This window comes from Dipodomys spectabilis, unplaced genomic scaffold (genome assembly GCF_019054845.1).
Source record: "Dipodomys spectabilis isolate Male_0828 unplaced genomic scaffold, ASM1905484v1 ptg000125l, whole genome shotgun sequence".
NCBI classification, from domain to species: Eukaryota; Metazoa; Chordata; class Mammalia; order Rodentia; family Heteromyidae; genus Dipodomys; species Dipodomys spectabilis.
This window is the reverse complement of record NW_024870802.1, coordinates 19,440,772-19,667,771: the sequence shown is the minus strand read 5'-3', so window position 1 is coordinate 19,667,771 and position 227,000 is coordinate 19,440,772. Positions and strand designations below refer to the sequence as shown.

Sequence of the window (227,000 nt, the reverse complement as noted above, 5' to 3'; positions counted from 1 at the left end):
CTCCATAGTCTTTCTTCCCCTAGAGGCCTTCCGCGCCCCCATTTCATCCTCTCTATCCGAGCTGCCAGGGCTGTCATGGATCCGTCGGTCTGTACGCTATTGGTCTCTTGTTAATCACCAAACCGAAGGTGGCAAAGGGCCAAGTTTCCTGCGGCCACAGCCACGGCCCCGCGTGAGCAGCCCGGGCCGGGCGCCTCCGTCCCCACCTCGGATGGGCCTCGCTTCTGTGGGCGGAGACCCCAGGATCCCTGGAGAGCCGTGGCCAGGGGGCTGGGGAGCCACTCCCGAGCCGCTGTGCGGCGGAGGGCTCCGGGGCTCGCAGGGTCGATGGCGCAGGACCCTTCCCCGCAGCCCCGCCCGGCGTGAGCGCGAGCGCGGGGCTCCCGAGCGCGGGGCTCCAGCGCACCTGGCCCTGGGGACTTACAGAAAGAAAACCCAGCCGGGCGCCCGGGGCTCAGCCTGAGATCCTAGCTACCCAGGAGGCTGAGCTCTGAGGATCGCGGTTCAAAACCGGCCCGGGCGGGAAAGTCTTATCTCCAATGAGCCACCAGAAAACCGGAAGTGGCGCTGTGGCTCAGGGCAGCGGTGCGCAGCCCCTGCCCGCAGCCCGCTGGGTCCCCGGGTGGGGCCGCCTGGGACAATACCCAGAGCCCTGCACCTCCCGAGGCGCCCGGTCTCTAAGGAGCCATTTTGTGTTTATTTTGTCTTCTCCCTTTCCCGATTTTCTTGAAAAGATGAATCAATCGAGAGCCTGTTGTAGCTGTGTAGCACGGAATGGAGGCGCGGGCACTCCCTCACACCCCTCCCTTCACGTTTCTGACTGCAATGTCCAAAGCTGGCTTCATGCTGGCAAAGTACCAGCGATGAAGACCCCAACTTCGCTCAGGTGTAAGTGAATTTCATATGGGTGGCCCTGGGCCCCAACCCAGCGCGCGCGCGCGCGCGCACACACACACACGGGAGTGCGCGCGCGCGCGCACACAACACACACGGGAGTGCGCGCGCGCGCGCACACACACACACACACACACACGGGAGTGCGCACACATACACACGCGCGCGCGCGCACGCGCGCGCTCTAAAGCCCCTGCAAGGAACACATTCATCCAAGTCAACAACCAAATTGTTTCCTGCATCAGACATGTAGACTGTTTGTTAATGAGTGTCAGTTTTGTCCGCTTTGCTGCAGAGTAGGTGCTGCACAGGGGTCTGTTTTTGTTTTCCAAAGCTAGTCTACAAAATTGGAGTGTTCCCCAGATACACACCAAATACACCAAACTCATTCCTTAGCGAATGCAAAGGATGACAAGCGTCGGTACTTTATACAACTAGATTTAATAAGTTGTTATTACAGAAAAAAAAGAAGTCCAAACTACAAAGTTTAAGCAGTTGTAAGCAATAGCTGCATTGAGCTCCATGTTTAGTCACAGAACTGTATCCCATACAAGCAGAATTAGTCCAAGCCCCAATGGCAGAAGCTGAATAGGGTTACTAGCAAAAAATAAAATAAAATAAAAATCAACAAAAAAAGAAAACGATCCAAGAGAACAGGTAATAAAAGATACAATACATTTAAAATTAGTTGTTAGTTGAAAAACAAATACAGAGATCTTAGCTGGGAACACTCTAAAAGTTATGTCCATTATTTTGACAGCAAAAATACAAATACCTAATACTTTATACCCCAACAGAACTATTTCCAGGAAAGAAAAAAAGAAGTTATCATATGTTAGCACCCAAGTTTTCTACCTGCACAATTCATTTCTTTTGACATACAATTTAAACATCCCTGAATCACAGAATCTTGACCCATTTGGGGGTATAAAGTCAACAGCAGTAATTATAAAATACTCTGTGGTAAGATAAAACACTATTGCAGCTGAGATAGAGAAGTTTGATTATTAGAAAAGAAAAAACCCAGAAATGTTAGCTGACAGATCATACAAACTAGTGAGAAATCAACAACCTATACAATGAAGCCAGTTTTAACAACAAAATTAAAAAAAACAAACAAACACCTAATCTGTGACTAATCTTTCATTCAAACCTTGCAAGTAGAGATGTCACAATACTCAAATATTTAGGTAGGAGCTTTACCCAGTTAAGTGCCATTTTGTTGCTAATACAATAGATAAAATGAAAACTAGCAGTTATTTTGCTAATTGCATAAATGCAGTACACTCTGCATTGGCCTATGTCTCACTAACAAGCTATAAAACACAAGATATAGGCAGAAATCTAAGCATAATCTTTATACCACTAAACAAGAATTTTTCCAATTTCTTTTCTTCTGTTCCTAATCATTTAGTTGTAGTTAATGTAAAATTCCAACCAGTAGTATCCAATGTGAGTTAAATTTTACATCACAACTTGATCTAATCTATATAGTATTTACAAAACTGAATACACAGAGCGTACCCAAGAGCCAACATTGGACACGTTTCTCTGAGTTACTGATGACCCTCGCGCCACAGCAGCGGTATTGGAAGAGGCCACAGCCCCAGCAGAAACACAGCGTCTATCTAGAGCAAGTCATTGGATGGTCTGTTTACGCAACACCAATTTTGCAGTTTTAGGGGCCATTGCAACAACGTGCTGCCTTAAGGGCATGTGCTGCGGGGCTTCCAGGTGAGGTGGGGGCTGGAAAGGCAGCAGCAGGAGGACAGACAGGATCATGCATGGACAGGCTCCATGTGTTGCCACAATCAAAGGCAGGGGGCGCTATAACAGGGAGTAGGCATGGGTGAGGAGGAAGAGGCAGCCTGACACAAGGGTGTCCATGTACAGTGGTGACAGCTGTCGCTTACAGAGAAGTGACACACTGAAGTACAGGCTACAGAGAAGGTGGCGTCTTCTCACAGATGTGACCACTGTGCATGCGTCTAGAGACTTGGGAAGGAAAGGCACCGTGTCACACGTGGACAGCAGTTGGTGGCAGATTCGCACACACACGCGCACACACACACGCACACAGGCACACGCATGCCCGCACACACACAATGTGGAGAGTTGGAGGGGAAAAGCATTGTTGACCTGGCTAGGGTTTTGAACCCAGTGGCGTTTCAGGAGGGGTGACTTCATCATCAAGGGGCCACCACACACTTGGCCACACCTGGTGTTGCCTAAATCCACTGTGACATCCCTAGAGACCTGTACTGTGACATCACTGAACCACTGGAATAAAGGAAAAGGCTTGTCCAAACTTCACGTTCTGCTCACTCTGTCATTTTATTACCCAAGTATGCAGTACATTTCCAGTCACTTTACATAACCAAGCATGCTCACCATCGTCACGCTACTGTAAACCACGTTCAGAAAGTTAATACATAAAGCTTTGCATTTCAAAAAACTAGACACTTTAGTAACAATATTACAAAGGTTTTAGCTTCAAAAATAACTGAAAATGAAAAAAATAAACTTTTAAAGAATTAGCATCATAAAATTAATTTATTCCAAGTAAAAATACAAAATAATATTATGACATTGACCAGATATGAAAGTCCCTCCCAGAAACAACTCTATTAATGATTGAGAAAGCACTCCTTTAAAGAAAATACGAAATAAAATGAAAAATATGTAAATATGTTTAATTTTTCTCTTAGCAAAAAATCTTTCTAAAAATAACAATGAAAATTTGTCTCAGTACAAAGGCTACATTACTATTGAAAAAATACCAGCATGAAGAAAAGGTACATATTTGACAGTAGAAAAATGATTTCAGTGAATCACAATGTCTAAAGTTTGCAATGAAAATAAATCTGCAATAAAGATTTATGCCTTTTTTCTTTTCTTTTTTTTTCTATTTTTTATACAAACAGTACAAACAGTATTGCACATAACAACAAATAGTCGAGGTTAGATTATAGCCTTCAAAAAACCCACTAGTTCAAGTGTCACATCAAAGAAAGGCCACATAGGACCTGTGTCACCGGGGGCTCCCCAGCCAAGCTGCAGGTCAGAAACACCTCTGTGTTTTAAAAAATAATTTTTTTTGAAGGACCCTCTCTTAATATAACATTAAGAACTTGGGGGGGCACATTTATTTACAAAACAAAAGGGAACATGTTATAATTTAATAAACTAAAAAAGTTCTCTTTAAAAAAATACAAACAGAAGAACTCTTTCACAATCCTGGTCAGTCGTGCACAATCAACGCTTGATTAGAAATATACAAATGAAGGGAAAATAGTTTCCACCATCTATCCGCCACTTCCAGCACCAAATGGAGTTGATTTTTGTAACCTAGTCTTCTTGACCATTTTTTTTTCTTTCCATCACTTCAGCTTTATGCTGTACAATCTTCCAGCTTAAATTTTTCTTTTAAAAAATCTCAGTGTTATTTTAGTACATGAAAGAGGGGAGCTTCTTCAAAAAGATTTGCTTCCTTCACATAATTAGGTAGATTCTGTAGGTTAGATATGATCTTTAATATTATAGTTATAAAGCTCTAACGTCTTCATTTTCAAAAAACACAAATAATCATGAAAAAAATAAAGTTACCCATCTGTTAAATCATTTTCTTGCAGAATTAAATTAATATATATTTTTCTGAATAAACTTACTTAGAAAATATCATTTTCTTTCCTATATTTCAAAATTGAGGTATTGCAAAAGATCATGTCAGTCAGAAAGCATGCCATTTTCCTTAAAAACAAACAAAAAAATCTTCAGCCAACTTGAAAACAGTCTAAAATACAAAAAGTAGTAGTGCATAACAAAATTTCTTGTGCAGATGAAAAAAACAAAACAAAACCCACAAACATAGAAAACAACAGCAGCAACAACAAACAAAACCATACCTGGGCTGAAAAAAAAAAAAAAAAAAAAAAGCAAATATTACCAAAAAGCCCAGAGGCAACCTCAAAAGGGGAGGGATCTAAGAAGCATTTTTAATCCAGTAAACAACAACTACTACTACTACTATTTTGTTTTGTCTTTTTGAAAACAAAACTATAGGTTGAGAGCCAGTAATTGCAACTAAACACTGGAGGAAGAACAGAACGGAAATCAACAATACTAACTTCAGACAGTACAAGGACGTCACGGCATGAAGAACACAGTGACTCGCATCTACTCTGCAGCGTCATATCCAGTCAGATTGTCCCCAGAATTCCAAAACATAGGAAGAATATCAAAAAAGATTTACATACTCTCGCAATCATTGTGTGTGTTTATATGTTACTATCTGCAGCCCAAGAGTGAATGCTAAAAAAATGCCCACGGTAGTACTAGCAGGGCTTAATTCTATTCAAGCTTTACAGGATACATCCAGGGAACTAAGTAGTTAATTTCTTACCAGACAGCCAGCTCTACCCAGGCCATCTGGTTGTGTACAGACATTTCTTTAGCATCACCATTACACAACTTCTTTAAAGATGTGTGCCTAGTTTGTCAATCTGACAACTTATCTCTAGATACTGTATATATTCTTAGTGTTTGTAAGCTAAGATGAGCTCTTTGGTTTTCTGGACAAGGTCTGGAGCTATGTAAAATGGTACAAGCACTAGGAGATCGTAACTAAGAGCTCATGTGTTACTTAATAATATACCAGTTAGGAACTGTCAAGTTCATTAATGTCTGACACAGAGGCTTTAAACAGTTAAGTTTGATCACAGTTAGACATAATCACTTTACTATATAAAATAAATTGCACAATATATAACAGAGCACCGCAAAGTACTTCATCTACCGTCCACGAATTTGCTTTAAGAATATCCTACACCTAGATTTTCTATTGGTTGTAATATAAGTCATTCTGTTATGGGCTCCTCTTACTCAGCATTTCATTGTCTGAGGCATGCCTTCCTCCCCTCCATTACCAACTCTTTGAATGAAAAAAAATCTCCTTTTAAAAAAATGAGTAGTTCATAGCTTATATAGATTATTAATTTGTGCATTGTGGGAAGGTTTTATACTAGACATTGGATATAAAATTTATTGCATGCAGCAACCTGATTAAATAAACATGCAGTCAGAAATAGTGACCTTCCATCGAAGCTTTCTCAAGTCCATTCTGATCCCCTTTTGGCAGCTGATTCTATCCCTAAATCACAAAAGTGTGTTGTTGGGTTTTTGTTTGTAATTGATACCTTAGCCCAAATAGAGTATTATGGTATTGACAATACCATTTTTAATAGCAGCAAAAGCTATTGCAGCATAAATTTACATAACATTAAAAGATCTAACCGAAGTCCTCAGCAAAACAAAACAAAACAAAAAAGTCAAACATGAAGTAAAAAAGAAAGATCCAGCTTATGAGGTATCCTTACAACTCAAAATACAGAGCAACTAAAGGCTGATTTCCATTAAGGGCTACCCCTACTCTAAATGACCCCCACTAGCGAATGCTGAATTGGGAAATTTTGCTACATCTGCCACCTAACTCATGAGTGTTACCTTTGGTAAGTCTTGTCCTAGGGGCGACTCTCCAAGTTTCTGAAAATAAGTGCATGCTCCAGTTTAAAAACAACCAGAACAACAACAACAACAACACAACAACAACAACAAATGAAAGTCACAGACATCAGTCTAATGGCCACTGATGAGAATGGCAGTCTACGCACTGTCAAAAGTGACAAATCAGGTGTAAGAAAATTAAGGTATCAAGCAGACGAAGGTGTGAATCAAAGTGCAAATCAGTACCGTTATACACTCTGCAACATTGCATTATACTGGACACTGAGTTCAGTAATATGACTGTAAATAATAGTAATAATAATAATTAATAATAATAATAAAAGACCCATTTCTTCTTTAAAAATCGAGAACAAATGCACAGATTTCCAGAACACTGTAAGCCCTGAGGCAGTGCCCTCTCTTTCCCCTCCTTGTTATCTACTCCAGTACTTGTGGCTGGGTTGGCCCGGGGCTCAGCTCCAGCGGAACGGGACATGCCGAGGACGGTCGCCTCCCTCCTTCACCAACGGTTTGTGGAACTCGCGCCCGGCACGGGAATGTATGCTGGCCCAGCAGTATTCGCAGTAATACTGCAGACAGGTGACGTTGGCACAGAAGAACGGGGCGAACTTCCCGCCGCAGCGCGTGCCCTGGCACTCGTCACACATCTGATCATCCAGCACGTACGGCTTCACTTCCACCTGAGCCCGAGGGGAGAGACAGGAAAGAGAGGTTAGCAAGGCTTTCCCCCTCCTCCTCTTGACAGAGGGCAGCAGAGCTTGATGGCCTCCATCAGACCCTGCTTTGAACTCCGCTCATCTGAGGACAGCTCCTTCATTTAGGAGCTGTGCATTCTTCACCTCTCTGTGCCTTGATGTGCTCTGTCTGGCCATCTGGAAAGGCAGGATGCTTCCTCGGACACTCAGAGAGCTGTGATGGGATTAATAGCATCCTGGGCCTGGGCAGCGCCTGACCACGAGGGACAAGGAGCAGGTGAGGAGGGGAGCCAGTAGGACAAAGGCCCCTACGCGGAGAAGGCAGGGTGCAGAACACATGCAGGTGCACTGGCTGGAACCAAAGCGGGAGAAGAGGCGCAGGATTGGCACGGGGCTGGAAAGGCTGTGGGCTTCAGGGTTTTGACGAGATGATCAAAAGCCCAACACTGGGCTGGGTATAGCTCAAGAGACAGAGCACCTGGCCCTGGGCTCAAACCCAGTGCTGCCCAGCCAGCTTTGAACAAAAAACCAAAAGCCCAACACTCTAGCACAGTGCTGGACAAGGGGCTTGGTAGGGGGTGGGGACTGCCGCAGGTGGAGAATCCACTGTAATAACAGAGGCTTTTTGGATTTTATTCACTTGATAGCCTTCTGCCCCTAGACTACAAGTCTCATACAGAGAGTGGTTTTGTTTTGTTTTTTTTAGGTTGTTGTTTTTAATCACAGCTGCATAGGGAACACTTACAAATCTAAATGAGACAAAACTATATGACATGAAAACAAAAAGTGGAGCAAGAACAGAAACTGGCAGTCTGCCCTCAGAGCCGAGTTTCTGTCTTAGTGCCTCGGAGAAGGCAGTGCTTCGCTAGCCTTCCTTTTCCTCCTCTTACGTGTCAGGAATGAGCGCAGAAATGAAAGCCTGTCCTGTGCCCGGGCTCACCTCAGAGGCACTCGGGAGAAGAGCGATGGCTGGAGCTGAGCACAGCTGGCCCTGGATCTGAGCTGAGCGCGGTGACTGAGCGACCTCCACCAGGGCTAAGTGAACCGTGGGAAGCGTGACAAATGGTGGGGCCGCGTGCTGTACTTTCTGCTTCTCCTTCCTCTGATGGTCAGCTCACCTGGTGTTCTACCTTTGGCCATGAGCTCTCACCCACAGGCCTAGTTGCTCGCCAGGCATGTCTACTCAGAAGACCCAAGGCAAGGCTCATGCTAGCTCTTGATTACTCAAGAGGAAAATGTGTTGACTTCTCAACCTGAAGTTGAAGTTAGCAAATGGGCTTCAAAAACATCTCTTACATTCATCTCAGCATCACAGTTAAAACTACAACGGTTTCGAAGTTAACCTGAGTTCAAGTCAAGGCCATACTAGTAGCTGTGTAAATTTAGGTAAGTTTCTCAGTCGTGGCAAGCCTCTGTGGGTACAGTGGGGGAAGGACATTTCCCACTTTATATGGGTTTCTATAAGGAGTAAATGTGCTCAATCATACAGAATGTTGCCTGGCACATCGCAAGTGTGAAGCCCAGTTATTATTCCGAACACTCCCTCTGAAGCAGGGACCATCCCATCTCCTGCTTGGGTGTGTTGAGCATCAGCAGCCTCTGTGCTGGCCATGCTTCAGGTTTCCCTGGTTCAATTCTCCTATACACATGTAGACATTGCAGGAATCTACTTCCACAGTGTTCCTCTCCTGAGCAAAAGCCACAGATTCCACTGCCTGTCGTACTGAGATCAGCCACGTTAGGAGGAAAGCACAGTCTCTCACCTAAAACATGTCCAGTGCCTTCACAATCTGCTCAGTCTCTCTCCCCATAATGTGTCAACTCAAACTTGATTAGTCTCTATCTTGACTTGCACTTTTTTTTTCTCTCTTCACATAAAATTAGTAACTAGAAAGGGAACAACTCAGCAGTACTTAATACATATCTCAATATAACTCTCTCTGGTTCCAAAATGTTTTTATCACCTCCAAAGGAAATCCTGTACCTATGAAGCAATTACTTCTCTCGCCTCCTCTTCTCAGCTCCTGGCAACAGCCAATCCCTAGACTTACCTATTCTGGATATTTCATATAAATGTAATCACAAAACATGAGATTTTTGTTGTTGTTGTTGTTGTTGGTCCTGGGGCTTAAACTCTGGGCCTGAGTATTGTCCTGAGCTCTCCAGCTCAAGGCAAGTGCTCTACCACTTGAGCCACAGTGCCACTTCCAGTTTTCAGGTGGTTAACTGGAATTAAGACTCTCACAAACTCTCCTGCCTGGTTTGGCTTTGAACCACAACCCTCAGATCTCAGCATCCTGAGTAGCTAGTATTATAGGCATGAGCCACCAGCACCCAGCTAATATGAGATCTTTTATGTCTGGCTTCTTTCACTTAATGAAGTTTTGAGATTCACCCACATTGTAACACGTGCATAAATGTACCTGATTGCTCTTTAGGCTTAAATAATATTCTATTACCTCCAGCCCCACACTCAACATTTGTTAATCTATTCATCTTGTTGAGGGATAGCTGGTTTGTTCTATCTTTTGCTATTGTGAACAGGTATATTGTTATGAACACACATATATACATATATTTGAGCAGTAAAGTTCCTAATTTTTTTTTAAAGAACTATTAAATCGCTGGGTACAGGTGGTTCATATCTATAATCTTAACTACTCAGGAGGTTGAAATCTGAGAATAGAGGTTCAAAGCCAGCCCAGGCAGTAAAGTCTATGAGACTCTTTTTTTTTTTTTTTGGTTGGGCTTTGAACTCTGGGCCTGAGCGCTGTCCCTCAGCTCTTCAGCTCAAGGCTAGCACTCTACCACTTCAGCTACAGTACCACTTCTGGTTTTCTGGTGGTTTATTGGAGATAAGAGTTTCACGGACTTTCCTGCCAGGGCTGGCTTTGAACTGCAATCCTCAGATCTCTGCCTCCTGAGTAGCTAGGATTACAGGCATGAGCCACCGGCACCTGCTCTTTGAGACTTATCTCCAATGAACCACCAAAAAGCCAGATGTAGTGTGTGGTTCAAGTGGTAGAGCATTAGCCTAGAGCACAAAAGCTTAGTTCCCAGGCTGCGTTCAAGCTCCAGGACTGGCACTGAAAAACAACCACCACCAAAAAATCCCTTTGAACTCACTACGCTATTTGGATACATCAATCCACAAGTAGTAGCTCTCAACATTAAAGAGATGGAAGAAGTCACCTAGTGACAACATAAATAAGCTGCTGATAGAAAATCTTCAATCGCTAAAAGCAACAAACACAACTAAAGTAGACATAAGCTAAGCAGAGCTCACGTGCCCTGACAGGTAATGTCCCTGTAATGGATGATCTATGCATTCGTGAAGAGGGCTGCAAATCTATGACTTACTCAAGACAAGAACATTTCTGAAATGAAAGACTAGAATATTCTTTCCGGCCAATAGAGAGAAATTTTAACCCAGGTTCAGTCTTTTCTTTTTCTGAGTTCAGTATTTTTTAAATTCCTGAGGCTTGAGAATGTCTGAATGTCATCTCAAAAACAATGATGAATTAATATAACAGTTTTACTTAAACTGTATGTTTGGGATCCCCAGGGCTATAACCTGAGTTCATTTTGAATCAGTTCCAAGCCCTAGTTTCAAGTTCTACCTGGTTTTGCCTAGAATTGAAGTCAGGGCTACCACAACCACACACTATGAGTCATCAGAGCCAAACTGATGCAGTGCATAATAGTGCATCAAAATGGTTGCTAACAAACATTCTATGGCATGTAGTAGAAAGAGAAGCATTTAATACCTCAAATTTCAAGCTCTAAAGAGAAAATGGTTTTTAAAGTTACAGGTTTGGTCAGGCACTGGTGGTAGCTCACGCTTATATTCCTAGCTACTCAGGAGGCTGAGATCTGAAGATCATGGTTCAAAGCTAGCCTAGGCAGGAAAGGCCACGACACTTTTATCTCCAATTAATTACCCCCAAAGGCAGAAGTGGAGCTGTGGCTCAGTAGCCTTGAGAAAAATTGCTCAGGAATAGTGCCCAGGCCCCAAGTTCAAGCCCAGGACTGGCACACAGCAAAAAATTACAGGTTAGCTCCAAGTGTCCTTGTTTCTAGATTTGGCCTTAGTGTTCCACGGAGGGCCATGGCTCGTCTAGCAGGCTGCTTGCTATCACCTGGAGCAACGTGGCTTCTTGGAAAGCCCCTTTAATTTGGGATTCTCAAAGCTTTAAGCACAATATGCTCATGATAATATCCTCTTGGCATGTGCCATGAAGAACACCTACTTTGACCTAATCTCCACAGCAACCCCATTACCTGTCTTACTAAGTATCACGTCTTTCCAGTTGTTAAGGTAGGTCCTCTAGTAGAAGACAGTATTAAAAATGTCTAAACATTAATTTTTAGTTGTTCAACTATTCATGGGATGAGAGTTTTGCTGTTTAAAAAGTAGATAACAAATGTCAAGGAAATTTAGGTAGCAGTGTGATAACAGCTTTCTAGAGCAACAAAGTTATCCACACCTTTCAGATATAGCAAATTCGCAGTTTCTAAGTTTAAAATTGACAGGGTAGACTTTAAAAAATATCTTGAGGGGAAATCACGTGGATTTTTTTTTTCTTTTGATGTTAAGTAGGATGAGCCTTACACAGCCCTGTTCATATTCAAAGGCACTAGGGGGTGAAAGGAAAAAGATAACCTTTTCCTGAAACACAGCCAGCCAGGCAGCAGAAGCCCAGGAGGAGTACCAGCTCACCCACTGGTGTGGTTTTCTTTTCCCTCATGCTATTTGGGGCTAGGACAGGAGGTATGTGTGCAAACTATCCCACAACCCATGAGAACAGAAGGCAAGAAGATGGTTATGACTGATACTCTGTGTGACTGCGGGGTCATCTCCTCCCTGGGACACGAAGGAGCAGAGCACCTTGCTCCATTGCAATTCCCAGACCTCACAAGGGGAGGTCTCCTACAAGGGGTTTGCACTAGCAATCCCAAATAAGAATGAAGACTGGGAGGAGGGGATGGGAAAAGGGAGGAGGGAATATAGTTGTGGAGGTGGGAGGAAGGGATGGTAGGGGAAAAACAAAGGAGGAGGCAACAATGATTGATAAGAAATGTACTCATTACCTTGTTTATGTAACTGTAACCCCTTCTGTACAGTATTTTCACAATAAAAAACATATTTAAAAAAAAAAAGAATGAAGACTCATCAAGAAACTGTTCTTGAGGCTATCACTGAGAAAAAATAGCCCTTTTTATTGCTTCATAGACAACTTCTATACTACACTCAAAATATGAGCAGGAAAGAAGAATCTCATGTATATGTGGTTCTGGGGTTTGAACTCAGAAGCTCAGCTCACTAGGCAGGAGCTTGTTATGAACTTGAGCTACGCCCCTTCCCAGAATCCTTTTGTTTTTTTCCAGAATGATCCCTTGTGTTGCCCCCAGAGGCCATGACTTAATGTTAGTCTTGAATCAGCCTCCCTTAGCTAGAATTACAAGCTCTAGCTATTATACCCAGCAAAAAGAATTTTTTTTTTTGGTCAGTCACGGGGCCTGAACTCTGGGCCTGGGTGCTGTCCCTCAGCTCTTCAGCTCAAGGCTAGCGCTCTACCATTGAGCCATAGCACCATTTCCGGCTTTTTCCGCATATGTAGTGCTGAGGAATTGAATCCAGGGCCTCATGCAAGGATGATTAAAAATATTCTTGGGGGCTGGGAAGGTGGCTCAGTGGTAGAGTGCTTGCCTTGCATGCATGAGGCTCTGGGTTCAATTCCTCAGAACCACAGAAGCAGAAAAAGCCAGAGGTGGCTCAAGTGGTAGAGCACTAGCTTTGAGCTGAAGAGCTGAAAGAGAGTAACCAGGCCCAGAGTTCAGGCCCTACAACTGACAAAAAAAAAAAAAAAGTTTTTATATTGGGCTGGGAAGGTGGCTCAGTGGTAGAATGCTTGCCTTGATGTATGAGGCCATGGGTTAGATTCCTCAGCATCACATAAACAGAAAAAGCCGGAAGTGGCACTGTGACTCAAGTGGTAGAGTGCTAGCCTTGAGCTGGACAGTGTCCAGGCCCAGAGTTCAAGCCCCACGACCAACTACAACAACCCCCCCCCACACCCCTCACACCCACCCACAAAGTTTTCATATCTAAAATGATCACAGACTGTAGGAGCTCATGCCTGTGATCCTAGCAACTCAGGAGGCTGAGAGATGAAGATCACAGTTCGAAGCTAGCCCACACAGGAAAGTCTATGAGACTCTTATCTCCAATGACTCAGAAAAGCCAGAAGTGCCACTGTGGCTCAAGCAGTAGAGAGCCAGTTTTGAGCAAAAAGAAGCTCAGTTACAGCACCCAGGTCTTGAATTAAAGCCCTAGGACTGGAACAACAACAACAACAACAACAACCCAAAACAAAAAAGCCAAGTAAAAGTACAAGGCCCTGGGTTCAAGCCCCAGTACGCGCAAAAAGAAAAAAAAAAACTGTAAAACATCGGTGTGTGTGTTTAATACCCTTGGTAGAGTGGCAGCACTGTCATTTTCCTAGAGCTACCTTCAACTATTTCCTTCAACTATTTCGTTATTTTATATTAAGCTACTTCCATAGACTCTAAAAATAAAAAAAAAACAAAGAGCCAACTATTAGCCTTGGATATATGGTTAGGCACAATTTAACTTGGCCAGATTTGGCAATAATCCAAATGAACAATAGCCTAGTAAATTCCTGAAGCCCCTCTCTAGCTGTCATTATTTATCTGTGCAATAAACTGGGAGCTCAGACTGATATTCTTATTACCACAGGACAGTGAAATCTGGTATCTGAAAGGTTAAGGAGCTTGCCTAAAGTCACATTATGATTGGGAAAAGAGCGAGGAAGAGATCAAGATTCCCAATTCTCAATCCAGTACTGTTTTTACCTTTTACATATTTTCTCATGACAATTACGGCAGCAGTGTTCTGAAGAGCAGGGCTTGGGATGAATGCCGTGGGATGTGTCCTCTCTTACATTCTAATGGTCATCCTCATAAATCCTACCTTCTACTACTCTAGGGTGCCTCTGTTACACACACACACATACACACACACACACACACACACAAATAGACCAGCACAATAAAACAAAACAAACAAGGGAAAAATCCAAAATAAGCAGGTGCTCTGTCCCTAAGCTTCTTGAGAAAGTTTCCAAATACCTAGATTCTTCTCTCTCTCTCTTTTTTCAGTTTTGCCAGTTGTGGGGGTTGAACTCAGCACTGTGGCTGAGCCTCTATGTTCAAGGCAGTATTGTGCCACTTGAGCTACAGCTCCACTTGCTTTTTTTTTTTTTTTTTTTTTGAGTGGTTAATTGTAGATAAGGGTCTCACGGGGACCTTTCTGTCCGGGCTGGCTTCTTCATGCTGAGATACTCAGATCTCAGCCTCCTGAGTAGTTAGGATTACAGGTGAGTCACCAGTGCCTGGCTAGATTCTTCTGTTTTAAAGAGTAAAAGGACAGGGCGCTAGTGGCTAACAGTTGTAATCCTAGATACTCAGGAGGCTGAGATCTGAGGATCGTGATTCAAAGCCAGCCAAGGCAGGAAAGTCCGTGAGACTCATCTCCAATTAATCACCAGAAAATCAGAATGGCACTATGGCTCAAGTGGTAGAGTGGTAGCTTTGAGCTGAAGAGCTAAGGGACAGCACCCAGGCCCAGAGTTCAAGTCCTATGACCAACCAAAAATAAAAAAGTAAAGGGGGTTGGATATTATGCCTAAGGTTACATCCAGGTTTGGTATACATATTTAGTAAACAAAATAAATAGCCAAACCTATTTTTACTCAACTGAATGTTCATAACTAAGTAGAAAGAGAAAGCTGTAAAGTACACTCAGTGGACAAATGGATCTGCCAAATGTTGACACAAAAGGATTTCCATGAAGCCTCCTGTGAAGCTATAAGCATTCATTCAGTAAATCACATTCATTCATTCATAGTGTGTCCACTATATGTGATATTGTGAGTACACAGGAGTAAATCGAAAAGACATATAAATCATTGTTCTCATGGATTACAGAGTCTGTCAGAGTAAGTGAATATTAAACAAGGCCTTATTTCATTGCAGTGGGATGTACTGCCACAAGAAATAGTATATGACAATCTCTGCGGGAGATATAAACTCCAATGGGGGGGTGGGTGGAGAAACATTCCTAAAGCTATTACGATAAACTGAGACCTGGAGAAAAGGCGTGTATTACCCAGGCAGCAGTGGGTATAATGACCCTCACTCTCATTATACCTGAGGACAAGGCCAGTTGGGCTGGCTCAAGAGAAGACAGAAATACAGAGCATATAAAGACTCATTTTGAAAAATTAAGAAATTAGCTGAGTGCCAGTGACTCACCCCTGTAATCTTAGCTACTCAGAGGCCGAAATCTAAGGATCATGGTTCAAAGCCAGCCTGGGTAGGAAAGTCCATGAGACTCATCTCCAGTTGACCACCAAAAAAGCTAGAAGTGGAACTGTGGCTCAAGTAGTTGAGTAGTAGTCTTGAGGGGGGAAAATAAGCTCAGGGACAGTGTCTAGGCTTTGAGTTTGAGTCCCAGGACCAGTACAAAAAAATTAAAAAGTTTAAGAAAATTCTCCACATTTCTATTGGTGCATTGTGAAGGGTTTCATTATGATACATGCATATAATATGTTCTGATCATACTCATTCCCACTGTTACTCTTTCTTTTTTTCTTTCTTATCCCTCTCCTCCACTCTTTCTAATGAAAATAGCAGGAGCTAACCTGGAACCTATATTAGTAGATTAAAAGGGGAAATCTAGCACCTGTGGCTTACACCATAATCCTAGCTACTTAGGAGACTGAGATCTGAGAAAGTTTGAAGTCAGCCCAGGCAGATAAATGGAGAGACTCTTAGCTCCAATTAACCAGCAAAAAGCTGGAAGTCAAAGAGTATGGTAGAGCAGCAGCTATGAGCAAAACAAACAAGGGAGAGCTAGAGGCTCTGAATTCAAACTCTATTACTGGCACACACAAAAATAGAGCAAACAGACTAAGAGAATAGCACCAAGCCTTGAATATATGCCTGTGCAGTTGTATAATGGCAGTTACTGCTGCTAAGTAAAGGAAGTTTTTGAGGCATTTACTGTAAGGTAGTACACATGTTCATTATGAAGCTTTACTACTTTCTACTGTCATCTTTGACTCATTTTCTGCTTGATCTCCAGTGCTTACTGATGGCTTGGTTCAGGCTGAGGCTCTTGATAAACTTTTCCTGAATTAATAGATGGTGATATTAGCTATTGCTGGTAGGCTGGGTTAAGCATGTACATTTGGACTGAGTATGATCTAATAAAGTTACCCATTGAAACATGAGCCAGTGGCTCATGCCTGTAATCCTAGCTACTCAGGAGGTTGAGATCTGAGGATCACAGTTCAAAGCCAAACTGGGCAGGAACATCCATGAGACTCGTTTATCCAATTAACCACCAGAAAACTAGAAGTGGCCCTGTGGTTCAAGTGGTAGAGCACTCTCCTTGAGCTGAAGAGCTAAGGGACAGTGCCTAGGCCCAGAGTTCAGGCCTCATGACTGACAAAAAACAAACAAACATGCGATTAGATTTTTTTTAGTATATTTACATAATTGGGCATTTATAGGCTTTTTTTTGGGGGTGGGGTCCGGTCATGGGGCCTGAACTCTGGGCCTGGGCACTGTCCCTCAGCTCTTCAGCTCAAGGCTAGCACTCTACCACTTGAGTCACAGCGTCACTTCCGGCTTTTTTCTTTTTGCTTATGTGGTGCTGAAGAATCGAACCCAGGGCCTCAGGCATGCAAGGTAAGCGCTCTACCACTGAGCCACCTTCCCAGCCCTTATAGGCTTTTTTGCCATAGTTTTTTTTTTTTTTAATTTTAATTTTTTTGGGTCCAGTTGTGGGGCCTGAACTCTGGGCCTAGGCACTGTCCCTCAGCTCTTCAGCTCAAGGCTAGTGCTCTACCAGTTGAGCCACAGCACCACTTCTGGCTTTTTTCTTTTTGCTTATGTGGTGCTGAGGAATCGAACCCAGGGCCTCATGCATGCAAGGTAAGCGCTCTACCACTGAGCCACCTTCCCAGCCCCTTTGCCATAGTTTATAACAGCACACTCAATGTGCAATCTTGGAGTGTGCAGTAAGAGGATTATTGAACCTGTTTTTTTTTTTTTTTTGTCGGTAGTGGGGCTTGAACTCTGGGCCTGAGCGCTATCCCTCAGCTCTCCAGCTCAAGGCTAGTGCTCTACCACTACAGGGCCACTTCCGGTTTTCTGGTGGTTTATTGGAGATAAGAGTTTCACTGACTTTCCTGCCCGGGCTGGCTTTAAACCACAATCCTCCTGAGTAGCTAGGATTACAGGCGTGAGCCACCAGTGCCTGGCTTTGTGTTCTTTTTTTGTTGTTGTTAGTTGTGGGGCTTGAACTCTGGGCTTGGGCGCTGTCCCTGAGTTATTCAGCTCAAGGCGAGTGTTCTACCACTTGAGCTACAGGGCCATTTCTGGTTTTCTGGTGGTTAATTGGAGATAAGAGTCTCATGGATTCTCCTGCCTGGTCTGGCTTTGCACTGCAATCCTCAGATCTCAGAATCCTGAGTAGCTAGGATTACAGGAATGAGCCACTGGCACCTGGCTGGAACCTATGTTCTTTTTTTTTTTTTTGGGGGGTCTGGTCGTGGGGCCTGAACTCTGGGCCTGGGCGCTGTCTCTCAGCTCTGCAGCTCAAGGCTAGCGCTCTACCACTTGAGCCACAGCGCCACTTCCGGCTTTTTTCTTTTTGCTTATGTGGTGCTGAGGAATCGAACCCAGGGCCTCAGGCATGCAAGGCATGCGCTCTACCACTGAACCACCTTCCCAGCTCAGAACCTATGTTCTTTAATACCAAGATGCTCTCTTTTTCAGGCAGCCAAGATGAATTATTCATGGACTAATGTCATGCAAGGCAGGATTATACACTTACAATCACAAGGCATTTTTCTTCCCAGCATTTCACAAAACACCGTTTCTGTCTGTTTCCCATAATAATTCCATCCTGGATGCCTGCTTACCCGTTTGTCAATGTCATTGTGTTGAAGTTGCACAAAGCGTGCACTGATGGCTGCAATGTAACTCTGCTGATTGGAGAACGCCACGCGGCCAGCACCTTTGGGGTACTTCAGCTCTGGGTCCGTATCAATGCCAGCATAGCAAACACCACCATACAAACGGTCCATGATCATTGCCAGTTCAACTGCAAGAAAGTAAACATAACTCTGTGTCAATATTTGGAGGAGGATTGTTCAATGGAGTTAAGAAAAGGAGAACCTGAGTCAAGTATCATGAAGAAGGTCCACATCAGTCTTGCTATTCATAAGATATTTAAAAAGGAAAAAAAATAAAAGCATTTACACAGAAATACCTAAGAGTTCTCATAATCAGAACTTAAAACAATATAAAAGGGGCAATCAATCAGGAATTCTCCTTTTCTAATGTCATTATTATTATTATTATTATTTTAATGAGTGTTTATCCTGGAGCTTGAACTCAGGGCCTAGGTACTGTCCCTGAACTTTTTTGTTCAAACCTAACTTTCTATCACTTGAGTCACAGCTCCATTTTTTGGGAGGGGTACTTAACTGGAGATGAGTCTTTCAGACTTTCCTGCCAGGATGGGCTTTATACTATGATCCTCAGATCTCAGCCTTCTGGGTAGCTAGGATTACAGGCAGAGCTATCAGCACCCAGCTTCCTTTTCTAACCTCTAACTGCATTTGACTGGAAGGGACCATGGGTAGGGAAAGCATTTTATGATTCCCTAACAAGTTTTAAGAAACAATTCTTCTTACTGGCCTCTAAGACTAAAATCAGTTATGAATGTCAAACCACTGTATTAGGAATAACCTATAAAATGAATCAACTGTTTTTATCTAGAGATAGTATGTTTACATCTGATAGATCTCCACAGTAACCTCTCACATTGCATTTTAAATAATACTAGTGCTGAAAATAGCAGCAATGGACATTTATCAAGCAGTTACAGTATGAAAATGAAGCACTAAACTGCTACATATGCAGTAACAACCCACTCATCTTTCACCTTGCTGGTCTAGTCTGCACTTGCCATACATCCTATTTTTATATTGGTATGCTTACAAAATACTTATAGAGAAGACATGTAGTACTTACCTGCACTGCAAATTGCCTGAAGGCAATCATTTACTCCAAACTGGATAGCACCTCCTCCAGCTAGGGCTACTCCTTTCAGGCCATAGTATAAAACCAAAAGATTCAACCCTACGGCTGGAAAGTGGCTCAAACACCTGTTTTTCTCTAACACCTACATACAATATTTGGGAAGAAGACAGAGAAGATAGATGATGACTTGAGTCCCGGCTAATGTGAACACACCATGACACAGGAGAACTCCTCAGTAATCTGTTCTGGGAGACAAAGAGCACCCCAGCCTGATGTGGCAAGGGGAGAGTTTGTAGCAGATACAAGGCTGACCAGTGTCAGGACATACTTTGACCCCACACCAAGATTGCTACAAATAAAAGGAAAGCTAAGAATTACTAGTTTCTCCAGTACAGAACTGCAGATGCAGTAAGTAAATGCTATTAAAGTCACGGCACCACAAAGCCAGGCCATCTAGCCCATTATGGTCAGAATTACTGACTCATGTAAACCAGTAGAGCTAAGTGGACTCTACTACAATTTGGGGCATTCATTTGAACAATGCAGTAAGAACTGTGCTTATATCCAAACTATCAAAAGTTCCGGGGTTCCTCATACTTCATCCTAACAATCTCTGGTAGCTTAAGCATCTCTTCATAGGGCTAACATTATGCCCATAACAAGAGACCAAGAAACTGGAGGGAGAATTGTTAACTGCAGTCATTAATGACTTTATGTTGGTCAAATGGGCTTATAGTAAATACCAGTAGCCTCAGGAAGTTAAATACAGTTTTTTTCCCAGGTTTCCCCTGGGATGGAAAAAAAGATGGAGCACTCTTATAGCATGGTGAGTGGCTAGGAAAAGAATGCTGTCAAGGGACCAAATAGCACACGACTTCCACATAGGAAGGACTCAAGAAGGTGTCTAACTTCAGAAGAAAACCCACCAGATGTACACTTAAAGCTCCACTTGAGAAGTTACTATGACCACAGGTTCTTTCATATGACAGTGGTCTCCAAAAGAATCTTAGGGATCCTCTGCTGCCAGGAAAGGCACCTCCATCACTTTGTGAATCTATCTTCTAAAAAAACACCTTCATGTGCCAAAAAATTAGGACATGACTGATGCTGGCATTTTTGATAGGAAACCAAAACCCTCATCCACTTATGGTTTTATGAATCTAAATGTAAATATATCATTTCCATTTCATCTTATACAAAGTCATTTTCTTGGCCATCAAGAAGTCTCCAGACATTTGAGCCAACCATGTTTCATTCACATTAAGGTTGATTTGCTGAGAAGCTAGAAAAACCAAGGTGACTAACAGAAGAGAGTTTTTAGAGGAGACTAAGACCATAAAAATTCTCTCTCTTTATCCTAATCTCTACTTAAACTACAGAAAGTCTAGTTTTATAATCACCATTGAAATGAAGTAAACAACAATCCACTTTGTTTCTGTTTGGTCTTTTACTCAAGCAGTAAGACTGCATGCAGCATACTTGCATCAGGCTAAACTGATGCTAGCTAGGTTCAAGCCCCACAGTGATGTCCTAGAAGTACTAAACAGAGCTTAGTAACTGATAAAAGTCATCATTTTTCCAACAAGTATCCTCCTTTCCAATAATTTTAATGCTATAAATACAGCATGAAGAAAAGAACCCACTGAATCCATTCACTATCATATAGGTGATTAAGAGAAACACAGATTAAGCCCTTCTTAAGTCCTACAAATTTCCAATCTGAATTTTCTTCATCCTTTATAAAAATATAAAATTACTGACAAATGTCAGAGGCTAGTTTTAAAAAATTCTCTAAAATGAGCATCATTAATTAATATAAGTAAAGTCCCAAATAAGGTCCTTTAAACTTAAGGGACAAAAGTAGAAATGAGGGGGCTGGGAAGGTGGCTCAGTGGTAGAGCGCTTGCCTTGCATGCCTGAGGCCCTGGGTTCCATTCCTCAGCACCACATAAGCAAAAAGAAAAAAGCTGGAAGTGGCTCTGTGGCTCAAGTGGTAGAGCACTAACCTTGAGCTGAAGAGCTAAGGGACAGCGCCCAGGCCCAGAGTTCAGGCCCCATGACCTTACCAAAAAAGAAAAAAAAAAAAAAGTAGAAATGAGGAGAGGGACTACTATTTTGACTTCTTAGAAGATGAAAGGAAAACAAAACAGAAAAGGTCTGATAAGAGTCAACTAAAATCTTCATGGTTTCATATATCTTATGATCTCAACTTTGCCTATAAAACTGAATCCTAGATCAAGATGTATCTCACCTTGAATGTAGTAAAGCCCCTTACTAAGCCTAGGACAGTCAATCTTCATTCTAAACTACTCATTAGAGAGGAAAGGGATAGAGGAGTTTCCAGGAGCATGTTCTTAACATTTAACCCAAGAAAGACCAGGCTATCTGAGCAGGGCATGCAGGTGAAGGATCTGGAGTCCCCACAAGTAATAGTAGGCATAAACTCAGGGCTCCCCAATTCATGGTTTGTTCCCTTCCCATCCAGACAGGGTTCTCAAGGTATGTCTTGTTACAACAAAGGGTGGGAGATGGGCAGGTTGGAAGGCATGTATGTCCAAGGGTACACTGTACTCTAAATCAACTCATCTCATGAACAATTTCCATGATGGCAGCAACACTACTGTAAGACTAATCTCCAAGCTGGCTCTTGTGAGGGTGAGGGGCTTAATTGTGCCACAAATTAGAAATGGAAACAAGAATACTGCAGCTGCATGAAGCACCCAGCATCCTTATAAATTCTCAGTTGTGCTGACTAGCTCTGAAGTTGAATCTGAAGCCCAATTTGGATTTGCTACTGATTCTTTAAATTATGTGCCGAGGATTTTTATTAGTTCACCAGAAGAGAAACTAATTCCTCTACTCTATACCAGGGTCCTGTTCCTGTTATTTAAATACATCTTAAAGCCAACCTGATGGCAAGCAGACATTGCCTGGGACTGTGTGAGCCAAATGGCAGAGATGAGGATCCTTGAGGGAAATAACACATTCATCTTCAGCGATTTTAAACTATAAATCTAGAAGCCTATTCCTTCTCTCAAGAAATGATAAAAATGGGCCAGGCTGGGAAGGTGGCTCAGTGGTAGAACACTTGCCTTGCATGCTCAAGGCCCTGGGTTCGATTCCTCAGCACCACATAAGCAAAAAGAAAAAAGCCGGTAGTGGCGCTATGGCTCAAGTGGTAGAGTGCTAGCCTTGAGCTGAAGAGCTGAGGGACAGTGCCCAGGCCCAGAGTTCAGGCCCCACGAACGGACCCAAAAAAAAAAAAGAAAAAAAGAAATGATAAAAATGGGTAAGAGAGAGAGATAGGGCATCTCAGGATGACAAAGAAGTCTGGAATTCTAAAAGAATGGAAGATGAACTTGATGGTAAACTTTCTAGCTGAGTTGTTTCACAAGAGTCATTCACACACCTTAAGAAGATGAAATGTGCTTTTGTGTTTCCATGCTTCATTAGATGTTGGAAAGTTAAGAATATTTTTATGTGTAACCAAGTTAGATAGTGGTTTACTTAGCTAAGTTGAATTGGTACCAAGTTGACTGCTGCTTTCTTACTAAGAGAAAATTCCAGATCTCAGCTTGATAAAGTAGCTTCCTTCTGCACAAAGAACCTTAAACTTTAAGTATAGAGCTCTAAGGATCAAGCTTAAGTATTTTATTGATTGTAGACTCAAGATTAGTTAAGATTAGTTCAGATGCCATTTGAATCCTGCAGAATTGCATCTATAATGCAAAGTCTATGCTTACAGTCTCATGGGACAATCAGGAAGGTTAAATAGAAATTAGAGCTCTAAGCATACTACCAAGTACCCAGTGACACTCAAATGCTTACTTCTATCCAGGAATTGTTTTTTCCCCTACTCATAAAATCTTTGTGTAAAGTTAAGTTGGCTTGGTTTCTACTCTATAAGCACCGATTCATCCTTTTTACTTTGGCTTTAGGCCAGCACTTCCCAATCTTTCATTAATACGGCAATGTTTCACAGTAGCTGAGAATTTGCTACAAAGATATGTACTAACATGAGAAAATCCTTAGCCCTAAAAGCAATACAGTGAATCAAAGCAGTATGTCAAGTCTGGAGTTTATTTGGGATGCTTCATGTTGATCCTACAACTGGGTACAAAATCTACTGTTGAGAAATTTGACATAGGATGATTTTAGCCTACTACCAACTCACATAGCAAGAAAAAGAGAGAGAGAGAAAGAAAAAAAAGGTTACAATATTCCTACTTTCTTTCTTTTGGTCATGGGGCTTGAACTCAAGGCAATTTTGCTCAAGGCTAATGCTCTACCATGTTGAGCCACAGCTCCACTTCCAGTTTCCTGGTAGATAACTGCAAGTAAGAGCCTCATGGACTTTCCTGCCTGGGCTGGTTTGAACTGCAATCCTCAGACCTCAGCCTCATGAGTAGGTAGAATTATAGCTGTGAGCCTCCAGCACCTGGCTAATATTCCTACTTTCTAAATCACAAATCAGGATATGATTCCAAAAATTATGTGAACTACCAGAATGATTGTATAGAATATGCAATGAAATAAGTCCTAGAAATATCTAAGATATATATTCTCTCTTTTGATGTTGTAGGGCACTGAATATTTACCTCAAAAGTTTTTACTTCCCAGTATTGGGGCGTAGCATGACTAGCATGCAATAGGCACAGGTTGCATCCTCAGCACTATTAAAAAAGCTTTCACTTTCCTCCTAAAAGGGAAAGGCAGAAAACAAGATTTCAGGATCCACCACAAAACATTAGTAGGAAAGGTAAAGAAAGAAAGCAATTATTGGGCTGGGAATGTGGCTTAGTGGTAGAGTATTTGCCTAGCATGCATGAAGCCCTGGGTTCAATTCTTCTATACAGCATAAACAGAAAAAGCCAGAAGTGGCACTGTGGCTCAAGTGGTAGAATGCTAGCCCTGAGCAAAGGGAAGCTCAGAGACAGTGCCCAGACCCTGAGGTCAAGCCCAGGACTGGAGAAGAGAGAAAGAGAGAAGGGGAGGGGGGGAGAAAAGAAAGGAAAAGAATTATTAAAGTTAGGAAAGATGAGACTCCAAGATAAATGAGATGATAGGCCCCAGAAATTCAGAGAACAATCTCTCAAGACTGATGTTTCTTTCAAGGTCTGGTCCAATAAACTGTCAGAAGAAATGGGTAAAGTAGAAAAACACCTTACAAGCCTCTGCTAAAGAAAAAGGTAAGTTTCTTTCCAGCATAATCAAGGAGTAGATGGATCCCAAGGCTCAGTTCACCAAGGTAGTCTTCTAATCAGATGACTAAAGCAAGAAGATGGGAATCAGAGAAACCCTCACATTAAGAAACTGGGAAGTGTTTTTGTTTGTTTTGTTTTGTTTTGTTTTGTTTGAGGATGGGGGGAAGCAGATACATCATTCTCGTTTTTCCTGGTGGTTGCCTTATAGCCCCCAAGCCTGACACTTTAATGTCAGGGTGAAGAGTGGGCATTTCCGGGATCCTAATGCCACAGGGTTATGCAATAGGACCACTTCTGAATGAACATTCAGAAGACCTGCTGCTCTAATCATCTACATGAAGAGGGGTGACTCACTTCTGTACTTCCAGGTGGTTGCAGAACTACCTGTACCGACTCTGAAGAAAGTACCAATTTTAGCCACATGGTGGCATGGTAAGTCTACCTACTGCTAGACTCAGCAAGGAGTTGTGAGGTGGGGAGATAAGAGAGAAATCTCCAGCTAAGGGCTGGGAAGGTGGCTCAGTGGTAGAGGGCTTGCCTTGCATGCATGAGGCCCTGGGTTTGATTCCTCAGCACCACATAAGCAGAAAAAGCTGGAAGTGGTACTGTGGTTCAAGTGCTAGAACACTAGCCTTGAGCTGAAGAGCTGAGGGACAGCACCCAGGCCCAGAGTTCAGGCCCCATGACAAAAAAAAAGAAAAAGAAAGAAATCCCCAGCTAAGAAACATTGGATTTCAGGCAAAACATCCTTGACTTCCTGCAAGAGACAGAAGGAAAACATATGTACCTTGTACACCATTTGACCTCAAAGCACAATCAAATAATGTGAAAACTTATCTAGATCTAGATTTTTCTATTGTTATCTTCTGCTTTTCAGGTTAATTTTTCTGTGATTTTCTCTTATTCTGAATTTTAAAAGGGAGATTTGTCAAAGACCAAGAAGAGATAAATTTCATGAGACAACCGAAAGTCAAGACAATATTGCTTAAAATAAGTTGTCATTTCTTTCAAAGTATTTGTGTTTTCTTTTAGGAGGGCCAGGACTGTATCTAGAATAACTATTAGTGACAACAATCCCTATCTTACAATGGAGAAATTGCAAAAATTACACTCACAAAAACACACACCTCATAATATTCAAAGGAATAGTTTAACTGATAAGATTTTAGTCATTCTGTCTGTTAATGGACAATTTTTAGTCCAGGATGAGGTAACAATCCATTTGGCCATCTAAAACCTCGCTTGTTAAGTGAAGCCACCAATAAATGGTCCAAGACCACTACCTAGTGTCTGAGAAATTTAAGACTTCTCAGAATTCCACTGCTACAATATCTCTTGGAAATAATTTTAAATGTCCTGAAATATTTCAAAATCAAATTTGAGAATTATGTTAAAGCATATCACTTGGACCAGGTGTGCTGGTATATACTTGCAATCCTAGTGCTTGGGAAGCTGAGGAAGGAGGATTATGAGTTAGAAGCCAGCCTTGGCTACACAGTAGGAGTGTGTGTGTGTGTGTGTGTGTGTGTGTGTGTGTGTGTGTGTGTGTGTGTGTGTGTGTGTGTGTGTATGTGTGTGTGTGTGTGTATGTGTGTGTGTGTGTGTGTGTGTGTGAGAGAGAGAGAGACAGACAGGCAGGCAGACAGACAGACAGACAGACAGAGAAATTCAGCCTCCAGCTAATTCCAAGCAGTCTTTTTTTGTTGTTGTTGTTGTTGAAATGTCATGGTGGATCCCATTAATGTATATATCTCTGTAATCCTAGCTACTCAGGAAACAGATCTGGATAATCATAGTTTCAAGCCAGCCTGGGTAAAAAGTCTCTACCTACAAAGTAGATAAACAAAAAAAAAATAATTCTAAGCAATCTCTAAATATATTTTTTTGTGTTCTGTTCTGAAATCTTTGACTTCCTGAACTTGCTGACATATTTAACATGATAGTAGGCTATTCATTCATTATAGTATGATATGCACTCGGGATGTTGTGCATGAAGCAGTGAATACTCAATAAATGTTTATTGTTCAAGTAAACTGCACTAAACTTGATTTAAGATTGTCTAGCAAAGTAAAAATGAATTTCTTTGAAGAGTTTTATATTCTAAGGCACACACAAGTACAAAACTCAATGGGTTCCACAGAAACTCAGTTCTATGCACATGGATAAAAACTGCAGATTTCAACTCTTTGTCTAGACTGCACTGTAATCTGGAAGTTTTGGTGCAGATAGTAAAATTCTAAGAGACTAATGTAGATTATCTAGAAACTTAAAAACTGGATATACTTACAAAAAATGTTGGCAAGTAGGGAACATTTCTATTACACTGACTTCAGATTATTACTTAAATCATGACAAAACTAAAACAAAAAAATTGGCCGGGCACCAGTGGCTCACATCTGTAATCCTAGCTAGTAAGGAGGCTAAGATCTGAGGATCATGGTTCAGGGTCAGCCTGGGCAGGAAAATCCATGAGACTCTTATTTCCAATGAACCACCAGAAAACCGGAAGTGGTGCAGTGGCTCAAGTGGTAGAATACTAGCCTTGAGCTGAAGAGCTGAGGGACAGCACCCAGGCCCAGAGTTCCAGCCCCATAACCGACCAAAAAAAAAATTGTTTTAAGGCCAAAAATCTTAGCTAAGTTAAAAAGAAAAAAAGAACTTCCTGACTGAGAAAGTATACTCTCCAGGTAAAGAACACAGAATCCCATTTCTGATACATAGCTAAATATTATTCTTATCTAATTCTAGAATTGTAGCATCCTATAGCACAAACATTAAATAATACAATTTTGTTTTTAGAAGGCTCCTTCTTGTGGTGTCACTGTGACCATAGTACAAATTTGAGAAATGGATTTCCATAGGATTTTTTTTGTTGATGGGCTTACATGTTCAGAGACTAGATGCTGTCTCTTAGTTTTTTTTTTGCTCAAGGCTGGTGCTTTACCACTTGAGTCAGCTCCACTTTCAGCTTTGTTCTGGTAATTAGGCATAAAAGGTTTCATAGACCTTCCTAGGTAGGCTGGCTTCAAACAGTAATTCTCAGATCTCAGCCTCTTTAGTAGCTAGGGTTACAGATGTGATCCAATGGTGCCCAGCCTCCATAGATAGGATTATTAGAGGAAAAAAATGATATAAAGGCTCTTACCTACTTTTCCAAACCATTAAGACAGTAAGAATAAAGGATAAGTAATTTTAAAAAGGGAACTATATGACTCCAGTTTATCAAAGATGAAATTTCTATAACTTTAAGAAGTCTAGTTTTATGAGAGAGAAAGATGGAACAGCTTACACTAAGCAAAAGGAAAGAAATGTACATATCACCCGATTTGGAAGAAATAGTTGCACTGTCAAAGTTTGTAGAGTTCATAAGCTTTATAGACCATGATAATGACAATTCACCATGTGAAGGTTAAAATGTGTTTGTGACTTTAGCTAAGTATCACTATCCCACAACAATCAATCAAGAAATTTAAAAGAAAAAAAAAAAGAAGTCTTGATAACTGTATGACTTTTTCTTTTAGATTGTTTTTCAGATTCTCATCCAATAAAGAAATAAAAGTGCTAGAATATTTGAACAAATTTGTATTTGTACTTAATTGAAAAAAAATAGTGAGAATATTAGTGATGAATTTCCATTTGTAGAATGTGTGTGGTTAAAAGAATACAATTAAGGTTTTTTCCCTGTTTAGCCTTAAACATAACAATTAGAAAATGTGAAGCATATCCTACAACTGTTTTGTGTGTGCTGGTCCTGTGGCTTGAATTCAGGATCTGGGCTCCACTTCTGACTTTTTAGTGATTAAAGTCTCTCAGACTTTCCTGACAATACTAGCTTTGAACTCAGCCTCCTGAGTAACTAGGATTACAGGTGAGCCACTGGCACACAGCCACATTCTTCTGTTTTAAAAGTATAAGTTTAATTTAGAAACAAAGAGCTGTATTTGCTCTCAACACATGAAGTTTCCATTTGACTAAGCTCTTCTGAGTCTTCATTCTCCGACAGCAGATAAAGAGGAGACATGGCAGCTTCTTTGCTTCCTTTCCTATGGTGTACTTTCCCATTAGGATGAAAATAAGATTCAATAATACTTGACTTTGTGAAATTGTGTAAAATTATAAACACATGGTCATAGCAATTTTAAATTGCTTCAAAATGGAATTATGAATTCATCTTTCTTTTTTTCCTTTTTGGCTTTTGGAGAGTTTCAGGTTAGCCTAAGCCTCCTGACTCAGACTTCTTGACTTATAAATAATATCTGTATCTGTAAACTAAAGTTATCTTTTAGTTGTAAATTGGGGCTGGAATTCGAATATGTCTAAAATGTTAAGCAACTTCTAGAACGATGAAGTTATTAAACTTCAAGGAGCCAGCTGTAGGTTACCTTTTATAATTCTGTTTTCACAACCTGATTTCATTGAGCTTTGCTTGATTTTTTTTTTAAGGCAGAACTCTACTTGTTTACAAAGTAACACAGAGGTAATATAATCTGTTTTTGCGATACAGTGGCAATGGTAACTTTATTTTTTCCCCATATTTTAAAAAAGAAAGTCAACAAGTTTAAGTGCATTACAATTGTATTTCTTAGAAATAACTTTATTATATATCACTGGCAATAACATTCATCATTAAGAGGTTGACACAGATACTTAGATTTGTCTTTGGATTTAAGTATTAAAGTCCTTGGAAATGGAGGTTTGCTCAAGTGGTAAAGCATCAGCTGTGAGTAAGGAAGAGCCTAAGTTCAAGCTTTAGGATTAGCACACATACAAAAATAAAATAAACAATTAAATTAATATTGAAGTCTTCAGTTCAGCATCACTTCAAGTTCACCAATCAATTATAATTCTACTCAATCTTAACAGCACAACTATTTTATGACTGAAAAAGAAGTTTATTAGCAGAGGATCACAATAGCTCAATAGCTATGTGCATATGACCATATAAAATGATGCCTATCAAAATAAACTCTAAGAAATGGAAACAAGAATTTCTTTTTTAGCGTACTGTTTACAACTATTTCTTTTTTCTTTCTTTTTTCCTTTGGTTTATTCCCTGTTGTCACTTGTGCTTTTATTTCTGTGCCCTTTGTCATATATGTAAGTTTATCTGATCTGGGGAAGGGAAGGGAAATCTCAGATATGGTAGGACAAAGGGTGAAACGAAGGCAACAGTGATACTCACTAGACACTATGTTGGGGGGAGGGGAGTTACGGTAGGGGAAAGTGGGAAAACCTGGAGGGGTAACACTGTTCAAAAAGAAATGTACTCATTACCTTAGTTATGTAACTGTAACCCCTGAGTATATTACCTTTACAATAAGATTAAAAAGAACAGGGAAGCTTTTGTGAAGCCATAGTAAAAATACCCAACACATAACTCATTTCTAGTAGTCCGCAAGAGAAAATGAGAACTGGTCTCACTTGTGTCGAGTTCAGCTTGATTCTCAGGAGCGGGCACGTAGCTGTACTGGGCAGATTTCTGAGGGGTTACTTCTTTTTCCATCTTACATGACAATGTTAACTGGTGTTAAGAATGCACATTGCAAGATACATTATTATTGTTTTGTTTTGAAACTGTGTGGTTAAGTAGCAAATCTGAACAGGGTTTATCCTTTCAATCTAATGGTTTAATGGAACCCACTCTTGCCCCATAAGAAAATACAGCATATTTTGGAAGAAAATACTTAATGATGAAGACATCAGCTCAGTGAAAATGAGAAACAGCTTTCTTTTTGGAGATCATGTATAGCTGATTGGAAACCTAGAACACATTTAAGACTAAGGCATGGGGAATTTGGTGGTTGTTGGTTTAGTTGTTGTGGTATTACTATTTCCACTCACCAGCTCGAAGGGGTCGTGGAACTCCCCCAACAAAGATAGTTTTTCTGGGGTCCAAAGGCTGAGAACCATCCATTACAAAGTCACTGTCACTTAGGTTCCATGGTCGAATTTGCACCTGCAAAAAAGTCGTTTACTTGGTCCTTACTTCATTTCCATCAACTCCCAAATGAGAATAAGATAACTAAAGACAAACCCACTGATTTGCACATTTTACAACATGCCAGACCCAAACAAAATTCAGGTAATTAGTTAAAGAAATCTGCTCTGAGGGAAGCTACTCAACATGTAGACATATACCATGAAGCCTTTGGAAAATACCTGTTATTTGTTTTTTAAAGGCAGTTTTTGAGAAACAGATTCTGGGTTTGGAATCAAACTCCATTTTAAACCATCACAGACCATTTTAAAACTGTCACAGTAAACCATTTGTTTTTTTTAAGAGCCCACATAAAGGAGGAGACCAGGAACATTAGGGGTAGTGTCTAAGAATTTTCTGCATGTCCAGTTTTAATTCTTATCACTTCACCAATTTAAAATACCTAATCTTTCAGCAATATGACAAAGAGATTAATGATAATCAAGTTAGTAAAGAGTTACCAGCTATCAAACACAGATGCACATACAGCATCATCTATAATTTTCCTGAATAAGATCATGAATAAAGTCAAGCCTAGAAACTTCAATAAAAGTTTAAAGGATAGAAAAAGAAAACATTTATGGGATATATCTTTCTACTTGGTAATTTCTCCTCTAAGAGCTAGAGCTTAACTGGGATTCTGGCTTCCTGTCCACAGTCTGTACTTTTTTAAAATCTGTAAATGCCAGTACTGGGGCTTGACCTCCAGACCTGGATGTTAATTAACCCAGAGCTTTTTCTGCTCAAGGCTAATGCTCTATCACTGGAGCCACACCTCCATTTCCAGATTTCTGGTAGTTAATTAGGGATAAGAGTCTCACAGACTTCCTGTCTGGACTGGCTTTGAACCAAGATCCTCAGATCTCAGCCTCCTGAGTAGCCAGGATTAAAGATATAAAGCACTGGTGTCCAGCTTACACTATTTTTATCATACATTAAAAATAAGATATTTCATCAGGTTGACTCAAAACATATTCCTTTGAATTATAACTCAATTATAAAGAGGAGAGAGAAACAAAACATCTCTTCTATCTTAAAAAGCAAGTTTGACACTGTCTGAAAACAAACCAGTTAGGTATTGGGGTGTTCATGTATTCTGGGGTCCAGGTGGACACAGAGGGGAACTGATGTTTGTCCTTAAGGACATGCTTCTCTTCTTCTCCCAGAACGACAGGTTAAAAACTGACTTTTAATTCCCTTAGCATAGGTAGAACTCATTTCTCCCACCACTCAAGCCTCAATAGTTAACATGAGAGTACACATGAGCTATTTTCTTACATGGTTTGGCTTATCACAGCCGGGAATACTTCCACTTGAAGGCAGGACCTCTGCCAATGACCTTTTCAAAACGCTTTGAGTCTAATCTAAAAGTGGCTCATTAAAAACAGCCTGGTCATCCCTTAAAATTGCTACTAAATTTACTCCCTCCTAATTTTTGGCCTTTTACAAACTTCACCAGTCATCCAGAAGCCATAAAGCCTTAATTTCTTCCTTCGACTCTAAAAATTTGGACCCATTTTCATGTGTTAACATTCAAACATTTGCTCTACCTTTCTTGCTCCAAAAGGAAAATCTAATTATTTTATATAAAATTTGCTTTGTTTGGCCAAATTGTTCCCTTGATGTTTACCACAAAGGCAGACTGACTAGTACCATAAAGCACACTTTGAAATGCCTTCAGAAGGGTTCATTACTAGTTTTTAATTAAAAACATAGCAATTTCCTGATAATGTAAGACCAAGATTCTAATGCCACCAATTAAAGAAAAAGGATGTTATCTTTTTCTCCACAGAACTCTCCCTTCTTCTAGTCTTAGGAATAATAATATAATTAAGGCAGTTTCAGGATCATTAGGTGGTTATAATCAATGCTAATTGACTTTTAGTCATAGGTCAGGGTTTTTTCAACCACAAGATGAGGTCTTGAGATGTTGTTGCTCAAGTTGGTTTTGAACTCCCGGACTCAAACAATCCAACCACCTCCAAATCCAAAATAGCTAGGACTACAGGCAAATACCATTGTAATGGGTAAACAATAAAGAAAGTAATAGAGTGTTATTCCAATTAACTGTAATATAAGCACATCTGAAACATCATGGTAAAACCCCTTGGGACAATTAATACACACTTAAAAAAAAAAGGAAGTAAAAAAAGAAGTAAAACAAGGTCTGTTGTAGGGGGTGGGTGTCAGTGGGAGAGGTATAGGTGAAGAGAAGGTAAATGAGGATGGATTTAGTGGAAGAAGTGGGGGGAGGAGTAAGAGAGAGGAACAGAGGGGTTGAGTTTGATTGGGATGCATTGTATGCAGGTGTGGAAATAGCACAATGAAACTTCCGCTTGCACAATATAAACTATTTTTTTTTAATCCTGGTATTATCTAGAGTAATATAGTTTTCATTTAATTTAAAAGTATATAAAATATGGTCTTTTGTGATAGTTATAAGTTGCAGCTGCTCAAAAGAACTAGAGGGGGGAAAAAAACCTCTGCTAACAACTTTAGTCTTTCCTGCTAAGAGATTTCATTGCCTTTTCTCTCTCTACTACTTCATGCCATCTCCACCTCACATTACACATAGCCCATTCCTTTAACATATTCCTGGCTTTACAGAGTGGGTAAAAATCCAGGAAGAAGGCTCAGAACACAGTCTTGATCGACCCTATTCATAAACCTACACTTCCTAGTTCCGACCAGAAAACAGCTGCTCAGAGCTGGGAGCTGGGAGCTGGCACCTCTGCAAAACTAAAGAAATGTCAATACAGTTCCACATGTGAACACTGCACATACACAGCAAAAGTAACACTGTAGTACTGTTTGTACTAAGAATGAACTACTTGCACTACTATTTCTCTCTGAAACAGAAATTCTCTTTCTATAGGCACATTTCTCCATTTTCTTAGATGTATTTATTCTCAGTTCTCAGGGTCTAATCTAGATGGGGTTTTTTTTTTTTTTTGGGTCCGGTCGTAGGGCCTGAACTCTGGGCCTGGGCGCTATCCCTCAGCTCTTCAGCTCAAGGCTAGCACTCTACCTCTTGAGCCACCTTCCCAGCCCGGGGTTGTTTTTTTTTCTAGACTAAATTCTTAGAATATATTTTTGGGGATTCATTTCTACATAAAATATATTCATGATCATATTTCATAAGTTGACTCAAATATTTGGTGGGAAGGGATAAAGTATAATTGAGAAGAACTGGTTTTATCAATTGCTTTTTTTTGAGAAAGAGTCTTGCAATGTAGCTCAAACTGGCTTCAAACTTGATACTGAAGCTCAGGAGACTTGAATTTGAGATCTTCTACTTGACTACTGAGGCTGTAGGAATGTGCCACCATGCCCAGAAAGAACTGCTTTTTAATTATCTTTGTTTAGTAGTTTTGAGAATTACAACTTTCTAATTTCTTTTTTTTTTTTTTTTTTTTTGTTGGTCGTGGGGCTTGAACTCTGGGCCTGGGCGCTGTCCCTCAGCTCTTCAGCTCAAGGCAAGTGCTCTACCACTTGAGCCACAGCGCCACTTCTGGTTTTCTGGTGGTTTATTGGAGATAGGAGTCTCACGGTCTCTCCTGCCCGGGCTGGCTTTGAACCGGGATCCTCAGATCTCAGCCTCCTGAGTAGCTAGGATTACAGGCGTGAGCCACCATCGCTGGCCAACTTTCTAATTTCTAATTAGAAATTAGAACTCTGTCCTAATTCAGTATGAATTTTCCATGACATCACAAGTTTTCCATGTATTGAGATAACTGTGTGAAACAACTCTTTACATTGTCAAAGTTAGTAGTAGGGCTAGTAATGTGGCTTAGTGGTAGAGTGCTCACCTAGCATGCATGAAGCACTGGGTTGGATTCCTCAGTACCACATAAACAGAAAAAGCTGGAAGTGGTGCTGTAGCTCCTGTGGTAGAGTGCTAGCTTTGAGCAAAAGAAGCCCTAGGACAGTGCCGAGGTCCTGAGTTTAAGCCCCATGACTACTCCCCTCCCCTACCCCCCCCCTCGCCCCCCAAAAAGAAGTTAGTAGTAAAAGCCTCAGGATTTTGAGAACAAGTATAGGGAGGGAGGTTATCATGTAGACTAGTGGGAATTCCTTAAAAAATAAGACCTGAATCCAGCACTCCATGGAGTAATTTAACTATGCCCTTGGGCCATGTCATGTCCTTATAGCAGGGTCATGTGAAGTCAAAGGACTGTAGGACTGGACAGGTAGCATAAATTTGTTAGGTGACCAGGACAACTGGTAGTAAACAGAGACTGATACACTGGAGGATGACACTTCTACAGGAAGCAAGTATGTCTCAGTCCCAGCAAGTAGCTCCCATTTGGGAATATGATGTCACAGGCTTTGCCTTTTTTACATCATTCTTAAGAGTAGCTAGAAAGTCAGGATCTTTATAAGTGAAACTTCAAGATCCTAAAATGTTGGAAATTAATTTGAATGTTAAAATCACTGTAAAGGCTAAACAAAATACCAGACCTATCATGTGGACCTGAGTCTATACCCTTTGGCTTACAATTTTCCACAGCATTTATCAGGGAAAAGAATGCACAAAAAAGTTTTTCCTTAGTTTCTTTTAAAGTTTGTATTCCTACAGAAGGTTTCCTGAGTGTAGTGAAACCTGCTTTAGGCTGATTATGTATCTTCTAAAGTCTTACCTTCTGAATTAGTGATTGTTCAGCATAACTGCATATTTCCAAAAAGAATATGGACAAAAATCAAACACAAACCTTAGTGGTATTAATATACTAATTTATATCACACAGTAACATTAATACAGGCCTTTATGAAATCTAAAAGAATCTAACACTAATAAAGCCAATGGTTATTAAGGAAAACACTAAGTTTGCTTTTGAAAGTTTCCCAAAGTGTGTGCTGTGGAATGCAGGTCAATGGCTGGTGGTGGGGTGGGGATGCTAGTTAAAAACTATAGATTCCTTTCTCCTTGGAGTCTTATGACCTTCACTATTTAGTTTAAAATCAATAATCAATGTCGTTTAACATAGCATTTCCAAAATAATTTTCATGGTATTTATTTTTTTAATACCTATGAATGTCCACACTTTGGATAAATCTGCTCTCTTACATCTCACCCTTGAGGTATATGAAAATATGGCATAATATGGTAACGAATTAAATAAAATATGGAAGTTTATTCCAGCCTAAGCCTCATCCTCATTCATTTTGTTGCTCTGAAAAGGTTACTTCTATAGAAGCTAATTTTAAAAATGGTAAATAGTAAATTGAATATTAGTGAATTATTAAATTTAGATAGTAGATTGCTGTTCAAAAAACTTAGTTTTCTGACTAAACTACATAAAATGTTAACAAACCAGTTTGACTATTTTTTTTTTTTTGGGTCCAGTCGTTGGGCCTGAACTCTGGGCCTGGGCACTGTCCCTCTTTGACTATTTTTGCTATCAAAGAATAAAATAGCTAATTCTAGATCCATATAAAAACTCAAGTGCAGGGCGCAGTGGCTCACATCTATATAATCCTAGCTACTCAGGAGGCTGAGATCTGAGGATCACGGTTCAAAGCCAGCCTGGGCAGGAAAGTCTGTGAGAGTCTTATCTCCAATAAACCACTGTTTAGAAAACTTGAAGTAGCCCTGTGGCTCAAGTGGTACAGCATTCATCTTGAGCTGAAGGGATGAGGGACAGCACCCAGGCCCAGCGTTCAAGCCCCATGACCAACAACAAACAAATAATAAACCCTCAACTTTTATTCTACTTAACACTAGAGGCTATTCCTGACTTATGGAATGGTAACCCCTTTGTACAATTACTTAACAATCACAATAACATTTTTAAAAAGTTAAAGGTCATTAGTAGGGATAAAATTAGGCCAAATACTAGAAAAATTATCAAGAAATGCAATATGGACCACTTCTTTATACAGAAAGGTGAATGATAACATCTCTTCCTAAAAAGATTCCAGTGAAAACTTACAAAGGCCTCCAAGTTAAAATATAAAAATGTACTTGTGTTGTATCTTTAATGGCAGGGTAAGAGAAAACATAGATTTAATAAGATCATGCTTTCAAATTTCTGAACATGACCCAGACCCACTACATCTCCAGAACATGGATGAATGGCAAGTTAGTATTCATTAATCTATTAGTGATGTTGTCTTGAGCTTAGCTTGAACTTTTCTTCCTGTACTTCATCCCTACCTAGTCAGCCCCCTAGGTTACCAATACCCAGCAATGAGCATCCTGTTTACAGAGCCTGGTTTTCACCTACTTATCCCAGGCAATCCTCAAAGGCAAACTGTTCAAAGTCAACAAGTGCAATCTGACGATCACCTCCTTCAAACTCCTAATCAGGCTCTTCAAGGAAAACTCTATTTATCTCTCCCTAATCCTACAATCCTTTCATTTTACTTGAATCAGGAAAACAATACAGCAGAACAATCAGGATGACCCTCCCAAACAAACAGGAACTCTCCAGGCTCCAGTCCAAGCTGACAGGATGAGTCAGCTAACCTCGGCCCTGCTGACACACAGCTGCAACAGTTCACTGGTAGTAGTCATGAACTCAGACCCACCCCAGCTGTCAGCGATTCTATTTTAAGCAGCACAGACCTCACAGAATGACTATAAGAGAGCCCAACAGTATCAGAGATAAACTAACTCATGGTTTGTGAGGCATCTTTATCTCTTCCCTGGGATGAGAGGTCATTTTATTATGAACTACCAAAACTAACCTCACAGCCTCTGCAGTAATGTTTGTGGTTTGGACTCTTTAAAGTTGATTTATATCTGGTATCTCATTTTGACCTAATTTTTACCTCATTAGCCAGTTTCTAGTTTAGATCCTGCCTACTTTCCTGAAGTGCTGCTCTACACCCAATGGAGAGGAAAAGGGAATGTATTTTCCATATCTCTTGAGAGAAGCAGAGAGAAAGGAACCTAATAAGGTCTGTATCCTAGGTAGCTGAGACCACAAGGCAAAAATCTCCAATTCTTCCAGGCTCCAGTGACTTACACCCATAAGCTACTATTCAGGAAGCTAAGATTTGAGGATGGTGGTTTAAAGCCAGTCAAGGCAGGAAAGCTCTTAAGACTCTTTAACTAACTACCAAAAAGTCAGATGTAGAGCTCTGTTCAAATGGTACAGTGCTAGTCTTGCATGAACAGAAGCTCAAGGATGACACCCAGGTCCCGAGTTCAGGCCCCAGAACCTCTACGAAAAAAGAAGGAAAAGAAAAGCTCCAACTCTCATAGTCCAACTATTCCTCAGTTACAGGTTGGATACAGAAAACTTCCATCAAGAGAGACAGGATTCTTTCTAGACAGGCAGCCAAGAATACTTCTGGTTCTTTCAGGATGCTCCAGATGCACCATTTGATTCAGGAAATAGTTCAGGTACATAAAGGAACCTACAAAGAATTGCAAAACCTATCTGATGTGAGGTTCTGCCACCTCTTTGGGACCTTCAACTATTGCTGAGCAATTCAAGAAAAACTCTGAGTAGTGTTTCATAAGAACACTCTGTGCAGCCGTGCACCTGTGGCTCATGCCTGTAATCCTAGCTACTCAGGAGGCTGAGACCTGAAAGGATAATGGTTCAAAGCCAGCCCAGTCAGTAAAGTCTGTGAGATTCTTATCTCCAAGAAACCAACAGAAAACTGGAAGTGGTGCTGTGGCTCAAAGTGGTAGAACACTAGCCTTGAGCTGAAGAGCTCAGGGACAGTGCCCAGGCCCAGAGTTTTCAAGCCCCAGGACTGACAAAAGAAAAAGAAAAAAAAGAACACTCAGTGTAGAAATAAACTGCACCACACAGAAATACAAAAAAAAATCCTTGCATTGCTTTTTGATAAAGCCATTATCAATTTAATGTTATAGCCAGATGACTGACTCGACACGTTCTCTGCAAAGGCCTTCTTGATTGTCCTAAATATGATCACTTCTCCACCTTAACTATTCCCTGTGGTAGCTCTAGCAGAGTACCTGTGGATCCTTAGTCCACTCACCAGTCTCTTTCCCTCCATTAGACTCTGGAAATACATATCTGCATAGGTCCCAACTGCACAGTATAGTGCCTAACTCTTAAGTAAATGCTCTGTGAAGTTTAGTGAATGAACAGAGGTCTATTTTAAGCACATGGACATTACAAAAAGATGTCTAGAAGTTCCCCTCTCCTCCCTCAGCTGCTGCTGCTGCTGCTCCTCCTCCTCTTCTTCTATTTCCTTCTCAATACAAACATCTTGCTATTTAGCTTAGTCTGGCCTCAGCCTCCCAAATGCTGGGATTAAAGGCTTGTGCCATCCCAGCCATCTCAGCAGCAGCTCTTCTATAGCTCCTAGATCTCTCTATTCACTCCACTGACAGCCACCTTTCAGAGGGATGCTAATACCATGTGCTGGTCACAAGTGGGTAGCCAGGGTTTGAGCTTAATCAGTACATATTCCTAATGTCATCTGACAACCCACTGATTGATCAAAATGACTTAGTGTTCATGTCAAAACACTACTAGTGCTTTCACATCACATATAAAGCATAGCAGCTGATTTTCTTTTCAAGGAAGAAACCACTAGCACCTCTGGACACTTACATGAAGAACTGTGCTATACATTTTACACAGTCACACTGAAATCTCACCACATTTTGTAGAGAAAAGGAATCTCGGGATTTAGAAGAATTAAGTCACCTCAGGATTGAAATCCTCTGACTCAAAGCCGCCCCCACTCTCTCTCTCCTCTCTCTCTCTCTTTTCTTTTTCTTTCTTTTTTTTTTTTTTTTTTGCCAGTCCTGGGGCTTGAACTCAGGGCCTGGGCATGGTCTCTGAGCTTCTTTGCTCAAGGCTAGTGTTCTATCACTTGAGCCACAGTGTCACTCCTGGCTTTTTGTGGTGCTAGGGAATCAAACCCAGGGCCTCATGCATGCAAGGCAACCACTGAACCACCTTCCCAGCCATATATATATATATATATATATATATATATATATATATATATATATATATATATATATATATATATATATATATTCTTTCTACTATAATTATGCTGTGTACCTACTGGGCTCCCTGCCTCCGGATTATACTAGCTACCACTTACAGCTTCTTGATGGGCTGAAAATGCATTTTAGGTTGTGTTAACTACTCTCTTGTCTCCAAACTTATTCTGCCTATCTCCAACACATTACACAATGACCAGTCATGGTTAGGGGAATAGCTCTGTGGTAAAGTACTTGCCTAGAATGCCAAAGGTCCTGGCCTAATAGATTCTTGTTAGATCTAGTAATAAAACTAGGAAGTAGAAAAGCTCAGGAAAAATGTAACAATGACACAGGCACCATATTTGTCTATTTTAACATCCAAGTCATTGTCTCAAGCAATCTTGTATTTAAGCTACACAACTTAGTGTAATGTCTAGTCTTCATGTTTATGGTCAGTTCCATAGTACTGAGCCAGGAAATGGTTACCGTATGATGGGGAATGTACACAGGAAAGTTCAGGTAACCTAGCTTTTCTCTAAGAAGCTAATCCTCTGAGAGAGCTTCATTTCCAAAGCAGTTGCATAAAATGCTGGGTTAAACAATATTACACAAATTTATAAGACTTTTCATAACTATAATATATTAATGCTTATTAATAGAAGCATCAAAAGAAAAATGAATATAAAATGCACCAACTACTCAGTAAATTACACCTATAATTCTTATGAGTAAGTCTGTCATCTATGATCCTGTTAAGACACTAGTCTTTCACAGTACAAGTATTCTTTTTTTTTTTTTTTGTCGGTTGTGGGGCTTGAACTCTGGGCCTGGGCGCTGTCCCTCAGCTCTTCAGCTCAAGGCGAGCACTCTACCACTTGAGCTACGGCGCCACTTCCGGTTTTCTGGTGGTTTATTGGAGATAGGAGTCTCACGGTCTCTCCTGCCCGGGCTGGCTTTGAGCCGCGATCCTCAGATCTCAGCCTCCTGAGTAGCTAGGATTACAGGCGTGAGCCACCAGCGCCCGGCTAGTACAAGTATTCTTATGAATATACTTTTGTAAGCAATAAATATTAAAATGTGATCTCTTAAGGGACAAAAATGGCTATTTTGTTCACTACCTTCCATTTAGCATATTGAAACTACATCTTTTTAGACTTTCCAGGAAAAAGAGCATAGCTTCCAAAGTCAAGCTCTAAGAAGCTCTGGGCTGACTGCAAATTCAAAGCAATAAATATGATTTACTATGAACAGGACATTCTTTCATTTTAGAGGAGCAATTACTTCATTAGAGAAATCACTGTGATAGAAGGTGCCAAAATCATGAATTTAGACTAAGAGTTCAAGGAAAAAATCAATTAATCAAGAAAACCAGAAGACTTCCTACCTGGGATATAACACACACGATGCCATGGCTTCCATGACACACAAAATCAGACTTGACGGGGCTAAAGCAAAATTATAGTTATGTCTTAGGAAGCAGATGAGAATGAAAATAGTCTTAGTAAACATGTCACAATCAAAAAGATTTGGGGTAACACAATCAAGATCCCCTACAACAGCATTTTTCTATTTTTCCTAATTGTTGATACAGTCTTGCTACTATGTAACCCAGAATAGCCTCAAACTTACATTCCCTTCGCTTTGTACTCTCAATTGCTGAGATTTCAGATTCTCCCACCAAACTTAATTTTTTTCTATTCTATTTCATGCATTTGTGCTCCAACTACCAATATAACGATTCCACCAATGTCACATAAATATACATCTATGTTTATATTGTTGCCTTTCCCAAAAATGTCTGTTGCTCATGCTATACCACTCTAATGGCTAACTTCAAACTGCCTTCATTTTTCATGCCCTAGTTCAAATGACTCAACATTCAGGATGTTTTCTTTTATTACCCTAGGTATATATGGATGCTCTAAGGTCCATAATTAGTATTACATTTTCAAGGTTTTGACATTTTTCTTAGCTTAACATATATTTGAGCATCTAGAGTCTGTGTAGATACTTTGTATATATTTAAATACTTGTTTTGGCTACTTGATTTATATTAGTAACTTTTGTCTACAGATTTTTGTCATTTCAAAGTCCTGATTCACTGTAGCCAGTACTTTGCCTTGACCTCATTAGGCTCAGGAAGGCATTTAAAACAGATGCATGGGCTGGGAATGTGGCTTAGTGGTAGAGTGCTCACCTAGCATGCATGAAGCCCTGAATCCGATTCCTCAGTACCACATATACAGAAAAAGGCAGAAGTGATGCTGTGGCTCAAGTGGTAGAATGTAGCCTCGAGCAAAAAGAAGCTCAGAGACAGTGCCCAGGCCCTGAGTTCAAGCCCCAAGACTGGCAAAAATAAATCAATAAAACAGATATGTGGGCTGGAGATAGAATTGTAACAGGTATGATTTACTACAGATGATAGTGTAATAAAGGAAGGACCTAGGAAAAAGATGGCATTTGAGAGAATCTTTAAGAAAGGGTAGAAATTTAGATTTGAGATAGGAGCAGGAATATTTCCATTTGATTAAAATTTCAGAAGGTAGAAAAACATTGAAAAAAATTGAAGGTAAACTGAGATGATCTTAAAACTGAGGCAAAAGTATCTATACTGCTTTTATAACTCAGGAGGAGTAATTCAAAGTGCTAGGGGTGTACAGGGATATACACAGATATACATATCATGATATATTTGGGAGCTATGAAACTCCTGTGATTGGAGAAAGAAAAAAAATATCACTGATCTGAAAGTTCTACAGTAGCTCCCTCCTGTAGTTGCTAATTTGTCTTCTCATTCTTTGGGAGGGAAAAGTCAAGAATTAATTAGGCCCCAAGTATAGTCTCTTTTGTCACCTTTTAGGGCCAGATCTATACATGCAATGGTCTAAGTAGAGTCCAACTGTCTCCATAATATAACCTCGTGTTCATTAATTTGGGATTCATATGAGTTTCAAAAACAAACAAACCATAATCTTGGACATGTCTAAGGAGCCTTCACTGTCAGATTCTGCATTAGGAAAATGATCTGATTAACTTGGTCATTCAGTGGAAATGAAATTTGATTTTAGGGGAAGGGATATAGGAGAACAAAGGGTAGAAAATCTTCAAGATTTTGGAACATGGTGTGTTTCTAAGAAGACATCCAAGAAGAGTCAGTAAGAACTCAATAACAATGTTAAGCACTGGTAGCTTATGCCTGAAATCCCAGCTACTCAGGAGGCTGAGATCTGTGGATCATAGTTCAAAGCCAACCCAGGTAGAAAGTCCCTATGAGATCTAATTTCCAATTAACCACTCAAAAACCAGAAGTGGAGCTGCGGCTGAAAATGGTAGAGTGCTAGCCTTGAGCAAAATGAGCTCAAAGTCAGCTCCCAGGCCCTGAATTCAAGCCCCATGACCAACCAAAAAACAAAACAAAACACAAACTTAATAATAAAATGAAGGCACAGGAGACTATGAAAAGTAGAGTGTAAGTTAGCCAAATCAAGACATAGGCGCAAGGAAGAGTAACAACTCAAAAAACTTGCAAATAAGCTCCAAAGATTGGATATACCTTATTTCCAAGGTCCTCACTTATTCACAGGGAGTTGAAATGTACCAGAACCTGAAGGGAAGTGTGACCAAATGAGGTTTGGTATGGTAGATACAGAGCTAAAGCCAAAAATGAGGTTTTAAAAATGGAACCCCAAATTGGAGCCAGTTCATTAAAAATGACAGGCACCTAGGGACTTTTATGTTTCTTCTCCTAAGTTTTATTCAAACTATTGGTGCTGAAAATTATTCCTGGGTCAAAGAAATGTGTGTCTGGCAGTCACCATCCAGAATTTGCCAAGCCCCAACAAAACTGCTTTGCTTGAGTTCAGAAAATGGAAATTGCAATAAGGCAAAAGCACAAATAATGAAAGTGGCTATCTCTATAAACATTTCCAAAATAGATAATTACACTAATTATTTTCAAAAGTTCTCCAAGCTGGGCACTGGTGGCTCAGGCCTGAAATCCTAGGTACTCACGAACCTAAGATCTGAGGGTCATGGTTCAAAGCCAGTCCAAGCAGGAAAGTCTGTGAGATGGCTATATCCAATTAACCACCAGAAAACCAGAGTGGCATTGTGGCTCAAAAGGATAGAATACTAGTCTTGAGCACAAGAGCTCAGGGACAGTACCAGGCCCTGAGTTCAAACCCCACAACTGACCACCACCACTAACAAAAAGTCCTTCAAGCAAAGAGGAACACACATGTTTAAAGTGAGAACTTTCTATAGCAATGTGCTACCTCTACCCCACCCGTGTCTGCAGGCCCTGCAGCGTTCTCTCCCTAGCCCAAGAGACCTGTCCAGGTGTGGGCCTGTACTGTAGGACATATTATTCTCTATCTCCTGCACAGTCTGTGACATAAGCCCTGCCTGCTCATCTTTAGTCTCCTTACCTCAATTCAACAGCTTCTTTACTATGGATAAAATTACCCCAATGTATACACCTCTACTTCTCTGCCTTCTTATATATAAATATATATATATATCCATATTTATATATATAAATAAATATATAACATCCTATAGTGCATGACCAAGCCAAACTCAACCCTTCCTTGATCATCCTACACACACACACACACACACACACACACACACACACACACACACACACACACACACACACACACACACACAGAGATGTGCCAGTGCCAAAGGCTCTCCAGAGGTTGACTATTTACCTACACACATCCAACTCTATCAAATTCATTACACATTTTCTAATCTCACACTATTCCAAAGGGACTTCAATAAATCATTTCACATTCATTAGTTATGCAGATGAGCTGCTACACACTCCTACTCACTCTTCACATCTCGCTATCATACAAACTCCCCATATTTACATAGAGATCAATGTTAACATAGGTTCCTCACTCTTTTCCCTACCTATATGGTGCTGTTGTCCAACATTGTCACTGTTGTTATCAAAATTTGGCAGTGGTTCCAGAATTAGAAAATTACAGCGGCACTTTAACACTAGCTAAAATCCCTATTTCTTTTTCTGCATTAATTACTGCTATGACTTAATTCCTTTGTCTGCTTTACAATGCCTTCTCTGAATACATGGCCAAGCCCCCATATCACCCTTTCACAATCAGTTGTATCCTCTTCTCAACAGATGTTACTATGTAGCAAAGTGCTAAGTGTGTCCTGAGTAGGACTGACAACACTATTCAGTTCCATTTGTAAAAGTACATGGCCTCTACCAAATGTTTTCCCCTTCATTTTTCTCTCATCTGAGGCTTCTCAACAACCCACAGAAGAATGAGCATTCTTCCCCCTTCCCAGCTGAGGAAACTCTAATTCAACAAGGATTATATGATTTATACAGAGCCAAGCAAATAAATGATAGGGCCAAGACTCAGCCTCTTTCCCCAGAAACATTTCTGAGAATATACCTAGCTCCAAAGCAAGCCTCATAGCTGATGCAAATTTACAGAGGATGCTGAAGGCCCTATGATGTACAGCTTCAGTCTCTCCTACTCTCCACTTCACTATTTTTACTCTATGTTTCACTCCAAGCACCCACCTATACCATTGCTAACTTCCCATGGTCAACCAACTCCATTGCTTTGCTTTGAAATTAGTTTTGCTCCACTTATGCCACCATCATCCAACAATTTATGATATACTTTTTTTTTTTTTGCCAGTCTTGGGGCTTGAACTTTGGGCCTAGGCACTGTCCCTGAGCTTCTTTCACTCCAGGTGAGCACTGTAACACTTGAACCACAGGTGGAACACCACCTCTGGCTTTTTTGACTAGTTGATTAGAGGTCTGAGTCTTTCCTGCCCAGGATGGCTTGGAACCACTATCCTCAGATCTCAGCCTCCTGAGTAGCTATGATTACAGGCGTGATCCACTAGTACCGGGCTGATTCACTCATTTCTTAACCACAAACTACGTGCAAATACACCTTTGCTTACAGTTTCACATCCATGTTCTCTGTCCTTCTCCCTCTCCCTGCTAAAATGATCCATTTTCGACTGTAAGCTCCTGACCCAGAAAGCTCTATTTGAGTACCTGCACAAAGCCTTACATTCAAAGGCACATAAACATTATAATATTGATTAAAAGCTGGTACACTCCTGTCTTTTGACCTAAACTGATAATAAGAAACCAACTGCCAAAAACAATGAGAATATTTTTTAACTTCAATTCAGAGTTTCTTAATAGGAATTAGTTTATCAGGGTTATAAAGTGGAAAAGACAAAAGCACATTTGTTTACCTGTGATCCTCAAATGAACACAAATGATTGGATGATTTCTTATTAGTTTCCCATCAGCAACAATAGTCCAGTTCTACTACACAGCAAGGCCACCCAGAGAAAAGAATTCTAGTCACCAGCATTCCCATTATAGGAAAAGGAGAAACACAATGTCAAATTGCACTTAGATTTGTGCTCTGGAAAAGTAGCAGCTGGCTGTACACGACTTACCGGTTTATCCTTGATAGTGGGGCTTGACACACACAGGTATAGCTTCCCATCTTCTTCTAGGCAGGCATCTATCAGAGCTTGCACTGAGCTCTCCTCCTGGAACAGTAGAAAGGCATAGCCTTGGGGAGAACAAAAACAAAAGGGTAGAAGAGAAATGAGTAAATTAAAACTTGATGTGCAAATAAAAAAATCTGTTACTTCATTATGGCAAATTCTTACTAACCTAGGAAGTTCAAGAGGGATAAATGGACTTGCAACCTTGAGTGCCAGGTGCGGTTAAGAGCTCATAGACATTTCCTCAATTAAGGGAACACCAACATAACTTTGTTCAATTCTTGCAACTACTCAGAGGAGCAATTTCCAAACAAGAGGTTATCTTCATGATTAATGACAACAGGTAGATGCAATATGGGCCTAGGCCACAGGTAGCAGCCAGGAAACAAACATCACTTGCCCTCTAAGTTCCACCAGGCAATTTGGTTTCACACATGCTAAGGGGCTGAGTGTTCCAAGTACGGAATGAAATAAGCCAAACATAAAATATCATGTCCAGAATAGGCTGTGAGAAGCAAATCAAGATAAATAATAGTTTAAGTTTGATGGAAACAGACACAGTTGGTTTTTTTAAAATCATTTTGTTTACAAACAAGATTGTGAGGCCCAGGTTGGCCTCAAACTCATGATCCTCCTGATTTTAGCCTCTCATATTCTGGAATTATAGGCATGTATCACCATGCCCAACTGGATAGTGTTTCTTTTTTGGGGAGAGGGTAATAAGATTTTCTAAAATTGACTGTGGTGATGGTTGCACAAGTCTGTGAACATACTGAAAAATCATTGAGTTAAACATATTAAATTGGTGAACTGTATGGTATGTGAATTATACCTCAACATAGCTTTGCTGTGTGTTTTTACACATTATTGCAGCTATTATTGTTATTTCTCTAAAGAGATATTCTCTTGATGGAGTACACAATCTAGGATGTAAAGATTGAAGGATTTCCATGGGTTTCCATGAATATATTCAGACTTTATAGATACATATATATGCAGAACTAAAGTTTAAACTCAGGGATTTGCACTTGCTAGAGCAGGAGCTCTACCATTCAAGTGATGCCTCTAGCTCTTTTGCTTTATTTTCAAATAGGGTCTTACTTTTGTATCTGAGTCAGCCTAGATCTCAATCCTCCTATTTATGCTTACTGTATAGCTGCGATGACAGGTATGTACCACTATGCCAAGTTGTTTTATTGACTGAGATAAGGTCTCATGAACTTTGTGCCTGGGGCTGGCCTTGATCCATGAACCTCCCAATCTCCAACTCTTGATCAACTAGAACTATAAGTGACATTACTGCATGGCTGTAATACAATATTTTAAATCAACATGTAATAATTATACATGTTTATGGGTGTGATAATTCGAAATGCATGCAATATATAACGATAAAACCCTGGTATTTAAGCATATACCATTTCCTCTTTTTTTGTGTATGCTAGTCCTAGGGCTTGAACTCAAGATCTAGGTGCTGTCTCTGAGTTTTTTCCTCAAGGTTAGTGCTGTACCACTTGAGCCACAGCTCCACTTTTGGCTTTTTGGTGGTTAATTGGAGATAAGAGTATGGGGGAGAGGGGTGGAATGTAGTTGTGGAGATGGGAGGGAAGGGATGGTAGAAGAAAAACAAAGGAGGAGGCACCAATGCTTGATAAGAAATGTACTCATTACCTTGCTCATGTGATTGTAAACCCTCTGTACAGTATTTTCACAATAAAAAACTTATTTTTTTTTTAAAAGAGTATCACAGACTTTCCTACCTGGGCTGGCTTTGAATCTCAATCCCAGATCTCAGCCTCCTGAGTAACTAGGATTATAGGCATGAGCCACTGGCATCTGACTCCTCTTTTTTTCTTTTTGCTCATTCCTTCAGTCACAGCTGGTGGTTTACTCGAACCATATCTCCAGTTCCAGCTTTTTGCTGGTTAGTTGGAGATAGGAGCTGGCTTCCAACTGCACAGAGATTCCTAGATCTCAGCCTCCTGACTAGTTACGATTATAGGCATGAGCCACCAGCATCTATCAGTGCTTTATGCTGGAAAGCTTCAAACTCTTTTCTTTTAGTTCTTTATCACAGACAGAGCACAAAAGTCTAGCATAAAAGAGGCCTTGGATTCAATCCTCAGCAAAAATAAAATAAAATATATAAGTAATTACAACTCTTGATCAACTAGAACTATAAGTGACATTACTGCATGGCTGTAATACAATATTTTAAATCAACATGTAATAATTATACATGTTTATGGGTGTGATAATTCGAAATGCATGCAATATATAACGATAAAACCCTGGTATTTAAGCATATACCATTTCCTCTTTTTTTGTGTATGCTAGTCCTAGGGCTTGAACTCAAGATCTAGGTGCTGTCTCTGAGTTTTTTCCTCAAGGTTAGTGCTGTACCACTTGAGCCACAGCTCCACTTTTGGCTTTTTGGTGGTTAATTGGAGATAAGAGTATGGGGGAGAGGGGTGGAATGTAGTTGTGGAGATGGGAGGGAAGGGATGGTAGAAGAAAAACAAAGGAGGAGGCACCAATGCTTGATAAGAAATGTACTCATTACCTTGCTCATGTGATTGTAAACCCTCTGTACAGTATTTTCACAATAAAAAACTTATTTTTTTTTTAAAAGAGTATCACAGACTTTCCTACCTGGGCTGGCTTTGAATCTCAATCCCAGATCTCAGCCTCCTGAGTAACTAGGATTATAGGCATGAGCCACTGGCATCTGACTCCTCTTTTTTTCTTTTTGCTCATTCCTTCAGTCACAGCTGGTGGTTTACTCGAACCATATCTCCAGTTCCAGCTTTTTGCTGGTTAGTTGGAGATAGGAGCTGGCTTCCAACTGCACAGAGATTCCTAGATCTCAGCCTCCTGACTAGTTACGATTATAGGCATGAGCCACCAGCATCTATCAGTGCTTTATGCTGGAAAGCTTCAAACTCTTTTCTTTTAGTTCTTTATCACAGACAGAGCACAAAAGTCTAGCATAAAAGAGGCCTTGGATTCAATCCTCAGCAAAAATAAAATAAAATATATAAGTAATTACTGTGAACTATAGTCACTCTACTAGAACAGCCAATTTTGTTCAGTTCAATTTAATAAAATGTATTAAGTAATAGTTACAAGTGGGACACAATCTATGAATTATGGGAACATTGACATGAATCAGACCAAGTTCCTGCTGTCAAGAATTAATGTAGCATAATAAACAAATATTTAGACAATCACAAAACAGGGCAAGAAATGGGGACAAGAAGTATCACAGGAACCCAAAAGAGAAAGTTGGGAGAATCAGCAAAGACTTCAGAGAGAGTAACAGATGTTCATGAGGCCAACACTGGCATTCTTGAATGACAGCTGAGCAAAGACCCATCATGAGCTAGTCTAAACCTGAGCACATAATATTCAATCTCTTTACAATACTGATAGCTTGGCTAAATATCTCATCTGTCATCTCTATTTCAAGTCCTGCTACTGACCTCAAAAGAAATCATTACCAATACTGTTCTTCTCTGGTGCACTGTAAATGTAAGGCTAAGAAGGCTAAGAAGCCATGAATAAAGAAGATTCTCACACATCAAATCAAGATGCTTAACAGATAATCAAATAGCTAAGACACAAAGTTCTCTGGAGTTCTGGCCACATAATATCCTGTCATATAACAATAATAATTCTTTTGTAGCCATCTCAAGAATGGCTATTCCTTTTAGCCTTTGCTCCAACTCTCTTCATCCATTATATAGAGCGTACAACCGAGCACAGCAGGAAAGACTAGCTACTGCCCAACACACCAGAGCAGACACTACAACCAGTAGAAGCCATTGAGCTGAATGGGTGGCTTGGGAGCTTCAAGAAAGAGAATGTCACTGGGCATCAGTGGCTTATGCCTGTAATCCTAGCTACTCAGGAGGCTGAGGTCTGAGGATTGCAGTTTGAAGCCATCCCGGCAGAAAAGTGAGACTCTGGAGACTCTTCAATAAACCACTCAAAAACTGGAGGTGGCACTGTGGTTCATATGGTAAAGTGCTAGCTTTGAGCATAAAGATGCTCAGGGACAATGCCCAGGCCCTGAGTTCAAGCCCTACAACCAAAAGAAATAGACGAGCGCCGGTGGCTCACACCTTTAATCCTAGCTACTCAGGAGGTTGAGATCTGAGGATTGCAGTTCAAAGTCACCTGGACAGGAAATTCCTTGATATTCTCATCTCTAATAAACCACTCAGAAAACTGGAAGTGGTACTGTGGCTTAAGTGGTAGAGCACTGGCCTTGAGCTGAAGAGCTGAGGGATAGCATCCTGGCCCAGAGTTCAAGCCCCATGACTGACCAAAGAGAGAGAGAGAGAGAGAGAGAGAGAGAGAGAGAGACAGACAGACAGACAGACAGACAGATAGACAGGCAGACAGACAGAAGGTCTAATTGTCAGGACTGAGAGCTATTTTCATGCTGTGTTTCCAGAACAGATCAAAGGAGTTAGCAGGTGTTTAGGTAGAAAAAAGAAAACCTTAACTAAAAAGATAAAAAAGGTAATATACTATTGCTTCATACCCCTTCTCCTTTGAAAACAGTATCAAACAAACTATCACTATGTCATAGAAAATCTATTAGAAATGTAGGTTTTTCATTTAATATGAGAACATTAATCCTACTTGCCAAACAGAATATGGGAGAACAGTTACAAATGTAAATATCACAAAAGGAAGGTTTCAGAAGGTCCCCGTAAGCCGCCTGCCTGAGCAGGTTAAATTCTGACACGGGTCTTTCATGAAGGTGCTAAGAATCATACTGGATATCTTGACCTTCGAGAGGAGCCTGTCTACTTATACATTGTACACAAGCACATTGTAAAGGCCTAGAATTAAAGTGCTAGGGTATACTCAAGTAATCTAGGCTTTCTCTAGCCCTTTGCTTCTGGAAGACCTACAAGCTGACAGTATGCTTCTTCTACATTACTGCCTACCCTCTGTCATCTTCCACATCAAATCCAATTTTGAGCTGAGCTTGGTCAGCAGAAGGAAGGAAGGTTGGCTCTCCACAGCAACTGAATAGTTACCAAAAAAGTGTGAATACTTTCACTTAGCCCTGCATGTCTACATTAGCAGCAGATGGATTAAAAACAACTGGGAGTTATAAATAGAAGTCTCACAAACAGGTTCTTGGGTTCAAATCCCAGCACTGGTTAATATGAGGTAGAACTTAAATAAATGATTTACTAAGTGGTCCATTCCACATGGTAGGATGAAAAGCATTCTCTGGATGAGAAGTGAGGAGGTTTGGATTTGGATACTAGTCCTAACATTCAGTAGCTGTCTGGTTCTGAAACCTAATCAGTAATATTTATTGAGAATTTACTGTATACCAAGCATGGATCTTAAATCCTTGTATATATTACTTTGTTTCATCTTCACATACAGCCTATGAAGGAAGTATGATGTTAAGTTCTGTTTTACAGTTCCAGAAATTGCACAGAGCAATTAAGTGTCTTATTTAGTATGTCATCAGTACTGAATATAATTTTAATGTTTCAGCTGTGTGTCAGTGGCTCACATCTGGAATTCTAGCAACTCAAGAGGCTGAGATCTGAGGATTTAGGTAGGAAGCCAGGCTAGGCAAGAAAGTCTGTGGGACTCTATCTCTAATTAGCCACCAAAAAGGCAGAAAGTACAGGTGTGGCTCAAGTGGGAGAGCACCAGTCTCGAGCAAAAAAGTTGAGGGAGTGACAAAGCCCTAAATTCAAGCCCCAGTACCTAAGAATTGTCCTAGTATCGTCCAATCACTTAAGTATTTGTCCTAGTACCTTACTGAGATGTAGAATGTAAGTTAACATGTAGAAGTGCTTTGTAAACAAGGGTGTCATGAATCTGCTGAGATTTTGTTTACTGCATTTTTCTATTATGTATGTGAACCTCAGTTCCACTTCCAGCTTTGTGGTGGTTAATTAGAGATAAGAGTTTCAGGACCTTTCCTGCAGTAGCTGGATTCAAATCAGGATCCTCAGATTTCAGCCTTCTGAGTAGCTATGATTAAAGGCATGAGCCACCAGTGTCCAGCCTGGAAACTCCTTATTAAAGTTACTTGACATCTTCTATTATTTTAGATGACAGAAAAAAAAATGATTTGGCCCAAAACTTATCAACTTCTTCCATTTTCTCTTGTACTCAGCCAGTAAAAGATGAGAGCATTAAAAAAAAAATGCTTCCAGTATTAGAAACAGTGGCTTGTGGAGTGCAGGCGGTACTCAGAGATATAGTAAACTATGTGGAACCCTCAGTGCAGAACCAAATCTATGATGGGAGGTGTGTGCTTTGGGAAAAACAGGACAAATTCTCAGTCACTGCCACCATCAATGACCCTGGCTTACAAGCAGAATGGATAGCAGGAAATTCCTTGCTTTCTCAAAAGTGCCAAATAGGTTGGAGGAGGAAGAGTGACCAGCGAGGGATTTTTAGACAAGTATAGATTGACCAATGCAATTTTCTTGGAATAGGAAGGTCACAGAAGTGATCTAATTAGGATAATTCCATTTTATTTGGCTAGTTTTTTTGGAAAGGTAAGTTTAATTAAAAGGTTTCTTTCTTTTAATAACTGAAAACACATTAACAGTAACAACCTCTAAAATGTTCTTGGCTATCTTTCAAAAACAACGCTTCCTGAACTCTTAAATACATAATTTTGTGAGCTAGAATTTGAATCCTAGTATAAATAGCAATCACCACCAAATTTACTACAACTACCATGTACTCAGTGTTCAAAATGTTCTGGTACTTTTCAATACACATATTACATCTGTTACTTTATTTCATCCTCACAGCATCTCTATGAAGTAAATACAGTTGTTATTTTAGAGATGAGGAAATTCAAAGTCTAAGAAGTTAAAGGGACTTTTCAGATTAAAGCCTGAGATTCAAGTTCAGGATTAAAATTTGGGCCATATCCCAGAGTCTCTCACCCTTATCCATTAATTTATACTTTCAGCCTAAAAACAGCAAGGTAAAAACTTCAATGTCACTAACAAATAAAGACTTGCCTTATTTATAAGAACAGTCATAAAATGTCATTGTGAATGTGACCATTTTGACAGTATTTTAGTAGCGGTAAGTTATCCACACTTTAATGCTACAATTTAAGTCATATGCAGATTGAATTTTTCTAAAGTCCACAAAAACTATATTCAGATGAGTTGGAATGATGAATTTCAAGATAACAGGGGCAGGTTTAGGTTTTTTAGGTCAGTCAATTTTTTTATGTTGAGCCAAGTTGCTTGTTGGTATCAATGTATTTTTCAGTTATACATTTAAAATAAGTGCTCTTCCAGGGAATTGGAAGTTTTGAGGACTTTTCCTGCCATGACCTGTGTCCTCTGTACTCCTTCTATTAGTAAGATGCTTGGAACTGAAGAAAGTGGCACAAATCTGGAGTTGGAGGATCAAGATGCGGAAGCCAACTAGGCCTTCTTCCCCCATCAAGGTGCAGCTTGACAGAAAGTCTTAAATTCTAGAGTTCTAACACAGATACGTGTGTGTGTGTGTGTGTGTGTGTGTGTGTGTGTGTGTATGTTGGTACTGCAGCTTCAACTCAGGGCCTCTCACTCTTCCTTGGCTTTTTTACTTAATACTGGCACTCTACCACTTGAGCCACAACACCAATTCCAGCTTGGAGATGAGTCTCACAGACTTTTCTGCACCGGCTGGTTTCAAAGCAAGATCCTCAGATATCAGCCTTCTGAATAGTTAGGATTTCAGACATGAGCCACCACCAGTGCCTGGCTACACTTTACTCTTAAATGGGTCACTGAGAAAAATAACTGAGAAAGTAAATGTGGCAAATTGAATGACCTGAAAAGCAAGGGTTTATGTGTATTCCTTATATTACTCTTATAACTATTTTTTGACTGTTTCAAATTTTTCAACATGAACAATTGTGGAAAAGAAAGAAAATTAAAAGCACAATATTTTTCTAGAAAAGAGGGTACTATACTCTCCCATTGTATAAAAAGATGTGCAGGTTCTGGCTTTGCTTTTACTTGCAGTGGTGGGTCATTTTTAAAAGACCCAACAGTTCTTAAAATCAATGAATGCTATTAGTGATTTCTATGTTTCAGGTAACAGCTGCAAATGGAAAATAATTTCAGGTTGTTGGGCTGCATCCCAGCTGCACTCATAAAATGGTTGCTCAATCAGAGATAGCTGGCTTCCCATCGAGACCAGTGGCAGAAGGAAAAGTTGATGGCTTGAACAGTCAGAGAGCTCTCTCCTCTCAGAAAATCCAGCCTCCTTAATTACCAATGACCTTCCTAGAGAGACTGAAGGGCACCTTCCAGCTGGAGCTGCCTTAGTTCAGACTGGTTTTTTTTTTTTTTTTGGCCCAAGCAGTCTGTTGCAAACATTCTCTCTGACCTTGGTTTTCAGGTCAGAGGACTTACCTGGTTTGCCTAAGGAGATCTGACTTTGGATTCAGCTCAAGAGAACCAAATATATCTGGGAGGGACAAGGCATAATACTATGCACTGAAGTTACAAAGATGAATAAGCCAAAAGAACCCTGCCTTGGATAATCTGTTTGTCAATGACTACTTACATAAAAGTGCTATGTTGGGGGTATGTCCTACAGAACACAGGTAAGGAACAAATGGAAGAGATTTATCCAAACATCAAGGAAAGCAATAGAACAAAGGTGATATCTAATCTGTGGGATGATTACTTTTCCAGGAAGTAAAGGCATTCTGAGTTCAGGAAAGAGAACAGGCACTGACATGGAAAGACCAAAGGGGAGAGAGCTAAGCAGAATTTGTGGTTTAGAGCATAGCACTTGGGGGAAATTAATCCACTTATCAATCCCGTCTGCTGCCAGATAAACACAATGGTCTATGAACTAGATCTCTGGTTTATCTTCCTCTTGGATGAGAACATCTGAACCCTCATATACCCTAGATGCTGCAGGGGAAATTGACACGCGCAAATCCTTGTGCTCAGTAAGCTTATATGATAGTTCAAGATGGTCATGAAGCATAAGTACACAGAGGACTTTAACCTAGGAACAATGTATGAAAGCTCCTGAGTTATTTTTAAAAGTGTATTTCTAAAAGTTGAATGTCAAAGAAAGAAGAACAATTACTTTTGGCAAAGAAGCCATAGATAGAGAATGAAGAAAAATGAGGTGGTGACCCTGGGGCCAGATTTTAATGTTATGCTCAGGTAAAAACACAACATGGAAGGAGATTCCAAGAGAAGAAATTATTCCAAGTTAAAATGTAGAAATGGCTCTGAAAATAGATACTGTCCAAGTCCATGGATTCCTAAACATTCCTTTTGGTGCCACAACCAAACATGACTTTGACTATATTTACTACACAGAGGCAAGACAAACATTTTGGTTCTAGCTTGTTTTATGTTTTCTATTATGTTAATAACTGCTTCTTTGTGGGCTTGTCGTCAGTAGGGAGGAGTGGTGGTATTTGAGAATGAATAGCAACAACAAAAAAGTTTGCTGAGCAGAACCACTTCAGAAATGAAAACTGGCAATCCACTTCCTGTGTACTCAGTAAAGTCCTGCAGTCCAGGGCAGTGACCTGGACATTTGGCCTTAAAATCTGCTCTGTTTACATAATCACACATTCCCTATATAAAGAGGTCCTTGTGAAGTCTGCCAATCTGTCAGTTCTAGTCACAGTCAGTTCTAACAAGCACCTGACCAAGGAAAACAGACTAGACCAGGGGATGTAGAAGGGAACTGGTCAGACCAGTTGGACAATTTTATTACTAAGCATTATATTTTCATGGGAAGAGGCAAGGATTAGCATTATTTAACCCTTAGTAACCCCAAATTCTGAGTTGGTGCTTACATGCACTGTCTCATGTAATCCTCTTAACAACCTAATACTAATAGTCCTAATACTGCTACTAGTATGTACTGAGGTGAGTAAACTGAGGCTCAGAGATTAAATCACTTATTCAGTATCACTTAGACAGTACTGTTGGTGCCAAGTCCAAATCCAGAAACCTAGTCTATTCCACTACTTGTTGCATTTTTCACAATATTTCAGACAACTAGTGAGTTCTACTTTACCCCAGTAAATGTTCCCATACAGATGGATGGGACTTTAGCCCAGCCCTACACTGAGTTCTGACAAGTAATTGCTTCTTTTCTCTGGACTTGAATACTCCAGTTCTTGGATGTTGCCTCTATTGTATTACCTCTGTGCCACAGTTTCCCCTCTAACACTAAGGTCATTCTATTTGAAAGACAATCCAGATCTGTGCTCAGCTTTCAAGAACTTTCACCAGATCCTGCCAGCAAACTTCCTATTTCCTTTTTTTTCTTTCTTTCTTTTTGTGGGTCCTGGGACTTGGTCCTGGGCACTGTCCCTGTACCTCTCTGTGCTCAAGGCTAGCACTCTACTACTACAGCCACAGCACCACTTCTGGCTTTTTCTGTTTATGTGGTACTGAGGAATTGAACCCAGGGCTTCCTGCATGCTAGGCAAGCACTCTACACTAAGCCACCCAGTTTCCCATTTCCTTTTTTTTTTTGGTCGGTTTTGGGGCTTGAACTCTGGGCCTGGGCGATGTCCCTCAGCTCTTCAGCTCAAGGCGAGCACTCTACCACTTGACCCACAGCACTACTTCCGGCTTTCTAGTGGTTTATTGGAGATAAGAGTCTCATGGAGTGGGCTGGGAAGGTGGCTCAGTGGTAGAGCGCTTGCCTTGCATGCATGAGGCCCTGGGTTCGATTCCTCAGCACTGCATAAGCAAAAAAGAAAAAAGCCAGAAGTGGCACTGTGGCTCAAGTGGCAGAACGCTAGCCTTGAGCTGAAGAGCTGAGGGACAGCGCCCAGGCCCAGAATTCAGGCCCCATGACCGAACTCCCCCCCCCCCCCAAAAAAAAAGTCTCATGGACTTTCCTGCCCAGGCTGGCTTTGAACCGTGATCTGAGTAGCTAGGATTACAGGCATGAGCCACTGGCACCCGGCCCCCCATTTCCTTTTTTAAAAATATGTTTTAGATTTCACCAGATGTTTTTAAAACAATGACATTCCATTTGATGCTCAAGATTTTTATTCTAATTAAAATGTTTGCAGTATTGGAGAATCAAACCTTTGATTCTTATTTTCCTCGTCTTACCTAATCCATTTCATTGATTGATTGAGATGCTAGGGACTTAACCCAGGGCCTCACCCCTGGAAGCAAGTACTCTCCCCACTGAGTTTCATCATCCATCCCAGTTTCCCATTTTTAATTCTTGCACCTAATATATCATCTTTTGTTCATACTTGTTCATAGCCCATTCAGGTCCCATGCAATTCATGTTAACAAGTCCTGACCAAAGCTAAAACATCCTCTGCCTCATCCTGCCAAATTTGCATTTCATTTCAGTTTCTGAAATCTACTCTTTTCCAAAGAAAGTGTTCATCAAGAATAGTTACAGTTTCTCTGAACTAAACAAGCACCTGCCCTTCCCAGCACCTCTGCCTGGGCACAGCACAGTATGTACTCTGTGACCTTGTACAAGCTGTCTCTGCTATTTATGTAGCTGCTCAAGCTTTGTCATGTGGCCTGTATATTCCCATTGCTTTCTCCTTTCTGTACAGTTCCAAAAGCTATAAATGCTTTGCAAGCAAAGACTGCCTTTAAAATCTATCTTCAATACAATGCTAAAAAAAATAGGTGCTAAAAAGATACTCTCCATTTTAACAAAAGTTTACAAAGACAAAAAAAGCTCATTGGGGCTGGGAAGTTGGCTCAGTGGTAGAGTGCTTGCCTCGCATGCATGAGGCCCTGTGTTTGACTCCTCAGCACCACATAAGCAGAAAAAAGCTGGAAGTGGTGCTGTGGCTCAAGTGGTAGAGCACTAGCCTTGAGCTAAAGAGCTGAGGAACAGCGCCCAGGCCCAGAGTTCAGACCTCATGACCAGACCCCTCCCCCCCCCTCCTGAATAGCTAGGATTACAGGTGTGAGCCACTGGCACCCAGTGTTTCCTCAGCACCACATAAGCAGAAAAAAGCTGGAAGTGGTGCTGTGGCTCAAGTGGTAGAGCACTAGCCTTGAGCTAAAGAGCTGAGGAACAGCGCCCAGGCCCAGAGTTCAGACCTCATGACCAGACCCCTCCCCCCCCCCAAAAAAAAGCTCATCATTGTTATATGAAGTACAGTTTCCATGTTTTTTTTTGTTGTTGTTGTTTTGTTTTTTTTTGTCAGTCATGGGGCTTGAATGCTGGACCATGGTGCTGTCCCTCAGCTCTTCAGCTCAAGGCAAGTGCTCTATCACTTTAGTCACAGTGCTACTTCCAGTTTTCTGGTGGTTAATTGGAGATAAGAGTCTCGTGGACTTTCCTGCCCAGGCTGGCTTTGAACCATGATCCTCAGATCTCACCCTCCTGAATAGCTAGGATTACAGGTGTGAGCCACTGGCACCCAGTGTTTCCATGTTTTTACAAGAAAATCCTTTCTTCGAATAAAAGGTGGAACCTAGCATATATTCCAACATTCGGGAAAGAAGGAAGAAAAGAAAGAGAGAGAGAGAGAGAGAGAGAGATGGACGGGAGGGAAGGGAGGGAAAGGAGGAAAGGGGAAGGAGAGAGGAAGGGAAAGGTGAAGGGATATTACTCAAAAGATTACAAACTACAAAAGGTTAAGTACATAATAAAAATCCTCTGGCTTCCCAACTAATGAATTTTTCTAACTCAAAAGGTGGAAAAACTGGAAATCTGAAGCTAAAACAAAACTTACTTTCACTCAAACTGTACTATGAGGGAAAAAACTGTGAAGTTTGAAAACTTTCCTTTCTAAAGCTGAACAAAAATGAAATAGACACTACACTCCAGCCCACTGTAGCTGCACAGTGACCTTGATTTTGCCCGTTTAAAGTAGAACCCCCTCAAATGGCAAGTCTTTAACTGTCTGACTCAAAGTCAATCTGAATCCCATATGGTCTGCCTTATGCTAGGTTCCAAAAGCATGTTAGTATTATATAAACTCCCACAACTGCATGACTTGGTCACAAGAACCAACAGGCTGGCCAACCTGGCCAGTGTGGAGGAAATACATAATCACCAGCTGAAACCACCACTCAGAAGGACACACTTTTCTGAAAATGGAAAGGATTCATCAGCATGCATAAGCCTGGCTTACTCCTGTGTACAGATTTCTATTCCTGTTCCTGTCTGGGTAGCTGGACCCTGTGCCCCCAGACAGCTCAAGCTAAAACTAGCTGCCCAAGTAAGCTGAGGATGCTGGCTTCATCCATTCCATCGCCAGCATCATTGACTTCTACAGGCAGTTTCAGTCCAACATCTGCAGCTTGCTATTGTTCTTGGCTCTGACCAGCAGCAGTAGAGAGGCTGTGCTCACTGCCCAGGGGTTACCAGCTCCTCTTCTGGCTCCCATGTGAGAGATGATAATACTATCAGGAGCTATTTACTGCAGATCCAGGATAGAAGGCTCAGGACAGGTAGACATTTTTTGGTAGCTCCAGTGACAACTTTGCATATGTGACATTCTCTCCCAGGAGTCAATGGAGAGAGACTGTGCTAAACACATTTATCACTAAATTTCTCATGCCAAACCTCTCTTTCTAGCTGCCATATTCACAGCCTCATGCTCAACGAAGCAAAACTAAGCTGTTCTTTTATCAAATAGTCAAGGAACTCACGGCTCTATCGTTAGAATGATGAATGTTATATTTAGGTCTTAAAAGATAAACTGGACCAGTTAGATTTCTTCTCTGTGGAATTCATCTAGAAACAGGAAAACAGTAAGAGCTGATTCACAGAATGTTGGAATATTACAGTTGGAATGAATAGTTCCCAGTATTTAAGTCCCTGCAGCCTGTTACCCCTTAGTACAGCCTCTATGACACTTGGTCATATCACACTTCCTGTTTTTGGGTTTCCATTGGCACTTACAACCACACACCTGATTAGTACACCAGAACCACTGAGCACTGCAATTAAAGAACTCAATTACAAAGCAGCTCATTCAGGTCCAGAAACAGTGTAGCATCTCTTCATGTGCCTATTGGCCATTCCTACTTCTTCTTTTGAGAAGTCTCTATTTAAGTCTTTAGCCCATTCATTAATTGGGTTGTTGTTACTGAGGGTTTACTTTGGAGGAATATTTTGAGCTCTAAGTAGATTTTAGATATGAGGTCCTTGTTGGATGCATAGCTAGTAAAAATCTTCTCCCATTCTGTGGGCTTTCTAGAAACCTAACAATAACAGATTCTGGCTGGGTTATGGCCAAAAGGGGATGCTATTACACTGCTGGTGGGAGTATAAACTTGTTCAACCATTCTGGAAAGCAGTATGGAGGGTCCTCAAAAGACTAAACATAGAGCTCACCTATGACCCAGCAATTCCGCTCCTGGGCATTTGTCCAATAGAAGACAAACAAGGCCACACTAAAGCTACCCTCACAGCCATGTTTGTTGCAGCATTGTTTACCATAGCCAAGATATAGAATCAACCTAGATGCCCCTCAGTGGACAAATGGATCAAGAAAATGTGGTATATATACACAATGGAATTCTCTTCCATCAGAAAGAATAATATTGTACTATTCCTAAGGAAATGGAAAGACTTGGAAAAAAATTACATTAAGTGAAGTAAGCCAGACCCAACGAAACATAGGTTGCATGGTTTCTCTCACTTGTTGTAACAAGATTGTGCCTATAGCCGGGCGCCGGTGGCTCACGCCTGTAATCCTAGCTACTCAGGAGGCTGAGATCTGAGAATCGAGGTTCAAAGCCAGCCCGGGCAGGAAAGACCGTGAGACTCCTATCTCCAATAAACCACTAGAAAACCGGAAGTGGCGCTGTGGCTCAAGTGGTAGAGCGCTCGCCTTGAGCTGAAGAGCTGAGGGACAGCGCCCAGGCCCAGAGTTCAAGCCCCATGACTGACAAAAAAAAAACAAAAACAAAAACAACGATTGTGCCTATAAATTTACAAGTAAACACACTGGATGGTAAAAGACAAAAAATACACTGGACATGATAAATTATACAGGACTCTAGACATTCACACGGTGAGACCAAAGGAGGATATTCTTAAGAGAAGATCATAAAGGCTCAACAGCTATGTGCATATGATCATATAAAATGATGTTTACTAAAATGCACTCCAAGAAATGGAAACAAGAGGATTTTTTGTTATTTTGCTTTTTGTTTTGTTTTTCTCTTTTGTTGCTGTTTTTGTTTCCTGTACATTTTGTCTTGTATGTAAGTTTATTTGTTTGGGGGAGGGCAACGGGGAGGGGGCACAAAATGGTGGGACAAGGGATGAACAAATGAAGCAGTGATACTCACTAAACACTGTTGAAAATGAAATATACAACTTTTTGGGGTGGCCAGGAGGGAAAAACTGGGGAAAAAAACAAGGTAAGAGATAACACCGTTCAAAAAGAAATGCGCTGCCGGGTACTGGTGGCTCACATCTGTAATCCTAGCTACTCAGGGGGCTGAGATCTAAGGATCATGGTTCAAAGCCAGCTGGGGCAGGAAAGTCCGTGAGACTCTTATCTCCAGTAAACCACCAGAAAACCATAAGTGGTGTTGTGGCTCAAATGGTAGAGTGCTCGCCTTGAGCTGAAGAGCTGAGGGACAGCGCCCAGGCCCAGAGTTCAAGCCCCATGACCAAACAAACAAAACAAACAAACAACATCAAAAAAGAAATGTACTTATTACTTAACTTATGTAACTGTGACCCTTTATACATCATCTTTACAATGACAATTTAAAACAAGATTAAAAAATAGTATAGTATCATCAAGGAGGCAGAATTCCATATTTAAGATCTGGTCAAAAGGCAGCTTAGACCTACAGCTCTAGTTTAAGCTATCTCTTTGGAAATACATTAGCTTTGTGAGTATACCAAATAGAATACAAGGACTTAGGAAAAAGACAAAGGCCAAAGGTTTTCAAATAGCTTTACATTTGTTATCCCCTATATCCTCTATACTTTTTTGTTTTACTTATTTTTCAGGTATGGTCCCACTTTTTTGCCTGAGCTAGCCTCAGGTCATGACACGCCTACCTGTGATTTGAAGGGCTGTTCTTTTAGATAAAGAAGTCAGAGATTTTTCTGCTCAAGTAACATCTGAACAGCAGCATAAGGGAAGAAAGAGTGTTGAATTCAGAAATCTGGGCAAAGAGAGCTTTTGACAAAAGCCAAAGAGCTAAGGTAGGAGCTGAGAAGGTGGCTCAGTGGTAGAGCACTTGCCTTGCATGCATGAGGCCCTGGGTTCGATTCCTCAGCACCACATAAGCCAAAAAGAAAAAAAAGCCGGAAGTGGTGCTGTGGCTCAAGTGGTAGAGCACTAACCTTGAGCTGAAGAGCTGAGGGACAGCGCCCAGGCCCAGAGGTCAGGCCCCACGACCGGACCCCCCCCAAAAAAAAAAAAAAAAAAAAAAAGCTGGAAGTGGCACTATGGCTCAAGTGGCAGAGCGCTAGCCTTGGGCTGAAGAGCTGAGGGACAGCGCCCAGGCCCAGAATTCAGGCCCCACAACTGGACCCCCCCCCCAAAAAAAGAGCTAAGGTATAGTGGTACAAGTGCATAATCTAGGCATCCAGAAGACTGAGGCAAGAGGATTTCAAGTTCAACGCCAGCTTAGTCTACACAATGAGACTCTACCTTATTTTTTTTTAAAAAAAGAACAGCAAGAAAAAATGGACAAAGTAGGTAAGAGAGAAAACAACAGTAAAAACACTTAAAACATTTCAAGTCCAAGATTTATGACTTCCACAGGGCTCCATTATATGACAAATACAGAGGCAGAAAGGTAAGTTCGCAGCTGCAAACTGCCATTTATCTAATCTGGAGCTAAGCAAAAAAAAATTGCTGCAGATGTTCAAATTACCATAAACTCCACAAAGAAATTGCTTTGGGAAGCCATGTGATACCAAATTGAGTCATCAAGATTCTCATTTCTTTTAACTTTATCTAAGTAGCTTGTCACTCAGCCTAAAGAAAATAACATGAAAGATAAGAAGAATACAAGAATATATTAACAAAAGTATTTTTTTCTAATAGCCTAAATAACCAACAAGCAAATAAACTAGACTATAGCACTAGGACATGCAGCCTTTGAAAATATCCAAGTTATGCCAAAATTTGAGGGGAGAGGAAAAGGAAAGGTACATAGAAGATTCTGTCTCTGCTCTTATGACAGCCCTGATCCCTAACAAACATGTATATGTATAAAGACTCAAAAAAAAAGATATGGCTAGTTCTGTTGCAGAGGCTGCATTATTCTCTCTCTCTCTTTTTTTCTATTGGTCTTGCGGCTTGAACTCAAGGCCTGAGTGCTGTCCCTGAGCCTCTCTGTGCTCAAGGCTAGTGCTCTACTTACCACTTTGAGTCACAGTGCTGCCACATCTGGTTTTCTGGTGGCTAATTGGAAGTAAGAGTCTCATGGACTTTTCTGCCACAGCTGACTTTGAACCATGATCCTCAGATCTCAACCTCTTGAGCAGCTAGTATTTACAGGCATAAGCTACTGGCTCCTGTTGCATTATTCTTATTGTTCACAAAATAACACGTTCACTGAAAATCAGATTACATTAGTCTTGTTCTATTACTTTATCTGATTCTGGTTCTTTACATTATCAAGGCCTAGAATAACTATAGAAATTTTGGAGATCAGGTATTTGAGGAGAGGGCCACCATGCTCTGTTTCACAATTGCAGTAATTTGGTAATACCCTTTGGAGCTGACTACTCCTTCTTGAAACTTTTCACTTCCAGTCTTTTAGTCATGTAAATCTCCATTGCATCCCCTCTTCTTCCTACTAACAAAATTTACTTACTTGTTTTATATTTTCTTTCCCTTCTCTATAAAGATTCTCAAGAGATCACAATAGGAGCCAAATAAGTATTACCTTTTTGCTCATGTGCATAAAACCTAAAAAATGACTTAATTTTCCTCAACATTTCTGTTTCTAGGAATTTAGCTGAAGAAAATAATCAAAGAAAGGGACAAAGACTGGCCTGCAAAATTGGTATCAGAGTACCATTTAACTTTTCAATAGGCCTAAAAATAACAACTATCTAACCATGTGGGTAGCTTCTAAAGTGAGTTCATGCAATACTGGTTAATGACCTGGGAAAAAACTCTTGGCATACTTTAATCTTCATAAAAGTTGGGTAAAAAACTGTGTATGTCTGGAAGTGGTGCTGTAGCTCAAGTGGTAGAGTGCTTGCCTTGAGCTGAAGAGCTGAGGGATAGCACTCAGGCCCAGAGTTCAAGCCCCACAACCAACAACAACAACAACAAAAAATACTGTGTATGTCATACTGGTCAAGTGGATCAAGTAGTGATAGAACACCTACCTAGCAAGCATGAGGCCCTGAGCTCAAACAACTCTGGTGTAAAAAAAAAAAAAAAAAAAAGAACAAAACAGTATATGTAATATAACATCAAATTTGGGTTCGTAAGTACTTTGAGGGGAAAAAGTCTGAAAGGAAATACACGAAAATATTTTTTAAAAGGATTTAGCCTTGGTCATGTGATTAGCATTTTAACTGTTCTCTATTCTTGAAGGTTATGTATATATGTGTGTATGTACATAAGCGTACACACATGCAGGTACGAGGGCTTGAACTCAGAGTACATGTACTATCCCACTCAAAGCTGACACTATACTACTTGAGCCACAGCTCTATTTCTGGCTTTCTGGTGGTTAATGAAGAGTCCAGATTTTCCTGGCTGGCTTTGAACCATGATGATTAGATCTCAGCCTCCTAAGTAGCTAGGATTATAGTTGTGAGCCACCAACTATACTGTGGGCTTATTTTTGCCAGTTAACTAGAAGCAAGAGTCTCTCAGATATGTCTACGTAGGCTGGCTTTGAATCTCTATCCTCAGATCTCAGCATCCTGAGCAGATAAGGTTAAAGGCATGAGCCACCATCTCTTTTCAATAACTTTACCATCTCTTTTGAATAACCATCTTTAATCTTGTACTCATTCCTCAATAAACATAATGACACTGATTAGTATTTTGTATTATGACCTATTCTTGGGAGGAGCTTATTTTTTCCCCAGAACTTACAATTTCAATTCTATTGTTCTAGAAGTATAAACTATGTGAACAGTCTCAAAAAAAACCAGCCCTCAAATATTTCAGGATTTCTTTGCTGGTATATAATTTGAACTCAGAGTCTTGTACTTTCAGCTCTATCACCTGAGCCACATCTCCCTCCTGACTTTGTGCTGCTTAATTGGAAATGGACTCTCACAGACTTTTCTACCAGGGCTGGCCTTTTTCTTTTTTGCCATTCCTAGGGTTTGAACTCAGGGGCTGGGCACTGTCCCTGAGCTTCTTTTGCTCAAGGTTAGCACTCTACAACTTAAGTCACAGAGTCATTTCTGGTCTTTTCTGTTTATGTGGTACTAAAGAATCAAACCCAGGGCTTCACACATGGTAGGCAAACACTGGACCACTAAGCCACATTCCAAGCCCCATAAATGTCCTTCCTTTCTTTTCTTTCCGTTTTTCTCTTTCTTTCTTTCTCTCTGTCTCTTTCTCTTTCCCTTCCTTCCTTCCTCCCTCCCTCTCTCCCTTCCTTCCTTCCTTTTTTCCTTTCTCTTGCTTTTTGGTAACAGTCCTGGAGCTTGAACTCAGGACCTGGACACTGTTCCTGAGCTTTTGTACTTAAGGCTAGCACTCTACCCCTTTGAGCCAGAGTGCCATTTGCCATACCTGGCTTTGAGACATCATTTTCTACAACCCAGCCTCATCAGTAGCTAGAATTACAGGCATAACTCACCAGCATCCAGCTCTATCCCTCAATACTTTGACTAGAGTTTAATTTCTTCTTACATTAAGAATTAAATAAAGGGGCTGGGCGCCGGTGGCTCACGCCTGTAATCCTAGCTACTCAGGAGGCTGAAATCTGAGGATCACAGTTCAAAGCCAGCCTGGGCAGGAAAGACTGTGAGACTCTTATCTCCAATAAACCACTCAGAAAACCAGAAGTGGAGCTGTGGCTCAAGTGGTAGAGCACTAGCCTTGAGCTAAAGAGCTAAGGGACAGCACCTAGGCCCAGAGTTCAAGCCCCAGGACCGATTAAAAAAAAAAAAAAAGAATTAAATAAAGGTGGTTCAAAGCCAACTGAGTTAGGAAAGTCTGGGAGGCTCTTATCTCCAATACTAGTGGTATAGCGATAGCTTTAAAGGGATAGCACACAGTTCCTGAATTCAAGCCCTCACACACACACAAAAATTAAATCAAGAAAACATCAAGAAAACAAAAAGCAAGATTTTGTTTCAATTTTATTGTTAGACTTTTGAAAATATTTTAAGCTATTTCAATTTAACCTGAATATTCTCTCTTTACCCTAAGACAAACATTACACAAATGCTTCATTCCACTCCCTCTCTCTCTGGAGGACCTAGATCAGTTTGGGGGAGGGGAGGAATCCTACTTCTTTAAAGCCTTTTCATTTGCATTGCTTTCTCCTATCTCATATTTTATCTACCCTTCCTTCATTTATTCAAAGGCCCTAATGCTCCTTTCATATTGTCTTTCTCATCAGTCTGCTTAGAACTTGCTTCCCTATGCTTTGTAACTAACACCTCAATTTTTGGATCAGCCTAAATGTCATTTTCTCAGAGAAGCTCTCTCCATACCCCCAATCTAAAGAGATGTAGCCTCGTCTCTACTGCACTCTTCATTCATCGAGGAAATTTACCACAGGTTATAATCATATTTATTTTTGTGACTATTTGATTAATTGCTTGTCTCCCCTGGAAATATCATCTTATGAGGTTAGGGGCCACATCATAAAGCCAAACATTCTGACTTGCATACATTCCATGTTCTCAGCAGTGCTCTGAAGGGCACCAAGCACTTAGTTGCTTGTGGTCCTCAACTGATCCAGAGGCTTCAGATCCTCAGTGGTCTCAGTGCTGCAATGTGCACTCAAATACTATGGGTTTCTTTGCTGGTACGGGGCTGCTGCTCCCACAACACGTAAGTTGATGTGCCTGGCCACTATTTCTCTATTTGGCTTTTAAGAACTTTATAATACACTGAAAATGGTCATGGTTTTAAAAATGCTGTTCAGATAAACTTGTTGGATGAATGGAAAATTCTTTTTTATAAGGCATTTACTTCTTAAGAGATGAGGCTCAATAGTTAAGGGTCAAGTTTTCTTCTCTGCTTATGTATAAGCTTAAAACAAAAAACCAAATAGGCCAGTTCTAATGGCCAGCCTAGATGAGCTAAGAAAAATTATGATCATCAAAAGATAACATTTGGAAGGTACTGTACAGTTTGAGGTGAATGACTTAGATATCCCCAACATTGTAAATATTGTAAGAATGCTCAACATTATTTAACTCTTGGAATAATAACAAATTTCTTTAGGTTCTCCCCAAATAGGTCAACTTGAAGACTTTAGCTAAGAGCAAAACAACAGGATCCAACTGTCTAATAATTATTTCTCCTGTCTGACCTCAATCACCAGAAAGGCAATCTGCTCTCAGAGGATGCAAGGCTGAGAACCAGAATCAAGAATATTCCCTTGCTGGCTTGGCTTTCACTGGTCCATGTCAACCTCAGCAATGAAACAAGGGCAGCAAAACTAGTGTACTATATACAGTTCTATATTACCATTCTTATCTATGGGAGAAATACAAAAAATGGGGAGTTTACGGACATAGTAAACTCTGTTCTATTCAAACCCTAATGTTTTCTCTTAAATTCTCAGTTATAAGTTTTAGTAGGATATTGTAACTTTACATATATACAGAGAAGGTAGTCGAGAATAGTGATCCAAAGACCATTGGATGTAACACATGACTGAGAGAAACAAAAAGAAACTGACAGTCCTTAAGTACCAGAAGGAAGAAGTCACAGTAATAAGTCAGTCTGCTATGCTTTTTAACACTGCATTGACTGGGAGAGAGCAAGAAAAGGGGTGACACTGTCCAAAATGAAATGTACTCTTTACCTGACTTATGTAACTGTATCCCCTCTGCACTTTATAATAACAATTTTAGAAAATTTTAAATTCTATTGACCAATAAAATTTGTAGGAAATCAATTGACATGATAGAAGAATAAAATCAGCTGAGTATGGTGGGTCTATAATCCCAGCACCCGGCAGGCTGAGGCAGGAGGAACTTGAGGCCAGATTGAGCTATAATAGTGAGTTCCAGGAAAGCCTTGCTTACTTAGCAAGGCCTGTCTCTATCCTGTCTTCCCTCCCCCTAAAAGAAGCACCTGGGTCTACAAACACATAGAATTCCTTTGAAATAAATAGCCTTCCTTTTCAGTAGATACTTCAGAAGACAAACCAGTGGTTCTATGGCTATTTCAAAATAGTAGTCTATAAAGTGTCTCTAAAGGGATTTGTATGCCACATATAATCTTTTTTTTTCTTTTTGGGGTGGGGTCTGGTCGTGGGGCCTGAACTCTGGGCCTGGACGCTGTTCCTCAGCTCTTCAGCTCAAGGCTAGCACCCTATCACTTGAGCAACAGCTCCACTTCCGGCTTTTTTTTTCTTATGTGGTGCTGAGGAATCGAACCCAGGGCCTCAGGTATGCAAGGCAAGCGCTCTACCACTGAGCCACCTCCCAGCCCCATATGCCACATATAATCTTTTAAAAATATAAATCTATCCTTGGCTCACAGGCCATAAAAAACAGGTAGTCCATAGACCCTGTTAGGAGTGTTAATATAAATATGAAGTTCACATGTTATTAATACACATGTTATTGTATCTTTTTTAAAATGTAAACAGGAATAAATACTAATAAATAATTTTAGTTGATTAATATATAAAAATAAATTAAATGTAATTATTATTAATTAGTGCTGGTCCTGGGACTTGAACTCAAAGCCTAGGTGCCATCCCTAAGGATTTTTGCTCAAAGCTGGTACTCTGACACTTTAGCCACTACTCAACTTCTGGCTTTTTGTTGCTTAACTAGAGTTAAGATTATGTCATAAACTTTTTTTTTGTCGGTCGTGGGCCTTGAACTCTGGACCTAAGTGCTGTCCCTCAGCTCTTCAGCTCAAGGCGAGTGCTCTACCACTTGAGCTAGTACCACTTCCGGTTTTCTGAATGTTCATTGGAGATAAGCGTTTCCCGGGTTTTCTGAATGTTTATTGGAGATAAGCGTTTCATGGTCTTTCCTGCCTGGGCTGGCTTTGAACTGTGATCCTCAGATCTCAGCCTCCTGAGTAGCTAGGATTACAGGCGTGAGCCAATGGTGCCCGGCCGAGTTCATAAGATTTATCAAACCACACAGCTACAAAATCCAAATAAAAATGTAACTTTAAATAACCCTTTCCCTTCCTATTGCTGACATTACTCAAAGCCCTAGTTTATTTCTCTCAAAATAATGAAAGGTTAGCAGAAAGTTCATCTATACCAGACTCATAGGATTTGCTGTCAGTTAGTATGCTCCTAGAGGAAGAGCCTCTAGTAGAAACCACACACAAAATAGTCCCAGCTCCTAGTTACTCAGGAGGCTGAGATCTGAAGATCATTGTTTGAAGCCAGCCAAGACAAGAAAGTCTATGAGACTCATATCTTCAATTAACCAGCAAAAAGCCTGAAGGGGAGCTAATAACTCAAGCCTTGAGTGAAAAGCTAAGGGACAGCCAAATGGTAGAGCACCAACCTTGAGCAAAAAAGCTAAAGGACAGTTCAATCACGGGTACTGGCGCGCACACACACAAGCAAGCAAACAAAAGACAAACCAAAACAAGAAAAACAATGATCTATGTTGATCCATGTTCCTACTTAGGAAACAGTCAACAGCTATTTCAAGAACTAAAAGACTGCCTTATTTTGAACTGCTAGGCTTCCTCTTCAACAGTCAAGCAGCAGAGACATTTTCAGTTCATTACCTTTAGGAGGAAAATAGGACTTGCTTTCTGCTTTGTGAGGCCAGTCTACCACGAGAGGTCCAAACCTGCGAAAGCTGGCAGTGATCTCATCTACAAAACAAAGAAGGAATGTTAGCAAAAGAGGAAGAAAGTATTGCAATAAGAATAGCTTAAATAGTTTTTTTACTTAAAAAAAGTTATAAGGAATATTTTCTAAAAGCACTTTTGCAGATGTCAAATCTACAAAGTGAAATAACAATGCTTAGGTGTACATTTATTCACTTTTAACCATGCAAAATGTGCTTGTAGCTATAGTTCATTTTCTTTAAGTGTCAATAAACTTGACATAAGGAAATTGGAAGAGAAAAATCTAGTATTAGCTAAATGACCTCTATGTCAACTTCAAGGGATTCTAAAACTAACAATGTTCTCTCTTTTTTCTTTTTCTTTTTTTTTTTTAAGGCAAAGGTACCGAAAGTAGTTGAAATATAGCTTCACTTGTAGCTGGGTGCCAGTGGCTCATGCCTATAACCCTAGCTACTCAGTAGGCTGAGATGTGAGGATCGTGGTTCAAAGCCAGCCTAGGCAGGAAAGTCCATGAGACTCTTATCTCTAATAAACTACTTAGAAAAAGGCAGAAGTGGACCTGTGGCTCAATGGTAGAACAATAGCCTTAAGCAAAAAGAAGCTCAGGGACAGTACCTAGGTCCTGAATCCAAGTCCCAGAACCAGTACACACACACACACACACACTCACACATACACACATATAATATATACATATATATATTATATAGATATAATATAGTTTCACTTGTTTAGAATCTCTAAGATTATTACAAAAATAAACAATTCTTTTGATGAGAAGTGAGGACTTTAGTTACGGTAACTATTTGATGATAAGAAAATGTTAAAGTCGGGGCTGGGAAGGTGGCTCAGTGGTAGAGCGCTTGCCTTGCATGCATGAGGCCCTGGGTTCGATTCCTCAGCACCACATAAGCAAAAAGAAAAAAAAAAAAAAAAAAAAAAGAAAATGTTAAAGTCCATCATACAGTGGGATGCTGGTAGCTGATGCCTATAATCCTAGCTATTCAGGAGGCTGAAATCTGAGGATCACAGTTCAAAGCCAGCCCGGGCAGGAAATTCTATGAGACTCTCCTCTCCAATAAACCACTAGAAAACTGGAAGTGACACTGTGGCTCAAGCAGTAGAGCGCTAGCCTTGAGCTGAAGAGCGCAGGGACAGCGCCCAAGCCCAGAGTTCAAGCCCCATGACCGACCAAAAAAAACAAAAAAAATCCATCATACCTAGCTCTCATATTTAAATATTATACATTTTATAATGAAAATATATGTAAAAATTGCATCTCAATTAATTTATCTTCTTCTGACTCAAAGCAGAAATTACAACATAGTTCCTACTTAGGTTTAGTTATCTACAATTTTAATGCAGTAAGTCTAAAACGAGAGTCTCTAATCATGAAACTAAAAAGGAAACCATGATAAATTAGAGAAGTGTTAAAGTGAGAACAGCCTGGCAAAACAAGCCTGCCTTCATATTTCCATTTCACATCTAGTTATTTTGAACTAGAGTTGTTTTTCCTTTGTTAGTGTTGTTATGATTACATTTTCTGCATACATTCAACAAATATTTATTGACGTTACTATGTGTTAAAATGAATGTTTTAATTGGCTTTAAGCATAAGTGAAAACTCATTTTCCTTTGGACTAGATAATCATAAAAATGTAGAGAAATTCCAATTAGTCTTCATTCTTCTAAATAGAGGGAGGAAATACTTTGGGAGACAGAGGAGTACTAGCATTTCAATTCTGGGCCTCATGTTTGCTAGAAGGTGCTCTACCACTTGAGTCAAACTCCCAGTGTTTACTTTTGTCAGTTGTGGGGCTTGAACTTGGGGCCTAGGTGCTGTCCCTGAGCTCTTTTGCTCAAGGTTAGCTCTTTACCACTTTAAGCCACATTGCCACTTCTGGTTTTCTAGGGTAACTAGAGATAAGAATCTCATGGATTTTCCTGCTCAGGCAGGCTTTAGACTGCAATCCTTAGATCTGTCTCCTGAGTAAGATTACAGGCCTGAGCCACAAGCTCACAACTATCTGTTGATTTTTGAGGTAGAGTCTTGCTTTCTGCCTGGGTAAGCCTGGACTACAATCCTCCTATCTGTGTTTCCCCACATGGCTAGGATGACATATCACTCTTCTCAGTCATTGGTTGAGATGGAGACTGACAAATCTGTTGCCTGGACTAGCCTTGAATTCCAATGCCTCCCAAGAAGCAAGGTTGTTACAGCCATAGCACCTGACCTGAAAAATGCTTTTCATAAGCAGAAATTTTTATTAAAATATAACAGTGTGATAGCTAAGAGCATAAAGCTCTGATATCAGACTGACTCTGAATTCTAACTATACCAATAGCTATATAATCCTGGATAGATTATTTCTCAAGGATTCTCCATTTTCTCATCAATGAAATGCTGATGATACATTTTATAAAATAGTGATAAGGACTAAATGAGATAGCATAACATGAAGCCCTCAGCACAATGATGGACTTTGTTTGAGTAGAGTTTCATTAAGTATTAGGTCGTATTATTTGAAAATCTATTCTAAAATCAACAAGTAGGAAATGGAAACTTTTGAGACTATCACATTGTCAAATATGGGTAGACCTAAAGCATATAACCTATTACTTCCTCATTATTCAAGTATACTCGCCTCCTACATATTCAGATACAAATGTCCAAAAGCTGACCTGGAGTGAAGTCAGTATCAACTGGTAGAAAGCACAAACCAAGCCTTTGTAAAGTTATCAATGAATGAATAGTACCTTCATCAATGTCAGGAGGAAGACCTCCAACAAACACCTTTCTCGAGTAGCGTTCTACTCGTTCCCCATTTTGACAACGAGTGGGAGAACTTAAGCCAGATGACAAGGCCTGATCACCATGGCTGTCGTCCAAAAAGGCGTCTTCAAAGGGGAAGAGAGAGGATCGACCTGAAACAAAGACAGTTTCTATAATCAGAATGATTTACCTGGACAATAAATGTTATATTAGATGCTTAACGTATGTCATAAAGCATTAAAAAATGGCTCCTTAGCTGTGGCTTTTCCAATAAAATACAAAACTGAAGATGACCAGGTCTACACAAGTTTATACCACTGTTATTGAATAAGGACACACACAACACTGCACTGACAGGATTGATACCGAAGAACCAAAATCGCAGCTGTTTTCCTAAGAAGTCACTGTATTTTGGTTATATGGTCTCTATCACAGCTGTTAGGAAAATACCCAGCAATTAATTTTTGTTTCATCAGTTATTTCTTAAAACACATGGAAAAATAGTATCTATGCACAGACTTGTATCTGCTCTTAATCTCAGAGATTTAGTTCTGAAAACTAGCCCTAATAGTCAAGGTATAATAGAATCTCCTAACTGAGCTAATAACTTCAAACAGTAGAACTAAAAACTGAGTTTTCCCTCTCATCCTAAGCTAATTCAATTTGAAAGTAAACATAGACAACAATGTAGGGAAGAACAAGGAAATCAAAATACATCAATTAAGAGGGAGTATAAATTAAGAGAGGGTATATAGATATAGACACAGTTAACTCTATTAATCTAGATTGATTTTATCTTGTTCAAAAATAGATGAAAAGAGCCAGGCATCCAGCTACTTAGTAGCTGAGACCTGGAGGACTGTGGTTCAAAGCTAGCCTGGAAAGAAAGGTCTTCAAGTCTCCATCTCCAATTAAATAGCAAAATGCTGGACTGGAAGTGTAGCTTAAATGATAGGAGTGCTAGCCATGAGCAAACTGAGTAAGACTGTAAGACCCTTAGTTCAAGCCCCAGTAGCAAAGTACACACATTAAAGAATTACAGATTTATTTTCATTGTTAACAAGTATAACTAAATCCAAGTTTCTCACCTATCCACTTGACATTACTATAAGAAGAGATCTAGCATAATAATGTATAGAATACAGACCAAAAAAGTCACCACATGAATGTAAAACAGGGGAACTATTTGGGGATGGGAACCAGAGGTATTAGGAAGGCAAAGGAGAGGGTGAATGGGAGTGAATATGAATGGGTCAGATACATGCGTAAAATTTAAATGGTCTTAAAAAGGAGAGGGGTTATAAATGAGTAATACAGCCAGGTGCTAGTGGCTCATGCCTGTAATCCTAGCTACTCCTTAGACTGAAATCTGAAAGGCAGCCTGGGCAGGAAAGACCATGAGACGCTTATCTCCAATTAAACACCCAAAAAACCAGAAGTGGAGCTGTGGTTCAAGTGGTAGAGTGCGAGCCTTGAGAGAAAAAACAAAAGCTCAGAGACAGCGCCTAAGCTCTGAGTTCAAAGCCAGGACTGTAAAAAAAAAAAAAAAAAAAGTAAGGGTCGGGTAAATTTAATCAAAGTATATTTATGTATGTATGAAAAATTATGATTAAAATTCTTTTGCATAATTAATATATGCTACTAAAAAAGAAAAGAATATTATACATAATAATCATATATAATCAATTCTAGTTATTAGCAGTAGTGTTATATACAGTCATTGTGAGTGCTGAATTATAGAATACTAAACCTCTGAACACAATTTTCAATTGTTGCAATTTCATTGACAGATCAATACACATCCTTGTTTTACATGTGTTTCTATTTAAAGATACCTTATTTAATTTTTTTTTTTTTTTTTTTTTACCAGTCTTAGGGCTTGAACTCAGGTCCTAGGTTCTATCCCTGAGCCTCTCTATGCTCAGGGCTAGCACTCTACCACTGGATCCACAGCACCACTTCTAGCTTTTTCTGTTTGTGGTACTGAGGAATTGAACCCAGGGCTTTATGAGGGCTTCATGCATGCTAGGCAAGCCTGTACCACTAAGCCACATTCTCAGCCTCTTATTTTTCATTTATTAATACTGAATATATGGCCAGTAATACTATGTAACTGACACTTAAAAACATCTTATTCAATGGCTGGGTATAGGGGCTGGGAAGGTGGCTCAATGGTAGAGTGCTTGCCTCGCATGCATGAGGCTCTGTGTTTGACTCCTCAGCACCACATAAGCAGAAAAAAGCCGGAAGTGGCGCTGTGGCTCAAGTGGTAGAGCGCTAGCCTTGAGCTGAAGAGCTGAGGGACAGTGCCCAGGCCCAGAGTGCAGGCCCCATGACTGGACCCCCAAAAAACAAAAACAAACAAAAAAATCAATGGCTGGGTATAGTGACACATGTCTGTAATCCCAGCTACTCAGAAATGGCAACCAGGAGGATCATGGATTGAGGCCAGCCACAGCAAAAATTTAGCAAGCCCCTCATTTCAACAAATAAACTGGATGCAAATATGTAATGGAGCTATGCAGATGGAATAGGTAGGATGACTGCAATCCAATTCTGGCCCCAGGCAACATAAGACCCTCCAAAAAACCAAGCTTAAAAAGAATGGGGGAAAGCTGGGGATGGGAGCTCAAGTGATAGAACACCGGCCTAGCAAGTGTGAGGCCTTTAGTTGAAACCCCAGTAGCTAAAAAAAAAAAAAAAAAGAAAAGAAAGAAAAAAAAGAGAAAGAAAGAGGGAGAGAGAGAAAAAAAAAACGAAAGAGAGAAAGAAGTCACATTATTCAGTATGTTATTAGCTTATTAGCATTTATTTTATGGACAACAGTTCTACCTATCCTATGCCAGAACAAAACTTGGTTAAGGCATGTATCTTCTCCATAAGGAACATTACAGCCTTCTTGTGCCGTCTTGGAACTTTTAACAGCTCTTCAGGTAGTTAGGAGTCATTTTAAGTTGTGAAATTCCTAGCAAAAAAAACATGGAAATACAAGACACTAAACAGATTACAGAATGGACTCCTGTTTAGGAGAAGTTATGTAGGCAAAAAACAACTTCCTCTAATATGAACTGTGCACATCATTTGGGGTTTTTGCCATGTTCATGACTGTCTATGAAAGCATCATTGAGTACTGACTGATTGGGAGATTATAAATGTATTTTAGCAACTAGAAGATGAGCTAGTAAATACAGAACCTGCCAAAAATATGAATTAACTGTGTATCTACCTGACAAGGATAATTAGGTGCACTTTATATATGCCTAAAATGTAGACAATTAAGCTGGGTAAAGTGGCTCAAGCCTGTAAACCTGGCTACACAGGAGATTGGGAGGATCAGTTTGGAGCCAGCTGGGCAAAAAAGCCCCAAAAGCACATGTCAACTAATAAAAAGTTGTGTATAGTGGCATGCCTCTGTCAACTCAGTTATATAGGAAGTATCAGTGGAAAGATTGTTGACCAGGCAAAAAGCAGGACCTTATCCAAAACAGTAACTAACAGACCTTACTCAAAAAAATAACTGACACAAAAATAGCTGGGCTGGTAGATCAAGTGATAGAGTACTTGCCTAGCAAGCACAAGGCATTGAGTTTGAAGCATAGAACTGCCAAAAACAAAGGAACAAAAAAACCAAGATAGACAATTAAACCCCAATTAATGCAACAAATCAACAAGAATGCTCTGAAATATTGTCAAGTAGTCTATTCATATTTCTATTTGATGAAATTCAGTTTGCCTTCAAGTATACTTTGTATGTTTACATTTTTAATAAAAATACTATCACTTATTTTTTTAAGAAAACAATAATGCTATTTGACATTACAAAATAAAATCAAACTTTATGAACAAATCTATTTCATCCATCTGTGAGTTCCTGGTAAAATAGTAGGTTCTATTCTAAAAATGAACTATCTTAAATACTGTAACATTTTTTGCTTTTTTTTAACTTAAATTTGTTGTCAAGGTAATGTACAGAGGGATTACAGTTACATATGTAAGGTAGTGAGTATATTTCTTGTCGAACTTGATAATCCCCTTCCTCATTTTGAATTATAGCTAATTCTTGAGAAAACACTTGAGAAAAAAGAAAAAAGTTGATATAGTCTTCAAAAATAAAAGGTATCTTGCCTATGTTCACCTGAAATCTAGGTTTTTCTGCAAATAGCTGTGTGGTTATAACTAGCCTTAGAAAAATAATAAACTTTTCTTTCACACAAAAAGTGGCTGTCGGGCTGGGAAGATGGCTCAGTGGTGGAGCGCTTGCCTTGCAAGCATGAGGCCCTGGGTTCGATTCCTCAGCACCACATAAGAAGAAAAAGCTGGAAGTGGCGCTGTGGCTCCAGTGGTAGAGCGCTAGCCTTGAGCTGAAGAGCTGAGGGACAGCACCCAGGCCCAGAATTCAGGCTCCACAACCGACAAAAAAAAAAAAAAGTGGCTGTCAATATGACTATTTTATAAATAACCCAGTGGTGTAAGAAAGGTTTTGTTCTGATGAGTTAGTAAATAAAAGGGCCAAGAAGGGAGAGAAAGAACTAAAATATTTTTGCTCAGCAATTCTGTTACAAAGAAACAAACAAAAAAAAACCCTGCAAAAATAAAAACAAAAAGCAACAAAACACCAATCTGTTTTTGTCTGGCAGGAACAAACAATGAGCAGTCAATTCTCATTCCTTGATCTATAAAAACTACAGACAAAATGAACCTTGCCCAACAACTCTGATCTACTCCACACTCTGGATCTCAAGCTTCCTCAGTGTCAGGTTTATATTCAATCACTTCCCACACAATGCTCCTATTCCCACCTCTCACCTATTGCTCTAGGAACATGAGAGGCTGAAAAACAGAAGCTGGTGGAACAGAGTAAAGAAACTAAATAATTTAAGAAAACGTTGCTCTCTCCAGATTCTAACCCATATTAGAACATAAAAGGCTGGCCAGGTACATGGGTTCATGCTTGTAACTCCAGCGACTCAGGAGGCTGAGGAAGTCAGCCCTGACAAAAAATTAGCAAGACCCTACTTGAACAGAATGAGTTGGGTGTGGTGGTATATGACTGCCATCCCAGCTAAGCAGGTGGCATAGGTTGTAGGACTGTGTGTGGTCTGAGGCTGAACCCAGGTAATAACTCAAGACACTTATCAGAAAAAAAATAACTAAAGTATAAATAAAAGGGCTGGAAAACACTTGGGGAAATATTGATCCATATACCAAAGCAACAAATAAACAAGATAGTTCCCTGACAGTCTGATGAGGGAGATAGGTAAGTACCTAAATAATTGTAAAGTAGATAAATTTGGGGCAAGGGGAGAGACTTAGAGGAAGATTTTATAGGTCGGCAATTTTCCACAGCATCTTGTGAGGGTAAGAATTTCTGAGACAAAGAAAAAGAAAAAGAAAAAGAACCCATAGAGAAAGTAACTTGAAAACAGCTCAATCTTTCCCTCCATACCTGTTCCTCAAGCATCCCCCCAAATCAAAAAAAGGATCTCCACACTCAGTCAAGACATCCAAGAACATTCTCCACACACTCCCCCAACTAATCCCTACCAATACAAAAGCCAAAACTAACCTCCTTTTGAGTCCCATCTCTAGTACTAAAATCCTGGGGTCCAGGGGGCCATCATTTCCCCCTGACCTCAGTCTAAGAGCATTTACAGCCTCTTTTAGTCCACTGTCTTACCTGGTGCTTGCTCAACAATACCTTGTCAACAAAATAGTCAAAGCCACTGCTTTCAAACATTAGTGTGAACGTGTAACCACTCTCATAACTTTCAAGAGCTCTCAATGTTCCACTGCTTCTTGGATCAAAACATCACGGTGAGCTTCAAGGTCTCCACTGCAAGGTCTCTTGTACCTCATGGTTGCTGCCTTCCACACTCCCCTCCACCCCACTCTCTTTTATTTTTGATAGTAACTAGGGTTTGAACTCAGGGTCTTATGTGTACAAAGCAGGCATTCCTACTATGTGAGTCCCTCCGCTAATTCCCTTCTTGCATTCACTATTTTCAGGATAGGGTCTTAGCTGTATGCCTAGGTCAACCTGGACTGTGATCAGGTACATGCCACTGCACTTAGCCATTGTGCTGACTGGTGTACTCCATCGTGCCCAGCCATGGGTTGAGATGAAGTTTCATGAGCTTTTCTGTCTGTCTGTACTGGAGTTGTAATCTCTCAATGGACCTTCCAAGCAGCTAAGATTACAAGCTTGACCCTCCTCATCTAGCTCCCTCTTGCTCACTAATCTCCAAATCACAGAGACCTCCTTTGTATTTCCTGATTATTCCTGTGTTGCCACAGGTGCTGTTACAGACAAGGAACTCCCTGAATCCCTTTTAAAAAAAAAATCACTCCTTTCTCAAATCCCCAGCTTCCTAGTTGATTCCTAATTTGCCAGATCTAGTTGAAAACTCATTTGCTTAGGTGGAACTCTCCCTGCACCTTTTTTGATCCATAAGCAGCACCCTATATGTACTCATTCTTCCTACCATATCCCCCAATTACCACTTTACCATTTGTGTTGGTTTTTATAGCCTATCTTTTTTTCCCCAACCACATTAAACTGTAAGCTCCATTAGGATAGGGACCAGATTAATCTTGTTCTCCAGTGTATCTTCCTGTCCTAATTAGACCACATTAAAGGCACTCAAAAAACCGTTAAGTGTGAGGCAGCATCCAAGGAAGGAAAGCACATGTACAAAGACAGGCCTCTGAGAGTACATGCTCAAACACCACACACAGGGTTGAGAGTGAGAGATGCAACCATGTCTCAGAAAATCAAGACCTTTCCTTGCTTTTATGTGCTCAAGTATTATGTTCTATACTCTGTATAACAAAAGCAGCAGGAGGGGCTGGGAAGGTGGCTCAGTGGTAGAGTGCTTGCCTTGCATGCATGAGGCCCTGGGTTCGATTCCTCAGCACCACATAAGCACAAAAAAAAAGCCAGAAGTGGTGCTGTGGCTCAAGTGGTAGAATGCTAACCTTGAGCTGAAGAGCTGAGGGACAGCACCCAGGCCCAGAGTTCAGGCCCCATGACTGGCAAAAAAAAAAAAAAAGCAGCATGAAAATTTCCCACTATTTTTTGAGCTACACTCACTCTCTGGAGACTACGATACCTCCATCATCTCTATCTTCTTCCCTGCCAGAATGACTTCTGGTTGTATTACATCCAAAATCCTACAATAGCTTCTATTCCCTCTGTCAGCAATTTGAATCCAGGGAGAGGGGGATGGGTTGAAGAAATGTTCAGTGGTCCAGATGTCAGATGAACAAGTCTGTGCCAGCATAGAGAAAAAGATACAGATGTTCAAGACATTCTTGAACAAATAAAACCTTCTTTTGCATGGCCAATATAACCGCAGATACTTTGGAGTATTTTTGGCAAAGAAAATAAAAGCAAGTTGTAAAACTCTGGATATTTTTCACAAACAGTTATGGGTAGTTGAGACACTTTCCAAGGTTTCAAAACCAAACCTTGTTGGTGGTTTGGCTCACGCATTAGAATACCTGTAACAAATAAAAACCCCTAAGCTCAAACCAAATACTACTAAGAAAAAGAAAAAATAACCAAAAGCCAGGCACTGATGGCTCATGCCTATAATCCTAGCTACACAGAAGGCCAAGACCAGAAGGATCAAAGTTCAAAGTTATCCTGGGCAGAAAAGTCTATGAAACTCCAACTCCAATTAACCAACAAAAAAGCCAGACTAGAAGTATGGCTTAAGTGGTAGAGTGACAGCCCTGAGCAAGAAAGCCTAGACAGAGTGGGAGCCCCAGTATTGGCACAAAAATCAAACTTCTGTCTTACTATTAATGTTTAGAGTACTACAGATCTGAACAATAAAGATGCTCTTGGAAATTAAACTATTAAGTAAATGATGTTTCTCTAACTGTGAGTAGGATCTAGGAATACAGGTCTCATAGTCAATCCCCAAATCTGTGAATCTAAATTTGTAGAGAGCATGTTTGACAATGTTACATTTCACATAATTTCCCTTCTCTCCCTCCAATATCTCTTTGTCATATAGGGACTAGGGGAACTCCTAGAGTTAGTAACTCGTGGGAGAGTGCTTGACTTCTATGCATAAGGCCCTGGTACAATTCCTAGTGATACAACAAAAACATTAACAACAAAAGGACACAATCATAGATTAAGAAACTAAAATAATAAAAGTCTGCATCGCTAGCTAACCAGAAAAATGCTGGACTGGAGGTATGGCTCAAGTGCTAGAACGACAGCCTTGAACAATAAAACAAGAGCCTCAATTTGAGTGCTAGTATCAGCACAAAACAGGAGAGAGGGGAGTGGAGGGGAAGGGAGTAAAAGAAGAGGGAACTAGAAGGACTTTATCATACTAGGTAGGATGACTCTATTGGTTGTGGGACAGAATCGTTCCAGTCTGAAAATTGACTATTTCCCTCTTCCAATGATAAGTTCCTGAAGTATACTGTTAATGAATTTGGCACTTTGCTAACTGTGAAAGAATAACACAAATGAGTAGACAATAAGCCACTGGCATATTTCCATATGTAGCCATTTCCATTGTGTTCCAAAGTGAACACTATTAGGCTGCTGTTCATGCATTCCTCTGGTTGGGATAAATCTATCTTCAAGTCAAACCACCCCTAGGAAGACTGCTAAAATTTTAGTTCCTAGACATGTATTATTCATAATTAAAGCTTTAAGAGGCTGCACCTGTACAAGGTCCCTCGAGAAGTCCTGCCTCACTAACAAGCACCTCTCTGACATATTTCTTTACTTTCTGAGAAACACTCTCCAAAACCAAAATGTTTAAAACAAGCCACATAACTTATGAAAAACTTACACGCTTATATGAAGAATTTATAAATCTGCCGTAGAACCTCTGCATTCACAGATATTTATGTTCAATATTTCAACAGCAAGAGGCACAAGCTTCTTAACTACTGTAACTTGGTCCTTTGGCTTTCTTTCCATCAATAGTCTGGTTCTCTGATATCTATTCTTTTTTTTTTTTTTTGTCGGTCGTGGGGCTTGAACTCTGGGCCTGGGCGCTGTCCCTCAGCTCTTCAGCTCAAGGCGAGCGCTCTACCACTTGAGCTACAGCGCCACTTCCGGTTTTCTGGTGGTTTATTGGAGATAGGAGTCTCACAGTTTCTCCTGCCCGGGCTGGCTTTGAACCGCGATCCTCAGATCTCAGCCTCCTGCGTAGCTAGGATTACAGGCGTGAGCCACCAGCGCCCGGCTTTCTGATATCTATTCTTAATGGCTGTCTACAATGTAGGTTTTGGTCCAGTAATAATAATAATTGTACTAATAATCTTTGAATGTGACAGTGTCTTAACATGAAAGGCTCATTGAAAGAAAACTACCAAACAGAAGGCCTATGAAGGCTAGTTGAGTAAAGGAAGTAATTCCTCCTTAGAAGGCTCTATTTCCTAAGGCAAATAATAGGAAAACAAAAGCCCAGTGGCTATGCTGACAAAAATATGCTCAAGCCTCATCTCCAAGCTTCAGCCACAGCCCTTGCCATGACTTAACAACTCCCAATACTTCTGGCTCACTAAGGGCTCCCTCAAGCCTGCCCCTTTTCAGCTTAGTCTTTCCAGTAGCTCAGCAATCAGTGACATTATAGATTTAAAAAAAAAAAAAAAAAAGGATTAAGACACAACTCCCAACTCTCTCCAAAAAATCCTTCTCAGGGAATCAAAATCCGTTTCAGCCTAATCACTAGCCTGTGACTTTGAGTAAGTGACACGTTTATTTACCATAGAAGTTGAACTAAATGAAAGTTTTTCAAATCATTGGTGATAGCACTCTCTTACATTTCACAGAAATTTGTGTGTGCATGTGTGTTTTTGTTTCTGAGATACAATATCCTATGTGACCCAAGTTGACCTTGAACTTGAGCTTCTTCTCGGACTCCAGTGTGCTGGGTTTAGAGGCATGCACCAATATGCCTACCTCAGAAATCTGACATAACAAAGCACAGATTTTTTTTTTACATATTAAAATGTCGTATATTTTAGGCATCTCAAACCTAATGTAGACACTTGATATTTTCCTCCCAGTCTCATTTCAATATGTGAGTGACATCACTCTTCACCAATCACTCAAGCTAGAACCTGATATCATTTTTGAGTTTTTCTTATTTACTCACCACATTCAATTAATCAATATAATGGCATCTATTATATTCTATTGTTGATTCTATTCTCCAGAAAATATCCTTAGTTTGTTCACTTCTCTCAACTCCATCATAATCATCTTAACCTTCATCAGTTCTTGTCTCAATTATCCATCCTCTAATTGGACAAATCACTTCTCTTCTCCCACCACACTCCAAACAGTAGCCAGAGTAGTATTTTACAAACAAATCCAATCATCTGACTCTGCTTTAAAGCTTCAAAGACTTCCTCTTGTAGTTGGACCAAGCTAAAAAAACTTTACCATGACCTAAAATCCAGCAAAATCAGAGTCCCTCTAAACCCATATTGAGATACCCACTAAATTTCAGATATTCTACAATGAGCCTCCTTCCTATCTCAAGCCTGAAAGAAAAGGAAAACCCAACAGCTTTATTGAAGTCTAATTCACAAGCCATACAATCCATCCATTTAACCAATCCACAGTCACTCTTCATTTTCAACCTTCAGCTGGAGGCAACCACTAATCTCCTTTTTAACTCAACAGATTTTCCTATCTGAAAGTTGTGCATAGATGGAATCATTCAATACCTGACCTTTAGCAACTGGCTTTTCACTTAGCATATTGTTTTCAAAGTTTATCTATGTTGAAGCTACTATCACTACTTTGCCTCAAGCCTTTTACAAATACAATTCCCTTTACTTTCCTCTTTTGAAATAGCTGTCTTATGATGTCTGGAACTTACTTTAAAATATTCTTGGGAGAAAATGGGTGGGTGTGGGGAAGGTCAATATGTCAAACAAGACTGGCAAAACTATTGATAATCATTAAAACAGAGGGATGGGTACATTAGGTTTCATTAAACTATTTCATATTTGTGTTTGAAGACTCCCATAATTGACACCAGTGGTGGTGTCAAGTGCTCATAGTCTTAGTACTCAGTAAGCAGAGGTAGGAGGATCATGAGTTCAAGAACAGCCTGGGCTACGTGATTGAGTTCAAGGCCATCCTAGAGCAGATAATTAGATATTGTCTATAAATTAATAAATTAAGATACAAATGGGAAAAATATTTATCTATCTATATACCTATCTAATATATCTGTCTGTGCTGGTACTGGGCTTAAACTCTGGGCCTGGGCACTGGTCCCTAAGCTTTTATGCTCAAGTCTGGTGCCTTACTACTTGGGCCAATTCCAGCTTCTTGGTAGTTAACTGGGGATAAGAGTCTCTTGGGCTTTTCTGTCTTGGCTGGCTTCGAAGCACAATCCTCAGATCTCAGCCTACTAAAGTAACTAGGATTACAGGCATAAGCACTAATGCCCAGCTTTCAGAAAACATATTTAAACATATTCAGCTGATTTTTGTTTTCAAAATTTGTTCTTTCACCTCAACTTCTCCCCTCTCTTATTTTTCCCCTTGCAGTGATGAGACTTAATCTCAGGCCGTGGGCACATTCTAGGTAAGTACTCTACCACTGAGCTGCATTCCCAGCCTGCGTTCTCTATTACTAGTACTCCAGTTGCAATATTAGAAGTACTCAATCTACAAAGAGCATACCTCTAACACTTCTACCCAAGCTTTCAGATGAATCCCAAGTTCCTCCTTTCTTTCATTACTTGTATCATGAAACCTTTTTCTTGGTCAGTCTTGAGGCTTAAACTCTGAGCCTAGGCTCTGTCTCTGAGCTCTTCAGCTCAAGGCTAGCATACTACCACATGAGCCACAGAGCCACTTCTGGTTTTCTGAGTGGTTTATTGGAGATAAGAGTCTCACGGAGGGGCTGGGAAGTTGGCTCAGTGGTAGAGTGCTTGCCTTGCATGCCTGAGGCCCTGGGTTCGATTCCTCAGCACCACATAAGCAAAAAGAAAAAAGCCGGAAGTGGCGCTGTGGCTCAAGTGGTAGGGCACTAGCCTTGAGCTGAAGAGCTGAGGGACAATGCCCAGGCCCAGAGTTCAGGCCCCACAACCGGACCCAAAAAAAAAAAAAAAAGTCTCAGGAAGTGGGCTGGGAAGGTGGCTCAGTGGAAGAGCGCTTGCCTTGCATGCATGAGGCCCTGGGTTCGATTCCTCAGCACCACATAAGCAGAAAAAAAAAAGCCGGAAGTGGCGCTGTGGCTCAAGTGGTAGAGTGTCAGCCTTGAGCTGAAGAGCTGAGGGACAGCGCCCAAGCCCAGAGTTCAGGCCCCACAACCGGACCAAAAAAAAAAAAAGTCTCACAGACTTTAGGCTGGCTTTGAACCATGATCCTCAGATCTCAGCCTCCTGAGTAGCTAGGATTCCAGGCATAAGCCACCAGTGCCCAGTTGAAACCCTCTTTTAAAAGACTGGCATAACTGCATCCAGGCGTTTCACCCTCTGTTGCAAAAACCATTTATCAAGACAGTGTGGATCATCTCACTGCCAACTTAAGCTCTGCAGCTGGCACCATGCATACACAAAGGAGCCTGAGCCATGCCAATCTCACCTCAAGCTTTCTTCTAAGCTGAATCACATGCCTGCCTTCCCATTCCTCTTCCATCATACAAATGGTTCCTGATAGTCTACCTCAGGAAGCATTTCGAGGAGAGAGGTGTAAGATTCCATTAGACTAACTTGCTGACAGCACTCAGAACTTTATATTTCTGTTGCTTTCTATGCCTAATTTTTTTAACCAAAATATGTTATACATAAAATGAGTTATAGTGAATGCTCTGTTCTTCATCATAGTGATGTAACATACATTAGTAAATTTACTTTTTAGACTTTTTTGAACACATTAAATACTAATTGATGAGAGATGAAGTATTTAACCCTGATCACATGAATAGAAGAAGATGAGGAAGTATGTCAGTTCATCAAAATTACACCATATAAGCCCAGAGTGTTCCATAGGGAAAAAGAGTCTTAGCTATGAGGCCCATGTGCCCCTGAATGACTAAATAAAAGCACAAATTATCATTTTTTCCATCATTCGGTAACTTAGAGTTTCTCTCTACTTTTCTCATTCCCTATAACATTTCTCATTCATCTATAACAATCAAACTGCACACCGAGAGCAAGGATCAAGTCATTTAAGCAAAGCACTTGATGCAAAGATCATAGCATATGTAATATGATGCCAATTCTGTTCTGTATAGCACGAGAAAAACATTAGAAATAGTCCTAATCAATAAGTACTTGATATTGAGCACTTGAAGAGCTAACTATACATAGGGTCTATTGTTAGGCACAAAAACAAAACTCCAAGTTGAAGAATCAGAACATATAGAAGACAGGAAGAATGTGGATGGCAGAACAGAGGAAAACACTGTCTTTAAATACACCGTATACTTCCTAGCAAAGATGAGACTTGAATTTGGCTTGAACTAGTGAAATAAGTCTATATGTCTTAGATATGTAGAATCTAGGCTGGTCAATACTGGGCAATGGCTAGGGAATGAGAAAGCATGTGGATTGATCACAAGATAAGTTTGGTAGGAAAAGTGGAAATGATGGGGCTGGTGAAACTGAATGGGACAAGATCGTATAAAGCCTGAATAAAGAATGAGGGTCACATGACAAAGTTGTATTTCAGAAGTACGAGGCAACAGAACTAGAATGGCAGAAAAGCAAGCAGTAGAAATGAGGACAAGGCCTGAGAAACTATAGGGGCAATCTTGACAGGATACAGTGATGGATTAGTATGAAAGAAGAGGAATGATTTCCTGCTGTCTACTCTCCACATGGTCTCAATTTTCCATGTAAAATGGTTCATTCCCTTATTCTTTCCTGGCAGTGATCCTTTTGCTAGCAATGTGAAAGTACGAAATAAACAGTTGGGTTTTGTTGTTGTTGTTTTGCTTTTTGCGCTGGGGCATGAATTTGGGACCTTGCACTCTCACCTCGCTTGCTTGCTCATAGTTAGTGCTTCACTTCACTACTTCAATCACTGCTTCAACTTGGCATTTTGCTGGTTAATTAGAGATAGATTCTTCCTGGTTTTCCGACCCAGACTGGCTTTGTCAAACTGTGATCCTATGATCCTTCAGCTCTCAGCCTCCTGAGTCACTAGAGTGACAGGAGTAAGCCATCAACACCCAGTTAAATTAGTTTTTAATATACTTTTAGGCTTTAACTTTTTAAATTTTAAAATAAAGGCAAGAGTGAGGAATAACTTAGTGGTAAAGCCTTTTATTAATGTGCATGAAGTGCTGAGGTCTATCTCTAGACTAGAAAAAAAAAATGAGGCAAAAAAGAAATGGTATTTATTTCCATGGCTGAAAAATAATCAAGGGCACAAATACTTTCCACACGATGATAAACAAAGATGATTATATGATTCTACAAACATACATTAGGTTCTGTCATTATTTATTGATTGAACAAATTCTAACTGCAGAATTAAATACTAGCAATAGAACATTCATTTTTTCTTGTCTCTGACAACTATAGAACGATCCTGATGAATGGCAAACATTAGCAAATAAACAAAAATATAGATTCTAATTTTAGCTCTGGCTTTAACTTGAGGTCTGACAGCAAGTAATAGCTTCATTTCCCCCCATTTCTGTAAATGAGCGTCAAAAGTGAACAAAACTGTCTTACATCTGTGGAGATATCTGAAATAAATGTATCTAGGCTTTCCTGTCTCATTTTTTTAAAAGCTTGAACCAAACTGAAGTTGGACCAAAATGTTGTGGGGTTTTTTGTTGTTGTTGTTGTTTTTGTCAGTTGTGGGGCTTGAACTCTGGGCTTGCGTGCTGTCCCTGAGCTCTTCAGCTCAAGGCAGGCACTCTACCACTTGAGCCACAGCATCATTTCTGGTTTTCTGGTGGTTAATTGGAGATAAGAGACTCAAGGACTTTCCTTGTCCAGGCTGGCTTTGAACCGTGATTCTCAGATCTCAGCCTTCTGAGTAGCTAGGATTACAGGTATGAGCCACCAGCGCCTGGCTCACAGTGAAATGTTTTATTTTGTTTGGGTGTCATGAGGAAAGTATATTTTATAAGCTCTAAAACAATTTTGAGGTATCTCTTTAAGAAAGTACCTCAGGAACTGAAAGTTAAATTTTATTTGACCTCAGATTAAATTTGCCTCTAAATGTAACAGGAAAAAAAAAATCCACCAGACAACCTAGTAAAACCAAGAATTGTAATGAAACACCTTTGTGCAATATGCACAAATAAAATATTGCTGTCTGAAACCTATCCTCTACTTTCTAAATCTATAAAAAGAAGCTAATGGATACTGGATAAAAACAAAACAAAATACATACAGTTGGCAATTATTCCCTCATATTCATTCATAATAATAATAAGCCACACAACAAAAACTTCCAGGTAGGAATAATGTTTGTCATATCTTTATTAGGATTCAAGGAACAAATTACCAACAAATAGCAAAAAGTAAAATAATGAAAATAATGAGCAATATTTTGCTAAAATAATTAAGGTAGTACATGACACCATACAATTATTATTGTTCAACACACACATGAATATAAACACACACAACACACACACACACAAAATTTGGCAAGCAAAAGAGCTCATTAAAAAAAAATTACCTCGTCTCCGCCCATAGCTCCTGGCTGCATGTGAACATAGAAGAAAACCATGGGTATTTGTATCAAAATAGTCTGTGAACATATTATATTCTTTTAAAAACCCTCTGTGAATGTACAATCTAAATCACAATGTTAAGGAGAAATTCAATTGCATGTGGCAGCCACTGGAACAGATACAATGGTGCTTCAGCAATACAAGTCTTACAAGGATTTACACTGGGGCCTACTTCCGTAAGTTTCTTTTTAAAAATCTAATTTGTAAGTCTTCATTTGTACTTTATATTACCACCAGACATCCCTCAGAAAAATATTTGTCCTAAACAACTAAAAACTGCAGCATATAATAGGCAGTCTGAATTTCTTGCCAGACACACATCTATATACGTTAAAGAAATTTTAAATTCAGTATTTATTTACAGAATGCATTTCTGTAAAACTTTCAATGATGGTTCTCATATCTTCTCCATGTATTTTCTATTTTATATCATAATTGAGAAAAAATACATTGCACATCTATAAAAGACTTAACAAAGTAAAAGGGGATTAACTCTAGGCCTACTGAAAAAGCACTGTTACAATGTTTAATCCAGCCAGACTGTGGCATCATATATTACTAGGAGATCCTTTTACCTACCATGGTTTTCAGGGTGGAATATTTCTTAAATTTGGTAATTCATATTCTATTAAAAATAAGTGAGAACTCCATTTAATCCTTTTCCTGTCAGTTGTAGGGCTTGAATTCAGGGCCTAGGCTCCCAACCCTGAGCTTTTGGCTTAAAGCTAGCATTCTACCACTTTGAGCCACAGTGCTACTTCTGGTTTTCTGGTGGTTAATTGGAGATAAAGTCTCATGGACACTCCTGCCAAGGCTGGCTTTGAACCAGGATCCTCAGATCTCACCCTCCTGAGTAGCTAGGATTATAGGCCTGAGTTTCCATCGCCCAGCCTAGTATATTTTTAGTTTCACAAAATTTGGCATACATTGATAAAGGAAAATAATCTGGAGTCACATTTGTATTGGACAGACAGCAGTAAAAACAAAACTATTTTCCCCTAATAAGATAGAACATGGCCAGCCCTATCTTCTGCTTTCTACTTTTCTTCAGATGTTAATTTTTCCCTCAGCCACATACCCTTAACCTTTTAGCTTTCCCACTACTCAAATATTACAAAGGGTTATACAGTTTAAACCCTTCTTTCTTGATTCTTCTCCTACTACAATTCTCCGTGAAAACAAATAAAACAAACAACAAAACCCTTCTGAGCACCATGAAGAAAATGGAAGCACTATAGTACTTTTTTCCTAGAAATAAATAGGACTTTAAAATAAGAATGAATGGTGGCTCATGCCTATAGTCTCAGCTACTAACAGTGCAGAGATCAAAGTGGCAGTTCAAGGTAACTCAGGCAAAAAGTGGCAGGACCATACAGAAATCAATAAGCATAAAGAGTATACCTCTAATCCCAGCTACACGAAAGGCCAAAGTTAGAAGGTCAGTTACTGCAAAAACTCCCTCCCTTCCTGAAAAACAACTGAAGCAAAAAAAAAAGGCTAGTGGCAGTTTGAGGCCCTTAGTTCAAGCCCAATAGTGCCAAACAACTTTAAATAAATAAGAAGGCTGGGTACATCAATGAACATGAACCAACACAAAATGATCAATCTCACATAGGAAAAAAAAGAATAATGTAACTAATCCTCTTTATCATATACTACCTGAAATATGGATTTATACTAGATATCCCTGGAGATATCCTTTACTGATTTACATATAATAAGCAACTTAGAGCTCATAAAAATTACATTTAATCTTAGAAATCAAGCTGTGGTTGTCCTTGTCAGGTGTAGTAAGTAGAGAGGAGCATAAAGGCAGGCCTTTGAGGGGATTGTGGTAATGTTTTGGTCTCAATTTGGGGATTCTGAACTTGCTATAATACATTTTAATCTACCTATTTATTAAACATACATATTTAAAATTTGTGCACTATACTGCATTATATTATATGAAAATAGTTAAAAAACAAAACAAAACAGGGATAAGAGCATGGCTCAAGTGGTAGAATGCTTGCCTGGCCCTAAGTTTAAACTCTTAGCACCACCACCCCCAATGAAAAAAACTGAAACAAGACAAATATTTAGATTAGTTCTCTGGTTATAAAATATAGAAAATCTAGCCGGGCGCTGGTGGCTCACGCCTGTAATCCTAGCTACTCAGGAGGCTGAGATCTGAGGATCGAGGTTCAAAGCCAGCCAGGGCAGGAGAGACCGTGAGACTCCTATCTCCAATAAACCACCAGAAAACCGGAAGTGGTGCTGTAGCTCAAGTGGTAGAGTGCTCGCCTTGAGCTGAAGAGCTGAGGGACAGCGCCCAGGCCCGGAGTTCAAGCCCCATGACCGACAAAAAAAAAAAAAATATATAGAAAATCCAAAGTATTAATATTTTATAGCTTCTAAATTATAAATCTGAATGAAGAATTATTTTTTAAAGTCTATCTGAATAAACATTTAAAAGTACATGTATTTTGCCGTAAAAAATGTACATTTTTCCAGAACTAAATTTGCAGGGTCAGTGTACATTCTGAGTAGCCTTCTCATATTAACAGTACCGTGCTCTGTTATGCATACAAAGTAATACTGAAATGGGTCATCTGTCACTTCTTATGACTTGGCCCATACTAGGTTTTAAATGGCTGTACATGTGATTCACAAGACACTGTATATTATACTAGGATCCTTTTTTCCTGTGTGTGTGTGTCCATTTGGGGCTAGAAATCAGTGTGTGTCCATTTGGGGCTAGAAATCAGGGCGTGTGTGTGTGTGTGTGTGTGTGTGTGTGTGTCCATTTGGGGCTAGAAATCAGGGCCTGGTGTGTGTGTGTGTGTGTGTGTGTGTGTGTGTGTGTCCATTTGGGGCTAGAAATCAGGGCCTGAGTGATCAGGGCGTGTGTGTGTATGTCCATTTGGGGCTAGAAATCAGGGCCTGGTGTGTGTGTGTGTGTGTGTCCATTTGGGGCTAGAAATCAGGGCGTGTGTGTGTGTGTGTGTGTGTGTGTGTGTGTGTGTGTGTGTGTGTGTCCATTTGGGGCTAGAAATCAGGGCCTGGGTGATGTCCCTGAGCTTTTTTGCTCAAGGTTAGCACCTTTAGCCACAGCTCCACTACTAGTTTTTTGGAGGTTAATTGGAGAGAAGAGTCTTACAACTTTCAAATCTGGCTGGCTTCAAATCACAGTCCTCAGATCCCAGACTCCTGGGTGGCTAGGATTTACAGATATGAGCCACCAGTGCCCAGCCTTTTTTCCTTCCCCCCTTCTTTCCTTCTTTCTTTCTTTCCTTCCTGCCTGTCTGATTTCTTTCATTCCTTCTTTCCTTTCTTCTTTTTGGTAACACTTCTTTTAGAGTACTTTTAGGTTTATAGAACAGAGGTTTTCCATGGACCTCCTATATGCCTCTCCTTCCCTGTTAAAAACAGACCCCAACAGTGGTACATTTATTACAACTTATATACACTGAGATATCATAATCACCCAAATCCATAATTTACATGCATCATTTACCACTGAGCTACATCCCTATCCCTTAAAAATATTTTATGTTGATCTTCACTGAGTTATAATTGATGAAATCTTTGGAAGTATATTTGCAATTTAAACCATTTAAATGATTCAACTTTAAAATCTAAAAGCATTAATTGTAAGTGTAGTGAATGCTATTAAAAGAAAGTCCAAATTCTACAGTCTACTGGAGTATAGAAAACACACCAAGGAAGTCCACAAGGGAACAATAATGTAATCTGACAGTTTCCTGCATCTTCATTGCTGGGGTGAAAAGCCCTAACTCCCGTCACTGGAGACAGATTCACACATGCAAGGAATTTCTTCCAAAATCCAATAAAGACAGTCAAAACAATTTCAAACTTTTACTTAGTCTTCAATTATCAGGTCATGTAGACCAGGCTAACTATTCCATTTTCCAGAATAAAAAGTATAAATAAGAAGACAATAGTTCACCAAAGATACTACATTTATGTGTTTGTTAAAAGAGCTAAAAAAAAAACAAAACAAAAAAAAACAAGCCACCAAAAATCCAACACTCTTAACAATTAGGTATTTAAAGTAAAAACAATCTCTCAACGTGGAGTTCCTGGATCTCTGATTCTATCATATCACCCTGACCAGTTCACCTAGCCTCTTTCCTTTCTGGTTTTTGGGTAGAAGCTCTTGCTATGTTCCAGGCTGGCCTGGAACTTTGAATACTCCTGCTTCTCTCTCCCTAGTACTGGGGATTATAGGTGTGTACCACATAGCCCAGCTCATATAACTTCTTGAATTTGTTTTCCCTGTCTGTAAAATGAGGTGAAAACAACTACAACAACAACAAAAAACAGTCTTTTAGGTCCATGTTCATATATTGCACTTATCCAAAATAGCTTCAAACAAATATTTTAAAGTCATACAACATCACATATCCCTTTGATTACTACTTTTCTTTTTTTCTTCTTCTTTGTGTGTGTGTATGTGCGTGCATGGCAGTAAGTACGGCTTGAACTTAGGGCCTTGAGTTATTGTTCCACTTTTTATGCTTAAGGATGGCACTCTAGCATTTGAGTCACATCTCCCCTTCCACCATTTTTCATTTTAATTAGTCATCATTTACAATGTATTCATATTGGAACTTATTTTATATTAATATAATTTTGTATCAATTTTATTTTTAAATCTGTTCAGATATAAGTTCTTTAAAATTTTCAAAATCTCAAAAGAAATTTCAAGTTAAGGATCTCAAAATAATTCCTTCACTATCTTATTACACTGCTAAGAAATTAATTTACTTATGTCCACTTTCAGTGAACAAAAATAACAATGTGCTTTTCAATTTTTGGAAAATTCCATCTGGAATTCTAGCAAAGCTGGCTCTCTTTCCATTCTGGCATAAAGGCATCATGTGCTCAGCTCCCTCTCTGCCACTTCCTCTCAGCTGAGTCTCTCCCCAAGGAGTTGGTTCACACTCAGCAAAGCATGAAGGGGGGAGGGAGGGAGAGGCACTGCAGCTACACAGGAGACAGCCCAACACAAACAGGCATACCAATGCCCTTTCAAAACATTTCCTCTTTTGATTTAACAAATGTACCCGTAGTCCTTAGTTCAAACAGAAATAGAAGCAAAACTTTCCAAAATATTTTCAAAGCATTCGTAAGATGAAAAATGCACAAAATGGTATATACAGGTTGCAAACTCTAGGGTCTTTAGATGTAAGATATTTGACAATCAGTGACCTTAAAACTGCCCAAGCAAGTTCAGTCTCTTTTTCCGTTGTTTTGTGGTTTGTCTTTGTGGTACAGGAGATAAAACCCTGGGCCTCATACATGTGTTCTCATCTCTAGTTATAGTCCTGCCTCCCCCCTTTTTTATTTTTAAGATTTAATTTTTTTTAATCTTCAAATTATCACAGAAGGGGCTGGGAAGGTGGCTCAGTGGTACAGTGCTTGTCTTGCATGCATGAGGCCCTGGGTTCGATTCCTTTGCACCACATAAGCAGAAAAAGCTGGAAGTGGTGCTGTGGCTCAAGTGGTAGAGCACTAGCCTTGAGCTGAAGAGCTGAGGAACAGCGCCCAGGCCCAGAGTTCAGGCCCCACGACCAATAAAAAACAAACAAATTATCACAGAACTCTCTCATTGAAATACCTTAGGGCTGAGAATGTGGTTTAGTGGTAGTGTTTGCCTAGCTGTTCCTCAGTACCACATGAACAGAAAAAGGCAGAGTAGTGCTGCAGCCTCAGTGGTAGAGTGCTAACCTTGAGCAAAAGAAGCTCAGGGACAGTGCTGAGGCCCTGAGTTCAAGCCCCAGGACTGGAAAAAAAAATCTAGACACTTTGATAAGGAAGAATAAGGGCCAAAACAAAAAACAAAAAAACAACCAAAAATCTCTCCTCTTCAAAGGGTGTTGCAGATTTCCTATTCACCTCTTATAACTTGGAACAGCCTCTATCTGTAATTTGAAGAACCCCAGGAAGAAATGGCATGAAAACTTTTGAACTTCTTATTTACAAAGCTATTATTTAAAGAAAAAAAAGTCATTGTGGTACTATCTTCTCTGAACAAAAGTATATTCACTTCCCAAATATAGCAGTAATACTTGGCCTACACTGTGCCTCACCTCATCCAAGTCTACAAAACAAAATAAAAATGAGGTAGTTACACTGACTATCACAACTGCCCACTTGTAGATTTTTAAGTTAAGGCTGAGGGAGATTCAGAGACTTTTTCAACTAGAGAGGATCCATATCACATGGATGTACCACAATTTGGTTAGCCATTCTCTAGTTGAGGGACATTTGGATTGTTTACCCTGTGTAGCTAATAAAAATCATGTTGCTATCAATATTGGTATACATGTCTGTGTGTGGACATTGGCTTTCTTTTTTTCTCTCTTGATAGATCCCTAGAAGAACTACATCATGTGGTGGGAATATGTTTTACTTTTGTGGGGGGGAGGGGGATGTGGGGGGGAATCCGTCATAGGACTTGAACTCAGGGCCTAGGCTTTATCTTTAACTCAGGGCCTTGAGCTTTATCGCTCAAGGCTAGTGCCACAGAGCCACTTCAGGTTTTCTGGAGGTTAACTGGAGATAAGTCTCACAGAATTTCTTGTCTGGGCTGACTTCAAACCGCGATCCTCAAATCTCGGCCTCCTGAGTAGTTAGGATTACTGGTGTAAGCTGCTGGCGCCTGGCTTATGTTTTACATTTTAAGAAACAGACAAACCATTTTCCAAAGTGGATGTTTAGATTTTCACAAACCACACTTTAAAAAGTGCCAACATCTGGAAGTGGTGCTGTGGCTCAAGTGTAGAGTGCTAGCCTTGAGCTGAAGAGCTGAGGAACAATGCCCAGGCCCAGAGTTCAAGCTCCATGACCAACAAAAACAAACAGACAAAAAGTGCCAACATCATATGGATGTAACAACTGAAAAGAGGTTATAGGTCTCAGAGAAGGTGCATAGGTAAGAGAAAATATCTCATCCACAGTAGAAAAATCACACAAAAACAAGTGAAAAAATAACTTCCAGTAAAGCCACTCTAGCTACAAGATGAGTTACAGGTGTTTTCCCGGTGGAATTTAAGGGAGCACAACTGTTTAAATAAAACCAATGTAAGATCAACTCTATTTTAGAAATCTAAAATGTACAGAAAGCCTGGCACTGGAGGCCCATGCTTGTAAATAATAGCTACTCAGGAGGCTGAGTTCTGAGGATCTGGGTCTCAAGCCAGCCCAGGCAGAGACTCTTCTCTCCAATTAACCACCAAAAAGCTGGAAGTGGAAAAAATGTTTCAAGTAGTAGAGTGCTAGTTTTGAGCAGAAAGCCCAGTGGGAACTCAAGGCCTTGAGTTCAAGCTCCAGTTCAAAAAATAATAATTAAAAAAATGAAAAGAAAGCCAACCATAATGTCCATGTAACCAACATACAAGGGCAGCTCCCAAGAATGTATCTACAGCTGGGTGCCGGTAGCTCATACCTGTAATTCTACCTACTCAGGAGGCTGAGATTTGAGGTTCGTAGTTTAAAGCCAGTCCAGGCAGGAAAGTCCGTGAGACTCTTATCTCCAATAAACCACTGGAAAACTGGAAGTTGTGCTCTGGCTCAAGCAGTACAATGTTAGCCTTGAGCTGAAAAGCTGAAGGACAGTGCCCAGGCCAAGAGTTCAAGCTCCATTACTGACCAAAAAAAAAAAAAAAAAGAATTTATCTACAAGTTAGACACTAAGCTAAGCTTTGTTTGGATTCACAAATAGCCATGTCAATGATCATTATCTCCATTTTACGAGGGAAAAAATCAAAGGCAAAGAGAAGAATGTAGCCCTAAGGCTATATAGTTTGTAAGAGGTGAAAGCAGATCTTTGAGACTACTGACAAAGCTATCTATGCTAACTATGCTAACTACTGTGCTAACTACTGCTGCATCTTCAGGTTTCACAGGTCCTCCAGCTGGCCTGAAAATGGCTCCCAGAAACAGAACCATACCATCCCTTAAAGCACACTGCAACTTGGTTTCTAATTTTGTACTTATCAGGCAACTTTCTTTTATTGCTTGTTTTCCACAGCCTATTTTCTACTTTGAAAAATAGGATCTGACAAGTCAAAAGGAATAAAATAGATATAATTGGCAGTGGTATATCTTAAACTGATACTACCCATTTTGGTTTTGAACATTAACTGACCATGAATTTAGTTCACTTGGTCCAAATAGAAGCACTAATATTTGTTCTGAAGGACTAAGATAATAAGAGGAAAAATCACCAAAACATAAAACCTAAGTTGGAAAAATTTGGCTGACAGAACTGCTACTATACATGTAGCTAAACATTCTCAGCAGTCTCCTTTCCTCTTCCAGTAGGATCAAGGAAAACATATTTTGCAAACTTCTAGTCTTTTGGGTAAAGATGAAAGGCAATGGCTTTAAAAGCTAAGAAAAAAAATACATACCCATTTCAGTGGAGAGGACTGTTTAAGAACTCTTTTAGAAATTCTGGACAAGTAGCCTCAGGTCTTATTTCACTGCTTTATACTTCTGGCTTTTCCTGAGTAGTTTATTGGAGTTAAGAGTCTCTTACCAAATTTCCTGCCCGGGGTGGCTTTCAAACCACAATCCTCAGATCTCAGCCTCTTAAATAGCTAGGATTATAAGCATGAGCCACCAGCACCCAGCTCCTACCTATCCTTTAATATTCTGCTACCACATCCAGCTTTTCGATTTTATTACCCCTTTCTTTCCTGAAAATATATTTCACCATTAATCTAGTCTCTGACAAATAATCAGGAAATCTGAACTGCTAATTTTAGTAATTTATGACTTTATTTCAATTATTCCATATGAAGATTAAGAGAAAGGAAGAAGGAACCAGGAAAATAACTGTGGGGCCAGTAAATGTTGGGCAGAAAAAGGAAGAAAAAAATACACAGTTTATGTGTTACATGTAGCTACATGAGCTGTGCTCATCTATAAAAAGGGAAGAAAAGATTTATCATAGCAATTCTATCTAAGTGTGTCATCCCACAAGTACCTAGCAAGAAAGATGATCATCTCAAGTTGGAACCCACTTTAAAAGAGAATTGATGGTAAGTAATACAAACATGGAATACGTATTTTGGAGATTACACACTACCCTAAATTTACCCAGTATATCTCCCATGTGTATCAAGAGTCAACTTGTGTGTCTGGGAGCATGAGAAGGGACATCTGCTATCACTCACTTGGCTAAGGAGAAAATTTCAGTCCTGAGAGATCTAACAGTCATATAGGTCCAAACAATTTCTGTCTAGAGACAGTTCTGCAAGGTTACTTGGTCTATAGTTCCTAGGAAGGAGAATTGAGGCTAGCCAGATAGTCTACTAGCCATGACTTTCTGGATAATAACTTCTGGTTGCTCTAGAACTTAATCCAACAATTGCACGGACAAAACCAATCCTAGCCTGTAAAACTGTTAACATCTATAACACACAAGGTTCACTAACGAAGTTTCCTAGATGTTTATCTTACACATCAATTGGCTATTTACCTCAATAAGAAAAAAATTTAAGTTATATATACATTAGTTGGTTTACTCATTCACATTCTCTGCCCTGTTCCCTTGTGTGAAGGGCCACACCAAAAACAGCTTAGGCTATGTGGGCTCTCTCTTTGTAGTGCAAAAAACAGGCACCATAAATAATCCATAAACAAATGGTTGTAGCTATGTCCCAGAACATATTAATTTTGTTATTTACAAAAACAGGCATCAGAATACTGTGGTGTGGCTGAAGTGGTAGAGCACCTGGCTTGGCAAGGTCCTGTTCAATCCCCAGCAAGGACAAGAAAAAATTTACAAATCTAATCATAACTGAGACTGGTAGTTCACCCTATAATCCTAGATACATAGTGGGAGGGGAAGGAGGTGCAGAGATTGAGAGGTTGGCTTTGAGGCTAACCCAAGCAAAAAACAAGATCGCTATCTCAACCAAAAATTTGGTGTGTGGCATCCCACACATCAGGAAGTATGAGAAGATCACAATCCAGGCCAGGATAGGCAAAAGCAAGACCTTATCTTATAACCAGAAGAAAAAAAGGTTGGAGGCATGACTTGAGTGGAAAGCACCTGCAGAGCAAGCACTGAATGCCACCCCAATACTGCCAAAAACATGGAACAAAAACTCAAAACTAGCATTAAGCCCAATTTGGCTTACAAAGCTATAGTTTAAAAGCTGTAGTTTGCCAGTGCTTGTTGTAGAGCAGAAATGTTTATAGCTTTCATCAAAATTACATATAGTACTTGTTAACATAAGTTTCTGGGCTTCATTTTTAAAGTTTCTAATTCAGGAGACAGGAGGGCCTAAGATTTGTACAATATTAGTAAGTTCCCAGGTAGTGCCGACGCTCTTCATCCAGGACCACATTTTGAGAACCACTGATAGAGAACAATGATCTATATTACATTTAGTGAAAGACTAAAATGTAATCAAAAGTTGAAACTACATGTTACAAACATGACCACTAATTTTATAGAATATTTCACATGAAGACTTACTGTTGAGTGCCATTATATTATCTGTTCCAGGATGATGGAAATTTATTCCCATACGTCCTAAAAAATAAAATAATTTTATTTTAAGCACAGAAAAAATTCAATATAATTATTTCAAATACATCATAAAATATACACATTACAAAAAGCTAGAACAGATTAATTTATAACAATGTTATCAAAAGCCAAAGCAGTTACAATTCTTAAATCAAGTCATAAAACACATATGCAAAAAAGTCTGAAAACAAAACCAAAGTCTCAACATAAATAAAATACAACAGAACAAAAAAAGCTTCCAATAGTCTAAAGTTTACACATCTCCCACATTCCAATTTAATCATGCTTATTTCCGCATTAAGCAAGTTATTTTACACAATAATTCACACTGCCCTTCAAATTCAAGCAGAAAAAAAATTCAAAATATATAAACTTGAAACTTAGAGAAAATAGAAACATGCTTTGTAATGGCTCAAAAATGCAACATTATCATCAGAATGACAGAGTGAAGAAAGATGGCAAAACTTATATAACAGACTGACCTAAAAACCTACATCTCTTATGCTACTTTACTACTAAGTATATTTGTGACCTTGGGCATAATGCTAAATTCTAGACCTGTATCCTGTATCCATAACAGGAATTGTTAACTCTGCCCATATTAGCCAACTTCTTATTTTTCTATACCACTAAGAATAATTTTCCTATTTTTAAAGGGTTACAAATAAGACAAAAACAAAGGATACTATAAAACAGAGGCTATATGACCTGTGAAACCTAAAATAGTTCCACTTGAGTTCCTTCAAAAGTTTGGCAACCCTTAGTCAATAATGTAAGATGGGATCAGATGTTGCAGGAATGATGGTCCCCAGAGTAAAAACTGAAAGATAGGGACATTTGATGTTTTTTTTTTCATTAATTATGGGAAAGAAGGGGAGAATAAAAGAAAAATTTTAAGTCTTTTATGAGGAAACAATGTACTTAGTACGATTTCTTACTCAATTCTTTCAACAAAAAACTTACTGAAACCCTAACTAGTATATAATCTAGTATCTGTGAACAAGGCTCTGCAAGATTTTTGTGACCTATTATGTCCAGGTTTATCATGACATTCTCAGTTTTATTAATTTTATTTCTCAATCACAGTCTAAGTATATGTGAGGTAAGAATGATAAACAACTGTAGTTTTTAAAAAAGTGATGAGGAAGTGGCACTGTAGCTCAAGTGGTAGAGCACTTGCCTTGAGCTGAAGAGCTGAGGGACAGCGCAGGCCCAGAGTTCAAGCCCCATGACCGACGGAAAAAAAAAAAAAAAACAACTAAAAAAGTGATGAGCCCGGCGCTGGTGGCTCATGCCTATAAACCTACTCAGGAGGCTGAGATCTGAGGACTGCAGTTCCAAGTTAGCCAGGGCAGGAAAGTCCATGAGACTTTTTTTTTTCTTTTTGCTGGTCCTGGGGGCTTGAACTCAGGGCCTGGCTGCTGTCCCCTGAACTTCTTTTATTCAAGGCTAGACCACTTAAGCCACAGAGGCACTTCTGGCCTTTTCTGAGTGGTTTATTGGAGATAAGAGTCTCTCTGAGGGGCTGGGAAGGTGGCTCAGTGGTAGAGTGCTTGCCTTGCATACATGAGGCCCTGGGTTCGATTCCTCAGCACCACATAAGCAAAAAGAAAAAAGCCGGAAGTGGCGCTGTGGCTAAGTGGTAGAGTGCTAGCCTTGAGCTGAAGAGCTGAGGGACAGTGCCCAGGCCCAGAGTTCAGGCCCCACAACCGGACCTCCCCCCACCCCCCAAAAAAAGAGCCTCTCTGACTTCCCTGCCCAGGATGACTTTTATCCTTAGGTCTCAGCCTCCTGAGTAGCTAGGATTACAGACATAAGCCAGTGACACCCAGCTCTGTGAGACTCTTATCTCCAGTTAACCACCAGAAAATCAAAATTGGCACTGTGGCTTAAAGAAGCTTTAAGCAAAGGAGCTCAAAGTACTGCACCCTGAGTTCAAGCACCACGACCAATAGAAGAAAAAAAGTGATGAACTTTTCACCAAATATAGTTTTAGTATAGGATTGTCATCATTTAATAGTCAACTCTTCTAGTAGGTATTCAATGGCCCAAATGAAAAGCTTCATAGTGGACAGAACAGAATAATGCCTCAAATAAGAAGTAATTATGAATTCCTAAGCAAATCACATCTTTTGTCTAATCAAGACCACCCTAATTTTTTTTCAGTACTGGGGCTTGAACTCAGGGCCTAGGCACTGTTCCTTAGCAAACTCAAGGCTGGTACTTTACTACTTAAGCAAAACTGCCACTTCCAGCTTTTTGATGGTTAATTGGAGATAAGAGTCTCTTGGATTTGTCTGCCTGTGTTGACTCTGAACCTCAATCCTCAGAGTTCAGCCTCCTGAGTAGCTACAATTATGGGGGTGATGCCTGTCTTATCCTAATTTCTTAAAGCCCTTGATAATTGTCAAAGGTCATTTCGTATTAAGAGCTGGTGTGAATGGGCTTGGGGCTATAGATCTGTGATAGAATTCTGACCTAGCATGTATGAGGACCTGGGTTTGATCTCTGGCACTTCAAAAAAGAAAGAAGACAGAAGGAAGGAAGGAAGGAAGGAAGGAAGGAAGGAAGGAAAGAAGGAAAAGAGAGAAGAGAGAGAAAGACCCCTCAAAAGTAAATCATGTGTGGGTATGTTAAAGGGAAAGTCATCAACAATTGATAGATTCTGATGAAACTGTTTCTAATTTTACCAATACACATAAGAACTTCAATAAAAATTAATTTTAGGGCTGTGATGTACCTCAGTGGCAAAGTGCTTGTCTACCAAGTGCAACATCTTGGGTTTGATCCCCAGTACCAAAAATGAATAGACAAAAAATTACTTTAAACATTAGGACAAAAATATTGAATCTGCCTCTGGTTTTACGAAGACTATTTTGCTGCCATTTATATTAGAATTCTTTTTGAGATTATGTTTTCAATAGAAAAATGTCTATTTTATTTTCATGTATCATATATTTTTACATATTTACTAGAATTATTAGGATTTCCAAGAAGTAGCCCACTGCTGAAAGATATATTTATGTGTTTATACATGTCATGGTGGCAAACTTAGTCCTGTTTTTGGCCTCCAGCCAAAAGGATCTACACAGATTCTCTCTAATGCTTGCAAAGATAAAACTGAAAGGGAGCTGGACTGTCTTCTAACTATCATTCTCTATCCAATACTGATTACTTCCAATTCAGTTTTTCCTAAGGAGCAGAACAAGAGCTTTAGGTGGTATTTTACAGATGGAAGGCATTACTAATTACTACTAAGCAGAGCACTTTTACATTTCCTGGTATTTTCCCTAATTCTATTTGTTTTCAGTGGATCTCTGGGTAAAAGTTAACATGGATTTCATAAGAAACTCTAGGTTAATGTTAGACTCATAGAACCAATGATCTAATTTTACTCTCCAAATAGAGCATTTTTTGGGAAAATCATTTATAGGTTCTATACCTCTTTAAAAATTAATGTTTACATTATAAAATGCAATCTAATTTCATCATAGAAATTTTAGACATGGGAAAATGAAGAAAATAAGATCAGCAAAAGACAGCAGAGTTAACATTTTGATTCATTTTTTTGCAATTTAGGAAATGTATATATGTGGAGATTTCTAAGACTGGAATTTTTTATCACAGTTTTCATAATTTGTTGTGATCTTAAAATCCTATACCTATTAAGGAATCGTGGCGGGGGGGGGGGGGGGGGGGAGAGGGGAGAGGGAGAACATTTGTAAGAAAAAAAAAAAAAAAAAAAACCCTGATTCCACATTCAGATGAGGCCTTTTCTTTTTTCTTCCTTTGGTCCAAAAAATACTGCTGTTTAATCAGCTGTGAAAACAGAATCAAGTGTGACATCTGGTGATTTTTGTTAATGCAGTCTGGTGCTGCCAGTGTGACATTTTTGTCACCTGTCCGGGGTCTGCTATTTTTAAATTGTTCTTGTCAGCTAGCTCTCTTTTAAGTATAGTGTAAAATATAAGGTTTCATAAGCTGAAGGCATAGTTGGTGTTACTGAGTTAAATGATGCTGTGGCAAGCTGAGCCTGTGTCCCACTTTGCCCACTGCATAGGACCTAATAAGAGTTAAAGAGAATGGAGAAAAAGGTTGAAGGATAGGCTGACATGCTTGCTTAGACTGTAAAAATTAGTTTCATAAGCTCAATTCACATGCATATTTTGGAATCTAGTTTTAAAAACACCTCATTCTTATTCAAATCACAGAGTCCAAGTAAATCCATATTTTTGTGCCTCAAATAAAAATTGAAAATTTTAATAATTTATAATTAACTGAAAAACTTAGTAATTTATGAGGGCTACAACTGCTGTGCCTTCTTTTTTTGCGGAGGGGAGTAGTTATGGCGCTTGAACTCAGGGCCTGCTATCCCTAAGCACTTCTGCTTGAGGCTACCGCTTTACCACTTTGAGCCACAGCACTACTTCCAGTTTTCTGGTGATCAATTGGAGGTAAGTGTCTCATGGATTTGCCTGCCTGGGCTGGCTTTGAACTGTGATTCTCAGATCTCAGCCTCCTAAATAACTAGTTACATCAGTGCCCAGCTGTGCCTTCTTTTAATCATCATCTTTACTTTGAAAAGTCAAATACTTCAGTTTCACATAACGGAAGGTTGTGCTGTACTCCAGAGAGGACTGTAAGATAAAATGCATATTCTGTTGGATTTTGTTTCCCATCAATTTTCTCTGAAAAGTTGGAGACATATTCTTCAGGGGAAAAAAGTCTGTAATATGCAATATAGGATATGTTGGGGGGAGGGACAGTAAAATGTTTTTAATCAGTAATAAAAATCTCACTGCTATAATATTCTATGTTCCAGATAAGCAACAAGCTCACTAAATAACCAATGAGCTTTTAGCTTGAGAATTGCTCCTAGATTCTTCTTCACATACTAGTTACTAGATAATTTTTGGCAAGTTATTTTCTTTTCTTTCTTTCTTTTTTTTTTGTCAGTCGTAGAGCTTGAACTCTAGGCCTGGGCGCTGTCCCTCAGCTCTTCAGCTCAAGGCTAGTGCTCTACCACTTGAGCCACAGCGCCACTTCCCACCTTTTCTGCTTATGTGGTGCTGAGGAATCGAACCCAGGGCCTCATGTATGCAAGGCAAGCACTCTACCACTGAGATGCCTTCCCAGCCCCAATGATAACTTTTTAAAATCAATTTACATGGTGAATTTCGTTACATATTACCACATTGAAAAACAAAAACAGGCAAGAACTCTATTGCTGAGCCACCTTCACAGCCCCACAAGTTATCTTCTTGAGACAGGGGTCTTGCTATGCTGTACGCACTGGTCTCAAACTTGTGGGTTCAAGTGATCCTCTCACCATAGCCTACCTAGTAGCTGGGACTATAGCATGTGTCACTACACCCAACTTCCAAAAATTATTAAATTCTTTGGCTTCTGTTTCCTCATTTAAGACAATTTAAGCTGGGCACTGGTAGCTTACACCTGTAATCCTAGCTACTCAGGAGGCTGAGATCTGAGGATCATGGTTCAAAGCCAGCAATAAACCACTCAGAAAACCGCAAGTGGCGCTGTGGCTCAAGTGGTAGAGCGCTAGCCTTGAACTAAAGAGCTCAGGGACAGCACCTAGGCTCAGAGTTCAAGCCCTACAACCAATTAAAAAAAAAAAAAGACAATTTAAGAATTGTTGACAATTATTCCAAGCATAGTTTTTTCTTTTTTTAAAAAAGTCAGGTGATTAGACTGTTATATTTAAAGCCATGCAAGTTGACAAATGCTTGTAGTCCCAGCTACCTAGGAACCTAAGACAGAAGGATCCTTTGAACCCAAGGGTTTGAAGCTAGTCTGGACAAAAATAAGCAAACTTATGTTATCCCACCATACAAACAAACAAAAAAGGTTGAAGAATGTATAGAAAAAAAATCACTTCTTGGTGATTTAGAATTTGTCCCTAATCTGTCCTTAATCTATAGCTAGCTTGCTTGCTTTTTCTTTTCTTTCTTTTCTTTTCTTTTTCTTTTTTTTTGGTGTTGAGAATCAAACTGATGGGTCTCAATCATTCTAAGCAAACTTTCTACCACCATAGAAGTTGTTAAATTTTATACTACACAAACTGATAAGACACTGAAGGGAGGTAACATACAAATAAAATTAAGCAATTATCAAGCTACAGAAGAAATAATGTAATTTCTGAAACATCAAGTTAACAAACTGTAATGAGGTGCATTTTTTTTAAACCATAGGACTTAAAGAGTCCAAAAGAAGGGGCCAATTTTATGAAAGCATCTGTAATACTAAATTTAAATTGTGACAAGAGAAAAATGTATCTCTAACAAACAAAAAGTGTCCTTTATTCTTTCCAAGTTTCTGACAATTTAAATACATTTGCACACTATTACAAGATATGCTATTTTTTCCTCAGACTCTTTCGGGTACCTTTGAAAAGCAAGCCGTTCAATATCAGCTCTCAACTGACACCTGCTCTTTTCATTTTTCAAATCTCAGTTCCATAAGTGGTGATGGAAGAGGAAATTCAAATGTAAGTGTATCATCAGGTGCTAACTCCTGATCAACCAGACCTATATTTCCGTTGGAAAAGGGAGAGATTGCACAAGGTGAAATAAAGGTAACCCTCCCTGGTGGTTGCCTAGATACCTACTATCCAGTGCTTCTCCAGTCAAGAGATGGGTTTTTGTTGCCCAGTAATCAATTTCTCTGATAAGTACACTTCACTTGGTATTTCCTTCTGTATTCTAGAATAGGAAGGGTACGATCAATCAAACCTCATGACCATCATTTTGATGTCAGGAGACCTCCTTATAAAAGAAAGGTACAGGCAAAAATCGTTTCCCCTTTCTGTTATCTTATCTCTCCCAATACAAGAACTTTCCTTACTCTTCATAGTTATGAGGAGAGTTGAATTTCCCCTCAATCAAGTACAAATGAGAACAGAGGGTCAATTCCTCCTATCCAGGCCTCACTCTTAAATCTGAAAACCCAAGAATTGCTACACTTTAAGGGGAAGTACGAAGAAGATACATTAAAAAAAAAAAAAAAAGCTGAGTGCTGGTGGCTCATGCCTATAATTCTATTCAGGAGGCTGAGATCTGAGGATTTTTGACTCCAAGCCAGCCTGGACAGACAAATTCAAGAGACTCATCTCCAATAAACCAGCAAAAAGCCGGGAGAGAAAGTGTAGATCAAGTGGCAAAGTGTCAGTCTTGAGTGAAACAGCCAAAGGCTTGAGTTTAAGCCCCAGTACTGGCACCAAGAAAAAAAGAAAAAAGAAAAAGAAAAAAGATAGTTACAACCAACAACTATTGTTTCAAATCTTTAAAATACAAAAAATTTAAATAAGTGTACCCTATCTGATGAATGTTTCAAAAGGATTTTTTTTTCCTTTTTCCAGGGCCTCATGCATAACCAGAACAATGTTTCTCCCTCTGGGCTACAACCCACAAAAGGCATTCTTCATTGTGCTGGGAAAGAAGCTCACTTCTGTCTGTCTTATATTATTTTTATTGTAGGGGAAAAGACAGGGAATCTGTTGTAATTTCCTACACCTATCATAAAGACTTATACACTTAATATAAGTGTAATTGTGACTGAAAAACTGTTAAAGCTTTTTTACTTTACTAAACTAGAAGTGTAAGCCAAGCAACTGGCCTGTAAAACTAGCTACTCAGCTGACAGAATCCAGGAGAATCAAGGTTTGAAGCTAGCCTGGGCAGAAAAGTCCATGAAACTCCATCACCAAGAGGTATGGCTCAAGTGACAGAGTGCCAAACAAATCCAGTTGAGCAAGTACAAAGCCCTGAGTTCAAATCCCAGTACAGCCAAAAACAAACCAAAACAAACAAAAATAAATAAGTTTTACTTCCCAAATTTCGAATTCTGTTCTCTCCTAACTAATCCTCTTCCCCCCTTGAATCTAAGAAGTTGAATAAAGGAATTTTTTTTACTATTTGAATACACCTTTATTTCTTAAATGAATTATCACTATGAATATATTTTTACCACATTCACTTGTAGTACTTTATTCTCCATCAACTTGATATTCCATGTTATTATATCTTCTCTTCTTTATATTATTCAGATATATGACTTTGGAAAAGCCAAATAACTAGGGTTTGTTCCCCTCTCTTTTATATAGCTTAAAAAAAAAAAGTTCTATTTTATCCTTGAATAATCACTAATCAATGGGAAATATAAAATTTTGATCGTGTATCTGGAAACTTCAACATTTCATTGTAGTCTCATCAGGAAAAAATAAATATTCTACTATATGAAGGTCTAATTTATTCCCAAGGCCAGGTAATCAGTACATCTTGATCACCTCCAGCAAAAAAAAAAAATCATAAATACTGAAGAGTTTCTAATGCCAGGGACTTTACTGAATCTGCATACCTACTCTGTGAGGTGCTTTATTTTAATGATGAGAACTGAGACTTTAAAGAGACTAATGTATCCAGTTCACTAACTAACCAGACGCAGACCTGGAATCTAAACCCAGGCTGGACTAAGTATTAAGTCCGAAATGCCCATTTGAAATTTCACCTTCTTGGGCTGGGAAGGTGGCTCAGTGGTAGAGCGCTTGCCTTGCATGCATGAGGCCCTGGGTTCGAATCCTCAGCACCACATAAGCAAAAAAAGAAAAAAGCCGGAAGTGGCACTGTGGCTCAAGTGGTAGAGTGCTAGTCTTGAGCTGAAGAGCTGAGGGACAGCACCCAGGCCCAGAGTTCAGGCCCCATGACTGGACCCCCCCCCCAAAAAAAAGAAATTTCACCTTCTATTAACTTATAAGGATGTTCATAAAACTAATCTTGCTATTTCTAGGTAGTGAGTCTGAGGTGAGATTTTTAGCTTTCCTTTTTGTGCTTTTATGTCATCTTGTAATTTCTTACAATGAGCAAGAAAGTGTTTTTCTTTCTCTAAAAAAAAAAAAAAGAAAGAAAGAAAGAAAAATGGGTTCTGACAAAAAAAAAGAAAGAAAACATCAAGGCAAAAAATAAAGCCTTCAAAATAGTGTTTACATATTCAAGTAGGGTAAGAAGATAGTAGGCCACAGATACAGGGAAGGATACTGAGGTAAGATGGAAAGCAAGATGGAGTACAGAAGCCACATGGCAATGACCTTGGCCTAGAATGCTTTTCTTAAAACTTAGTCCACCTGGGGCTGGGAAGGTGGCTCAGTGGTAGAGTGCTTGCCTTGCATGCTCAAGGCCCTGGGTTCGATTCCTCAGTACCACAAAAGCAAAAAAAGAAAAAAGCCGGAAGTGGCACTGTGGCTCAAGTGGTAGAGCACTAGCCTTGAGCTGAAGAGCTGAGGGACAGCGCCCAGGCCCAGAGTTCAGGCCCCACGACCAGACCAAAAAAAAAAAAAAACTTAGTCCACCTAAATGTTTTCATCTTTGACCTAAAATTCTCACCATGAATTTAAGCAAACACTGTGTGTCAGAACTCATATCAGCATGTTACCTATAATAAAGGAATACTAGAAACTACCTCTAACTATAAATTTTAAGTACTATCTATAAATTGTAAAAATTAGAAACATGGATTTTTATTATAAGAAATGAAAACAAAATCGAAATTGAAAAGTAAAGGACATATCACAATGTTTCTTGCGTGTGTATATGTGTGTGTGTGTGTGTGTGTGTGTGTGAGTATAACTAGAGTTTGAATTCAGAACTTTGCACTTGCTACTCAAGTACTCTATTGCTTGAGCCAAGCATCTAGCCCTCTTTTGCTCTGATTATTTTGGGGATTTACTATTTATTATTTATTTTTACCTAGGCTAGCCTGGACTGTAATCCTTCTATCTATGCTTCTCATGTAGCTGGGATGACAGGCCTAATGCCCAGGTTTTTCTGCTGAGAATGGGACATGTTGCTGTTTGTCCAGGATAGCCTTAGGCCATGATCCTCCCAATTTCTGCCTCCAAAGTAGACAGTATTACAGATATGAGTCACCAGTAACTGTCCACTTACCTTTTTTGTTCTAATTTCTCTACTTCTTAAAGCTAAAAATAAAACATTTTCTTTAAAGGACAAGTACTATTATGTTAAGTTGAAGTGATGTCACTGACCATAGAGACATAGTGATATCACTGACCACAGGGAAGTAGTCAATTTATAAGAAATTACTAGCCGGGCGCCGGTGGCTCACGCCTATAATCCTAGCTACTCAGGAGACTGAGATCTGAGGATCATGGCCGGGCAGGGAAGTCCGTGAAACTCTTATCTCCAATAAACCACTAGAAAACCGGAAGTGGCGCTAAGGCTCCAGCGGTAGAGTGCTCGCCTTGAGCTGAAGAGCACAAGGACAGCACTCAGGCCCAGAATTCAAGCCCCACGATGGACAAAAAAAAAAAAAAAAGAAATTACTGAGGGTAGTATAATAAACTGGGAAGTTAGAAGCACACTACTGTAACAAGCACATAGTAAGTGCCTTTCAATTTATTATAAGTACAGAGCAAAGGGTTCTGTACTTACAATTTTATGTTGGTAAAGTGACAAAGAGGGGCTGGGAAGGTGGCTCAGTGGTAGAGTGCTTGCCTTACATGCATGAGGCCCTGGGTTCAATTCCTCAGCACCACATAAGCAGAAAAAGTCAGAGTGGAGCTATGGCTCAAGTGGTAGAGCCCTAGCCTTGAGCTGAAGAGCTGAGGGACAGCACCCAGGCCCAGAGTTCAGGACCCACGACCAACCAAAAAAAAAAAGTGACAAAGAGATAGTTAAAGCTGCGATAAAATAAAGAGCCAAAACAAATGGAATAAAGTATTCACATTGCCTATGTAAGTGCGTCTATATACTATGCTATTGCTACACTCAATAAAAGCTTCTGTGTTACCAAAATACACAATATGCTGGAAAAATCATTTTACACACTATTTACTAAGATTCTTCCATAATCTTTGCTGCAAGAAGAATACAGATCAAGATTCGTAGATCTGCATAAAGAACAGGAGTAGAATATTTTAGTATAATTATAAAAGGCTTATAGCTATTCATGGTAGAGAAGGAAAATAAATGTAGCCTTAGAAGATTCTCAAAACACAAAAATAATCTGTGAATATTGTTTTATAACTGCATTCTTACTTCTAAATAAAATATGTTTCAAATTATCATGTACCTACCTGAAATTAAAAAGATGTAGTTAACAATAACTAAATATAACAATGAAAAAAATAAGGATATTTTTCCTGTTTCTGAAGGTCATAAAAATCTACTTTTTATCTAAATCCTTTCTTTTCTCCACAGCCTACTATAATTGCTTCTTTTTCACTGAAAAAATGAGAAAAGCAGCAGGCTGAGTATGACAAAAAAAAAGATGAGATGGATTTCTGGTGTGACTCAAGGAAATGGGTGTTACGTGTTCACAGTCAGTCACACTCCATTGTAAGGGGAAGCAAAAAATAAGAGGGAGCAAAATTTCCCACAATTGCAGGGGGCACAGGGTTCATACAGGATAGTCACTCCCGTGCCAAAGACTTCATAGTTTTCAGATAGTAGGTCCAAATCCAAGCAGAATAGGTATTTCCACAGGTAATTTACATTATAGTATTTAGTGTCATGGGATCGCCAATAGGTCTTATAATCACCAGGTGCTAATTACTCACACTTGTAACCCTAGCTACTCAGGAAGCTGGGATCTGAGAATTGTGGTCTGAAACCAGCCTGGGGAGATTCTCACCTCTAATTAACCAGCAAAAAGCCAGAAGTGAAGGTATGGCTCCAGTGGTAGAGCACCAACCTTGAGCGGAAAAATCGCATGAGAGAATAAGGCCTGGAGTTCAAGCCCAGTGGTACCAGTATAAAAAGAAAAAAAGAAAAAAGAAAGAAAGAAAAAAGAAAACAAGTCTTATAATTCCTTAAAAGAACTACCATAATTAGGAATATAATATCTATCCTAAATTCACATGGACTCTAAAATTAGCAGGTCTTAATATTATTTACTTTGGGACTTTCTGCCTTATGTATAACTTAAAACATTTTACATCCTGTTACATTTCTTCCTGTTTGGCCTCGGATTACACAATGATTTACTGGCTGCTCTTAAATCTGCTTTACAATACTTCCTATACTACAAAATGAAACCCTTTTTATGAAGTTTTCTATAGTATTTAAAGGGGAAATCACTAAATTTCATACTTCCTTGCAGTATTCCTGGACCTAAATGAATCATCCAGATTGAGCTGAGGATTCCAAATGCACAGTGTCCAGCAAAGTTGGCTTCTGGTTTCATGCTGTAACCATGATCTCAGCTACCCAAGACATGCTTTTTCCAGACATTACTGATTAAACCAATCAATTAATTATTGAAGGTAGCTGAACCCAGGTTAATAAAGAAAATCAACTCCCAATACATTCCACAATGCTTTACATAAGCAAAACAAACAAAAACCAAAACAAAATCACAATTATTAAAAAGCCGATTTTTGCTTAAAACACCAAGCAAGGAATGGACACATGAATATTCCTAACCTGCAAAATGATTCCTCCACATTATATCAGCGAAACTCATTGGTGGGCCACTGGGAGGGTAGTGTTTACCTTTCAGAGGCTCATGATCAGTCCTTATCATATCCATTAAGGAGTTCTCCAACGAGTGCAAGTTAAAAGTGTCATAGGGCCTACTCCGGTCCTAAAAATAAAAACACAGAATAAGACAATACATCAAATTCTTCCATAAAAATTAACATGGTATCATTTACTTTCTGCTGTGGGCTGGTGACATGAAAGTTACAGTGTTTTGTTTTGTTTTGCTTTGTCAGTTGTTGGGCCTGGGTGCTGTCCCTCAGCTCTTCAGCTCAAGGCTAGAGCTCTACCTCTTGAGCCACAGTGCCACTTCCGGTTTTCTAAGTGGCTTATTGGAGATAAGAGTCTCAGGACTTTCCTGCCTGGGCTGGCTTTGAGATCCTCAGATCTCAGCCTCCTGAGTAGCTAGGATTACAGGCATGAGCCACCAGTGCCCTGCTAAAAATTACAGTTTTAATAACTGTCAGTCATTAAAGAATAGTGACTTGGCACCATGAAGTTAAACATCAGTTTCCATAATTAAGCTGAATCCCTTCTCCTAATATTCTATATTGTAAATGCCCTACTCAGTCAGGCTTTCTTTCAAATGATCTAGAAAAGGAGAATTCAAGTGAATTTAGCCTCCATCTCCTGCTTCTTTTGTCAAGTGAACACAGACTACCTGCCCCCCAGGATAACCACTGAAATGAACTCAGCCTACAAACTCAATCACTTTTTGCATCTTTTCTCTTATATGTGGAAGTTATAATTAGCCTGTAAACTTATAAGTAAATATGTTGGTGGATATGGTATGTAAGTGTAAATAAATATACTAACAAATATTGTAGATTCAAGGGAGATCTCAAATAGTATAATTCCTTAGAAAAGCAAAATCAAAGTTTGGCAAAATAAAACTCTAGGAAGCTGGAACTTGAAAGGAGTAGGGTGAGGTCAAGGGGAAAGGGATAGATAAAGAGAAGAGAAGGTAGTCAAGAATCCAATGTATGGAGGAAGGAAGGGATAGTGGGAGAACAACAAAGGAGGGGGTAACAATGCTCCACAAGTAATGTACTTATTACCTTACTTATGTAACTGTTGCCTCTGTGTACAGCATCTTTACAATAAAATAAAATAAAAAAGAACCCAATGCATATCATATAAAAATTAAAAAGTAAGAGAAGGGGTAGGGAGCAGTGGGATGGGTAAATGTTGATCAAGATATATTCATTTGTGGGCTGGGAAGGTGGCTCAGTAGTAGAGCACTTGCCTTGCATGCATAAGGCCCTGGGTTCGATTCCTCAGCACCACAGAAGCAAAAAGAAAAAAGCCAGAAGTGGCGTTGTGACTCAAGTGGTAGAGCACTAGCCTTAAGCTGAAGAGCTGAGGGACAGCGCCCAGGCCCAGAGTTCAAGCCCCATGACTGGACCCAAAAAAAAAAAAAAAAACCAAAAACAAAAAGATCTATTCATTTGTTAAATGACAACTCCTTTGTACAACTTCTTAAAGATAACAATCAATCACTTTTCTGAAAAATCAAAAGGTGATATGATTTTCAATATAATTGAAATGAATGTATTTAATATTATGAGAGGTAAACTCCACATATTAGGTGCTTTTTAAAATTTTTTTTAATATAGGCTATGAGGGAGAAAGAAGGAGCAAGAGAGAGAGAGAGAGAGAGAGAGAGAGAGACAGCAAGAGAGAGTAAAACAGCTGAAATAATGAGCTTGAGAAAGATCTGGCTATACAAAGGAATGAAGCTAGGATGTGGGTAAGTGGTAGTGTACTTGCCTAGGGTGAAGCCCTGAGAAAGGAAAAGAAAAGAAAGATAGGAAACACAATACATAGGAAATAAAATATAATTCCTCATACTTTATCAAAAAATTAGTGCAATTTTTCCTTCAATTACAAAATTGGAAATATAGGCCTATTTAGAAGACCATCCTAAAAAAATGTCCAAGTCACTCTTTGACAAGTGCTCACGTGAAGAAAACTTTAACTCAAAGTCGTGTTTTCATGATGCTGGACTTTAAAAAATTGAAAATAGAGAGCTAATGTAAACTAAGTGAAGAAAAATAATAATTGTTCCACCATATTTCATGTAAGCCTACACTTCTAAACTCTTCTTAGTAGTCTGAGCCTAAAGAAAACTGTGGCTTATGACATAGGTTAATTCAATAGACAGATTTATTTTACTTTGTTTTAAAAAGGCAAGAAAAGCCAAGCTGTTGGTATACTCCTATAGTCCCAACACTCAGGAGACTAAAGTGAGAGGGTTGTAAGATCAAGGCTTGCCTGAGCAATACAGGAAGACACTGTTGGGGGTGAGGGGAGATAAAACAAAAGTACATACATCTCAATAAGCAAACCAATTCAAACTTCAGTAATGAAAGATTGAATGCAGCACCCTAAATAGTTAATCTTCTTCAATGGACAACACTCCTCAATGATTCTTGACTAGGAAGAGACATGCAAATTTTTCTCTGGTTTTGGTTTCTATATAATTCCAGAAAGTCTTGTCTTCCTGTAGATCATTTGTTTTGCTTTGAGCTTACGTTATCAGTGTAAATCCTAATAAGGAATATTGGATATCCAGAATACAAGTTTATCTGTCTCCCAAAGAACTGTATTTTTGTCCAAAGAAAAAGCCAGCAATGAAGAAGTATGCTGATGAGGAAGCAAATGACAACCTATATCTGGCTCTGCAATCCCAGAATGAATACCAAAAAGACTTGTATCACATCTGTACTTCTCAATAGAGCCTGCAGACATGAGGCCCTTTCAGCACAGGCTGACAGAGAAATATAAGAAAAGACTATGGTGGAATGTCATAGTGCATGCCTAGAAACCCAGCATACTGGGGCTGAGGATCAAAAAGTTGATGCCATCCCTTAGTAAAGCTACCCCAGTCAAACCTAAGAAAGGTTAAATTCAGTTGGGTGCCAGTGGCTCACACCTGTAATAGTTCAGGAGATTAAGATCTGAGGATCACAGTTTAAAGCCAGCCCAGGCAGGAAAGTCCAAGAAACTTATCTCCAATTAAGCACCAAAACAAAGCCGGATGTGGAGCTGTAGCTCAAGTGGTAAAGCACTATCTGTTGAACACAAAAGCCCAGGACTGCAACAGGACCTGAGTTCAAGCCCCAGAGCAGCAGTATGAGGAGGAGGGTGAGATTTTAGAGAGAAAAATAAAGTCCAGATCTCAGCTCAAAACCAACAAGTATAAACCTAAAGAGTATGAAACTGCCCAAACAAGTTAACACAATCCACCTGAGATGGAAAATAAAAACGTGCATGGTGGGGGGGGGGGGGAGAAGGGGTGTGTGTGTGTGTATGAATGTGAGCCAGGATTAGGGCTTGAATTTAGAGCCAAATGCTCTCATTTGGCTTTTCCTCTTAGGGCTGACTACCTACCACTTGTGCCACACCTCCACTTCTGGCTTTTTTCCAGTTAATTGGAGATAAGTGTCTCATGGCCTTTGAACCACAATCCTCACATCTCAGTCTCCAGACAAGCTAGTATTAGGTATATGAGCCATCAGCACCCAGCTTGTAAATTAAAACTTCTATAAAAATGTAACATTGGGGCTAGGAAATGTGGCTTAGTGGCAGGGTGCTTGCCTAGCATGCGTGAAACCCTGAAACCCTGGGTATGAGTCCTCAGTACCACATAAACAGAAAAAGCCAGAAGTGGCACTGTGGCTCAAGTGGTAGAGTGCTAGCCTTGAGCAAAAGAAGCTCAGGGACAGTGTCCAGGCCCTGAATTCAAGACCCAGAACTGGCAAAGTAAAATAAAATAAAGCATAGCAATGCATCTAACTACTGATGAAATGACCATCCAAGCAAAGTGGTAATAAGTTTCCTGTTACAAAAGATATCAGAGATTAGTTACTCAAGTGTGTTTTCACCTATCTAAATTGAAACAATTCTCTACCAGTCAAATTGTCAAAAGCATACATGCAGCTAGTTAAAATACAAAGTGCTAAGCTATAGTTAAAAGCTACTTAAAATAATTTTTAAACAGAGTTAATCCCATCTATGAGGGAGGTGGAAATAGGAAGATAGTGGATTGGGGTCAGCCCAGACCAAAAAAAAAAGTTAGGGATACTCTATCTCAAAAAGCTAGCTGAATATATGGATATATTAACCCCTCCCAACTAATATAAACTAATAAAAAAAAAAAGCATACACCTGTAATCTAAGATAAGTAGGAGGCCAGAGGTAGGAGGATTCCTATCTGAAGCCAATCCCCAACAAAAATCAAGATTCTATCTGAAAAAATAAACTAAAACACAAAAGGTAGAGTGTATGGCTTAAGTGGTGGAGTATTTGCCTAGCAAGGGTAAGGCACTGAGTTCAAACCCAGCACCGCCAAATAAGCCAATAAACAAAATATAGACATTCATGGAGGTTAACCTAACAGGGCTCACTAATGCTCAACAAATGAAAACACATGACATATGAATGGCATGACAAAACTTGTAAAGGTAGCTTAATTAAACTTTAGAATTCTAAGAGACTTGTTTTCTCATTAAAATTAATTATATTCATGCCTCATCAATTTATATTTGCTGCATACCATTCATCTTTTTTGTTTTACAAATGGTCAATCATGCTGAAATAACCGACAAACCAGGAAGCCAACAAAAAACAAAACAAAAAGGACTGAAAAATATGCAATGAAATCCAATAGAAATCATGCATACAGACAACCAAGCCACAATTTGTCATTCAATGACCAAAGTTACACATGGCAAGTTGCCTGCTAAGTTTCTTTTGGTAAGTTTTGTTTCCCAATACCGGGAAAAAAAAAACAAAACAGTTTTTGTTTTGCTATTAACAAACAAGCATACTAGGAAGCAAGAGAACATTTATAAATAATGCATCTCATTATTGACTCATTTTCTTTAAAGACAAACAGTGACAGATGTTATCAGCTAGTTGTTCACAGGAGTGGCTCACCCCCACTGGAAAAGCCCTGCTCTTTTTGTTCCCCACAGCTTGGTTTAGTATTGATAGATTTGTCAAGTATTTAAAGTTACCTCACAACTCCATGAAGGAGGTAACCATTGTTTCCCTCTTATAAATTAAGTAAATGTCTTGAACAGGTTAAGTAACTGGTTCAGAGTTACAGGGCAGTCAGGACTCAAATTGAGTGAAGTCCAGAAGTACCCTTAAGGACTTCTGACTACACAGCTCCCTGCTACCTCCTATGCTCTTCAGTCTTAAGTCTTTATCTACAAACAGTTCCCCCCCCCCCCCCCAACTTCTTTCATCTAATCCAGCAACAATCCAGAGAGGATTCTGAGACTTCACTCAGCCACAAAGGCAACCTGACTCTCACTTCCTCTTGGTCACTGACCTTCATTCAAGTGACAACTAATTAACCTCAAAAAGAAGTCTGATCTACCCTCCTGCAAAGCCCTAGCTATACCTCTGCCAGCCTTAATTTCATTTACCTGTCCTTTCCAGGGACAGGAATTCAGGACCATCATGTTTTTACCTTTTCTGGTTTATACTTGGGCTTTTCCTCACCTACAGACATAAGAGGAAAAAGCAGCAAGGGCAGTAAAATACAGGAGAAAAAAGTAGCTCTGGAACCAAATGATAAAATCAACCATGGTGGAGCTGGGAAGGTGGCTCAGTGGTAGAGCGCTTGCCTTGCATGCATGAGGCCCTGGGTTCGATTCCTCAGCACCACATAAGCAAAAAGAAAAAAAAAAGCCGGAAGTGGCGCTGTGGCTCAAGTGGTAGAGTGCTAGCCTTGAGCCGAAGAGCTGAGGGACAGTGCCCAGAGTTCAGGCCCCACGACCAGACACCACCCCCCCAAAAAAAAAAAATCAACCATGGTGGTAAGCCAAGCTCAGAGAGACAAACAAGTGCATGTTTTCTCTCATTTGTGGAAGCTAGGTCTAAAATATAAGTGGACATGATAACCTATATAGGACTCTAAGCAGTCACACACAGTCAAGACTAAAAGAGGTTACCCTTAGGGGAGGAACAGAAAGGTGGAACTTTTCTGAACATTTAAAATGCTATTTAGTCCAGATAATAGAAATATGATTTGGGATGGTTGTTTTCTTTTTAATCAACCATGGTTCTGTATCCCAATTATGATCTACAGCATGAGCTTAATCCTCACTAGCACCCTGCAGAACATGTATTATCTTTGTTGTAGAGGAAAAAGAAGTAAGGCTCCCAAAGGTTATATAACTGCTCAAAGTCACAGAACCACTCAGAAATCTCACTGTGAACTCATCTAGGACTTTCATGTCCACACTAGTACAGCTCAATGCTTCCAAAGCTCAATTGCTAAATTGCAGTGTGTAGCTGGGGGCAGGGGACACAGACAGGACCAAAAGTTAAACAGTGAGTAGATATTTGAAAGCGAAAGATAAATGCGATCATAAAATTTTTTTTAAGGCAGGCACTAGTGGCTCAAACCTGTAATCCTAGCTACTCAGGAGGCTGAGATCTGAGGATCACAGTTCAAAGCCAGCCTGGGCAGAAAAGTCTGTGAGACTCTGATTTCCAATAAACCACTAGAAAACCAGAAGTGGTGCTGCAGCTCAAGAGGTAGAGCGCTCGCCTTGAGCTGAAGAGCAAAGGGACAGTGCCCAGGGCCCATGACTGACAGACAAAAAAAAAAAAAAAGTTTTTTAAAAAACAGAAAAAAAGATATGTTTAAGGAACACTATTTCCAATATGATTTCAACATATATATGAATGTTTCAAAATCAAATGACCCTTAACACATGAGAGGATTAACTCATGAAACTTATCAGTTCTGAATGTTCATCCTACAGTTCTTTTATCCTCTGCTCAATATATTTTATTTGAAAATAGCTCTTGTCTACAGTACAAAAAGGAAGATAGTCATATGCCTTATCTAGTTTTTTCTTTTGTTTTTTTTTGTGGGTGATAATGGGGTTTGATCTCAAATCTTCAACTCATCATCCTCCTACCTCAGCCTCCTAAATTGTAGGTATTACAGATGTACACCACCAGACCCAGCTTGGGAGTATCTTGCATATTTATTACATTATTAATAGATGAACTTCTTGTTCTCAAACACACAGTACTGAAGGAGGAAAAAGTCAGTCTTCAATCCTGTATGTTCTCATATTCTATAGACCACTATAAACATTTGGCCGGTACTCTGGCAAATGGTTTTTGTTTCAAAAAAGAGCCCTTCATATCTGTGGACTTGGCATCTGTAGATTCAAAGAACAAATATTTGGGGGGAAAAACACCTTTATTTGCACTCTCTTTTTATCCCCTAAAGCATATAGTCTTAACTACTACTTAGATAGCATTTACTGTATGTACATTGTTCTAAGGTCTATACATACTCTAAAGATGATTTAAAGTACAAATACACAGCAGTAAATTACTATGCCATTTTCTATAAGAATCTGGAGCAAGTGTGGCTTTTGGTAGCTGCACAAAGGTCCTGAAACTGTGGCTGGGATGGTGGCTCAGTGGTATAGTGCTTGCCTTGCATATATGAGGCCCTGGGTTCAACTCCTCAGGACCACATAATCAGAAAAAGTTGAAGTGGAAGGGCTGGGAAGGTGGCTCAGTGGTAGAGTGCTTGCCTTGCATGCATGAGGTCCTGGGTTCGATTCCTCAGCACCACATAAGCAGAAAAAGCCAGAAGTGGCGCTGTGGCTCAAGTGGTAGAGTGTTAGCCTTGAGCTGAAGAGCTGAGGGACAGCGCCCAGGCCCAGAGCTCAGGTCTCATGACTGGCAAAAAAAAAAAAAAAAGTTGAAGTGGTGCTGTGGTTCAAGTGGTAGAGTGCTAGCCTTGAGCTGAAGAGCTGAGGGACAGTGCCCAGGCCCAGGGTTCAGGCCCCACAACTGACAAAAAAAAAAAAAAGGTCTTGAAACCAATCTTCTCCCCTCCACCCCTAACTCTTAAGCATTGCATGTCTATATGTACTCATAGAAAATATAATCTGTTCTATTATCTTTCTCTAAACATCAAAGTATCCTTAATTTTATACAACTTGCTTTCATTGACCAGAAATGTGAATGTGAGCACAGACACATTACATTCTTGCTTTTCCTCTCCTGCTTCTAATCATAGATATGTCCCAGTGTGTATTCTACAAAATGATTTCTCATTTTAAGATTGTATCCTATGTTCCGCTTGGGCACAATGGCTCCTCTACCCCAAACGTCTAGATCTACGAAAGTTTCCAGTCCTGAGTGAAAAAGAGGCAATATAACTAAAGCTCAACATGAAGTGATTTTCAGCACAGACTCTGCTTAAGAATATCATAAAGAATGGACAGGACACACTTAATGAATATTGGGTATAGCAAACAATTTTATAATAATAGCAAAGTTTCTATGTGTTGCAAAACAGAAGTCCAGGAATTTATGTTTCTAAACTACTTATTGCTGTTACCTGTCATAACCTGTCAAAAGACACAAGGTTCTTTTTTTTTTTTTTGGTCCAGTTGTGGGGCCTGAACTCTGGGCCTGGGCACTGTCCCTCAGCTCTTCAGCTCAAGGCTAGCACTCTACCACTTGAGCCACAGCGCCACTTCTGGCTTTTTTGTTTTTGCTTATGTGGTGCTGAGGAATCGAACCCAGGGCCTCATGCATGCAAGGAAAGCGCTCTACCACTGAGCCACCTTCCCAGCCCTGAGGTTCTTATATCAAACTAAAACTTTATTGAAGTGGTAAGCAGCTTGAACTACATTTTCCCTAACATTAAAACCTCTTTCAGGGACTGGCAAGGTGGCTCAGTAGTAGAGTGTTTGCCTTGCATGCATGAGGCCCTGGGTTCAATTCCTCAGTACTGCATAAGCAGAAAAACCCAGAAGTGATGCTGTGGCTCAAGTGGTAGAATGCTAGCCTCGAGCTGAGGAGCTGAGGGACAGCACTCAGGCCCAGATTTCAGGCCCATGACTGACCCCCTCCCCCGCCCCCCAAAAAAAAACACCACAAAAACACAAAAAAAACCCTGTCTGTAATCCTAGCTACTCAAGAGGCTGAGCTCTAAAGCTCTAAAGGATCACAGTTCAAAGCCAGCCTAGGCAGAAAAGTCCTATGAGATTCCATTTCCAAATTAACCAGCAAAAACCTGGGCTGGATGTGTGGCTAAAGTGATAGAGCCCCAGCTGAGCGTGCAAGTTGAAAGAGTCTGAGGCCCTACTTTCAAACCCTGGTACCAGCACAATAAAACAGACTCTTCCAAATAAAGGGAAATCTAACCCTATTAATTCCTCTTCAGTTGGAATCCTTAAGTCAATATCATATTTAACCATTCCTACTACATATATTCTACCTGGAACCCTCTGAGAAAGGTGAATCCATATTCTCATTTAATCACTCAGTGTCATGAAAATGCTCCTTACATATCTAGCCTAAAGTCCTCATAAAGATCAAACTTTTTTTGTCTTGATGGGAAAAAAGTAAAATCTGCTATGAATTTTAATTCTTGAAAATTGTTAAACACTTGTCTTCAAAACAAAATTTTGAAGAACCCTCAATATAGCCTGGAATAAATGTAAGGCCTACACAAAAATGAGTTCCCTGTCTTCTTGAGAATGACTAATTCCAATTACTTTAACCTTTTGATCATACTGTGTTTTTCTTGCTGGATAACAGCAAACCAAACTAACCAAGGTTCTGGAAAGCTTTAAAAAAAAAACCATGGGAACAGCTTCACCTGCTCTGACAGATGCTCAAAATTAGATAAGCATGACTCAACTCAAAGCACATTTCTGCCTAGTATCTTCCAGCTCCCCCAGTGCTAGTGTTCCTTCCTAGCTCTTTTCATTGGTTAAATAAGAGGCTCAGTGTATCTGACATGGGGACACATGGCTCTCAGAATCCTTTATTCACCTGAAATGGCCCTACATATTGAGGTCAGTTCCTGCAGGCAAAATTCTAGAGCGGTCAACTGTACAAAAGTACAAATGCCAGCTGCTGCTACTGCTAACCATGGTAAACAATTCATAGTTGCCGGGCACCAGTGGCTCACGCCTGTAATCCTAGCTCCTCAGGAGGCTGAGATCTGAGGATCGAGGTTCAAAAGCCAGCCCGGCCAAAAAAGTCTGTGAGGGACTGGGAAGGTGGCTCAGTGGTAGTACTGTTACGTACTTCTGACAAGTGGAGAATTCGATTATTAAAAGAATTAGAGGGCTGGGAAGGTGGCTCAGTGGTAGAGCGCTTGCCTTGCATGCATGAGGCCCTGGGTTCAATTCCTCAGCACCACATAAGCAAAAGAAAAAAGTCAGAAGCGGCTCAAGTGGTAGAGCGCTAGCCTTGAGCTGAAGAGCTGAGGGACAGTGCCTAGGCCCAGAGTTCAGGCCCCAAGACCGGACCCAAAAAAAACAAAAAAAAGCCCATGAGACTCTTATCTCCAATAAACCACTACAAAACCAAAAGTGGTGCTGTGGTGCAAGAGGTAGAGCGTTCACCTTGAGCTGAAGAACACAGGGAAAGCGTCCAAGCCCAGAGTTCAAGCCCCGTGACCAACCAAAAAAACAAAACAAAACAATTCATAGTTAAGTAAGTGATCAGACTGGGCATGGTTGTATACTGCTGTAATCCCAGCAGGCAAGCCTGGCTCTCTAACACTGTCTCAAAACAAAACAACAAAAAGTGATATAGAGGCTGGGACTGTGGCTTAGTGGTAGAGTGTTTGCTTAGCATGCATGAAGCCCTGGGTTTGATTACTCAGTACCACATAAACAGGAAAAGCTGGAAGTGGCACTGTGGCTCAAGTGGTAGAGCGCTAGCCTTGAGCTGAAGAGCTGAGGGACAGTGCCCAGGCCCTGAGTTCAAGCCCCAAGACTGCCCCCTCCCCCCCAAAAACTGATATGGACCCTCAGGTGTAGCTCAGTGGTTTGACACTTATCTTCTAGATTAGATGTGGAAAGAGAAAGACCTAAGGAGGATATCGAAGGGGAAAGCAGTAAGTGTAATATAGAGCAGGCTTCAAGGAACTTCAAAAATTAAAATCAGCCCTGTCCTTGCTATTCCACATGTGACTTTTGAAGGTGATTAGCTGTTTTCCTTCCAAATCTCTTCACTGTTCGCAGCAAATTATTATCCCAAGCAGCTTATGAAGCACTGATTCACTAGGCATAATATGTAACTAAAGCTTGACCTTTGCTACCAAAATCTGAGAACATTATACAAAATTACATGTGGCTTTTCATATTTTGTTTTCTTTATATTCAGCATCCTCTACCATGCACACGATATTTGTACAAAGTTGAGCACTCCTCCCTACCCTCACCCCACACCCCCCCACGGACTCGGAGGGATAAGCACAACAGTATACTGTAATTGCTTCTCTTCCTTTGGGAGATAAGAGCTTGCTATTCTCAGTAAGTACCCTAGGCTGGTCTCAAATTCCAGAACTCATGTAATTCTCCTACCTCAGCCTGTGAGTAGCTAGGACGACAGGCATGTACCACTATGCCCAGCTTCTAAACACTTTACATGCCTGTGCCTTGGTATGTCTTGATATGTCTGCTCTGTACCACTATTGCCTAGAAGAGGGCGCAGCACGTCATAAATATCCAATAACTGCTTGTTCGTGTTAAAGTTGTTCTGATTATTTTGTGTTGCAAGATTTTCACTTAAAACTAACAACCACACACTTACTAGAATAGCTAAAAAAAAAAAAGTCCCTAAATTCTAAATTTTTGAAATACTGATAAGTATTCAGAACCACCAGAGAATCCTCATAAATTGATAAGAAAATGCAAAATGGCATAGCAATCAGTGAAAACAGGTCAGTGCTTTTTACAAACTTAAGCATACATTTAACCATACAACCTAGCGTTTGACTCTTAAGTATTTACTCAAGATAAATTAAGGCACATGTCCACATAAAACCTGTCCACGTATATTTATAACCGCTTTCTGAGGTTTTTTTTTTTTTTTTTTTTTTTGGTCGGTCATGGGGCTTGAACTCTGGGCCTGAGCGCTGTCCCTCAGCTCTTCAGCTCAAGGCGAGCGCTCTACCACTTGAGCTACAGGGCCACTTCCGGTTTTCTGGTGGTTTATTGGAGATAAGAGTCTCACGGTCTCTCCTGCCCGGGCTGGCTTTGAACCGCGATCCTCAGATCTCAGCCTCCTGAGTAGCTAGGATTACAGACGTGAGCCACCAGCGCCCGGCCGCTTTCTGAGGTTTTTATCCCCCAAGGGAGAAACTACTCAGATGCTCTTACAGTGCTGCACAAACTGTGGTACATCAATACAATGGAAGATTATTCAGCAGTAAAGACAACTGAAGCACTGATACACACAATAACATGGATAAATCTTGAAAACACTGTACATAGAAGAACTTGGTCACAAAGAATCATCTATTACATGGTTTCATTGGCCATTGGCTAGATCTGGGTTATTCGAGTACAAAAATTCGGACTGGCTACTTAATAGATAAGGGGTTTCTTTCTTTTCGGAGTAATAGAAACATTCTAGAGTTAAATGGCTGAAGCACAAATTTGTAAATGTATTTTAAAACCTATGTATTTCTACTTTAAATGGATAAACTTCATGGTGTATGAATTACACCTCAATAAAGCTATTACCTTAAAAAAATAAAAAACACCACAGACAGTTTTGGTGGTGCAATCTGTAATCCTAGCACTTAGGAGGTAGAGGAGGAAGAGCACTGAGTTGAAGACCAGCATGAGCTATAGTGTGGATTCCAATGCAGCCTGGACTAATAGTGAGACCCTGTCACAAACAACAGGAAAAGCTCTAACTAGAACTATGATCCTACCTAGCGATGGGTGACAATGTTGTCAGACACCTTGTATTCATATACTGTTTTGTAGAATGGGAACTTTTTTACAACTACTTAAAGATAATAATAAAAAAAAAATTTTTTAAAGAACTATGATCCTACCTGAAAATTATCTACTTTAGGTATAGGACATAGGACTTTCTAGCTGTTCCATTCAGGAACTACTACAGGATTCAAATAATTAAACTGAAGACAGTAGTAAAATTCAAAAGACAACCCTACTGACAGTCAAATAACTAATGCCATCCATCAGTTATGCACACATGTCACATACATTTCTAAGGACATCCTTACTGCTCCTTCAAAATCTTATAAGCAGGGCTGGGAATGTAGCATAGTGGTAGAGTGTTTACCTAGCATGCATGAAAGCCTGGGTTCAATTCCTCAGTAACACATAAACAGAAAAAAGCCCAAAGTGGCACTGTGACTCAAGTGGTAGAGTGCTAGCATTGAGCAAAAGAAGCTCAGGGCCAGTACCTAGGCCCTTAGTTCAAGCCCCAGGACTGGCACACACAAAAAAGTCTTTTTTTTTTTTGTCGGTCGTGGGGCTTGAACTCTGGGCCTGGGCGCTGTCCCTCAGCTCTTCAGCTCAAGGCGAGCGCTCTACCACTTGAGCTACAGCGCCACTTCCGGTTTTCTGGTGGTTTATTGGAGATAGGAGTCTCACGGTCTCTCCTGCCCTGGCTGGCTTTGAACCGCGATCCTCAGATCTCAGCCTCCTGAGTAGCTAGGATTACAGGTGTGAGCCACCAGCGCCCGGCAATTTTTTTTTTTTTTTTTGCTTATGTGGTGCTGAGGAATCGAACCCAGGGCCTCAGGCATGCAAGGCAACCGCTCTACCACTGAGCCACCTTCCCAGCCCAACAAAAAAGTCTTATAAGCATAACCATATTACCTACAAAGAGCATCTTCTCATGTGTCCCAGTGCTTCTACTGAATTTATCCAGTCCTAGAGGTTCATGTTTTTAATGATACACTTATCCTTTACTCATTTGGCTCATCCCATTGATGATCAGAGAGTGACTTCATATGTTCCAGCATCTACATACAAGGAATCATAAAGAAAACTTTGAAGCCAGGTGCCAATGGCTCACACCTGAGGCTGAGATCTAAGGATTGTGGTTCAAAGCCAGCCCAGGCAAGGAAAGTCCATGAGACTCTTAACCCCAATTAACCACCAGAAAACCGGAAGTGGTGGTGTGGCTCAAGACTCGCCTTGAGCTGAAGAGCTGAGGGACAGCACCCAGGCCCAGAGTTCAAGCCCCATAACCAACCAAAACAAAACAAAAACCAAAAAACATTGAACTCTATCCTGCTGCTGTTCATTTCTGTTGTTTGATTCAGTAGGTGGGACAAGATCCACAGCAGAATTTTCAGATTCACCAGAATCTGTCAGGGACCATAATATGAACACTTCTGTGATGGCTCTGTTTTCCTGTTCATCCTTGGATTTAGAAACTGAACAGCTGCTTTTATGCAAACAGCACTATGGAAATAAAACCAGTAAAGCAACAGCTCTGCCAAACTGGGCTAGCAGCCTTCTAGGTTCTTCTCCCTTGCAGAACCAACATATCATAGCCTCCCATTGTATACACAGATTAAGAGCTCTTCACTGATAATCCCTCACCACACTGGAGAGGTCACCAATAAACATGAGTGCATGTTTTAAAGCAAGGAATCTGGTAAGTACCAAAGGAATTCATTCCAAATTCATGGACTGGGAAACCAAACATATTACTTATTTCTCATTCTTCCAAATCCTTTTCTTTTAGAAAAAGGTAAAGGATAAACAAATAAAAATACTACATCTCAAGTCTTGTACAGTTCTAACTCCAGACAACATGGGACTTAAACTGAGACAATAAAAATTAAGTATAATAATAATGGAACAGTATGTTCTAAAGCCAAAACTGTCTTAACTAGGTTTACTATTACCTTGAACAGGCTTACTCCTTAACTGTCTTCATGCCAAACTCATCCCTGACATAAAACAATTCTGGTTTATTTTTTAAGACTATTCAGATAGGTATGTTGTTTTGCATAAAAGCCCAGCAGAACTCAAGTAAATCATAGCTAGCATACAGCAGATGATATGTGCCTGATGTTTTGATGAGTACTTTATTTGGATTACCTAATTTAATTTTTACAATTGTCCAAAGAAGTAGGTATTACTAATCTCTTATTTATAATAAAGTCAAAATTAAGTTCAGATATCCTTGAAGACTAGCCACACCTAATGAAATTTGTTATGTAAGCATTCCATGAAGAAAAGAACGTCTTAAATTAATATAATATGCCACTTAAATGTTTTCACAGTTGAGATGAACATGTTAAAGCATCTAAAACCCAAAGCATTTATAAATACTAGGCATTTAGAAGGTTTCAAATTTTACTTTCAAATAAAGCTCTGTCATTCTAGGAATAATGACATTTTTAAAGAGCATAAAGTAAAAATACAATAAAATTAAAGGAGGTTCAGAATTCCCAAAAGGTCTACATCACAGAGTATGTTTTAAAGAGATTTATTATTTTCAAGTGCACTGCTAACAAAATTTTGCCAGGTAGGCCAAGGACTGTTTACTCTTCATTTATTCCACATATGTTTAATTGGGAACCTTAATATACCAGACATTAAAGATAAAAAGATAAATGGGGCATAGTCTCTCACTACAAGAAGCCATCCATCTAGTTAGCAGATAATGGTTATATAATGAAATGCAATGGTACATCTGTGTGCTGGGAATCATAAAAACACAAGCATAGAAGTAGTCAAGGCAGCTTCCAGGAAATGGAAGCCAGAGGCAAGGAGACATGTCCAACTTCCTTAAGAAATATGAAAATAGGGGCTGGGAAGGTGGCTCAGTGGTAGAGCGCTTGCCTTGCATTCATGAGGCCCTGGGTTCGATTCCCCATCACCATATAAGCAGATAGAGGCCAGAAGTGGTGCTGTGGCTCAAGTGGTAGAGTGCTGGCCATGAGCTGAAGAGCTGAGGGACAGCGCCCAGGCCTAGAGTTCAAGCCCCATGACTGACAAAAAAAAAAAAAAAAAAGAAAATAAACAGGAGTTTCTTCAAAGGATAAATAGGCAACAGATTGTAAACAGATAAAGACTTGTCTGGAAATAGCCTCTTGTTTCTATGTGTATTTTTTTTCAAATCCTTGAAAAGTTATAAAGATATAGTTTACAAAACACTCTCCAGGATAACATTCAGATAATTTCAGAATAATATTCCACCACAAAAGAGTTTAATTTTATTTTAAGGAGAGAGAGAGAGAGAGAGAGAGAGAGAGAGAGAGAGAGAGAGAGAGAGAGAGTGTGTGTGTGTGTGTGTGTGTGTGTGTGTGTGTGTGTGTGTGTGTGTGTGTGTGTGTGTGTGTGTGTGTGTGTGTGTGTGTGTGTCCTTAAATCTTTTACATGGCATTCAGTTTTGGGGGATTAGAGGGAGAGAGGTTAACCATTATCTGTTGAGCTAGATAATTCAACCTCAAGAAAACTCAGGCTCACATAATTTCCTCTTATTAACTTTTTTTTTGTCAGGCCTGTGGCTTGAACTTAGGGCACCATCCCTGAGCTCAAGGCTAGCACTTGAGCCGCAGTGCCACTTTCAGCTTTTTTTTTTTTTTTGGGGGGGGGGGGAGGAGTCCGGTTGTGGGGCCTGAACTCTGGGCCTGGGCACTGTCCCTCAGCTCTTCAGCTCAAGGCTAGCGCTCTACCACTTGAGCCACAGTGCCACTTCCGGCTTTTTTCTTTTTGCTTATGTGGTGCTGAGGAATCGAACCCAGGGCATCATACATGCAAGGCAAGCGCTCTACCACTGAGCCACCTTGGTAATGAGGAACTGAACCAAGGGGCTTCATGCATGCTCAGCAAGCACTCTACCACTAAGCCACATTCCCAGACCTTCTTATTAACTTTTATTTGTAGAGTACTTTACAGCTCACAGCTATTCACACACCTTCTTCAACTGAACCCATAAGGTGTTTTTAATAACATTACTTAGCATTAGTATACTACTTAGCTATAGCTCAGAATCGTTCTTTCATCTTACTAAACCAAAAACAAGGCTATTAAAAACTCTTGCAATTAAATAGAAGAGTTGACCAATATTGTCTATTTGCCAAGTACTATTATAAACACTTTGTTTTATTACATTTCTCCTTCATAAAACTTTATAGAAGTAAATACTATTATTACTCCCATTTTACAAATGCAAAAATTAAGACAGAAAGTTCCAACATAGAATGAACTCAGTGGCAGCATGCTTAAACCCTGGGCAAAGCCCAGGGTTTAATGACCAGTACTGCAAAGTTTTTAAAAACAGAGTTAAGAATATTTAGCTGTGGGCTGGGAAGGTGGCTCAGTGAGGCATGCTTGCCTCACATGCACGAGGCCCTAGGCTCGATTCCTCAGCACTACATAAATAGAAAAAGCCGGAAGTGGTGCTGTGCCTCAAGTGGTAGAGCGCTGGCCTTGAGCTGAAGAGCTGAGGGACAGCACCCAGGCCCAGATCAGGCCCCACAACCAACAACAACAAAAAAAATATATTTAGCCGCATATAGTGATTCATGCATATAACTTCAATACTCAGGAGGCTGAAGCAGGAAGATATAAACTTGAAGATCAGCCTGGGCTACATAGTGAGTTGTAGGCTAGTCTAGGCTACAAAGCAGGCAACCCTTGTCTCAAAAATAAATAAATAAAAATTAAAAGCATTTGAACCAGGATTTATATACAGGCAACTCAGAGCCTTAAAACCACCCTGGTCTTTTTGCCACCTCCAGGCTGAAAATCATTCCTAATTAACAATTCTCATTTCTGTTATCATCTATGCATTACATTTTCTCACATTTTGGTGTGTATGTTTCCTATGTCAATGTGAAAGAAAAATACACTTTTCTTGTATTGTTTCTTATTCATTGAGTTTGAAAATGTTTTTTCACCTATAATTTAAAGTTATTTAAAAAATGTGTCTTTCTACACTGCAAAAAATTTGGTATTATTTCAATTTGTGTACCAAATTCTATTTGGGGGAAGCATTCATACAAGTGAAAAGATTAAAGTAATAGATTACTTTAGAAAAGTAATTGAATAACAACAAAAAAAATTTTTTTAAGGAAAAGTAAACTCGGCACCAGTGGCTGATGCCTGTAATCCTAGCTACTAAAGAGATTGAGATCTAAGGATCACAATTCAAAGCCAAACTGGGCAGAAAAGTATGTGAGACTCTTATCTCCAATAAACTACTTTAAAAAAGCCAGAAGTAGTGCTGTGGCTCAAGGTAGTAGAGCGCTAGCCTTGAGCACTGAGAGGCACAGGGACAGGGCCCAGACCCTGAGTTCAATTCCCAGGACCAGCAAAAAAAAAAAAAAGGAGGGCTGGAAAGGTGGCTCAGTGGTAGAGCGCTTGCCTTGCATGCATGAGGCCCTGGGTTTGATTCTTCAGCACCACATAAGCAAAAAGAAAAAAGCCAGAAGTGGCGCTGTGACTCAAGTGGTAGAGCGCTAGCCTTGAGCTGAAGAGCTGAGGGACAGCGCCCAGGCCCAGAGTTCAGGCCCCATGACCGGACCCAAAAAAAAAAAAAAAAGGAAAAGGAACTGAAAAGGAAAGTGATTTCATGACCCTGAAAGTTATTAAACTCATCTGAAATTATGAAACTGAATTCTAATCCCCAAATATGAAGGATATACTTATTGCCTAAAAGAAGATACTGATGCAAAAATTATATGACTATAAAAGGGAAACATAAATGTATGTTTAGAGGGCTGGGAAGGTGGCTCAGTGGTAGAGCGCTTGCCTTGCATGCATGAGGCCCTGGGTTTGATTCCTCAGCACCACATAAGCAAAAAGAAAAAAGGCTGGAAGTGGCGCTGTGGCTCAAGTGGTAGAGCGCTAGCCTTGAGCTGAAGAGCTGAGGGACAGTGCCCAGGCCCAGAGTTCAGGCCCCACAACTGGACCAAAAAAAAAATGTATGTTTAGTACTATACACAAAAGCATGGCACTGTTGGCTCACACCTGTAATCCTAGCTACTCAGGAGGCTGAGATCTTTGGATCATGGTTCAAAGCTAGCTCAGGCAGGAAAGTCCGTGAGACTCATCTCCAATAAACCACCAGAAAGCCAAAAGTGGCACTGTGGCTCAAGAGGTAGAGTGCTCACCTTGAACTGAAGGACAGTGCCCAGAGTTCAAGCCCCATGACCAAAAAAAAGAATACACACATATATATTGCTCTCTGGACTAAATTATTACTAGACTATATTAAAACTTTCTGGAGGCAGAGAAGAAAATAATATTGTCTATCTTCCACAAGACTATCTGGTATGTACAATATTCTAAAAAACAACTCAAAAGAAAGGGAAGGGAAAAGAAGAGAAAAGCCAAGCTCTGGTGGCTTCCATCTATGATCCTACTTAGGAGGCTGAGATCTGAGGATCATTGTTGAAAGCCAGACCAGGCAGAAAAGCCTGGTTAACCAGTAAAAAGCTGGAAGTGGAACTCAAAAGCTCTAGTGGCAGAGAGCTAGCCTGGAGCAAAAAAGCTCAAGGATAACACCAGGCTCACCAAGAAGAAATAAAAAGGAAAAGAAGAACTTACTATTTATTTAATGCAAGATAATCAATCTTTTTGTGGGATGAATTGTAATAGCCAGCCTGCTGGCTCTGCAATTATATAAAAGTAAAAAGAACTACATCACAATATATTATAAGCACTCAAATGTACTGGGCAAGTTACTTAACCTCCAATCAACTTATATGAAAAAAATGAGAATAACAATAATACATAAGTACATAGATGATATACATAGGAAGATGGTAAGATAATCACTGTATGAAAGCTCAGAATAAGCTCCAATTCTGTTTTCATATGTTGGAAACCAAAAGAAGAGAAGGAACACACACATACACTTATGCTACTCAGCAACCTATGGTCTCTTGGAAAAAGTTTAAGTATTAAAAAATGCCAAATGCTATATAGGTTTGTAATAATTTTCATTTGAATAATATTATGGTTTGGAGGTTCTAAAGATCAAATGCAGGGTCATTCACACAGTAGGTAAGTATTCTGAACTACAATCCTAGACTTGCAACCTCATGCACACAAAGCAAGCACTCTACCACTGAGCCACCTTCACAGCCCCAACTCATCTATATAATCACAGTTCGCTGTATGTTTGTGTGTGTGTGTGTGTGTGTTCAAGTGCTTGTACTAAAGATGGAACTCAGGGTATTCTAATTTTCTTGCACATGGCTGAGCTATGTCTCCAGTCTGGTATTTTGCTGGGTAACTGGATATGAAGTCTCATAGACTTTTCTGCCCAGGCTGGCTTGAACCTTGATCCCACAGGCCTTAGTGTCCTGGGTGGCAAGGATTACAGACAAGAACTACAGGAACCTAGTTGGCACTTTGTAAATGTGCCATCAGAAATGTCAAAATTATCTCTGTGGCCTAGTCTTACTTCTTTGGGTAATATGATTAGAAACAAATAGATTTGATAATAACTGTTTGAATTCCTATAGTCTAAAATTAATACCACTGACTAATGACAAGGCCAATTTACAAATTTAACCAATTGGGGCTGGGAAGGTGGCTCAGTGGTAGAGTGCTTGCCTTGCATCATGAGGCCCTGGGTTCGATTCCTCAGCACCACATAAGCAAAAAGAAAAAAAGCCGGAAGTGGCACTGTGGCTCAAGTGGTAGAGTGCTAGCCTTGAGCTGACGAGCTGAGGGACAGCGCCCAGGCCCAGAGTTCAGGCCCCACGACCGGACCAAAAAAAAAAAAAAAAAATTAACCAATTCCTGCTCCAATTTTGTTTACTAGAAACTTCTACCTAAATCTGCTCTGGGGCAGTCAAAGGAAAATAAACAATATACTGTTTTAAGCATACTAGAGCTCAGAATCTCTACTGATTCCTAACAATATTTTTCCACAGCGATACCTTTCTTCATTTGTGCTATAACTCTGTCAGCAGACACCTTGCTCCTAGGCTGCAGTTCTAGAGACACAAAAATTTAAATTCACCTATCTGGTCTTTTTAACACTTAAACATTTTTATTGTGTCCCTAATCTAATTCCATCCCTTCAGGGTTCTGTACCCTTCAGACATTCCTAAAGCAAACATTCAAAATCCTATCACTATCATAAATACCATGAACATCAGTTTAATTCTGGAATTTCTTTTGTTTCCTTAACATTACTTTTATCCTCATTTTCTTACATACTCTGAATTTATGTTCCCTTGTAGTGAACCTCAAATAAAGGCACTCATTTTTCTTATTTTCCTTTCTTTTCTCTTTCCTTCCCTCTCTTCCTTTCTCCCTCTTTTCTTTCCTTCCTTCCTTTTTAAAAAAAAAAACACAGTCTCACTATGTAGTCCAAGCTAACCTAGCAGTTGAAGCCCTTCTGCTTCTATATTCTAAAGGATTATCAAGCATGTGCTAGTGTGCCCAACTACAAAGACAACCTAAATGTTCCTTCAAGGCCCTGAATTAAAAACCCAACACACACACACACACACACACACACACACACACACACACACACACACACACACACACACACACACACACACACACACACACACACACACACACACACACACACACACACACGCGCTCCATGAACGATGAATCACCTTTAATCCCAGCTACTACTCAGGAAGTGAATATTGAGAAGATAGGAGCATGAAGCTAGTCTAGACAGACTCCAAATCAACAAACAAGCTAGGTTATGATGGCATATGCCTATAATCCCAAATACATCTGAGCACTAATTGCAGCCTGTAATCCTAGCTACCTCAGAAGGCTGAGATCTGAGGACTACAGTTGAAAGTCCATAAGCCTCTTATCTCCAATTAACCATCAAAAAGCAGAAAGTAAAGCTAGGGTTCAAGTGGTAAAGAGAGATCCAGCCTTGAGCAAAAAAGCTGAGAGGCAGCTCTAGGCCCAAGATCAGCACACACATACAAAAAAAATCCCTAACACAAAGGAGGAATAGGCAGGAAGATCTCAATCTACAGCTTGTTGGGCAAAAACAAGAACCTATCTGAAAAATAACGAAAAAAAGGGCTTTTTGACATATGGCTCAAGTGGTGGAGCATTTGTGTAACAAGCCCAAGACCTTGAGTTAAAAAATCTCACTACCAAATGCTAGGTGTGGTAGTATACACTTGTAATCTCAATAGTCAGGAGGTAGAGGCAAGAGGAGCTCCAATTCAAGACCAGTCTGGACTACATGACCACAATCTTAAAAAAATTGAAATAAAAAAAGATTGTTTTGCCTTTTAATCCTAAGGAATAATCAATCTTTTTTTTTTTTTTTTTTGGTCAGCTGTGGTGCTTGAAATCAGAGCCTAGGGCACTGTCCCTGAGCTTTTTTTTTGTTTGTTTGTTTTTGGGTCAGGTCATGGGCCTGAACTCTGGGCCTGGGCGCTGTCCCTCAGCTCTTCAGCTCAAGGCTAGCGCTCTACCACTTGAGCTACAGCACCACTTCTGGCTTTTTTCTTTTTGCTTATGTGGTGCTGAGGAATCGAACCCAAGGCCTCGTGCATGCAAGGCAAGCGCTCTACCACTGAGCCACCTTCCCAGCCCTGTCCCTGAGGTTTTTTGCAAGGCTAGAGCTCTACCACTTTAAGCCACAGGACCACTTCCGGTTTTCTGGTGAACAACTGGAGATAAGAGTATCAAGGACTGTCCAGCCCAGGTTGGCTTCTAACCTCAATCCTCAGATCTCAGCCTCCTGAGTAGCTAGGATTATTGGTGTGAGCCACAAGCAGCAGGCTTTCAATCCATCTTTATTTCTTAGTAATTCCACTGTTCTAATCAGAAAGTTTTGCTAAAAAAATCCCACTTATTGCTCATTTTTCTTTCCTCATTTTGAATTCTATCTCACCGATTCTTACCTTTCATGGAACCATAGCCAGGCGCCGATGGCTCAAGCCTGTAATCCTAGCTACTAGGGAGGCTGAGATCTGAGGATCACAGTTCAAAGCCAGCCAGGGCAGGAGAGTCAGTGAGACTCTTATCTCCAATAAACCACTAGAAAACTGAAGTGGCTATGTGGCTCAAGTGATAGAGTGCTCGCCTTGAGCTGAAGAACGCAGGGACAGCACCCAAGCCCAGAGTTCAAGCCCCACGACCGCCATAAAAAAGAAAAAAAATAGAACCATAGTGTCTTCTCTTTCCCTCCTGCATGCCTTCTCTTTCACCATTCTAAGGCAAATTTTTCTTGGTCTTAGGGCAAATTTTTCTTGGTCTTCCTTGAGTATTCTCATAATAACTAATGTATCACACAATGTGTGGTACTTGATTTTTATTTTTTTTATCGGTCGTGGGGCTTGAACTCACGGCCTGGTCGCTGTCCTTGCGCTCTTCAGCTCAAGGCAAGTGCTCTATCACTTGAGCCACAGCGCCACTTCCTGTTTTCTAGTAGTTTATTGGAGATCAGAGTCTCTCGAAGTTTCCTGCCCAGGCTGGCTTTGAACTGCCATCCTCAGATCTCAGCCTCCTGAATAGCTAGGATTACAAGGCATGAGCCACGGGCACCCAGCACTTGCTTTTTTTAATAACACTTTCTTTCATGTGTCTTAGGCCCTAAAAACAGATTTAAGTATCTGTCCTATCAATATCTAATACAAGTCCAAAATCATAGTATGTACTAAACTCTAGTTAACAGTACTACCTAATATAACACATATGTAAACCTCTAGATATTTATAATAAAGTAATATATCAGAGCTTATAAAAATTTTGCAGAGCACAGATGATTTCTATAGCTGTCTCCATAGAACACAGAACCACAGTGTATCCTCTTCCACATAGACTGTCTTTTTACAATAATGACTTCTGTTAGAAGTAATCAAACCAGTGCATTAATAATATATGCAAGGCACATTATGCTGAAGTTTTTCTTTCTTTGATGGTTTAGCACAAACATCAAGTGTCTTAGGGGCATCATGAATATTATGATTATACCACAAGAGATTAAAAGGCTAGGTTTTGAACTTGCTTACAATATTCCCTAAAATAATTTTCTTTTGCTTTGTTTTTATCTCTTTCCTTAAAAAAATGACTTAATAAAAATCCCTCATGTCAGTTTGCTTGCCTATAGCTTTCTTGAATATACAAGCAACAAAAGAATAAGTAAGTGAAAAGGAATAGAAAATGAGCAATGAGCAATTGCTTAACTTCCTGGACAGTATAAAATGGCTGACTTTTTGAATATTTAATTATTGTAACCAGAGCTGAAGCATCCTTTTACCTTGCTTTGTCCTCTTTGCTGAAATCTTCTTCACTGTCTTTCAATGTCAACTGACATCTCAGTACTCAATATACTTTATTATTTATGTCCCTCTAAAAGAATGTATCACTCTAACTCATTTGCCTCAACCTCCATTATAGCTACAATGTGAAGGAATGTATTCACTATTAAGAGGTTTTTCTCTCTTCTTTACCTCAGGCCTTGAAATTTTGACATTAAGGCATAATTTCCAATAATCTTTTCCATTAACAGATTCTCAAGCTATATGAAAATATCAAATGTCCCATTATATTTTAAAATGAAATCTTTTGTAGACCTGCATGAATCACTTGCCTTAAAATGGCTATTCTGTAATGACATTTCATATTCAAGATAAAATGAGAATAGGTAAAAATAAAAGAATCTACATTGGCAAATACATAGAAAATAAGCAGTAAGTGTTCTAAGACATTGTTTTTGTCTTATGTTCATTTCTTTGGAATGTGAAGGATTAGAGCAAAAAATATGATAAAATCAATCTGCCTATCCATATCTAAATCTGTTAATAAACTGAATCATAATACCTTTCAAAATAGAAGCTAAAATTCAAGATTTTGGGGGCGGGGGGGAAAATGGCACAAGCACTGAAACTTGAACAAAGGGTCTGGGACCTGTCCCTTAGTTTTTGTGCTCATGGTTGGCACTCTATCAGCCGAGCTACAACTCCGCGTTTTTGGTGGTTAATTGGAGATATAGTCTCATAGACTTTGTTGCCCAGGTTGGCTTCCCAAACTGTGATCCTCAGATCTCAGCTTCCTGAGTAACTAAGATTACAGGCATGTTCCACAGGTATTAAATTTTTCTTTTTTTTTTTTTTTTCCAGTGGTGGGGCTTGAAATCTGGGCCTGTGCAATGTCCCCAAGCTCTTCAGCTCAAGGCTAGCACTCTACCACTTGAGCCACAGTGCAACTCTGGTTTTCTGGTGGTTTATTTGATATAAGAGCCTCATGCACTTTTCTTCCCAGGCTGACTTTGAACTGAGATCCTCAAATCTCAGCCTCCTGATAGCTAGGATTACAGGTATAAGGCACTGGTACCTGGCTTAAATTTGTTTTTAAAGTGAAATTTCAGATAGTAGGTGACATGTGGTCACAAAAACAAAACAAAACAAAAAAACCTAAGACTTGCATTGGTACAGCAGAAATAAATTCTATAAGGTCTAGTGTCAACTTTGCTCTGATTTTATTAATGACAGTTCATAATAACTAATAACATCTAATGGGGCTGGGAAGGTGGCTCAGTGGTAGAGCGCTTGCCTTGCATGCCTGAGGCCCTGGGTTCTATTCCTCAGCACCACATAAGCAAAAAGAAAAAAAGCCAGAAGTGGCACTGTGGCTCAAGTGGTAGAGCGCTAGCCTTGAGCTGAAGAGCTGAGGGACAGCGCCCAGGCCCAGAGTTCAGGCCCCACAACTGGACCCAAAACAAAAAACAAAAAACAAAAAAAAACAAAACTAATAACATCTAATGACCTCTCAATGAGTCTATTCAATTTAAGGATGCTAGGTTTCATTTTCATTTCTTTGATTTCCTGTGATCCTCCCATAAGAGTGCATAGTTAACAATTCTTTTGTTTTGGTTTCTTTTTGCCAATCCTAGGGCTTGAACTCAGAGCCTGGGCACTGTCCCCAAGCCTCTCTGGGGTGAAGGCTAGCACTCTACCACTTGAGCCACAGCACCACTTCCAACATTTTCTGTGTATGTGGTACTGAGGACTTGAACCCAGGGCTTCATGCACGCTAGGCAAGCACTCTACCACTAAGCCACATTCCCAGTCCATAGTTAACAATTCTTTCAATGCCAGGCTATCACCCAAAAACAAAATGAGTAATCAGTTAACACACATTCTAAATCTCAAGGTGTTAATAAAAATTGGTCTAGCATTAAAAAACTCGACTTAGAATGGTAGTTATTTCTTCTCTTAGATATAGTGTTCTAATAAGTAGTCCATGAAGTAGTCTACTCTAAGGTTTTTCTTCCCATACATAAAGGATCCCACAAAAGCATGGGTGGGTAAGAGATGTCAAATCACTTGTTCAGACATTCCCAACAAGATAACTTTCTCTTCCCTCCACTCTAAAATCCACCTGGTTTATGAGTTACAAAAATTCTTATCTGGTGCTATTAAGCAGTTTAACTCTAGATTATTTTTCTCCAGCTATTTAACCCAGGAGTTATTGTAGACTCCTCCATCTCCCTTTTTGACTATTGACCAGTACCTTCAAATCAAACTCCTAATTATTTCTTGAATCTGCCCCTTCTTTTTTTTGTTTTTGGTCAGTTTTGGGGCCTGAACTCTGGGCCTGGGCGCTGTCCCTAAGCTCTTCAGCTGAAGGCTAGCGCTCTACCACTTGAACCACAGAACCACTTCTGGCTTTTTCTGCTTATGTGGTGCTGAGGAATCAAACCCAGGGCCTTATGCAAGCAAGGTAAGCACTCTACCACTGAGCCACCTCCCCAGCCCCTGTCCCTTCCTTTTAATCACTCTGAATCCTTACAAATTAATTGATTTCCTGCCCATGTTTAGTTCCTGACAATTTATATCCCAGAGCAATCTTTCGGAATCAGATATGTGGTTATTTCACTTATCAACTTAAAACCTTAAGTTGATGTAATGTTTCTCAGCTTAAAAATCTTTCAATAAGAATATACCACAGGGAGCTGGGCACCAGTGGCTCACACCTGTAATCCTAGCTACTCAGGAAGCTGAGATCTGGGGATCGAGGTTCAAAGCCAGCCCAAGCAGGAAAGACCATGAGATTCCTATAAACCACTAGAAAACTGGAAGTGGTGCTGTAGCTCAAGTAGTAGAACGCTCGCCTTGAGCTGAAGTATATATATATATATATATATATGCACACACTATACACACACACACACACACACACACACACACACACACACACACACACACACACACACACCACAGGGGCTGGGAAGTTGGCTCAGTGGTAGAGTGCTTGCCTCGCATGCATAAGGCCTTGGGTTCGATTCCTCAGCTCCACATAAGCAGAAAAAAGCCAGATGTGGCGCTGTGGCTCAATTGGTAAAGTGCTCGCCCAGGGCTGAAGAGCTTAAGGACAGGGCCCGAGCCCAGAGTTGAAGCCTCACAACAACAACAACAAACCATAAAGGAGCACACCAATAATCTCAATTGGAAGGCAGAGGATTATGAGTTTGAGGCCAGCCTGGGCAAAGTTAGCAAGACATTATCTCAAAAACAAAATACAAAAAAACAAATGAGTCAGGTGTTGGTGGCTCATGACTATAATCATAGCTACTCAGGAGGCTGAGATCTAAGAATCAGGGTTCAAAGCCAGCCTGGGCAGAAAACTCCTGGTGAGACTCTTACCTCCAATTAACCACTCAAAAACCAAAAGTGGTGCTGTACCTCAAGTGGTAGAGTGCTAGCCTTGAGCACAAAGAAGCTCAGAGACATCATGAAGGCCCTGAGTTCAAGTCCCATGACTGACTAAGAAAAAAAAAAAGAGAAAGAGAAAAAAAAAAGAGGGCTAGAAATGTGGCTTAGTGGTAGAGTGCTTACCTAGAATGCATGAAGCCCTAGGTTTGATTCCTCAGTACCACATAAACACAAAAGGCCAGAAGTGGTGCTGGCTCAAGTGGTAGAGTGCTAGCCTTGAGCAAAAAAGGAAACTCAGGATCAATGCCCACACCCTGAGTTCAAGCCCCAGGACTGGCAATAAACAAATAAATAAAAATCAAAAAAGAGAGAGAGATAGACTTGGGAATGCGACTCAAATAGTAGAGCTCTTGCCTAGCATGCTTAAGAACCTGGGTTCAATCCCCAGTACTGTGCTCAAAAGCAGAGCATGTGTTTTGTATTGTAAGGCACTTGATTGAATTCCCAGTAACATACTGGACACCTGTGGGTCACATCTATAATCTTGGCTATTCAGAAGACTGAGATCTGAGGATCTCTGTTTGCAGACAGCCTGGGCAAGAAAATCATGAGACTTTTATTTCCAATTAATCAGTAAAAAGCTGGAAGTAAAGCTGTGGCTCAAGTGGTAGAGTACCAGTCTTGAATGGAAAAGCTAAAGAAAATGCCCTAGCCCTAAATTCAAACCCCAGTATTGGCACACTGGCACACATACATACACACAATTCACACAACTTCTTTCTTAGGCTAAAGTACATACTCTTTGTTGAACACATCAGACTCTATTTTAGGATTTACTGTATTTGATACATGCTAAAGAACTGTGCAAGTATAAAATATGGTTCCATTTTATCCTCAGTGGCTTTACCCCTGATAGGCCAGTTAAATGTTAACAAAATTACTCCTACATTGCAAGCCATAAGCAAATTGACCAAAAATGCATAATCAACTATCTGTAAAAGTGAAGCAACACATTCAGCAAGTACTTATTATGTGCCTAAAATAGCCCAGGTCTTGTCACAGCCCATGAGGACGCTCCCGTGAAAAGGTCTTTGCCCTTTTGGAGTCTGCATTCTAGGGCAGAGAAAGAAAACTATTTTTTTGTGTGGGTGTGTGGCAGTTCTGGGACTGAACTCACAGCCTCAAGCTTGCCAAACAGCTACTCTGCCACTTAAACCAGGTCCTCATTTCAGAGAATGATAAACACTATGAAAAGAATCAGAAGATCTAGAGGAAGAGTAAACATCAAAGCATATTGAAAGGTAGTATGATAAGATCACAGGTAAGCAGTTGTAGAGCAGAAAAACTGGAGTTCAAAAAAACGGTGGCTCATACCTGTAATCCTAGCTACTCAGAAGGCTGAGATCTGAGGGTTTCAATTCAAAGCCAGACCAGGCATGAAAGTGCATGAGACTCTTTTTTTTTTTTTTTGGGGGGGGGTCCAGTCATGGGGCCTGAACTCTGGGCCTGGGCGCTGTCCCTCAGCTCTTCAGCTCAAAGCTAGCGCTCTACCACTTGAGCCACAGTGCCACTTCCGGCTTTTTTTCTTTTTGCTTATGTGGTGCTGAGGAATTGAACCCAGGGCTTCATGCACACAAGGCAAGCGCTCTACCACTGAGCCACCTTCCCAGCCCCCCCATGAGACTCTTATCTGCATTTAACCACCAGAAAACCAGAAGTGGCGTTGTGGCTCAAAGTTGTAGATCACTAACCTTGAACTGAAGAGCTCAGGGACAGTGCCCAGGCCCAGAATTCAAACCCCACGATGGACAAAACAAAAACAAAAAACTGAGGTTTCCATTCTTGTTCTATTATTTTACCAGTTAAGTAACAGTCCCAAAGTCTTAAACAGGATAACAATCCCTAATTTACAAAAATATGTAAGATTAAATAAATACAATAATTTATGTGAAAAGGATCAGGCCAGTACTCAGCTTCTATTCCTCCATATCTGTTAGCTATTCAGAGATTAACATCAAAATAATGTAATATCCATTATGAAACTGTAACCCCTCTGTATATCACCTTTATAATAATAAAAATACATTTAAAAAAATAATGAAACAGGGCTGGGAAGGTGGCTCAGTGGTAGAGCACTTGCCTTGCATGCCTGAGGCCCTGGGTTCAATTCCTCAGCACCACATAAGAAAAAAGCTGGAAGTGGCACTGTGGCTCAAGTGGTAGAGTGCTAGCCTTGAACTGAAGAGCTGAGGGACAGCGCCCAGGCCCAGAGTTCAGGCCCCACGACCGGACCCAAATAAATAAATAAATAAATAAATAATGAAACATCCAAAAGATGAGTATACAGACTGCTTCTGAAAGAAGATACAAACTTAACTAAATCTTATCTCTCTGATGAAGGAATTGTTACAGTTTTGTAATTAACAAAAATGCTTCCTAAGTTATCTTTCCTGTTTATCTGAAGAGAATCCTACTAGTGGATAACTACTTTAAACAATGATAGAGGGCTGGGAAGGTGGCTCAGTGGTAGAGCGCTTGCCTTGCATGCATGAGGCCCTGGGTTCGTTTCCTCAGCAACACATAAGGAAAAAAGAAAAAAGCCAGAAGTGGCGCTGTGGCTCAAGTGGTAGAGCGCTAGCCTTGAGCTGAAGAGCTGAGGGACAGCGCCCAGGCCCAGAGTTCAGGCCCCATGACCGGACCAAAAAAAAATAAAAATAAAAATAAACAATGATAGGGGCAGGTGCTGGTGGCTCACGCCTATAATCTTAGCTACTCAGGAAGCTGAGATCTGAGGATCTAGGTTCAAAGCCAGCCTGGGCAGAAAAGTCCTGAGACTCTTTTCTCCAATAAACTACTCAGAAAATTGAACCGGTGCTGAGGCTCAATTGGTAGAGCTCTAGCCTTGAGCTGAAGAGTTGAAGAGTTGATGAGCTCAGCGTTGAAGCCCCAAGACCAACAACAACAAAAAAAAAACTATAATGGGGTGAAGAGTTGGATAGTCCACTTATGACATCAAATGCAAACACAAAAACAATCTCCTATCTTTTCCCCAGAATCTCATACATTTTATTGGTCCTCACTATTAATCCTTCATACATATCTAGGTTAATTTCTTTTGCCAAGCTTTTGGCTGGCCTTGGGGCTTGAAGTCAGGGGCTGGGTGCTGTTCCTGAGCCTCTTTGTGCTCAAGGCTAGCGCTCTACCACTTGAGCCACAGAAACACTTCCACTAGGTTAGATTTCTCTAGTCCAAAAATGTAAAGGGCTGGGAATGAAGCCTTGGGTTTGATTTTTCAGTACCACACAAACAGAAAAGGCTAGAGGTGGTGCTGTGGCTCAAGTGGTAGAGTGCTAGCCTTGAACAAAAGCAGCTTACGCACATTGCCCAAGCCTTGAGTTCAAGTCCCATGACTGCCCGCCCCCCCCCCCCCCCCCCCCCGCCATACACAAAAAAATAAAGTCAAGAAAAATTTCCAACAGGTTGTAAGAGAGGTGCTTCAGGGTACATTTACCTAGTGCCTCCTTCCCTAGCTTCTGAAACAGAAGAACTAGGACTCCCAGAAGATTAGATTATCAGATCATTATCAGCCAGAATTATCACCATCCTTAATCAGTTTTCAAATCCTACTATATCTTTTGAGATAGAAAAATCTTTTGTATCACTGCTTTCCAGTCTCAGGTGCTAGAATGGATGACTGGCTCAGTGGGGGTTTTATAACCTGTTCTCTGTCAATGTTTTTGTTTCATTTTTGTGATGGTCCTGCAGCTTGAACTAAGGACCTGAGCTGAGAGACAGAGCCAAGGCCCAGAGTTCAGGTGCAACAACAACAACAAAAAGATAGAGTCTCTCAGACTTTCTAGTCTATGTTCCCCTGGAGTAGCAAGGATTACAACCATGAGCCATTGATGCCAGGCCTAAATCAACCTCTGAAATCAAAGAATTTTCTCCTTAATATTTCTAAGTGTTTTTCCCAGAGTCACCCTGACCCTTATTCTAGTCGGTTCTATTATTAATGACTTGGGAAGTCAGGAATAAATTAGATCACCATGACAGGATAAACGAACTCCAAAAGAATAAATTGATCAATGAAGAGGAAAAGGCAAATTTTAACTGACTGAACTGAGCTAGTGTTCCCATCTAAAGGCTGCCATAGGCTTTTATATCAAAGCACAAACCCATCCCATAGGATCTGGGGTGTACCCAAGGGGTTAATGGAATACTTAACATGTACAAGGTGGCTCTGGTTTCAATCCTAGCACCACTACCACCACACACAAAAAAAAAGCGGGGGGAGGGAAACCCAAAGAATTTTGATTATTCCCTAACATTTCTGACCTATAAATATAGTCTCAGCTCAAAAACTATAGGGTATCCACAAAGGGTGGAATTATAGGTAATATTTTACATTTTTACAAATTGTGGATGTTCTTTATAACATTTCATACATTCACCTGTTTCCATATTTCATATTATACAGAAGTAGAATCTGACTCAAAAATGTTAAATATATACTATATTATGAATGAAAGATGAAACTATAACTTCATTTAATGAAGACATACTGAGTCAGCTACTTCTAGGCACTGCTTTATTTGATAGTCCTGATCATATAATTAGATGTACTAAATTGAGTTGCAAAAAGTTTACTTTTCTTGCAAAACTAAGAACTGGACCCAATCCTTCAAGCATGCTAGGCAAACCGTCTACCACTTAAGCCACACCCAAGCCCCATGGGAGTTTATTTGTTCTCCTGTATTAACATCTTGGCTTTGAAATGAGTTTAAATGCTTGAAGAATAAAGTTATTTGACTGTGTAATACTCATTTACATATAAAATCAAGATACCTTGTTTCCTTCTCTTTGTGTATATTGACTCTATGATCACTTTAAATGATATACCTCTCCCCTGAGATCTGACAACAGGGACTTATAATATTTGTGATTCCTGAGAACTAGGTAATTGTGCTACTGGTGAGAGAAAAGCAGGCTTTATTCCAAGATGCTGTTACTACAGTATTTCAATTCACTATTACTTTGCTATTTCTAGTTAGAATACAAATAATGAGAACAATTTCACATTAAGAAGTTTATATGCCCAGCACATGGGCACATGAAAACTAACTGTGGAAGAACTAAATTGTAACAACTTAAATAAGACTTTGAACCCTCACAGAAAAGCTACTCACAAAGTTACAAGGGACAGCTGTGAAAAATTCTTGCAAGCCACTGCTGTAAGCACAACTACCTCCCCAGGAAATCCCTCTTGAATCTCATTATATTACCTCAACTCTCATGTTCCAAGTCTGGGGATGTATTCTAAATTCTATCTCTGTCAGCCACATTGACACCTACAAAGAGCCAGGCATAGCCTCCTGGGAAGTGGTATTAAGCTGCTTCAAATTAGAACCTTGGTAGCTCCTGAATACCAGAATCAACGCTTGTAGCAGTCAGCAAAAAGAGGTTAATTAAGCATTTCTCTCATCACCAATTAAAATGTTCAGATCAAGGAAAACACACTTGTATTGGTGAGTCAGCCACAAATAAAGCATGTAGTCCCAAATCTACACTATTTGGGGACATAAATCTATACTTCCTAGCCTTCAGAGCACCATGATTGGCTCTCTAAAAGAAACAGTCACCTACTATAGAAGGGCCTGTCAGCATTTTCCCATTTCTGTTGGACTCATCTTTCTAGTCCCTCTCCACTTCCACATTTAACTCTGAACTACTGAACAATCAATATTTTTCCTCTTAAAATCTAGTAATCGCAACAGTTAGGCAGGCGTCAAAGTATTCCTGTAATAGCATCATTTTCATATCTTTTGTGACATCCTCTCACAAAGGATACTAGAAGATAAGCTCTGTCTCCCTTTCTCTCCATTTCTGAAAACGCAGAATCATTGGATCAATGACTTGTCCCTTATCACAGTGACTGAGCTAATGTTTTCACTAGTAGTGTCCCCATTCCCAGCTTCATGCGTCACCCACTGTGGTACGCTTCCTCAGCAATTCCCAGGTAAAATCCTCTTTCCTCAGGAAAAATCCACAAAGCTTAATCTAACTTTTCATATTGCAATTAAACAAAGCAAAATCTTTTGATAGTCAAAGATCACTCACCTGAACAATAACAACCAATTCCAAAACCTCAGGCAGCCTTTGAAAGACAATGAAATAAGCTAACCAAAGGAGAAAGCTGTGTTAAGTAGAAAATTGCCTTTGTCATCGGTCAAAGGATGTCTTAAAATTTTCAGAAAGCAATATAATGTCATGAAATGTTTACATACCACTAACCACTTTTTAACATGTAATTTTGATGTACACAGTTTAAATTATTAGATTGTTTTTGGTAGAGTAAAAACCAAATGTTTCCTAAGAAACTCCTCTTTTAAAGAAAATGTAGGGGGCTGGGAAGGTAGCTCAGTGGTAAAGCACTTGCCTTGCATGCCTGAGGCCCTGGGTTCGATTCCTCAGCACCACATAAGCAAAAAGAAAAAAGCCGGAAGTGGCGCTGTGGCTCAAGTGGTAGAGCACTAGCCTTGAGCTAAAGAGCTGAGGGACAGCGCCCAGGCCCAGAGTTCAGGCCCCACAACCAGACCCTTCCCCCCCCCCCAAAAAAAAGAAAATGTAGATAATGTGGCTTTTCTGGCATTCACATTAACCATGTCATTAATAAGTCCAGAAACAATTTGTGGGGTTTTGTGGACTTTAGATGGTTTTGCATTAAAGCAATAGTTAAGAAATCAACTAGATAAGAGTTTTAGACCTAGGTCATACTCTCCCTATTAAAAAAAAAAAAAAAGCATAAGTCAGGTACACAATTCATATTGCTTCTTGAAAAAAATGTTTAAAAAGGAGCATAAACTGGTTAAAAATGCTTACGTTCCTTAAAATTTTAGTATGTGAGATTTATCTGTCTAAGCTGAAACCACAGTCCTTAGAGATCAACTTCCTGAGTTACTAGGATTACATAGGTGGGCAACTGGCACCTGGCCTTAATCAACAAGGTTTGAATTAGAGCTGCCTAAAATAGACATTTTAATTTTATGAAGGCTAAAAATGTATTGATCAAGATGCATCTATAAACTGCTTTGTTAAATGGCAATTCCTTTGTACAACTACTTTGAGATAATAAAATTTAAAAGAATGTATAAATGACAGATGTATTTTCACAAAATCTGAATTTATATTTCTAATAGAAGAATGTATGAGAGGATTTTGAACTCTCATCTTGCCAATTTAGTCATCATAATTCTCACTAAAAGCTATTAAATAACGTGGGATTGGGTATGGGGAAAGAGAATGTAAACAAGAGAAAAAAAATTTTAGTATGTAGTATTGACCCAATCTAACAGTATGGGGTTATTTTTTGTTGTTATTTTTGTCTGCGAATAGGACTCAGACTTGGCATCTGACACTTACTGGCTGGCATTCCACCACCTGAGCTGGGCTTCTAACCTTTGTTGTACTATTGTTTTTGGTTGTTGATGTGGTTGTAGTTGTTTGTTCGTCATAGGGCTTGAACTCAGGGCCTGGCACTGTCCCTGAGCTCTCTTGCTCAAGACTAGTGCTCTATAATTATGAGCTACAGCACCACTTCCAGTTGTCTGGTGTGATTCATTGGAGATGTTTCACAGACTTTACTGCTTGTCTGGCTTTGAACAATGATCCTCAGGTCTCAGCCTCCTGAGTAGCTAGGATTACAGGCATGAGTCACCTATGCCCAGCTCCAACCCTTGTGTTTTAACTCTGTGTGTGTGTGTATGTGTGCGTGCACACATACACACGCACGCATGTACACGCAGGGATCTCCACTCACATAAGACAAACATGCTACTGCTGAGCTACATCTTCAGGCCCTTAATTTCATTTTTATTCCTGTACCGTTAGATAAGAAATTTCTTGGGGCTGGGAAGGTGGCTCAGTGGTAGAGCGCTTGCCTTGCATGCATGAGGCCCTGGGTTCGATTCCTCAGCACCACATAAGCAAAAAGAAAAAAAAGCCGGAAGTAGTGCTGTGGCTCAAGTGGTAGAGTGCTAGCCTTGAGCTAAAGAGCTGAGGGACAGTGCCCAGGCCCAGAGTTCAGGCCCTACGACCGGACCCAAAAAAAAAAAAAGAAATTTCTTCCAGTTAATGATAATCCAATAGCAAAGTTAACATTACCATAACTAAATAGGCCAAAAAATATGAAATTTCCTATAATGCTTTCAGGGTTTTTTGTTTTGTTTTGTTTTTTTGAGGTGCTGGGGTTTGAACTAAGGGCTTCACATTTACTATAACTATTTTTTAACTTGGGGATGGAGGAAAGAGGGGGTAGATAAAGGTAGAGATGCAGATAAAAAAATAAGAAACAATTTTTTCTCCAAAAGACAGCAATTAAAAAATACACAAATTCCAGGTATCAGTGACTTACACCTGTAATCCTTCTGAGGATCATGGTTCAAAGCCAGCCTGGGGGGCTGAGAATGTGGCTTAGAGATAGAGTGCTTGCCTAGCATGCACAAAGCCCTGGTTCAATTCTTCAGTGGCATATAAGCAGAAAGCAGGAAACTCCATGAGACTCAATCTTCAATTAACAACCAAAAAACCAGAAGTGGTACTGTGGCTCAAGTGGTAGAGTGCTAGGCTTGAGCTGAAGAGCTGAGTGAGGGACAGTGTCCAGACCCAGAGTTCAAGCCCCATGACTGATGAAAGAAAGAGAAAGAAAGAGAAGGAAGGAAGGAAGGAAGGGAAAAAGAAAGTAAGAGAGAGAGAGAGAAAAAAAAAGAGAAAGAAAGAAAGAAAGAAAGAAAGAAAGAAAGAAAGAAAGAAAGAAAGAAAGAAAGAAAGAAAGAAAGAAAGAAAGAAAGAAAGAAAGAAAGAGAGAAAAGAAAAGCCAAGCCAGACTGGGCAGGGAAGTCCACGATGAGACTCTAACCTCCAGTTAACCACCAGAAAACTGGAAATGACACTGTGGCTTAAGTGGTAGAGCACTAACTTTGAACAAAAAAGCTCAGGACACCATCTAGGCCCTGAGTTCCAGACCAGTACCAGTGTACACATACACATGCACACACACAAACTGAGAAATAAAAACCCACAAACAGGAAAACTACAACTATATAACTGAAGCAGTAGCATATGCATGGTAGCTGCATTTTTCTTTCTCCATTTCTATTAACACATTTTTTTTAAAAAAACACAATTTTCATGGTCCCTCACATAAGGTCAAGTACAGTCAGTCTCTGCTTCAGTACTGTTAACTGATTTCCTAGAGACAGCACAACCAAGGGATAAGAGGCACCAGCTAGGAGGCAAGAGTCTATATTCAAATCCTCATTTTGCCAATTACCAGCTATAGTGAGAGAGAGAGAGAGAGAGAGAGAGAGAGAGAGAGTGTGTGTGTGCGTGTGCGTGTGCGTGTGTGTGTGTGTGTGTGTGTGTGTGTGTGTGTGTAGCAGTACTGGGGCTTGAACTCTTCCTTAGCTTTTTCAATGCTGGCACTCTTACCATGTAAAGCATAGCTCCACTTCTGGCATTTGGCTGGTTAGAGATAAGTCTCTCAAATGTGTCTGCCTAGGCTGGCTTCAAATTGCAATCCTTAGATCTCAGCCTCTTGAATAGCTAAGATTACCGGTGTGAGCCACCAGAGCCCAACTACTAGCAGTGTGATCTTGAGCAAATGTAAATGTGCTGATGCTGAATTTCTTTGCCAATATGATGAGGTCAATCACTCCACACCTCAAAGGAGTGCTATCAGAAACTACATGTGAAATATTTAACACAGGGCCTCCAATACAGGTTACTAACAATCATTGAACTGCCATTTAATTTATGGGTGCCAGCTACTCTGGTTGTTTTATCAGACAAGAGAAAAAAAAAAGACAAATGATACAATTTTGTGTCTGTATGTGTCAGTACTAGGGCTTGAACTCAGGGTTGGATGCTGTCCTTAGTTTTTTCAGTCAAGGCTGGTGCTCTACAACTTAGGCCACAAATCCATTTCCAACCTTTTTATGATTAATAGAAGATAAATGTTTCACAGAATTTCCTGTGCAGGCTGGCTTCAAACAGTATCCTCAGATCTCAGCCTCCTGAGCAGCTAGGATTACAGACAGATGCCACCTACTTGGTTCTTTTGGTTCAATATGGCTTTAAAAAAAAAACAAAAAAAAAAAACTAAAGATTCATTTTAAGAAACACTGCATGAAATTCTTCCTGAAGCCAAAGATTGTTCAATTTTCAATATAATCTCTCCTCCTTTGACTATTTTTGCCCAATTCCAATCTAGTATGTTTGGCTCTTAATAGCATCATGGGTAAATGTTTTGTTGAAAATCATCTAGCAAGTCCCACACTAGTCAACATCAGGAATAGTCAAATTTTGTGGATTTGATGTTTTTCCAATTCTTTTTTCAGAAAATAATAATAATAAAAACCTGTTTATAGGAAGTGGAAGTGTTGCCCAAGTGGTACAGTGTAAAGCCTTGAGTGAAAAAAGTCAAGTGAGAGTACAAGGTCCTGAGTTCAAGCCCTAGTACTGGCACTAAAAAACAAATAAGTAAAATGGTTATCTTCAATAGCAGGACATGGTGATTCATACCTGTAATCCCAGCTACTGGATTATTAGAGCCCCCAAAATTAGGACCAGCCTAGATAATATTCTAAGACTCCATTTCAAAGATAAAAACTGGTTTGAGGGGGGAGGCTGGAAAGGGATGGGAAGGGGAAACAAAGGAGGAGGCTACAATGCTTGATAAGAAATGTACTCATTATTTTGCCCATGTAATTGTAACCCCTCTGTACAGTATTTTCACAATTAAAAAAAAAACAACTGGTTTGAATTCCTGGGGGGGGGGGGGGGTGGAACACAAGTTCCATCAATACCATCAACTACTAAATCCAAAATTCCCTGCAAGAATTTAGGTTAACCTCTAAGACTGGATTAGGGCAGGGAGCTTCAATGACAATTTTTAAAAAGGAACTGTTAAAAACAGAGACTAGGGGCTGGGAAGGTGGCTCAATGGTAGAGCGCTTGCCTTGCATGCCTGAGGCCCTGGGTTCGATTCTTCAGCACCACATAAGCAAAAACAAAAAAAGCCGGAAGTGGCACTGTGTCTCAAGTGGTAGAGCACTAGCCCAGAGTTCAGGCCCCATGACCGGACCCCCCCCCCCCCCCCGCAAAAAAAAACCAACAACAACAGAGGGCCTAAATGAACTATGTAACTTGTGGGTAGGGACAAGAGGGGGGAAATTAAGGAAGAGGTAACACTGTCCAAGAAGCATTATTCTCATAACCTGAATTATGGAACTGTAACCCTTCTGTACAACTCATTAATGATAATTTAAAAAACAACAAGAACAACAAAGGGCCTATCCAGTTAATACAGGCTCCCCTCCCCTATTCTCTCCCATTCCCCAGCCACCGTACCTAATCGCATCTTATTAAAATTAACAAACTTTAGAATAATGGAAATACATTTTAGTATTCAAATCTTGCATTTCTGAAGGACACCTGAGAAAACAGTTAAGACCCATCAAAGACTCTGCTACATACAATTTAAGGTTTTGTGTTCTTCTTTGAGCTTTCAAAAATAAAAAGTCCTCTGGGTGTTGGTGGCTGACGCCTGTAATCCTAACTACTCAGGAGGCTGAGATCTGAGGATCACGGTTCAAAGCCAGCCCGGGCAGGAAAGTCCCTGAGACTCATATTTCCAATAAACCACTAGAAAACTAGAAGTGGTGCTGTGGCTCAAGCACTAGAGTGAGTGCTCACCTTCAGCTGAAGAGCTGAGAGATAGCGCCTAAGCCCCGAGTTCAAGCCCCATGACTGACAAAAAAGTAAAATAGTAAATTAAAAAAAATAAAAAGTCCTTGCTCTAGCCTTGACTCATGTTCTCTTCCTTCATGGATAAGACCCACCCCAAATATCAAGAATGTAGAGTGACCAATGAAGGCTCCAACTGCACTGGATACTTTACCTCTGTCAAACTGTCACTTCTGCCATCTTTCAGCACTACTCAATGATACCTTGTTCTTTAAAAGAGACAAAGGCTCTCACCTAGGTAGCTTAGGTTCCCCCCTAAACTCAAAAACCTCCAGTCTCAGCCCTCCTGTTTCCATTGAAGGCATGCTCTACCACGCCCTGTTTAGCTTTCCTTTTTAACAGAGCCCAGAAGCTTACTGACCAATCAATTCATCAGTGAAGAAGTGTTAGTCCTAGAGTAAAAGCCACCAGTGAATATGCACACCCTCCCTACCCCTTTCTAGTCCAAGTTATGCAGGAAAGAGCCAACTGCTGTAATCGTGGACTAGAGCAGAAGGCAAAAACAGAAATAAGGCCACTCGCCATTCAGTCTTTTTGTCTGGAGCACTTCCTGGATTTTTCATTGGCATTTAATACCAAGACACAAGACTCATTTTTCATTAAAGATGCAAGACTTTCACTTTGCCCAGTTTCAAATGGTGTAATTGATCTGTATTGTCTTCTTAAATAACCCAACTGGTGAAGGACACTGCAGCTTTAAATATTTCAGGGCTAGCTAGCAAATAAGACTCCATGGCAATATGGCTCTGAAGGTCGTGTCCTATTGTCTGTTTTCTTTAGGGGGGGTGGGGTGGGGAATCTAAATCCTTCTTTTAGGTAACATGGGAATGGCCCCCAGAACTTCCACTCTTCCATCTCAGTCCCTTGGAGTTCCCGGTGTTTATTGGAACCTAACACTCATAATTTTCCCAGCAGGAGCAATATGCTGATTGTTATTAATGATTCTAGCACCTTCGTGAGACATCAACACATGTGTTCACATTAGTTTAATTGAGCATATGCAACTATTTGAAATAGCACCACTCAAGGGCTGTTAACCTCTTTAAGAGTAAAGCCTGGGTGGTTTGGGTGTGGATGGCTTTCAGGCGGCACCCTAAGCTTAGGATTGCATAACCTGAAATGTGTGGCTACTTAAAATGATAGGAATCTCAGCCTACTCATCCTGGGACTATGCCGGAACCTTGCCATACACTTTGCAGCTTTGTCAAAGAAGATCAAAATGAGGAATTCACAAGCACAATGAAAGAGAAAATAGAAGAAAAAGGTCCTTTCCTACCCCGACAGGCACATAAATACAGTTCCCCAAGCTGTCACAAGGTTACCCAAACCTCGTTCCCTTCCAACATCCCCCACCCCACCCCGAGATGGAACGGCCTCCAGTGAACTGGTGGCTTTGGAGGGAACTGGGCACTGCTGCTCTTTGAAATAAAAACGGAGGAACGATGAAAAGGATGGGAATAAGGGACAGAAGAAGCCGGATAGGAGGAAGGCATGTGCAGGTGCACCAGGGCATTACCTGAAATGGCAACAGATTGTTACCATTATCGGTCCGGAAAGCGTTATCCTCCATCCAGGACTTGGAGGTGAGCGGGGCCGCACGAGGGAACTTGGGGGGCGCGATCACATTGCTGGAGAAGGGCTTTTTGAGCGGCGAGATGGGGTTAAGCGGGGAGGGTACCCCCACGCCCACGCCCACGCCCACACCCACCGCCCGGCGAGGGTCCCGGCCCGCCTGCAGGCCGCCCCACGGGTTGGACGGAGCGCTCCAGGCTGCATTCACGCTTTGGTGCGTGCTCCAGCTGGACGAAGCGGACGAGGCGGCGGCCGCGGCGGCGGCGGCGGCGGCGGCGGCCGAGGACGAGGACGGTTTGCTGGTCATGATGGGCTGGTGGCCGTAGGCGGCGGCGGCGGCGCTCCTCTGCGCGTAGGGCGCCTGGCTGGGGCTGGCGGGCGACCGGCGCTGCGGCGGGGGCTGCGCCTGGGGAGGCTGCGCCGGCTGCGGCGCCGGCGGCGGCGGCGGCTGCTGGTGGTGCTGGGTCTGCGCCAGGCCGATCTGCGGGGAGAAGGTGCCTCCGAAGACTGGGTTGACGTGGTGCGGGAAGTTCTGGAAGAGCATGGTCCCGTTGACGGGGGTGATCCCCTGGAAGAAGCTGTCCTCCACCGCGTTCGTCGTGCCCGTGGACCAGGTGCTGCCGAAGGACGGAGACAGCGACGCGCCCGGGGCCGCGGGCTCCTGGGGTGGCGGCGGCTGTTGAGGGGGCTGATGGAAACTCAAGCCCGGCAGGAGCGGCGACTCCATCTGCATCTTGTCCGGGCCGTTGGGAGCCGGTGGGGCCGCGGCGGGGCTCAGGACCGGCACTGCGCTACTGTCCTCCGGCTTGGGGGTCTCTGAGGAGAGGGGCGTGGACGGGGCTTCGGCTGCGCTGGGCTCGGGCTGGGGCTGCTGCTGCTGCCGCTGCTGTTGCTGGGGCTGGGTTTTGCTTTTGTCCATCAGTAAATCATCCTGCATGGTTTGCGCAGCTGAAACGGGAAGAAAAGACAGAGAGAGAGAGAGAGAAAGAGAAGCGTTGTTGTCAGTGTGATCATTAATGGCCCTCACTGAGCGGGCGGGTGTTTCACTTGCGAAAATCCAGAGCCACCGCCACTAGCCAATTGCAATGCAAATCCATAATCTCCCATTAGAAGAACAGGTCCGGCCGGGGGAGAGGAAGGAGGGGGCTCGGGCCAGGTCTCTAAAAATACAGTGAGAGCGTCTTCACCCTTTCTGACGTCTCTGTGCCTTCCTCTGTGTGAGTGAGAGGGGTGCTTATAAGATAGAAAGACAGCAATTTTCGCCACGTCTCTTTTCCTTCACCGGAACTCAGCGCGGCCACCCTGCAATGAGAAACTGATTCTGGTTCCTGTTTTTTCCCAAGCACCACCCTCCCCCAGTTATTTGCATACGTCAATAAATACTGCTGCGTCCTTCAGCAAGGTTAAAAAGACACCATTCACGACCCTTCCTTCCCCTTCCCCAGCTCAGCCACTTAAAAGAAAGAAAGAAGAGAAAAACAAGCCGCCGACGTGTCCCTCTTGATTAGCAAACCGCGTTCTTGCCTAGGATAATTGTTTCATTTAGCTGCAGCGAACCACGAGGGAGGAAATCTTTGGCATTTGTTGGGAGGACTCAGCTGCACAATCATCCTCTGGCCTCTCAGTAGCGGCAGCTACTCCATTTTGTCAGGAGACATTTTAATTTAAAAAAAGAAAACGCTTTTTATAAAGGTGAAAACCTACTGAAACGTTTGGAAATGCCTGCTTCTCGTTATTCTTAAGGTTTATGGTTTTCCTGCTTATTCTCCAATTTTCTTGTCTCCCAATACTGCCGCACAAGAGATTTCTTGGCTTCTCAGTGTTTCAGGTCTCTACGGGAGCCTGAGAATTTCTCTGCAGAGTGGAGAAATGCTTCTGGTTGGATTTGAGGTCAGAGAGAAAGAGAAAGGGGGCGGGAGAAAGGGGGGGGAGACTGTGAGATGGAGTGGGGGCGGGGCTTAAAATGCATCTGAGATTTAAGTAGACAGTCAAGATAATTCTGGGGTTGCCAGATTTTCGTTTTTGAATCCTCCTGCTGCTGCCTTGATCACAAGACTTTGGCAAATTTAGAACCCATTCTTTTATCACCAGCATTAACAGTGAAAGACTATGGTTTGACGACCCCGAATTACCATATGCTAGCAAAAGTGTTAAAAATAGAGGAGTACAAATTCCCAAATTCTCATACACTGTAATTATAGTGCAGTGCCATCTCTGCTTCATTTAGCCATATAAGGAGTGCATGGTATTTTCCATTTCGCATAGAAAGGCTATATTCACCTCTGTCATACAGCCTGTTTTCCTATGCAAAGATGAAAATAGTAATCACTCAAAATCAGGTTTTTATACATGTACTTATCACCAAGTTAGCTTGTCTCTTAGAACATGTTAGTTGCTTTAAATATATGAATATTAAAGGCCTGTGGCCCTGAAAACAAATATTTTGAAATGTTAAAGGAGCATATGACCAAACATATAATTATTTTTAGATGATGATTCAGTACAATTGCAACCAAGTTATTAATATATTTCATATAGTTAATTAACTCGTGTACTGGAAAAGCATCTTTCTCAGGACATTTATGAAAGGGCAACCAGATACACATCTCTGCCTTTGGACCTGCTTATAATAATTGTTGTAAAATGGAGATAGTAGTGCTATTAACTATTACACAAAGGATGTCAGACCAAGAACCTAGATTAGAGGTAGTTCCATTTTATTAAAAACTGGCATTAAAATGCTTAACAGATATCTTCCATTTCAAAGTTTCATATAAAAAAATTAGCATGCTCAAATGCTACTCTCCTTCTCACACCCATGCATCTCCCTTTCCCCTAAAAAAAACCCCCAAAATATACATCATGAATTAGCAGCTACTACCACTAAAACCTACTTAAGATTGCCTTTATGTTTCTATGTTCCCTGATCTAAAACAATGGCTTTGATCTGTATTGTAAAATACAACACAAAGAGATAAATGAACCTGGGATACAGACAGCACAGAGTTCTATCACTGCCAAAAAAAAAAATGTCATAGAGAAATTTTCATAGTTGGTTTAAATAGTGCTGCAGTAAAGCATTATAATTCTGAAATTTGACTTGCTTCCAGTGAGCTAGAATTCTCTTTATAATAGACAGACATATCATGGCTGAAAATGCATTTGATTATAATTTTAGTATCACCTAGCTTTGTCTTGCTGCTTGTTAATGTGCTTAATTTAAGCTACATGTTCTTGGTGGAAAAATTAATGCTGTACTATGTAGAAAAAATCCTCAAAAGTAAGCTGGACTCACAATATTTTATAATGGCTACAACTAATATTAACATACTTACTGAATTTTTAAGTGCTAGAACAAGACCATTCATTCCTGTTCTCAGCACATTTTAAAGATACAAATTTCACTTTCTGCATAAATTCACTCTGTCAAGGTCAAGATCCACGTTTAGTAATTAAGACCTTTTAAACAAAAGGTAAACCATGGATTAAGACAAAATTTATAAAGTTAATATGCCTTATCTCTCAATAACAGCCTGTACAGTTTGATTGATTTGAAGATTTTTCGCTTATTTGCAGCAAAGTCTGAAAAATAGAGCTCTCCACCCCTCCCCCCACCGAACACACAATAGATTGTCTTTTACATGCACTAACCCAATTTCAAGTAACAAATTCGTAGTAACAGTTACCTTTGAGTGTCCAGTTTTTAAGGATCGATAAAAATTTAACGTGTACAGTATTTATTTTCTTCTTTCAGGTTGATTATGTGACCGCTCTGGCAAAAGCACTTTGACAACTGTAAGATGAGAGGGCATGCGCAAACAGGGAACTGTGGGGGCTGAAGTCCTCCACAAGGTTCTCTGCCCACTTGAGCACGTTCAGCTGGGAAAGGAGGAAGCCCTGCAAATACAGATTGCTAGGGGAAGAGGTTGTGCCCAGATTACATTATATCCTCATAACCAGCCTAAATCAGGAGTGGTTGAAATGGAGGAAAAATAAACTGGTTTGTCAACTTCATTTAGGAAACCAGGTTAAAAGAGAAACTGGATTGTGGGACAGAATGAATACACCCAGCAGAGCTACCTTAAATGGCATTACAATAGTGATGGCTGAGTAGTAGTAAGCAATAGGAACCCCACTGAAAGAAAGAGACTGGGGTGAGGAAGACTGATGAAGGGAGGGAGGACTACTGAGGAATTTTACTTAAACTCTGACCTTACTTAAAAGAGATACTTAATGTAGACTGAAAGATAGCTTAATACTAAATATGATACTATCCTTGGAGGTCAGGTACAAATAGATTTTAATCAAATTTTTGACATTTTAATCCACCAAGATTTCTTTGTGTTTGAATTTTCAATCACTTATTTTAAGATTTTACTTGATACTCTTCGAATCAATTCATCTTATTTTCACTTGTCAAAGAAAATCTATCTTGTATTATTTATACAATGATTAATCAAATAAAATTCCATTGTTTCATATTAAAATAACATTTGGTAAAATATTAATATTTAGTGATTAGTGCATATGTTTAGTGTTTAACTGTAATTCACTGCATTTGACGGTGCCTTCTTTGTTCAAGACAAAAAGCAACATACAGTTTCTATTTCAAAAAAAATTTTGGTGTATGATTTTTCATATTTTAATCTCATGATTCCAAGGCTGTAATGTAATAACATTAACCTCAACTGTTACATATAGTTTCTGAGCACAATAGCTTAAGAGCCACTTTGCTCATATAGGCAGAAAATAATATTCCTTGTGGGATCTGGTACTATGCCATTCACCCAAAGGGTTCAGGGTAAATGTCAGCTGATGACTATGCTGATTGAACTTGGAACTGAAAATGTTAAGCATCATTTAAAACTGTCTTAATTTTCTATCTCCCTTCCTCACCAATTGGAACCAAAGTATTACAATAGACCATAAATTTGCAGCATCGATTAGTCTTTGTTTCTAGCTATTTCTAAGGAGGGAAACAAAGAAGAAAAGAAGCCAGATAAGCTAGCTCATACCTTCAGTCCCTATATTCAAGAGGCTGAAAGTATAAGAATCACAAGTTCAATGCTAGCCTTGACATAGTAGACCCAAACTTGTGGCTCATGCCTGTAATCCTAGCTTCTTAGTAGGCTGAGATCTGAGGATTGAGGTTCAAAACAAGCACAGGCAAAAGTCTATAAGACTCTTCAATAACCATCAAAAAGGCAGAAGTAGAGATACGGTAGAATGCCAGCCTTGAGCAGAAAAAGCAAATGAAAGCTCGAGGCCCTGAGTTCAGAACTCCAGTCCTAGCATGTGCACACACACACACACACACACACACACACACACACACACACACACACACACTTTCTCTCTCTCTCTCTCTCTCTCTCTCTCTCTCTTAAAAAGAAGCAGCAGGCCAGGCCCTTGGTGGCTCACGCCTGTAATCCTAGCTACTCAGGAGGCTGAGATCTGAGGATAGCGGTTCAAAGCCAGCCCAGGCAGGAGAGACCCCGAGACTCCTATCTCCAATAAACCACCAGAAAACCGGAAGTAGCGCTGTAGCTCAAGTGGTAGAGTGCTAGCCTTGAGCTGAAGAGCTGAGGGACAGCGCCCAGGCCCAGAGTTCAGGCCCCACGACCGGACCCAAAAAAAAAAAAAAAAAAAAGCAGCAGCAGAGAACAATCATGGATGGGAATGTAGCACAGTAGTAGTAGTAGAATGCTTCCTTAATGTTTACAAGGCCATGGGTTTGGTCCCTAGCACAGAGGGAAAAGAAAGAAAGGAGAATAAAAGGGAGGGAGAAAAAGAACAAGTACTTTGAATTAATCTACCAAAAAAAGCTCTGTGTAAAATAAATGCTTGCTTATTTCTGTTCTACTTTTGCCTTATATTCCTCTCTCTTCTTCACCCTTCTCCCTCTCTTCCTCTCTCCCTCTTTTTGATTGACTTATTTTTTTGGGGGGGGGGGTCCAGTCATGGCCCCTGAACTCTTGGCCTGGGCGTTGTCCCTCAGCTCTTCAGCTCAAGGCTAGCGCTCTACCACTTGAGCCACAGCGCCACTTCTGGCTTTTTTCTTTTTGCTTATATGGTGCTGAGGAATTGAACCCAGGGCCTCAGGCATGCAAGGCAAGTGCTCTACCACTGAGCCACCTTCCCAGCCCCTCCCTCTTTTTCTTCCTCCTCCTTTTCCTCAAGCAAGATTAATTTCTGCCAAGGAGTTATACTCAACATTTTCATTCTGCAAGGATCAATTTCAATTAACCTTATTCCCAAAGACTTTGTTACCTACCAAACTTCTACTACATTTTCAGTACTTACAGGGAGTGTGGAGGGGGAGGGGCTCATAAAATCCTACAACTGTAAGAGGGATTATTTAAGTTATTTGAAATTAGTATGTCAAAATTAGAAAAAATTAACTTATTCTGGTGTGTTTAAAATGGTTTACTTGAACACAAACTAATCCACCTGACTCCAAGTGCAGGTCTACTAATCATTCCCATAATGGGAAAGATAAGCATTGATCCTCAACCTTGTAAATGATAATTAGCATACAAATACCTAAATATTTTTGTTTTTGAAAGTGAATTAATCTTCCTTTTTTAAAATGAGCACTCAAATCTAAAAAGAAAATAACTCAAATATAACTATGAAGGTATAAGTACATACCAAACTCACAAATTCTAGGAGGGCCCTGAACAAGGACAAAGCCCTTCTCTACTGAAGAATACTGAGTTTTTGTTGTTGTTGTTATTTATTTTTGTCATTGTTTGCTTATTTTCTGCCAGTCTTGGGGCCTGAACTCAGGGCCTGGGCAGTCTCTGAGCTTTTTTGCTCAAGGCTAGAATTCTACCACTCTAGCCACACTTCCACTTCTGACTGTTTGGTTGTTAATTGGAAATAATTTCCTGCCCAGGCTGGCTTTGAACCAGGATCCTCACATCTCAGCACCCTGAATAGACAGGATTACAGGAATGACCCACCAGCACCCAAATGAAAAACTGTTTTTTATTTCATCAAAATGGAGGCACTTTCTGAATTTTGTTTTCAGGTCACAGAGCTTAACCATAACCTCTTTTGAGTATCATTAAAGGCTATAAAAATAGAGTTCTCAGAGTTAACTCACTGAAATATTCATGGGTCAAATACATCTTTTTGGGATTCCTTCCTTTTCTCTCCCTACTTACATCCTAGAATAATACTTTTAAGCCTGTACAGTTTGTGGCTGCTCCATATATATGTTTTTGTTTTGTTTTACTAGTCCTAGGGCTTGAACTCAGGGCCTGGGCACTGTCCCTAAGCTACTTTAGCTCAAGATAAGCTAAAAGTATAAAAGTATATTTCATGTCACTTGAGCTACAGTGCCACTTTCAGCTTTTTCTGCTTATATATACCAAGGAATCAAACGTAGTGCTTCATGCATACGAGGCAAGCACTCTACCACTAAACCACATTCCCAGCCCTAGTTTTGCTTTTCAAAAGAGGATCTTGAGCCTCCCAAGTACTGGAATTATAGATGTGCCAACATTCCTAGCTCCATACATGCATGCTGAATAAATGGATAAACAGATAACAAAAGATAGTTTTTTATTATTTAAAACAGTCAAGATTTGAGTATTAAATTATATTTCATATAGTAATTTGTCTAGTACTAGTAGCTCATGCCTGTAATACTAGCTACTCAGGAGGCTGAAATCTGAATATCAAGGTTCAAAGTCAATCGAGGCAGGCAAGGAGATTCTAATCTCCACTTAACCAACAAGAAGGAGAAATGGAGCTGCAGCTCCAGTGGTAGAATGCTCGATCAAAAAACTCGTGGACAGCACACGGGCCCTAAGTTCAAGACCCAGTACCAACATGCATGCGCACGGGTACAGACAACAGGCACACACACACACACACACACACACACACACACACACACACACACACACACACACACACACACACACACACACACATTCATATTCTCTCTCTTTCTCTCTCTTTTTTTCTCTCTCTCTGGGTGGCTCAAGTGGTCCAGTGTTAGACTTGAAGGGAAAAGTGAGTTCAAGCCCCAGTACCAGGAAGAAAGAACAAGAGGGAAAAGCACACAATAGTAAGATTTCTGGTATAAATTTACAAATCCCTTAAAAATGGTTATAGCATGGAACTGGAGGCATGGCTAATGAGTGCTAGACATGAGTAGAAAAATCTCAGGGCACAAGCCTAAGGCCCTGAGTTCTAGTCCTACTAATAACACACACATACCACCACCACACACACACACACACACACACACACACACACACACACACACGCCCTATATACACACATACAAAGGTTGCAGCACTTTGTATTTCCACCAGGGATGAACTTGTAAATATGAAAACAATGAATGGTTAAGAACAAAGGATAAGAAACTGGGAAAGGGGCTGAGAAGGTGGCCCAGTGGTAGAGCACTTGCCCTGCATGCATGAGGCCCTGGGTTCGATTCCTCAGCACCACATAAGCAAAAAGAAAAAAGCCAGAAGTGGCGCTGTGGCTCAAGTGGTAGAGTGCTAGCCTTGAGCTGAAGAGCTGAGGGACAGTGCCCAGGCCCAGAGTTCAGGCCCCATGACTGACCCCCCCCCAAAAAAAAAAAAGAACAAAGGATAAGACAATTCCTGTTCTGATAACTAAACAATACAAAGAAATCTCTACTCTTTTGACCTACCAAATAGGACTAAGTTCCTCCTAATATATTTAATACTTCACCATTCTTAATTGTCATTCTTCATCATGTGTCATATTGTCATATAATAATGAAACAGGGATAATAAAGCTATACTTACTGCTCTCTCTTTTTTTGGGGGGGGAGAGGAGGGGTTGGTCATGAGACTCAGGGCCTGGGCACTGACTGAGCTCTTTTGCTCAAGGGTAGCACTCTAACACTTTGAGCCACAGCACCACTTTGGGTTTTCTGGTGGTTAATTAGAGAGTCTCACAGACTTTCTTGCCTGGGATGGCTTCAAACTACCATCCTTAGATCTCAGCCACTAGGATTACAGTAGCTAGGATTACAGGCATGAGCCCCCAGCACCTAGCTTTATTGTTCATGTTTATTAGCTGGTGATTACTTTCCAGTTTTGTTATGTACATATATGTCATAGGAGAAGATGAATAGTATTTATTGATGTTCTGTTTCTAGACTTCATTTGTAATTAATTTTAAAGATTAATATATATGTGATGTATGTGTGTATGTACTTTATGTCTGTGCTCATCTTTCTTTCAAATATTTTATTTTTTTCAGTGCTGGGTTTGGCCTTGTGCATGCCTAGTACTCTACCATTGAAGGCTTTAGTCCTTGTAATCTTTTAAAAGTCTCAAAAATGTTCAATATAGCCAAGAGTACTCTGAGCTAGTCAGTCCTATAATCTTAGCTACTTAGAGTTAGAGATTAGGGTATCACAGTTTGAGACCAGCCTAGACATAAAAATTCATGACAATCCATTACAACTAATGGCTGCGTGCAATGATTGTGCTTAACATCCAGGCAGCAAAAGGAAGGACAAATGGGAATCACAGTCCAAGTAAACCTGGGCATTAAGTGAAACTTCATCTAAAAAATTACCAACACCAAAATGTACTGGCAGAGTGATTTAAGTAGCAGAACCTTGTTTAACAAGCATGAAGCCCTCAGTTCAAGCACCAGTAATAAAGTAATAAAGCCAGGTACTGGTGGCTCATGCTGGTAATCCTAGCTATTCAGGAGGCTGAGATCTGAGGATCACAGTTTGAAGCCAGCCTGGGCAGGAAAAGCCATGAGACTCACACACACACACACACACACACACACACACACACACACACACACACACACACACACACACACACACACACACACACACTAATTTGAATACTCAAAATGGCAGATATTTGTTTTTTTTGGATCTGGTTGTGGGGCCTGAACTCTGGGCCTGGGCGCTGTCCCTCAGCTCTTCAGCTCAAGGCTAGCACTCTACCACTTGAGCCACAGCGAATGGCAGATATTTTTATGTAAAGTTTTCATAGACCAAAAAGTTGTGAAGATGCTAGGTGTGTAGCTCAGTAGTAGTAGTAGAGCATTTGTCTAGCATGGACAAGGCTCTGGATTGGATCCTTGGCTCCACTATCAAAAAAATTTATCATCTTCTATCACCATCTAAATTTTTAGTCATTAAAAAGTGCCCCATGCTATTTTTAGATTTTATCTAATGCAAGTTGACTCCCTCTCACTGCAATGTGCTCTCCTTTATAGACAGTCTATGTACCACAGCATCTTGCTATGTAGCCCAACATTGGCCTGGAACATGCCACACTCCAACCTCAGCCTCCTGAGTGCTGGGTCATGGTAACCTAGTTATAAAAACCCTCTGGAGACTGCAAAAGCTGCAGAATGATTTTACAAAACAGTTCGGCTTTATATGGGTCATTTCTTCCCCTATACTGTCATTTTAGTTTGTTATTATATATTAATATATTTATCATGTGTTCTTTCAAAAGATTTCAGAGAAATAACTCCTACTCAGTTCATGTTTTAAATTACTCTTTAAATCTCCTGACAGTTTCATCATTTCATTTTAAATGCTGTTCAAAAGTTGTCCTCTCAACATTGGAGCCAAGAAGCACCTCTCAAGGAGCAGGTTTTAAAGGGATTATCAGCTTTCAGTTTCAGCTTCTATTCCCAAAGAGATAGTTGTAACTTTGAACATTTTCCCAAGAGCTCTCCAACTGTCTGCTGGACATTTCCAAGTGCAAGTTTCATCAATCATTCATCATGATCTACAGGATAAGAGCAAACACTAAGGGTGCTCCCACCTAATCTCAATTATGTTTTCAGATAGCGTTATTCCTACTTCACTAAGAAAACCAGTTTACTCATGGTCCTGAACTCTACTGATGTTCTGAACCCCATGAGAAATGTCTTCTAAACCTATTGTTTACCCCAATCTCTTCTGTCTTCAGATCTCAGCTCAAATATCAGATCCTAACAATAGCAACTATTTACATCACATACTCATTGTTTTTCATTTCTGTTTACCTTTTCTGATATAACTATGTTAACTCCCCAACTACAATTTTAAGTTTCCTGAGGACAGATACTGCAATTTGTTTTTAGTTCCTTAGAATCCAGTGAAGGGCCAAGAGCTGGTGCCTCATGCCTATCCTAGCTATTCAGGAAGCTGAAATCTGAGGATTGAGGTACAAAGCCAGCCTGGGCAGGGAAGTCCGAAAGACTGTTACCTCCAAGTTATCCTCCAGAAAACTGGAAGTAGAGATGTGGCTCAAAGTGGTAGAGTGCTAGCTTTGAGCAAAAAGACCTCAGTGACAGCACCCAGGCCCCAAATTCAAGCCCCACTAACAACAAAAAAAGAAAAGAAAAAAGAATCCAGTGAAGGCAATCTTGCCTACAACTTAGTTACAATAGCAGCTAACATTTATAGAGTGTACAATGTGTGCTAGATATATGACTAGATCCTTTTCTTAACCTATGCAATAAATCTATGAGACAAATACAGGTGTTGTCCCTAATACCAGATGATGAAATGGAAACATAATGATTTACCCACCCACAGTCAAAAAACTAGTGGCAGAACTAGTGCCTAATTTCAGGTTTTACTCCAAAATTGTCTTTTGTTGGTGAGTCTTTTTTTTTTTTTTGTCGGTCGTGGGGCCTGGGCGCTGTCCCTCAGCTCTTCAGCTCAAGGCGAGTGCTCTACCACTTGAGCTACAGCGCCACTTCCGGTTTTCTGGTGGTTTATTGGAGATAGGAGTCTCACGGTCTCTCCTGCCCGGGCTAGCTTTGAACTGCGATCCTCAGATCTCAGCCTTCTGAGTAGCTAGGATTACAGGCGTCAGCCACCAGCGCCCGGCTCTGTTGGTGAGTCTTATAATCAGGTCTTTTACTATTTGACCCATGATTCTAGAAACTGTTTGGGCTTCAAAGATGTAGAAAGAGGGTACATTGTTGTTCAGCAGCTCCTCTGTCTCCCATTCATATAAAGCTTTTCATTTTTTGTTTGTTTTTGATAGTATTGGTGTTTGAACTCAGAGACTTGTGCTTTTTAGGCTGTTACTCTACCACTTGGACCAAACCTCTAGCCCTGCTTTTTTTGCTGGTTATTTTGGAGATGGCATCTATCAAAATTTTCTGCCAGGGATGGCTTCAAACTTAGAGCCTCCAGATATCAGCCTCCTGAGTATCTAGGATTACAGACATAAGCCATGGCATCTACTGACACAAAACTTTTAGGTAATGACCTTTGCTAGAAAACCAGAGATAAGCTTTAACCAAAGAATTCCAAATTCCACCTATAGGCAAGACTCCAGTTTGACTCCAGCAAGTCCTAAAAATCAGCTGACTGTCTTCATGAAGATGACTCATCAAAAGAAATGATTTTAGTCTGCACAGATCCAGAAAGCAAGGCTAGTCTAGGCCTGAGGTAATAGAGGAAAACTTTGCCACAAACCCTGCTTTAGCAGGTAGTGATTAACAGATTCTACACAGGCAGAAGAATCACAGGGATCATTATAACATGAGGAAAGGCAAGATCTGTATGTAGATGCAGGGAGACTTTGGGTCCCTCTATTTAAAAATAGAGTTTGGGACCTGGAATGTGGGTTAGTGGTAGACTGCTTGCCTAGCACGCATGAAGCCCTGGGTTCAAATCCTCAGTATCACATAAACAGAAAAAGCCAGAGTGGCACTGTGGCTCAAGTGGTAGAGTGCTAGCCTTGAACAAAAGAAGCACAGTGTTTGTGCAATATCAATTCACAGAGGGAATGAGATTTCCCTCAAAGGCCTTTCCTGCTATTATCTCACTTGATTTTAACGCCCTGTTCAGAGAACATATTGTATAGAATCCTCACCTTGAATTTTGTACAATGCACCAGCACCACAAAGGCTAGCAGAGACCGAAATCTAGCCATTTCTTCTCACCAACCTCATGAACCTTATTGTAGAGCTTCATTTGCCTAGAGGCAATTTTTCCAAAGTTTCATAAAACAAAATGTGAACAGGTGACAGATAAGCTAGAGGATGATTGCTGGCATCCCTAACAGTCCCCAACAGTGGGAAATCTGGGTTCAGAGATGTTATAAAACACAGTAAGTGGTAGATCTAGAGCTGGGGGTACAGTTCAGTGGAAGAGCATTCTCTAGAATGTGCAAGACCATCTGTTCAATCTCCAGCAAGACGGTGGGGAAGCCTGTGAGTCTAGGAGTAGATAGGCTAGATTAGATTAGATTGGAATTCAGCTCTTCCAGCTCAGTAATTAGAATGCCTTTTAAAGTACTTTACAAGTCACTCAATGGTTCATTCAATTCAATATAACCAAAGTCAGTCTACTAATGTGAGGGCTGTCATCCTTAGCCCCTAGCCCCTTCCTCTAATCAGCCAAAACAAAATCCAAAGGTATTTTAAGTTTTGGTTCTGGTTTTGGCATAGCAGTACTAAGAAGTCATAGTTGTTCTTTCCTTAAGGAATTCAGAAAAAAAAAATATGTCTGGCTATTGTCCCAAGCCAGAGCTCTAACCAGTTGGGGATAAACAAATTGGACTACCTAGCCTAAATGTTAATAGGCCATGACATTATCACAGGAGTAGAGATCAACATTATTTATATTATAGAAGATGATATATGGACAGAGAATGGTATAGAAAATCTACCTAAATGTAGGTATTAGTACTACCAGGTATTATCTGCTTGGTGCTGTCAGCAATAACAAATATTCAGGAGCAGTGACACACCCTTGTATTCCATCTACTAGAGGGGCTGAATTCTGTGTGAGCCCAGGAACTTGAGTCTGGGAAACATAGTGGGAGCTGAAAGAAAAAATTATTGAACTCAAACTTCTTGCTATGAATGACAAGTAGTGACAGTGACATGATGAGTAATTTCACATAACCCTAAGAGGTCAGTCAATACCTTCAGCATCCTCATTTTACTGATGAAGGCACACAGGCCACGTAACTTTCTCTAATGTTGGGAAGGAAAGGAGCCAGAATTCAAACCTAAGCACTTAGACTCTAAAGTTCATATTCTGTTTCTCAGTCTTTGTTTCCTCAAGAACTCATGCTTGCTCAGCCTGACTTTTTGCTGGTTATTTTGGATATGAGGTCTAGTGGACTTTCCTGCCCAGGCTAGCTTCGAACAATGATCCTCTGAGTAGCTTGGATTATAGGAATGAGCCACTGACACCCAGGAACAGCTGCTCTATCTAAATAACCAGAATTATATTAGTGTGTATGAAAGCATTTTTAATAAACTGTAAAGCTGTAAAGGTCAATGTATGAAATCCAAAGTTAATATTGATAGGCATTTGGGCAACCTGGAAATTCTATATTCAAGTATAAATTCTTCATCTCCTTTCCACTTACTATCAGCAGTCAAATAAGCTCTGTAAAGCTAATACTTCTTAAAGGACCAGAATTTTTATTCTGTCTCTTCTTACATCCTGTTTCCAACTTATAAAAGTAGACTATATTGGGGAGGGAGGGGAAGGTCTTAAATCTGTACCACAGAGTGCAGAATTTTTTGTTGTTGACTAATAGTAGTTTTTTGGGGGTTGAAAGAATTTCTTCATCTGGTAATGGGTGAAGTTCATACTAGCATTCAATGATATTTATGTTGGCATCTAGATAAGAATTTTTCTTGGCTTGTGCTAATTTTTAGGAGGGGTAGAAGAGGTGAAAGGGGTGGCTGAAACTTGTAATCCTAGCTACTCAGGAGGCTGGGATCTGAGGATCACAGTTTACAACCAATTTAGGTAGGAAAGTCCAGTCCAAAGACTTTTTTTTTTTATTGGTCCTGGGGTTTGAACTCTGAGCCTACCACTTGAGCTACAGTGCCACTTCTGGCTTTTTCTGAGAAATTTATAGGAGATAAGAGTTTCATGGACTTTCCTGCCCAGGCTGACTTTGAACCATAATCTTCAGATCTTAGCCTCCTGAGTAGCTAGGATCACACGTATGAGCCACTAGCACATGGTGCATAAGACTTATCTCCAATTAAAACCCACAAAAAGCTGGCAGCGAAGCTATAATTCAAGTGATAGAATACTAGTCTTGAGTGAATAAGCTAGCTTTTTTGTGTGTTTGGTACTGAGGCTTGAACTCTGGACCTCATGCTCTTACTTGACTTTTTAGCTCAAGGCTGATGCCCTACCACTGAAGACACACCTCAACATCTAGCTTTTTGCTAGTTAATTGAGATAAGAGTCTCAAGGTATTTTTTGCCTTGGCTTGCTTCAAATCTTGATCCTCAAACTGTAGCTTCCTAAGTAGCCAGATTACAGGTAGGAGCTACCCAACAGTGCTCAATAATAATCCTAAAAGATTAAAATTACCATTCTTCTCACTTCAGATAAGAAAGCCCAATGGGCTGAGAAGGTGGCTCAGTGGTAGAGTGCTTGCCTTGCATGCCTGAGGTCCTGGGTTTGATTCCTCAGCACTACATAAGCAAAAAGAAAAAAGCCGGAAGTGGCACTGTGGCTCAAGTGGTAGAGTGCTAGCCGTGAGCTGAAGAGCTGAGAGACAGCGCCCAGGCCTAGAGTTCAGGCCCCACGACCAGACCCCCCCCCCCAAAAAAAAGAAAGCCCAAGCTTAGAAATTTGACACATAATTACAGATTACAATTAATAAACTGAGTAAATAAAGTTCAGGTCTGTGCTGATTCCAAAGCTCAAGCTCCAAAGCTTAACTCTTATCCTTCACCTACTGCCACACCTAGGCACAACCCACAGAACTAGCACCAGTCACTGCCCATGTGTTCTTTACAGTCAGATGTCTGCCCAAAGCAGCTTCTTCCTTTAGTGGTCATATTTTTCTAAATTAATTAAAAAGTTAAGGCTGGTAGTGTATTATGGTTCATGCCTGTAATCCCAGCACTGGGAGTCTGAAGTGGTTAAGATCAACGCTAGCCTAGGACAAAAAAAATATAAACAAAAGAAAAAGTTAAAGCATGTGGTCTTACAATTTGAAATAACTAAACCTCAGAGAAATCTAAGATCACCAGGTGCTGATGGCTCATGCTTATACTCAGGAGGCTGAGTTCTGAGGATCACGGTTCAAAGCCAGCCCAGGCAGGAAACTCCATGAGACTCTTTTTTTTTTTTTTTTTGGTCAGTCATGGGGCTTGAACTCTGGGCTTGGGCACTATCCCTGTGTTTAAGCCTCAGGATTGACACTAAAAGAAAAAACTACTATTTTTTCTATTTTTGCCCTTTTACTCACAAATCTTGGGGAAAAACTTTCTGCCTATGTAAATATCTATTTTATAACTCATCCACCAATTTTAACATTCCTTAATGTCTGTTATTTGCACCTTTACTCATTATTCTGTATTAGTTGGAACACTTTTGCAAGAAACAATTTTCCTTCTTTCCTGACATTCATTTTTATCAGTATCAAGTCATGAATATATATTTTTATAGGTTATAATCCATTACCATTATTTTTTATTCGATTGTTCAAAGTGTCCTTGACTTGGCCATTGGAGTCCCTTCAAGTTGGCTTGTGGGGCTTTTGACAAAGCCCCATTATTTTGTGACTCCGTCCTGTTTTGGCACCACAGATGTTCCAGACTCAAGTACTTTTCCTGCCCATGTCTAGATTTAGCAATTCTTCCAAAGAGCCCTGTTTCCCCTAGTGGAAAAACACTAGGCTTATTCATTAGTTCTGAGATGTCATTGCCTAACACAGCCTCAACAAATAGAGCTAAAAAGTATATATATGCACAAGTTTGTGTATAACTATTCAACTGTACCTATAATTCACTGAGATGTCCAATTCCAATCCAACATTACAAAGTTCATTCTTACCTTAGAATTCTCCCTCGCTGGGTGTGGTGGCTCATCTCTGTAATTCCTGTACTTAAGAGACTGAGGTAAGAGGATTGGAATTTGATGACAGCCTTAGATTTATAGGAAGACTCCTAACAAAAAAAAAAAGAGTCTTTCTGCCCTCCTTGTTCTCCTCCTCCTCCTCATTTACTGCTGGAAACTGAACTCTAGGCCTCACATATGCTAGGCAAGCATTAGATATAAAAGCTGTATCTCTAGACTGCATGTTCTCTTCCTCTACCCCTCTCTCTCAATTCACCAAATATTTGGTGAATAAGTAAATGCTTAGTCTCTATGAAAGGCAGGCATCAGGGACACAGTAGCAAAGAAAATAAGTATGGTACCATCTCTGCTTTCATGAAGCTCCTATTCTAGAATAATCAGTATGAGTGTTTCCTTTTCTCCAGTTGTTAAATTTATGCTTTCTACTAACTTACAAGGATTTAAGCAGGGCACAGAGGACTTCAAGAAGCCTGCTCAGATGACTTGAACATGCAGTAACTTTTCTCATAGTTCCTGGGAAACTTACCTATAAAAACTCTCCCAAGATTAATTATTGATAGTCTTGTGATTTCTCTTATAAATCACTTTTATAAACGTATTTATTCACTGTTTTACTTATAGACTGTCCTTACATGAAGTTCACCATACCTAGATCCAAATGTCAGCTATGCCCTCACCAACTATAGAAATGATCAATGAGGGGCTGAGAAGGTGGCTCAGTGGTAGAGTGATTGCCTTGCCTACATGAGGCCCTGGGTTTGATTCCTCAGTACCACATAAGCAGAAAAAGCCAGAAGTGGTGCTATGGCTCAAGTGGTAGAGTGCTAGTCTTGAGCTGAAGAGCTGAGGGGATAGCACTCAGGCCCCGCATTCAGGCCCCACAACTGACCAAAAAAAAAAAGAAAGAAAGAAAAGAAAAGAGAAATGATCAATGAAAGGGCAGTCTTCAGGGACTGGGAATGTGGCTTAGTGGTAAAGTGCTTGCCTAGCATGCATGAAATCCTGGGTTCGATTCCTCAGTACCACATATACAGAAAAAGCCAGAAGTGGCACTGTGGCTCAAGTAGTAGAGTGCTAGCCTTGAGCAAATGAAACTAAGGGACCTAGTGCCCAGGCCCTGCGTTCAAGCCCCTGGACTGACAAAAAAAAGGGGGGGGGGCAGTTTTCAGCCATGTATCTATTTGCTCTGATTTCCTTTTTTTTTCAGTATTCACAGGATGAAACGGACATTCACTGACCCAATAGGGCAGACTAGGGAAGTATGTAACTGCCCAGCATGTGCCCACTGCTGATAGATAGATACCCATTAAGGACAGCTTTCATTTTTGGAAACTTCATCCTCCCCTAGTTAGATTTTACAATAGGCCACATACATGGCTGCATTTCATTTTTTATTAATTGCTACACCACCTTTCTTTTTATCTTTTTTTGTGCCAGTCATGGGGCTTGAACTCAGAGCCTAGGTGCTGATTCTAAGCTGCTTTTGCACAAGGCTAATACTCTACCCACTTGAGCCACAAGTCCACTTCTGGCCTTTTTTGGGTAGTTTATTGGAGTTAAGACTCTCACAGACTTTCTTTCCTGAGCTAGCTTCAAACCACTATCCTCAGCTCTCAGCCTCCTGAGTAGTGAGGATTATAGGTGTGAGACACTGACACCCAACTGTTACTTCACTTTTTTAAAAAGAAGATCTAAAATAAGTCAGGGTCAATAAATATTTGTTGAATGATTATAAGCCATACTTTTCAGTAATATATCCCTCTTCTCCTTTCTCTCCTCTCTCTCTCTCATCTTCTTTCCTTCTTTTTCAAAATAAGTATACACAATACTGTGCCTTTTTAAGGCTGTTAACAGCCAGGTGTAAAAAAATTTAAAAAAAACAAAAAACGGGCGCTGCCAGTCTGGGCAGAAAAGGCTGTGAGACTTTTTTTTTTTTTTTTGGGTCCAGTCGTGGGTCCTGAACTCTGGGCCTGGGCGCTGTCCCTCAGCTCTTCAGCTCAAGGCTAGCGCTCTACCACTTCAGCCACAGCACCATTTCCGGATTTTTCTTTTTGCTTATGTGGTGCTGAGGAATCGAACCCAGGGCCTCATGCATGCAAGGCAAGCGCTCTACCACTGAGCCACCTTCCCAGCCCCAAGGCTGTGAGACTCTTATCTCCAATAAACCACTCAGAAAACCAGAAGTGGTGCTGAGGGCTCAAGTGGTAGAGTGCTAACCGTGAGCTGAAGAGCTGAGGGTCAGCGCCCAGGCCGAGTTCAAGTCCCATAACCAAAAAAAAAAAAAAAAAGAGCCAGGTGTGGGGTACAGGCCTGTAATCCCAGCACTCAGAATGAAGAAGCAGGAGAATCAAGACTTGTAGGCCATGGGGCTGGAAAGGTGGCTCAATAGTAGAATGCTTGCCTTGCACGCATGAGGCCCAATCCCTCAGCACCACATTAAGCAGAAAAAGTAGGAAGTGGTGCTGTGGCTCAAGTGGTAGAGCACTAGCCTTGAGTTCAGGCCCCATGACCAAAAAGAAAAAAGAAAAGAATTCTAAGCCAGCTGGGCTACAGACTGTTCTATTTACTCACTTACTCAAACTAAGCTCTGAATAAACCTTCACTTGCACTAGGATTTTTTCTTTTCTTACTTAAATTCAATATAAAAATTTTATTATGGTGCTGGGAAGGTGGCTCAGTGGTAGAACACTTGCCTTGCATGCATGAGGCCCTGGGTTCGATTCCTCAGCACCATATAAGCAAAAAGAAAAAAGCCGGAAGTGGCGCTGTGGCTGAAGTGGTAGAGCACTAGCCTTGAGCTGAAGAGCTGAAGGACAGCACCCAGGCCCAGAGTTCAGGCCCCATGACCGGACCCAAAAAAAAATTTTTATTACATTCATTCATTTGTATTTATTTATTTATTGTCAGTCATGGGGCTTGAACTCTGGGCCTGGGCGCTGTCCCTCAGCTCTTCAGCTCAAGGTTCACTCTATCACAGCGCCACTTCCAGTCTTCTGGTGTTTAATTATAGATAAGAGGCTCAGGGACTTTCCTGCCTGGGCTGGCTTTGAACCATCATCCTTAGATCTCAGCTTCCTGAGTAGCTAGGATTTCAGGAGTGAGCCACTGGTGCCCGGCTTCATTCATTTATTTTGTTTTGAAACATGCTATCTTATGTGGCTCATATTAGCCTGAAACTCTTGATCTTCCTTTAATTTGCCAAATGCTGGGATCTCAAGTATATACCAGCATGCTTAGTCTTTTACTACAAAATACATGTTGTGATAAAAAATAATAAAAATATTATTCGAATAAAGCAAAAAAAAAGATTCCACTCTAGGTATACAGTCTCCCCGAAGGCAATAATTACTATTTGGAGGGAGGGGTGGCTAGAAGGGGCCAAGAGACAGAATCCAGACAGAGGTAATAATTTTAACACTTCCAAAGCATCTTTCTAGAAACCAATCTTATATATGCATGCTAACCTAAAAAAACAAAAATAAATGGGATAATAGTATGGACATGATATTTGTTATTGCTTATGTCTACCATGTCTCCAGCTGGTGGTGCTATGTGGGGAGGCTCTGGAAAAAGAAAATGGGGCCTATCTCAAGGAAGTAGATCACTAAGGGTATCTTTGGAGAAATTTATCTTGTCCTGGCTTCTTCCCCTCTCTCTCTGCTTCCTAATTACTTTTTTTTTTTTTTGGATCCAGTTGTAGGTCCTGAACTCTGGGCCTGGGCGCTGTCCCTCAGCTGTTCAGCTCAAGGCTAGCGCTCTACCACTTGAGCCACAGTGCCACTTCCGGCTTTTTTTCTTTTCGCTTATGTGGTGCTGAGGAATCGAACCCAGGGCCTCATGCATGCAAGGCAAGCGCTCTACCACTGAGCCACCTTCCCAGCCCTGCTTCCTAATTACTACAAGGTGAGCAACATTACCCTGCTAAGACTGTGTATATGTGTGTGCGTGTGCATGTGCCTGCCAGTAATGGGACTTGAGCTTAGGGCCTTGCTTTGGATTGTCTTTTTTGTTCAAGGCTGTCACTCTACCACTTGAGCAACATCTCCACTTACAGCTTTTGGCTAGTTAATTGTATTTCAGTCTGATGGGCGTGTCTGCTCAGGCTGACTATACCTCTATTCTCAGATCTCAGCCCCCTAAATAGCTAGCATAATATATATGAGAGCCACTGAAACCTGACTGCAATACATAAGTTATTTTTGAAGACAGGATCTAAGTATAAAAGCCTGGGTTAACCTGGAAGTCACTATGTAGGCTGGCCTAGAACTTAGGACCCTTTGCCCAGTCTCCTAAGTGCTGGGATTACAGGCATGTGCCACTATGCATAGCTTTTCTTAAAACATTTATTTTGTTTTTGAAACAGGATCTCACTTTGTAGCCTAAGCTGGCCTCAAACTTGTGATCCTGCTCCAGCCTTCCCAGTGTTGAGATTACAGACATGTATCACCATGCCCAGGAAGGATACATAGCTCTTTTTTGTCAGGGGCTGTCTGATGCACAACAGAATGTTTGGCAATAGCCCTAGTATGCCATGTACCCACGAGATATCAGTAATTATCTGAAATACTTGCAGACATAATCAAACATCTCTTATTGATGGTGGTGAGACAAAAAAATCCTAACTCATAGATTCTATGTCTAGGTCAACTTTTCATTATTGACATTTATGTAAATACTCAATTTGTGAAATGTCTTTTCACTTTTTTGATACTACCCTTCTATTACTATTTATGTAGGAAGTTGACATCCCCAAAAGGCTCATATGTTGAAGATTTACTTCCTAACTGATTGATCCAGTCATTCAGAGGAGATTCAATCATAAGGATGCTAATTTCATGCATGGGTCAAACCATGAAGAATTCATAGTCAATGAGCTATTAGGAGACAAGAGGAAGTCAGTCTCAGGGGGAAAATATGTGAAGAGTATACCTTTCTCTGACCACCTCTGTCTGTCTTTGCTTCCAGGCCTCCATGAGGTGAGCTGCTATGTTCTACCATACCTTTTAATCACAATGCTCTGTCTTACTAAAGGCCTCAAAACAATGGAATGAAAGCTCTCATATCATGAGCTAAAATAAATCTGTCCTCTTACATTGTTTCTCTCAGATATTTGTCATAGTAATGAAAAGCCATCCCTTTATTTATTTATTTTTTTTTGGTTTGTTGGGGGGCTTGAATTCAGGGCCTGTGCACTGTCCCTGAGCCTTTTTGTTTTGTTTGTTTGTTTTTATTAGGTTACATTTTATTAGGCTTTTTTTTTTTTTGAGTCGGGTCGTGGGGCCTGAACTCTGGGCCTGGGTGCTGTCCCTCAGCTCTTCAGCTCAAGGCTAGCACTCTACCACTTGAGCCACAGCGCCACTTCCAGCTTTTTTCTTTTTTTGCTTATGTGGTGCTGAGGAATCGAACCCAGGGCCTCAGGCATGCAAGGCAAGCACTCTACCATTGAGCCACCTTCCCAGCCCCCTTATTAGGCATTCTTTATAAATTTAAAATACTGCTATTTTTACATGCACAGGGGAAAATCAGCTTGAATAATTATCTTTAGGCATTCATTAAAATCAACCACAAAATAGAGACACTTCATTGTGTCATTTATCAATACTTGATATGTATATCTAAAATGCATTATGTTACAAAAAATATAGAAAATCAGCAGCACCAAGATACCTTTACAAAATAAATACATCAGTTGACAAAATGAATTATGGTAAATGTGATATTAATAATCGGATTAGCCCTGGCAAAAATAAAATATTCACAATGGCCGATGTGCAGTTTCATGGAGCAGTAATGGAGATGACAGCTTTATTCTAATGTACCTGAGCCTCTTTGTGCTCAAGGCCAGTGGTCTACAACTTGAGCTCCAGTATCACTTCTGGGTTTTGAGTGGTGAATTGGAGATAAGAGCCTCAAGGGGACTTTTCTGCCTGGGCTGGCTTCAAACCACGATCCTCAGATCTCAGCCTCCTGAGCAGCTAAGATTATAGGCATGAGGGCTGGCACTCAGCTAGCCATCTCTTTTACCGCACAAAAATTGTGCTTTTTTTTTTGGTCAGATCTAGGACTTGAACATAGGGTCTGGGCACTGTCCCTGAGCTTTTTTACTCAAGGCTAGCACTCTACCACTTGAGCCATAGCTCCACTTACAGGTTTTTTGGTGTTAAATTGGAGATAGAGTCTCTCAGATTTGTCTGTTCTTTGAACTATGATCTTCAGATCTCAGTCTCCAGAGTCACTAGGCTTACACGGGGAAACCACTAGTACCAGGCAGGGTCTGTTTCTCATGGCTCTTCCCTCATGCCAGCAGTTTATTTTCTTTTCCTTTTTTTTTTTTTTTTTTTGCAAGTCCTGGGGCTTGAACTCAGGGCCTGAGCACTATCCCTGAGCTTCTTTTGCTCAAGGCTAGCACTCTACCACTTGAGCCACAGTGCTACTTCTGGCTTTTTCTGTGTATGTGGTACTAAGGAATCAAACCCAGGATTTCATGCATGCTAGGCAAGCACTCTACTACTGAGCCACAGTGCCACTTCCAGCTTTTTTTCTTTTTGCTTATGTGGTGCTGAGGAATCGAACCCAGGGCCTCATGTATATAAGGCAAGCGCTCTACCACTGAGCCACCTTCCCAGCCCCTAAAAATTCTTTGTATTGGCTTACATAATTCTTTTCTTCACAGTCATTCATTGATTTTTTTTTTAAACTTCAAGGTGCCTTAAGATCCTTCCTTGTTTTTTTTTTGTTGTTGTTGGTTTGTGTGTGTGTGTGTGTGTGTGTGTGTGTGTGTGTGTGTGTGTGTGTGTGTGTGTTCGCCACTCTTGGGGCTTGAACTCAAGGCCTGGGTACTGTCCCTGAGCTGCTTCTGCTCAAGGCTCTGCTCTACCCCTTGAGCCACAGCTACACTTCTGGCTTTTTCTATGTATGTGGTACTGAGGAATCCAATCCAGGGTTTCATGCATGCTAGACAAGCACTCTACCGCTAAGCCACATTCCCAGCCCTCCTTGTTTTGAATTTACTACCAGTTTCTCCGATTCATAACAGGGCCTTCTTTCAGAGAGAATTTGCATAAATGATTATTTGGCCTGAGATTCTCCTCCCTCCTCTCTTTTTCTTATTGCCTGTTCTTCTTTAGGCCTCAGAATTAGTCACTTCTTCAGAGAAACTTTCCTTAACCCCACTGACTGGGTCAAATCTCTAATTGTAATTTCTCTTAGCACTGTGTGCCATATTTGCAACCTAACATTGGTATAATTTTCTCTCCCATTTCTACCTATAAATTTCACAAAGACAAGCTGCACTTGGTTTAACTCACCAGTGTAACTTCAGTGCCAAATATTTGTTGAGGAAGTATTTTTAAGTTATTTGTTGTTGTTGTTTGTTTGTTTTTGTCAGTTGGGGGCTTGAACTCTGGGCCTGGGCACTATCCCTCAGCTCTTCAGCTCAAGGCTAGCACTCTACCACAAGAGCTACAGTGCCACTTCCAGTTTTCTGAGTGTCTTAATTGAGATAAGAGTCTCACAGACTTTCCTGCCTGGGCTGGCTTTGAACTGAGATCCTCAGATCTCAGCCTCTGAGTAGCTAGGATTACAGGCATAAGCCACCTGCGCCTGGCTGCCCATTCCCTTTAACACAAAGTTCTGTACCTATGCCAGCCTACAACATCTATATCCCTTTGTGTTTCTCTGCCATTCATTTGACACTTCCTCATATCCTGCCATGTTACCATTGTTTTATAGTTAAATAACTTGTTCTATTTTTCAAAATAAACATTTTCAGGGTTCTTAAAGGGTAACTGTAGTTTAAATTCGCTACTGGAGTACCCATACATATAATAAATTCTCTGGGATCATCAGCTAAAGAAATCAATGAAGAACTTTCTGTAGCCTGCAATGGTAACTTAGCCTGCAGTTTATCACTGATTTGGTAATTGACAGTTCTCCTTGAAGCACCTTAACTTGTTATACCATTTCTCTATGAAATATCTTCAGGGCCCGTTTTGGTAGTCAATTCAAAACAAATATGATGGAAGAAATTAAGGTAACACATTACTTTAGATTTCTTGACATATTTAGAATAGTTCATAATCAAGAATTTCGAAATCTATTATACAGTCTTAAAGGTTTTCTGCCAAAAAAGTATTTCAGTGCTTAAGTCAGTAAGCCTAGATAGCTGGGAAGCAGAGAAGGGTAGCCAGTCTGGACATAAAAGTTCTAGAGACTCTATCTCACTCAATGACTGGATGCAATACTTCGGGCTTGTCATTCCCAGCAATATGGGAAGCACAAATAGGAGAATCCTATCTCATGCTTGGACTAAGCATAAAGCAAAACCCTACCTCAAAAATAACTGATGCATAGAGAGGCTGGAATCATGGCCTAAGTGACAGAGTTCCTGCTTATCTTTTAACCAATAGGCTCTGGGTTCTAAGTAATTAAGCTGGGTTTTTTTCATTTAAATTTTATTGTAAAGGTGATGCACAGAGGGATTACAGTTACATAAGGTAATGAGCGTATTTCTTTTTTGAATAGTGTTACCCCTCACTCATTTTCTCCTATTTCCCCCCTCCTATTCACCTCTCCCCAATTAAGCTGTTGTGTTTTTTGTTTTTTTTTTTTTGATTGTTTTGTCAGTGGTGGGGCTGAACTCTGGGCCTGGGCGCTGTCCCTCAGCTCTTCAGCTCAAGGCTAGTGCTCTACCACTTGAGCCACCGTGCCACTTCCGGCTTTTCTTGTTTTTGCTTATGTGGTGCTGAGGAATTGAACCCAGGGCCTCATGCATGCAAGGCAAGCACTCTACCACTAAGCCACCTTCCCAGCCGAATTAAGCTGTTTTTGGAAGTGGAAGGGTAGAGTACCAGTCTTGAGTAAAAAAGCCAAGCAAGACCACAAGGCCCAGAGTTCTATACACACACACACACACACACACACACACACACACACACACACACACACACAATTTTTCACCCTTCAAAATGAAAAAGTAAATTATAATTCAACTATCTCCAGTCTTACTGAAAAATGCAAGAGCCACAGAAAATGAAGATGGCAGACAATATGGAATTCTGGTAACCTGTGTCATCCACTTAAAATGCAATGATTAATTTATTTCATGAGTCTATCAGTCATGAGTTTTCCATACTAATAAAAAAGCAATGCTTGACAATAAAGCATCCTCAGCTATATTCATCTATTTCTCTTTAGATGATATCCTCAAGAACATATTATATGCTCTAATTACTCTTTTAACAATTTTGTTGAAATGGTATTTGGTAAATAAAACTCACTTGTTTTCTTTATGTTTGAAACAAGACTTGCCATAATGTTTAGGCTAAGTTCAAACTCTGTGCTCAAGAAATCCTTTGCTGCCAGGTGCTGGTGGCTCACACCTGTAATCCTAATGACTGAGGAGACTGAGATGTGAGGATTGTGGTTCAAAGCCACCTCCACAGAAAAGTCTATGAGACTCTTATCTCTAATAAACTACTCAAAAGAAAAAGTCGGAAGTGATACTGTGGCTCAAATGGTAGAGCGTGAGTCTTGAGAAAAAGAAACTCAGGGACAACACCCAGGCCCTGAGTTCAAGCCCCAGGACTGGCACCAAAAAGAAAAAAGAATCCCTGTGCCTGTTGTAGCTGGGACTACAGGTGTCAGCAAATGAATAAGAGTCACTCATTTTATTATTTTTATGGGGAGAGAGGGTGTATCCTATACTATGTAGCCCAGTCTGGTCTCAAATTCACAGCCTTCTGCATTAGCATCTTGAGTGCTAAGATTATAGACATGCATCATCATGTTCAGCTCCTTTATTTAAAATGTATAACTCTCTTTTTTAAGTTACAGAGCAGTCCCAACATGACCCAAATCTCATTTTGCTTCACCTTCAATTATGATGTAATGCACAAAATTATGTAAACACCACCACCACCCAATTCTAGAACCTTTTCAGCACCCTTAAAAGGAAATTCATATTCACTAGTCACTGTTCAATTGTCTCCAATTCCTCTATGCAACTATGAATCTACTTTTAGTTTCTATGGATTGGCCCATGTTTTGACATTTTATACAAATGGAATGATTTAATAAGTGGTCTTTGTGAGTGGCTCATTCTCCTTAATATGTTTTTAAGACTTCACTGTTACAGCAAGTATCAGAACTTTATTCTTGTTATAGCCTACTAATATTCTACTGTCTGGGTATATACTACATGTATATTTAATTATTTGGGTTCTTTTAATTATTTGGGTTGTTTCCATTTTGAGCTATTAGGAATAATAATGCTGGTATCAACAGTCAAAAATCTTTGTGTAGATAATGTATGTTTTTCTTGTCTTGGAAGATAAATATGCAACTATTTGATCAGGAACTAATCTCCAGTGATTAACAGAAAAATTTTTGTGTGGCACTACCAGCTTGAACTCAGGGCCTAGTGCTTTCAGATTTTTCACTCATGGCTGGTGTTCTGTAACTTAAGCCATACCTAAAGTCCAACCTTTTTAGTGATTAATTAGAAATAGAATCTTGAAGATTTTAATGCCCTAGTTGGCTTCCAGCCATGATCCTCAGATCTCAACTTCCTGAGTAGCTAGGATTACAGGCATGAACTACTGGTGCTCAGCTCAGAAACTTTTTTTTTGTAGTGCTGAGGAGCAAATTTTAGGGCTGTGCACAAGCGAGGTAAGCACTCTACTACTAAGCTATACCCCCACACTCCAGTAAGTAGAATTTTTTTCTCTACGTCAAAGAGGTTTTTTTTTTTTTTTTTTTTTTTTTTTTTGGGTCCGGTCGTGAGGCCTGAACTCTGGGCCTGGGCACTGTCCCTCAGCTCTTCAGCTCAAGGCTAGTGCTCTACCACTTGAGCCACAGCGCCACTTCCAGCTTTTTTCTTTTTGCTTATGTGGTGCGGAGGAATCGAACCCAGGGCCTTGAGCATGCAAGGCAAGCGCTCTACCACTGAGCCACCTTCCCAGCCCTACGTCAAAGAGTTTTTAAGACAGCAAGGGAAATGGCTTTCATAAAACTGTAAATATAAACTTCATTTCTTGGTATAATAAGATCAATTTGTACAAGGCTTTGCTATCAACAAAACTGCATCATGTTTTCTAATTTAAGGTCAAAAAAATTCCGTGATAAGTATTCCATTTAGTATATCCCATAAAACTAGACAGAGCTTATGCTAATTTAATCAAGGTGTAGGATAAAATGGTGGTTTTTAGGCAGACTAAGAAGTAGTGAAAATCTTACACAATACACAGCAAAAATAAGTATTAGATACTCTCACTAAATTAAATGCTCATTTTCCTTCCCTTCCAGCTTCTCATAGGAAAAAGGTGAAATTATAATGCCCTAAAGCCCTTCACAAAGCATATTCCAAAAACTAGAGGGCAAATAAACTTATAAGTCATTTTATTTATCTTGACAATGTGCTCAAATACATTCGAGAGTAAACTTTGAACAGAGAATTAGGAACAGAGAATTAGTAAATCTACATTAAAAGAATTTTGAAAATGTTTTCAGTTCTAGAAAAATCAAACACCATGCATCAGAAATTAGATATAATTACTTTATCATTTCCTGGCTTTTGAAATGAACGTCTATTTATGAATTCTGTTTGTAGGTTTTTCAAAGGAAAAAAAGTAAAATTGAAAAATAAAAATAATAAGCATAATCACGGGGAAAAGACCAAACATCCTATCAAATCACAGCCAGCATTAGAGAACGCCACAGGTCGTCCCAATTAAGCACCTGCTTAGTCCACAGCTCTTTCCAGCCGCCAATGCTATCCCTTAGAGTATCAGAGCAGAGCCCAAGCAGTGATCTGGGACTTGTCCCCTCGGATCGCCAGCCCCATGCACCTGCTTGGAGGTGTCAAGGAGACCAGGAATGGATCAACGATCCACAGCAGAAAGAAGGCGCGCGCGCAAACACACACACACACACACACACACACACAAACACACACACACACACACCGATCCACAGCAGAAGAACGCGCGCGCGCAAACACACACACACACACACACCCATGACAACGCAGCTGGGGCAGCTAGAGCTGTTTATTCACTGACACATTCTGTTTGGAGGTAGTCGGCCAGTCCCCCAGAGCCTTTGATGGCCCATTGAGGAAGCCAATGCGTGCCTCTTAGCCAGCTCCAGGACATCCTTTCCTCCCACCCGTGGCCCTCACCTCCAAGCACACCCCTAGACACGGGTGGAAACGGCCGAGCCCAGGCAGCCCCTGGACCCAGCCGGGCCCCCCCGTCACGCCCTAAAGCATTCGAACCCTTGCGGGGGTTGTGTAACACCCCACCCCACAACACCCCAAATGGGCTCTGACGTGGGACACAGGCTGGATCCAGTCCGGGTGGGGGGGGGAGGGGGTGACTTCTTACCGACGCCACCGCCGGGACTGAGGAGCGGGCCCAGAAATGGTCCTTAGGCTTCCACCCCTCACCTGGCTCGGTCCCACCTGAGGGCAATTACTGAGGACACGAACCCAGACAGGGAGGACTGACCTTGTTCCTACTGCCAGGGGAGCGACACATCCTGCTGCTTCCCGGAAAGCGGCCCGAAGGACATTTTCTTCCCCCCTGGAGGAAGGAAAACGGGAGGGCGCCGGCCCGGCGGCGGCGGCGGGCGCGGGCGGCGGCGGTGGTCCCGGCGGGCTGTGCAGCCTCTCAACGGGGACGGTCCGAGGACTACATCTCCCAGGCTGCTCTGGGGCCGCCCTGCGTCGTGACCCCGGCGCGCACGGAGGCGGTGACTCTTACCTCACAGAGGTAGCTCCTCCGCCGGCAGCAACTTGGCGCCTGCGGTCCATGGACCGGAACCCCGGGCCGACGGGCAGGAACCCGGGCCACGATCGCCTCCTCCCCGGCCCAGGCTCCTCCTCCTCTTTCCCCACTGCCCCCTCCGGACGCCCGCTGGCCGCGCACCGCCGCCGCCGGCCTCGCGGAGCCTCTCCGGGAGGCTGGGTGACGAGTTCGTGGCCGCCGCGGGACTGAGGCCTACTCCTCCGCCTCTCAGTGCTATTGTCCCTGGGCCTGGCCGAGCGCGCCGGCCCCGTAGAAGATGCCGGACCAAGCCCTTCAGCAGATGCTGGACAGGTACTGACGGCTGGGGGACGAGGGGGAGGCCGTGGTGAGACCGGAGCCGCGGACCTTCGCTCAGGCCCTGCCCGCGCCCGGCCTCGAGCTGCCAAAAGAGCGGAACCTGGCCAGCGGGGAGAGTTCCACAGTCGGGGGCTCTGGGAGAGGGCGGTAAAGTTTTGCTTCTTACTCCGGAGAGGCCAGAGTGGGCGGCCTGGATCAATGCCTTAGAAACTTAGTTGAGGAGTGGCATCTAGTTTTGTTTGCACACGGTCCCGAAGAGCTCGTGTTTACCCCTGGAATGAATTTCCTTTACCTCCCCTCCCCCCTCCCCCACGTGTGTTGTAAAGTGGTCATCTGCCATAGCCCCGGGAAGAACCAGATTGTCCTCCTGGGAAATGACTCCCTACTCACTTGAAGCCTCTTTCCTCAAACCGAAACACCAGGAGGTATTCTTTGGAAAGCCTGATTTCACTTCACCTCTCAACCCCCATCCCGTTCCCACTCACAAACTGTAAGGTCAGAGGATCCTCCTGGGATCCTTAACGGTCATAACCAGAGTAGAGGTTATGGAAAACAGCCACGAGTCCACATTAAACATTTAGCACACTTGACGAATCATTGAGTTCACTGAAAGTTTCTGTTTGGCCTGGGGCCACTTTGCCCATTCCTGGGGGTTTCCAGTTGGTGAAGTTGGTGCTTCTCCCTCTGCTGTTGAAATTCTAGGCAATGAGTTCTAACGTGTTTTTGGCAATTTGAAATCCATTTTCCCCTAAGTCAGTTCTTGCTTTCTGTGGTAGTCAATTGTATGAGGTAATCCGTGATGTTTGTGGTTGATTGCAGCTCTCAGTAGACCTCACTTTCCACCCTGTTCAATCTTTTTCATACTGAGAAAAGATCCCAGCTGTAAGGTGTTAAATGAGGGTCTTTCTTAATTGAGATTATGCCCAATTAAACTCTGGCAAGGGACTGGGAATGTGCTCAGTGGTAGAATGCTTGCCTAGCAAGCGTGAAGCCCTGGGTTCATTTCTTCAGTCCCACATACACAGAAAAAGCCGGAAGTGGCACTGTGGCTCAAGTGCTAGAGTGCTAGCCTTAAGCAAAAGCAGCTCAGGGCGAGTGCCGAGGCCCTGAGTTCAAGCCCCAGAATTGGCCAAAAAAAAACCTGTGGTAAGGTTGGCCACACCCAGAACACAAATCATCTCAGAGTACTGCTGCTTAGAATTTTTTGACACATCTAAGTTTATAGATGTCTTTGACTTTTCAGTTGAGATGATTGGCCAGCCCTTGTTTCAGGTTATCTGACAGTTGTTTTACCTAACACTCCATCCACCGCCACCCCCTTTTGTTTTTGGAATGGGGCCTTGCTGTATTGCTTAGGATCTTCTTATTACTGTCTTAATGCATTAGCCTCCCCAAAGCGCACATTATAGGTGTGCACCTGGGTTTCCACTTTATTTGTATATACATGCCTTTTACACACTCCTGGAAGGAAAACTACTCATGGTTGTTTATCTTAAATCCTAGAATAGAACTCAGTGTGTAATCAGAAAATAATTGTTGTATGAACTAATTTACGAGCATGTCAGTCTCTAGATCTGATCATTTGTTAGCTTTTGTTGTAGCAGCAGCATGCTGGCAGGTCATGGCTTATAAAAATATGTTCAGCAAGGCACCAGTGGCTCATGCCTATAAGCCTAGCTACCCAGGAGGCTGAAAAACATGGTTTAAAGCCAGGGCAGGAAGTTCCATGAGACACTTATCTCTGATAAACCAGCTAAAAGCCTGAAGTGGAGCTGTGGGTTCAAGTGGTAGAGCACTAGCCTTGAACCAAAAAGCTAAGGTCCTGAGTTCAAGCTCTAGTTATCCACTCCCCCGCACCCCCTCCACACACACTGTTCAGAGACATCCTCCTGCCACTGCCAGTTCCAGTTAGCTCAGAGCCTATTACTGGTGAAAATGGAAGGGCCTCAGAACTTAAATTTCAAAAATATTTTATAATTTCTGTTAATTCTAAGAATTCTAAGGGCTTTTCACTTTTTTGTGTGTGGTGATTTTTAGAAAACATATCTGAAAGCTGTCCTGATTTCAAGTATTGTTCAGAGGTTTTATAAAGTGAAAAAGAAGTGAAGCATTTAAAACTTCTTAAAGGAAATTTAGACATTCTACCTGCCCTTTACTGAAGCAGCTGGCTGTGACATTGCTAAAGGTCAATTTTGTTTGTTTTTGTGGGAATTGAACTCAGAGCCTGGGCACTGTTCCTAAGCTCTTTTTGTTCAAGGCTAGTGCTCTACCACTTTAAGCCACAGCTCCACTTGTAGTTTTTGAGTGGTTAATTGGAGGTGAGGCTCACAGGGACTTTTTCCACCCTGGTCTGGCTTCAAATAATGATCCTCAGATCTCAGCCTCCTGAGTAGATAGGCATGAGCCGTCAGTGCCTGACCAGCTTTTTCTGCTTATGTGATGAGGAAAATCGAACCCAGGGCCTCATGCATGCAAGGCAAGCACTCTACCACTGAGCTACCTTCCCAGCCCCTGGCCAATTTTTTATTGTGTTTGGTTTTGGGACTTGAACTCGGCCTAGGCACATGAGTCACCAGTACCTGGCTTGTTGTTTTTTTCACTGTTTTGATTACTGATGATGGAACCCAGGAAATGGAAAATGCTAGGAATATGTTTTACCATTATCCCCAGCACTAAAGGTAGATGGAGTTTTCTTTATATATTTTTTTTCTTTTTTTTTGGGGGGGGGGGTCCGGTTGTTGGGCCTGAACTCTGGGCCAGGACGCTGTCCCTCAGCTCTTCAGCTCAAGGCTAGCGCTCTACCACTTGAGCCACAGCGCCACTTCCGGCTTTTTTCTTTTTGCTTATGTGGTGTTGAGGAATCGAACCCATGGCCTCATGCATGCAAGGCAAGCGCTCTACCACTGAGCCACCTTCCCAGCCCCTCTTTATATTTTTGTGTATGTGCCGAGTGTGTGTGTGCGTGCATGCATGTATGTATGTGTGCACGTGCATGTGTGCGCATGTGTGCATGCATGTGCCAGTACTGGGGCTTGACCTCAGTTTCTCAAACTCTTGCTTAGTTGTCTTCACTTAAGACCGGCCAATCTAGCCGGGCGCTGGTGGCTCACGCCTGTAATCCTAGCTACTCAGGAGGCTGAGATCTGAGGATCGGAGTTCAAAGCCAGCCTGGGCAGGAAAGACGGTGAGACTCCTATCTCCAATAAACCACCAGAAAACCGGAAGTGGCGCTGTAGCTCAAGTGGTAGAGCGCTCGACTTGAGCTGAAGAGCAAAGGGACAGCGCCCAGGCCCAGAGTTCAAGCCCCACGGCCGACAAAAAAAAGACCGGCCAATCTACCACTTAAGCCACACTTCCACTTTCAGCTTTTTGTTTGGTAATTGGAGATAAGAGTCTTCATGGACTTTTCTGTGTAGGGTGGCTTTGAACCAAGATCTTCAGATCTCAGCCTCTTTAGTAATAAGGTTTACAGATGTAAGCACCAGTGCCTGGCTTTTTTGTTTTGTTTTGTTTTTGAGACAAAGTTAGACTAAGTAACCCAGACTTGGCCTGGAATTACTGTGTAACTCTGCATAGTTAGTGCTAGGACTTCAGTGTGTAAAGAACCTCCACACCCAGTTTAAAAGTAGATTCTTAACATGACTTATAAAGACCTTCATTGCCAAGGTCAGGAGTTTACAAACCAACTCCACATTAGAATCACTCTAGGGCCAGGCGCTTGTGGCTGACGCCTGTAATCCTAGCTACTCAGGAGGCTGAGATCTGAGGATCGCAGTAAAGAGTTTGACTTAGCCATTCCACAATGTGTACATGTTGTATACTTAAATACTACAACTTTTACTTATCAAATAAAAAGAAAAACATTTCTTACCTGACTAATCAGGTCATAAATAAGCTTTCCTTTTTCTTGGAATTTAAAATTTAATACATATCCTATGTGATATTGATAACAAAATAGAAATTAATAACCATTTTATTTTTGTTTTCTTTTTTTTCTTTCTTCCTTTTTTTTTGGGGGGGGGGGGCGGTCCGGTCGTGGGGCCTGAACTCTGGGCCTGGGCACTGTCCCTCAACTCTTCAGCTCAAGGCTAGCGCTCTACCACTTGAGCCACAGCGCCACTTCCGGCTTTTATTCTTTTTTGCTTATGTGGAACCCAGGGCCTTGAGCATGCAAGGCAAGCACTCTACCACTGAGCCACCTTCCCAGCCCTTATTTTTGTTTTCTACATTCAGCACCTTGCTGTTGAGGTACTTTTTCTTTTTTTAATTTACCTACACTCATTCTGGGGGCAGATTTCCACACATGTTTATAATATACTCCAATGACTCACCCCCTATATCATCAAAATACTATCTTTTATAAATTCCATAAACTGGTAGTGATTCACAGCATTTATTCTCAGATTCCTAATGTTTCTTTTTTCTTTTTTGGGGGGAGGGGGTCTGGTCATGGGGCCTGAACTCTGGGCCTGGGCACTGTCTCTCAGCTCTTCAGCTCAAGGCTAGCGCTCTACCACTTGAGCCACAGCACCACTTCCGGCTTTTTTCTTTTTGCTTATGTGGTGCTGAGGAATCGAACCCAGGGCCTCAGGCATGCAAGGCAAGCGCCCTACCACTGAGCCACCTTCCCAGCCCCTCCTAATGTTTCTGTGTAGTGTATTGATGGTACTTTTTAGAGTCTTTGAAATATTGAGTACTGTATTTTTATTATGTAAGGAACTAAACAATCTGTGAGACATTAATTTGTTATAAAGTATTAGTAAGTCTAGATTTTTGACAGTCTTACAGATTACATTGTCTTTTGTGGTAGAAACATTTTAAAATCTCACTGGTGGGGTTGGGAAGTTGGCTCAGTGATAGAGCCTTGCCTTGCATGCGTGAGGCCCTGGTTTCGATTCCTCAGCACCACATAAGCAGGAAAAGAAAAAGCTGGAAGTGGTGTTGTGGCTCTAGCCTTGAGCTGAAGAGCTGAGGGTTAGCGCCCAGGCCCAGAATTCAGACCCAGGACTGCCACTCCCCCACCCCCCACCCCCTGCCAAAAAAAAAATTAATACTTTTTTGCCATCTCATCTAAGTACTTCCTTGTGCAGGAAACAAGCTGTTTTCTAGCTGGCCAAGAGTATAACCTCTAATCTGGCTTTAAATTATTTAAAAATATTTCTAGGTATTTTGATTTTAATTTATTAAATTCACATCAGTTCTTGACACTTGAAACTTCTAAGCACATTTATAATGTGTTGATAATTTCTTGACATTGTCTATCTTGTTGTCCTTAAAAGGTTTCATTAAATAAGTGGGTTTTTTATATACATTATGAAAAATTATGAATCAGTACTATCCCCTCCCTCTCTGTGTCTCTGTGTCTGTCTGTCTCTCTCTCCCTCTCTCTAGGCCTTGGGGTCTTGATTTCATCCCAGTGCTGCCAATAAATTTTTTTTTAAGTTTTTGTAATTAATCTTCTTGTGAATAGCTTACACCATCATCAAAGGTAATCACTGCAGAATTGTGACATAATAAAGTGGTTTTACATCTTGGTAAGTATATAGCCAAAAATGAACATGATCAGAAAAAAATGTATCTTACTGGAAGTTTTGAATGGAGTCCTTAGTTCTTGACTTCCTGTAAGAGAAGATTTGTAGTTAGGCTGGAAATGTAGTGAATGTAGTAATAAAGAGTAACAGTACTCACTGGACACTATGTTGAGAATTGTGGGTTGAGTTGGGAGGGAAAAAGTGGGAGAGAGTGAGGGAAGGAGTAACATTGTCCAAAAAGAAATGTATTCTTTACCTGACTAATGTAACTGTATATCACCTTTATGATAAGAGTAAAAAAAAAAACTTTTTAAAAAAGAAAATAGCTGGGCACTGGTGGCTCAGGCCTGTAATCCTAGCTACTCAAGAGGCTGAGATCTGAGGATCGTGGTTCAAAGCCAGTCCTGGCAGCACCAGAAGTGGCGTTGTGGCTAAAGAGGTAGAGCGCTAGCCTTGAGCTGAAGAGCTGAGGGACAGCGCCCCCCAGAGTTCAAACCCTGAGACCAACAACAACAAAAAAAGAAAATAGCAAAGTTTATTGAAATAGTAATGATACGTGTTTATAGAGGAAAGCCACTTGTCTCAGAGATGGGTAATGCAGTTTCTGTTCACCAGCTTTATCAAAGTTGCAAGTTTTTTTTTTTTTTTTTGCCAATACTAGCTTTTGGGCTTAGAGCCTCTTTATTGCTAAGAATTCTTGCTTAGCTAGCACTCTTATCACTTGAGCCATGCCTCCAGATTAGATTTTTGAGCCCAGTATGTCTTTAATTTCCAGTATGTTGGACCAGGGAAGTATTTGGCCTTGGACAATCAGACTGTTCCAGTTCTCTGTGCCCAGCAGGAACTGTGCTGTGTATTATAAGACATTCTGTTAATGTCAGCAATCTCTAGCGTGATTCCTTATTAACATGCTAGCTCCTATATCAAGTAGAGAAAGATTTATTACCTGCAACAGGTAAGAAGAACATGCAGGGAGTTCATTCCAAAGCAATGCCCCTGAGGAGCATTTTAAAATACAGATCCTTTCCAAGACCAATGACATACAAATATCAGAAGTATTTTCCAAAACTTTCTAGATGTTTCCAATATGGGTGAAAACAACTATTCTAAACCCTAAGGGATTATTTCAGGATAAGAAATAGTAGCTGAAGCTGGGCACCAGTGGCTCACGCCTGTAGTCCTAGCTACTCAGGATGCTGAGATCTGAGGATCACGGTTTAAAGCCAGCCCGGGCAGGAAAGTCTATGAGACTCTTACCTCCAATAAACCACTAGAAAACCGGAAGTGGCACCGTGGCTCAAGCGGTAGAGCGCTCGCCTTGAGCTGAAAAGCTGAGGGACAGCGCCCAGGCCCAGAGTTCAAGCCCCACAACCGACAAAAAAAAAAAAAGAAAAGAAATAGTATCCAGGCGCCAGTGGCTCACGCCTGTAATCCTAGCTACTCAGAAGGCTGAGATCTGAGGATCACAGTTCAAAGCCAGCCCAGGCAGGAAAGTCCCTTAGACTTTTGTCTCCAATAAACCACTAGAAAACTGGAAGTGGCTCTGTGTCTCAATTAGTAGAGTGCTAGCTTTGAGCAAGTAAGAGCTCAAAGACAGCATCTAGGCCTAGAGTTCGACCCCCAAGACTGGCAAAAACAAACAAAAACCTGAGAAAATAGAGCTGGGTATGGTGGCACAGGAATTTCAACACTTAGTGGTGAGAGAGGAGGACTGAAAGTTCAGACCCATCTGGGCTACATAGTGAGTGTGAGGCCAGACATAGTAACATAGATCTTGGTTCAAAACTCACTAAAAAAGAGTTCAATAGGACATAGTGGTGTAGACTTGTAATTCCATCCAGCTGCTCAGAAAGAGGCAGGAGGATTGCTAAGTTTGAGACCAGCTGGGGCATGATTAATATAATGTTATCTCAAAAACAAAATACAAGCATCAAATTTGTACCACTGGGTCCAATGGGTCCAAGGGCCAGAGTTCTGGCTTTCATTACAGGAAGAATTAAAGAGCAGATACTGTAAGTCAGGCAAGATGAGGTTTATTAATGCAAAGCAAAGCAAAGCAGAAGTGAATCCTTCAGATGGGACAGCTCAAGAGGATGGCTAGAGGTCTCAACAATTTCCACCTTTCATTGAATCTGTACACTTGTCAGTCCTGGAAAACTGGGAGCAGTTTTGGCTAAGAAAGGATTTTACATACTATTTCTTTTCTTTGCTGTTTTTTTTTTTTGTTAGAAGGGGGCTTGAACTCTGGGCTTGGACACTGTCCTTGCGCCCTTCAGCTCAAGGCTAGCACTCTACCGCTTAAGTCACAGCACCATTTCCAGTTTTCTAGTGGTTTATTGGAAACAAAAGTCTAACGGACTTTCCTGCCTGGGCTGGCTTTGAACTGTGATCCTCAGATCTCAGCCTTCTGAGTAGCTAGGATTACAGGTGTGAGCCACCGGCACCCAGCTTCTCAGGTCTTTTAATACATTTGATTCTGCAAAGATAAGCTTTACTCTCAGCTGCATCTTGCTTAATTTAGATACTGTTAGTAATAGCTCATAATAGTAAGAAACTATTTTGTTAATAAGTCCCTTCCTCTACTTTTTTTCTACACATTAAAAAAAATCAAATAAACTGTGGTTGGAACACAAATAGACCTTATGGAGTGAGGTCTTCATTATTAGCATTGGTTGGTAATATCTAGCTTTGTCTTAGCAGAACCTTCCTGCTCCAGCACATTAGCATGTAAACATAGGCTCATTCACCTCTAGCTTATTTATTCTTTTTTGTCATTCTGTTTCATTTTTTCATTAAATTTTATGTGCTCATCTATAGCTGTTTTCTGTGTATGTTTATCCTGTGTTTCTCTCTCTCTCTCTCTCTTTTGCTCTCTCTCTTTTTGTTTTTGGTTGTGGGGCTTCAACTCTGGGGCTGGTTGCTGTCCCTCAGCTCTTCAGCTCAAGGCCAATGCTCTACCACTTGAACCATAGTGCCACTTCCAGTTTTCTGGTAGTTAATTGGAATTAACAGTCTCACCGACTTTCCTCCTGGGCTGGCTTTGAACTGTGATCCTCAGATCTCAGCCTCCTGAGTAGCTAGAATGACAGGTGTGAGCTGCTGGCACCCAGCTTTCCCTGTGTTTCTTATTGTCATCACATTTCAGTGTTAATTTCTAATTACTTTTTTAGCACTAGTGTTTTTCATGGTGGTTTTTAAATTTGATACTGTGTACTCATGTGTGTTCCTTATTTAGACTGTAAATTCTGTAAATGTAGTTTCTTGTTACATCAAGTATTGAGTGTACTTAGGAGAACTTGAATATTAGATTTAAGACAGCCTAACCATGTATATTCCTTAAACTCTTCACAAATTTTACTATTAGGAATAATTATTGTGGTAGGCATGATATTATATACCCTGTAATCCCAGTACTCTGAAAGCTGAGGAAGGAGGTTCTTGAGTTCAAGGCGTTTGTTCTAGACCTGGACTACATCACTTACTACTCCCCAACTCCCCCCCCCCCCCCCAAATAAAAAAAAAGGAAGGATAACGATTAAAAGTGGCAAACTATATTTTAAAATTAAGTGGTCTTTTTTTTTTCTTTTTTGAGACTTTATTAATATTCATTAGTTGTACGGGGGGGGGGGGGTTCATTGTAACATTTCTTTACATTCATACAGTGTATCCCATCAGCCTTACCCTCTTATTCTCCTTATGCCTCTTCCTCCTCCTCAAAACAGTCTCAACAGATTTAATGGTCCATTTCTTTTCTTTTTTCCCCCATTGGTCCTTTTTCATATGCTCATATAAGCTATTTTGACCATTTCTAACTTTATCCACAGCTCGATTTCATGTCTTAACCAATACTATCTAGCAGTTTCTATCTTTCAGCTTTGTTTCTTCTGGATTTCTCATCCTCCATGAGGTGGGTCTTCTGACAGCAATTGCCATCTATAAACTCAGCAGAAGAAAGTCTATTCACCACCTGTTCCCAAGTTCTGAGACTCACTGTAATAAGCCTAGTCTCCCAAACACTATAATCTGAGGATTGGGATGAAATAGTTTGAGGCTTAATTCTTTCAGGAGACGAGGCCATTGCTGTGTTAACCACATAACAGGCTAATGTTGGAGGAAGAGTGATTTTCTGTAGAAATCTTGCTCTTAGAAAAGAAGAGTCTTAAGCACTAAACCTCAAATTTCTATCATTTCCCTTCCAAGGTCTTGAGAAATTTAAGCTCATCATTTTAAAATTTCTTTTTTCTGCTTTTCATGTGTGTTTGTGTATGTTGGTAACTGCGAATTGAACTCAGGGCCTCACACTCTCACTTTCTCCCTAGCCCCCCAAGACTGGCCCCTTTCTGCTTCATAAAGAAATTGGGAACTGTTTAACAGTGGCTCACATCTATAATCCTACTCAGGAGGCTGAGAACTGATGTTCTTGATTCCAAGCCAGCCTGGGCAGACAAATCTGAGACAGACTCAGAAGTGGAGATCTGAAAGAGTGTTGTCTGAGACAAACCTTTTTTGGGGGGTGGGGGAGGAGTCCTGAGGCTTGAATTTAGGGCCTGGGTACTCTTCCTGAGCTTATTTTGTTCAAAGCTACCACTTGATTTCCAGCACCACTCCCAGCTTTTTCTGTGTATGTGGTACTGAGGAATTGAACCCAGGGTTCTATGTATGCTAGGGAAGCACTCTACCACTAAGCCACATTCCTAGCCTGGCCCAACATATTTTTTTTTTTTTTTGGTTGGTCGTGGGGCCTGGAACTTTGGGCCTGGTTGCTGCCCCTCAGCTCTTCAGCTCAAAGCTAGCACTCTACTACGTGAGCCACAGCGCTACTTCTGGCTTTTTCTGCTTATGTGGCGCTGAGGAATTGAACCCAGGGCCTCATGCATGCAAAGCAAGCACTCTACCACTGAGCCACCTTCCCAGCCCTGACCCAACTTTTTGATAGTTGATTGGAGATGGAGTTTCCTAGATTTTGTTTTTTGTCTGGGCTGGCCTTGAACCACGATCCTCAGGAGCTCACATTCTAGAATAGCTATAATTATAGGCATGAGGCACTGGTGCCCAACTTTGTCTCCTTAGTTATAAATGTATGTAAGCAGAAATTCTATAATAAAACATAATAGGTTCATCTTATTAAGAAGGAACTTAAGTGTACAGGAGGCTAGAATCCTAAAGATAAAACACCATTGTTCTCTCTTGCAGAAGTTGCTGGGTGTGTTTTGCCACTGATGAAGATGATAGAACAGCTGAATGGGTGAGACCATGCCGGTGCAGAGGATCTACCAAATGGGTTCACCAAGCTTGTCTACAGCGCTGGGTGGATGAAAAACAAAGAGGAAACAGTACAGCCAGAGTGGCATGTCCTCAATGCAATGCTGAGTACTTAATAGTTTTTCCAAAGCTGGGTAAGAGTATCTCTAAAAACAGCAAAGATATGTTTGATACTGCTACATAGAACTTCATGGTGTTACATTTATTTCTAAATGACTCATCTGTTTGGTTTTTGTGGCTCTCTGTATTCTCTATTTCCTCTAAATGCAAGGTATTTGTTTCTCTAACACTTTAAATGTCCTTAATAACTATCTATATGTCTGTATATTAGCTGTTTTCATTTGGTTGAGAAGAGAAAGAACTTGTATAACCTGTGTAGATATAATCAAATAGAGCTATATAGTAAAAAGCCAGACTTAAAGAGCCTCAACTCTAGAGGTGATGTAGGACAAAGAACACAATAGTATGTTTTAGTGTCTCCTTAATTCTTCTGCTAAGGAATAAAAGTAGGGAAATTAAGGATTTAATAAGATGGAATCTTGAATTAATCTTTGGAATCTAATTTAGATAATTGTCTTTCATGAAAGCTGTTACCTTTTTCAGGGAATTGGGTCTTTGAGAATGGGGCTACATTAGAATAAACTACTTAAAATGTGTTGTCCCTAAGGCTAATATTTAGTAAGCCTGTTTCATTACTCATACATTTCTGAGCTGATATCATTCTGTTTGTGTTACACCATGCTAGTTGTAAATATTACTCTTGGCTATAACCAAGAGGTAGGTAGAGGAAGACAGTTTGAGTTGTTAAATTATCAAAAGGAAAGAATGGAAAAATTAGAAATTATTAGATACACTTTTTGAATATGCTGTAATACTAAAATCAGGGTTTTTTTAATGAGGTAATATAAATGAGGATAATGAAGTACACTTCTAATGTAAGAAGATAAGGGCAAATGAAATTTCTATGGTTAGTTGTTTTTCTCTAGCATGAGGTAAAATAAATGATATCTTCATATGAGAGGTATAGTGGAGAAAATAGTGATCTTAAACATTTGGAATTTGTGGACCACATTATGGGTCTTCATACACACCACTGATCCCACATCCATTCCATCCTCTCTTCACACCTTGTACAAGGTATTAGCCCAGGGCCTTGAACATGCTGAAATGCTAGGTAAACATTTTATTCTTCAGCAGTGCCCAGCTCCATCACTGATGTAGGCAAGCACAAAAGAGTAACCTAAAGTGTTTTTGTTGTCAGATCAAGCCAAAATTTCTAAAACATTAGAGAAAGCAGTTATTAGTACAATCCTTCACCATATTGATAAGGTACGACATCAAGTTTTTGTCACAAAGGTGATATTTTTATATTTTGAGTTTTTTCTTTTTAGTTCTAAATTAGGTAGGCCCACCTTTCAATTATAATTTTTGGAATAACTGCAAATATAGCGTGAATTATGTGTTTTAGACACCAACATATTGCAAGAATTTTTATTAAAAACTAGACATAATAAGTCACTTAGTTGACAAAAGTATACACTAAACAGAAAAGCTGAATATTTTAGTTTGTGAGATGACAGTAGGTAGATCTATCCTTTTGGTTGAATTTAGAAGATAATTTTCAGGATTTATGTAGTAATTGAATGTGACTTTTAAGTATAGCTAATAGGACATTGATTCTTCTTATGATAGAAAGTACCTCTATGTCAGGGCACCAGTGGCTTATGCCAGTAATCTAGCTCAAGCGGTAGAGCGGTGGCCTCGAGGGCAAAAGCTAAAGGATAGCATCTCCTCCCTGAGTTCAAGCTCCAGTACCATCACCAAAAAGAATTATATTCTTCACACTCAAGTGATAGGTTCAAGTTATTCACTACAGTCTTATGTCTACTAAAAATATAGCCCTTAAGCAAGGCACTTAAACTCAGAAATGTTTTGCTAACATGACCAATGCTATGGAAAAATTTGGTCAGGAACACATGAGTAATCCTAACCACTTTGGAAGCTGTAGCAGGAGGATCTCAAGTTTGAGGCCAGCCTGAATTATGTACAAGATCCTGTCTCAGAAAAAATAGATAAAGCTTTTACTGGAATAGTTATTGTTAACTTTCCTCTGGATGACATAGAAAAGCAGAACTCTATTCTGAAGTTATATGCTGCACATTAAATTATATTAATTCTTAGTTTTTAATTCTGACTCAAGGAATCTTAGATGTGAGTTTGTTTTTAAATAATAGAATGCTTCCTTACTTTTTAGTTAGTGTTTTGGCTATACTGATTTCAGTATACCTTTGCCAGCCAAGTTTTAAAAATTGTTATTGGGGGCTGGGAAGGTGGCTCATTTTTAGAGTGCTTGCCTTGCATGCATGAAGCCCTGGGTTCAATTCCTTAGCACCACATAAGCAGAAAAAGCCAGAAGTAGCGCTGTGGCTCAACTGGTAGAGTGCTAACCTTGAGCTGAGGGGCAGCACCCAGGATCAGCGTTCAGGTTTCACAATCAATGAAAACAAAAGAAAATTGTTATTGGGGGCTGGGAATGTGGCTTAGTGGTAGAGTGCTTGCCTGGTATACTTGAAGCCCTGGGTTTGATTCGTCAGTATCACATAAACAGAAAAAGCCGGAAGTGGCGCTGAGGCTCAACTGGTAGAGCGCTCACCTGGAACTGAATAATTCAGGGACAGCGCCCAGGCTGAGTTTTAAGTCCCATGACCCACAAAAAAAAAAAAAAGAAGAAGAAAAAAAGGAACAGAAGATGTAAGGAAAAAATGCAGAGAGGAATAAGTAGTGGTTAATGTTCTATGGAATGATTACTTTTCTGTGGCAGCTTTTTAAAGTTTTGATATGGAATTAACTTTGGGTTGTCTAGTTAACTGGCCAGTTCTGCTTTTCTGAGATAGGAATGAATGAGTGATGTTAATTTGTATATTCTTTATTGTTGATAGAAAACTTGTGCTCAAGACGGGCACAGGTAGTTCATGCCTGTAATCCTAGCTACTCAGAGGCTGAGATCTGAAAATCATGGTTCAGAGCCCAGGGAGAAAAGTCTCTAAACCACTCAGAAAAAGCTGGAAATGTTGCTGTGGATCAAATCAGAGAGCTAGCCTTGAACCCTTAGAGGCTCAGGGACAGTGCCCAGATCCTGAGTTCAAGCCCCAGGACCAGCAAAAAAAAAAAAGAAAGAAAGAAAAGAAAAGAAAGAGGAAAGAAGGAAGGAAGGGAGGGAAAGAAAGAAAGGAAAGAGGAAGGAAGGAAGGGAAAGAAAGAAAGAAAGGAAAGAAAGAAGGAAGGAAAAGAAGAAAGAAAGAGAAAGGAAGGAAAGAAAGAGTCAGAGAGACAGAGACAGAGGAGGAGAGAGAGACAGAGAAAGGAAAGGAAGGAAGGAAAAAAGAAAACTTGTGCTCAGACAAACAAAACAGTACTCATCAAACTTGCCATCTTATTACCATTCTGTTTTAAAGTTTGCTTTATTTTTTCTAATGAGTTATGCTGTATGTGAACCTATTCAAATACCTTGTTATTCAAACTGTGATCTGAAGACCACCAGAGTAGTCATGATCTGGAGGTGGTAGTAGAATACCAAACTCTTCACTCCTTATCTCAATTTATTTTTGTCAGTCATAGGTCTTGAACTCTGGTCCTGGGCGCTGTCCCTGAGCTCTTCAGCGCAAGACCAGTGCTCTACTACTTTAGCCACAGTGCCACTTCTAGTTTTCTGGTGTTTAATTGGAGATAAGAGTTCATGGACATTCCTGCCTAGGCTGGCTTTGAACGGTGATCCTCAGATCTTAGACTCCTGAGTAGCTAACATTATAGGTGTGAGCCACTGGAACCAGCCATCTCAATTTTTAATTGAAATAGATACCTTAATGAGATCACTAGGTGATTTGGGTGGGGAGGGCCTTGCATTTGCTAGGCAGGCATTATTCCAATTGAGCTCCAGCTCCTTTTTGCATTGGTTATATTTTAGTTATTTTTGGTTATTTTTGTTTTATTTCCATTTTGCCTGGTCTGCAGTCCTATTTGTGCTCTCCAGTGTCACTGGGATGATAGCCACAGCACCCAGCTGTTGGTTGAGATAGAGTCTCAGGAACTTTTTTATGCCCAGGCTAGTTGCTAACCCTGATTCCCCCATTTCCCAAGTATATAGAATTACAGACTTGAGCCACCATGCCTGGCTATTAATCCCATGATTGTTATGTAAAATTAACTATTACTTTAAAATGAAATGGAAATACCTACTAGAAAGTGCTACTTTCCACTAAAAAACCTGCAGTGTTTATATATTAACTAGCAGTGTTTATTAATTAGTGATAAATTATGGTGATAGAATTTATTTATTTGCCAGTCCTGGGGCTTGAACTCAGGGCCTAGGCACTGTCACTGAGCTGCTTTTGTTCAAGACTAGCACTCTACCACTTGAGCCACATCACCACTTTTTCTGTTTATATGGTACTGGGGAATTGAATCCAGGGCTTCATGCATGTTAGGCAAGCATTCTACCACTCAGCCACATTCCCAGCCCAATAGACTATGTTTTAACAGCTAGATAGAAGGGTTTGGCATTCTCTGGTTTTGGGTTGATTTATTTCTACTTTTTGTTTGCTACTTCTAATTCACATCCTTTTTCACATCAGAGCCATTTTTTTTCCCCTAGTCCTGGGGCTTGAACTCAGGGTCCTGTCTCTGAGTCTCTCTGTGCTCAAGGCTAGTGCTCTACCACAGCGCCACTTCCAGCTTTTTCTGAGTAGTTTATTGGAGATGAGTCTCACAGATTTTTCTCCCTGGGCTAGCTTCAAACTATGATCCTCAGATCTCAGCCTCCTGAGTAGATAGGATTATAACCCACTTTTTTTTTTTTTTTTTTGGCTGGTACTACTGGTGCTTGAACTCAGGACCTCAGCACTGTCCCTGAGTTTCTTTTGTTCAAGGCTAGCCACTTGAGCCATAGCACCACTTTGGGGTTTTTCTGTTTATATGGTACTGTGGAATCAAACCCAGGGCTTCATGCATACTAGGCAAGCATGCTAGTACTAGCCACATGTCCCAGCCCTTTTTTTTCAACCAATTAATTGGGGTTTAGAGGCACATAACAGTAATCCTAGTACTTACACTTCTGAAACAGAAGGATGTAAGTTCTAAGATAAATAGAACGATACTATGAGACCACCTTTATATATATATCTCCCTATAATCTTTTTTTTTTTGGTTGGTTGGTTATATGGCTTGAACTCTGGGCCTGGGCGCTGTCCCTCATGTCTTCAGCTCAAGGCAAGCACTCTATCATTTGAGCCACAGTGCTACTTCCTGTTTTCTGGTGGTTTATTGGAGATAAGAATTTCACGGATTTTCCTGCCCAGGCTGACTTTGAATCGTGATCCTCAGATCTCAGCCTCCTGAATGGCTAGGATTACAGGTGTGAGCAACCCACACCTAGCTCCTCACTATAACCTTTACCTAAAACATTTTTTAACATTTATGTATGGTTTATGCCATACTACCATACATTTGTTAATTTTGCCCTAAAGTTTCTCAGTCATTTAATGTCTATTATTTTTTTCCCTTTACTAGATCGTAGGCTCCTTGCAAGCAGTAGCTAGTATGTTAAATATTACTTTTATTTAATAGTGAATTGTGTGTTCAATAGGTGCTTATTAAGTACTTAGTAGTTGACCTTATGGTCCACAAGTTATTTTTGTGATAAAAATTTAAGCTTTCCCTTGGCGCAAATTACATAGTCATAAAGAACTACTATGATGATTTTTAGTTAGTAATCCAGCAGTGTGAAATAAAGATATATAAATGTATCTATCAGCTGATAATGGTGCTCAGGATTTTTGTTTTGTTTTGTTGTAATGTTTGTCTTTTTGGTTTTTAGTTTTTTAGATCAAGGTCTACATTGCCCATGTTGCCCCTAACTCTTTCATACATGGTAGGCACTTCATGCATGCTGAGGCTACCACTAAGTCACATTTCCAGCCCTCAGGATTATTTTGGTTTTGGAGGTTATTATTTAGTTGTGCCTCTGAGTGCGTGTGCATGTGCACATACTGTGTGTGTGTGTGTGTGTGTGTGTGTGTGTGTGTGTGTGTGTGTGTGTGTGTGTGTGTGTGTGTGTGTGCTGTTTGAACTCCAGCCCTTTCTCTCAGCCCCATTCCATGCTCTGCCACTTGAGCCACACTTCTACTTCTTGTTTTTTGCTTATTGGAGATAAGAATCTCTGATTTGCCTCCCAGGCTGATGTATAGAACTGTGATTCTTAGACTTCACAGATTTCAGCCACTTGTGAAGATATGCTTATAGGCTTGTTTTTGCTTTGTTTTATTTTTATCATTTACTGTTAGTTTGAGTATTTAAAAAAAAAAAACAACCTAAGAGAATCTCAGCCTGCAAGTACAGCAGATAAAGATGAAGTGAGAGCTTTACATAAGCACTTAGACCTAATTCTTAGTATTTAAAATAATGATGAATGGTAGAAAGTTAAAATTCTTTACTGTTTCAGTGTACTCTTTTCCTGTTACTGGTGATACTTCTAGAGGTTTGAACTCAGATCCTTATGCTTGCTAGGGCAGGTGCTCTACCACTTGAGCCACATCCCCAAACCATTTCCACATATTTTTAACTTTTACTGAGTTTGTTGTTTGGGTATGCTTTCATTAAAATCACATTTGACTTGGGCCTGTATAATTACATTTTTTTGAAGCTCCATGGAGTCCAATAATTTGCCACATGGTGTTATGGCAAAATTCTGTATCATTATAGTCTATTTCCCTGAGGAATAGACTAGAGTGCCCTGATGTACAGCTAGCTACCATGTGCTACACTAGCCATGCCCAGAAAGCCCTTCAGAGTAAATTGCCAATCATCAGAAAGCAGTTTTTAAAGCACCTATCTGTACATGGTTCTATCCTAGGCACTGTACAAAACGAATTAAACAGACATGGCCCCTGCCCCTTGGGAGTTTTCAGTCTAAGATGATGCTGACATGGACAGACATAAAGGATATTGAGACAACTGAACAAACATTGAACAAGAGCATAAAGTAATAACATTATGCACAAGCAAAGGGGTAAGTGCCTTTTGTGGGGATAGTATATAAAGGAAGCCTCTATGGGATATGAACAGAGTGGAGTAGAGAAACTAGTGAACTTGACCAAATTTGGTTAGTTCTCCTTGGCAAACTGGATTTTCATGCCCAAAAGACAGGACATTCTAGACATATATTTATTACCATAAGAAAAGCATATAGTGAGGAAAGAAGTGTATGACTCTAGTGTCAGTGGCTTCAAAAATCTGAGATTCTGGATGGCACTGAAAGTAGAGTTGATGTAACTTAGCCAGTTGGCATCTAGGGTGGGCCTAGGTCAGAATAGTTCATTGTAAAGTAGATGAACAAATCTGGAAACTTAAAATAGACTGCAAGCAGTATAGCACCCACTTGTTTACGCTCATTACATCAAGTTATTTAGCACTGTAACGTTTCTCAAGAATTGGTTATAAGTAGTGTGTTAGTGGTACTGAGGCTTAAACTCTGGGCCTTGCCCTAATACAACAAGCATTCTACTTCTTGAACCATTAGCCTAGTAAGTGTTGAAGATACCTTTGTATCCCAGAAATATACCGAAGAGTTCTAAGAGGGATATAGTTCTAATTAGTATAAGCACAGTATTTTCAGTCATTGATTTCTTAATTCCAAAGTATACCTTTTCTGGTGGGTGGAGGTCCTCTTTTTTTTTTTTTTTGGTGGTGGTACTAGGTTTTGAACTTACGGCTTTGTGCTATACCACTTAAGCCACATCTCCAACCCTTTGTTACTGTTTTGAGACAGTGTCTATGTTGCCCAGACTGACCTTAAACTCGCTGATTCAAGCAGTTCTCTCACCTCTGCCTCTTTCTTACATTCCTGTGAACCACAGAATATAGGCCACTGTACCCAAGCTTGTGATATAACCTTTGACATCCATGTATATATAGACTTGGATTTGTGTTTTGGAGCTGTTTTGTTCTGTGAATTGTTGGTAACTTTCTCCAAAAGTGTTCAGTTCACTTTTATAGTTTGAAACAGGGTCTCACTATATAGTCAAGGCTGGCCCTTGAACTCAAGATCCTCCTGCTACAGCCTCTCTAATGCTAGGATTATATGTGTCCTCCATTGTGGCTGGCTCAGCTCACTTTCTGATGGCACATAAACTTGAAATGTTAAAATTTGAATTTACTCAGAATATTAATGTTTAGTTTACAAATAGCCTCTTTAGCTTCTACAATAGAATTCACAATAGACTTCCTTTTAATTGTAAACTTCTAATACTCTTTAAATTATTACATTTTCATAAATCTTACAAGATTTCTTTCATTTGTTATCCTTTGTATAAATGCAGTACTATTACAAACACAAGTGGTATGGCCCACAAAGGCCAGTAATGAGTTAGGCACTGGTGGCTCACACCTGTAATCCTAGCTACTCAGGAGGCTGAGATCTGAAGCTCATGGTTCGAAGCCAGCCTGGGCAGAAAAGTCCATGAGACTCTTATCTCCAATAAACCACCAGAAAAAAAAGGAAGTGGCTCTGTGGCTCAAAATGGTAGAGTGCTAGCCTTGAGCAAAGAAAGCTCAAGAACAGCACCTAGGTAGGCCCTGAGGTCAAGCCCCACAACTGCCAAAAAAGGAGTTCAGTAATGAGGGTTAGGGCGTAGATGTAGTTCAATGGTAGGATATCTGCCTAGCTAGCACAGGACTGACTGGAACTCCAGCACCCTTCCCCCCTCCCCCAAAAAAAAAAAAACCCACTAAAAATTCAATAATGCCTTTTTAATAAAACATTGAATCTTTTATGCTCTTAGATAATTTATGTAGTATGTTTGTCTTTCATGCTTCTTCCTCTGTTAGAATGCAAAATCTTAAGAGATAGAGTCATGCCTTTCTCTACTTCCTTCACTCATTGTATTATAAAGAATCTAATTAAGCCAGGCGTTGGTGACTCTTGCCTGTAATACTAGCTATTCAGGAGGCTGAGATCTGAGGATCACAGTTCAGAGCCCGCCAGGGCAGGAAAGTCCTTGAGACTCTTATCTCCAATCAACCACCAGAAAACAGGAAGTAGCACTGTGGCTCAAGTGGTAGAGCACTTGCCTTGAGCTGAAAAGCTGAGGACAGCACCCAGGCCCAGAGTTCAAGCCCCAAGACCAAAAAAAAAAAAGATTCTAGTAAATTACTTACTAGTTTCTTAAAATTATGGTCCTAAATCCTGAAACAGTTACACCATAACTTTTCTATTAACAAATCGTTTTCTATAAACAAATCATTTAAATAGGGATACAGGTGGACCCATTGCAACAATGAGATGTACAAGTCGTTATGTCGAAAAACGAACTTTAAAAAAAAAGAGAGAGAGAGAAGTGAATTAGGGACTATCATCCACAGGATTTCAATGATTCTTCTTACCAAATAACTTAGCTAGATCATCTTTAGCTCTCAGAAATACTACCCTCACCACTCATTTATTCTAATTGTGTGTTTAAAACTAGGCATGTATTCTTCCAAATATTAAACTAAAGAAATGACATTGATCAGATACATCGTTCTTATAAATTGACATGTTGAATTGAAACACTGGGTTTCAAGACTGGGTATGGTGTAATCTTAGCTACTCTGGATGCTGAGATCAGAAGATCAAGTTTTAAAGCCAGCCCTGGCAGGAAAGTACTTAAGACTCTTATCTCCAAGTAACTACCAAAAACTAAAGCCAGAGTAGAGCTGTGGCTCCAGTGATAGCGTACTAGCCTTGAGAACAAAAGCTCAGGGACAGTGTCCAGGATCAGCACCAAAAAAAAAAAAAATTAAAGCTGGGTGTGTTGTCTCAGCCAGTAATCATAACTACTGGGGAGGCTGAAATCTGAGGATTATGATTAAAAGCCACCCTGGGCAGAAAAGTCCAAGAGACTTAACTAGCAAAAAAGCCAGAAGTAGCCAGCGCCGATGGCTCACGCCTATAATCCTAGCTACTCAGGAGGCTGAGATCTGAGGATCGAAGTTCAAAGCCAGCCCAGGCAGGAAAGTCTGTGACACTCTTATCTCCAATAAAACCACTACAAATCAGAAGTGGCACTGTGGCTCAAGCGGTAGAATGCTTACCTTGAGGTGAAAAGCTGAGGGACAGCACCCAAGCCCAGAGTTCAAGCCCTACGACCGACCAAAAAAGCCAGGTGTGGCTCAAGTGGTAAAAATGCCAGCCTTGAGCAAAAACATTAAGGGACTGTGCCTAATTCAAGCCCCAGTACTGGCAAAAATAAATAAATAGTTATACACTAAATGGCTGGGTACCAGTGATCCTGTAATCCTAGCTACTCAGGAGGCTGAGATATGAGGATCATAGTTCAAAGCCAGCCTGGGCAAAAAAGTCCCTGTGAGACTCTTATCTCCAATTAGCCACTCAAAAACTGGAATTGGCCCTGTTGCTCAAAGTGGTAAAGCACTAGCCTTGAGTATAAAGAGGCTCAGAGACAACACCTAGGTCCTGAGTTCAAACCCCATGACCAAGAAAAAATATATATACAGTTACAAATATTAAAGTAATCTTGTATTAGACTAATATTTGCACAAAGTAAATTTAAAATGAGATAAAAGAAAAATTCTTATCAGAAAAGCTAGAGTTAGATTCTCTAAAATTCACCCTGTGTCATTTACCTGGCACATGTTTTATAAGGGATGGACAGAAATTTTCCTAAAGAAAATAATAACAGTATTTTTCTTGTACAAGACTTTGCACCCAGTGATTCATGAAGAAAGTTGAGCTTTCCTTCTGTACTTATATGAAAAGAAACTATTCATACATCTAGCTCATAGATAATAGTAGTAGTTATGCCTTTATTTGAGAATTATATTTTCATTCAACTGTTTGCTTTTATCTTTTAGGAATTAGATTATGCCACTCTGTTAGTACATAGTTTCAACTACATAATTTACTCAGGAGAGAATTCTCAGCATCATAGAAGCATAGGATGCATCAATAAACAAAACCAAAAATACTGTTTTCTCTTGGGTGCTACTTTCTCTGTGAAGAACCATATTTTAGACTTGCATGTTGTTATGTTCCAGTAAAACTATGTATGTAAACAATCAACTGGGATTGGAGGTGTGGCTCATTTGATAGAGCAAAAACTCAATCTTAGACCTAAAAAAGAAAACAGCTAAATGGATTTGACCCACCAGACATACTTTTCCAACTCTTGTTCTAATAATGAGTGGAAATAAATAAATTAAAGTAGCCATGCGCCAGTGGCTCACACCTGTAATCCTAGCTACTCAGGAGGCTGAGATCAGAGGATCACGGTTCAGAGCCAGCCCAGGTAGGAAAGTCTATGAGACTCTTATCTCCAAGTAATTGCCAGAAAACTGGAAGTTACTCTAATGGTAGAGCACTAGCCTTGAGCTGAAGAGTTCAGGGATAGCGCCCAGGCCCAGAGTTCAAGCCCTTGACTGACAAAAGAAAAAAAAAAAAGATAACTACTTAAGGAAAAAAAGAAGTAGATGAAAGTAATCAGGCATGGAGTATCATGTATTAGTGGTTGGCAGAGTTGGGTATCATTGAAGTCAAGAACAGAACCAGCAAGAGAAACTGAAATATTAGTGGTAAGATAGAAATGGTAGAAATGGTGATGTTTTGAAAATGCAGAGAAGAATGATAAATGAGGAAGGAAAGGTGTCACATGTTGCTGATAGGCCAAATAAGAGGAAGACTAAAATTAGACCAAAATTAGTTATGTAGAGTTATGTAGATATGTGGTTATGTAGATATGTAGAGTTTATTAGTGACCTCTATGTGTGCAGTAAGTTCAAGAGAACTGTAAAATTCTTTTAGGAATTTTCTTACACAATGAAGAAATGGAAGTAGCAGAAATGGAGAGGAGAGAGAGAGTGTGTGTGTGTGTTAGAGTAAAAGGAATAATACGATGTTTGTTTGATGGAAATAAAACAAAGAATTAAGGAAGAAAGTCAAGCACCATTCACTTGTGCCTATAATCCTAGCTGCTCAGGAGGCTGAGATCTGAGAATTGATCTGAGGATCATGGTTCAAAGCCAAGTCCAGGCACGAAAATCTGTGAGACTCTTGTCTCTAACTTCCAAGAAAAGCTAGAAGTGGAGCTGAGGCTCAAGTGGTAGAGTACTATCATTGAGAGAGACCGAGACAGAGACACGGAGAGAGAAACAGAGAAAGAGAGAGAAAAGCTCAGGGATACAGCCACTAAAGGAGAGGCCTTTGAGTTCAAACCCTAGGACTGGCAAAGAAAAGATGGGGGGAGGGGTGAATGATGTAGAAAAGTGGGAATTAGTTGCTTAGTCCTTAACCTTGAGTTGATAAGTTAAGATCTGGTCTCCAAGTGAAAAGATGACTTCAGGTAAGTAGGAGATTGGAGATAGGTTCTTGGGCTGGAGAGATTTTATATATATACTTTGTGGCTTCAGTTTCTGATTCAAGTATTACTAATAAAGAATTTAAAAGTTGAAACTGGCCACCAATGGCTCACACCTGTAATCCTAACTATTCAGGAGGCTGAGATCTGAGGATTGCAGTTTGAAGCCAGCTGGGACATAAAAGTCCATGTGAGATTCTTCTATCCAATTAGTAAGAAGATGGAAATAGAGGTGTGACTTCAGTGGTAGAGTGCCAACCTTGAGCAAAAAAGCACAAAGAAGGGGAAAATGCAGTCAAGAATCCAATGTAGGGGCTGGGAAGGTGGCTCAGTGGTAGAGCGCTTGCCTTGCATACCTGAGGCCCTGGGTTCGATTCCTCAGCACCACTTAAGCAAAAAAAAAAGGTGGAAGTGGTGCTGTGGCTCAAGAGGTAGAGTGCTAGCCTTGAGCTGAAGAGCTGAGGGACAGCGCCCAGGCCCAGAGTTCAGGCCCCACGACCAGACCCCAGAAAAAAAAAAAAAGAATCCAATGTATAACCTATAAATTTTTTTTAAAAAGTGAGAGAAGGATGGGTAAAAATGTTGAAAGGGGTGATCAGATACTACATTAATAAACTGCTTTGTTAAATGGCAACTCCTTTGTACAACTACATTTAAAAAAGAGCTGGGCACCAGTGGCTCACACCTGTAATCCTGCCTACTCAAGAGGCTGAGATATGGGGATCATGGATCAAAGCCAGCCCAGGCAGGAAAGTTTGTGAGACTCTTTTTTTCTGTTTGGGTTTTTTTTTTAACTGTATTTTTTTTTTTTTTTTTGTCTTTTTTGGTACTGGGGATCGAACCCAGGACGTTGCACTTGCTAGGCAAGCGCTTTGCCACTGAGCTACATCCCAGCCCTGTGAGACTCTTATCTCCAGTTAACTACCAGAAAACTGGAAGTGGCTCTGTGGCTTAAGTGATAGAACACTGGCCTTGAGTTGAAGAGCTCAGGGACTGCTCCCAGGCCCAGAATTCAAGCCCTGTTACAACTGAACCCCTCCCCCCCCAAAAAATGTCTAAAGCCTGGAGTTCAAGCCCCAGTGCTTGAACAAAAAAAAAACAATTTATAGGCTGGGAATGTGGATTAGTGGTAGAGTGCTTGCCTAGCATACATGAAGCTCTAGGTTCATTCCTCAGTACCACATAAACAGAAGAAGCTATGGCTTAAGCCTTAAGCAAAAGAAGCTCAGGGACAGTGCCCAGGCCTGACCAAAAACAATTTAAGCGCGCGCGACACACACACCCCCCCCTTACAAGTTGAGCCAGGTGCCAGTGATCACACACACACACACACACCTCTTACAAGTTGAGCCAGGTGCCAGTGATCACACACACACACACACACACACACACACACACACACGCCTTACAAGTTGAGCCAGGTGCCAGTGATCACACACACACACACACACACACACACACACACACACACACACACACACACACACACACACACACACACACACACACACACACACACACACACACACACACACGCGCCTTACAAGTTGAGCCAGGTGCCAGTGATTCCTGCCTGTAATTCTACTCAGGAGGCTGAGATATGGGGATTGTGGTTCAAAGCCAGCTTGGGCAGGGAAGTCCATGAGACTTTGGGGGGGATGCAGGAGGAAAGGGGGGTTTGGTCATGGGGCTTGAACTCTTCAGCTCAAGGCTAGTGCTCTACCACTTGAGCCATAGTGCCACTTCCAGCTTTTTCTGCTTTGTGTTGCTGAGGAATCGAACCAAGGGCCTCATGCATGCAAGGAAAGCACTCTCTGGCCATCTTCCTAACCCATATTTCACCACCATGTTTTTTGTTTTGTTTTGTTTTTGCAATCCTGGGGCTTGAACTCAAGGCCTGGGTACTGTCCCTGAGCCTCTTGGTGCTCAAGGCTAGCACTCAACCACTTGAGCCACAGCACCACTTCCGGCTTTTTCTGTATGTGTGGTACTGAGGAATTGAACCCAGGGCTTCATGCATGCTAGACAAGCAGTCTACCACTGAGCCACCTTCCCAGCCCCAGGAGACTCTTATCTCCAATTAACCACTAGAAAAACCAGAAGTAGCACTGTGGCTCAAGTGATAGAGCGCTTGCTTGCCTTGAGCTGAAAGAGCTGCGGGACAGCGCCCAGGCCCAGAATGCAAGCCCCACAACTTATTTTAAAAAAAAAAAAAAGAACTTATAAGTTGAAATATAAAGGCTTTATGTATACCATAATCTTGGACATGTAGTTGTAGCATTTAAAGGATCTTCAATTCACTGGATGACTGTATTATACCTTCTACAGGGGAGTTGTAAATTCAACTCAGTAGATGTGTGTATTTTGAGTTAAACCCTGTGGCAAAGAGCTCTGTTATCATATAAGACACTCAAGAAGTGCTGTTATTTGGAAGATACAGTCAGTAGGTGCTAAATTAGGTTTATCTTATCTCTCTGGTCCGGAAATATACTTTATCAATGTTTTTAATGTTAGATCTTGAAAATGCTAAGTAAATATGTGCATTTAATTCACAGGCCCTACAACATCTCCCCTGTCTACTTTACAATGTAGTTTCCTAATACAGTGGCCACTGTTATCACTGCTGACAGCAGTCAATGGGAACTTTATAAGATGTTTTATTCTTTCCTCTTTTTTTTTTTTTTTTTGCCATGGGGCTTGAACTCTGGGCTTGGGTGCTATCCCTCAGCTCTTCAGCTCAAGGCTAGTATTCTAACCACTTGAGCCCCACAGTGCCATTTCCGGTTTTCTGGTCATTTATTGGAGATAAGAGTCTCACGCCCAGCTTATTCTTATATGTTTACTTGTGTTATCAAAATATGTTAATTTAATTGTACAATAAAAATCATTGGTTTTGGCCAGACAATAGTGGCTCACGCCTGTAATTCTAGCTACTCAGGAAGCTGAGATCTGAGGATCACGGTTCAAAGCCAGCCCAGCCAAAAAGTCCCTATGAGACTCTTACCTCCAATTAACTACTCAAAAACCTGAAGTAGCACTGTGATTCAAGTGGTAGAGCACTAGCCTCAAGTACAAAGAGGCTCAAGGACAGTACCCAGGCCCTGAGTTTCAAGCCCCATGACTGAAAAAAAAAGAATTGGTTTTGTATATACCATCCTTTAGCTTGTAAGTCCGTAGCAGGTAGGTAGTGATTTACACATATCTAAAAAATTGTCTAATAATTTGTTTGTAAAGAGTATTCAACACTTAATACATGGTTTTGTATGCCTTAAACTTAGATGTCTAGTTATTTGAATATGCGTTGAAAAGCCTAATATCTTTTCACTTTTCTGGAAAACTATGAAGCTAAGTTACATTGGGCTCAATGGCAGTTAGTACAATGCCTCCAGAATAGCACATAATAGAATCATAATTTATACATTCAGCTGTTAGAATACCATAAAACTGGCATCATAATGATAAAAACTTGATAGAGAATAATATTCAATGGGGCTGGGAAGGTGGCTCAGTGGTAGAGTGTTTGCCTTGCATGCCTGAGATCCTGGGTTCAATTCCTCAGCACCACATAATCAGGAAAATCCAGAAGTGGTGCTGTGGCTCAATTGGTAGAGTACTAGCCTTGAGCTGAAGAGCTGAGGGACAGTGCCCAGGCCCAGAGTTCAGGTCCCATGACCGACAAAAAAAAGAGAGAATAATATTCAACTAAAAATAGCATGTTGAATATCCAACTAAAATAAATTGACTTTTTTATAACTACAAAAATTAGCCTTGCTTATCTTTATATGCTGTATCAAGTTGCACAATGAGCATGTCAGAGAAGCAGTATTCTTACCAAGTTCTGCAGAAGTTAAGGGTTGCCAGGAACCTGGTTGAAAAGACCAGTCTAAAATGGCCCTTTCACTCTACAGTAGCCAATAGGATTCAGAAATGGGAGGGGAGAGTAAGAGAATGATTTCCTTTATAAGAAGCAGCAGCATTTGAGGCTCTTAATATAGGTTCAGTAATAAAGATAAATGTTTGAACAGGCCATTTCCTAGAATTTAGGATATAATACTTAGCTATTCATGGAAGTCTATTCAAATCTGAGTTCCCATCAAATTATTCACAACTATTTCTGAAGCATAAAATCATCCAACTTCATAAAAGTATTTTGAATCTTAGAAAAATAGGAAACATTTTAAAAAATTAGAAAATATGGAACACATCATTGTTGAAGTTTTGTTTTTTGTCATTTGTTTGTATTGTAGGTCCAGTTGTTTATGTCTTGGATCTTGCAGATAGACTGATCTCAAAAGCTTGTCCATTTGCTGCTGCGGGAATAATGGTTGGCTCTATCTACTGGACAGCTGTGACTTATGGAGCTGTGACAGTGATGCAGGTTCTTTATTTTACTCTTTATTTGCAGATGTGACTTTTGATGTGAAGAGGTATTCATAAATATTTTGGGCAGTTTTTAATTTATTATTTTGAGGAAGTACTACTATTCTCCTAGCTTAAAACTAAGAAAGTATATAGCAAGCTAGTTACTGCAAAGTCTTTTTATTCCTTTTCTTCATTTTCCTGGGTTACCCCCTCATCTTCCCTGGTGGTCACTCCTGTTAATTTTATATACATTCTTCCAGACTGATTTTATGAATATACAAGAAAGAATCAAGATGCGCCTGCACACACGCCCACACACACACGTTTTTTCCCCCCCAAAAGGAGGTACACTATAACTACAACTTTTTTCATAGTAAGTCTTAAATATTTTCACATAAATACATATTTTCTTTTCCATGAATCTAGGTATGAGAAATTTGAGAAGGAACCTTTTCTTGCCTTTTTTTTTTTTTTTTTTTTAATTTGTGTTTTCTGTTTTGACATCTCCCCAAGCTTTTTAGTTTAGTTTCTCTTTTCTTGGAGATAGAGTTGTCTTAAGTTTTACCCATGGTCTTCAACTTGTATATTCAAGTGATCCTCCTCCTTTAGCCTCCTGAATAACTTGAACTGTAGGTGTGAGCCACTGTACCTGACTCTCTATTTGTGTTTTTATTATAAAGACAATAACATCCCCTGCCCTCCCTCTAGTCCAGCACTGAGCCAAATACTTTTTTTTACACTGTAAACATTTTAGTGATTATTGTTGAACATACATTTTGGAAATTTACTTCAAACTGCAACAAATTAACATTTGTTAACATTTAACATTTCAATAAATGTTAATAATATACAAAGAAAATACAACCAAACATAAAAATTGCTTCAAGTGTGCCTTGCACCTAGACCAGTGTTAATATATCTTTCATTTTTGAGCTGCACACACTTAAGAATTTGATTTTTATAGTATATGAGCCAGATACTTTTTAAACATTCATACATACTTGAAACTATTTCATGTCATAGATACTGTTAATTATTCCTACTTTACTATATGTCCAGTACCACAAATCAAGAGAAAAGCCTGAGGATTTTTATCTCAATCTGGATTAGAGGCAACCAAAACATTTTATCCTGGACGGTCATAGGTATATCACTTTTTCCTTTAGTATGATTATAACTCCCATAAATACTATCTTTTTCTTTTTTGAGACAGGGTCTCAATATGTTGCTCAGGCTAGTCTTGAACTCCCAGGTACTTAAGACTGAAGACATAATGCTATTGTGCGCAGAACTTGCACATGTAAAGCATACACTTCTTACCATTGAACTGCTCTTAGTCACAGAAGTGAGTTTTTATGCCATTTGATTTTTCTTCTTTTTTTCCTTTTGTTCTGTAGTTTGAACTCTGTGCCTTGTGCTTTCTAGGAAGGCTGTCTACCACTTGATTCATGCTCCTAGACCTTTTTTTTGCTTTAGTCTTTTTTTTTTTTTTTTTTTTGTCCGTTGTGGGTCCTGAACTCTGGACCTAGGCACTTGTCCTTCAGCTCTTCAGCTCAAAGCTAGCCCTCTACCACTTGAGCCACAGCACCACTTCCGTTTTTTTCTGCTTATGTGGTGCTGAGGAATTGAACCCAGGGCCTCATGCATGTAAGGCAAGCACTAAACCACCTTCCCAGCCCCAACTTCAGTCATTTTTCATGTTTTATGTTTTTTGCCCGGAACTGACCTTGGACCAAGATCCTTGGATCTCTTGGTTCCCAAGTAGCTAAGATTATAGGCATGTACCATCATGGCTGGACCTTTATTATTATTGCTGCTTTTTTTAAGTATTTGTACAAAAGGATTTCAGTGCAACATGTCAGTTTATAACTACAATATACCTTGATCTGTGTCACCCTTCTATCATTTTCTCATCTTTCTCAACCCCATCTATACTCTGAAGTTACCTGGTTCCATTTTCATATATGTATATTGAATATTACAACTGTATTTATTCACTCTTCCTCTATTTGTCCTCCCTCCTTGGCCCACCACTATACACCTGTTGGTTCAGAGAAGTTACACCATCGGAATTCTCCTCTGCATATACCATACTTTAGTCTTTTTATTTATGAGTATATATGTATATAACCCAGATATGTTTTCATATGTGTTTATAATTTATATATAACTTTCACATATGAGAGAAAACATATTCCCTTTTATCTCTGAACCTGACAACTTACTTCACCCAACATATTTTTTCCAGGTCCATCCATTTTCATGCAAATGATATATTCTTGCTGATGGATAAGTAAAATTCCATTGTGTGTGTGTGTGTGTGTGTGTATGTATGTGTGTGTGCATAGCTATACATTCTACATATATACAATGGAATTTTTAACTTTTTTTTTTTTTTTTTGGTCAGTTGTGGGGCCTGAACTCTAGGCCTGGGCACTGTCCCTCATCTCTTCAGCTCAAGGCTAGCACTCCACCACTTGAGCCATAGCACCACTTCTGACTTTTTCTGCTTATGTGGTGCTGAGGAATCGAGCCCAGGGCCTCATGCATGCAAGGCAAGCACTCTACCACTGAGCCACCTTCCCAGCCCCTTTTTAACTTTTTGAGACAGAGATTTACTATGTAGCCCTGTCTGGCCCTGTCTTGACTTCCTAAGTGCTAGAATTACAGGCATATGCTACTAAGCCCAAAGTAGGAACTTTTTTGGGGGGCAGGGGGGGAGCGGGGGTAGGTACCAGGACTTGAACTCAACTTTTCCCTCACTTGGCTTGCTTATGGCTGACACTCTACCACATTCAAGCCACACCTCCAGTGTAGTAGCATCTTTTTTTTTTTTTTTTTTTTTTGTCGATCATGGGGCCTGAACTCTGGGCCTAGGCGCTGTCCTTCAGCTCTTCAGCTCAATGCTAGTGCTCTATCCCTTGAGCCACAGCGCCACTTCCAGCTCTTTCTGCTTATATGGTGCTGAGGAATCAAACCCAAGGCCTCATGCATGCAAGGCAAGCACTCTACCACTGAGCCACCTTCCCAGCCCCAGTAGCATCTTCTTAAAGAGCAATCCTACCACTTGGCTGGCTGTGTTTATATCCTAGAAAGAAGAGCAGAAAAACAGATGTTCTTCTGGGAGACAAATAAGATCTAGCATTATATCCCAATCGTACAGTCCACTCTAACCAAATCAAGTAAGAAGAATAGAAACATAGAAGTAGTCCATGTGAGCCAAGTGTGGTAGCACACATCTGTAATCCCAGCACAGATGAGGTCAGGGATCACAAGTTTGAGGCCAGCCTGTACAACTTAGCGAGACTTGGTCTTTAAAAAAAAAAAAATTAATGTAGGCAGACATAAGGCTTTTTTAATTCCAATGTAATATGAAGTAACAAGGATAACAACTTTGCAGTATTTTTTTGTTGTTATTGGGGTTTGGGCTCTGGACTTTGTGCTTGCTCACCTCATATGTCCTACCACTTGAGCAATGCCTGCAGTCTGGCTTTTTGCTACTTATTTGGAGATGAAGTCTCATGGGTTTTTCTGTCCAGGATGGCTTTGAACCACAGTCCTTTTAGTTTCAGCCTCCTGAGTAGCTAGGATTTACAGGTATGAGCCACCAGTGCCCAGCCCAGTTTTGTTTTTAAGTTTTTTATTTTTTGTGTTCTTTTGAAGTTAAGCATTTCCTTCAAAATGGACTGAGCTCAGACATGCACCATTTCATTAGACGAGGAAGTGATACTAGCAAATGCCATCTATCTTTCCACAGGTTGTAGGCCATAAAGAAGGGCTGGATGTTATGGAAAGAGCCGATCCTTTATTCCTTTTAATTGGACTTCCTACTATTCCTGTCATGCTGATATTAGGCAAGATGATTCGCTGGGAGGACTATGTGCTTAGACTGTGGCGCAAATACTCAAATAAACTACAAATTTTGAACAGTATATTTCCAGGTAGGCCCTGAAATTTGGTTATAAAGGGCAAAGTGCATGTCAAATTGGCCTATAGAAGATTAATACACATTTTAAAGAAATGTTTTAAGATTTTTTTAAGCTAATCTTAGGTAATGTACTAATAGTGAATTTTTTTTTTCTGTAGGAATTGGTTGCCCTGTTCCTCGAATTCCAGCTGAAGCTAATCCTTTAGCAGATCATGTCTCTGCTACCCGAATTTTATGTGGAGCTCTTGTCTTTCCTACTATTGCGACAATAGTTGGTAAACTGATGTTCAGTAGTGTTAACTCTAATTTACAAAGGACAATCTTGGTAAGATGGATTTAATACCACTGTTTTCAAGTAATATGCAAAAGAGAATGAACTGTATTTGTTTTTAAATGTGCAGGGGAACTTCACTCAATAATCAGGGGAGATTTATTTTTCACTGTTTTGTGTACACTTTTATGGCAGTGATCTGAGCCATACAAATACTCAGCTTGTGATTCCTGTACCTGAAGCTTCTATTTGATCCCACTATTATTCCACCAAGGGAAATAGAAATGGGAGGAATCACTGAAGTAGCTCTCTTTCTAAACTATTCTGTGGGTAATTGCTCTTCTGTAATATGTTATGAATTGTCACACCAACCCTTCTACCAACCAAACTATGGCAGTTTCTGCTTTAGGTTCTGACTGTCTGGTTTAAATCCTAATATAAATAGCCTTGTTGTGAAATGTAAATCAAGTTTCTTGACTTCTCTGTGCCAGGAGACTGAGAATTGTCGCTACTTCATAGTAATTATGAGGGTTATGTAAGATAAATATTGGCACATAATAAGCACTTGTGTTATTTACTCTCATCATTATTTTCCTTTCCCTCCTCTGGTGGCAGTCTGTAGTACATAGTGCTCTGGCAAGGCAACTCTCCTTTCTATATCAGAATGAATCTAGAGTTAAATGGATGGAAGATTACTTAGTAATGGGGAAAGCATCTCTGTCTTCTGTTACTTTGCAGTCCCCATGTCTCCTTTGCTCACTCAATAGAAAAGTGAATGTTTCACTTGCAAATACCTCAGTTCTGTAAACATCAAAGCCTGTGTCTCTCATGATAAGTAAACTTTTTTTTTATTATTTTTCTCTAAGCCTGCATTGTAACGAGCTGATTTTCTTTTCTTTTAGGGTGGAATTGCTTTTGTTGCCATAAAAGGAGCATTTAAGGTTTACTTCAAACAGCAGCAATATTTACGTCAGGCACACCGCAAAATTCTAAATTATCCAGAGCAAGAAGAAGCATAAAATTGTGACTTCTGGTGGTTCTGCAGTCCTCTTATCCTTATGAGTCTGTTGTGTTGTTTTGATTCCATCATTAATGCACTAGTGGAGATATGTGATAAGCTGCTGCTCCTATATTTTTAAGAAATATAATAAAGCACTTAGGGCAGGGGAAATCCTCTCAGTAATCACGGAAGCTAAGAATGATTTGTTTTCATTGTTTTCTTATGTACTTCTTTTATGGCAGTCATCTGAACCATTATCTTAGCATGGTAAACCTGAGTTTGTTCATATTTTCTCCAGACCGAAATGTCTACTAAATCAAACTGTATAAATATTAAAAAATGCACATGCTGTTTAATTCTAATGTCTCTTTTGTACATGTTCATGTTTAATGTTTTCTTAGAAACAACAACTCTATGAAGGTACTATGAGGATTTTTCTCTTTTGGCATAATTTGATTATATGCTAAAACAGGAGCATATCTTAATATGTGAAAATATACATTAAATTAGTTATGAATAAGTAACAAGCCAAAAGTATATGTAAACATTCAAATGATTATCTGAACAAATGAGATTTTGTTGTGTTTTCTTTAACTTGGTGATATCCTCCAAAATGTGTAGGGTAAAACTTCACAGGGCTTCCAGATCCCTTTTTCGCTATTAAATTTTATTTATAAAACATTGACATCTCATAGTTCATAATGTAATTTTGACTCGTGTAGTCTTGGTTACTCTGTGTGTGCGTGTGTGTGTTTGTGTGTGTGTGTGTGAGAGAGACAGACAGGACAGACACAAGACAGATGGGGAGGATGAGAATCAGGTCCCTCTATGAAATAAAAATTCTAAAGCCCTATTTATAGAAACTAAAGCTGCCAGTTCATAGCGTGAGCAGAGAACAATTTGCAAAAAACAAAAATGAATAAAGCTGTTTGACTCCCCCTTGTACCTTAGTTTAATTCTGCAGGTATCTTTTGATCACTTCCTATTTGCCCAAGAACTGTGCAGAGTGATGTGGGTACAGAGGTGAATAGAACACACTTGCTCCTGGCCCTTAAAGTTGTTAGTCTAGTTTCAGCAGAGAGAAAACCAGCAATAAGAAAACCAAGGTGAGTCCTTGAGCTCTTTGCTTCTATATTGGTCAGGGAAAGAGTATGAAAACAATCAGATAAATATTGAAGTAATTCTTTTTGTATGTGAAAATCAGTTTATAATAGAAAAACACTACTAATACTTAAATTTTAATTGCTTATATATTAATGGGGCTAGCACCTTCATAATCATTGTTGACCTAGTTTTATCTTCATTTTTCTTTTTTGGTCGGTCGTGGGGCTTGAACTCTGGGCCTAGGTGCTGTCCCTCAGCTCTTCAGCTCAAGGTGAGCGCTCTACCACTTGAGCTACAGCGCCACTTCCGATTTTCTGGTGGTTTATTGGAGATAGGAGTCTCACGGTCTCTCCTGCCCGGGCTGGCTTTGAACTGCGATCCTCAGATCTCAGCCTCCTGAGTAGCTAGGATTATAGGCGTGAGCCACCAGCGCCCGGCTCAATCTTCATTTTTCAAAAGCAGTTATTTAAGCCATTTTAATGTTCAGCAATCTGAATGGTCTTTTCATTAATTAAAATTAGATTTTTGGAAAATAGCTAAAAAATTCCCATGTTTTTTTTTTTTGTTTGTTTACAATATCTAATGCATGGCAATAGTTAAATGTTTCCCCTTACTGGTAAAAGGCCACTTAAGAGTGTAGCAAATATAGATTGAGCTATGTATGTTAGATTGCAATAATGTATGTTAGTTTTAATAAGTAAAGACCAGTGTTTTTCCTACAATATGAATGTCTTAATTTTGAGTTACAAGGTATTTGTGTGGATAGCTGTTGAAAAGTCATAGTTGTAATAATTTAGAGAGAAAGGAAAGATTTGACTGAGCAAGCCTTATTAAGAACACCACTACTTGCTACTGTTCATTCTGAAAGGAAATACGAATTCTATGATTATATATAAAAATAACTTAGATTAGCTATAATGATAAAGTATATTGGCTTTTCTTTAATTTCTGATATGAAAAGATATATTGAATAGACATTTCCTGCACAATTTTGTTACATAGAACAGCTTTTAGGCAGCCTTTATTTATAAAGTTATGCAAGCACACAATTTCCCCATTTACTACTTCAGTGCCCACAATAGGAGGTAGCTACATGGTTTATTGCATCAGGGCCCAGGAGGGTCAAGGAAACAATTCTGATCTTTTGGGGATGGGGGAAGAGGGTTCTGTGGCTGTAGGGGAGGAACTGCAAGTGCCTGAGGACCAGAGTGACCTCTGGCTCTGCAACTGAACACTTAAATCTAAAGAGCCTTCTCTCAAGAAGTGCCAGTCTTTAAAGGAAAGTAGCCAGCACCTCTATGATGCAACAGAAGAACATGAACAACGTCAGTTGAATGGACTGCACTGAAATCCAAGTCAGTTTTTAATAACTATGGGTGATCTTGGCCAAGTGACTTCTCAGCCACCATTCTCTGCATCTCCTAAATGCAAGTAATGCTTGGAAAACTTTCTAGGATTAACTGATTAAAGGAACAGAGGCACTTTAGATACAAAAAGTAACTCCTAAGGAATAGTAGCTGTTTCATAATTGTATAGTTTGTACTCTAGGAAAAGAGTGAAGAGGTAAAAGGCAGTAGAGGACAAATTAAGGTGATGATGTAGACTTTGGGGCTAGGTGAGTATCTTTTTTTTCTGTTTATTTTCATAATGCTTTTCTGTGTTTCTAGAAACTAATGTTTTGAACTTCTTTTATAAAATTTAGTGACTACTAGTAGAATTCTATTTATTGCAGAAGTTATCTTCATTTAAGTGGCTGAAAGTATTGTTTATTACCTAATTATCAAATGACTACAAAGAACATAACATTAAATTCAGTGACGTAGTCACTGGCTTGCTAATTCTGCTGTAATTTTTTTAAATGTCTTGTTTTTAATATAGCAGATTATCTCAATACTGGCTGGAATAGGTTGAATAAAGAATTTTTATGTTCTCTTAAGTGTACTTTGTCTGTTGAACAAATCCCCAAATTCATTAATTCTGTATGTAAACAACTTTATTATGCTTAGCAAGATTCTGGTGAGAAGTATTTATGTAATCTGAATTTTTATATTGTAAAGAAATTTGTCTTAATTCCCAAGACTGTTCTTGGACTCAGTATAATTAAGTAGGCAACAGCAGGATCTGCTAGCATCTTCACACATGGAGTCTTTGTGGGGGAGGAGGAGTACTGGGTCTTACACTCAGAGCCTAGGGCTCTTCCTCAGCTTTTTTACTCAAGGCACTTTTTTGCTCATCCACTTGAACCATGTGTCTGCTTCTGGCTTTTTGCTAATTATCAATAGAGTCTCGTGGACTCTTCTGCCCAGGCTAGCTTTGAACCATGATCCTTAGATCTCAACCTCCTAAGTAGGATTACGAGCATGAGCTACTAGTGCCGAGCAATGCTTAGAATTCTTTATGCAAGTACACAAGTCTTGATTCACTGTGAGTCAATTAAAGTGGAATAGTCATCAGGATAGCATGTAGAAAACAGGTACCTTCTGCCCGCTCATGTCTAGTAGGGTTCTCTTCATACTCTCCTCTCAAATGTCCAGCACCTCCTTGCCTGGCCTCAATTTCAACTGATGAGATCATGCTCTCTAGTTCATTGAGAAACAGTTATTAGAAAGCCCACAAGTACCCTCAATCCTGAAAATTACTTATATTCAGGATAATTACTTTGTCCCCTCTTATTAGACATACTATTGGTGTTAACATGCAATCCCATCTTCTCCCAACATTCTTTTCTCCTGCATCAAAAGTTTAAACCACCTCTTCGAGACACTTATTTCTCACCTTTCTGCAAAGTTCTTTTTAAAAGTTGGTAATATTTTTAATTTGTCTCTTTTTCAAAAACTTTTTAGAATACATAACAAAATTAATTTTAAAGTATAATCCGTGGTTCATACTGCAGTTGACTTAGCCTCTACTGATAATGCAGAATACCATGAGATTGAGTAACTTCTAAATGGCTAGAATCACAGCCTGTGTCACCACTTCTGGCACCATCTTTTTTTTTTTTTTTTTTTTTAGTTTCATTGGTTTTTGGTTTTGGTTTGGGGTTCGTTTAGAAACTTAGTCTTGTGATGGTGCATCAGCTGATTACAAATTCAGGATCCTCCTACTTTAACTTCCTGAGTGCTAAGATTATAGGCATTTGTCATCAGGCCAGATATGGCTCCATCTTTTTTTGGGGGGGGGGTCAGTCTTGGGTCTTTAACTCTGAGTCTGGGTGCTGTCCCTGAGCTCTTCAGCTCCAGGCTAGCACTCTACCACTTGAGCCACAGTGCCACTTCCAGTTTTCCAGTAATTACTTGGCGATAAGAGTCATGGACATTCCTGCCTGGGCTGGGTTTGGACTGTGATCCTCAGATCTCAGCCGCCTGAGTACCTAGGATTACAGGCATGAGCCATTGGTGCCCAGACTCCATCATTCTTAAAACATTTATTCACTGGGCTATTAGGGATGCCACCCTTTTGACTTACCTACCTTTCTAGGTGTTCCATTCCCAGTCTTCTGTGTTGGATTTTCATCTTTCAAAGTGATGAGTTCAATGTCTCAGTGCTTGGACTTCTTTTCTTGGTGTATGCTCCATAAGGGAATTCTTCCAGACTCCTGACCATCTCGGTGATCTATCATCTAAATTTGTAACTTCAAATTGTTAGCCTGAATTCCCTACTTACATATTTAACTACCTTATTCAACATCTATATGCTATGGGAAATAAGAGGGAACAAAGAACACAAGGGCACCAGACATATGAGAGTCCCCAGATATTGCCATGTTAATCAGAGGCAATTGAACCCCTACTAGAAAAATTTCCAGCGAAGTAAAATATACTTGGTTATGCAGCAATAGATAAGTGAGACACACAGTGACAGCTGTTAGTCCCTAGCAAAAAGTTCATAGGAAAGTTAAACGTCTAAATATTGGTTTAATCAACAAGCACATTGTTCTTTTGTTTTTTTGTTGGTCATGGGGCTTGGAATCTGGGCCTGGGTGCTGTCCCTCAGCTCTTCAGCTCAAGGTGAGCGCTCTACCACATGAGCCACAGTGCCAGTTCTGGTTTCCTGGTGGTTAATTGGAGGTAGGAGACTAATGGACTTTCCTGCCTGGGCTGGCTTTGAACCGTGATCCTTAGATCTCATTCTCCTGAGTAGCATTACAGGTGTGAGCCACCAGCACCCAGCAACGGGAACATTCCTATGGTTAAGGAAGCATGATGCTTCTTCAGTCTGAAGTTAGGATACCTTGGTGATATACATGTCTTGTTCTAAACCCATGTCTACCAGACGTCCTCAAATCCAGAGTCCACCCTGCAACATGGATGTCTTATACTGGCCTTGTTGTATCCACCCTCCCCAATCCAATTAGCAAAATTATCTTTTGGCCTTGTAGCTTGATCATGAAAGAATGTGTTAATTATGAGACCATTAGCATTCTGCTCTGTCCTTATGAGAGCTGCGACTTAATGGCATTCTGAAACCTGCATCCATTTTTGTGAGAGCTCTTCACCTGGAGGATTGAGGAGATCCAAATGAGACTTCAGAGAAGGATGATTTCAACTGCTTTCTACATGAAGACTCCTCTCTGGATCAGTGCAAGATCTATTTGTCTCCTATTGATTTCTACTCTTCTATTTTCTCACATTTAGCAGGTGAGAGCACATCACAGAGGATAAATGCCGTAACTCTTCAGCGTTCTTCCCCACCTGTTAATCTATTCCTCAATGCTGTAACATCCACCAAATACCTGATTTTAAATGGGATGCCATGCTTTTTGTATTCAATTATGCAATAATCACATCTCATCCTTGACCTAATGTTTTCTTGCTCTGCATTGCCTTCATTTTTAAGTTACAGTGGATTTTATGAATTATCCAAGGCCCAACCACTAATCAGTGGCTCTCCTGGGAGCCCTTTATGTCTTGTGTAGGTATGACATTGTTAGTAGAGACACTCAGCAGCCTACAGGAGTTCTCTGCAGTCCCAGGGAGTACTGGCCTGACAAAAAGTGAAGTTCTGCTACCAAGAACCAATTTCAGGGGCTGGGAAGGTGGCTCGGTAGAGCGCTTGCCTTACATGCATGAGGCCTTGGGTTCGATTCCTCAGCACCACATAAGCAAAAAGAAAAAAGCCGGAAGTGGTGCTGTGGCTCAAGTGGTAGAGTGCCAGCCTTGAGCTGAAGAGCTGAGGGACAGCACCCAGGCCCAGAGTTCAGGCCCCACGACCAGACCTCCTGCCCCCCCCCCAAAATTTCAGTGAACACAGTGTTTGCCTAATGCCTTGATGAAAACAATTACAGCAGATTTGGCCTGATCGCTCTAGGACCTCCTTTGATTAAATTTTTTTTTCAACTACTGCTCGCCATAACCAGTTTGTAGACCTGGATATCAATTTTTTTGTCAAAATCACACACAGTTTATGCTTATGAAAGTCAAATCTCCAAATATTACTCTCCTAAAGTACTTACCCTAGCATCTGTTCTGTTACAGAACACTACACTGACATTACTTGCTTTTTCTTCTCTTTCTTGGTATTATCCACTTCCTACTATGCTGTAGAGGAACTAGCTCTTCCAGATAACCAACGCCTCTCCTATTCCCCCTCAGCATGGCATGACTGTGAGTATGTAAAAATAATTTAAGCCATATCTTTTTGTTCCTGGAGTTTATAATTGCCTCTTATTAATATAAAAATCTATTTTCCAGAGCCAAACCCAAGAAAATCCCCCAAATGCTACCCAGCCTGCCATGTGCCTATGGCTAAAACTGCCCATTCTGTAAACTACATTGGTGTGTTCTGTGTTTTATTTCTGACATGCTTTGCACCAGGAGCTTTTGGTTTTCATGCTTCAAACTGCTGAAGGCTTACTATCTAGACTTATCACTACTGAAAACTTGAAAGGAAGAGATGTTTCTGTCTTGATAGTTACTTCAGTTTGCCCTGCAGAGGGAGTAATAGACCTCACTGCACACTCTGCCTTGTACTCTACCACTGGAACCACACCCCCAGCCATTTTGTTTTTCAAGATAGGATCTCTCCCAACTGCCCATACTGACCACCTCCTGCCTGTACTTCCAAAGTAGCTGGGATAACAGGTTTTTGCCACATTGCCTGGTTCGCATTCTTACAGTTAGTTTAGTGTATACCTTCTATGTTGTATTTTTAATTTGATATATACTTTTTCTCCACAGAAACAAAAACATCTATAAAGTTTTTTTTAACTTAATTGTTATTTTAAAAGTGATGTAGCTGGGCACTGGTGGCTCATGCCTGTAATCCTAACTACTCAGGAGGCTGAGATCTGAGGATCACGGTTCAAAGCCAGCCCACGCAGGAAAATCTGTGAGACTCTTATCTCTAATAAACCACTAGAAAACTGGAAGTGGCACTGAGGCTTAAGAGGTAGAGTGCTCACCTTGAGATGAAGAGCGCAGGGACAGCGCCCAAGCCCAGAGTTCAAGCCCATGACCGACCAAAAAAAAAATTAAATAAAAAGCGATGTAGGAGGATTGCAGTGACATAAATCATGTAATGAGTACATTTCCTTTCATACAATTTCATCATTTGTGCTTTTTAAAACACTGATTAACCTGTATGGTATACATTGTACCATAGTACATTTATTTTTCTCCAGCAGTCTATTTCAGGCCTTTTTCCACATCTGTTTATGTTTTGTCTTTGCTATTCAATAACTGCATAGAATTGTTCTGAGATACACCAAGTCCTACTTAACTTGCACACTTAAGTATGCACTCATTAAATATAAGCTCAATTTTATAAGAATTATTACTTCTCGGGCTGGGAAGGTGGCTCAGTGGTAGAGCGCTTGCCTTGCATGCCAGAGGCCCTGGGTTCGATTCCTCAGCACCACATAAGCAAAAAAGAAAAAAAAAAGCTGGAAGTGGCACTGTGGCTCAAGGGGTAGAGTGCTAGCCTTGAGCTGAGGGACAGCACCCAGGCCCAGAGTTCAAGCCCCACGACCGGACCAAAAAAAAAAAAATTATTACTTCTCAAGGAAGCAACTACAGGATCCATTGAGATTAGTTAAGAGAAATACAATTTCACTTAAAAACCAATGACTCGGGTCTGGGAAGGTGGCTCAGTGGTAGAGTGCTTGATTGCATGCATGAGGCCCTGGGTTCCATTCCTCAGCACCACATAAGCAGAAAAAAGCCAGAAATGGCTCTGTGGCTCAAGTGGTAGAGTGCTCACTTTGAGCTGAAGAGCTGAGGGACAGAGCCCAAGCACAGAGTTCAGGCCCCATGACCAACCAAAAAAAGAAAAAAAAAAAAAAAGAAGAAGCCAGTGCCTGTAATCCTAGCTACTCATGAGGCTGAGATCTGAGGATCACAGTTCAAAGCCAGCCCAGGCATGAAAGTCTGTGAGACTCTTATCTCCAATAAAACGCCAGAAAACTGGAAGTGGCGCTGTGGCTCAAGTGGTAGAGTGCTCGCCTTTGAGGTGAAGAGCATAGGGACAGCGCCCAAGCCCAGAGTTCAAGCCCCACAACCAACCAAAAAAAAAAAAAAAATGTACTAAACATATCAATTAATGAAAATGTGTTTTAGTATATTAAGGATTTTAAGTTAGATGAGACAATCTAAATAATTTAAATTTTAAATAGCAATGAACAGGCCTTCTGAGGCCCAGGAAGGAAGACATTTTATTTTATTTTATTTTTTGGGGGTCCAGTCGTGGGGCCTGAACTCTGGGCCTGGGCGCTGTCCCTCAGCTCTTCAGCTCAAGGCTAGTGCTCTACCACTTGAGCCACAGCGCCACTTCCGGCTTTTTTCTTTTTACTTATGTGGTGCTGAGGAATGGAACCCAGGGCCTCAGGCATGCAAGGTAAGCGCTCTACCACTGAGCCATCTTCCCAGCCCATGAGAAGACATTTTACTAAGTGGTGATTAGAAAAATCAATCTTCAAGTTGAAAAGATTTGTCCCACCCACCATAGTGTTGGGGGTGGAACCCAGGGCTGCTCTGTGTGTGTGTGTGTGTGTGTGTGTGTGTGTGTGTGTGTGTGTGTGTGTTTTGGGGGGAGTGTCTTGTTTACTAGTTGTTTTTTCTTTTTTCTTTTTGTCGGTCATGGGGCTTGAACTCTAGGCCTGGGTGCTGTCCCACAGCTCTTCAGCTCAAGGCGAGCACTCTACACTTGGGCCACAGTACCACTTCCAGTTTTCTGGTAGTTTATTGGAGACGAGTCTCGGACTTTCTTGCCCAGGCTGGCTTTGAACTGTCATCCTGGGATCTCAGCCTCCTGAGTAGCTAGGATTACAGGTGTGAGCCACTGGTGCCTGGCTTGTTGGGTTTTTGTTGCTGCTGTTGTTTTTTTTGTTTGTTTGTTTGTTTTCTTTTTGAGAGAGGATCTCACGAGCTCAGTCTGGCTTTGAACTTGAGCTGGACTCAAACACACACTCTCCTGCCTCAGCTTCCCAAGTGCTGGAATTACAGGAGTGGGACACATGCCCAGCCAGCTTAAAGTTTTATTTTTTTTTATTTTTTGGGTCTGGTCGTGGGGCCTGAATTCTGGGCCTGGGCGCTGTCCCTCAGCTCTTCAGCTCAAGGCTAGCGCTCTATCACTTGAGCCACAGTGCCACTTCCGGCTTTTTCTTTTTGCTTATGTGATGCTGAGGAATCGAACCCAGGGCCTCATGCATGCAAGGCTCTACCACTGAGCCACCTTCCCAGCCCCTGGCTTAAAGTTTTAATAGCCTCACTTCTTTCATATCCTATCATTTTTTTTTTTGTTTTTGGTAGGTCGTGGGGCTTGAACTCTGGGCCTGAGCGCTGTCCCTCAGCTCTTCAGCTCAAGGAGAAGCTCTACCACTTGAGCTATAATGCCACTTCCGGTTTTCTGATGGTTTATTGGAGATAGAAGTCTCACAGACTTTCCTGCCTGGGCTGGCTTTGAGCCGTGATCCTCAGATCTCAGCCTCCTGAGTAGCTAGGATTACAGGCGTGAGCCACCAGCGCCCGGCTTATAGCCTAACATTTTTACCTGGCCCTAAGCAGAGGCTGGAAATGAAGCAGAGCTATGAAGGTTTCTGGTAGGCTGCTGCTTAAGACCTTGTAAGGACTGGCAGCACCTCAAAGCAGAGATATGTCCTGGCCATTATAATAGGGGTATCTTCCCTCTAGGGATTACGGTCTCTCTTATACCTTGGAAACAGGCTCAGAGGCCAAGCCATTTAGGCTTTCTGGTTTGCATCCTTAGAAACCATGACAAAGCTGATTGAAGTGGAGGCGGGAACTTACAGGGCAGGAGGCGTGGCTGGGGAGCTTGCATCAGAAGGTGCAAGGCAGGATCCTGCAGGTCCACAAGGAGCAAAGATAAGAGATCAGGGTTAGCAGGGAGTTCTGGCTTTGCCAGGGTTTTCAGTACAGCACAGATTCCATTTGCAGACAAGAAGCATCCAACAGCCAAATGCTGGAAGGAAATCAGATAGCAACACAAAGAACCTGGAAACATGTTAAAAATGCAGGACTTCTGGCCTCATTCTGGACTTAAATCAAGATTTTCATTTTAACAAATCTCCCAGATCCGTGCATGGGAGCTTGAGAATTGAGAATTTTGGAACAACTGAGATTTAGGGGGACAGAGTACCCAGCGTACCCAGTTTCTGATCAGTTTTTCCATGAGGAAGAGCTGATGTTCCCCACCAGGAAATCTTTCACAGAAATAAGGGACCAGACACGGTGGCTCAATCCTGTGATTCTAGCTGCTAATAAGATGGAGATCAGGAGATAGCAGTTCAAAAACCAACCCAAAGGAAAAGTTCATGAGATTTCATCTCAACCAATGGCTGGGCACAGCAGTGTATGCCGGTTATGATGGAAGCACAGGCCTGGGCACAGTGGCATGTGCCTGTCATCCCCAGCAACAGGGAAATACAAGTGGGATCACAGCCCAGGCCTTTGGGCAAGAGGAGATCCTAGGTCAAAAATTATCTATGCAAAAAGCGGCTGGAAGCATGACTCAAGGCTCAAGAGGTAGAGCACAAGATTCTGAGTTCAATCCCCAGTAATGCCAAAAGAGATGAGAGAGGGAGAAAGGAAGCCTAAAATAAGCAGAGCACTGTTCAAGTACAAACCTTTCAAGAAGCAAGAAGTAAGTTCTGAATGCTAAGTTCAGTACCACCGAAGGAGTGGGGGAGATGAGGGAGATATTCCAGGAGAGCCCAGGAAATACAGCCCTGCTGCCTTTCCGATCTGCCCTTGAACACATGGACGGACAATACTTGTTGACATTAGAACAAGCCTTTTATCTTCTCCTGGTTGGATTTCTCAGGGGCTGCTGCTACCTGAGAGAAGATAGAAGATCTGAGAGAAACTTCAGCTCCAAAATCTGATCTTTTTAAACTGCTGAATATTAGAAACCTCTTCCTCTTCATGTTTTGGACAATGATAGGTTGGACAATGATAGCAGCTGCATTCTTTTTGCTCATTGTGCGTGTGCCTATGTCACAGGGACCAGCCATTAGATTCATTGCTATAGTAAAGGGATGAAGATTGAGTTTTGTGAAGCCTTGGATCCAGGTGCTGGAGGACAAAGCAAGAACCTGGCTTTGACAGCACAAAGGCTGTGAATGAAAAAAAAGGGCAACATGAAGAAGAACAGCTCTGCCTTTCTTCATTTGGCCTTGCCTTAACAAGGACCTTTTCAAGGGAAGTGCTCTGATGATTTTGTGCCCCCTTCTGCAGCCTGCTTTTCTTTCCACCCAGGCCCATGGATGATTGGTCAGATGAGTTGGGCTCCTGGGCTGCTCTCCTTGGTCCTGAACAATCATGATGCCTTGGGAGCAGTAGGTCACTGCCTCATTGCAAGTCAGAATTGATGGGGAAGTGTGATAAAGTCACTGGTTGCAAAGCTTTGCCCCCAGGAAGTCTACTTTAGGGGGAGGGGGTCTCTGCAAGGACCTAGCTATGCTTGAAAGTCAGCCTGTGGATTACAGTGTGGTAATCGCCCTGCTATGACACACATACTGCTTTTAAACCCAGGCAGAACACAACTGCCTTTTAAGATGAATTTAGTCCATTATCTTCTGAAAAATATATTCATTCTCAAAGAGTTACCCTCTCCACTCTCAGATTT

The 227,000-nt window shown here is 40.5% G+C and overlaps 2 protein-coding genes and 1 long non-coding RNA gene across 6 annotated transcripts; 2 read left to right on the top strand and 1 right to left on the bottom strand.

Annotated features, from left to right (window-relative positions):
- Positions 1 to 3,203: 3,203 nt before the first annotated feature.
- Positions 3,204 to 156,452, bottom strand: Cpeb3 (cytoplasmic polyadenylation element binding protein 3). 3 transcript variants are annotated; one of them, XM_042689249.1, is made up of 11 exons: positions 153,833 to 153,903; positions 153,316 to 153,430; positions 152,073 to 153,076; positions 111,286 to 111,445; positions 98,777 to 98,833; positions 72,563 to 72,730; positions 69,740 to 69,829; positions 45,835 to 45,953; positions 30,299 to 30,413; positions 18,128 to 18,309; positions 3,204 to 7,097 (listed from the first exon to the last, which is right to left on the bottom strand). In XM_042689249.1, the coding sequence occupies exons 3-11, from the start codon at positions 153,063 to 153,065 to the stop codon at positions 6,870 to 6,872; spliced, it is 2,112 nt and encodes a 703-aa protein (XP_042545183.1). In that variant the 5' UTR covers positions 153,066 to 153,076; positions 153,316 to 153,430; positions 153,833 to 153,903; the 3' UTR covers positions 3,204 to 6,869. The 3 variants fall into 3 exon arrangements, with proteins under 3 accessions (XP_042545183.1, XP_042545184.1, XP_042545185.1); XM_042689250.1 differs by lacking the exons at positions 153,316 to 153,430; positions 153,833 to 153,903 and adding an exon at positions 155,815 to 156,452; XM_042689251.1 differs by lacking the exon at positions 153,833 to 153,903 and having other exon boundaries at positions 111,355 to 111,445; positions 153,316 to 153,774.
- Positions 156,453 to 181,720: 25,268 nt separating this feature from the next.
- Positions 181,721 to 215,306, top strand: Marchf5 (membrane associated ring-CH-type finger 5). 2 transcript variants are annotated; one of them, XM_042689263.1, is made up of 6 exons: positions 181,721 to 182,053; positions 192,784 to 192,986; positions 209,504 to 209,634; positions 213,376 to 213,559; positions 213,705 to 213,871; positions 214,720 to 215,306. In XM_042689263.1, exons 1-6 carry the CDS (start codon positions 182,019 to 182,021, stop codon positions 214,834 to 214,836), a joined length of 837 nt encoding a protein of 278 aa, XP_042545197.1. In that variant the 5' UTR covers positions 181,721 to 182,018; the 3' UTR covers positions 214,837 to 215,306. The 2 variants fall into 2 exon arrangements, with proteins under 2 accessions (XP_042545197.1, XP_042545198.1); XM_042689264.1 differs by lacking the exon at positions 181,721 to 182,053 and adding an exon at positions 199,760 to 199,915 and having other exon boundaries at positions 192,898 to 192,986.
- Positions 215,307 to 216,370: 1,064 nt separating this feature from the next.
- On the top strand, positions 216,371 to 226,724 carry LOC122115752. The gene is made up of 3 exons (XR_006148837.1): positions 216,371 to 217,743; positions 222,946 to 222,949; positions 226,715 to 226,724. It is a non-coding gene; the product is annotated as an uncharacterized LOC122115752 (long non-coding RNA).
- The last annotated feature ends 276 nt before the right edge of the window (positions 226,725 to 227,000 follow it).

What these genes read in the sequence shown, in the direction of transcription:
- Cpeb3 (XM_042689250.1), bottom strand. Translation starts at nt 153,065, where the DNA reads ATGCAGGATGATTTACTGATGGACAAAAGCAAAACCCAGCCCCAGCAA. An exon ending in ACAATCTGTTGCCATTTCAG is followed by an intron (nt 111,446 to 152,072) that starts GTAATGCCCTGG and finishes TTTTATTTTTAG; the next exon opens with GACCGGAGTAGGCCCTATGA. An exon ending in GTCCTATTTTCCTCCTAAAG is followed by an intron (nt 45,954 to 69,739) that starts GTAATGAACTGA and finishes GTTCTCCCCAAG; the next exon opens with GCTATGCCTTTCTACTGTTC.
- Marchf5 (XM_042689263.1), top strand. Translation starts at nt 182,019, where the DNA reads ATGCCGGACCAAGCCCTTCAGCAGATGCTGGACAG. An exon ending in GAGCTGTGACAGTGATGCAG is followed by an intron (nt 209,635 to 213,375) that starts GTTCTTTATTTT and finishes ATCTTTCCACAG; the next exon opens with GTTGTAGGCCATAAAGAAGG. An exon ending in ATTTACAAAGGACAATCTTG is followed by an intron (nt 213,872 to 214,719) that starts GTAAGATGGATT and finishes CTTTTCTTTTAG; the next exon opens with GGTGGAATTGCTTTTGTTGC.